The 248,072-nt window shown below is 38.0% G+C and overlaps 6 protein-coding genes and 2 pseudogenes across 8 annotated transcripts; 2 read left to right on the top strand and 6 right to left on the bottom strand.

Moving 5' to 3' along the window:
* Positions 1–12,428: 12,428 nt before the first annotated feature.
* On the bottom strand, positions 12,429–15,853 carry LOC129501630 (40S ribosomal protein S3-like). Its single transcript, XM_055312794.1, has 3 exons — positions 15,760–15,853; positions 15,472–15,620; positions 12,429–13,061 (listed from the first exon to the last, which is right to left on the bottom strand). The coding sequence occupies exons 1-3, from the start codon at positions 15,851–15,853 to the stop codon at positions 12,519–12,521; spliced, it is 786 nt and encodes a 261-aa protein (XP_055168769.1). The 3' UTR covers positions 12,429–12,518.
* A 147-nt stretch (positions 15,854–16,000) lies between these two features.
* Positions 16,001–17,345, bottom strand: GPR150 (G protein-coupled receptor 150). The gene has a single exon (XM_055312882.1). It carries the CDS (start codon positions 17,150–17,152, stop codon positions 16,001–16,003), a length of 1,152 nt encoding a protein of 383 aa, XP_055168857.1. The 5' UTR covers positions 17,153–17,345.
* Positions 17,346–27,178: 9,833 nt separating this feature from the next.
* Positions 27,179–62,609, bottom strand: ARSK (arylsulfatase family member K). Its single transcript, XM_055312881.1, has 8 exons — positions 62,369–62,609; positions 58,680–58,809; positions 53,729–53,888; positions 45,108–45,390; positions 41,992–42,163; positions 38,817–39,041; positions 30,006–30,230; positions 27,179–27,629 (listed from the first exon to the last, which is right to left on the bottom strand). Exons 1-8 carry the CDS (start codon positions 62,504–62,506, stop codon positions 27,355–27,357), a joined length of 1,608 nt encoding a protein of 535 aa, XP_055168856.1. The 5' UTR covers positions 62,507–62,609; the 3' UTR covers positions 27,179–27,354.
* A 156-nt stretch (positions 62,610–62,765) lies between these two features.
* SKIC3 (SKI3 subunit of superkiller complex) lies at positions 62,766–141,839 on the top strand. Of its 3 annotated transcripts, XM_055312832.1 has the most exons (45): positions 62,766–62,841; positions 63,217–63,427; positions 69,771–69,837; positions 70,522–70,565; positions 71,701–71,859; positions 73,282–73,372; positions 77,032–77,175; positions 78,483–78,574; positions 79,004–79,079; positions 79,619–79,759; positions 81,913–82,011; positions 82,114–82,222; positions 87,916–88,056; positions 89,871–89,972; positions 91,746–91,885; positions 93,810–93,896; positions 94,146–94,249; positions 94,705–94,831; positions 95,911–96,090; positions 96,404–96,528; positions 98,367–98,620; positions 99,766–99,868; positions 102,013–102,189; positions 102,316–102,460; positions 102,629–102,707; positions 102,807–102,868; positions 102,979–103,035; positions 104,463–104,531; positions 106,603–106,677; positions 107,293–107,434; positions 110,131–110,224; positions 112,578–112,655; positions 115,675–115,799; positions 116,583–116,706; positions 117,480–117,701; positions 118,695–118,767; positions 120,136–120,189; positions 120,378–120,489; positions 121,872–122,000; positions 125,119–125,240; positions 126,970–127,128; positions 132,003–132,155; positions 133,670–133,800; positions 135,531–135,654; positions 137,830–141,839. In XM_055312832.1, the coding sequence occupies exons 6-45, from the start codon at positions 73,283–73,285 to the stop codon at positions 137,902–137,904; spliced, it is 4,695 nt and encodes a 1,564-aa protein (XP_055168807.1). In that variant the 5' UTR covers positions 62,766–62,841; positions 63,217–63,427; positions 69,771–69,837; positions 70,522–70,565; positions 71,701–71,859; position 73,282; the 3' UTR covers positions 137,905–141,839. The 3 variants fall into 3 exon arrangements, with proteins under 3 accessions (XP_055168807.1, XP_055168806.1, XP_055168808.1); XM_055312831.1 differs by lacking the exon at positions 63,217–63,427 and having other exon boundaries at positions 62,779–62,841; XM_055312833.1 differs by lacking the exons at positions 62,766–62,841; positions 63,217–63,427 and adding an exon at positions 64,198–64,216.
* Positions 68,346–68,762, bottom strand: LOC129501656 (40S ribosomal protein S15a-like; annotated as a pseudogene).
* LOC129501657 (peptidyl-prolyl cis-trans isomerase FKBP1A-like) lies at positions 74,861–75,345 on the bottom strand (annotated as a pseudogene).
* LOC129501655 (proteasome subunit alpha type-3-like) lies at positions 90,047–91,078 on the top strand. Its single transcript, XM_055312834.1, has one exon. The coding sequence runs from the start codon at positions 90,155–90,157 to the stop codon at positions 90,917–90,919; it is 765 nt and encodes a 254-aa protein (XP_055168809.1). The 5' UTR covers positions 90,047–90,154; the 3' UTR covers positions 90,920–91,078.
* Positions 141,840–151,268: 9,429 nt separating the features above from the next.
* Positions 151,269–205,792, bottom strand: FAM81B (family with sequence similarity 81 member B; the record flags this gene model as incomplete). The annotated part of the gene is made up of 10 exons (XM_055312761.1): positions 151,269–151,402; positions 153,246–153,441; positions 155,241–155,376; positions 163,196–163,302; positions 175,044–175,173; positions 182,913–183,031; positions 188,896–189,139; positions 202,283–202,347; positions 205,169–205,266; positions 205,720–205,792. Coding segments are annotated over 10 exons (1,302 nt in total), but the record flags the coding sequence as incomplete, so codon positions are not given.
* Positions 205,793–248,072: the final 42,280 nt, after the last annotated feature.

Below are 248,072 nucleotides of genomic sequence, written 5' to 3'. Positions count from 1 at the left end.
GCAATTGCCCTGCTGGGGATTTACCCCAAAGATACAGATGCAGTGAAACGCCGAGACACCTGCACCCCGATGTTTCTAGCAGCCATGTCCACAATAACCAAACTGTGGAGGGAGCCTCGGTGTCCATCGACAGTTGAATGGATAAAGAAGGTGTGGTCTATGTATACAACGGAGTATTACTCAGCCATCAGAAAGGACGAATACCCACCCTTTGCTTCAACATGGTTGGAACTGGAGGGTATTATGCTGAGTGAAATAAGTCAATCGGAGAAGGACAATCATCATATGGTTTCACTCATACTAAGAATATAAGAAATAGTGAAAGGGATTATAAGGGAAAGGAGGGGACCTGAGTGGGAAAAATTTGAGAGGGAGACAAAACATGAGAGACTCCTAACTCTGGGAAACAAATAAAAGGTTGCAGAAGGGGAGGTGGGTGGGTGGGGGTTGACTGGGTGATGGGCACTGAGGAGGGCACTTGATGGGATGAGCACTGGGTGTTATATGTTGGCAAATCGAACTTAAATAAAAACAAATTAAAAGAAAAGAAAGACATAGCTAAGGCCAGGATTAAATTACAGGAAAAAAATGCTTTTGGGTACATACGTAGAATAATATTTACTGCAGTTAGAGATAGTGAAGTTAATGAAACATAAGCTCAGGTCCCCTCACATGTTTGAGCCCTTTCCAAGGTCCTGAGCAACTCTAGTAATGTATTCCCACAGTCATCCTTTATATCCTTTTAATATAATCTGGAAGCACACAAAATTATAGAAAAGTAGTACAGAGAACTCTACCCCAACAGCCATTTAAAAGTATGTTGCCAATCTGATGCCCCATCAGCCCCTAAAGCTCTAGTATATAAATTTCCTGCAAATAAGAACATTCCACATAACCACAATTCAGCTGTCAAAATCAGGAAGTTAACATTGACATTTAATCTTCAAATCCAGTTCAGAATGATTTAGTTGTCATATCTGTTTGGCTTCCTTGTCTGGGACAGTTTCTCAGGCTTTCACTAACATTCATGGCATTCACATTTTTAAAGGTCATAGGCCATGAATTTTATAGAATGTCCCCCAACTGCAGTTTGTCTGACATGTCCTTAGGGGATTCAGATTATGAATCTTTGGCAGGAATTTCACGTAGATTGGATTCTGAGCCCTGGCGGGGCTGTACTTCTATTCTCTTCTCACTCAACTTGAACCAAACACACTACACTACCATGTGGCCATCCACCCCACTGGCTGTCACTCCTCTCTAAGCCACTGTATGTTCCCCCAACCCCATAGCCAGCATAGGTGTCCACCCTGCTCTGTCTTCCCTACTGGTTTAGGACTGAATTGTGAATAAAAGAGAAGAGAGAACGGAATAGTTGTCATAAATTTTGTAAAAAATGTGCAAAAGTAGGATGATCTAACTTCGGGGATGAAGGCCGTTGTCTCTTTTCCTTCCATCGCATAGGCATTTTTGGGATTTGGCTGGGAGGCAGTTTGAGTTGGAAATGCATTTAGTTTGTGTTTGATGGGATATATTTATATGGTTGGCAGTCAATTGTGGTGCATAGTAAAGGTTTTGCTGGCCTTCCCAGTGTAAAAACGGCCTCTAAAAATAATCCCAGTGTTAGCTCTTCTTATAAGCTCGCGTGCAGGCCAGTGTTCTACCAAAATGTAACGGCTGTGGTGTCTGCAGCAGGGAATATGAAAGTCTTGGAAGAGAAATAAGATTTGAACAGATAGAGCCAGAAACTATTCTATGGAAAATCCTATCTTATCATTAGACTTTTGGTAAAATTGTAAACACAGGATTCTATTCTCATAAATAGTACACGTGGGATATGCTCAATAAGACAGCCTATAAACTATAAATTCATGTATCTTTCTTGATGGAAATCATATGAAACAGAATTTATCATAATTCCTGTATCTATAAGTACACAAACCTATACTAAGATTACTATTTGTTTTATGCTTTCTTTTGATTAAAAAAAGATTATGCTTTAGGAAAGATCCAGTTATCTTTCTATTCTCTGTAAGATATTTGTAAATGGTTATTATGTGAAGGAATGAGTGAAGAAGAGTAGGTAGACAAAAGCTATAGGCAAAAAGTGTAATAGTGGTGTGTCTAGCAATTAGTAAATGTTTGCTCTCATGTTTGGTTTTTAATATTTGTATTTTTCATGATTATTTGCCCATTCTGAATTTTCACTTTCATATCTAATTTTTTTTAAAAAAATTTATTATTCTGTATTCTTTTTCTTAAAGAGAGCCTCCCCCTCCCGCCCACTGAAACCTGGATCTACCCTGAGCTGCATCTAAACTGCAAGGCGGCTGAGCTCTGTGCCCGTTACAGAGCGCTAGTGAGTATCTAACTGGAAATTGTCCAGTGACAGCGTGGGTAGGCAGCACTGCCTGGGCTGCTCCAAATTCCATCTGCATTCTGGTCCAGAAGGGAAAGCATGGCAGGACTAGCCTTGGATTCGTGTAGATGTCACATGCTCAAAGTCACTCCATACCGTCTCTTTGAGTCCAGATGGCGCTGGGGAAAGTGTACCTAGAGGCAGATTGTTTAGCCAAAGTCACGGCAAATAGTCACCGAGGCACAGGGCTGAAAATATATGCTCCAAGAGAGCTCCATGGCATGGCATAGAGGCCCTGCTCAATTAAGTAGGAGAACTCAGAATGGAAATGACAATGAAGAGATTTTTGATCTGTAAGAAGAGAAAGACACCTGGAAATGCAGGGGCCTCCACCTTTACAAACTTTTGATCTTGTAAGAAAGCAGTTTCAGTTGCCTCTGTGTCAGGTAAATGCATGGATAGATCTTCTCCCCATCCCAGAGTTATTAACGTGATGCTAAATTAATCTTTTATGAGCAGATTTCTCCCAGTTTACTTCACAGGTTGTAGGTTTGGACAACCTACATCTACTAACTGGCATCCACTGTGGGGAAGCCAAGACCAAGCGTGTTTCTTTCTTTTTTTTTTTTTTTTTAAGATTTTATTTATTTATTCATGAGAGGCACACACAGAGAGAAGCAGAGACACAGGCAGAGGGAGAAACAGGGTCCATGCAGGAAGCCCGATGTGGGACTCAATCCCGGGACCCCAGGATCCTGCCCTAGGCTGAAGGGAGGTGCTTAATCGCTGAGCTACCCAGGCATCCCACCAAGCGTGTTTCTTATCTCATATCCTGAGCCTATTCCAGAGAGTCTTTGGTGACATCAAGTATTGGGTTGTCAGAGTACCGCTTTGCTTGACCTTTGTTCTAGGAGTAGGGGGTGAGGAACTGCAATAAAGTTCTGCTTCCTGTTAAGACTTTGAACTCTTTGAAAGAGTAAGGCTCATCATAAGATGGGAATTGAACAAATAGAACCTCAGAGGTCCTAAAGGAATACCCCATTTCAGGGAGAGCAGTCTGCAGCTTCCACTGCCAAAGGAAGGATCCACAAATCCCCCATGCTTCAGGGAACTCTCCAGCAGAGGCTATGTGGAATTGGCACTCAAGGAGGTCTTTAATTATTTCATATAAGATAGGAAATTTTGATTTTTGAACTATGGTTCTTTGGATTTTGTTATCTTTCGGCTTTACCCTATAAGAGGATTTAATCTCTGAACCTCGGTTTCTCCCTAGAATTTGGTTTAGAACCCCAAAAGGGAGGATGTTTGTTTGGGTTCTGATTGTTATTGTTTGTTTTCAGTTTGGCCCCCATAACTCCAACAGTGGAGAGAGTCCAGGAATGCTGGTCCAATTGAAATCCCTTCACATGAGGCCAAGGGTTAAGGCTGTGTGGTGCTATCTAACACTCTGCTAAGCCCAGTGTTTTCTGGCTTGAGTGTGCAGCATTAAAGGTGGATCTGTTCTAGTGTCAGGGTCTCCACATCTCTTGAGAGCAGCACTTGAAGTCTTGACATAGTGTCTGACTTCTCTCCATCTTGTTATAGAATTGATGAGGCTCATGCAGAATGGTGCCAAGGATGATTCCCTAGTATTATTCACCTTTGCTCCACCTGGGGTATCAACTTATGGCACAGTTCTGACAATGCTGTTAATGCTTCTGAATCTAGTTTCCTGAGGTCTTAGGGAGGAAGAATACCTCTGCCACATGCTCTTCAAAACAATTGCCTTACCTCAACTCTGAAATGTTCCAGGTTTTGCCTGCATATGGCCGAATGTACCTTCAATGCTTTAGTCCCTTCCACTGTGCCCCTGTTCCTTCTAGAAAGGCTTGGTTTCTGATGGGTTAATTTGCTTCTTAGGTTGGTCTCTTTATCTGCTGTGTGCACTGTTTGCCAAATTGAGTGCCTTCTTTCCCTCCTTTTACTTTCTCCTTGCTTTCTAGCCTAGACATTTTCCCTCTGGATCTTCCCAGAAAAGGCTTTATGCAAAAACAAATTTTCCTTTACTTGGATGATCCCCAAGAGAAGATAACTTCCATCAGATCAACATCTAAGATCATGCTTGCTCTGGGATTGTCCAAGCTGGCTCTATCTTAGTATGTGTCATCTTGGTCGTCCTTTTCCATGACCCTAACTCACCGTATTTCTACTGCCTATTCCCTCGAAGTATAGGCATTATCAATATCCTACTTTTGGTATCACTTTTTTTTTTTAAGATTTTGTTTATTTATTCATGAGAGAGAGAGAGGCAGAGACACAGGCAGAGGGAAAGCAGAGGGAGAAGCAGGCTCCATGCAGAGAGCCCAATGTGGGACTCGATCCCGGGACTCCAGGATCACACCCTGGGCTGAAGGCAGGCGCTAAACCGCTGAGCCACCCAAGGATCCCCTTGTTATCACTTTTGAACTCACATAAAAGTATTTTATCCTGAGTATTTTATCCTAATTATTCTAGTCTTCTTTTCCCTTAAATCTGCATTAGTCTTCAGGACGTGGTTCTAATGGACTAGCCCTAGAGATCAGGCTACAAAGTCCATATGTGACTGCTGGTAGCCCTGTGTGTGTGTGTGTGTGTGTGTGTGTTGGAAGTGGGGACAATTCCCAAAGAAGTTTTATTTCGAAGAAGGCAGAGGTTCCTAAAAGGTGTTCACTTGGAGCATTGTTTTGTACTTAGCATTATTGAAGGTTCTGAGAGGTACTGCTTTAAAGAAACTGGGTGGTGGGGGATCCCTGGGTGGCTCAGCGGTATAGTGCTGCCTTCAGCCCAGGGCATGATCCTGGAGACCCAGGATCCACCCGGGATCAAGTCCCATGTCTTCCATGTTGGGCTCCCTGCATGGAGCCTGCTTCTCCCTCTCCCTCTACCTATGTCTCTGCCTCTCTCTCTTCTCTGTGTATTCTCATGAATAAATAAATAAAATCTAAAAAAAATAAATAAATAAAGGTCAGGGAGGTTGTTTTACAATAGAAGAAACTAAAGAGACATAACAAGCCAGAGTGTACACTGTAATTAGATTTAGGTTCAAACGGAAAAAAAAAAAATCTATTCAAGTTATGTTGAGGACAAAAGGGATAACTTGAATATGGTGAGTATTAGGTAATCTTAGGGAATTGTTAACTTAAGTGTGGTAATGCTCTTGTGGTTATGCAAGAATGTCTTAGTGTTCAGAGATGAAATGTAATGATATGGTGTTGGCAACTAATTTCCAAGTTATTCAAAAACAGCAAAATATATATAGATATGTAAAAGCAAAGATGGCAAAATGTTAATAATTGTGGAATCTCAGTGGTGAATATGTGGGTGTTCTTTTGTATTATTCTTCAACTTTTCTGTGTATTTCATAATAAAAAACTAAAAAGAGAGACCTATTTAACCTAGTGTTCTAAACATTTAACTTTGAAACTCTTTTTTTTTTCCCCCTTTATGATATATTAGTATGGAAGCATCTGTTGCTTCACAAAGTATACTCTGGAACGTGTTGGCCTAGGTCAGGCTTTCAATGGCTACATTTAAAAAAATATGCAATAATGATAAATGCTCAGTGAAGAATACAAATCCTTTTTAAAAATTCAGAAGGCACTTAAAAAACTCCAACCAGCTAGCTGAGGAAATGTTTGCTACATGTTTTCTGCCTTATTTACGATGCAGCAGTTCTAATACTCCTTTAACACAGTGGTGTGACTTCATTGGCCAGAGGGATGAAGTTCACAGCTTGTAGAGTGGTTCTTAAATGTTTGCGATTGCGTTATCCACATAATTTGTTTTAGTATAACCTTCTGGATGATGATCCAGTCTAAATTTTCAATCAGCTGTATCCTTCTGTACTTAAAAGAATTAGGCAAAATTATAGATTGCTTAGAGCACATTCAGGAAGAGAGAGAAACAAAAATTTGCAGGCATAATTGACACTTCCTATCTGGGATGAAGTTTTAAAGAAACCCATAGTTTCTTGTGATGGCTAATTGAGGTATCCACTTAACTAGGCCAAGGAATGCCGAGATATTTGGTTAAACATTATTTTGGGGTGTGTCTGTGAGGTGTTTCTGGATGAGATTAGCATTTGAATTGGTAGACTGACTAATGCAAATTGCGCTCCCCCATATGGCTGGGCATCATCTAATCCATTCAGGGCTTCATAGAACAAAAGAACAATAGAACCCAAAGCTGGAGAAAGGGAAAATTCACTCTCTCTGTCTGACTGTGCTGGAACATAGCTTTCCTGCTCTCTAACTGGAACTATGCCACCAGCATTTCTGGGTCTCCAGCTCGTAGATTGCAAACGGTGGGACTTCTCAGCCTCTCTAATTGCTTGAGCCAATTCCTTATAATAAATATATATGTATACACACACACTGTTGTTTCTGTTTCTCTGGAAAACCTTGACAAATACTAATTTCTTATATCCACTTGGATGACTTTAGAGAAGACAGCACGTGTAAACAATGAGGAAATTTACTATTTCACATAAGACAGTCTGAGGTTGGACAGCTCAAATTTTGGTTAATTCAGCTACTGAACTACATAATCAAAGACTTGGGGTTTTACCCTTCCACTCTGAGCTGTATGATGCTGGCTTTCTCTTAAGGTGATCTCCCCTCTTTGGGTTTTAAGATGGCTGTGAAAGCTTTAGGTCACATCTATAACCTACACCATCTGGAAGAAGAGAAAGAACTGCCTCTACTAATATCTCCTATTTAAGGTTAGGAAACCTTTGCCAGAAGCCCTTACCTCTAGTTTCGTTGTCCAGAACCAATCGACCCGCAGGCAGAATGGATTGACCATGGTTGACTTAGATATATCCCAGAGCTGGAGGAGGGTTTATCTTCCTTGATAGGTAGAGTGGCAGTTGTGAAATATGACACCAAATTCTTTGACACTTCTTCCATTAGAAGGTAGGGTTTATGTCTTTGAATCTGGGCAGGTTTTTGACTGCTTCAACCAGTGGAGTACAGAGGAATTTGTGAGACTTCTGAGACAACACATACAAAGCCATGTGGTTTCCCCTTCGCTCACTAGAACACTTGCTCTTGAAAACTTGAGCTGAAAAAAAAAAAAAAAGAAAAGAAAACTTGAGCTGCCTTAGGAGAAGGCTCTAAGGCTGCCATTCAGTAAGAAAGTCAAAGCCACATGGAAGGCCATGGTTAGGCACTCTAGTCAGTAGTTCCTGATGAGCTCAGCATTTGAATATTCCAGTCAAGGGAGCAGACATATGAGTAAAGAAGCTCCCAGGTGATTGTAGACTCCAGCTATTTGAGTCTTCCCCCTGTAAGGCCCCAGGTCTCATAGTAGAAAGAAGCCAGCCCTCCTATACTCTGTCCAAATCCTAACCCACAAAATCCGTAAGTATAATTAAATAGTGGTAATTTTACACCACAAGATTTGGGATAGGTTGTTGCATAACAATAGTTAGAACATGTTAGTCGTGAACAAAATTAAGATTCTTTTAGGAAGGCAGGAGAATAATCGATGTTATTGTGGGTAACCACAAAGCTTGCTCCATTTTTTATGCCTGCTCTTGTACTGATAATCATGGACATCAGGCTTCTCCAACATACTCAATTTGTAGATTTTTTTCAAAATGGAAAGTGTTTCCTAAGGTTAAGTGATGTCCTTTGGGGCAAATAAAAGACATCCCATAGGCATGATTTGGTTCAGACGTTCTGGACCCCGGGTCCCTTCTCAAGCCTCTAAAGAGTTTCACATTCTAGACTTGGTCCACTTAAATTCACACCAAGTTCCCCTGGAAATACTGGAAGCTCTGTGGAACAAAAAATGAGAAGCAAAGCCATCCCTTAGTCTAATCTAATACAACCTCAATATATAAATTGAAGTAAAAGCTAGCTGTAATAACGAGATTCCCAAAACTCAGTGGCTTAAAGACAACAGAAATTCATTTCCCTGTTACATAATTATTTGTCCAGTGTACGCTATGTCCTGCAAGATCCTGAAAGGACCCAGATTCCTTTCATGGTCTTGCTCTGCCACCCACCCTCTAGAATGTTGTCCTCATCTGTGTGGCTAAATCTGATCATTGTTACATTGTGTGATTATCACATTATATTTTTCAGCCAATAGGAAGGGGAAAGACCACATGGAAGATCACATGGTCTACATTTTAAGACCCACGCCTGGAAGCCACATGTGTCTTTTGCTCACACTCCATTGCTAAGAACATAGTTAAGTGGCTCTAGCTAGATGCAAAGGAGGCTGGGAAATGTAGTCTCTGGCTGAGCAGCCACATAAGTAAAGGGGAAAATGGATTTTGGTGAGTAGTTGGCAGTCTCCTCCATTCCTAGCAAGTTAGTTCTTTACTTGGATAGTTTGGAGGCTAAAATGATGAAACTCTCTGATATAATGTATACTTTTTCTAAAATACATTTCATTCTGCAGGTAGCCATTTTTTATCTAACATGTTCTCTCCTACCTCACCCTTGTGTTTCCAGGCTGGGGCTGTAACAGACACATCTTACAAAGAGCAAGACCTGTGTCTTAGGCTCAGCTGAACTTCTTGGCTATTACTTGTTCACATGACAAAACAACACCAACAACAATGAAGACCCTCCCAACCCCCCAACACACACACACAACTTTACCTCTGCTATTTACTAGATGTTTGACGATGGGCAAGTTATCCTTAGCTCCAGTTTTCTTATCTATAAGATGGAGATTATGATATATCACTTTAGTTGTTGTGAGGATTAATTGAATTGATGCTTGTAAAATGTCAAGCTTCATAGAAATTATTTAGAGCAGCCTTCTCGGGTCCCCTTCCTCTTCAGGAGCTTTGTACCATTGCTCAATTTCTCTTGCTCAGTAAACTTTGTTTTGCTGTCTACTGCTCATAAATATTATTTAATAAATTTTAGCTGTCATTATTATGGTTCTCATTTATCTTACAGGTATTTTGTAAGACACACAATAGTACCTTGCTTATTAATAAAATGATACCCAGAACTGCCAGGGTTTGGTAATAGATTTCACCACATGGAAAAAGGGTTAACTCTTTCCCTTGAGCCTGATATTCCCCTTAGGGTTGTCTGCATTTCAGGTTGGTGTGAAGTCTCATCAGATTACATGGTAAGCAGTTAAATATCCCAATTTGACATTTGGTGGAAGATTAAAACCCGTATGTTCTGATATCTGGGTCATTTGACTTCCATTTTTACTGTATCCAGTACCATTTTACTACCCTGATGTGATTTAGTTATCTATTGCTGCAAAGCAAACTAACACCCAAACTTAATTGCTGTGATTTCTTATTTCTACAGATCTGGGGGTTAGCTCAACAGTTCTGTTTGTCTAGCGTGGGCTCACTCATGTGGCTGCATTTAGCTGGAGGGTCAGTTGGGAACTGCGCTCAACTGTGATGGCTAAGTAGCTGGGCCTCCTTCTCCATATGATCTTTCATTGCTGACTTCTTCATGCCATGGTGATGTTAGGCATCAGGGGCAAGCCCCATGTGTATATGCTTTTCAAGATCCTGCTTGTGAATAATCTTCTGATATCTACTGCCAATGTAGGTCCCATGACCAAGCCCAGACTCTGCGGGAAAAGATTAGGGGTGGGTATTGAGAAGAGTGATTCACTGGAAGCCATTATATAATTACGCCAACCCATTTTGTGGTTGTCAATTCCCGGTTTGGTCAACCAGTAATAGTTGGTCCTAAGTTCCCATCCAAAAGCTAAAGTTTAAGTGGAATGTATGTCTATGATAAATGATATATATCTATATATATAAAAGTTCACATGTACTTTGCACATGATGGATCTTTTTTTTAATTTTTATTTACTTAGGATAGTCACACACACACACAGAGAGAGGCAGAGACACAGGCAGAGGGAGAAGCAGGCTCCGTGCACCGGGAGCCCGATGTGGGATTCGATCCGGGGTCTCCAGGATCGCGCCCTGGGCCAAAGGCCGGCGCCAAACCGCTGCGCCACCCAGGGATCCCCACATGATGGATCTTTAATAAATACTAAATGAACAAATGAATGAATGAATGAATGAATGAGTCATATCACCGATGGTAAGAATTTGCAAATAATGTCCCATAACATTAATAATTGTAGGCTGAGATTTCTCAACAAAGTCCTTACCACAAAAGTCATAGTTCTCCATAAGATACACATTTTTTAAATACAAGAGTTACATATTTGATTTTCATCCCTTTGCCCCCACTATGCTCAACATAGTGTCCAATAAAGTTCTTCAATATATACTGGCTGATGAACTAAATAAAAGTACACTTGGAATGGTCTTTTTTCTTTGATGAAGAACATGCAATAAGCTAAAATGAGACTCTTTCTTGCCAGACTCCTCCAATTAGAGGATGCTGGCTGCCACAGACAACAGAAAACCCAGCTCAACTGCTTCAAAAAATAAGAAAATATATCTCATTTAACAGGACATCCAATAGGCATGCCTCTGGTGTTTACCTGACAGCTCAGTGAGGTCATTAGGGACCTAAGTTCTTTTCATCTCTCCTCTCTGCCATATCCACAGTGTTGGATTCATCTTCTGGCTGGTACCTCTGATGGTCATTGGTGGGCTTCCAGCAGGCCAGCAGCACTACCTGTTTACCTTCATTCAGGGAGAGATGGAGAGAGCATACTGGCTCTCATGGCTCTCTTAGAAGAGAGCTTCCTCCTTCCTAGAAGCCCCAGCAACTCTCCTTCCACTGCAGCACATCTCATTGATCTTAACTGGATCACATGACCAGTCCTGAGCAGGCCATGGAGGTAAGGGGAGTGAAATTACTTTGATATGCTTAGACTAATTAAGGTCCAGTCTTAGAGTGGGAGAGGGTTCAGCTTCCCTCAAAGCACTTGGCTCGTCCTTAGAGGCGTTAGGTGCAAGAATCGGAGTCCTGGTAGAAAAGGAGAAATGGATGCCAGGAAGGCAGTCGACAATTACTGTGCAAAGTATTCATTCTGTAAGGTGCAACTTCCTTATCACTATGTGCCACCATTGCTGCATTAATCTTCTATAGGTTGATTCCCCAAGATCCCTTGCTTCCCTTCATGTAATATTACTCAACTGGATTTTATCCCTTACGACCCAGGGTTAGAAAATAGTAACAGTCATATATTGAGTACTAGGATGACTCTGAAGAGACTGTTGACAGGACTCCCCTCCCTTCCCATCAGGTATTTTACATATATCAACCCTATGAAGTAGATAATAAAAATCCCATACTTACTGATAAGAAAAGTAAATCAAGACTCAAAAAAAAAGAAAAAAAAAAGAAAATCAAGACTCAGAAAGATTCAGCAAACAGCCTAAAATCACACAGTGACTAAGTGGTAGCGATGAAATTCAAGTCCAGATCCATAGCTCTAAAGACCACTCTTTTCATTATACTGCCTCACAAATCAGCAAAACATCTGTTTAATTAGCTAATAAATAAAATTAATGTATTCATTTTCATTATAATGTCTTCTCTTTGATCAAGTCAGAACCTTTTAGGAATGGGAGGGAAACTCCTTTAATTTTCTTTCTTTTGTGTTTCTCAGGAAGCTTCCTAGGAAGCTTAGAGAAAATCTACCTTCTCTTTCATAAATCAGCTCAACTATTCTATTTTTAGTAAATGAGTTATAGCTAATCACTAATTGTGGTTTTAGTTACACTCTTGGCTGTTTTCTACATACTCTCTGATTTAAATTATGTAATAGGTCATGTTTACTTATTTTAGCTGTTTGTTACCATGCAGCCAATTATTTTTTTAAAGATATATAGAATTCTTTGTATTTAGGCTTTAAAGTCCTTGTGGTGACATTTACCCTGCCATCTATGTGAATAGTGCCTCCTGGAGTCCTGCAGTCTAGGCCTGTGTGTGGCAGCCTACTGAAAATATAACTCCAAGGGAAAATGTGCAGTGGGTAAGAGTGTGTTATTTGATTCCTCCCAAACTCCAAGTATGGTCTGGTCTCCTCTAGTCATATACTATTTGGGTGATACCTAGAAAAGAGATCAAGTTCAGTGTCAACTGTTCACATACCTTTGCTGTGAAGTTTGAATGGTATGTCCCAGTTTTTTTTTTTTTTTTTAGTCAAATATTTTATTAAAGGTCTTCACAGAGTAAAATCCAGCCTCCAGATCCAACTGCCAAGGAGACCCTATTTATGCTGTGGGTACTGGCTGCGGCATAGCAGGAGGCTCTGGCTTCCCACCCTTCTGTTCTGAGATGGGGGTGGTGGGCAGTATCTCATCCTTGGGTTCCACAATGCTCACGTGATCCGACAGGGGCTTCTTAGGGCCAATCTTACCACTAGGGTCCCAGGGAAGCATGATCTTGACTTTGATGCCCAGCACACCCTGTCTGAGCAGCACATGGCGCACAGCTGTGTCAACGTAGTAGTTAACAAGGTCTCCACTGTGAATCATCAGGCCATCCACAAACTTCATGGATTTAGCCCTCTGTCCTCGGAGTTTCCCAGACACCACGACCTCACAGCCTTTGGCCCCACTCTCCATGATGAACCGCAGCACACCATAGCAGGCCCTCCGCAGAGCAAGGCCTCCTAGGAGTTTGTAACGCAGTGACTCTGCCTGGGCAATAGCACATAGACCTCTTGTGGCCACCTTTTCCGCATAGAGCTCTACACTGCCCTCAGGAAAACCAAACCTCTTCTGAACCACAGCAGTCAATTCCCGGATAAGAGTCTAAATGTAAAATAACTTTGTGGTGTTCCTTGATGGAGACAGAACTGAATCTCTGAGCTGTCTATAGCAATGCAGGTTCCTGGGATCAATGCTGATCATTCTGAGGGGATGCTCCAAATTTCTTAACTCACAAATGACTCTAAAGATGAGAAGCAAGTCACCTAGATCTACATTCAAGGCTCAGATTTAGTTAAGATTAGAGAAAGTTCCTTAGCCATAAAAGTATTTCAGTATGAATTGAGATTAACCAAATCTTCACAAATCTTGGGATAATACAGCTTAATTTCAAATTACATAAATATATACTCTGTATTTTTTATACTCTGTATTTTTGACCCAGATGGAGATTTTTTATAATTTTTAGCACAGAGGAATATCTCTAATAGATCATAGAAATCAGTCTAACAATTTGGCAGTTGTATAAAAGTTTAGTCTTGTCCTCCTATAAGCACTTTCCTTTCTTTTCTTAAAAGAAAAAATGGAAGTCTCATTTTTTTTTCACCTCTTAACTGTGCAGTTCATATCATCAGCTCATATCTAAGCCAGCATGGTGGCCCCATTGCTCTTGCAATGGTCTACATATGGGTATATGATATAGTTCTGTACAAAGAAAGAAATTCTTCCTTTTCTGGATATTGTCATATTTGAACGTGATGCCTGGAACTGTAGTAGCCATTTTGTGGCCTCAGGGCTTCAGACCTTATTGTCAAGTCCACCAGTTCAGAATGGCCAAAGAGAAAGATGAAAAGGAGCTAGGTCGTTGATGATGAACTTATGAAGCTACTCAACTAACCAACTTTGGAGCAGCCCTACCACTGGACTCCTTGTTATGTGAGAAGATAAATTTAAACTCATTTTTTTGTTAGGGTGCTCTCAATTGCAGATAACAGAAACAAGCAACTCAACTGGCTTAAATTATCTCAGTTGGGAGCCTTCAAAGTAATACAGTAGGTCCTATTTTGAGTCTCTTTGTGCTTCTGCCTTCATCCCTGCCTTTGCCCATTCCCCCCTTCCCATTAGTTGGCCTTTCATACCATCATGGGATGACCACTTCAGTCTCCCGAGGTTGTAGATTTTCTTTTTCAGTGACCCGACACCCAGGCTTGAACCCTTATTAAAGCATATGTGATACTGTGCAGGTAACTGTTAGAGTCTCCTACATATGATTATAAGGTCTTTGAGGGAAAAATGTGTGTTATTCATCTTAGTATGTTCAATGCCTAACACATTGCTTAGCACAAAATAAGGAATTAATGTTTACTAGTGAACAAAAATAATGTCATGAAGACGGCTGTGTTCTCTCTTTGGCTGACTTATTCTTCGTGTATTATACACATAGTATCCTAAGCAGGGTGGGGAAGATTAAAAAGATGAAGGAAAACCTCTAACATTTTTGACAGAGTTTTGGGAAAAGGTAAATCAAGCTTAATGGAGATTTTTGTAACTCTTGTATCTAGTCTATCTTTGCCTAACTCATATGATGAATCATTCAACAAATAGGTGTTGAGTGCCTAGTACATTAAGAGTTTGGGATACATCAGTGAAGTAAACAAAGCCCTCAAAGAGCGTTGGCTCTTCAAGTGAACTCTAGCAAACATTTCCCCTTTCTCCGGCTTAGTTTGGCATTTGCGCATGAGCAGGAAGCACTGTCACGCAAAGCTCGCAGATTCTCATGAAAGACCCTGGTAAACATGTGGATATAAGTGTTACCACTTCTTTCTAGAACCAAGGACAGACACTGAAGAGGAGGAGGTCACTGATTAAATCTGCTTCTTGACTTTTTTCTCAGCAATCTACACCAATAGGCATTGCCTTCGGTTTGTTAAAAGGGTTTTTTTTTTTTTTTAAATATATACATGCAACACTGTGGGGGGCTTCAGCTTTCTTCCTGCAGATCTCCAGGAGGCTCGTCTGGGACAGTGAGCCCGGCCCAAAGGGACCACTTGGCTGTTTGGTTTCTCTAGTTTGCTGGGGACTCTGCCGGGAGATGCTCCCTGAGCACAGCACCTTAGCCGAGGAAGCTGGTTTGGGCACAGACACAATCACCTACAGAAACCGTGCGTATTTGAAAGGGGCTAAAGGAAGCTTTTATGTGTCCTTCCTACAAGGACTTCCTATTGAAGACTGGAAATAAAGGCCACGCTGATTTTCTTCTGAGAAAACACATTACCATGTTTCCTCTTTCTTTTTTTGAAGATTTTATTCATTCATGACACACACACACAGAAAGGCAGAGGGAGAAACAGGCTCCATGCAGGGAGCCCGACGTGGGACTCGACCCTGCGTCTCCAGGATCAGGCCCTGGGCTGAAGGTGGCACTAAACCCCTGAGCCACCCGAGCTGCCCCCCCCCCTTTTTTTCCTTAATAAAAGAAGTACTAATTGCTCTGTGGGTAATGCTTTTATTTTACAGACACTCTGTGGCTCTGCAGTGACGGCCTGGCTGCATTTCCGACAGCAGCATCCTGGTACAACTTGCAGGCCCCTCCGGGAGGCCAGTGTGGGGACGCTCCTCCTGGAGGCCACGGCAGATTCTCCTCTGGCCTCGAAGGTACACTTGCTTTAAACACGATTCCAAAGAAGTAAAAACAGACGGCAACACGGCACGTAACGAAAGCTCGACAAATTTAGCCAAACCACACGAGCTTATGCAGAGCACGACGGGAGCATGAGACAGAGCCGCAAAAAGAAGTCGGTGCCTTCGAGTGTTCCTCCCAGGGTCCCCGTGTCTCCAAGCTGGGGGGTGGGGGGGGCGAGGGAGAGGGAGAACGGGGAGAGTGTAGGAAAGGTCATCCTCGGCAGGGCAGGGAGCGTGGCACGGGGGCAGCCTGGGCTCCAGCGCCGGGCGCGGTGACCTGCAGGGACCCCGGCGGCCTCGTGCTGCGCGGAGGCCGCGTGGCGGCGCCAGAGGCCCCGGCGGAGGCCCGGGCCCGGGCGCGGCTAGAAGGCGCTGTCGCAGGAGCAGGAGCAGGGCAGCGGCCGCGGCGGCGGCGGCGGGGGGCGCGCGCAGCCCAGCTCCGGCGGCCCCCGCCTGGCGTGGTGGTAGTGGGGCCGCGGCCAGCGGTGGCGGTGCAGCGCCCGGTGCTCCCCGGCGCCCTCCGCCGCGCCCCGCGAGCCGCAGACGGCGCCCAGCCGCCCTCGCAGCAGCCGCCGCAGCCGCGGGCGCGCGTCCGCCTGGAAGAGGAGGTAGACGAAGGGGTCCAGGGCGCCCCGGGCCACCGCCACGAGCTGCAGCGCGGCCGCCGGGCCCTCGGCCTCCCGGGCCCCCGCCCGCCCGGACGCCCACGCGGCCGCCAGCCCCGCGGCGCAGTGGGGCAGCTCGCAGCCCACGAACAGCAGCGCCAGCGCCAGGCTCATCTTGAGACTCTGCAGCTTCGCGGGGGGCAGCGCGGGGGGCGCGGAGGGGGCGGGGGGCGCGGGGGCCCGGGGCAGGCGCCGCCGCCAGGCGCACAGCAGGCGGCTGCACGCCACGCCCAGCACGGCGGCCGGCGCCGCGAAGCCCGCCACCGCCTCGTAGAGCGCGTAGAGCCGCCGGGGCCAGCGCGGCGGGGGCGCCGCCAGGGCGGCGGGCAGCGCCAGCAGCAGCGCCAGCAGCCAGCCCAGGGCGGCGAGGGCGCGCGCGGGCAGCGGCCGGGCCTGCGGGCGGCGCACGGCGCGCTGGCGCTCCAGGGCCACGAGCACCACGAGGTGCGCCGAGGCGCCGCGGCCCGACGCCCGCAGCAGGCGCACGAGGCGGCCCGACAGGTCCCCGGGCGGCCCGGCCCGCAGCTCCCGGACCAGCTGCGCCAGCGCGCCGCCCCCCGCCGCGAGCAGGTCGGCGGCCGCCAGGTGCGCCAGCAGGAGGTCCATCCGCGGGCGCTTGGGGCCCGCCCCGGGCCCGCCCCCGCCGCGCAGGCGGCACAGCACCGCGGCGTTGGCCGCCGCCGCCACCAGCACGACGGCCCCCAGCAGCGCCAGGCGGACGCGGCGGCCGGGCGCTCCGGGCGGCGGCGCCCCGTGTCCGGACGTGAGGTTGGCGCCCCAGCCCGGGGAGCCGGGCGCGGAGGCGTTGGGCGCCGGCGGGAGAGTGGAGGGGCCGAAGGGGTGCTCCATCCGCGGCCCGCGGCGGGGAAGGGGGTCCGGAGGCTGGTCCCGGCAGGGGCGCGGGAAGCCCGCGTGGGGGCGAGGTGAGTCGGAGGGCGCCCACAGACGGAGACGGATCCGGGGAGACTCGCGCTTAAGTTGTTCCTACGGGTCGTCCTCGTCATTTGTCACTCAAACGGGGGTTGCACCCTCGAGGAACACGCGGGACTCTGATTCCCCACCTTCTCCGCGGCTCTCCTCCCCGCCAGCCCGTGCCGCGGCTCCCGCCCGGGCTCCCCCCTCCCCCGGAGGTGGGAGTGGGGGTGGGGGGGCTCCGGGGCGCTCGCGGCCCGACCCAAGGTCGCTGGGCCCGGCCTTTGCAACAGCGCGCGCTAACCGGGGCGACCTCCCGGAGAGCAGGGTCCCCACCCACGGGCGCGGCGGTCTCAGGATTCCGGATGGCCAGTGGCGGGGGACACGACACAAACACTAGTTTTGATTAAAAAAAAAAAGAATTCGGAGATGCCATTGGATCTGCATGTACTAGCGTGGGAACAACAGGAACACAAGTCACCCGACAGCGTTTGGGGCAAAGAGGACCCCAAGAGATGAATTTTTTTTTAAAGATTTTATTTATTTATTCATGAGAGACACAGAGAGGAAGAGAGGCAGAGACACAGGCAGAGGGAGAAGCAGGTTCCATGCAGGGAGCCCCGGGAGCCCCACGCGGGACTCGATCCCGAGTCTCCAGGATCACGCCCGGGGCCGCCCCGGCGCTAAACGCTGAGCCGCCAGGGCTGCCCTGGAGATGATCGGTATTTGCTGTCAGAGAACTGAAATAACCTAACCGTACGGCTCGGCAATTAGGAGCAGTGATTTGCAGGCTTTTCTTTTCTTTTTTTTTTTTTTTAATTTATTTATGATAGGCACACAGTGAGAGAGAGAGAGAGAGAGAGAGGCAGAGACACAGGCAGAGGGAGAAGCAGGCTCCATGCACCGGGAGCCCGACGTGGGATTCGATCCCGGGTCTCCAGGATCGCGCCCTGGGCCAAAGGCAGGCGCCAAACCGCTGCGCCACCCAGGGATCCCTTCAAATGCTCCTTGTTACCAGAAGCAGTGGCTCCCAGCTGGCCTCCGCGAGTTTCTACCTCGCCGCGTTACTAGGTTGGGGAGGGCATCACTAAGGTTTAATGCCGCTGGTAGTACATGTATTGATTTTCTCCTAATATTTTCATCCACTGACGGATGTGTCATCATGGCTCTTCATTCTCTTGATTCTGTTTTTCCAAGCAGATGGAGGTTGCTGGGAGAGACGACGCCTCCAACAAGCCTAGAGAAAAAGGTGACTAAGAAAATGATAAGGCGGCCAATTTTTAAAAACAAATCCAAGTCACAGGAAATGGTTGAGATTAAATGCTGCCTCTTTTATTTTAGCGCTGTCTCCCCACAAACAAATTTTAGTTTTCCTGTTGGAAGCATCAGTCAGGTGTGTTTTATGCACCCTCCACATTATCACCGTGCAAGTAGATTTCCTGCGCTTCCCTGCGCTTCCCGGTCTGGGCATCTGCTGGGATTCACTTTCCCAGGCGGAGGATGCCTTTGGCACTTTAAGATGCTCTGGATTGGACGATTGGGTGGATGCAGATGCCAGTCCTCTTGGTGGCCTTGAGGAATCCTAATTCTCAAACTGTTGTCCTTTGGCCAGAGAACTTTGTCATTTTTATTAGCCTCTCCCTAGTGCCTGGCACTGGGCCTGACACAGACTAGATGTCAGTAAATATATTGTGAATTGCTGGACTAATGGGTATATGGTGCATTTCAGAGAACTTGGAGATGTTCCCACTTTGATGATAAATCCATCAACCTAAGGAAAAAAAATACCTTTCATACCTATGCCAGTATCATCCAGAGGAGCCCAAGGAAGCTCTGGGGAGATGAAGAAATAGCCATTCTTGGAGGAACACTTAAAAAAGAGGTAGACCGATAGCCTTGGGAAATCAAACTCCTGGTTTAATTTTCACATTCTCCCCTCAGAGGGTTTGTAACATACATCATCCCAGCTTATGATCTGCTTCTTCCAGGGAGCTCTCTCTGAGCAATACCGGTAATTCAATGATTCCTCTGTTTAATATTTCTCAAGATAATTCTATAATTTGTCTCAAATTTGTTGAAATGTTGTCATATAACAAAACAAGACTCTACCCGTGAAATTACATTTCACAGAACTTCACTTTGCTAAGACCTGATAAATCATTGATTTAAAAAAAGTAATTCTCAAAATAACACATGTGCATAGTTTGGAAAGTCCAATGGAACTAGAGGGTTGACAACAACGTTGTTTCCAGTCCACACCTCCTCACTCCTTCTTCCCCTCTTCTAGAGGGAACCGATTTAGAATCTATTTACTGTTTCTTCTGGCATTTACTTAATTCCAGAATTCTAAGTAGCAAATGTGTAATGCTACTTATTGATTCGGTGAATTTAGACACTACCTATTGGCTTCTCATTAGATAATTTCTCCTTTCCCATATTTTATACAGTAATATAATTTTGGGTTAGATTTATATTTAGTGTTTGCATTATTATGAAAGGAAAATATTCTCAGCCAAATGTCATAGTATATTATGAATATCATTTTCTTGAAGTTAATAATTGCCTTAATTTTTATTGTTACCTAGCTAATTCTTCCTATACCTCTAAAGAGTCCCTCAGGGCAGTTTCCATAAGGTGGGTTTTGTAACATAAGGTAGCAGTTCCAGTTTATTTTTCTTGGAAACTTTTTTTTTTAAGATTTTTTTTTTAAATTTATTAATTCATGAGAGACACACACACACACACACACACACACACAGAGTAAGGCAGAGACACAGGCAGAGGGAGAAGCAGGCTCCATGCAGGGAGCCTCATGTGGGACTCAATCCCAGGACTCCAGGATCATGCCCTGGGCCCAAGGCAGTTGCTAAACCGCTGAGCCACCCAGGAATCCCTCTTGGAAACTTTCTTACCAGAGACCTCCTTTTGCCTCCTATGTGGGTGGGCTGGTTTCTCTCTAGGCCTTCTACACAACTGTTGTCATCACTGAAACGCTGCCTTTCTCTTGGGTCAAAATCCTTGTTTCTCGGATCCCTGCTCTTTTTATCTTGGTTTCTTTCCCTTCTGATAGAACACTTCATCCAGCACGTCGTGAGGTTAAAAGTAACTGTGCAGAGGCTGAGGCCATAGCTGTGGGAGTTTCGTTGTGCTTGCTACTTGAGTCACGTAGACTCAGCCACACTGCCTGCCAGGACAGCTGTTCCCCAGGTATCTCCCTTTACCGTTATCCTAGAGACTCCTTTCATTATCTCATGCTGGGTCTCCCGCTTTCTAATTCCATGCTTGTTTGTTTGTTTTCTTCTTGGTCTATTTTCCTGCTTGGGTAGAAAGCATCCTTCAGTGGCTTCCTGAGAAAGGATGGATTTTGGGGATCTTGCATGTCTGAAAATGTCTTTATTTTACCATCATGCTTAACTGATGACTTGGGTTAAAATTCTACACTGGAAATGTTTTCCTTCTGACTTTTGATGGCGTTGCTCCATTGCCTTCTGGCTTCTGAGTGTGTTGAGAAGCTTAAAACCATGCTGGTTTCTGATGTGTGTAAATTTGATCATTGTTTTTTCCATTCTAGAAGTTTATTGCTTCTTCTCTTGTCCCTGACAAATTTCACTAAGATATGTTTATTTGGATCCACTGCATGGGTTGTATTTAATTGCATTCTTTTTCTAGTCTAGAACAGTTAATCTAGAACAGTTTCCCAAGTCTTTTTCTTTTTGACTCTGACAGGTTTGAAGGGTCTATGACACGTTTGATAGAAAATCTCTCAAGTTGTATTTGTTTCTACAACTGTTTGGATTAGAATTTGGATTAGATCCAATTGAATTTGGATTAGAGTTCTTGGGCTGAAATACTACACGGGTAACACTGTGTTCTTGGTGCATCATTTCAGGGACATACAGTGCTGGTTTGTCTCAATACTGGTGATGTGAAGCCTGACATATGTTTTTCAAACATAAGGTTTTGGGTTCTGTGCTTATCCTCCAGAGGTAGCCACTCCCTGGCCCACTGTACACCTGGCCCACTGAAGGGGCTCCTAGATCTCTAGCCCTGCCCCCATTCTTTCACTTGGGTATTGCTTGAGGTCCATGAAAAAATTCATTAGTGGAGGTGGTTTCCTTTCTGTGTGGGGGCTCCCAGAGTTTCCGTTGTTACTTTCACACACATTGGACTTTTAAGGGTTTGTCCCAGTAGCCTTCTTACCCATTCTTTTGGCTGCTAGTTCCTACCCCCCCCCTCAATGTTCTTCCAAAGGTGAACCAGTTTGAATGTCTCTCCCCTTCTTGGAGGAGCTTGCCACCCTTTTGAATTCAGTTTACCTGCTGCCTTGCAGCTGCAGGCACCTGATAGGCTCAAAAGAAAAAAAAAAGTTAGATTATCTAGCTTTTTTTTTTCTTGATTTTTTTAAAAAAATTCTATTTGTGAGACAGAGAGGCAGAGACACAGGCAGAGGGAGAAGGCAGGCTCCCCGCAGGGAGCCTGATGTGGGACTCGATCCCAGGGTCCCGGATCACGCTCTGAGTCCAAGACAGACGCTCAACCACTGAGCCACCCAGGGGTCTCTTTTTTCTTGATTTTTGTTAATATGGGAGGAATATTCCCTTGGAACTTTCCCTATCCTATGTGAAAGCAGAACTCACAAAACACTATTTAAGGAAACCAATCCTTTACTATAAATATCACAAAATTTGATGCTTAATTTATTGTCTTAACTTCTTGAACTGTTTATTTTTATTTCATCTTAATAATAAAAAGTTTAAGGCTAAAAATATTCTGAGTATAGTTCTGGTTGTGTCATATGTTCTTAGTTTTTTCGTTTTCTTTATTTTAAAAATAGCATAGAACTGTAATTTTTTGACCCAAGAATTATTTAAGATTCTGCTTTATAACTTTAAATTGTGTTTTAAAAAGGCTAAAATCTTATGAGAGCTTAATATGCATAATTATAAACACACACACATATCCACAATATATGAGCTGTGTACAAGGGAATGGTTCTAGCACGAGTCTATATCTTGTCTGTGTTCCACACTGATTTTCTTCCACTTAGTTTGTGTTGAGATATATCTTTATTTTTCATGGCCTTTCAGTGCCAAGTTCTTAGTTTGATTCGGTGATTTCTAGTATGATTTAATAGTAAGAATAGTCTCACTTTAATATTCTTTTTCCATAGTTTTAATAGGTATTTTAGACTTTTTTCCCCATAAAAACTTTAAGATTTAGTTCAATTAAGAAAACAAACAAAACCCTATTCAGATTAAAACAAGGATTGTGCAAAATCTATAAAGTAATTATGAAGAAGTGACTTTTTTTTTTAAATTTTTATTTATTTATGGTAGTCACACACAGAGAGAGAGAGAGAGGCAGAGACATAGGCAGAGGGAGAAGCAGGCTCCATGTACCAGGAGCCCGACGTGGGATTCGATCCCGGGTCTCCAGGATCGTGCCCTGGGCCAAAGGCAGGCGCTAAATCGCTGCGCCACCCAGGGATCCCCCAAGAAGTGACATTTTAATATAAGATCCTCCCATACAAGAACTTGCTGTCATTTCATGTTCCTACCTTGTTTGCACACTTCGTAGAGCTTTATAATTTTTTCATCTAGGTTTGAGCCTCTTGCTTAAATTTATTTTACTGACTGTCATAATGTAAGATATTTTTCCTAATTTCCATTTTTACCTAATCTTATAGATGTATATTTATTTTTGTATATGTAGCTATTTAACAAATTTGATCAGTTCTAGTAGTTTTTATTAGGATGCCCTAGGTTTAATGAGATGGAAAACATGAAGAGTAAAGGATAAATACATAATCCAACATTTTATTTTTTAACAGAGACAAATAAAAACATGTAAGGCTTCTAGTTGATTTGGATGATTTTGGTTTAAAGACCATAGTTGGGATAACAAGGTTCCAGAACCTTGGTTTCCAGATTGCTGCACCTTACAATCATCTGGGAAGCTTTCAAAACTCTCAGTGCTTGGGGATAGGAGCCAGCCATTAATAGTTTTTAAACAGCCTGTGGTAATTCCAGTTTGCAGCAAAGTTGTGAACCATTGTTCTAGACTAGAGGTTAGCAAACTGTGGCCCACAGGTCAAATCCTGTTTTTGTAAATGAAGTTTCCCTGGAAAGTAGCCACGCGCATCTGTTTACATATTGTTGCTGTTTTCATGCTACTGGGGTAGTATGGAGTAGTTGTGAAAAAGACCATCTGGTTCACAAAGCCTAAAATATTCGGTATCTGGCCTTTTTCACAGAAAAAGAGAGAGAAGAATAGTATCCCCGTCAACTCTCCTGTGCACGCTTTTTGCTAGAACGTACTGGTTTTAGAAGGCTCTGCTTTATTGAGGTTACTCCCAGCAAATCAATTCAAGGATTTAGTAATCTTCTGCATGGCAGGCACTTGGGACAGTTTAGGAAACAAAAATGACAAAAAGCCATGCTTGTGCAGGGTGCTTTTATCCTGGTAGGGTAGAAGGGGTGGGGGGCAGTATAAATGAGTTAAGTATGTAAAGTATACACTGAGTCAGATGGTTGTGATTACTATGGGGAAAAAATAAAGCAGGGAAGTCCCTGTGAGAAGGTAGCATTGTGGCAATAGTTTGAAGGATGTAGCCAAGTGAGCAATGTAGAAATCTCAGGAACGAACAGTATTCCAAGCAGAAAGCACTGGCAGGCACAAAGGTCTTGAGGTGGTGCATGCCTGGTGTGCTAGAAAAAAAAAAAAAACAAAAAACAAACCAGGGATGCCAGTGTGGCCGAAAGAATGAACAAAGTGGAATGCGGGGGGAGAGGTGGCCTGTGAGATAACATGCAACTAGATGGTTCAGCGTTCTGTAGGCCTTTGTCATGTTTCTGGCTTTTACAGAGTCAGATGGGAAACCAGTGGAAGGTTTTGAGTGCCCAGTGAAGTGATGTGATATATCTTAACAGAATCACATTGGCTGCTGTGTTGAGAATGGATGGAAGAAAGCCAAGGGCAGGCTCAAGGAGGCTGTTGCAAAATTCCAAACAGGAGATAATGGTAGACTGGAGCAGAGTGGAGCAGTGAAGGTAATAAAAATGAATCCCAAAGACTGTCCTCAATTTAGTTTATAATTAGTGTCAGTTTCTCTCAGATTCTGGCATTAATTTGTCTTAGTTTTCCAATTTTTTCTCCATTTTCTGCTTTCATGGTTGTTAGATACTAGTTTGAATTAGATTTTGTCCTAAAAACTCAGTTGTACCTAAGTATGGTCCCATTTCCAATATGCTTAAAACATTGTGGATGCTTGGTAAATTCTAACAATGAATGCATCTTGAAGGGCTTGGGTAGAACGAGATCGAGTATATTTATCTCACATGCCAATGTTTCAGAACCACATTTCTATTATCATTGCTTTATTTTTCCCCTGTAATTAGCATATATACCCACACATTAGCTATGTCATGTTCTTTAGGTTTAACTAGGAGATGGGAAGTAGATTTGTATATGTTCATTTTAATTGTAGTAGTCTAATATTGAGATCTTTTCCTTAAGGGTTTTACTTCAGAATGTATCTGAAGTGAAATTTATTTCTCCGAAACTCATATATAACTGCAGATAAGCTCAGACAAATTCACTGAAGAAGAGTAAACAAAGGAGATGAAATGGCTCATCAAGAAAACTTCAAAGACAGTTTGAAGGGAAAGTTAGGTAAAATTATTATTTACAGACCAGCTTTTTACCTGAAAATAGAAGATACCAATTGAAAAACTTGGTACCAAAAAATGTTATATTATTGGCACAAAATTAATATGTAGAAATAGAGTCTGCATATAAGAACAACCAGTTAGAACATATAATGGAAAAAAGATCCACTTAAAATAGCATGCCACCAACAAATAATAAAACAACTAGGAATAAACTCATCTCTGCCTACACTTCAAGATCATCAGCTAGGAGAGCTTAATAGAACAGTAAGAAAGAACAGTGCCAGGGATGTTCACAGAAAAAGACAAAGAAGAATAGTGTCCCCCCTCAACTCTCCTGTGCAGGCTTTTGCTAGAACGTACTGGGTTTAGAGTATATTTTCATTCTAGGTGCCATCCCTAGAATTCTAATCTCATTGGTATGGGGTGGGGCCTAGGCAGTATTTTTTTTTAAAGGTCCTTACTTTTCCAGAAATCTCTGAAAAAACCGATCCATATGAAGAAAACTTGGAATACTGCTAAGACAGATCAAAGAAACCTTGAAGAAAGGGAAAAGTGTGCTATATTATATTCTTTAGAATAACAGAAGATCATAAAGAGTTCAATTCTCCCTAAAATAGGCTATAAATTTAAGATGATTTCATAAAAAGACTAACAAGATTTTCCATTTTTGAGTTAGACAGACTTAATCTGTGTGGAAAAACTAAGTTAGCAAGAGTAGCTGGGACAACTCTGAAAAAAGAAAGTGTTGGAAAGGAACTAGTCTGACCAGATATTGACTGCTGCATCAGTAAACAAAGTAGATTGGTCCATTTTATTTTCAGATAAAAAATGTTCTGAAAAGATACAAATGTAAATAAGACTTTGGTATATGATAAAACAACATTTCAAATTAGAGAAAAATGATTTACTCAATAAAAGGTGTTAAATAATAAAGTGGCATTTTCTAACCAATGGACAAATGTTAGTTTACTCAATAAAAGGTCATTTGGTTAGCCCTCTTAAAATAACAAACTAAAGTCAGATTTCTAATATGGGTATACATTCCAGATGGGGCAAAAAAGAAAACTCTAAAAGAAGTTAAGTGGGAAATGCCATTCTGAAGATGTATGAAACAAAATCCCAATGCCATATAAGCAAAAATTCATAAATCTGATAGCATGAAAATACCAATTTGCACAGGTTAAAAACACCAGAACAAAAAAAATTTAGCAAAACAAAAAAACAAGAAACCCCCCACCAGAACAAAGTCAAAAGACAAATTCCAAGATGGAAAAAAAAGTGCAGCTTCTATTACAGATAATATCCAAAAGCATGCCTGTAATTAAAAAAGACGAGCAACAGAAAAATAGTCAATAAAATAGGTAAGGTCACAGTGAAGGAAATTCAAATAGCCATTAAATATATGAAAATATGATCTATCAGGGCACCTGGGTAGCTCTAGCTCAGTGGGTCAATGTTTGCCTTCTGCTTAGGTCGTGGTCCTGGGATTGAGTCTTTCTTCGGGCTCCCTGCAGGGAGCTTGCTTCTCCCTCTGCCTCTCTGTGTCTTTCATGAATAAATAAAATCTTAAGAAAAATAGGAAAACATGATCTTACTCATAATTTAAAAAATTAAAAATAATCTATTTTTTATTTATTAGGTTGACAAAGGATGTAAAGAAGTGCATCACTGGGTGAGAATTTTAATTGGTATAACTTCTTTGGAGGTAATTTGGTGTAATTTTGCTAGACCCAGTCTTAATCCAGCAATTTCACTTCTAGGTCTTTTTAAGTGGGAGAAAAAAGGAGCAAGATGCAGAACATTTTGTATAGTAAGCTCTGTTCTGTGTGTGAGGAAACATACAAAGTTTGTTAGATACACAAGTGTGCCTCTAAAGGGATCCTTAGGAAGCTGGTTACAGTTGCCCCAAGAAGGGGAACTGGGAAAGTAGGGAGACTTCATGATCATTATTAACTCTTTTGTACCTTTTGAAACTTGTACCTTGTGCATATATTACCTATTTAAAAAAAAAACAGTAATAACGTCAGCCATATCCAGAATCTGTGTCCCATCAAATACTCTAAATACTCCCATCAAATACATCCAAATGATTTATGTCCCATCAGATGCAAATAACTCATCACACCATCAAATACAAGTAACTATTTTACGGCTCATAAATCATATGATAATTGTTAAAATTGTCTATATTCCATATTATTCAGAGGAACATAACTTTATACTATTTGCTTCCATCCTTTTATTACTTCCATTAAGTTGTTAAAAGTTAGCAAGAATGAGGTCTTGAGAATAATCATTTTTGAAAATATGTAATTTTGTAATGATTAATTTTGAAATAGAATACATTCTTTAAGTAAAAATCAGTAATTATTAAAACACATATAAAAGCTAATCATGATCTCTTAGCATATATCTCTATATGTTGCTCTAGGACATTATTTTCTAACTTCTGTTCAGATTTTTTTAGGATTAGAGACGGGTTTTAAGCCACTGATTAATTGCACTTTCATACTTCCTTGGTTCTTTCAACCAGTCCTGATGCCACCTGAGGTTTGCTATAACATTTGAGTAGTTTTGCCCTACGCTTTGTTTCCACTTGATAAACTGCTCTTTATTGTATTGGTGGACAGAAGCAGAAACCTTAGGGTAGTTTATAATGGAACGAAGCTTCTGATCTAAAGAATATGTGACTTCTGGAAACTTTGTAGCAATATTTGTTAGTTCATCTGGATCTGAGGAAAGATCTGCAAGAAAAAATTAAATAGCTGTCAAAATATTTATCTGATACAGAAACGTTTTTTAGAATGTCATTACTCTGTGACATAATATATTTGAGCTTATTTTCATTTTCAGTTCCTCTTAGCATAATAAGATGAAGGACAGTATAAATGGTAAAATATTATACCAAAGGTTAAACACTCCTCTAGGGCAGCCGGGGTGGCTCAGTCCTTTCAGTCCAGGGTGATTCTGGAGACCCAGGATCAAGTCCCACGTCGGGCTCCCTGCATGGAGCCTGCTTCTCCCTCTCCCTGTGTCTCTGCCTCTCTCTCTCTCTCTTTCTCTCTCTGTGTCTCTCATGAATAAATAAATATATTTTTAAAAAATAAAAAAATAAACACTCCTCTACATGTATGTCCAAATTACCTTCCTACCATCATCCTGCTATCTCTTTTTTTTTTTTCTTATCCATTTCTAGACGACAGAAATACATGGATTCTTATCACTAGTGAGCTGGCTTAGTCCTAATCCTTCCTGGCTTTGATGCTCTACCTACTTTGACATACAGAGAAAAAAATAGTAATGCTCATATTGTCCCATTTCAACAGCCCCAAACTTTTCAAGTTGCAATAATTCTTTACATAGTCAAGTCATATTCTTGCAACTTTACCTACTCATAGTTTTCTATATATTTTTGTATCTTGTCTTGGATTTTTGAAAGTTCAATTCATCAATACTGTCCATTTGAGCAAACAGCCATGGAAATAAGAATATCTCAATTGCTATCACCAAGAAAATAATGATAAATACTTCAAAATATAAACACCTTTTTTACCTAGGTAAAAGGAAGACAAAATATAATTGCCTGTCAATCTAATTGGAAAAATAGCAAATCAAAGACCTTATGACAATTTACTTAAGATAATAAATTCATATTACATGTTGAGGGAAAAACCTCTGTGGGCCTATGTAGTGTATTTGCCAGAAGAGCCCTGAAGACATTTATGACTTTGTTAGAGGACTTCACATGGGGAAGTCACCTCTTGGGGGAAAGGGCAGTCCGTGGATAAACCCCAGAATACAGGAAAGACAGGCTCATCCACTGATCCTTTGACAGTCACATCTGTTTTGTAGAACATGTGCAATGAATGACCAAGAGATGCCCGTTATACATCAAGATGAAAATTTAAGGACTTCCTTTTGAAGCCAAGAATTTCCTGCTCTTAGAATTAAGGGGGAGGGGGTGTCAAGGTCAATCAGCTTAGTCCCTAAAGAATTATTTAGAGTTAATAATTTTGACATTTCTAACTAGAGAGGAAACCTAGGGAGAAATGAATGTTAACAAGGGCATATTTTATGAGATTAGAGCAAAGGATAAGTAAAACCTGAATTTAATAATGTTGCTTTAAAATTAACTCATAAGGGTGCCTGGGTGGCTCAGTCTCTTAAGCATCTGCCTCTGGCTCAGGTCATGATTCTGGAGTCTTGGGATCAAGCCCCACATTGGGCTCCCTGCTTGGTGGGGAGCCTGCTACTCACTCTCTTTCTCCTGCCTCCTCCCTGCTCATGCTCTGTCTTTCACTCACTCTATCTCAAATAAATAAATAAAATCTTTAAAAAAAATAAATGAAATTAACTCATAGAGAGGTGCCTGAGTGGCTTAGTTGGTTAAGCATCTGACTCTTGATTTTGTCTCAGGTTATCTTAAGGTCCTGCGATCCAGCCCCGGGTTGGGCTTTGTACTCAGTGGGGAGTCCGCTTGAGATTCTCTCTTTCCCTCTGCCCCTCCCCACTGTGCATGCATAAGTCTCTCCAAAATAAATAAATAAATCTTTAAAAATTAAAAAAAAATTAATTCAAAGAGAAGTTTAGCTAGCGGGCATCTTTGTGGAGTGGAAGGAACATGGATTTTGAAGTTAGACCTGAAGTTAGACCAGTTCTGCCACTTAACTGAGATCTTGCACAGGTATTTGAATCCCTTTGACCCCTAATCTCTATAAAATGAGGATAATGGTGTCCTCTTAAATAATATATGTCGAATGTCAGGCTTTACAAGATAAAGAGATTAATCTCCAGAACAGCTGAAACCAAGGTATAAAGAGAGGGTGTTGATTACTGTTTGGGAAAGATAACCATGAATATTAGAGGACACCCTGGATCAAAGAAAACCTTTGTTTCAGTCTTGAGACCCTGATCAAAAGCCTTAGGACACTTGCTCTGGAATTCAGATGATTTGCAAAGAAGCTGCACCTCATGTGGAAAACCTTTTGTAGATGTCCTGGCAGGAGAAGCAGCAGGTATTTATTTATTTAACCAATGATGACTGGATCTCTTGAGCAACACTATGGAGGTCAGCTCATTACATATAATACTGCACTTAAAAAATATGTCAACAGATTTACCAAAGAGTTGAGGCAACACTGAAGTACCATCAGAGTAGGCTATATATTTCCATTGGTTAGTCCGAAGCATGTAGGTAGAAGCATTCACGTTGCATCCATGGAATTCACTCAGAATCCAGGGTGGATGTAGGTTTTTTAATTTATGTTCATTCCCAAACATTTCTGATGATAATGGCAACAAAGAGTATCCACTCAGGTTCTGAGGCAGAGGAGCTCCAGCAATATCTATGTGACAAAATAACACAATATTTTTAAATAACTTACTCCTTCATTAATTGAAACACTCATAAATGACATCCTTAGAGGTTGTGGAGACCAAAGACCACATACAGATTTTGTAAGTAGACCTGCCTACATCCAGATGCTTACCGCACAATGGGACGCCTGGGTGGCTCAGCGGTTAAGCATCTGTGTTCGGCTTAGGTCATATCCTGGAGTTCTGGGATTTGAGTCCCACATAGGGCTCCCTCCATGGAGCCTGCTTCTCCCTCTGCCTATGTCTCTCATGAATAAATAAATAATATCTTTTAAAAAACAAACAAAAAACCAAATGCTTACTGCACCAGCCTTGTGACCTTGGGTGTGATATTAACCTCTCTGAACCTCAGGCTCCTCATCTACAAAGGATGAATAATAATCATACCTGTACTTCATAGGCTTATTTAAGGTTTAAGTATAATTTATGTAAAATTCTGAGACCCAGTGCCTGACAGGAAATCCTTAACAGATATTGATCAGTCTTTTATTTCTGAATGATAAATAATTACCGTTGGTTCTCACATCAGTTCTGCCAGATATTAAGATATAAGATCTATATTAAAAAAGGGTTTAGGGCAGCCCCAGTGGCTCAGCAGTTTAGCGCCACCTTCAGCCTGGGGCCTGATCCTGGAGACCTAGGATCAAGTCCCCCATTGGGCTCCCTGCATGGAGCCTGCTTCTCCCTCTGCCTGTGTCTCTGCCTCTCTCTCTCTCTCTGTGTCTCTCATGAATAAATAAATAAAATCTTAAAAAAAAACAAAGGGTTTAATAGTCCTCTATGTTTGCAAACAATGATTAAAATTAAGTAGGTAAATTTATTGTAGACATAAATTTATTGCTGATGTATACTATAAACCTTTAAGTGTGGTATGCTATGTGTTCCAAAGTTATTTGATGACGTAACATTTTTACCCTCAAGTAGCATCTTGAGGGGCTAGTATTTTGCAGAACATATGTTGGAAATCTTGGCTTATACCAATTTAGGGAAAAATAATTTATTTTCCCCTTATCAAATATAAACTTATAAAACAATAGCATGAGGAATGTCTAACTTAAAAAGAGGTATTTTTTAAAAATTGCTTTTAAGGTATTTGGAACTCAAACAATCTTCTTCCTGTAGTTAGGAATATCTGTATCCTTCCTATGTACTTGGGCTAGTTCCAAAATGAGCAGGCAGTTGCCTTTCCACCTCTTTTCTGGTTTCCATGTTCCATGTTTTATAGGTACAACTAAGTATTTCCAGTAAAAAATAGGAAGTAATATATCGGCAATGCTAGCTAGGAGTTAAACAAAATTGAACAGGAAAATTAACTTGGCTGTAAGTATCTGAAGAAAAATAGGTTAATTAAAGGAGAATAAAAAGTAGACAAAGACCTCTATAAATCTTCTGAAGGTACATGTTTGACATGTAATTTAAAAATCTGTATCCTCCCATTTCCTCGGAAGGGGGCATATTATAGTGCTAATCTTTTCCTAACCAATCATAATCACAGACCTTTTTTGGAGAAAGAAGAAAAGAAAACAAGGGAGCGTGAGCAAGCAAACTGGTTAAAAACAAAAAGTAGCAAAGACATTAAAGAGGAGGAGCCTGAGAGAAAGGGACTGCCCAAGATAAAGCTCACGTGAGCCACAAGACCTTAGGCTACTAGTGAGGTCTACCCTAAGGAATGCAGGTAGCAGGGGAACAGGCCTGGTCAGGCCTGGCTGCCTGGCAGCCGTCAGGTGGCACCACTAGCTAGGAAGGAAGAGAGGAGGAAGGGAGAGAGGAGGCCTTCAGCGATGACTGGAAAATCAGGGACCAACCGGCATATACCCAGGACTGGGAAGTTCCGGTAGTCAGCATTTTAATAACTTTTGATATTTAGAAATACCTTATTTTAGATCTATTCTTAGCCTAATTTTCCTAAAGAAGTTTGGAACGCTAAGAAAATTTACATGGTTCTCCTGTGTTTATATGGAAAGTCAGCAATAAACTGGGCTAAGAGTACATTTAAGTATTTTTAAATTTTAATTCAACAACCTAGGTGCTGTTCCAGGTGTGAGGAAACAATGTGGACAAGGCAGATAAGCTCTCCTAGAGCTTACATTCTAATGTGGGGAGATAGACAGACAGACATGTCAGATGGTGCTAAGTGCAATGAAGAAAAATAAAGCAGGGTAAGGGGGACAGAGAATGATGGCGAGTCTGTGTCCAGGTCCTGCTGTTTTATATAGTGTATTCAGGGAGGGCCTCTCTGAGGAGGTGACATTTAAACCCCCGGGGAGGGGATCCCTGGGTGGCCCAGAGGTTTGGCACCTGCCTTTACCCCAGGGCGTGATCCTGCAGTCACAGAATCGAGTCCTGCATTGGGCTCCCTGCATGGAGCCTGGTTCTCTCTCTGCCTGTGTCTCTGCCTCTCTTTCTTTCTCTGTGTCTCTCATGAATAAATAAATAAAATCTTAAAAAAAAAAAAAAGCCAAACCTGAGGAAGGGCTAGGGTGAATCCTGTAGGTATCTGGGGGAAGGGCATCCCCCCTCCCAGGGAATAGCAAGGTGCAGACCCTGAGGCAGGAACCTGCTTAGTATGTTCCCCGGACACCAAGGATCCCTGATTGGCTGGAGCTGAGTAGGTGAGTGGGGAAACTGTTAAAGAGGACTTAGAGATCATGCTGGAACCCCAGGTCCAAAGAGAGATTTTGAATTTTACTCTTTGTGAGAGGGAAACCAGTAGAGGACTGTGAGGTGGAGCAGGACTGGTGCTAACTACCACAGAGTGAACTGACCCAAAGTGGTCTGAGCAGCAGCTCGGTGCCGGGAAGGTGCTGCACCAGGGCCAGGCAGGAGAGAACCGAGGCCTGTTTCCAGTCTCGTAGTAGCTGTATAATATACCTTTATAAACTGATGAAGAATAAAACCCATGTCAAATATCCACAGTATTTAGTAAATACTTATTTATTAACTTTCTTTGCCTCAGGAAACTGGGTATTCACTTCTCATATGTTTATCAGTGATTTCCTAAAAAGCCCCTTAGCTTAAACTGCATTTCAAAAAGCTCTTTGATCTTTGTTTAAAACCATTTTTCGTATGTTTTTTCTTCTGGCACGTTTGTCATTATAAATTCTGTTTTAAGTAAGTTTCGTCTTGGTAGTAGAGGCAAAGATTAAAAGTAACTGCAGTATTCTTAATAAAAGTGTCTTGAATTTAAAACAAATGGGGAAAAAGGCAGACCTGGATATATATGATGGTTTCCTGAAGAGAGATAAGACTATATTTCTTCCTGACCATACAAGTGGATAAAAGATTACACTGGTATGGCAGTGATGCAAACTATATAGATGTTTTAGGGCATTCCAAAGAATAAAAATGATGATGATAATGCCTAACATTTAATTGTTTGCCATGTCCCAGTTTTTGTTCTAAGCTTTGCAATAGCCACTATTATTTACATGTTATTGATTTAAAAAAAAAATGAAGGCCAGAGATTTTAAGTAACTCGCCCGAGGCCAAAACTCTTTTTGCAAATAATTTTACCTTTATAATTATAAATAATTATAATAAAATTTAAATTTAAATAAAATTTAAAATTTATATAAATTATATATTATAAATATATAATAATTATAATAATATAATTATAATTATAATTTTATAATTACCAGGAAAAAGGCAGACCTGGATATATATGATGGTTTCCTGAAGAGAGATAAGACTATATTTCTTCCTGACCATACAAGTGGATAAAAGATTACACTGGTATGGCAGTGATGCAAACTATGTAGATGTTTTAGGGCATTCCAAAGAATAAAAATGATGATGATAATGCCTAACATTTAATTGTTTGCCATGTCCCAGTTTTTATTCTAAGCTTTGCAATAGCCACTATTATTTACATGTTATTGATTTAAAAAAAAAAATGAAGGCCAGAGATTTTAAGTAACTCGCCCGAGGCCAAAACTGAAGAAGGGATTTGAATTTAGGCAGTCTGGCTCCAAGATCTCTGGATTCTTCAGTACTGCCAACACAAGTCTTGCTTTACTATCGTTACTCAAATTCGCAGTATTTTTTAAATAATAACAAAATCATCTGTGTAGAATGCTTCTCCCAACCCTCCACTAAGATCTTGTGACAGGAAGGGTTTTGCAACATGAATCCTTCACAATTAAGTGTTCTTTTAAACACAACTGCATTTTTATATAATTACATTTTCACAATGCAAAAAATATGGATTTATTTTTTATGTTAGAGGAAGGCGGTGTCTTACAAAAAAGATCAACTATTAAAAGAAAAAAATTCACATGAAAATAAGTTTAAATGAGAAAATCAAAACAATTTTAAAGCGAGACTACCTTTATTTCTACCTGAGCCAAAAGATGCTAATAATAGGTTATTAGAAAAGAAAATATATGGGGGAGTAATTTTTAAAGAATAATCTCTAAAATGATATCAACTTTAATGGTAAAGAATTCCAGTTCACAAAAATAGTACTTTTCTGCATTAGAAAATGGTAATGTAAAAAAAAAAAAAAAAAGAAAATGGTTATGTGATAGTATACCATAAAGTACCTGCTAAGATAAACAGACTAAGAATAACCCTTTCTACTTTATCATAAAATATCATTTTATAGGAAGGGAAAAACTCTTAAAATACCTTTTACATTTTTTTCCCAAGTTTTTATTTTAATTCCAGCTAGTTAACATACTATGCAATATGTTTTAGGTATAGTTAAAATACCTTTTAAAAACTATTTGTAAATTCAGACTTTTTATTAAAAGCATTGCAGCCTCTTAAATTTGAACGGGCGCTTCATAATAAGGTAGATTTATTAAAGCAGTAATCCCAATTGGTTTTTCCTATTTAATGTCCTTTTATTTGAGGTGTTTTCAATCACCATCTTTTATATATTTATAAGATCCATAGGACTTAAGAGAAGAGGAGGTCTGACTTGAGGCTTTGATCTAAGACATTTAATCCCATACTCGGTGTGTAATTTAGATTCATACAAAATAATACAGCAATGGCTAAGCTAATAAAGAAAAGGCCTTTAGAATCTGAGAATAAATTATGTTTTATATCTGTTATAAACTCCTAATTGGTTAGAAGAATCACAAAATAAAAAGTCTGTTGTAAATATGTTATAATCTGTATATGTTATTTATTAAGCAGAGGTGAAATAGAATGTACTGTCCTACAGGTCTAATTTTTGAGTTAATCTTCACTGAAGTAGCTTTAAACTCTTCAGTACTGAAAAATTTCATTTTAAAAGGTTGAATGAAACATCAGATAACACATAGACTATGAGAACAATGTTGCCTTGTTGGCTGGTGAGAGTGTTCAACGAGGCAGTAGACTGTTTATGCCTTTAATCCTGGTATAATTGTTAACAGTCTAAAAAAATGTTCTGATTTGGACAATAAATTCCATACAACCTATCTCAGTAAATAACCCCCCCCCATTTATACAGTTTAAAACCTACATTTTCTTTTCAATAATTTAGGGGGGCCATTTTTACAGATCATTTCACCATTCAAAATTGAGTATTTTTTATCCATTCTGTTACTACTTAGCATTCGTACTGTTTCTTATTCTTTTTTTTAAATTTTTTTAATTCTTTAACTTAATATAATACTATAATAAATATCCATGGAGATTAATCTTTATATATATCTATAGGTTATTTTATAAAGTTAGAATTTCTAGTTCAAAAAGTGTACATATTTCTGAGTGATTTGGAACATAATGTTACATTGCATCCCAAAAACCTTGCCAGTTTATACTCCTAGAAGCAGAATAAAAGGCCTATTTCCAATATAAGCTTTTCTAATTCTTTTTAATATTTGCAAATTCTATATGTGAAAGAAAATTAGTATCTTATGTTGAATATTTTTCTGACTACTGAGTTTGAATCTTTAAAATATCTTGGCCATTTGTGTATCTTCTCTTGTGAATTATTTGTTTATATCTTTCAGTCATTTTTTTAGGGTATTTCTCTTTTTTCTGTGGATTTGTAAGAGCTCTATTAACAGTAAGCCTTTATTATTTGCAAAAAGATTAATTTTAGATAAATGATAATGTTGCTGTGTTGTTTCCTGGCTCCAACATAAGATTCTTGCTGCACCCCTCCATCATTCTCTTTCTACCCTATCTCTGGTTAACATCTGGTCAGTAGAATGTTTCAGTGTTTTATATAAAAGGACCCATGCACAGATACTCTCTTTTCTGCCCCAACCCCATAAATGTAACTCTTCCCTTTTGGTGATAAAAATATTTCCAATCAAACATACTACAAACTGTGCAAAGCCTAAAGATGCTAATTTCCAGTTCAGAATTAGAGAGACACTGAATTTTGGCTTAATTTCCTTTACTCTAGTTAGGCAGATCTAATCAACACATGACCTAAATGTTGTTAATGTATCCTGTAGGGCAATATGACTCAGAAGGAATCTATTATGAAGAATCAGTGAAAGATAAAGAAATGCAAAAATCTACATAGAACTGTGAGTTTTAGTAAATTGTAATAATTAACAAATTGCAGAGAAAAGAATTTGGAGAGAAGCTACATAATTTCCAGAAGAGTAGAGAAAGAATGGGAGGAGTTTCTGGGAATGTTTAATTTTGGCAAATGAAATGTTTAATTGTCATATAACAAAGTAGGCATAGGATAGGTAGGTGTTCCCCTAGATGGGTAATAAATTCCCTCATTCTAACCAACTTTAGTGTTTTCTTATATAATCTATTAGCTAAATACATTGTGAAACTTTTCATTGTAAAGTCTTGCAGATGCCTTTTAGCTTTTATGATGTATAAAATGGCAAGTAGTGTTAATGGTGAATCAAAATTATAGAGTAGAAAATCTGCATTGTTGGCAAATGTAAAACAGTGTTTAAAAAAAATGACTTGGGACACTGGGCGGCTCAATGGTTGAGTGTCTGCCTTTGGCTCAGGGTGTGATCCCAGGATCTGGGATTGAGTCCCACATCGGGCTCCTTGTGGGGAGCCTGCTTCTCTCTCTGCCTGTGTCTCTGCCTCTCTCTCTGTGTCTCTCATAAATAAATAAAATCCTTTAAAAAAAATGACTCAAACAGTACATGTTAATCATATTAGGTGATAGGCCAACTAAGCATAGATAGAGTAGGACTCACTCTATCATTGTACATAATGGTCAGTTGAGCTGCTATAGTCAGAAAGACAAAATGACAAATATCACTATGATTTCATATTGAGGGAATACTGAAAAAGAATCATCCCAACCTTTGATGATCGTTTGCAGTTTTGGTCACTGTCCTTCAAGAAAACAGAACAGGGCTAAAAAAAAAAAAAAGTTCAGCAAACTTGGCAATGGAGTGGGAAGACTTCTACAGGAGGAAAAACTTGGAGAGGAAACTGTAAAGAGATGCCACTGTCCGGAAGCACCTGTTCTAAGATTATAAAGGTGACAATAAGAGAGACACAAACTCACATAATCATGCATACCCTTCTTATCAACACAGAAATGAGGAAGTAATAGGGATTGCCTGAAAATTGATGGAGCCTGAAAGTGTCAGAGATACAGCTAAGTGTGATAATTGCTTTGGGATATAGGGGAACCAGCAAATGACAATGAGGAAACTGAAGAGGTTAAAAATATCATCAGGCAAAAGAATGACAAAGAAGTGTGATCAAATACACAAGAGGTGATGTAAAATAAAAGAAAAAGGGAAAAGGCACTGAAAAAAATTAACCATAAAGAATTTTAAGACCCTGGAATAGTCTTTAGTTAAATGAAGGAAAGTCCTTGTAGCAGAAGGAAGGAGATAAAAAGGAACTTTCTTACCTCTTTGGTTTTCAAATACATGTTTCTTTCACTCTTTGGTATACATATATTAAATATCCATATCTTATGCTGTGCTATCTTTTTCTTTCAGCAAAATCTATTTATAAATAGGTGGTACTTTTTGCAACTGGGGGTGCCTTAGAAGAATTTCAGTAGTTAAATGTTACTGAATTTAAAGTAGTCTGCTAAATTAGATAGAGACTAATATTTCTATGTAATTTCATCTGAATTTGCTGATGGTGTGATTCTATTACCTGCAACAAAAACTGTTAACTACCCCTACCCAAATATTGCCATCCTAGACCTATGGTTATGCATATAGACATTAAGAAGCTAGTAAAGTACTTAGCACAGAACAATCTAAAGATTCTGAGGAGAAACACTTTCATACTTTTCTAAAACTGTACAAATGATTAGTTTCAAAATGGATGGAATAATCCAAAAGGAAATTACACTTTTGAGAGATGGTAGTAGAGAATCACGTGATACACAAATCAAATCTATGAAGTTACGAACCTGAGTATTTTCAGTGGCTTACTGTATACAGTCATGTCCTTAGTTGTGAATCTTTTGAAGGGAAAAATGACTGTAGTATATGAAGGCTACAGAACTTGAGTATTAGCCTCATTTTTCAGATGTAGATTTGACTCATAGTTAAAAGAATTGTTCAAGGTTATGAACAAGTTGGCAAACCTCTGACTACTTTGCTTATTCATTTTCCAACATTATTACAAATAAGTATTTACCGAATTGTGTTACTTACCAAGCATGGTAGGGTAAATATCCACAAGAGAAACCACATTTGATACTTGTAGGTTGGCCTTAATTCCTGGTCCCATCATCAGGAGTGGAATGTGGGCGCTAGCTTCATACATACTCATTTTATAAAACTGACGATGTTCCATGGCTAGCTCTCCATGGTCTGAGGTGTATATGACAATAGTGTTCTGAAGAAGATCTAACTGGCGAAGAGCTAAAATAATTTCTCCTAAGATACAAATCAAGACAAATCTTAATTAGCTTTTAGTTTGTGTTCTATCACAGTAAGCTTGTAACAACCCTACTTTGCAAGAGGATGCTTCTTAACATCTGAATGTTATCTAGTGTTCTCAAGTACATTAGGCCAAGTTTCATGTGTCTGCTCCTCACCTGACAGGAGAGGAAGAAGAAAATACAGTACTGAGAGGATAAATTTCTTTATTTGGAGATCATGCTGGCTTGGTTTCTGTGTTCCTCTCAGAGCTTGGGGGAAAACTTTTTTCCCTGTGGTGATTTAAATGAAAAAAGAAAGACAACTCTAGATGTCAGCACTGCACTATGTCTCAGACAAAGAAGGGGCTGATATTGCCACCAACCCACAGTTTCTGCTCCATGGGGGTCAGAACTCTTCCTCCCTGCTCCTCTTTCTTCCAAATCCCCAACTGACAGATTAGATTTACCATATTCTTGGATAGGGCATACCTGGACAGTAATATTTCTCTGACTAGTTCCTGTCTCTTAGTATCCTCTTCATTGAATCAGTAAGGCACAGTCTACAGAGAAGAGTCATCCCTTTTGGCAGTTCCTGAATCTGGCCTACAGGGGACTATATTATTAACAAAACCTACAGCTGATTTTGAGGTCCAGTCGCTGAGACCCATGGTTCTATGGAGTTATTTACAGAGTATAGACCATCAGGATCTTTCAACTGGGCAACTATAACAGCTTCCTAATTGGTCTTCTTGCCCCCGTCCATACCGCTTCCCTAACTCTGATACCACTTGGGGGGCTGTCTTTCTAAAATATCTGATCATGTCATATCCCAGCTTAGAACTTTTTCAAAACTTCCCATTGTCTAATTCTTTAGCAAGCTCAGCAGCCTCAACTGCCCCCTAGACCTTTATCTTCCATAGTCCTAAACTACTTAGACTCCCTGAACTAGTAATAATAAGGTTAGACTATCTTGCCTCTGTACACTCTCTTCTTTCTTTGGTGTTGAATGCCTTTCCCCCCACCTTCTATGTGACAGATTCCCATTCTTCTTTTATGACCTGGCTCAGGCATTATTTCCCTGGTGAAACATTGCCTGCTCCTCCAGGCGGACTGAATGGCTGTCCTTTAAGGCCTCTACAACTTGTGTTCTGCTGGAATTCCAACAATGTGTTACAAAGGCTGGTGTTTATACTCATTCAGTACATGTTTGCTGAGTGCATACTGTGTTCTAGGCACCACGGATGCAAAGCTAGGTACTTAAGATGCAATCTTGAATAAGACCAAAGTCCCTGCCCTCACAAGGCTCCCCTCGTTCAAGGGAAGCAGACAGTAAACAAGTAAATAGACAAAATAATGTAAAAAAGCAAAGGGAAGAGCATCCCAGGCAGAGGGAAAAGCAAATATAAAGGCTCTGAGGTGGAGCAATAAGAGCTAAGTGTTTTTAATTAAAGTGTGATTTCTTCATAATATTCAATTAGCATCACCAGAGCCCCAAATAATGCCTGATAGCTAGCTAGTAGGCGTTCAATATTTGTTGAGCAAACACAGTGAACAGTAAAAATACACTATTTGGTGACCAGACTAGTGTGGCTATGACAAGATATGACATATTTCATAAACTTTGTAAGTTGAAGTGATCTGCTGCATATTTTCTCTAAGAAACTTTAAGAGGTATTCCCACACTCCTGAAGCAACATTATGTATATATAGTATTTCACCTTAGTAGATACAGATGAATGGTAGCTGCAAACTTTCAAAGTGATTTCCAGAGTGCAAGTGGGTGAATATTCACCAACATCAGAAAATATGAAAAGCAGTTCAACCTTTGTGTGGATTTAGGATTAAAGAAATTTACTTTAAAATCTCATTTGCATTTAAGATTGAGTATTTGGAAAATCCTTAGGGCTTTTTTTTTTTTTTTTTAAGATTTTGTTGATTTATTTGATAGAGACAGCACAAGCAGGGGGAGGAGCAAGCAGAGGAAGAGGGAGAAGCAGGCTCCCTGCTGAGTAGGGAGTCCAACGTGGGGCTTGGTCCCAGGACCCTGAGATCACGACCTGAGCCAGCCAAAGAGAGGTGCTTAAAGGATTGAGCCACCCAGGTGCCCCTCCTTAGGACTTTTAATTCATATCATACTTGGTAAAATAATTTATCCATATATATTTTTTGCTTTCTGCTTTATACTTTTCTATTTTTGCCCAATGAATGCTTTTTAAGAAATAGCCCATCACTTGTTCACTCTCAAAATTTACTTTGTATAGAAGAGGTACTTTCCATACTTTATTAATGCAATTTGCTCCAAATTATAGCAAAATATGAAAACAACTTGTTAGAAAAATGGATTTTTTTTTAAAAACAGGGGGTCTTCCAATCTAAACTGGAAACTGCCATTAACTCTACAAGTGAATAGGAAAAACGCTTTCTTGACTGTCCTCTTCTGGGAGCACATAGGGTTTTGAGCTAAACTAGGGAAGGAAATTCAATATGATTCTGGACCAGAATACACATGGGGAAACTGATGTTAGGTTTAGTTAAACCCTTCTCTAAAGGGTCTGGGAAGAATGGTTTTGTTATCTAATTATTTCAAGTCTGGGAAAAATCACAAAATTCTCATGTGTTACATATATACCTGTGTTTGGTTAAATACTGATTCCTGTTTAAAGCAGGTAAAAAGTTTTGTGTCAAGCAGGTAATAAATAGCCTTCTACGATCCTGTCTTTATCTATGAAAAGATCTGAGCATTTATGAATTATTAAGATCAAAAAAGCTTTTTATTCCATAATTAATAGTACAAATTATCCAATTTTTATATGTCAGGATTTTGATTATTCCAAGCCTTTAGCATCAAGCAACTGTTACAAAACATTATCTGAGGCAGTTTATACAAGTCACCAACCAATTTGTTGGAAAAATATTATACCTTTTTTCATTTAATCGCTTATTATTATATTAAATATACCACCTACCAAGCATGGCATCTGTCTCAGCACACATAGCATAATAAAAGGCTCTAATATTTTTAATTTCCTTTTTTGTAAACTTTCCAGTGCAGTTTTTTGTATAAGAAGAGTAGTAATCTACAGGGTGCATTTCTGACAGAGGCGACCACTTTGGAATTTTGATGGCATCATAAGAAACCTAAAAAGGAGAGAAAAACAAGGTAGTAATATTCTTTTCTTCCAACAAGTATGTATGGTGAACTAGACAATGCTTAATTACTTAGGATTATAGAAGAAAATAGTTATGAGTTATGTAAAGAAAATAGGAAATCAAATAAATACATGGTTAGGAACAAACTGCTATTCCCAGTAACAATGAAAGGTGTATATTAATATCTGTAGACATAGTGAGACAGTTGTGAAAATTATTTTTATAAATTTACATGACAGTGAAAAACATGAGGTATATTAGACAGTATTCTAGTCCACAGAAAGTATCCAAGCTTTTTAATATAGTGTATGACCGACTCAAAATTCCAAAATCAACAACCTGGGATTTCCGTTCCCAATAGTTCGCCTGTAAAATTGCCAATATCTAGTGAGACAGCCAAATGTTTGCTAAGAACAAGTACAACTTTTGGAAACACATGAATGCTTATAGTCTTGGTGAAAACAACACTAAGCTTAAGTCATATACTATTTTTGTCATGTAACTAAAAAAACTCAGGTATCTACTTACTATTTACTTGTAAGATATCTGCTTCAGTTGATTAGGCTAGTACTAATCTTTCAAGATAGAACCAGTTACAACTTTTTATTTATTTTTTATTTTTTTCAGTTACAACTTTTTAGAAGACATGAAGTATCTACAATTTTGATATTATTTCCTTTGAAATAGGATTCACTAAACAGAATTTCTGATTAGAGGTATTTTTTTTTTAGGATTTCACTTATTTATTAATGAGACAGAGAGAGGCGGAGACACAGGAGAGGGAGAAGCAGGCTCCATGCAGGGAGCCCGATGTGGGACTTGATCCTCAGACCTCGGGATCATGCCCTGAACCAAAGGCAGATGCTCAACTGCTGAGCCACCCAGGCGTCCCTCTGATTAGAGTTTTTAAAGCAACTTAAATTCAGTTTAAGTTGATACCTTTCAAAACACACGTAGTCTTCATTTGCATGGTTCAGATGTGCACGGATTTCATTTACCACAGTTTAATTAAATAACACCAGTCCCCCAACAACACAAATTTTAATTACCAAAGTATATTAACTGTGAGTTACCGCATAAAGTACAAACTTTCACATTTAAATACTGCTTGGTCTTTAGACTACAAATCCTTGTATATTACAGATGTGTATCCCAATCAGGGACTAATCATGTCATTTTTTTCAAAGTCTGTCCGTGATTGGTCACTGCATATCTTTTATTCAGTATGCATACATATAGCTACGTGTGGAGTTCTGCTATCTCCTTGTCTCCCAGCGATAACTCCATGTGACATTTTACAAAAATGGATAATCAACAGAGGGGACTGGTCAAAAAAGATGAATGTACAGGGATGCCTGGGTGGCTCAGTGGTTGAGCGTCTGCCTTTGTCTTAGTGCTTGATCCCGGGATCTGTGATCCAGTCCTGCATTGGGCTCCCTGTGGGGAGCCTGCTTTTCTCTCTGCCTGTGTCTTTACTTCTCTCTTTGTGTCTTTCATGAATCAATAAATAAATCTTAAAAGATGAATGTACAGTAAAGAAATAAAAAAGTAACACTGTACATAAAATATGAATCAAACATTAACTAGACTTACAGAAAAAACTGCCAATCTGGGAATGTTGACACTGCCATCATTTGATACACTCTAGTTATGCAGCCAGAGGAACTTAGTGAGACACATTCACTGATAAAAATGGGAAGGTCATTGCAAAACAATAGGATGAAGATATCCTAGAGAAAATGACACTGGAAAAAAATCCTAGGAACTCAGAGAAATATATCATGACATTGGAAGTACAAAGGGTAAAATATTGGAAGGTGAACCACATTTAGAAAGGGATAGGACAGTCTGCCAAGACTCAGAGAAGATGTTTGCCCCAAATCTTGTTACACATTGAGAAGGCAAGCACTGTTCAAATTCTTGATTTTTTACAAAAATGCCAGACAGTTTAATTCTTAATATTTCTAGTGTTTTCAGTTACAGTGCATTAAACATTTTATAAACATAAAAACATAAAAAATGTTTTTATGTTTAAACGTAAATGTTTTTTTCTATTTCCCTACACATTTATAACCCAAAATAAGAGCAATTTAATGTTTTGACAAATGGTTTTAAGAGTCCTAGAAAAATGGTCATTTTCTCAATTGATTATTTATATCTCTTTGTACAGTTTCAGCTTGAAAATTTTTTTTTAATTTTTTAAATTTATTTATGATAGTCACACACAGAGAGAGAGGCAGAGACATAGGCAGAGGGAGAAGCAGGCTCCATGCACCGGGAGCCTGACATGGGATGCGATCCCGGGTCTCCAGGATCGCGCCCTGGGCCAAAGGCAGGCGCCAAACCACTGCACCACCCAGGGATCCCCAGTTTCAGCTTGTATAGTCACTTTTGCCACCCTGGAACTGTGTCAAGTGGAGACTGCCTGCATTCTTAAGAGAACCATCTTTTTGTTTGTTTCTTTTTTTCTCCCAAGGTTTTATTTAAGACAGAGAGAGCTCACAAGCTGGGGGGGGGGGGGGCAAAGGGACAGAGAGAGCATCCTGAGTAGACTCTGCACTGAGTGCAAAATCCCACCCGTGGCTTGATATCAGGACCCTGGGACCATGACCTAAGCTGAAACCAAGAGTTGGACACTCAACCAACTGAGCCACCCAGGTACCCGAGTTTCTTTCTTTTTTTTTTATAGACACATTTATATGCAAATGTGTTCAACTCATAAGTAGATTGCTGAGTTTTAGTATTTATTTTATCTTTGTAAAATTGCCCCTTTGTTTTTTGCCAATCAGTTATTGGTTACATTTGATTTGCTAACATATGGAATTTTCAAATTTTTCTTTAAAAGTGATACTAAAAGAAGCAGTGGGCAAGTACCAACATCATACAGCTTTAATGTTAATTTGTACTTTTGAGCACATAATAACATACTTACCTTTTTGAGCCAATAAAGAGATGTGTGAAATGTTGAAGATCCAAAATTTTCTCCTGAAGATGGGGAAGGATATGGATGTGGTAAATTTAATCCCAAGTACAGAACAAATGGCTGAGTGGAATTACTTGCTTCCTTTCTTAGCCAATTTACTGCTCTGTCTGTATTCTTCCAATCTCCTTCCATTACTCTTACTTTAGTCTTTTTAGGGATAAGATTAATCATAGGTCTACCTTCTTGTCTGAGTAAGAAAGCAACATCTCTTGTCCATGCTTCAACACGGTTGCTGAGGAAGCAAAAAGACAGGTGTATTATAAGGTACTAAAAAATATTTTAAAAACTGACTAAACATAAATATAAGAAAGCAATATGGAAAACCATTTTTAGACTCAATTATGTTAATGTTCAGGCTCACTACACTAGATCTCATTAAAAGAGTTACTGAGACTTGCAAACACAAAAACCAGGGGGGAAAAATGACAAGAATCAAATAGTCACCTATGTGTTCTTTAAAACTAAGATTGATTATTTTTAAGGGTTATTTTTTCTTATTAACAAGATATTTAAAAAAATTAAAAAATTTAAAAAAATTTCAAGTTCCTAGTATTTCTCCTAAATTTTCTAGCAATTTGTCTTTTTTTTCTGTCAGAAGAAAGATAGATTTTAATTTTTATTCCAGTATAGTTAATATACAATGTTATATTTGTTTCACGGGTACAACATAGTGATTTAAAAATTCCATATATTCCATATATATTACTCAGTGCTCATCAAGATAAGTGTACTCTTAAAATCCTCTTCACCTATCTCACTGAACACCCCCCCCTTGTAACCATTAGTTTATAGTTAAGATTTTTTCTCTCTCTCTCACACGCATACACAATTATTGTTTCTGATGGGATTTAAACAGCTAGATGTGTCTCAGGTAAGTCTCCTGAATGAAAACATTACAATTCTGGATAATGACCTTGCAAGTTTCAGTATCAGCCTAATGTATTCTATAAAAGGAGAAAGAAATCCATACTCCTTTTCATTAAATGTTCTTCTCTCAGTGTTGTGAGAAATACACAAACTGTTTTTTAAAGGCTGTCATCTATCTTTCTCACATACATGAACACTCAAAAAAGTATTTTAGTGGAATGAATAAACTCTAGCAAATTCAGGTTAGAAGTAAGAGAATCTTTTTTTAATTCATAGATCCATTTGTATATAAGATGAAAATCATGGATTTTTTTTGCCACTGATATAATTTATTATTAGTAGTAGTACTTATTATATGTAATATAAGATATTAATATTAATATACTTTGTATTTTAAATATTTCATAGTTTTTATTATAAATATGTTTTGTATGTAATAATATTAAAAACAGTAAAAATAAGTTCTCCATTTTTCATGGCTAACTACAATAGAATGTAGGTATTAAAAAAGCCACCTGGAAGGCTGGAAATATTTAGAGGAACACAGGGAGACTGAATAGATGACAAATTGGATCAATCAAGAAATTACATGAAATCAAAAAATTCATGTAGAATAATCATGGGACTTCACCAGAGACCAAAACATATAGTCAAGGATGAAAAGAATAAAACAGAGCCATTCCAAAGTTGTTATTATTACTATTTTGTTTTTGTCTTTTTTTACAGAACAAAAAATTTGTGGAGATTCTCAAATTCAGCTTACCAGATGAAACATGCAGGTTATTTTCTGCCAGCTGCTTGAACCTGTTACTGAAGTCCTTCTCACATGTGAAAGATTTACCTTTCATCTTCCCTACAGTAATTCTGGTTTATCCAATGTTCTCCAAAAGGTTTGTACTTTCCTGCTTGGATACCTTTGTTTGGAAATTTCTCCTTCCTCTCCATTTTAGCTTAGTAATGCTCTACTCTATGAAAGCTCATCAAATCTAAATGCTATTAAAACTATATATACTATTTAAAAAATATATATATACTATTAAGAAAAATACTGCCAATTACACTAAACAGAACTTTGTAATGTCACTAGGTAAGATGCATTGCAATTTCAGAGATACCTTAAATTGTGAAAAAAAAAAAAAAGGTACCACCTTAGAATAAATTAAATATAGTACTTTACAGCCTTTACTCCCATCCCCTGAAAAAAAAATCTGGATGTGATCATTTCCTCTTTTAAACAGAATGCAATATATTTTGCCCTGTACCATAGTTATCTAGACTTTTTTTAACCTCCTTTTTAAAACCACAAGTCTCTTCAGCTAGCTCATATCTGGCTAATGCTAATGTTAAATTGAAAAGTTAAATTTCCCTATTATTAGATAGCTCCAGGCTCTTCTCAAATAGATTGAGACAAATTTCCACAAATGGCTAACACTGGCCAAAAGTAGGAGTTATAAACTTCATTATAGGCAGCTAAACATAATATATTAAAGTTTAGTAATTAAATGAGGAAAAAAATCCAAGAATAGTAATGAGATTGTAGGCTCAGAGGCTCAGAGGATTGTAGCCTCTGTAGGCTCCAGATCCACTAAGGTCTCAAGAAACTGATCTAGGAATTATGGTAGACAGCATTCTTCAGGTAGCCCCAGGGGCTGCTTCAGCCAAGAATTTGCTAATCATCAGAAATGAGAGTACCGGAATAATTAAAACAGCAGCAGACTCTTTCATTATCTTCAATTATCTGAGAATGCACCAAGAATAATGCAAACTGTTCTAGATACTGAATTTCATTAGTGATAATAGAATGGTGGTAGCGGTGTGGGTTCTACAAAAGCTTCTAAAATGACCAAAGGGGGCAGCCCGGGTGGCTCAGCAGTTTGGCACTGCCTTCAGCCCAGGGCATGACCCTGGGGACCTGGGATCGAGTCCTGTGTCGGGCTCCCTGCATGGAGCCTGCTTCTCCCTCTGCCTCTCTCTGTCATGAATAAATAAACAAAATCTTTAAAAATTTTTTCTTTAAATTTAAAAAAATAAAATGACCAAATGAATGGATGCCTTTCTTTATTATAAGGAAAAGAAACTCCTCTTTGGTATGGATAAAAACAATATAAAGGTATATATGATCTTAGATCATAAAACAATAGTAGATATAGATGAGATATATACCAAGAGTCACTGTGATTCTATTGAGAAAGCCTGTGCTTCTGGTCTGGAGGCCTGACAGGGACAGGAAGCCTGGTATAAGCAGCTCATAGTTTGCTTCACTTTCCTGTTTACCAAAAGGTTCAAGCTTAAGAATTTCCCAAAGCAATTCTCTCATTTTGGAAGTAGGCCTTTATTTTTCATTTGTTTCAGAGGAGTGAAAATTGCCTGGTATGACTCAGCTTCAGGAAAACATGATGAAGTGACATGGATTGAGAACAGATTAATTTCAGTGGAAGTAGGATGACAGAGGATTTGATTGTAGATTTTAAACTTCCAAATTTTTAGCTAGGAAAGAGAAGACAGCAGCTTATTTAACTTGACTTCTGATGACATTAGAATGTAAGTTCCCTGAGTTTAGAGATTTTTGTGTTTTGATCACTACTGTATTCCTATCCTTTAAAAAATAGTGTCTGGTACATAATAGTTGGCTCAATTAAATACTGGCTGAAGAAAATACATTGGACTATACTTTTGTAACTTAAATAAGGATCATCTTTTAGTATTTTAAGGACTTTTACTTAATACTCAATTTATTTATTAAATTGTATTGATCTTAGAAATCTAGTTTTTAAAATGTCTATATAAAATACCTCCAAATTCTTTACACTTCCAAATTAACATGCTCTTTGGTTTTGTGGATTTAGAAATATTTAGCTTTACATTATGTTTTCTCAATCTCTACACTATTGACATCTTGGACTTGATAATTCTTTGCTTTGGGATGGAGGCGGGGTGGGGGCAGATGGTAGGTGGGTTGTTCTGTGCATTGTATACTGTTTAGCAGCAACCCTGGCCTCTACCGTCTAGATACCAGCAGCATTCCTCCAGTCCTTATTAAATGTCTTGGGGTGGTGGGGCGGTGGGGCGGTGGGGAGGCTTGTCAAAATTGCCCTGGTTTGAGAACCATTGTTTTTTATTTTGAGAATATATTGGCAAGAGAGTTTAATCTGATAGTAAAAAGACAGAGTATTATAGTAATAAACTGATGAAACTTGTAATTCTGGCTGAAAATACAAGGAGGTTCAAAAACAACCAATTTCAGTGGAAAAGATAGCACAAAGAGTTATAAAAACAACTATTGACTTTGAGAGTCAGTCTCTCAAAATACTGAATACCCCTATTAAGTTTGATATTGAGAGACATTTTTTTCTGAGATCTATTTTTTAAATTGCACAGAAAAATCTAAAATACAATGTGCTATAATTCATATAACCTTTGCAGATATGCTACTAGTAGCATCCTTGACCTATTTGTCAGCTAAATAACTATGTGGGTTCAAACAGAACTAATACAGACAGTTCTGAGAGCTTTTTTCAATTTTCTAAACTCTGGTGATTATAAAAATTAGCTACAAGAAATTATTATACTGAAAACCATCTCTGATGTCCCAGATATCTACATTAAGTAGCTCTTTTCCTTTTACTGATTTTAAACCATAGGTTAAACAGAACATTAATGTTTATCAAATAATAAGTAGCTAGATCAGTGTCATTGTCTCATCCATTCATTCAAAGACTTAATGCCTACAATGCACCAGCATGATTTTGGCAGTGGGAATATGCATGAAAAAGAGAAACAGAGTTCTTATTTCTGATGAATAAAATTCATATAAAATTTAACCATATCATACACAGCATGATAGTTACAGGGAGTATGAGCTGTTCAACCTTAGATTCCTTTTATTACTGAATTGCCTGAGAAAACAGAAAACAATAGGAAATAACACAAGACTGGGTAATAGTATGGGATAGGATAATAATAAATTTTACTTTGGATTAAGCTTACTTTCTAAAAAGTAGAATTTTAAAGAGAAACTTGTGAAACTACATGAAATAATTACCAGTGCAACACACTTTAGAAAAATAAAGGGTTTTGGGCACCTGAGTCGCTCAATCCATTAAGCATCTGACTCTTGATTTTGGCTCAGGTCATAATCTCAGGGTCATGAGATCAAACCCTGTGTCAGGCTCCACCCTGAGTACAGAATCTGCTTAAGATTCTCTCTCTCCCTTTCCCTCTGTCCTTTCCCCTGCTAAGAAAAGAAAAAAAAAGAAAATGAAAGGTTTATTAAACATTAAACTATATTCTGATTAAGCCATTTTTATAATAATTTCCCCCCCTTGATTGAATGCTTATTCTGCACCTGGCATTGGTTAAGTACTTCATATTACCTTATTTAATCTTTTTACATAATCTCTGATATTAACTGATTTAAAACTCCTAATCATCCAATGAGGTGGGTATTATTTTTTTAAGATTTTTTTTTATTTTTAAGTAATTTCTATACCCAACGTGGGGCTCAAACTCATAACCCCAAGATCAGGAGTCATTGCTCCACTGACCGAAGCAACCAGGCACCTCACGGTGGGTGTTATTAATTCCAGTTTTCAGGTAAGAACACTGACACTTAGAGAAGTCAAGTAACTTGCCCAAGGTCGCAAGGATGGTAAGCAGGGAAGCTGGGCATTTAACAGTTCTGATGGACTCAAAGCCTATGCTCCTTCTACTTTTGCTTCCACCCTTTTTTTTCCTCCTGCATTACTGGCAGAGTTGGGGAAGAGCTTTTTGCACAAAACTAGCTTGTGCAGTGATCCAGAGCTAGTGAAAAGCATGTGAAAGAAATGAAAGACCAGGTGCATACTGAGGGAGAGAGAGACAGTGGTATGAAATGAGACCAGAGGTATTCAGGGACTAGATAATACAGGGTCTTATAAACCATTTTGTAGATTTGGAATTTTAGCCTACCTACAGAGGAAAAAAAATCCACAGAAAGATTTTAATTGGGTAAGACACTTGATCAGATGTTTATTTTATTATTAATTTTTTAAAGATAGATTTATTTATTTGTTTGTTTATTAATTAAAAGATTTTATGTATTTATTCATGAGAGACACACAGAGAGAGAGAGAGGCAGAGACATAGGCAGAGAGAGAAGCAGGCTCCATGCAGGGAGCCTGATGTGGGACTTGATCCTGGGTCTCCAGGATCAGGCGCTAAACTCCAGAAGGTGGCGCTAAACTGCTGAGCCACCCAGGTGTCCCTATCATTAATTTTTTTTTAATTTTTTTTATTTATTTATGATAGTCACACAGAATGAGAGAGAGAGGCAGAGACACAGGCAGAGGGAGAAGCAGGCTCCATGCACCGGGAGCCCGACGTGGGATTCGATCCCGGGTCTCCAGGATCGCGCCCTGGGCCAAAGGCAGGCACCAAACCGCTGCGCCACCCAGGGATCCCCTATCATTAATTTTTTTAATCAGCTGAGCCACACAGGCATCCTGTTCCGTGACTTAATTAATTTATTTGTTTTTATTTAAATTCAGTTAATTAACATAGAGTGTATTATTAGTTTCAGAAGTAGAGGTCAGTGATTCATCAGTCTTAATATAACACCCAGTGCTCATTATATCACATGCCCTCCTTAATGCCCATCACCCAATTACCCCATTCCCCCACCCTCCTCAGATGTATATTTTTAAAAGATCACTCTATCTGCTTATAGAGAATGGATCAGATAGAAGAAAATTTAGAGGGCCACCTCAATATTTTATGCAGGAGAGGCTAGTGGCTTGGTGGAGATGGTAAGTGAATAAACCGGAGAGAGATTTTAGAAGTAGAACTGACAACATCTGGGGATGGATTAGAATGCAGAGGTGGGGAGGAGATGTGAGGGTCCCTCCTGGGTTTGCAGGATTGATATCTTTTAGATTTTGGAAGACAGAAAAGGAAATACATTTAACATTATCCAGAAATGCAAGACTAATACTCCAATTATTCTAGATTATTTTAGTATCTATTCACCCAAAACTCATTCTGTAAGTTTCCAGGGGCTGCAGTAACAAATTACTGCAAACCATGCTGTTTGCATGGTTTAAAACAACAGAAATTAATTATCTCATGGTTCTAGAAGCCAGAAATTAGATATCAAGGTATTGGCTGGCCAGTGTTCCTTCTGCGGGAGCATGGGAAGAATTCTTCCTTTTTCCTTGTTTCTGGCATTCAAAATATACATCTGAGGAGGGTGGGGGAATGGGGTAACTGGGTGATGGGCATTAAGGAGGGCATGTGATGTAATGAGCACTGGGTGTTATATTAAGACTGTAGCTGTGATCACTCCAGTCTCTGCTCTGTCTTCACAATGCCTTCTCTGTGTGTCTATGTCTTTTTCTTTTCTAATGAGAACACTAGTCATCAGATTTAAGACTCACTTTAAATTCAGGATAACTTCATTTTGAACCCTAACTAATTACATTTGTAAAAAGGATCTATTTCCAAATTAGGTCACATTCTGTAGTTCCAGTTAGACATGAAGTTTTGGGGAACACTATTCATCTCACTATCTTCACCGTTACTTTTATTCAATTTATTTTTCTGGTCCCATAATTATTAGCATCATAATCATTCACTACCACCATTGCCATAACCCTTAATTAGTGCCTGTTAGGCAAGAGGTCCTGCTCTAAGGCTTTAATATGTCTCTATGCCAGGAATCACAAGTGTTGGGAGACTTCGAAGATCATATCCAAGTTCACCAGAAGAATTCATGGGACACAGCATTTAGTTGTACACATGGCCATGATTATAGTGAAAGGACACAAAGCAAAATCAGCAAAGGAAACAGTATTTAGGGTAAATTGATAGCAAACCAGTTTCAAGTTTCCAGGTGGAGTCACAAAGGGCACACTTTATTCATCCAGTATCAAACATGACCATATGTGTGAAGAATTGTCTATTATGGAATCTCATTAGTACCCAAGTTGATATTGGGGGCTGATCATGCAGATACCCTCTGCCTCCCAGACTCTCAGAGGGAAAGCAAGCATTGAGCATAAACCACATTGTACATCTTAGGTACAGAATAAGTCATTTTCATCAGGAAATACATGGAACACTCCCGATATTCAAGTTACTGGATATAAACCAAGGGCCAGTCTTGAAAGCGGGTCATTCTAAGGATGGCCATCACAGACCTGCTGTGTTTAGTTTTTTTCCTGCAGACCTCATTCCATTTAATCCTCACAACAAAGAAATTAGAGGTCAGTAGTAAACAGAGAAACTAAAGCTCACAAAGAGGCATTCTGATTCCAGATTTCTGCTCTTACTCACTATGCTTGCCTGCCTTGTTTTTGAGGACATAGTAAAATGAAAAAAAAAAAGTTATAATAGATCAACAGGAGATAACTGACAAAAGCAAGTAGCAAGATTAGAGTCTTTAGAAAAGATTATAAATTGTATTCAGTACATAGTAGACATTGTATAACAAAACTCAAAAATAAATTTGACAGACCTTTAATGCTTAAGAAAATAAAAATTACCAGTGTATTAGCAATTTTAATATTTTAAGAAGATTAAAGAAAGGCAAAGTGTTAGCCAAATTAATACAATCAAGGGATTAAGAGATTTACTTTCACCTTTGTGGAGAAATAATAAAAGTCAAAAAGGGTACATGTATGTGCTATAGCAGAGGATAGCATATTAGCATTATTTTTTTTCTTTTTTACCTAATGGAGTGATGTCCTGAAGTGTAGTCCAGTTTGCCAAATTTTTGTGTTCGGTAGCCATGCTTCTCCATGATATCCATCCATGTTGTATAATTTGGATCTAGGCCCTTAAAGTTATTCCAAGATTCTGTTAAGTGAGTGAAGAGGCCACTCCACATTGCTGGGGGTAGTAAGGCGAGAGACTGGGATTAGTGTTAAGCTTGTTGATTTATTTTAACTATTAAAACAATTATAGCAAGAGAAAAAATCTACTAGCTTAGAGCTCATGCTCTGGGGTAAGACATAACGTGCATTAGGTCCTTCAGCTAACATTTCTGATTGTTACATTGTGTTATCAAGTGGAAAACTCTGCAAGAAGTTTCCATTTTACAGCTGAGTCTTTAAGGCTTATTGGTTAAGATGTTTAAGGGCAAATATAGCTGGAATTATGTACAAAGCCTGTTGGACTCTATCTAGGTCTTCTTTCAATCATAAAAATAATCACTAAGTACTTATTTATTTTACAAGTCAGTCCATTGAAGTATAGATCTTTTCCTAACATCCTTAAGGATGTACTGGCTTTCCACAAAAAATTAAGTGTACTACATCTTCACTGTTATTTTCTACAAGTATGATTGTATCCAGTAAATCTTTCTTCACGTATTAACAGCCTTAAAGGGATAAATAGGCAGTAATACTATAATAGTAGGGGACTTCAGTACCCTAGATTCAACAGTGGATAGATCATCCAGACAGAAAATCAATAAAGTAACACTGGACTTAGAAATTACATGTTAGACCAGATGGAATTAACAGACATTTACAGAACATTCCATCTAAAAGCAACAGAATATACACTCTTAAGTGTATATGGAATATTCTCTAGGACATGGGAGAGATCATATGATAGGCCACAAAATAAATCGTAATAAATTTAAGAAGTTGAAATATCAGGGATCTTTTCTGACCACAAAGGTATGAAATTCGAAGTCATTTACAAGGAGAAAACTGGAAAATTCACAATTATGTGGAGATTAAACAACATGGTAAGGGTGGGAAGGTCCTGAACACCAAAGGGTCAAAGCAGAAATCAAAATAGAAATTAAAAAAATATCTTGAGAAATGAAAATGGAAGTTTAACATACCAAAAACTAATGGTACACAGTTCTAAGGGGTAAGTTCAGAGAGTTAAATGCCTACATCAAGAAAAAAGAGCTCAAATAAACAACCTAACTTTACAACTTTAAGAACTAGAAAAAGAACTAAGCCCAGAGTTAGTAGAAGAAAGGAAAAAACAAAGATTAGAGTGAAGATAGAGACTAAAAAAGAAAATAGAAAAGATCAATAAAACTAAGAGCTGTTTTCTTAAAAAGATAAAAAGACATTTAGCTAGACTTACCAAGAAAAAAGATGATTCAAAAATCAGAAATGAAAGAGAAGTTACAACTTATAACAGAAATACAAAGAAAGAGTTATAAGACTACTATGAACAATATATGCCAACAAATTGGAAGACCTAGAAGTGGATATATTCCTAGAAGTATACAACCTACCAAGACTGAATCATTAAGAAATGGAAAATCCAACACACCAATTATGAATAAGGAGATTGAATCAGTAATCAAATACCTCCCAAGAAAGAAAAGTACCAGACCAGAAAGCTTTATTGGTGAATTCTACCAAACATTTATAGAAGAATTAATATCAATCTGTCTCTCCAAACTCTTCTAAAAAAATAGAAGAGGAGGAAATACTTTCACACTAATTTTATGAGGCCAATATTACTCTAATACCAAAACCAGAAGTGGACACCTCAGGAGAAGAAAATGATAGGCCAACATCCCTGATGAACATAGTGTAAAATCATCAACAAAATATTAGCAACCTGATTTCAAGAATACGTTAAAAAGGTCATACACCATGATCAACTGGAACTTACTCCCAAGGATACAAAGATGATTCAATATCTGCAAAGCAATCAACTTGATATACCATGTTAACAAAATTAAGGATAAAAATCATATGCTCATTGTAATAGAAAAAGCATTTGATGAAATTGAATATCTATTCATGGTAAAAACTCTCAACAAACTGGGTATAGAAGGAGCATAGCTCAACATAATAAAAACCATATGTGATAAGCAACAGCTAACTTATTCAGTGGTGAAAAGCTGAAAGCTCTTCCTCCAAGATCTGGAACAAGACAAGGGTGCCCACTCTCAGAATTCTTACTCAACACAGTAGTACAAGTCCTGGGTAGGGCAATTAGGCAAGAAGAAATAAAAGGCATCCAAATTAGAAAGAAGAAGTAAAACTGTCTCTATTTGCAGACAACATATATAGAAAACCCTAAAGATTTCACAAAAAACTGTTAGAACTAATCATTGCATTTAGTAAAGTTTAAAGTTGCAGGATATAAAATCAATATACAAAAATCAGTTGCATTTCTATATAGTAATGACAAACTATCAGAAATTAAGAACATAATCCCATTTACGATTGCATCAAAATGAATAAATTACCTAGAAAAAATTTAACCAAGCAGGGTTAAAGAGTTGTAAACTAAAAAACTGTAAGACACTGATGAAAGAAACTGAAGATGACACAAATAAATGGAAAGATGTTCTGTGCTCATGGATCAGAAGAACTGATATTGTTAAAATGTCCATACCATTCAAAGCAACCGATAGATTTAGTGCAATCCTTGAGAAAATTCCAATGGCATGTCCCCAGATAGAACAAACAATCCTAAAAATTGTATAGAACCACACATGACCCCAAATAGCCAAAGCATTCTTGAGAAAGAAGAACAAAACTGGAGGCATCATACTTCTTGATCTCAAACTACATTACAAAACTTTAACTACCAAGACAGCACAGTATTGGCCTAAAAAATGACACATTATTTCAATGAAATGGAATAGAGAGCCTAGAAATAAACCTGAGCAAATATGGTCACTTTAAAACAAAGGAGCCAAGAACATATAGATAATGGGGAAAGGACATGCTCTTCAATAACTGGTGTTGGGAGGGACGCCTGGGTGGCTCAGCGGTTGAGCATCTGTCTGCCTGGAGTTCCAGGATTACGTCCAACCTCAGGCTGGCCTGCATGGAGCCTGTCTCCCTCTGCCTGTGTCTCTGCTTCTTTCTGTGTCTCTCATGAATAAACAAATAAAATATTTTGTTTTCACATGCAAAATGGAGGTAGTAACAATATCCACTTTATGGAAATGTTATTTTATAAATTAAGACATGAAAGCCACTTAGAATATTGCCAGACACAGGGTTAAGAATGTAACAAATGGAAAAAAAAAAGAATGTAACAAATGTTAGTCTGTATTACTGTTGTTACATTTTGGAAATCTTAAGTATCACCTAACATTTTGGAAACCTTTTGAGTTCATTAATTACCTTTTTATTAATTATTTCATTTGATGCTGGGAGCAACCCTGTGAGATAGATAAGGAAAAGATAGATGATAGATAGATAGATAGATAGATAGATAGATAGATAGATAGATAATCAACAGTAAGATATCTAACCCTGTAGATTAGGAAACCAAGTGACTTGTTTGGCCCATTGAGGATTAGAATCTAGGACAACATCTCACCCTTGTCCATTGCTCATTCCACTTGCTCAATAGGAAATAAAAAACTAAAAAAACTAACAAAACTGTTAATACCCCTGGGCCTTCATCACTGACATATCATTTAGAGTACTGAGTTTCCTTTAATCATTGGCGATTACATCAGTCTTTGTGCTGGTGGTGAAGCGATTGACTCAAATCACAGAGAAGATCATGTCAGGAAGGCCTGACAGATGTGCTTTTGACACATCTCAGAGCAATCAAACATTAGAAAGGTGAGAAGGAAACAACTCTGTCAGAGAATAGACAGTTTATTTTAAAAAATGGCCTTTTGTCTTCTCAGTTATTCATGGATTAATACTGCTGGCATTTTGCCATTAAAAGTATATCTATTTGGGATGTCTGGGTGGCTCAGCAGTTGAGCATCTGCCTTCGGCTCCTGGGATCGAGTCCCATATCGGACTCCCTGCATGGAGCCTGCTTCTCCCTCTGCCCATGTCTCTGCCTCGCTCTGTGTCTGTCATGAATAAATAAAATAAAATCTTAAAAAAATATGCCTATTTGTTAAATTATTCTAATAAAAGTAAACACATTTGGGATAGAAGTGAATGGAGACTGAAGAGAAAAAAGTCTATAATCTAAAATAATATGGAAAATTTCAGAGAAACCCTTATGTATGAAAATTTTAACTACATTGTGCTATGCTCTGAAATTCCCTCCCAATCTCTTCTACTCATACTGAAAATTTCCTTGAAATTTTCTTGAAAATTCAACTGTCCTTGAAAATACAACTGTTCTAGGATATATGATTATTTCCTCATTTGCTTGGATAAGCAAAAGATTCTTAGTCACCAATTATAAGGAAGTGAAACAGTGACACATGAACTAAACCCTACTTTTTTTTTCAAATTCAAATTTTCCTTATTAAAAATTCTCATATACAAAGCAATAGAAAAGTGTTATAGCAAACCTCATGAAAATTCTCATAAGATTCATACATCAAGCATTTTGATAACCCATTAGTTGAAATACATTGTTCTAAGAACTGGGAATACAGAAGTAACAAAGTAGATAAAAATTTCCCTGTCCTCACAGATCTATATTTTACTGGCTTATATAAACAGTAAACAAAATATATAGGTGTGTGTATTTGTATGCACATGCATGTGTGTTAAACAATGCTTTGGATGATAAAAATTCTTACTCTTAAAAATAAAACAAATCCCAATAACCCCAATATATTCCTTAAAATATGTATCACTTATAGTAAAATTTTTTTTATCAGATGACGAATATAACTTACTATTCTATTTTGAATAGAATCTTTTAAACTGTGAGAAAATTTTTATGTGTGTGGCCACTTCTTAATATTAAGCATGTTCATACCTGCGCGTGATGGGCAACAGATTGGAGAGTTTGTGTAGGCATTCAGAAAGGAAGTGCCATGTGCTTTCATGAAGTTGATAAAAGGAAGCTTCACTGCCTGACTTCCTGGATAAAATGTTAGCCTTCCATCCTGGAATAAAGAAATTTAATTAACACTGATTGCATTAGTAAAGAAGAAAATTATTTCCTTTAATTTTAACCATAAAATTGACAAGTAGCAAAAGACTTTAATATGATCCTAAGGATCCTCAAAAGATCAAACAAGTAAAAAAAAAAAAAAGATCAAACAAGTATAGAGTGTCACCTATATCTGGTTCATAATATTAAGAATTTAGTGTTGCACTTAGATTCATTTGGATATAGTAAATAAACTAAAGGATTTCCTGGAAAGGAAAGTTCTTTTGGGGCATGATGGACTGAAGGAAAGTTCTTTTGGGGCATGATGGACTGATGGAACAAATATTTATTAAGCATTACCATGTGCCAGGTACTGTGAAAGATCTGGAAATTCAATGGTGAAAAAACAGAGTCCCTGGCCCCTTGAGGCTTACAGGTTAGTGGGAGAGGCAAAAATATACCGGTAAATAAAGCATCAATAACTAAAAATTGTGATATGTGCTTTGAAAAAAAACCCTTAGATACAGAATAACAAGGGAGACATACCTTACATAGAATGAACAGGGAAACCTCTGGGAAGAATGAGACCTAAAGGATGAGAAAGATCCAGCAGTTCTTTAAGCTAGACTCAAGTGAAGATGTTAGTGGCTGCTGGATAAATGAGCCTGAAGATGAGAAGAGATGTTTGGACCGGAGATACGCATTTTGGAACTGAAGAACTCTTCTTGGTAAAGAGCAAAGACAGAAAAAAGAATATTTTAGGCCAGGAGTTATCTCTATTCTATATTTTCAATATAATTATAAACAAAAACAGTTTTAAAAATGAGTTAAACCCTTGATATGTCTGAGATTTCCAAATGGATGTATAAAGTAGGCTGCTGATTTCAGACAGGAATCTGGAGCTCAACCCTGGTAAAATAAACATGGAGATCCTTAGCATATTCATGGTAAACTATGGAAACATGGAAAACTCTGGAAACATGGAAAATTATGATACTGAAAGAAACCTTTACGGCAGAGAGTGAAAAAGGAGGAAAAAAAAGAATTCTGAGGAGTCCCCAACAAGAGGAGAAAGTGTCATGGGAAACTACGACAGAATGGCCAGCAAGGGAGGAAGACGATATGAGATCGAGCCCCCTGAATAGCGAGAAAAAACTCAAGAAAGAGGTAATGTCAGCTGTGTTGAGAGGCTACCTATGAAAAGGCTAGAAAACGCACTTTGGTATTGGTATTAATTTCTGCTTTAACCATTATTGTTTCCTTCCTTCTGCTTGCTTTGCAGAAGCTTGTCTGGTGTTTTGTCTTTCCTGGCATTGAACCTTTCTCTTATTAGTGAGCTAGGGCAAGGGCGATTTGGGGCCCTAAATTTATTTATTTATATATATAGGTTTATATATTAAATTTATATATGTTTATGTACTATACTATAGTTATATACTATATATATTTATCCAGGTATGTGTGTGTATGTGTGTGCACACACACCAATCATACTAATGTATGTAGGTACCAAAATATTTGGTATAAAAGAGATACAAGTGCAAAAAGTCAAAGAATTAATAACTTTATAATCTTAAATTTGAGTTGAAACTATCAGCATGATTTCATGATTTTTCTAGTATATGTACTTTCTAGATCTGTTCATTGGAAAGGTCTAAAAGCAATGAAAAACCAGAATGCCTAGATTATAGTCTAAACACAAGACAGGACAGGAAATACACATGTTGGCCATGGAAGACTATCAAAGTAAGCTGCTGGAGATGATTAAGAATGGGTCAAAAAGGGATCCCTGGGTGGCGCAGCGGTTTGGCGCCTGCCTTTGGCCCGGGGCGCGATCCTGGAGACCCGGGATCGAATCCCACATCGGGCTCCCGGTGCATGGAGCCTGCTTCTTCCTCTGCCTATGTCTCTGCATCTCTCTCTCTCTCTCTGTAAATATCATAAATAAATTAAAATAAAAAAAAAAAAAGGCTGAAGCCAAAATGTTAAAAAAAAAAAAAAAAAAAGAATGGGTCAAAAAGACTCACAAACGACCTGAAGGGTCTTTCACAAACCAAAGATGGGACATTTTGAAAATCAGTAAGTATAATGAATGCAAGGCCAAGTATTTGAACACAAATATAAAAAACCTATGTATTCATACTATACTGAAAAAAAAAAAAACAACCTAAAATATTTCAGTCATCTTTGGAAGTTTCTAGGATGCTGTGATGCACTGCCCTAGTTCCCTTTAGGAATGAAAGACTGCCTCTGCTAAAGAGAGTTGCCGTGCCCACCCCATGCCCCTTTCTGGCAGCAGTACACAACTGATGGCCACCCACTAAGGCATAAAGGCCTAGTCCCCTCACCCCAAATGGCAACCATTCTGAAGCATCCTACTAGTCTGAGAACCAAGCATAAAGAAAGCTGAGGCTGCTATTGAGATAGCAGCCAAACTCAACTTCTCCCTGCATAGTTCTGCTTTCTTCCTTTCCCTTTGATGTCTGGAGCACTAAGAAATCTCCTTCATGTTAATCTCCAATACTGCCTGTTCCCTAAATTGAGATAATCAGAAGATCACTTTGAATGACTTTCTCAACAAGTCCTATGGGCACATCTAGAGTATGTAATTTTAACCATCATAGGTTAACCAGTGAGAAAGACAATAGAACATAGTGATTAAAAGTGAAGTGCTCTTTGGTGTAGACGTGCTGGACACCAACAATCTGTGTGACCACAGTTAACAGCCAGGGATAATGAGCTAGTATCATAACCAAACATTTGTCTAAGCAGTAGTTTCTAAATAACTGATGATAGTAAAAGTTCTGGGTAATGTTGGTAGTAGTGTTCTTTTGGATGATGGCTTGGGAAACAGCAGTAACACACCCACACAATTTCCTTAGAACACGGGGCAGTGGTTCAAATAACATCAACTGATGGGCTTAGATCAGCACTAACAGGATTATCAGATATCTGGGCAATAAAAATGTGAACTTTCTGCATTGCTCGCCCAAACATGAATTCCTGCAAACTTGGAAGTGGGAAAGCCCGGATGGGAAAGCTAACAGCTTTTGTGGAGATGCAGAATGTTATTTCTCCCCACAGTAAGACTCAGATGGGGGGAGGGACAGGACTGAAAGTGCATTAGTAGTGGTAAAATAATTTAGTGGGTCGTGACTAGCATTAAAAAACAAACAAACAAGAAACAAAAAGGGGGATCCCTGGGTGGCTCAGCGGTTGAGCGTCTGCCTTCCGCCCGGGGCGTGACCTCGGGGACCCCGGGTAGAGTCCCGCATCGGGCTCCCTGCATGGAGCCTGCTTCTCCCTCTGCCTCTTTCATTAATAAATAAATTTTTTTTAAAAAAGAACAAATTGCAAAGGTGCCATCAGATGCATTTTATTTACTAGAGTATTGTACGGGGTGTACATGTGTATACGGGGCCTCAAAATAAAATGCATTCCTTATTCTGCATCGGGGTCAAATACGTGGCAGCCTCTCAGATTCTGCTCCCCGAGGCCTGCTGCACAGGAAGAGCTGTGGCGGGTCGCTGGTCGGGGGCGCGATGCCCACTCCCTAGCCTCTCGGTACTTACGAAGGAGTCGCTCACGACTAGCACCACGTTGGGTGCACCGGGCCAACCCCCTGCAGCTCCTCGCCTCCGCCCACCTGCCCCGCGGTCTGGTGCCGCCAGCGCCGAGGCTGCGAACACCGACAGCCACAGCAGCAGCATTGCAGGGAGCGGTTCAGAAACGCCGGGCGCCGGGCCAGCCGCCTCCCTCGGGGAACCGTCTCTGCAAATGGGGCGGGGATCCCACCGTCCGCAGCTCGGTTTCCTCGCGGGGCTTTACCCGCAGAACTACAACTCCCAGCAGGCTGGGCGTGCGCGCATGCGCAAAGAGGAGGAAGAAAAAATTCCCCTCCCTCATTCCCGTTAAGACCTTGTAACCAAATACCGAGCGCACTAAACAGTCTGTCACTTCCAGTCACGTGAACGATGCCTGGGGACTGCGCATGCGCCCGGAGTCCAGCCTCGGCGTTTGGAGGAGAAGCATCTGCCTGGCCCAGGTGGGTTAGGGTCACTGTGGCTTTTGCAGAAGTTGGAGCCAATGTGTAGTTGAAATGGGAACTAGAGACGGAAAAGAGCAGGGGCGGGTCATTTTGTGCCGCGCAAGCGTGACTGTCGGGACGGTGAATGGGCGATGATGAGGTGGCAGCGCGTCTGTCACTTAAGTTCGATGGGGCGGTTCTGTGGGGCCTCTGGCTGGGCCGCCTCAGGTGAGCTGTGGGGTCGCGGGGCGCCGCCAGCACGTTACCCCACAGACGTTTCTAGCCTGCCTCATCTTACTGCCGTGCGGGGGGGGGGGGGTTCGTCATGCCCCGGGGGCGGAAGGCGTGGGGCCTAGTCAGAGGGGGGACAGCCTAGGTGCATCTTGCCCGCAGAGCGCGGAGGAGAGAAGCGCAACGGCCTCGCTGGGGAAGAAATCCTGAGCCGGGTGACGAGTTCCACCGACTGCCGTACGTCACGACCATCCCTGTCCCGCTGCGGAACAGTCACTGGCCCCACTTGACTGTGCAACCAACTTTGAGAATTCTGGCAGAAGTCGAGTTCTGTCCCAGGGCCAAATTCTGATTTATCTATCCCACTTGTCAGGTATAGGATTTGCGCGTCACGTGAGTCGTATTAGTATTTCTGACAGGAAGAGGAGGAGTTGAAGTACCTGACGGGGCACGAACGCGACTCTAATATGCTCTGTCCTCCTTGCCTTCACCATTTTACAGATAGGAAAACTGAGGCGTGGACGGGTTAAGCGATTTGCCCGAGGTGACACGGTTGTGAGCAGGACTTGAAGTTTAGTGGTCTGTGCCCTAACGCAACTACATTTCTCTGTCCCTGGTTGAATTATAACATTTCATGACGTTCTGATGAGCTTAAACTCTATTAGTGTAGACAAATTTTAGGATTTTATTTACTTATTCATGAGAGTCACAGAGAGAGGCAGAGACACAGGCAGAGGAAGAAGCAGGCTCCATGCAGGGAGCCCGATGCAGGACTCGATCCCGGGTCTCCAGGATCACGCCCTGGGCTGAAGGCAGGCGCTAAATCGCTGAGCCACCCAGGGATCCGCTGCATGCTTCTTTATCAAGAATTTGTCTACGATGGGGATCCCTGGGTGGCTCAGCGATTTAGCGCCTGCCTTCAGCCCAGGGCGTGATCCTGGAGACCCGGGATCGAGTCCTGCATCGGGCTCCCTGCATGGAGCCTGCTTCTTCCTCTGCCTGTGTCTCTGCCTCTCTCTCTCTCTCTCTCCCTCTCTCTCTGTCTCTCATGAATAAATAAATAAATTTTTTTTTTTTTAGAAAATAGATCCTGCCCACAAGGAACTTAAACTCTAAGGAAACAAAACGAATTCTAGTCTTAACAGCACAGGAGATAATATAGGTAGGCCACCTCATGATCAGGATATGTCTCAAAAATTTTGGGTTAATGTGGAATGCGAAAAGCATTGTGCCATAGAAATGTTGTTGACTGCATTATAGATTCGTAAAAAGCATATTCAGCTTTATCTGTGGTGTGGTACTGTTTCTGTGAACCATATTCACCCTCTTTGGCCTTGTTCTCACAGGACATGTATTCTGAGTTCCCAGGCAGAATGACAGGAGCACATCTTCCCCCCCCCTTTCCCCTTGGCAGTGTCAGTGGGAGCAGGTGCTGCAGTGAGTTGGAGCAAGACAGATTTTAGGGCCTCAGGGTCATGGCAATGGAAGAACCCAAGAAGCTTCCAGTACTACTTAGCATCTAACATTCAGTTTGTCCTGCAACATTCCTGCCAGGAATTGTCCAGTCTGTTCTTTTGTATCTAGTGATAGGAATGCACTTTCTTTGAGCAGTCCATTCCACATTTTCCATGTCTAATTATTAAAAGCTCTTATTTTGAGCGGAAGTCAATTTCCCTCTACTTTTAATCATTCATTGCCCATTTCTCTTCATTTTTATATAAGTAATCTCTCCTTTTCTTTTTTCTTAAGCTTTTATTTAATTACTTGTGAGAGGCACAGAGACACAGGCAGAGGAAGAGGCAGACTCCATGCAAGGAGCCCGATGTGGGGCTCGATCCCAGGACCCCGGGGTCACACCCTGAGCCGAAGGCAGACACTCAACTGCTGAGCCACCCAGGCGTCCCACAGTAATCTCTCCCTTTCAGCAACCCTTTTCACGTTTCTCCACCAATTTTTTTTTTTTTTTTTTGCCTAGGCCTTCCCCGTTTCTTTCAGCTAGTTACATAATTGCAAGTTTCTTCAATGTTTTGATCACTCTTTCTGGATATACAGCCCTTTTGCTAGTCAGTAACTATCTGAAAAGGTACTTTTGAGAGGTGTTTGTGCCCATCTTTATGTGTGTGCATGCCTATATGTGTGTTGCAGTGAGAGTAGACACTCTGTTATGTGTACATTTAAATAACCAGTTAAAGATTTGTATGTTAGAGATTGCTTGCTTTTGTGTAATACTTAACTCCAGTTTGGAAAGATGTTCAGCTGAAAGGTCTTGGTATGGATTTTCATTCTTTATAGTTCCTTTAACATTCAGTATACTCACAGCACTTTCTGCCTTAAGGAAAAGGAGATTGGGGATCCCTGGGTGGCTCAGCGGTTTAGCGCCTGTCTTTGGCCCAGGGCGTGGTCCTGGAGTCCCGGGATCGAGTCCCGGGATGGAGTCCCGCATCAGGCTCCCGGCATGGAGCCTGCTTCCCCCTCTGCCTGTGTTTCTGCCTCTCTCTCTATCATGAATAAATAAATAAAATCTTAAAAAAAAAAAAAGGAAAAGGAGGTTAAGTGTGAAGGTAGTGACTATGTAGAATAAATTCAGTATTGTCTTCACCAGCTCTGATTCTGTAAATATTTGTTGATTATGTACAATGTACTAGACACTGTAGGAAATAAAAGAGAATAATAAGAGTAGTCTTTCCTCCTAAGGAACTTCCAGTTTAATTGTGGGAAGCAAACAACTCACACCCATATAAATTTAATGACAGTATAAAAGGCATCAAAAAATAGTTAACCGCTAAACATACAAAAACAAAACCCAGAATATCCCAAATCATACTTTGGATAATGCTGATATGCTTCCAGATGTTAATTGCTCTTCATTAAAATAATTTTTTTTAATTTTTATTTATTTATGATAGAGAGAGAGAGAGAGGCAGAGACATAGGCAGAGGGAGAAGCAGGCTCCATGCACCGGGAGCCCGATGTGGGATTCGATCCCAGGTCTCCAGGATCGCGCCCTGGGCCAAAGGCAGGCGCCAAACCGCTGTGCCACCCAGGGATCCCTCTTCATTAAAATAAATGTTCAATGGTAACCTAAGTTTTAGAAATGTTAGGTTAAACTATCTTTGGGTCTTTAGGACTTTTCATACATTGCTAATTATTTATTTTACTGTAGATTGCTAATATACATTTAGAATGACTTTAAAAGAGAGTGAAATATATAATTTTAGAATAACTTTTAAAGAGAGTGAAATATATAATTTGTAGCATTCACAAAATTACTAGATGGTATGTTCATACCTTTAAGCGTGTTATTATTCCTTGGACTACTTTTTGGAAATGTTGGTTTAGATGAAAAATGTTAGAAGTTCAGACTAGTAAGATTATCTGAGAAGGTTTTATGCTTAATGATTGAATTTGGCCTTCGATTACATGTACCATTTGTGTAGATAGAAGCAGTGTGAACAGGCTGAATGAGAGAAGCAAAGATGTAAAAGTGGAAAGTATTGGGGGATAGTGAAAAAAAGTTATGTGAGCTGATACTGAAAAAAGATTCTTCCTTTCCCATTTTAGCAAATTGAGGATTACCGCCTTTTGGCAGTGGGGAAACTAAATGTTTAGAGTAGGCTTTGGGAGCTGGACCAACAGCCATTTATTGAGTACATAGTACTCAATAGATGTTGAATATGTAAGGAACTCCCAAGATATAATACTTTTGTTTGGGGTTTTATTGACCTGGGAGACAGGGCACATCAATATAGCATAGTAAAAAAAATATTGGTTACGTTTGAATTGAATGGCTCAACTAATAAATGTTTCAGTGGTTCAGGGGATGGAGTGATCTCTTTTGCAGGATTTACTCTGGACTAGTATTCATATAATTCAAAGAGGATATGTGTGTTTGATGATAGCCTTCTTTTGAACACTGGCAAGAAGGTTACTACTTGAGAAATGAAGGAAGGAGGGATTGGTGATTTTATTTTATTTTATTTTTTAAAAGATTTTTTTTTAAAGATTTTATTTATTTATTCATGAGAGACACAGAGAAATGCAGAGACATAGGCAGAGGGAGAAACAGGCTCGCTATGGTGAGCCAGTTGTGGGAACTCGATCCCAGGACTCTGGGATCACAACCTGCACCAAAGGCAGACGCTCAACCACTGAGCCACCCAGACATCCCAGGATTGGGGATTTTAAATGTGTAAATGCGTAAATGAGAAAGTTTGTAGTAACCATGTGGATAAGGCATAGAAAAAAAGTGGTCGATTGAGAAGGTAGCAGTAAATAAGGAGAAGAGTACTAATCTACAGGTGACGCTTGAAAAACGTGGGACGGAGGGATGCTGACCCTCCACGCAGTCAAAAATCCATGTGTGACTTTTACTCCTTAAAGAGTTAACTACTAATAGCCCACTATTGACCAGATGCTTTATAGATAACATAAAGTTAACACATTATTTTGTATGTTATATGCATTATATGCTGTATTTTTTACAATAAAGTAAGCTAGAGAGAAGAAAATATTAAGAAAATCCTAAGGAAGAGAAAATACACTTACAGTGCATTTATTGTACAGAAGATATATTTGTTGAAAAAAGTCCATGTGTAAGTGGATCTTAAGCCGGTGGTGTTTATGTTCAGGCACTCCCATTTACATAGATATCAAGTAATGATATAATCCTTACTTTATCAGTGAGGAAATAGGCTTCAAGTAGTGAATTATGACGTCCAAGTTCAGATTGTACTTGAACCCAGATGTATCTGATTCCCAAGCACATTCTGAACAAGGTTAAGTCTTGGCTTGGTGGGTGAGTAGGGCAGAGTGAAGGGGCTGACAAAACCTGAGGTGTTTTGTAAAAACGATTTGATGAAGTGACTGCATAGTTATAATCAGGTTAATTTGGGGCTTAAAGAAATTGGTGGTGGATAGAGTCAGGTTTTTACTTTTATTTTACCCCCCTCCTTACCCTTCTTGTTTTAACTTTTATTTTACTTTCGTAAACATTGTTTGGATCACACTACTTTTTTTTTTTCTCCCGTTGAGACATTTTATTTTTTTATTTTTTTTAAAGGCTTTTAACTTTTTTTTTAATTTTTATTTATTTATGATAGTCACACACAGAAAGAGAGAGAGGCAGAGACACAGGCAGAGGGAGAAGCAGGCTCCATGCACCGGGAGCCCGATGTGGGATTCGATCCCGGGTCTCCAGGATCGCGCCCTGGGCCAAAGGCAGGCGCTAAACCGCTGCGCCACCCAGAGATCCCCCGTTGAGACATTTTAATTTGCACATATGTATTACATCCCTAGAAAAAGAATCCCAGGATTTTCCTTCCTGTGTATTTTCATCTTGCTTCTTCACAGTCCATGATGCTAACTGAGGTTGTCAGCACAGTGAAACCGATCTGGCAGGATGGGAGCAGATTATTCTGCCGTTCTTCCAGATTTTTGAGTTGTACGTCAAGTCTGGGGCTGATCATTCCACGCTTGTTTAACCTGCCCGTGAGATTCACAACAGTTTTTCCAGCTCTTTGATCATCAGTGATTTCAAATTTGCCAACATAACCATGCTTCATCATCGCAGTTAGAAGTTGACTTTGGAGCATGACCTGGTAAAACTCTGGTGTTTGTGCCTCTTTTCGGCATTGTTAATGCTTTCGAGAACATCTGCCCCGACATTCAGGTGCACCATTGTAGCAGCATGGAAAGATGGTGGAAGGAGACCATAGTACTTTTTTTCTTAACAGTAAAACCCTTTTTTATGGAACTAACAGTTCTATTGAAGTGAACTGCCAGTACGTGTTTTTAGTTCGGTCAGCTAACTTTCTCTTTTTTGTTCATCCTTCTTCACCTAAATTTTGTTCATTTCTGGGGCACATGGGTGGCTCAGTGGTTGAGCATCTGCCTTTGGCTCAGGTTGTGATCCTGGAGTCCTGGGATCCAGTCCCACATCAGGCTCCCCATGGGGAGCCTCCTTCTCCGTCTGTGTCTCTGCTACTTTCCGTGTCTCTTATGAATAGATAAATAAAATCTTAAAAAAAATTAAATTTTGTTCATTTCCTAGTTTAAAGTAGCTTTGCTATTTTTTTATTCAGTTTTTTGAAACCACTTCCATTCTCTCCATGAAACATTGTAGATAATTTTGTTTGACAGAATTTATTCTAGAGATCCCATCAAAAGATGGGATACTTAGGATTATATCATGTAGAATTTGTGTTAATATTTCAGATGATTATTTAGCTGGGTTTTTGACAGTCTCTGTTTTCATTAGATTATAAATTAATGTAGTTACATGATGTGGGCAACATTTTACATATTTATAATTCTTTTTATGGCTTAAATCAGGTTCACTTTAGTGTAGTGAGGCCGCAAATAGGGAGTAAATGCGTACTGTTGATTGTCCTCAATTCAAAATAAAGTAGCATAGGAATAGTTGATTCTCTTTTTTGGCTGATTTTTTTAATTGAAGTTCATGTATTTTGAGTTTCTGGAATTTTTTTGAAAAATTTTCTGATTGCTTATGAAAGTTCCTTTTACCACCTGAGGCTGTGGAAACAGACCAATTCAAAAATTTTGGGAAAGAAAAAAGATGAGAAATCATACCTAATTATTACTTATGCTTTGAATTATGAATTGGGAAAATTAAACCTGAATCTGATGTGTTAAAAAATTCAGTCTTGAGCTTTGTATCATGCTTTTTATGTGCCTGTCTCATATTTTGCTTAATTTAGATGGATAATGGTTAAGGAACAATCTGAAATTCAATCCAAAAAGAAGATAGAAGGTAACTGGTAAAAGGTAAGTGACTAGAATGCTAAATAAGAGGTAATTGGAGTCTGTCTTTACATAGTAATTGTTTTTAGCCAATTCATTTCAGAAAAAGAGTATTATGATGTAGGTTGTTATTTCCAGACTATAGGTCATAAAAAGTTTAGACTTTTGTCTAAACCGTCTTTAGATTTTGTTATTAGATTTAAAAGTACATGTTTTTGCTTTTCTGTAATTAACTTCCATTGTCATTATTATTATTTTTTATTATTATTATTTTTGCTTTGTGGAGTCTGTATCTGCACTATGGAAAGTAGCTTAAGGTTCTGTGGCTTTACCTGGGGTGTGTAGGACATAGTAATTCATTCACCTACATATTTATTTTTGAGATTTATCATTTCGGCATGTTTGTCACTTTTTTCAGTGCAGTTGTTGCTACTTTTTATGCTTGATACATGTTGAATAATAACCCTTTTGATTTGATAGTAGCAAACCCTTTCACTGAGTTGAGAATGTGCAAAATGAATGCTCTTGTTGAAAAAGAATGACTTGAAATTGAGGAGAAAAAAACAGAGATTTTCAGGGGAAAGCGGGTGGGGCTGTGGAAGAACATTAAAGACGCTTGTAAAAGAGCTAGATTTTTCTTTGAAATGTTGGAAATGCTTGCCATGGAGGGAAGTGTCCCAAATAAAGGTATATCATTTTTGTTCATAGGTTTTTGCTTTGTGAAAGGAAGGGAGTTCGACAATACCTTGTGGGTGAGTACTTAAGAAAGTTTTGTTTAGAAAATGAACGATTGAGCCTCTTTTTTTCTCCACTTCATCTCCCAAAACTTGGAAGAAGTTTTTAGGGCTAGAAAGGGGCAGATTATTTTGTCTTTTCAAAAATTAGTCCCTTAATACTGATCTGTATCCGTATATCTATATTGTCTATATCTGTATCTGTATATTTCTCTCTATACAAATGTTAGGTGAAGAGAGAGGGCCTCAATGCTAGCATATTATGCTAAATGCCAAATCAAATGAAGAAGGGATAGGAAGAGAAGAATAGAAGATTCCACTGCAGCAAGGGTAATCATCATTACATACAAAGATATAGGGATATGGAAAGGTGTTGAACGTTAGTTGGTTACCAAGGGAATAGCAGAGTTTGTCTATTGTGGTCTTTAAAAATGCCGCATGTAGAGACATTTAACAGCTCTGTTTTTGCTGCTGTATATAAGTCTACACTTGTCCATCTGTCTGACTTTTAAAGCGTTTTGTAGTCTAGTGTTCTACTTTATCCATTGAGCCTCATTTTCTTCTGTTCTTCAGCAAGTCCCATCTGCTCTACGGAGCCCAGTTTTTCATTGTGTCCTACACATGCCACGTTCATTCCTGTTTCTCTGACTTGGCCAATGCAATTGCTTCTGACTGGAGCAATTTTCCTTCTTCCCTCCATTCTTAAAATCCTGTCTTCTTGGTATCCCTTCATTCACACCACACTTCTTTCCTTCTTTGAACTCCTCTTGCAGTTGTACTCATCCTTAGTTCAGTGTTCGATTCTCTAATGACTCCTATGTCTTAGGTTTGGTTTAGGTTATATTCTTCAGAGCAGGAGCATTTCCTATTTCTATTGTGTCATATGTAGTGCATGGCTTGGGGTTGCATGTAGGGTTAGTGGTGGCTGATCTGGCTTGTTTGAATGTGCTTCCACTTCAATGCTGGGTGATAGAAGAGATGGTGATCTTTCTTCTCACAAAATTGATTTTTTTCTGTTTGTTTTTGCGTGGTCTTATCTTGATACTGTTTTTGTTCTTTTTTTGACTTAATTTTTTCCCCTTGGATGTCTTTTCTTAACCTTTTCTATTGGTCCAAATTAGCAATTATCATCATTGATTGCTCTTCTTTTTAGTCTGCGGATTTATCTGCCCAAGATAACTTTGATGTGAGAAGATTTAATGTGAAATCAGCATTGAAATTTGTTGCCTGTTCCAGTCAAAGTTTGTAGGCTTCAAAAAATACCAAAAAATCCTGAAGTTGGTACCTATAATTTTTACCAAGATAATTTCAGGTAAGAGAACAGTTTCTAAAATAAGAGCATATGAACTATGCAGCTTTAATTGCATAACTAATGTAAATAGGCAAAAAGTTATTTTTCTGCCTATTTAAGGAATCTGGTATAGCTGCAGATAAATTTATTTTATATGTTAATTTTTGTATTATTATTATTATTATTTTTAAATTTTTGTATTATTTTGAATCTAACATTCTTTAAGTCCAAAGGCTTGGGTTTTTTGTTTGTTTTTGTTTTAATTTCATTCTTTCTTAAACTTCTTTGATCTGCACTTGTACCTCAGCCTCTCTGGGTGTAAAGGACGTCAGTATACCATGTCAGCAAGCCATCTTCTTGGTTCATTTTGCTGCTGTGAACATCTGCAATCTGTAATGGATTAATATTTACCCAGCTTTGTTTCCTGATGAGATTAGAGTTCAGTGGAGTTGTCAAAAAATATAAATTTCTTTTTTTCAACATTGAGTTGTGATTGAATTTGACTTTTCTACTGGTAAATCAGAATAAGTTATAAAATCTTAAGATATGTTAGTTTATTTAAAATTAAATTAACGTAGCTTATAAATTGAAAAAATACTTTGTCTCCCAATTGAAATATCTTTTTATGGTTGAAATTAGTGCATAATACTCTACCGTATTCATCACCTTCATTTAAGTGTGACTATTGCATTTATTTCTCTTCAAAGAATATTATATTGCTATAACTTGACAGTAACCCTTACTGTGAAGAAAGTTAGTATCTTGATTTATATTTTATAGAAACTAGCATAAAACAAAATGGTTTCTTACACTCTTACATCATAGTTACTGAAATTAAGTTGTGTTAGTGTTTCTACTTTGTGATTTGGGCTTATTCTACTAAATCTTAGTGTGGAATTAGGTTGAGATTGATATGTGTTTTGGGTCCTGGCCATTAGATCATCCTAGTTTTAGCCTACTATATAAAGAATGAGTATAACTCAAATACAGCTAAAATTTCAACAGATATTTATTAATGTATGCAATTTGTTAGATACTAGGTGCTGATAACACAGCAGTACATAACAACCACAGACAAAAATCCCCACCTACATGACAGATTTTGGTGGGTTTAGTGAACAGATAATAAAATAAGTAAAATCTGTAGTGTATGAGACACTAAATGTTAGGGAGGGAGTTAAGTGAATATTGTGTAGTTGGGTGTGGAGGGGGAAGAAGAGTTGAAATTTTATGTAATGTAGCCAGCCAAAGTTTCACTGAGCAAGTAACATTTGAGTAAAAATCTGAAGAGGTGAGGGACAGTGCTATTAGGGACTTTAGATTGGAAAGAATGTTCCAGATAGAAGGAATTACATGTGTGTTTTCAGCTAGTTAATTAAGTTTGTTGAAACTTTTATAATTAGGTAGGTATTGTAGGTTCACTCAGGCTTTTTATTTCCACAGAATGTCCAGCAAGGAAGTAAAGACTGCTCTAAAAAGTGCTAGAGATGCTATCAGAAACAAAGAATACAAAGAAGCTTTGAAACATTGTAAGGTAACTGACATATTTTTTTTTAATTCCATGGTAGAAGTATGTTACCCATTTATAAGCATTATGGATTTGTAATATGTGTATTATTTATTTCCTAAACATAGCAAAACTGGTTAGGTTGTTTAGTAGACCATTAGAGTGGTGTGCTAAGATAAATTACTTTGACCATGCTCAAAGTTACATTCTTAAAACCAGAGTATCTCATAGGTATGTTTTGATGGGTTAATATGGAACATTGTTGTATCATAAAGTTTTCATTCTTTAATGGCATGTTGATACTGTAATTCTTTTTTTTTTTTTTTTTTTTTGAGAAAAGCCAGCATAAAGCACTTTTATTGCAATAATAAAACTTGAAACTCATACATAGTGCGGGCAGGTGGGGGTGGGGGATAGGCAGCAATAATTTCTCTCACCAAATCACTACACAGGACAGCAAAGGGGTGAAAGGGGGAGGAGGAAAAGCCAGGAAACTCTGAGATCAGCCGGGGGAGCTGAACATCAAAAACCAGGAGATGCTGAAGCTCTGATGACCAGCATCATTTTCTCAAGACAACACTCAAGGGTTTGTCATGATGGCTGGGCTTTCATCGGGTGTTATGTGTCTACAAACAGCACCTTCAATTTAAACTTTCAATTAAAGTTCTTAAAATTTGGAAAGTGGAGCTCAAATAGTTATGAGATTACAAAAGTCCTGAATATCCGTTAGAAAAACCACAGGATGGAAAAAAAACAAAACAAAACAAAGAGCCAGGCCATGAAGAAGGCTTCAGAAGTCCCTGCTGGCCTAGGGACAGATACCTGTAGTGTCCAATATCGCAGTGAGAACAATCTGCTTCCAAAAGGCAGAGGGTTTATGGCGGGGGGGAGAAGGGGAGGGGTAGTGGAGGCAGAGGCTCTCCCCCTCCCCACTTCAGTTTCAGGTAGGGCTTTATTTTTTTATTTTTTAAAAGATTTTATTTATTTATTCATGAGAGACATAGAGAGAGAGGTAGAGACACAGGCTGAGGGAGAAGCAGGCTCCGTGTCGGAAACCTAATGTGGGACTTGATCTCAGGACCCCAAGATCATGACCTGAGCTGAAGGCAGATGCTTAACCTCTGAGCCACCCAGGCGTCCCTCAGGTAGGGCTTTAATTCAACCCAAGGACATCTCTCAACTGGGAGAGTTACTTCGGCCCTCAACAGTGCCTCAAATCTGCTATGGCTTTTGCAGCGCAGCAGCAAGAATGTTTAATATATAATAGATAAACATTTCATCCGAAAAAAAAATAGAATAAAGATTCTTGTAATCCCCCCCCCCGCAACATCAATTCCTATTCTAAAGTTAACCCATGACTTGTGCTGTTAATACTTGAGTAATACCTAAGTGGAAACCTACATCCAAAAGACTGAAACTGAACCTTCACCCCAAAATGAAGACGAAATCAAATGAATAACTTGAGGTTTATGGCATATAGTTTAGGTCAACACACACACAAGGAGAAAGGGAAAGAGCAAAGCTGGGTGACAGAACACATTCAGTCGGGGTCAATGTTTATACAAAGAGTGTAGTGGAACATCAGGAAAAGCTCCATACAGACTAGCGTGTGCGCATCTGGAGGCGCCACATCCCTCCATGGCACATCCAAGAACGGGGAGCTCAGGGAGAAAGCCATTCCTGTCATTCCAGTTTCAGAAGCTCCATGTCAAAGACGAGAGTAGCATTTGGTGGGATGATGCCTGGGTGCCCAGTAGCACCGTAGGCGTAGTCTGGGGAGATAGTTTGGCTCTCTGACCCACACTCATCTGGGCAACCCCTTCTTCCCAGCCTCAGATCACCTCCTGCTTGCCTAGCATAAACTTAAAAGGGCTTGTTTCTGTCCCGGGAGGAATCAAATTTCTTTCCATCTTCAAGCATCCCCGTGTAGTGCAGGTCTGACCGCGCTTCGGGAAGGTGCGTCTGTCTCCGGGGGAGATGGTCTCCACCTGCACTCCCATGGCGGCGGCGGCAGCGGCGGGTGGGCGGTGGGCGGCGTGGACTGATGGCGGACCTGGCAGTGCATCCCGGGCTCTGCCTCGGCTCTCGGCGCCTCGCCTTGCCTGCCTGTAATTCTATTTTTTGTGAATGGGGACTTAGGATTCTAAAGCTCCTCTGTATGGTGCTGGGGGGAATGTACCTGTCCAGAGAAAGAGATTGAATGTGCAGAAGAGAGAGGGAAATGGTAGGAGTGAAGTCCTGGAGAAGATGAGAGAGGATGGGATCCTGAGCTTGAGAGGGAGATCTTTGATACTTTTTCCATCTTAGCAGAGGGGATGATAGATGTAAATCTATGTACTGTCAGATTTGTAGATTTGAGGGTAGGAAGAGATGAATGTCCCTCTCTGATATCTTCTATTTTCTTAGTGAAGTATAAGCTGAGAGTGGAAGAAGACTTGTATAGGAGGTTTGAGATGAAAGAAGGTATGAGGTAGTTGTTATTTATTGGGAAAACAAACTTACTAGTAAGAATTGAAAGGATTGTCAAGCCCTAATGAATGTCCATTTGAAGTTCCATGTTATTGAAGTGTAATCACTGAACTGAGTTACATTTTTTCCCCCTTCATGTTCAGCTTCTCAAGCTTAGAAATGAGTGTGCTGGGGTTCAAGTATGGATGTTGAGAAAGATGATGGGGAAGATAGTCCAAGGAATTGAGGATGTTTGCAAGGGAGAGAGGACAACTGTTGGGTCAGTGGACACTAAGTTGGGAAAAGAGGGATGAGAATTGAGAAGTGAGGTGATAATGGAATAAGAGGCGTCAACTAATTGGACATAATAGAGTTTAAAGAATTGTCAGCTTTGGTGGTTACCTCATTGTTAGTTTTTGTGCTATAGGTTGGTGACAGATTGCTAGAAGAATCATGTGGATGCATAGAAAGAAATATAATAATCTGACTGTCTCAACTGATGGAAATATTCTTATTTTCCCTAGAATATGTAAAATCTTAAGAACTAATTTCATTTTAGCTCCTAGTTTTGTTTTCTGTCACTAGCACATCTTTGTTTTCTGTTTCAAACTCTTACCTTAGCAAATAGCTGAAAGCTATTTCTGAAAGCCGTAGCTCTACATATAATTTTTATTCTCGTTGACAGGTGGTATTTAAACATTCTTTGCCACTGTTTATTTCAAGTTTATTTGGTATAGTCATATTGGGGTCAGTGTACTTTCCTACCTTATTATTTCACTGAAAAATCCCTCAAATAGTGGGAAATGTTATCATAGTGAAGGAAAATGTGAGAGTTGGTTAGGGTGAAATGATATGGAAATCAGTTTTATGACTTGACCAGTGACAGTGTGGAGTGGAGGCAGGCAGGATGAATGGGTAGTATGAATAGTCTTAGTCTTCTTTTTATACATCATATTTTCAAGGAGCACAGGGAGGCATTTGATGGAGGCATCAAGATTACCTGGGCAGCTTTTAAAAATATGTTGCATATTTTAGACTCCTTACAATTACGGAGCCGGTCCCAACTCCTCCTCTCCTTGAAAAAACTGAAGACCTGAGAGGTTAAGTGGCGTTCTTAAGATTGCCCAAGTAGTGGCAGACCCAGTTTTCCTGACATTCAAGTAGGCAATCTTTTAGTTATTGTTTGTCCATTAGCTTCTAAAATTTAATGATCTGCTCTTTTAATTTTTCTTAATCAGACCGTTTTAAAACAAGAGAAAAATAACTATAATGCCTGGGTTTTTATTGGTGTTGCTGCAGCCGAGTTAGAACAACCTGATCAGGCCCAGGGTGCCTATAAGAAAGCTGCTGAACTAGAGCCAGACCAATTACTGGCTTGGCAGGTATGTAGAATTTTTTTTTGCTATGTTATGGTAAAGAATTTTTCATCCCATTTTTAAAAATATAGGTAACAGCTTTCAAAAAAACATTTAAACCGTTATTTATCCCACAGAAGAAAAAAATTTTAAATCTATTGGTCTTCTAAACCTGAACATTAATTTAAAACAAAAAGGATAAAAAAAAAAACAAAAAAAAAATAAAACAAAAAGGATGCCAAAGATGCTATTTAACATTATTTTGACATCCAACCCAATGGATTATTTACAAAGGTGAGGATTGGAATTGAAATATGATTATATAAATCTCTAATTTAATTATGTGTACATATGAAAGATATATCAAGAATATTATTTATGCTTGTTTCAGGAAAAGAAATGTATATTAATATGTTTTCTAAAAGTTAAATATAAAAAATTTGCAATTCTGTATATTTGAGTACAAGTAAAATTCTTTTTTCTTATTTAATGGTCTTCATGTTTTTCGTTGGTTCTCCAGTGTTTTCATATTTAATAAGACTGTTTAATATCTGTCATATTTTAGAAAATGATTAACAGGTATTAGACTGGGGAGAACATGAACCTGTTTATCTCACATTTATGTGAACAGGGACATGAGTGGGGGTATCTGGTCACACACTTAGATGCCTGCTTTTTTTATGTATTGATTGATCTTTCTTTGAAGCAACGATGACAGTTTCCACAAATTACTTGTGTTTTTTTTTCCTTGACTGTATAAAAGTAGTGTCATATAGTAATGTCTTAAGAGTTAAGATTATGTGATCATTACAAAATATTTTTTGTTGTGAAACACTTCAAATATATTTTCAAAGCTTTTTAAAAAGATTTATTTATCTGAGACAGAGAGTACAGGTATGCATGCACAAGCAGAGGAGGGACTTGGGGAGAAGAGAGAATCCTCAAGCAGACTCCCTGCTGAGCACGGAGCCTGACACAGTGTCCAATCCCAGTGCCCTGAGCTGAAATCAAAAGTCGGACACTTAAGTGACTGAGCCACCTAGATGCCCCATTTCAAATATATTTTCAGAAATAAAGAGAATAGTATAATGAGCTCCTCTGGCTGTTACCTAGCTTCCATAAAAATCCACACGTGGCCGGTGTTTTTTCATCTATACTGTCATCTACTTTCTCCCACCCCTAATTACTTGGAGGTGAATCCCATATTATTTTATTTGTAAATTATAATTTTCTTTATCATAAATAACCTTTATAGATCGTCACTGTATTTAGCAAAATGAATGTGAGAGCATTAGATGTTTTGAAAGAATAATCTCTACTGTTTCCTATTTTAGGGGTTAGCAAGCTTGTATGAGAAATGTAATCACATAAATGCTAAGGATGACTTACCTGGTGTTTACCAGAAGCTCTTGGATCTTTATGAAAGGTAATCATTTTGGGGGGAAGGGCAAGTGTCTTTAAAAGCTTTAATTAGAATAAACTGATTAAAACTTACATAGAAGTACTCCAAACATTTACTGGGAATTGAGAAGCATTTTTATACTGTTGTTATAGAATCTTTTGATTGTGATTGAAACAGAATCAAAACACTATTAGATGATTGACTAATTTGGGAACTTTGATATAATTTTCAGTTAAGATAATGGAAGATATTATTTCTTAAAGCTTTTCTTTTTTAATGAGAGGCTCATTTTATAAAATTTTCCTGTGGTATGAAAGAGGATATGTTCTAATTTAAAGTAGTACCTGACAGTAGTATTATTGGGATATTTTAATTTTAGTATCTTAAGCCCTTGGTTGTTTTCATTAATCAGATTCAAAATCCTTTTTTTTTTTTTTAATTTTTTATTCTAAGTGTTGACAAACAGAAGTGGTGCGATGTCTGTAAGAAACTTGTGGACCTATATTACCAAGAAAAGAAACATGTAGAGGTTGGTTAATGATTTGGTGGGTTAGTAGACTTCTTTTAATAAAACCATTATTAGAAAAAAACTTTTGGCTTTAGAAAAAATTTAAAAAACTAATATGTAGTATGATATTAAAAGAATCTAGAGAGATATTATAAATTATACTGTTTTGAAACTAAATTAAAATTCGAGTTTTAGTTATTCTAATTTCCAAACCTTTTGAAACTGGGCAGGGATAAATAAAGAAGTAAAAGCATCATCTGTAGAACTTAGTGGCACATTTGTGGTGCATCTGTAGCTGATGCTGTAAGTTATGAGGATTGGGGCATATAGTCATTATTCCTGTTTCCACTCTCATATCTTTGTTGTACTTCTAATATTAGAGGTGTGTGGATTTGCCCAGTCACTTCATTTCCTGTGGAGTTCATAACAGAAGAAGTTTATGCTGTTGCTATTTTTTATGTATTAGCAGATGAAAAATATTTTATTTGTAGATTATATTTCTTTAATTGGCATTTTTGATATTTAAGATAAAAAAATCATTAAGATCTTCTTCTTGATAGGTGGCCCGAACATGGCACAAATTGATAAAGACACGGCAGGAGGAAGGTGCAGACAACCAAGAGCTTCAGCAGCTATGGAGGAAATTGACTCAGTTGCTGGCTGAGAGTACTGAGGATCAGAATAATGAGACCCAGCAATTGGTATTGACTTGTTTATTCCCTACAGTTTATATCATGGAATTTGATCATTTAATTGAATTTAGCAATTGGAAACATAATGGTGTAATATAGAAAAGTACTGTTATGTCAAAATTGATTTTTTATAAGTGTTCAATTTTAAATTCATAGGGGTTCTTGCTGATTCAGTCAGAATTATTGGCCTATAGTCTGATATTAAATCTGGACAGAGTGGAATTGGTATTCAGAGTATCACAACTTACTTCCTTCTGTTCATAAGAATCCACGGTAAATCAATTATTTAATCACTGTGAAAAAGAAACTAACATTGTTTTTTACAAAACTGCTGTAATTTATAAAAAGTTATACTTTCTTTATGAAGTAAGAGTACTAAATTACTTTGAGGTTTAGCAACTCAAAGTATTTTGTTTAAAGTATTTACTTAGGGTACTTATATCTAGAAATATTCCATTTTAGTGTATAGATTTTTAAGTAATTAAAAATAATTTTTAAAAAGCCTAAAATATTCCATTGATTTTGAACTGTAACTGAAAAATATCTCCATTCTACTTTTATATTTTTAAGTTTAAAAGTAAACTTAATTTCTTATTATATAGTAAATGGCCTTTCAGTGTATACTTTTAAAATTGAATGGACTTTTTAAACGTAAGCAATTATAGACTGTATATAGGATGGGAAGTTCGTTTCTTCATATGTTCATTCATTCACTCAATTCCTTTTTTCAGAAAATATTTATTTTATAGAATCTCCTATATATGTCAAGCAGAGTCCTAAATGCTGGAAATAAAAATAGAAGAATATGATTTGCATTTGTTTGTGTGTTGGTTTATCTGTGTATAGATTTAGTTGTGAGAAAAAAATTGAGCAGTGGCAAAATTAGGTGATTTACAAACTTCTCTTAAGTCATATCTTCATATTATGAGTTCATTATTTTCCTGGGAAAAGTATGGGTTACCAGAATATCAAACATATACCAAATACCAAAATAAGTCAAATTTCAAAAAAATTATGTGTACTATCTCCTTCATGAAAGAGAACTAATTATGCTTGTCATTTTAAGAATTTATTTTTAACTGTTAAAAATAGGATAAGAGGATATTGGGGATGGGATTATTTTCATCTTGAATTCTAATGATAATTTTGCTTTCTTTGTGTTCAGAAAAAAATATCACCTGTTTTCTAGATGGGTTAATTTCATTACTATTTTTTGAAACCTCTTATGATAAACCGCATTTTAGGCTTCCTTTTTTGCAAAATCTGGCTTTATCAGAGGAGTTAAATTTTCCTTATTTATGTAGACTTTCTACCATATTTCACAAAGAAATTTGGAGATAGTGAACTCTATTATGAGTTTTCATTTTAAAGTCATGGAGCCCCTGGATGACCCAGGAATTTAAATGTAGGGCTTTATGATCCCAGCTAAGGTCTTGACATCAGGATCTTGAGTTCAAGTCCCATTGGGCGTTCCAGCCAACTTTAAAATAAATAAATAAATAAAATAATGTCATGGAAATTTGTTTAAAAAAAAGGTAGAACTTAAGTAACTAAATAAATGGTATCCTTTAAAGTGCTTGGACTGGGTTCTAGTATTGCTGTTCTTCAAAACATAATTAGGAAGCTTCTTTTGGAATTTTCTTCAATGTCATTTAGTAATACTGGATAAGAAGTGATTTTATTATACTTTAGTCATATTTCTGGTTTTCTTTTGATAAAAGTATAACTTAACAAATTTATTTTTTTAAGATTGAAGATTTGCTACCATTGAAAATGTTCCAAAGAACATGCTGGTGATTTCAATAGAGGTGTTTTAAAAATGATCTGAGGAGTAGTAGTCACACTGATATATAAATAAGACTATATCTCTCCAGTTGACTTACAAAAATATTTTCTTAACTTCATGATGCTAATTTATAGTTATTTCTCATTAGTTCAGTTCAGTCTCCTAGCCTGTTGGAGTTAGATTATTCCAAAACTTGCATAGACATTTTTTTCCTCATTGAAATTGTCAGGGCCAGATAATATATAGTATAGTAAAATATGAGACAATAAAATAAATACATTTGTAGTTAGTTAGTTGAGGTGGTATATTCTAAGTCTTATACATTCAATTATTTATTACATTTGTCCTTTTCAGTATGATATCTTTTTTATTTCAGCTTTTAACGGCTTTTGAGAATGCACTGGGCTTATCAGATAAGATTCCTAGTGAAGATCACCAAGTACTTTATAGACATTTTATTCACTGTTTATCCAAAGTAAGTTGATTTAAAAAATCTCTAATGTGACTTTTATATTCTAATTAGGAAAGTGTTCACAAGTGTATTTTACTTAGTTTATTTTACTTTTATATTTTCAAGTTTCCTCATGAGACTGCTAGGTTGAAGAAGGCCTGTGAAGGAATGATAAACATCTATCCCACTGTACAATATCCATTAGAAGTGCTTTGTTTGCATTTAATTGAATCAGGTAATTTCTTCCCTATTGTGTGTTTTAGAAATGTGTGAACATATGGGAGTGATGTTGCTATCAATCAAAAATTATTTCAGAGCTTACCCTGTGTAAGGTATTATTTGAATATTTCTGGACATAAAAGGAAGTGTAGTGTATCATCTTTGTGCATGTGAAGAGCCCAACACATGTAGGAAAGTATAGTGATACAGAGGAGTTATGAATTATTGAATTCAATGAAGTCTTTTGGATGGTGGGAATTGAAGAGAGTCTTAAATTTTCCATAGAGGTAAATGGGAGAAAGTGAAAGGTACGCTAGATGGCATGAACAGATATAGGGGCTGGGTTGCAATTTTTAGGAACAGTAAAATAGTTTTATTTGTTCTAGTGGAAAGAATAAGATAGATTTTGATTGAGTGGGTTGGACTATATTGCATAGGGCTATGAATGTTGTATGTTCTCAGCGTTGATGTCATGGTCAGCGTGTCACAAGTGCATGGTTATAGCTACTATAATACTGTAAAGTAATGAAGTTTGTGATGATCTCCTTTTTTAATGAAACAGAGGAGATTCAAGTTAAAGAGTATTTCTTAGCTTATGCCTCGTGCTCTTCTTTGTGTCCTTTCTTGTGGGGGAGGAGAGAGAACTAATGACACCCAGCTTGCTGGGAGTTGCCAGAACGTGTGCCTGCGGATGTCTTGTGCCCAGGGCTGGTGTTGAGTCAGTTTACAGCAGGTTGACCCAATTGGTTTTCACACCAGCCTCTGTCCTTTTTTTGTCAGTATCTGTGCTGAATTGATTTTTGCATAATTTGACTGTCACTCCTATCCATGCGTGTATTCAGCTGATGAACACAGTTTACAGAAATGAGTCACTGAAATAGAAATAACAGTGCCAGCACCAATGTGTTAGGGATTATAAAGTTTGCAGAGCCGTACTATTTTAGTTGTTTTCATTTTGTTGCTAATTGAGTATGCACGTGGGAATGCTTTGTATGTGAAGTACCATCACAGGTTTCATAATAGAAAAATTATTGAAAACTTATGCTAGAGGTAACTGAGGGAAAATGCCTGTTGGGAAAGTATTGCCATCTGTATTGGCCCTCCTCACTTTAACTTTCTCTTCCTTCTACTACTTTCCTACCCTCTGGTGTCTGAATTAAAATTCAGAACTGTTACCTTAAATATTGAATTTTTTTTCTCTCTCCTTCCCCCCAAGTAAGAAGTAAGTAGATCCCCTTTACTTTAACTGAGTCAGAGATAGACTTGCAAGAGTACTTTTCACTAATGTGAGAGAAGAAATACTAAATGTTGTAGTGAATCAGTTTGTGAAGTATAAAGTCAAATTAATATGGTATGCAAGATAGATTATATGGAAAATAGACTAAGATTGAGTAGACTAAATGATCTTGGGAATGAATGAACTAGGACTTTGATAGTGGCAATAGAAAGTGAAAGTAAGAGAAGAATTGGAAAAAAAAAAAAACCCAAGAGATTTGTTAAGAGATAAAGGGAAGGAGAAAATAATTTTACCTTTCATGAAAAGTTGACCTAATGTGGAATGATCGTCCCTAAGAAAGTAGAGTTGTGGAGAGGAGAGGTTAGAGGACATTCAAAGGGAAATGCCCATCTGGCTTGCACATGAGAGATCAGTACTAATGGTAGACATAAGGTTTGGAAATCCCTTGCATGTAGGTCAGTGAAGTGCAGTGGATGATTTTAGAGGGTGACTAAAGAACAAAAAGCTGAAAACTGTGTCTAGGGTGTGCTGGCTAGCTTGAAGGGAAAGGGAGGGAAGGAGAAAATTAGAAAACAAAGAAGCAGAAAGATCTGATGGGAAGGTTGTGGATGTGAAACAATACAGAGGAGACAAAACATTTCAGAAAGGAGAACTGTATTGACAGATTGGGCAACAAACTTTATGATTAGGAAGTTTTTATTTAGGGTTATCTTTTCTAACCAAAGTGATTGAATCGGAACTTAGATTTTAATGACGGGAAAAGAATAGGAAGAAGTGGTTAGTAGGTATTAAAAGAAGTAACCTGGGATTTGGCTGACTGCATTCAAGGGAGAGCAGGAGGAAGCATGCAGAGGTATTGGTAGTTTAGAGGAGTAGAAGCTTTGCATTAGTGTTGCCTGGGAGGAGAGATTCAAGAAGAGAGGGCTAGTTAACATTATGACCTTTGCATTGAGGTCAAGGAGGATGAGACATAGTAAGAGACTTTAAGTATGAGGAGCATGCTTGTGAATTTTTGTGAGTTTTTTTTTTGTTGTTGTTGTTGTTTTTTCCGACAGGGAACAGTTCCAAAATTCACCTAGTTTCTTCAGATTTTAGCATGAGATCCAAACACTCCCAAGATAAATGGGCTGATTTTCATAATTGGTCTCTGGTATCTATTCCTCCCCCTTTTTCTGCTATTCCAAGTGCTATTGAGAAACTAAAGACTGGTGTTTACCCTTTTATTCTCTATTTTCTTTCGGCTATTAATGGTTTGTACTGTTCTCTCATTCTTTACGTGGTCACATGCCAAATGACACAAGAGGATACTTGAAATTTCTTTTTGAGGATTGGTTGAATGCTTTCTCAATAAACACACATATGCCTATAACATGGATTTGTTGAATAAGCGTGACTCCTATGTTAAAAAAAAACCTACAAAACTATAGAAGAAATTAAATCAACAAAGTCTGTAGAATTTTGCACATGAATTCCATATTTGACAAAGTGTTCTAATAAAGAGATATATAGCAAATGGGTTATACTGAAGGATTAGAGAGTGTCTTGGTATATATGAAAAAAATCATTCTTGGAGACGGTATTTTGCAGAATTGAAAGATAGAAAGGTTTATATCCTGGCAAAGGGGAGTAGATAGGTGAATATTTATACATGTGGTACACCAAGGGAGAGTTTTTTTTCTCTGTAGAATCATTGGTTGTAAGAATCTGTGGGGTGGAGGTGTTCAAGCTTAGGTACTTTCTAAGGTGTAAAGCATTATTCTGGGGATAGAAATTTAACAGTTAATGCCAGACAGTAGGAAGCTGTACTTAATGGTTTCTTGTTTTCTTTTCGTTGCTCCTCTACACCAAACTTTCTGTGTATGAAGAACTTGTGAAACTCTGTAAGATGTTTAAAGGCTGACGTATCCTCCCACAGCGTGCTTTAGTATAAGCAGGATTTGCTACTTCACAGCAGTTAATCACTGGGTTCTCTTCCATGGGGACAGATGTATTTCATTCTCTTTTGTCCTCCATTGCATGTTGAAACTTGAGATTCATTTTCAAAATGACTCGTTTATAAAGCTTCACATAACAAGTAGTGAATAGCTTTCACAGTTGTCAGCTGATGAAATGTTATTTCATGTTAAATGACCTTTTCAATTTATTTTATTTTGCTTTATAGTTGAAATGGGGGAGGATAAGAAAGCTTGGTTCTTCAAATACAAATATGAGAGAACTTAAGATTTTGTGCTGTGGAAATATTAGAAAATCCAGCTGAAAATAAAGAAATGAGTATATGCTGGTTTTTTTTCCCCCAAAGCTAGGTTTATTTAAAAGAATAATTCTATAGTGGTGGTCAGTTTCTTTGTGATCTCAACAATTAATTATTTTTAAAAATCACCTTTTTTTTTAAAAAAAGATTTTTTATTTATTCATGAGAGACAGAAAGAGGCAGAGACATAGGCTGAGGGAGAAGCAGGCTTTCTGTGTAGAGCCTGATGCAGGACTTGATCCCAGGACCTCGGGATCATGACCTGAGCCAAAGGCAGACACTCAACCACTAAGCAATTTAGGTGTCCCAAAAATCACCTTTTTTGTGTGTGTGTGGTAAACTTCAGGAAACAATTCTCACAGGTATTACTTGTCATCTACCTTGAATCTCTTCAGAACACCTTTTATTCTTGGGGATTTAGCATTCATCAGCCCCAAATCTAGCTTACCTTATTGACAAAATAATATTGTCAAACTTGTTTTAAAATTATTAAGTCTGGAATCTTAGAATCTTTTAGATATTAAAAAGAGCAGATTAGTTAAATGATTTTCTATTCAAAAAGAAATCATGTGTATTTCCTCTCTGTTTCTATCCTCTACATATTATTTAGCTAGTATTCTCAGTAAGAGTTAGTATGGAGAAGAGGATTGAGAATTAAAGCTTTACTATTCCTTGTCTCTACAAAGGATCAGTGATAATGTTGTTACTACTATTGATAATTTTTTGGAACACTAGAGAAAATTCCTCTAAGTGTTACTTGGTCTTTGTCATACATAGAGTATGTTTCCCAAGGATTAAGACTTTGTCTCCTCAAATCTCTTTTGGTTTCTGTAATTGTGCTCCCAGATGTTAAGGAAAATTTATCTTGTTTTAGGAGTTCTTTGTGTTCTTCTAAGCCTTTTGGAAACTATTTTCATCTACCTACCCACATTTTGTTTACTTATGTAAGTTTTTGGGTACCATGCATATGGATGATCATTGGAATGATGCATGATTGACTTTTATTTCTATCACAGGTGTGTTTTCTATTATAAGGGCAGTTTATGTAGCCAAGTTAACTCTCATGAATTATGTTTCTATGGAGTAAGATAGTTTTGACTCAGATGGATAGAAATTAAAGGTAAAATTTTAATAGCAGTTTCATTTTCTTTTTTAGAATGGTGAAGATTTTACATTTTTCATAGTAATTCTCAGTCATTACTTATTAACAGACTAAGCCTTTTGGTATGTCAATTCATAATTGTATTCTTTTAAAGGATCATTGCAGTATTTAATGAACGTCTGCTGTGTATAAAATACCATGTTTTATATAGACAATAAAGTATCAAGTGGCTTTTTCAAACAAATTTTTGTTTGTTCCCCATATTTACTGCTTCAAGTTCTAGTTTGTCTCAATTAGTTTTTAAGAATTTTTCTGTGTGATTAAGCAATTTATTAAAGTGCTGAGTACTCTTCAGTCTATTCTCAAAGCAGAAATCATATTTTCAACTTGTTTTTATGCTTTTCTGGGAATTGAAATCCTGAGACTGAGGTTAGAGAAAATGGAAATGTAACAAAGTAAATAGTGTTTTCTAAGCTAAATTATTTTACCAAAATACATTTGAAACAAATATAGGCATTGGATGATATTACATAGGCTTAGCTGTTAGCTTGTAAAGGAAAAGAAAGTTTTTGAAAGAATGCAGAAATGTACTACCAAACTTATAAACTTAAGAAAAATGTGACTAAGTTTTTGCACAGTATCTTGACACATAGCCCATCTTTTGATCATAGGATTCTGAAAGAATCCACTAGATTAGCACATGGTTGCCCAGGGAGAGAGACTGGCAAAATCACTGCCAAATAGGAAAAGAAGAGCTGGCAAGCAGGAAGCTGTGTGTGTCTTAGAGTAGTGGCGAGTAGCCGTAGGTTTCTTATTTGAAACCCTTGAATATGACTTCAGGTTCAGTTGCCTATGGGTGCAGTGTATAGAGTGATTTCTACTTCTGATATTTTAGAAGATGAAAAAACATAATTTTTAACTTATTTTTTTAAAAAACATAACTTGAAAAATATATGTTAATATTTTTTTTTATTGTTTGTTGGTCTATTTAAGTTTTGAATTCCTGGAATCAGGATATGGTGGGAGATGCGTAAGACAGCATTTGGGATTTAAGTATTTATACTTTGGCAATTGGAAATTTGGAGTATGTATGCTAGTAACTTTTCTTTTCAATTCTAGGCAGTCTTACTGATGAAGGGCAGCACTATTGTTGCAGATTAGTAGAAATGGATTCCAAAAGTGGCCTAGGCTTCATTGGTTTAGGCATTAAAGCATTACAAGACAAGAAGTATGAAGATGCTGTTAAAAACCTAACAGAAGGTAAGTATACAGTGTAGAGCATGTAACATGAGGTATATAGTTGTAACCACACTCAAGGGTATCACTGCTTGGGGTGCGTTAAATAAAACACAACCCAAGGAACGGTTGAAAGCAACACTTGTCACAGGTAAGAAGATGGGGAAATAGCCCTCAAGGCAGTGTCTCCCTGTGGGATTAGTACAGGAAGTTTTTATTTAATGTATCCTAATACAGGCAAGGATAGATAGCTGGTTTATACATTAAGAAGTATAATATATAGATATTCTCTTCCCCTGCTAAAGACCTTCCACAGGTTTCCAGCTGCCCTTAGGATAACATGCAAACTCCTTCACAAGGTTTGCAACTCTCTCGAGTCTGATTTCTTGCCTTTTTTTGCTCCCATACTTCTTTTTCAAATATAATGAATTCATATGCTGTTAATTAAGAACTTTGGTTGAGCTACTCATGCTTAATTAGCATGTCAGCATGCTAGTGCGTACATTGTATGTTCCAAAAATGGCCAAAAACCCCATCCATAGGAAAAAATCTTAGTGTTGTAATGAGTTAAAGGTAATTTCAGGATCATTCAGGTGGGCTTTGGTGCAGGCTCTCAGCATCAAAGCAGCTCAAACTGGCCCATGCAAGAGGCTATCAGGTGAAATACCTAGCAAGCCCCTGGGTAGGGACTGCTGTTCTGTTAAACAAAACACCTTCTTTCCCTGTTTTTGTCCCTTTTCTTCCTCCTTTCTGCTGATGCCTTTCAGCCCTCTGATCTGAGTAATTTCCTCTTATATCCTACATAACATAGTCAGTAGGCAGATATCTTTGGGCCTTTCTTTGAGGAATATATATTGAAGACAGAAGTGAGAAAAATACTCTGGAGTCTCCTTAGGTCTGAATACAACTCTCCCCCTCACTAATTTCAAGACTGAGAAAGCTAATTAAAATCTCTGTATTTTTTTTTTTAAAGATTTTATTGATTTATTCATGAGAGAGAGACACAGAGAGGCAGAGACACAGGCAGAGGGAAGCAGGCTCCCTGCAGGGAGCCCGATGCGGGGACTCGATCCCAGGATCCTGGGATCTCGACCTGAGCTGAAGGCAGATGCTCACCCAGGCGTCCCTGTCTCAGTGTTTTCATTTGTAAAATAAGGATAATTTTATATATGTGCGTGTGTTATACTAATATCAATAAATACATATTATATATACACACATACATTTTTTTTCCCTCGTCCTTAGGAATCTTTAACTTAATTTGTCAGGTATAATGTTTCTGGATGAACTTACGTTCAAATAGAAATGTGAATAGCAAATACAAGCTTAGAGTGGGAGGAGCATTTCCATCCATGTCTCAGCTGAAATAGCCTGAGACAAAGATCACAACTGAAATTCAGGGTAGTTCAGCAAGATGTGAGAATGATGGATGGGATTAGGAAGAGTCAAGAAAGGAGACTGGAGAGGGGCCTTGCACACTTGGGAAGGAGATTGCATGTTATCCTAAGGGCAGCCGGGAAGGAGATTGCATGTTATCCTAAGGGCAGCCAGTTCTTAAGCAGGGGAATTTCATAATTCTGTTAGTATTTGTGGAGATATTCTGGCTACAGTGTAGAGAATGAATTGGAGTGGGTGGCAAGCACTTGCTGTAATCTGGGATAAAGATGGTGCCGATAAAGGTGGTAGACAAATGGATTGGGGCATGGAATCAGGGTTGTGAATGATTATATATGAAAGGTAAGGGAGAGGAGGAGCCAGACTTGGGGAGTAGATGGTGGTGCCATTCGTCTCTGTAGATGTAGAAAGCTTGGATTTTGTGATTGCTTTTATCTTTTTAGGTTTAAAGGAAAGCCCTCTTTGCACAACTGGATGGTATCATCTGGCAGAAGCCCAAATTAAAATGCATAGATCTAAGGAAGCTGTTCTTTCATGCAATCAAGGTATTGGCATCTATAAGGGTGGCCAACCCTGTTTCTTTTCATATTAAAAGAGAAAGATAGTGGTGAAACAAAACTTACATGCTTTATTTTGTATTTTAAATTACTAATTTAAATTTCATTGATGTGGGGGGAGTCCCTTAGGCACTGGAAGGCGGTGGTGGTGTCCGGGAAGTTTCTGCACCATGAGCTCTATCGGTACCGGGTATGACCTGTCAGCCTCTACATTCTCTCCTGATGGGAGAGTTTTTCAAGTTGAATATGCTATGAAGGCTGTGGAAAACAGTAGTACAGCTGTTGGAATCAGATGTAAAGATGGTGTTGTCTTTGGGGTAGAAAAGTTAGTCCTTTCTAAACTTTATGAAGAAGGTTCCGACAAACGACTTTTTAATGTTGATCGGCATGTTGGAGTGGCAGTAGCAGGTTTGTTGGCTGATGCTCGTTCTTTAGCAGACATTGCAAGAGAAGAAGCTTCCAACTTTATATCTAATTTTGGCTGTAACATTCCATTAAAACATCTTGCAGACAAAGTGGCCATGTATGTACACGCATATACACTTTACAGTGCTGTTAGACCTTTTGGCTGCAGTTTCATGTTAGGGTCTTACAGCGTGAATGACGGTGCACAGCTCTACATGATTGACCCATCAGGAGTTTCATATGGTTATTGGGGTTGTGCTATTGGCAAAGCCGGGCAAGCTGCAAAGACAGAAATTGAAAAACTTCAGATGAAAGAAATGACCTGCCGTGATGTTAAAGAAGTTGCAAAAATAATTTACATAGTACATGATGAAGTTAAGGATAACGCTTTTGAACTAGAGCTCAGCTGCGTTGGTGAAATAACTAAAGGAAGACATGAAATTTTTCCAAAAGATATAAGGGAAGAGGCAGAGAAATATGCTAAGGAATCTTTAAAGGAAGAAGATGAATCAGATGAGGATAATATGTAACATTTACTTCAGCATCTATTTTAAATTTCTCTTATAGTCCCATGTAACTCTTTAGCCCTGTGGAGTCTTACCTACCCAGTGACCAGTTTTCATTAAACTTTTGTGTTCAAATAAACAAACAAATAAATAAATAAATACATTTCATTGTGGTTAAATAATGCCAAGTGTGGATGCATATAGTATGTTTTCTTCTAAACTAACAATGAGTATTTTTCAAAGATCCTTGCACTTGGATTTTGATAGTGTAGGCTTCTGTGGAGGTACTCTTCTTTAACAAGGAAGTTTCTGGTTCATCCAGGACTTTGGGAGTTTTTGATTCCCTTGATGTAAATAAGAGAAGTCTTAGGCACCTAGAGCCTATTTGAATGTGTTCAGATGGGTCAGGTGAGGGGTTAGGAAATCATATCAAGTGGTTCACTACTTTTGACCTAGCTGGTGGCCTCGCCTCTGAAATAGAGGAAGCAATTCACCCTGGTCCTTTTGAATTCAACTGCTTTCCCCCAATATCCCTAATTTGCTAAGTTGTTACTAATGCTTTGGCTAATCTTTGTTATGGAGCAGTTATAGATAGCCATTGTATTTCAGGATGTTCATGTTATATGTTATGTAAAGATAGATTTTAAATTTAGATCTGTTCTGTTTTAAATTCAGATACTCCCATAAAGAATTCAGGGAAGAATTTATATTTAGCTCTGAATTATTCTTCATGGATATTGCTTTGGCAATTTATTCGTATTGTAGCTCCATTTTATTATTTATCACCCTTAAAAAGAAAAAAGTGAAGTAATATGATTGTCTTTATTCAGATCTCCTTAATTTTTGTCAGCTCTGAAGAATATAGATAATCTTGGTGTGTCTGGTGGCAGTCTTCATCAGAAGAATCTTTGTCTCCGTTTGAAAGCAGAGGCTTTGATTAAACTCTCAGATTATGAATCTTCAGTGGAAGCAATTTGTACTCTTGATCAGGTAGTTCTACCAGGTTTTTCTTTTCAACTTTATTTTTTCCAGTCAACCAGGCATCAACCGCTCTCCCTTTACAAGTATTTATTTTTAAACAAATTTTGTGTTAGAGGTATGAATTCATCACATCTGCATTTTCTAAATCATTCACACACTTGGAAACTGCTAAAGTTATTTGCCTCATGGTTAAGTACTTACAATGTTCTTCATATGATGCAATTTATTTCTTAAGTATTGTTCTTCCTGTCTTTTTCTCTTTTGCCCTCTTACATTATTACTACTTGGTTATTATTAATTTGGGATCCTACAGTTTTTCCTCCAGAAAAGATTTAAAGGTTATTGATAAGAACAATGAAGGACACAGTAACTTCGTGGTAGACAGTATTGTTTATTTATTTTTTCAATTTAAGAAAACATAAGGAGATTGATGTTTAAGGAGGAACCCTGTCTTAATGTTTTTGGTTCAAACAACTTGAAAATCCCTTGCAAAAAACTAACTAGTAAATTATGAATTATAAGAATATGGTGCTTTTAAATAGCCTTTTTGTCAGAGGCTATTTTTTTAATCTAAAATTAAATTATATCACTCAGTTTATTTTGGGGTTTTGAATTTTTAAAATATCGTTGTTTAGTATGTTTCAAAGGGCTTTTGCATTTCATAATATTTCATTAAAATTAGAACAGTTGCCAGCATCCTTCAAGAACTAATATCTTAATTTCTTATTTTCTACTTGCCTTCTGCCAATAATGAAAATGAATTTTGTGTGAATGCTTTGAGGAGATCTTTCTAATCTTGTTTTTTTTTTTTTTTTTTTTTTTTGTGGAAAAATAAAGTTTCTTGGATAGCTAGTGAAGTCCAGGTCTGAAACAGAAAATGTATAGGATGAGCCCAGGATATCTTAGAATGCTAGAAAGCAAGGAAACTATAAAAACCTACTAGAATAATGTTAGAAATGTTAGAAAGACTTAGGAACTACTGTGGATTGATTATCATTGGCTAAAGGGAAGTTTGAGCACCAGTAGCTATAGCAGATGAAAGATATCAAGCATGTTTAAATTCATGTATTCAAAATGATGCAAAAAAGTCAACAAAACATCCTCAATAAATTCTTTGGAGGATGCCAAGGAACCATTTGGAAAGAATCAAAGTGTTTTTCCTGCCTTTCCTTTATGAACTGTTCCTCAGAATAATCAAATAGATAATGAGAGGAGGGAAATTTTTTTGTTGTTGAAATATTCTATCGATAAGGAAAGAAGGAATATAGAATCAGAAAATCACCATTTTGTTATCTGTAATGAATTAATAGATCTAGGCATTGAGGATCAATGGTTGCTAACATCATCAAAAGAAAGAACCATACATAACCAGGTGCATGTATGCATGAGGTATTCCTGTCAAAGCATCAAGCCTGATTCATATTAAGTGTTTAGACCTAACAACTAATTACAGAAGATATAGGGGACCAAAGGACATGTCAGGACCATGAGACTCCATTCAGTAAAATCCGGGCTGTGAGAAATTGTAACAAGTGCCCCTTATTTTTCAACAATTTAATTGTAAGGGAGTAAAAAAGAATGGAAGGGAGCCCTATAAATTAAAGCCCTATAAATTAAAGATATCTGAGGTAATCTAAGCAGGAGGGTAGTGAAATGGGTGGAGGTATGTATGAGAAAAGATTGGCTTTGAGTTAATAATTTTGAAGCTGGATAATGAGTGCATATGGGATTATTATACTGTTCTCTAGTTTTTTGAAATGTGTTTGAAATTTTCTCTAATAAAAAGGTTACAAAGAATGAATGTGTTCATAGTGATAAAAATCAAGAACTGTATGTCTTTATTCTATGCTCCTTGGTCATTCTTTAATTAAAGTAAACATTGCTACTCTGTATTGAAAGAGACTTATAGCAGTTCTTTACATTTATTTTCTAGGTTTCTGATGCAAATAATATCCCAGGACTTTTGGTTCTTAAAAGCTTGGCCTATCTGAACAAAGGCTCGTTAGATGAAGCTTCAAAGGTTGGGTTTTTTCATTCAAACTGGGAATTTTTGAGTGGGGAGGGGAGAGGGAAAGAGAATCTCAAGCAGGCCCATGCCATTGCAGAGCCTGATGTGGGGCTTGATCTCACAACTTGAGATCATGACATGGGCCAAAATCAAGAGTCAGATGCTTAAACAATTGAGCACCCAGGCACCCCAAAATGGGAATATCTTAAAGCCACAAGTGACTTTATTTGGGTAACGAATTGACAGATATCTACTTTATAGATTATGGAAGACCTTCTTTCTTCTTACCCTGACCTAGCTGAAGTTCATGCCCTGGAGGCTTTGATTCATTTTACCAAAAAGAACTATCTACAAGCAGAGAAATGGTAAGGATAGATTTAGACTACTCATAGATCTAGTCATACCTTAATTTACTCTATTTCTTAAAAATTTAAGATGAGTATGTTTGATAAAGATCCGTTTTGTATAAATTTGATCGGTGTAAGCGTTAGTATTTCTAAAAATGTATTTAATATGTAGCACAGTACCCGTAAGAAAATTCCATAAAGCGTATGAAATTTAATTGATCATAATGTCAGTGAGCAGATACAATGTTTGATATGTCCTCCTATACACTTGCCACACTAGTAAAGCTAAAAGGCCATTGTGCTTTTATAAGCTCCTCTTCAAATATTTTTTCTCATTATAATCTAAATTCTAAAGTAATAACTTTTTTCTGATATAGCATCTTAGAATCACTCAGACTTTGTCCCAACTAGTTTTGTGTGCATGTGTGTGTGTGTGTGTGTATGTGTCTTCTTACTTCCCTTTGGTGACTTAGCTTTCAGAGAGCTCTTGAGAAAGATGCTGAAGTTGCTGAATATCATTATCAACTTGGGTTAACATATTGGTTCATGGATGAAGAAACAAGAAAAGATAAAACTAAGGCTCTTACCCACTTTCTAAAGGTAAAATAGTGCTTCTATTCAATTCTTAGCCGAAATGGATTATAAAACCATAAGTAATAATCATACAAGTTATGCACTTAAAATTACTATTCTCTGAAATCTTTTTAATTTTTTTAGAAAGATTTATTTGAGAGAAAGAGAGTGTGCATATGTGCACACAAATAGAAAGGGGAAGAGAGAGAACCTCAAGCAGCCTCCATGCTGAGCCTGGAGCCTGACTTGGGGTTTGATCTAACAACCATGAGATCACGACCAGATTCAGAATCAGGAGCCAGATGTTTAACTGGTGGCATCACCCAGGTGCCCCTCAACTGATTTTTTTTTTTTTAACTAGACTGTTTTTGATATTTGATCTCTCACATAGAAAGTTTTGTGGAAAATGTTATATGGGTTTTTAAGGAGAAAATAAAAATATAAAAGCTACTTATTAAAAAACACATAGAAAATGAGACACAATTATCTCTAGAAAAGAATATTGTTTTTAGGTAATTTCCACTGTAATAGTATGGGCATATATACTTTTAGATGTTTAATTTCTTTCTTTCTTTTTTTTAAATGATTATTTATTTACTTATTTGACACAGAGAGAGAAAGAGAGCACACACAAACAGGGGGAGTGGGAGAGGGAGAAACAGGCTCCTCTCTGAGCAGGGAGTCTGACTTGGGGCTTGATCCTGGGACCCTGAGATCATGACCTGAGCTGAAGGCAGATGCTTAACTGACTGGGCCACCCAGGTGCCCCAGATGTTTAATTTCTTATATTTTAGATATTAAAGATCTAAAAGTCTTATATTCTTATCTTGATTCACCAAAGAAGATTAATGTAATAGTAACTCTAACTTCACATTTCTTTTTAACAAAGATACAATATTTTTACATTTGTTTGCATTCTATAAGCAATGATAACCAGCTTTCCTGTTGCTTTAAATCTTACATTAAAGAATGTGTTGGTATACTTTGGTATGTTTAATTACAGTGTCCTATTTTTCTTTTAACCTGTGTATTTTTTTTTTGTGTTCTTAAAAAGAACCACCCAGGCAAACTTTAATACTGTGTTGCTATCAATCTTTATTTCAAAGGCTGCCAGGCTGGATACATACATGGGCAAAGTTTTCTGCTATTTAGGTCATTACTACAGAGATGTGGTAGGAGATAAAAACAGAGCCCGTGGCTGTTACAAGAAAGCTTTTGAATTAGATGATACTGATGCTGAATCTGGAGCTGCAGCAGTTGACTTAAGTGTGGAACTTGAAGAGATGGTATGTCTAATAACTTAAACACTTTTGTTTTTTTATCCTGAGTATAGAAATAGAAATATTTTTATATGTGGGTACTTGAAAGTTATTATTTTTATTTTTCTTTGTAGATGCAGTAGAAATACTTTTACCAATGTTTATAAATTTTCTTTTCACTGATGAATTGTTCATTGGTGTTCATCATTTACTGTTGAAACTGTAGTCAGTATATTCCAGTGTAAGTTTAAAAAAAATTGGAAGTGGTAAATGAAAATACGTTTGGGTACTTTACATGGGTGTTGTGTATTTTTATGATATTCGGTAACTCTAATTTCAGGAAACAGCCTTAGCTATTCTAACAACAGTAACTCAGAAGGCAAGTGCTGGAACAGCAAAATGGGCCTGGCTTAGGCGAGGACTATATTATTTGAAAGCTGGTCAACATTCTCAAGCTGTGGCTGAGTAAGTCACTTTATTATATTTAAACTATCAGCGTTTTGGTTCCTTATAAATTAAAGTCTGTTTATACCCCAAATGGATTTTACAAGTTGCCTCATTCCAGTTATATTTTGAGAGAAGAAATAACAAAATTTATTTATAGTTGAATGGTTCTCATTATCTGCAAGGCACTGAAATTGCATAACTGAATTAAACGATGTCCAGTTGTTAAGGATAGCCGTTCTAATGAAGTAAGGTCTTCCTACTATTATAATAGGTTATCAGTGGAAACAGGAAATGCTAGAAAGCAGACGCTGATGCCTTTGTTGTTTTCCCACTGATACTCTTTGTTTTGGGTCAGGAGATGCATTTTACAGCTTAAAGTGCCTATGGACCGGCTCGTTTTTTTAGTCATTTGGTATAAACTATAAACTACTTAAGAACAAATGAAATAGAGGAGCCTCACTGGTTCAGTGGGTAGAGAATGCTATTTAATCTAAAGGTCATCAGTTTAAGCCCCAACTCTATTGGACATAGAGTTTACTTTAAAAAAGGAATAAATAAAATATATTTAATAGTAATAAAATATAATAATAGTAATATATAGGTAAAGAGGATTAAGTGGTACAGATTTCCCATTATAAAAGAACAGGGATGAAAAGTGCAGCATACAGAATATAGTCAACAATATTATAATAACTTCATATGGTGACAAATGGTAACTCTACTTATCATAGTGAACATTTCATAGTGTCTGTAAATTTCAAATCAGTGTGTTATACACTTGAAACTAATATAATATTGTATGTCAACTGTACTTCAATTATAAAAAAATTAAAAACAAAGACTTTCTGTTTACCAGGAAATGTACCAAAGCATTGACATTACCTAGCAATGAGAATATAGCATCTCTCTATCAATTTAATTAAGTTTATAAGACCTCAGTCTGCATATAGAGTTTTTTGGTTATACTATAAGAGAAAAATTTCATTTATTACTATAATCACACTGAAAACTTAAAATTAATACTTAAGTGTGAATGATCACAATTCACTAAGCTTTGTATATTTTCTTTTTAGAAAGGATTATAAAGTACTTTTTTTCAAAACTAACAAATTGTTGTAGCATAGTTATTTTTTTCTTCTAGTTTGTGAAAACATTAATAAATATATATATATTTGGATCAAGATAAATTTTCTGATATATGTGAAAACATTAACAAATAAATATATTTAGGTTGAGATTAATTTTCTGATTTATGTAAATTCCTAGAATCTGGTAATATTTGTGTTTTGATAACAGGATCAGTATGGGGGTTATTAATTGTCATGAGGCATATGGAGATACATACCTATTCTGGTGGGAAACTGGGATCTCCCAAATAGTTAAGGAAAAAAAATTCTGGTCAGCACTTGTTCAAAAAAGTATTTTGTTCTTACTCATTCCAAATTTGGAATAAAATTTCTTAGTATTAATATGGAAGTTATAAAAAAATAAATTCAAGTTACAAAAGGAACAGGTATTCCTGCTTTATTTTTTTTAAAGATTTATTTATTTATTAGAGAGTGCATGATGGGAGAAGGAGGGGCAGAGGGAGATAATCTCACACAGACTCCCTGCTGAGTGTGGAGCCCAAGACGGGGCTCCATCCCACATCTCCGAGATCATGACCTGAGCTGAAATCAAGAGGCATCACTCAACCAAGTGAGCCACCCAGGTGCCCTGTATATCTGCTTTAAATAGCACTTTTATAAATAGAAGAAACCATGGGTATATGTGATTCCGTTGAATTACTTATATTTTCTTTTCAAATATGGGAAGTAGTTTACTTTCAGTTCTCTTACTGTTTACTGAAATTTTAGTTTACAGGCAGCATTAAGGGCAGACCCAAAGGACTTCAATTGTTGGGAATCATTAGGAGAGGCCTACTTAAGCAGAGGTGGCTATACCACAGCTTTGAAATCCTTCACAAAAGCCAGTGAGCTGAACCCAGAATCCACATACAGTGTGTTTAAGGTTGCAGCAATACAGCAAATCCTAGGCAAATATAAGGAGGCGATAGCTCAGTACCAGCTGATCATTAAAAAGAAAGAAGATTATGTGCCGGCTTTGAAAGGTAATTTTTTAATAGCTCCACTTTTGTATTACTGAAGTATAAAATCTTTGAGTAAATTTCCTAAATGTATTTCATGACCTGAAAAGGATTTCCTTAATCAACAGCAAATGTCTTCTTTCATAGACCTCTTATGGTGTGGCTTGTTATATAGCTTTGAATGTAGAAAGATCAAATCTTGTTTTGAAACAGTAAATAAATAGTCATATGATAAACATTTAACTTTTAGATCAAATATGATAGCTATTTGATCTAAAAATAGATCTTAAAAAAAGAGTTTCCCTGCTGTTATATTTTGATAATTAATCTACTATGTGTTTAGAATATCTCAATACCTTTTAATTACTCTTTAACCTATAGGAATTTTTTTTTTCATTTATTTGAACCTTAGGGGCAACTTATGTTGTTTTTTAATTACCTAAATTAATTTCCGTTTCTTCATACATATCTTATCCTTCTTAACAAATGCCTTTTGGTAATACAAATTTAAACACCACCATCCATATATAACCTAAATTTTTTATGATTATATTTAACCATTTAAAAAAAACCTTGGAGCCCCATTATATGTCCTTTACTCCATTTCTTTTTCCTTTTTTAATGGAACAATGAGGTTTAAATCAGAAATAGTATATGTTGTAAGTGATATGTAACTTAGGTCTTGAAAAGATTTTTCTAAATTTTGTAAAACTTACCTCAAGAGAAGAATTCACATTTATTAAATCTTTACTGGGCACTTTAGGAAATTACTATTTCATTTAATTTTTACAGTGAAATTTGCTATCCAGTTTTGAATATAAAAAGATCAAGTCTTATTTCAGAATAGTTAATGAATAGTAATATGAAGGAGAGAAACATTTAGTAGTATTTTCAGAGCTGAGGTTTTAAGAGTGAAGTAACTTGCCCAAAGTCAACGATATTCTTTTCTATAGATTTTTATCGCTTCTAGTATGTTTACTCCAGCAGAACCCTACCATTTGCATTCCATACTAAATGCATGCAAGACCGTACTTAATTTTTAATACAATACTACTGAGTTTTGTTTTTTGGAAAAGTGGCTTTAATATAACACGATTATGTTTTTTTGAAATTTATTCAAAGTGTTTCTTGTATGTGTTTTAATAACTACAAACTTAACCTGATTTTAGGTTTGGGCGAATGCCATCTCATGATGGCAAAAGCGGCTCTAGTTGATTATCTTGATGGGAAAGCTGTAGACTACATAGAAAAAGCACTGGAATACTTTACTTGGTTGGTATTATTCTTATTATTCACTGTGCTTATTTTCTTAGAATTATAATAAAGCCAAAGTTAGAAAATCTTTCTGTGTTTATTCTGTTAATCATTATTTAGAATATCAAGCATTAAGAATAAGAGACTAGCCAGTGAATTCTGTAATATACAAACTGTATTAATTTTGCATTGGGAAATAGATAAAATTCCTGCTCTTAGTAGCAGCTCACATGCTGGATGCATAGGGAAAGGTGGGAGGAAGAAGCAGTCTGTAAGCAGGAGTAGCAGTACTCCCACATATCAGTGTTATATTCAATAGTAGAAGCCTGTTTTAGGTATATTTGTAGGGCTGAAGGTGAGGGGAAATGAGCAATTTGATTGTTTCTGGGGAGAATCTGTGTAGGGAAAAAGCGATGTCTATTATTAAGGGAATCAGAAAAATTTGAGTAAATCTGGTATTTTATAGAACTGTAAATTCACTAGCTAAACGAAATGTTATTTGTGGTAGATGATTTTTAAAAGGCCTCATGTGACACATACGTTTGAATAATTTTTTTTCTTAAACATCTTTCTTGTGCTCCCCTTTCTTTCTTTTCCTACTTGCCTTCTCTTCTGGTTCCTGTTGACTTGGTTGTTCCAGAATAGCTTTGCTTTGAGTATGAACCAAATGTGAAAAGAAAACTTCAGCCTTCTCTCTCCATAGATTTTTATTGCTACTTTTCAAGTCGCACATAATATAGATCTTTCCAAAGAGGAGAGGGTATCATGAAGAGAACATGCTTCGTTTCAACTAGTATTTAAGAGTAAATGTGAACCTTTGAGTGATGATGCTGAGGTACTGCCTTTCTGACAATGGGAAGTTTTGTTCTGGGTAGTGTGTAGCATTCACAGTCAATTATTTGGAGGCATATAAAACTTTTTAAAGAGATAATCCCCAGATATATGTTCACTTTTAGAAGTAAAAGTTCATATTACCACAATTCTTATGTAAGGGTGATAGAAGTTATTTTACTTCAAAGGTATTTCATTTTTTATTAAACTTAAAAGGAAGTAAGTTTAGGTTGTTGAAATTGCCTGTTTCTTTTTTTTTTTTTTTTTTTTTGCCTTTATTTTCTTCTTTCAGGCTGTCACTTTTATTTTTTATTTTTAGGTATTTTTAATTTTACTTTTTTTTTTTTCCACCACAAGTGTACTCTTTAATCCCCATCCCCTATTTCCCCACCCTCCTACCCACCACCCCTTTGGTAGCCATCAGTTTGTTCTCTGTACTCTATTTCTTGGTTTGTCCCTCTTCTGTTTTGTTTTTTTTTTTTTTTTTTTCTCTTTGCTCGTTTGTTTTGTTTCTTAAATTTCTCATATGAGTATGAACATATGGTATTTGCCTTTCTCTGACTGACTTGTTTTGCTTAGCATTATACTCTCTATCATGCTGTTGATTTTAGAAATTATGCTAAGATATTTAGGCCGAGGAACTACAAATAGTGTTGTCCTTCCTCCTAATCCTCACAGTAGGCTTTCAGTGATGACTGCCATAATTAATCTTATTTCTCAGGAAGTTATTGGAAAATGATTTTTGGCTGGACTCTTTTAGTAGAAAAGGCTATGAGAAATGTTCCATCTGCTTGTCCATCTGCCAGTAACATAGCTGTTTATAATAGCTGATTATTGAGACTTGGCTTAAGTGAAATTGTCGTGTTTTATTTATAAGATCTTGAGAAGAGAAATCTGAAGAGAAATGGATAGCTGAGATTTTTCTCATTCTAAAACGAAGTGACCTTTATCATCATCATTAATATTTCTATTTACTCTTTTAAGGTTATGTATTCAGTCTTACTTGCTTCAATAAATATGGGTTTTCACATTTTCATATTTAGTTTTTTGGTAATCTTAGTCACAGAGATTAAAAATCCTTTGGACCACCAAATATATTTAATATATTATATATTTGCCAGTTTTTTTATTTGATAATCAATTCTTTCTCCTTTCCTCCCTTCCTTTCTTCTTCCCAATAGGGAGGTGATAAGATGTAATCCATTAGGAAAGAATTTAGTAAAGCATTCACTGCACTTAACCAAGGAAGTAAATTCTTAAGATTGTAATGAGAGATAAATTTCACATTTTTTGAAGAAAGTTTATAAGAATCACACTGTTTATTTTTTTAGGGCTCTGCAGCATCAAGCTGATGTGTCTTGCCTTTGGAAGCTAGTTGGGGATGCTTGTACCAGTCTGTATGCTGTCTCACCGTCTAAAGTGAATGTTAAGGTTTTAGGAGTCCTGCTAGGTCAGAAAGAAGGAAAACAAGTATTAAAGAAGAATGAGCTCCTCCATCTTGGAGGAAGGTAATTTACAAAGATTACCTTCTAACTACCTTTTAACTAACAAAGATTACTTAAAGACATTTACTTTGAATTAGAACATTTTTAAAATTTTAACAAAATGTAACATTTATTTTTATATTTCCACAGGTGTTATGGTCGTGCATTAAAACTGATGTCTACATCTAATACTTGGTGTGACCTTGGAATTAATTATTATCGCCAAGCACAAAATCTCGCAGAAACAGGCAACAATACAAATGATCTAAAAGAGTTGTTGGAGAAATCTTTACATGTATGGTTTTGAGAATTTTTTTGTAAACTTTTAAAAAAACTAAGTGCTTTTCAGATAGATGGTTTTTGATAAAGTAGATACTGTCGTGTTTTCACATAAAACCACATTTATTTTGATATAAATGCTGATATTCCAAGATATAAAAATTAATCTAATTTTACTTTTCAGTGTCTGAAAAAGGCAGTGAGACTTGACAGTAAAAATCACTTATACTGGAATGCACTTGGTGTGGTTTCATGTTACAATGGTAAGAACTGAGTAACATTTCAATATTTTTAGAATATTAGAGAATACAATACTGTTTCAGGTAATAAAATTCAGTTTCATCAAATTCTGTATTTTGCAGGTATTGGAAATTATGCCCTTGCTCAACACTGTTTCATCAAGTCAATTCAATCGGAACAAATTGTGGGTGTTCTTTGTGTCTGTCTATGATAAAGAACTTCAAAATTTAATGTTCATAATTTTCTGAGACTGCCATGTAGGCAAGGACCTAATTGTATTTATATGTCTTTTAGAATGCTGTTGCATGGACCAACTTGGGAGTGTTATACCTTGCAAGTGAAAACATTGAGGTAAATGTTTGTTTTGTCATATTAAAAGTAAAATGAAAAAAAAAGTAAAAATGTTCTTTATATATGACCTCTTTGTAATCGCTCAGCTTCTTGTGGAGAAGTACTTTGAATATTGCTATCGATTGAGCATGCTCTCCTGTATGCTAGATAATTGATGGCATTCCACTTATTATATTGAATAATGAATGTAAAATTTATTTTCCTTTCCATACAACTGAAGAAATTTTGGTTTTATCATTATGTTGGGTATTCGTTTAAAGATCAGAACAATTCTGTTGTGAATTATTTGGGTGCTTTTCTTTTTTATGTGTACACATGTAAAAGGAGTCTGGTGTAGACTCTGTTAGGGATGGGGTGATGAAGTAAGGGAAATGAGTAGTACTGTCTTGCAGCTTAAATTTAACCAATCCTTGTGATTTAGATTTGGCTTTAGTGAATATTAATTCCTTTAGATACCACAATCTGATTTGTCATACTTGAACAGTTATGTATTAGAGAATTGGAAATACAGTAATTGGAAAGGTGTTTATAGATCATGTTTAGAAGTTTCCAGAAATCTGTAGATAATAGCACATCTGTACTATTTTGTGATCCAGCTATTATATTGAATATCATCCTTTTAAAATAGTAGCTTCAGTAATATTTTCAGGGATAAATTAAGTCACTGCAAAGATTGCTTCAGAAGTCTAAATAGAGTGAAGGAGAATATTGATTTGAATCTTAAAATATGTGAAAATATTTTTTAAAAATTTAAAGCTAGATCTTAGTTAATAAGCTTTGAATGTAGTTTTATGATAGCACAACTCAGTTGCTGTCCATGAACTATTTTTTCATAAGAAAAATAAGACCGTTTCCTGTTACGGTCCGTAATAATCCATTATAGATTATTGAGAAAACAGTATAAGGCAGCATATAGCAATAAGTATTTATAGCAGAAAAATAAGCACATAACTGTGTCCAAGTGAGGTATCTTTAAAGTTTCCTGACTGCTTAGCAGAGATTTATGTTGAATTTTTTTTTTTTTTTTTTGCCCAGTAGCAGATATGTGTCCTAGATCTCACTGGTTGTTAGTCCTTATCCTACCAGTTAAGTTTCAGAAGAGGGCAATAGATAATTCTGTCAAACCAGTGGCTAACAAATGGATGGGTGATTGGTTAGAAGTTATACAGATTATGAGATGCATCCCTATATGCCTTTCATTGGGGACAGAACACCTAAGCCTGTAGAGAGATCTGTTGTACCCAGGAATTTTTAGGACTGTGTAGTTAAAACACTTTTAAGCATTGCTAGTTGTGTTTAAGCAATGAAGTTTTAGGTTATAAGTGTTTATGTTGACCAGTGTGCTTGTGCTTGTGCTTTTTAAACATTAGCAGTTTAATATAAGTTAATAAAATGACATATATTATTTTTTTGACTTTTTTTCCTAGCAAGCTCATGAAGCTTTCAAAATGGCTCAGTCTCTTGATCCATCTTATTTAATGTGCTGGATTGGACAAGTAAGATATATAACATATGGTTATTAACAATCCTAGGATATAAACCTATTAAATAACGATGATAATGATAACAGGTAACATTTGAGGACTTCCTTTGTGCCAGTCACTGTGCTAGTCTCTTTGTATATATTATTTCTGTTAATCTTTCATCAATCGTTTGTCATACAAGGTCATACAACTTGTAATGAGTAAACTTTGATTTGGGGGACTTTGAGCCCCATTAGTCTAATGTTATGCTAAAAGAAACCCCAGAATTATGTTATTTAAATGCACATTTACCAGAAAAATGGACATTGACAAAGATAATTTTGATTATGTATTCCTATTTTTCTGTAAAATCTTTATATTTGATTTGATGGTTGTTTATGAGCATTCTTCCTTTGCTCCCCCAAAGTTTAGATTTTTGTAAAACTGCCAAATAGAAAACAGGACACCCAGTTATGAGTGTGAGTCTGTCACTGACTGTTTTATATTAACGTATCACTGCTGGATTTCATTTTTCTTACTTGAAAGGGCTTGGGCTGAGTGGCTGCCAAGATCTTCTCTAGTTGAGAAGTTGTAATGAATTAGTAAGTGGTTAATTGTTTTGGTTCAGAGAATAGCAGGAGCATCACCCATATCAGGAAATCAGTAATCAGTTTAGATATGTTTTATTCTACTTTTGACTTTTGGGTCAAATTCTAGTTAATTGGTGAAGCAAGCAGAATTAGAAAGATAACTCTATGAACTATGGTTCTATGAATTCTGGTAGCATCTGGGAGCAGTGGCATTACTACTAATCTCTGTGTAAGTTATTACACTACTCAAGGGGCCCAAGAATGTACATTTCTTACTGTTCGCAGGTGCTGGTGCTAAGATCCAGGGACTTGATTTTTGAGTAGCACTGCTCTAGGTCAGGAGCTTTTGGATGCTAATCAGAGCCACCTAAGTATTTAAAAAATGTTTTTTCAATTCTTTTAAAAAAACTTATCATTTAAGTTTCATTGTATAATTCATTTTATATATATTTTTTAATTTTTAAAATTTTATTTAAATTCAGATAATTAACCTATAATGTATTATTGGTTTCAGAGGTAGAGGTCACTGATTCAGCAGTCTTATATAATACCCAGTGCTCAATACATCACATATCCTCCTTAATGTTCATCACCCAGTTACCCCTTCCCATCCATCGACCCCCCCAGTTTGTTTCCGATGATTAAGAATGTCTTATGGTTTTTTATTCTTTTTTTTTTTAAAGATTTTATTTATTTATTCATGAGAGACACAGAGAGAGAGAGCAAGGCAGAGACATAGGCAGAGGGAGAAGCAGGCTCCATGCAGGGAGCCCAATGTGGGACTCGATCCTGGGACTCCAGGATCTCACCCTGAGCCAAAGGCAGACGCTCAACTGCTGAGCCACCCAGGTGTCCCCTGGTTTTTTTATTCTTAAAAATAATTTATTTGTGGCATTAACTGGTAGATTTAATTAAAATGGTGACAGTAGAAGTGAGACCTAGTATTTTTAAAAATAGTATTAGTAGTATATGATAGCTTAAAAACTCTAATTTTTTATAAAAGGTAGTTAAATTTGGAAGTAATTTTAACTTAGCTCGTAGTCTATAAAATAAAGGGCATAGGAATGTTATTTAAAATTCTGAGGCACTTGAATATGTTGAGACTCTACCTCAGGTCTGTGGAAACTAGAAATACAGGGGTAAGGATCTCCTTTTTTAAAAAAAAGCTTACCTAGGTGAATCTCAGGTGATTCTGTGATTAAGAACCCTACCCCAGACAAATACCAGTCTGAATGAATCCAAGGGTGAGAGGGAAGGGAGAAGGTAGTGCTTCATCAGTGTTCTGAGGAATTTTATATGGATGATTCCATCACTTTGTGGTTGCAGATAGAATTCTGAAAGCATTTGCCAATAAAGGACCAATTTAATAAGTCATTCTGGTTCTCTGAGCCATGGGAATATAGTAGCCAAGATTAAAAAAAAAATTAACTCTGCTTTTAAGCCTAGCTAGTTATTAACAATTATTATTGTTATTCCTTTTAAACACATTAAGGACCTCTTTTTTCCTTTTATAGGCTCTTATTGCAGAGACAGTTGGAAGTTATGACACCATGGATCTTTTTAGGCACACTACGGAACTCAATATGCATGTAAGAATTTGACCATTCTTGAGGATTCATTAATGAGTAAAGTAGTATGCTTGTTGAGGAAATAAATACAGAGTGATATCTAATGTTAATAAGAGAAATTATCTTTACATTTTATTCTTAGAAATAGATAAGCTGTCTTTAATGAACTTCTTGTTTTTGTCTTCTGTTACCCTTCAAAAGCTGATAAAAAGTGACATGGAATTTAATAAATACAGTAGTCCTGTAGAGTTGAAACTGAGACTCTAGAAAAAAATCAACATGAAATAAGAACTAGAGTTGGTTGACATTTCTTGATTATTTATAAAATGTTTTAGGACCCTTTTGATTTTAGTTTTATCTGTAAGAATGGTGCTGAGAAGGAAGTCATCCTTTTGGGTGAGGCTATTTTCTGCACTTTATTAATTCCATTTTATTCTTTTACTTAGAGTTGGAGCCAGTGATTTAAATGTGCTCTTAGCTGTGTTGTATCACAGTGACTCTTCATTTAGAGACACTTAGCTGTTGACTTAAAGAACACTAAGATGTGATATTTACCATATTGAAGTCTCTTATTTTATAATTTTTATTGATATATTTATTACCCTATGTTTACTTGTTAACTTGTCTTTTTTATAGACTGAGGGAGCAATAGGTTATGCATACTGGGTCTGTACAACATTGCAAGATAAAAGCAACAGAGATACAGAGCTGTACCGGTACAACATCGTTCAGATGAATGCTATTCCAGCAGCACAAGTTGTTTTGAGTAAATACATAGGTAAGGTATTCGGTATTTGAATAACCATTGAAACAATTTAAATAATTTTTAAAATTAGATAATTCTAAAATCAGTATTAGAATTTGTTTTTTTTTTTATTCTCCCAATGGCCAAATAGTCTTCTTTTCAAATTATAGTATTGACTTTTGAAGAGTGATAAAAATTGTTACCTAATGCTTACAATAAAATGATTTCCATGTTGTAGTGGAAAGCATTTTGGAGCCTTTTGGGCCTGAGTTGCTTCTGTTCTGTCTCTGCCATTTATTTCTCTGTAGTCTTAAGCCAAGTATTTTACTTTTCTTAACTTCTGTTAACCTTGGAAAGTAGAGATAATGATAGCTAGGTGGTACACATGTGAAAATTAAATGAGATAATCTGCTTTAAATTCCAAAACTAGTGTGCTTCACCTCCCACTTTAACATCTCATTTTTCTTCAAGATATTGGAAAAATGCGTTTAGGTTAAGGAAAAGGACAGAATGGTGAAGCTTCATTAACCATCTATTATAATAATTTCCTTTCTTAATAAAACTACTGTTTTGTTTTGTTTTGTTTTACCAGTTTATTTTTAAAGATTTTATTTATTCATGAGAGACATAGAGTCAGAGACAAAGGTAGAGGGAGAAGCAGACTCCCTGCAGGTAACCTGATCTGGAACTTGATCCCAGGACCCTGGGGTCACACCTTGAGCTGAAGGCAGACACTCAACCACTGAGCCACCCAGGAGTCCCATTTTTACCAGTTTAATCTTGTTATTTGCAGCAACATGATTGGATCTTCATAGTATAATGCTAAGTGAATGAAGTCAAATAGTGACTAAGAGTCAAATAAGTCTCAAGAAAAAAGCAAATACCATGTGACTTCACTCAAATGTGGAATTTAAGAAACAAAACAAATGAACATAGTTAAAAAAACAAGAGAGGTGACAAACCAAGAAACAGACTCTTAAGCATAGAGAAAAAACTGATGGTTACCAGTGAGGAGGTGGTAAGGGGATGGGTACGATAGGTGATGTTGACTGAGGGGTCCACTGATGACAGATTGTGGGGGTGGAAAACTACCAATGGTTTAATCTCTGCTCTTCCTCTTAGTAGCTATAATGAAACCTTGGCCATATTACCAGATTGAATTTTTGTTTCCTCATCTATAATACAAGAATGAAAGTATCTGCTGCTTAGGGTTTAAATGGGATGGTTTATACAAAATGTAATTCAGAGTACCAGGCCTACCCTAGATGCTCAAGAATATTAGTTTCATTAGTCTTTTATTTATTCCTTGACAAAATTCTAAAGCAAGAAGTTTAAGCAGACGTATGGACAGTTGAATATTATGAAAATCATATACACTGAAAAGCAGAAGAGAAAATTTCTCATTATAGGTTATGGAGAGGACTGTAATATTCCTGCATTGATCCTGGGACACTTGAGCAGAAGGCAGTTAGTTTACAAACATCAGCACTTGAGCACTAACATGTTACACAGTATGCAAAATAAATGATTCTAAAGAATATCTAGGGCCTCTGTGAGGAGTGTATGGATCAGAAATTTTACTGTTAAGTTTCCATTAGAATGAGTAATATTTGTAAAGGATTTACACAAAGAGGTATATCTTTAGCTTTCTACAAAATTCAGATACCTAGAACAATTCCCTGATAGTTAGGCATAGCCTACCTTTTTACTCTATGGTGGGGTCATAATCATATACTCATTTAAATTCAACTATATGTGGCTTTGCCATAAATGAATGAATGCATGAACAAATGAATCAATAAGAAAGAGAAAGGAAGGAAGGAGCAGAAAAGAGAAGGGAATAAGAAAGAATGCAGGCAGTCTTTTTGTTTTGCTGACAGTTTGCCTCAGGGTGAGTATACTAGGAAGGCATAAATCTTTCCTTAGTTTGACTCAGTTTTGGTGTCCCTCTCTTTCATGACTTCAGGATTTTTCAAGAATAACTGTGTGATTTTCACTTTATGCTTTAACCTTCGAGCTTATTCAGCACATAAATTGTGAGAGAGAGAGAGAGAGAGAGAGAGAGAGAGAGAGGCAGAGACACAGGCAGAGGGAGAAGAAGGCTCCATGCCTGGAGCCTGATGTGGGACTCGATCCTGGGTCTCCAGGATCCCACCCTGGGCTTAAGGCGGCACTAAACCGCTGAACCACCTGGGCTGCCCCCCAGTACTACTTTTAAGTAAATCAGATGTGTTTCTTTCTCACTGTGTTACATACATTATGATGTTTATTGACATTAAAATTTCAAAACACTGCATTGAAAGTATCCAGGTCGTTCTGTGTTTCTAGTGTATAATACGGAGTTAATTTTTTTTAAACACATAAATTGAAACAGAACCATCAAGTAAATCATAGGAAAGATTAAGTGATTAGCCAAAGAACTGAATTTCCTTATAAATCTTATGACTAGTGTTAACATAAGCTGCAATTTAAAATTATTAAACCTTTGGGGTTAAAAATGTTTAGACTTTAAGGCATAACTAGAAACTGTAAGTAATTATAAGATATTCAATAATTTAGAAGTTATAAAATGATTATTGGTATTTTATAGTTAAGATAAAAATCAGATTGTTCTTAAGACTGCCAGTGATCTTAGGAGGTAATTTGGTATTTAAGACAGTGAAAATAAAACTAACATTTTACAAACACTAGCATGCACATGTAAAGAAAAGATATTTTTCGATTTCCAGAAAGAATTCAGAATTATGCTCCAGCTTTCACAATGTTGGGTTACTTAAATGAACATCTACAACTGAAAAAGGAAGCCGCAGATGCATACCGAAGGTAAACTCTTATAATTAATTAAAAGGGTCTGGTCCTTACATATTATTTGGCTTTTTTAAATTTAGTCTCAGTTCATGAAGAAGGTACTAGACAAATGTTCTGATTCCTTTCTTGATTTTGTTATGTATTATTACATCTTTGAAGATGAAAAAATGCAGTTACAAATTTTCAGCTACATTTGGGTTTTTGTTGCTCATTCCAAGAAAGGGACAGAGAAGAGAAAAACACAAAAACAAAACTAAAAAAATCTCATCAGATTTCGTTTTAGAAAAACCTCTCACTTAAGACTTTATCTAGTTTTATTAAAATATGTAGTTTCATTCACAGAAGAAATGTGAACATTATGGTGTATTGTTTGAATCACTTTAAGATCTATGTTTTATTCATTCAATAGTTTTTTAACTGCTGTGTGCCAAGCATTGTCCTTGGCACTGGCAATTTAGCAGTGAAATAAAACAGACACGGCCTCCATTCTGATGGACCTCCTGTTCTGGTGGTGGGGAGGCATATGATCAGCTTACAAACATCTGTGATGGTAATAATTGCTAAGAAAGAAAATCAAAATGGGATAAAGGGCCAGGGAATATTAAGGTAGGGAGTCAATTTGAGACAGGTTTAATAGTGATAGGTTTACTAAGGAAGCACTTGAGGCCTGGCCTGAATGAAGTGAGGCTATAAGCCATTTGGTTGAGAGAGTAGGAGCATCCAGGCAGAGGGAACCACAAGAGCAAGTACTCTCACACAGGAGTGGACTTGGCATGTTGAGCAAACAAAGACAGTGTGCTTGAGTGAAATGACCAACCAGGAGGGTGGTAGGAAATGAAATCAGGTTGAAGGTTTATTCTCTGCAAATGAGTTGATTGGTAAATAAGAAAATTACTATTTTTTTTAACATTTTATTTATTTATTCACGATAGACATAGAGAGAGAGAGAGGCAGAGACACAGGCAGAGGGAGAAGCAGGCCCCATGCAGGGAGCCCGACACGGGACTTAATCCCAGGACTTCAGGATCGTGCCCTGGGCCAAAGGCAGGCGCCAAACCACTGAGCCACCCAGGGATCTCCCAAGAAAATTACTATTAATGTCATGAACACTAGATAAAAAGTTAAAAGACCTAATTGCACGTATCATTGCCCTAAATCTAAAAAACAGATACTTAGGGAAAGCCTTGTCAGATAAAAAATAATTGATGTGCCCCAAATGCTTTGCCATGTCCTTTTATGGATCTCTTGGTAGTTCAAAGGAGTCATCACTAGATGGTACTGGAGGCTAAATAATTAAGAAGGTATTTTTCCAGGTGTATGTGGAGGTTTATAAAAAAACCACAATTCTATTTCTTTTGATGTCACAAAAAGATTACCTGTAAAGAAACTAGAAATACGGTGGAATACAACAGTGAGCAGGATTTGCAAACAAAGAAAACTAGACAGCTTTAGAGGGCTGGCTGTACATACTTATACATACTGTAATCACAAATACTGTGAATCTAACAGTTATACATTCAAGTTAAAACAGTAGCTCCACAATCATATGGATATGCACCACTCTTCCCTTGACTGATTACTGCTCTCATTTTCTGCCTTAAACAACTATTTGAGGCTTAAAACCACAAATTAAGTATAAAGTTAACCATTATAGTTTTTACTGTATAATACTTTTAGACTTCTTTAGCAAATATTTGTTTTTCATGTAACGTCATAGATATTAAAAGCTCTCCTTAGGTATTTCTCCCTAGATAATCCTTTTTAAACAGAAAAGAAAATTAAAAACAAAAATCTTACTACATATCCAACTCCTCTTAGTTGTTAAGACATTTTTCTGCTTGTCCAAAAGGGACTGAACACAAGACAGTAAAAATAAGGCCTTTAGGGACTCCTTATGATTCTTTTCTTTCTTAACTAAGTATTGCTTAAATATTTTTCGGTATGTATCAGGTAAGGGCACATGACATGAAAGCACTCAAATTTCCTGGTTTCCTAACTCAAACTACTAATATAGGAATATTTTTAAGTTTGTTTGCTATACACTTGAGATAATGTCAAAACTTAAAATTGCAACACTGTTGTTTCCCATATTTATATTAAGTTTTTTGGAATATTTAAAACTCAAGTATGATAAATGATTTCATTTAGTAAGAGATCACCTTATTAATTTCCTGATAGTCTAAAATCTAAGTATTAATTGCTTTTGTTGTGCCAACTTAACTGATAAATGAAAAAGTTGTTATGACAAGCATTAAAGAATTAGAATTGAATGAAGAAACCAAGAATCTATAGATTCTGCTAAGGAAGAAGAATAAAAGAATGCTATTGCACATAGGTAACTTAAAATACCTTGTTCTTTTTTTTTAAGGGCAATGTTATTATTACAGACTACAGAAGACCAAGATACTTATAATGTTGCAGTAAGAAATTATGGCAGATTGTTATGGTAAGCATATCTCTTCCCATTAATTGTGAATTTATTAGATTTTTCTGGTGAAAGCTATGGGACTAGTGAGGTGGTAATGAATTTCCAGAGTAGTGGGACATATATAAATTAGTGGGCTGATTATCTCCCAAGGATACATAATTTCCTCAATACTGGGGTTTGTTAATAGCTTCCTGCACCTATATGGATACCTAACACCACTGTGCTTTAGTAAGAAGCAAATTTAGAACTCACAGTTGTAGACTATACAAGAGAAGAGAGAGGCAGTTATTATCTGTTACAATACCACCCTAGTTTATTGAAAGAGGAATTGGATTTGTTTAGTGTTATACTTACACCAGGAATGACCACGAGGGATCCAGAAACCTGTTAGAAATCATATCAAAAATTTTGATGTATGTGCATTTTGGGATGAAGAGTGAGCCATGTAGCTTTCTTCAGATTCTCAGACTTTTGACTTCAAAAAGAGCTCCAAAAAAAAAAAAAAGATTAAAACCCAGTTATTTTAGAGAATAGAATTAGGTCCAGAGAACTGACGTGTTTTGGGAGGTGTTCCTCAAGCTGAGAACTGCCCCTAAATTGAATGGTCTAGCTTCAATATATTGCTAAAAGTATAGTTTGATATTTTGAGGTTAATGCCTATATATTTTAAAAAGGTACAAAGTAGAGACCTGAAGTAGCTAGTTCTTTTCTTTTGTAACCAAGTAAATGAATCCTATTCATAGGTAGGAAAATGGAAAATATTATTGTTCTGACTACTTTTCCCTCCAGTTTTTTTAAACTGTTGTGTTTAGGAGTTGAGTTTTGTCATTTGTAAGATTTTGTTGTAGCAGAAGATAGATAGGTTATAAGAAATTTTATAGAACGAGTATCTGTAGTTCTGGTTTCATATAATGTAAATATATTTTTTTAATTTTCATTTTTTATTTTTATTTTAAGGGAGGGGGAGGACAGTAGGGGGAGAAGGAGAGAGAATATTAAGCAGGCTGCCAACTCAGCACAGAGCCCAACATGGGGCTCTACCTCACAACCCTGAGATCATGACCTGAGCCAGAATGAAGACTGTGCCACCTTGGTGCCCCATGATATAATGTAAATACTTTAGAAAAAAATCTGTATCTTCTATTGAAAATAGATCATTTCTTTTTTAATTTGTTTTTATTATAAAATATAGTAAACATGCAAAATGCAGTAAGTAGTATACAGCATAATTTAATGAATAGTCACTGCTCAAACATAACATCTTAAAATTGTCCATTGTCTTCAGGGTCTTTTTTCCAAAGAAAATATTGCAAATAAAATTGAAGCCCCTTGTGCCCTTCCTAGTTCTATTCTCTACAAAAGAAATCACATGTTTGAAGGTACTGTTAATTAAAAGAAAAAAAAAACAAAACTTTTAATATATGTATGTATCTATAAACAATCTAAGGTAGCCTTCTTTCCTTCACCAAAATATTTCTCAAAATTTGAGTTTTTTGACTTTAAAAACTGTAAAATTTTTCGATTTTTAAACTCTTTCACCTTCATGAGATTAATTTTAAAATCAAAGACTGCCTGTATTTTTAGATCCCACACACACCTCCCCCAAGATTAAAAGGATTTTCTAAAAAAAATTTCCAATAATACATTAAAAATAGAAAGACTTTCTGATTTATAGTGATGGATACCATAAATAAGAATCTCAAAGATATAGTGCATCCTTTCCAAGTGATGGCAGCTTCTCTTCATTTTTAAATAAGCAAAACAATTATTTTTTGTTATTAAGAAGTATTGTACTCTGGGAGCACCTGGGGGCACAGTCAGTTAAGTGTCTGACTCTTGATTTCGGCTCAGGTCATGATCTCAGGGTCCTGAGATTAAGCCTGGCATGGGACTCTCCAGTGAGCAAGGAGCTTGCTCAAGCTCTCTTCATCCCTCTGCCTCCCTGTCTCCCCATCTGACCCTACTGCTCATGTGTCTTGCACTTTCTACAAAAAAAAAAAAAAAGTAAACTTTTAAAAAAAAGTATTGTATTTTAGTATCATATGTAACAAATTTTACTTTTCTTCCTATTAAATACAGAAAAGGTAATTTATAGTTTTGTCTGTGGAATCGAGTTTATCTTTATGCTCTCCAAAAAAAAAAAAAAAAAAAGAATGTACAGGTAAACAATTTACACAAAGGCTAGGTTTTATTTTGACCAGGTATTTTATGATTTGTTAAGCTTGTCAGAGATGCTAGAACCATACTCTTAGGGTAATATTTAACCAATATATTAAGCTTAAAGAATTCTGTATAATAATCAACTTCAGGACAGCCTGGGTGGCTCAGTGGTTTAGTGCCACCTTTGGCCCAGGGCCTGATCCTGGAGACCTGGGATTGAGTCCCACGTTGGGCTCCCTGCATGGAGCCTGCTTCTCCCTCTGCCTGTGTCTCTGCCTCTCTCTCTCTCTCTCTCTCTCTCTCTCTCTGTGTGTCTCTCATGAATAAATACATAAAATCTTTAAAAAAAAAAGTCAACTTTATTTTTATACTTTGGGATTTTAGTTCGTTTGTTTTTTGTTTTTTTTTAAATTTTTTTTTAAAAGATTTTCTTATTTATTCAGAGAGAGAGAGAGAGGAGAGAGAGAAAGGCAGAGGGAGAAGCAGGCTCCATGCAGGAAACCCGATGTGGGACTCGATCCTGGGTCTCCAGGATCACACCTGGAGGCTGCAGCACAGGCTGCAGGAGGCGCCAAATCACTGCGCCACAGGGGCTGCCCTCAAGTTTGTTAATAAGAAAGACACTTTGTAATTTTAGCAGAACTAATCATTTTCACAATTATAAAAAACAAAATGTGAAGTTAAATTGCCCCAGTACATCTTATTTGAAATGAATGATCTGTCTTCTGTTTTAATAGGTCTTTTCTATAGCTTTTACACTGATAGACAAAGTATGTGAAGGTATTGAAAGAACCTTCGTGTATAATCTTTCTGTATTCTTATGATATAAGCCAAAATTAAGTTTAATATTAAAAGTAAGTTATGTTTTGCTTCTTAGTTCCATTGGTGAATATGATAAAGCCATTCAGGCTTTTAAGTCAACACCCCTTGAGGAGTTAGAAGACATCATAGGTTTTGCACTGGCTTTATTTATGAAAGGCCTATATAAAGAAAGCAGCAAAGGTGAGTATGTTGTTTGAAGCTAAAGGACATATCTTACTTTTCCAGAGCTGAGTGGAATTGAATCACAAAAGGATTACATCCAGAAAAATGGAACACTGAATTGAGAATAGGGGTTGCAATGTTTATTAAAATCCATCTAGGATTCAGGAATGGTGTTAGGTACTTTTTGTCTGTTCCCTCCTTTAGTACAGTGGTATGTGAATAGTCCCTATAAGAGTATTATGAGCTGAGTATTATCCTAATTATTTAGATAAGGAAACCGAGGCCCAAGATCACTGAAGGTAGTATTTGAAAGCAGGTCTTTGCTTAAATGTAAACTTGTGATAAATGAAGACCTTGACCATTGTTGGTAATAGTGTGTTTCATTTTCTTCAGAAATACTCATTGAGTACATTTCATATATGTAGGTAGGCCCAACCTATGTGTGTGCAGTTTATTGTATCTACAATTTGATGGCATTACTGGTAGGCACATGGAAATTGTCGTGATATCTCCGTATCTGCAGGCCTTCACATCCCTTAAAAGCTTCCCTATAGATTCTGAAGAAGGACATTAGGGAATGTCTCAATAATCCTAACGGTATCCCCAGGATCACCTTGGAACAGCTAAACCAAGTTAGATTATTTAAATTTTTTTTTTCCAGCCACTTGAAAGTAAGGAAACAAGATATAATTTTAGTTACAACTTAAAAAAAAATAGGATTAGAAAGGGAGAAATTTCACTGTTTGTCAATCAATATTATGTTTATATGCTTTTGTTTTTGTTTCCAACTCTGTATAATAGCCTATGAGAGAGCCTTGTCTATTGTTGAATCAGAGCAGGACAAAGCCCATATCTTGACAGCTCTGGCGATAACAGAGTATAAACAAGGAAAAATGGATGTAGCCAAGACATTGCTATTTAAATGGTATGTACACTTGACATTAACACTTAACATTGCTTAAGATGCTTAAACATTGGATTAAAAACTGGAACAATGTAAAATGAAGTTTTTAATGTTGTAGGAACTTTTTGGAGAACAGAAGGGATTGGACTGACTCAGTTGTGAACTAACAGTCATAGGTGGAGGTAGAGATCATGGCTTAATTCTTAGCTCTGGATCCATCCAGTCCTTCAAAACCATCCTGTATTCTGTGTGTATTATTTATTTTTTTAAAAGAGTGATTGATCACCTGATCTAGTAGGATCTTAAAATTTTAATGGACAGAGTTCTAACTGGCTTATATTTTTTGGTCCTCAAGGAGATTTTTCCCTCATTAATTTTCAAATTAACCTGATAAAATAAAGTTCATTTAAAATTAAAGCTTTAAAAAATATACCAGTATAACTTGTAACTATTTCTGTATTTTTGGAATAAATTAGTAAAATAATAGCCCATGATATCTGTGGTTATTTATATGATATTATTTTCCTAAAACCCAGACCCCCAACCAAAATTTATACTTGTTTCTAGAACTTAGATATAATGAACAGAAAAGAAAAGCCCTTGGTATTTTTAACTGCTTTACATTTAGGAAATTGCTGCGCCTAGAAACCAAGGAATCTGTTTCATATTTATCTTAAAGCTGGGCTTAGTTTGGTGAATCTTTAAGTAAATTGCCTTTTTACTAAATATTAAATATATTTTAATAGTTGCAGACTACTGTATTATGGCTAATAGACAATTATAAATATTTACAGCTCTATCTTAAAGGAACCAACCATAGAAAGCCTTCAAGCCCTGTGTGCTCTAGGATTGACAATGCAGGATGCTACATTGTCAAAAGCAGCACTTAATGAATTACTGAAGCACGTCAAACAGAAAGACAGTGATTATCAAAAGTGCCTTCTTACTTCAGCGATTTATGCACTGCAAGGCCGCAGTGTGGCAGTGAGGAGACAAGCATCTAAAGCTGTCCATAGGTAAGTTCTTGTGCTCCTGAACTTGGAATAATTATACTTGATGAGCTTATCTTTGCATTTGGACCTTATTAAGAATATAAAATGAGTGAGGCTTATTTTTTGTTTTTGTAAACCAGAATGTGGTTTTATGAAATTGCCCTTAGGACCAGGTAACTGACTATACATATCATTTCATCTATAAAGATTTTTTTTTAATTCAGTTGATAAGGAGATAAGAGAACAGAAATTTTGCACTTATTCAATAAATTAAGGCCTGAACCTCATTTTAATACAAAATTCCTTACTTATGGTCAAGTTTGTAATATTGTTTGTTTATTTGATACTATTCAGCTTGATGGTTTTAGGAATTTTTTGACCACTCAAACATTCACTAGTGTCTTCAAAATTTAGAGTATATTACTAGCAGTAGTGGTTGTTTTATTTTCAGCAGAGAAGTGTTCTGTCTCTTTCTTTTTTTTTAAGATTTACTTATTTTAGAGAGAGAGCGCATGTGTGTGTGTGAGTAGGGGGAATGGCAGAGGGAGAGAAACTCAAGCAGACTCTGTGCTGAGCATGGAGCCCCATGCTGGCCTTGATCCCTGGCCCTGAGATCACCAACCAATAAAACTCTTAACCCACTGAGCCATTCAGGCACCCCAGCAGTAAAGTGTTCTAAATGTTGCTTATTTTCCATTCACAATTTTCATTTCTGTGTTTTCCTTGAACACAACATACTAAATTTCCTTAGCTTTTCTTAATTAGATGTCATGGCTTTGTAATCCTCATATTGCTGATTTTTCCTTCTTATTTTCATAAGGACTCTTGGTATATAGGGAAGATATGTTTTCTGAAAATTAAGACACTTTCATTCACACATAGACAATTCATCTGAACTTGTTTTAGGCATCTACAAGATTTTGAACTTCAGTACTAAATAAAATGTTGGTTGCTTTTACTCTCCGTGGTTTAAAGTGACTCCCATCTCTAAGCTTTTTACTTTAATGATCTTTATAGTAACCCAGCTGATCCTGCTCTTTGGTCTCTGTTGTCCCGAGTAGTTGCTCAGTATACTCACCAAAGTGCAAAGGTGAGTAATGTTCTAAATTCTGACAAAAAGATAAAATAACTTTTAATGTAGTATTAGCATTTTCATTCTGAGAAATAATACAGCAAATGAGTTCTGTTACTTAACCAGATTTTCCATTAGTCTTTTTATTAGTACATTGAGTTTCTTTCATGTATTATTGTACTCTTTTGGGCATTATGAAAGTTACAAAGAAGTAGGTGGACATTTTTTAAATACATACAGATTATGTTAATGGCTATGTGGTTAGGTTATGTTTATAATGTTGCGATTTAGGAAGCTAAGATGTTTTGAACACTTAACTACATCTAATAATTCCACTGTCTGAAGTCTGTGTGAGTCTGATTTTGTTATTCCTGATGGTTTTTGCACATGGTAATTCAAAGAACCTAGAAGAGCATCATTATTTGCTACTAGAATGAAGTACTTATTATGTGCCAACTATTCTATATATTTTGTCATTTGATCCCAACAACCACATGAAATAGCTACAATTAATGTCCATTTTATAGAGGACATTTCAGACATAGAGAATAAATAACTTGTGCAAAATCACCGTTAGTATTTGTGGTGATGACTCATCCCAGATTTAACTCCTGAATCCTCCTTCTACTCTGCTGTTTTCTGTTTCGCTTTTAATCCATCTTCTATTTGTTTTATATTGACATATTTTGAAAGATTATTTTTAGCATTCTTTATATGCTAAATATAATATGCAAAACATTTTGATACAATTTCAATATAAAATTAGAACAGTATATTTTTGAATTAAAATGAAATCATTCTCATAATTCACTTTCTTTTCCAGATAAAATGTCTAACTGAATTTAAAATTAAGGATTTCATAATTCATTTTACAAAAACTATGATGTGTATATTTTTCTCGTTTTTAGTTTTGAGTTGATTATTGAAGCAGTGATTAGCTTCAGGGTGCTCTGAACTTTGGGTATTCATTTTACTAAGAACTACAGAAATTTTTAAAGTATTAGATTTTCATGAAGTAAAACCATATTAAAGTAAGTTTTGGGATTCTGTTTCTCCTCCAGTCTTTCTTCCACAGTCTTTTACATTGTTAGAAAATATTTACTTGTGTTCTGTGTAAAATTGTGTAACTTTTGCACCATTAATAAGTAGTTTAAAAAAGCAGAGTTGAAATTCTCATAGTAGAAAAGATTTTTTATAAAAACACTGAACTTCAAAAAAAAATACTAAATGTGTCTCAAAGCAGTGATCAGTTGATACTTTCAGGAATTTAAAAGTTGTGAATGTGATAAAACTGAACTTTTCAAATGACTTAATGGAAAGATTTTTATCATTGTTAATTTTTATGAAAGTTTATGCATTCATCTAAATAATTATTTTCTATTATAGGGAGGGGCTATAGCAGGAAATGTGGCTCATATTTTGGATTCAAATCATGGAAAGGTTAGTTTTCTCCAGTACCAAGGAAATGTCCTATTTGTTAAGTAATATTTTTGGTGACACATAAAATAATTTTTCTTCCTAGGTTTAAGATGTCACATCATACCTGATATAGTACTATTTTTAGTCAGTTTGAAAGTCATGGAGCTATAAAGATAAGTGGTTAACTCTCTTCTTTTTCTCTTACACAGAAGGCATTACTGTACACTGCAGTAAATCAGTTAGCCATGGGAAGCAGTTCAGCAGAAACTGAAAAAAACCTTGCACTAAAGACCATTCAGAAAGCAGCTCTTCTTTCTCCAGGTGAGAATAATATAATCCATTTCATTAATTCAGATTCTTTTGGTTGTGTGTTTGTGACTTACAGGTACAAGGTTTGTATTTTCTAAAATAAACAAGGGAATTTTAAGAAAATATTTTAAACTTCTGCATATTATTTGATTATTATTAAGAGAGATTTCTTGAAGCAGGCTGAAAGGAATTTTTGCATAAAGATACTTTATTACCTTATTGAAAATAAGGTAGTCATTGCCTTGAGCAGGAATTATTTTATAATACAGAGATATGCATTTAATTTTTTTGTAAAAATTTTTTATCTGCCTAATGTTTCTATGATTTCTGTACTATTAGCAGTAATACTCATTCTGTATAAGTGAGGTAGGTATACATTTCGACATTTGATAGGGAATATATATTGGAGGGAGCAGTTAGATAATAAAAAATATAAAAGTCAAGCTATTATGTTGGCTTAAATGACTATATTGTTGACTAGCACCCCTGTGGGATTTTAAAATTGTCTTTGTTTGTTTGAAGATTTTATTTTTAAGTAATCTCTGCACCCAATGTGGGGCTCAAACTCCCAACCCTGAGATCAAGAGTTGCATGGTCCACTTACTGAGCCATCCAGGGACCCCAAAATTATTATTTTTTTTATTTGTTTTTTTAAGGGTAGCAGGACTAAGATATTGACCATGCAAGTATTAACCTGCAAAATATGACTTACAAAAGACCAAAAAATAACTCTTCGAAGTTCTAAATTCTTTCCTACCTTCTTTTCACAACTACCTCAGTCCACTGCTTCCCCCTGCCCCTGTAGCTGCTGTCAAAGTGTGAAGGAAAGAAGGAAAAATCAAATCAGTGAAGGGATATATAATCATAGAATTGCTTCACTTGGAATGATTAAATAACTTTCATCCTTGGCTGTTAGAACATAAGTAAATGGAGTTGCTTTTTCTTTGGCTCAAACTTTTCTTAAGAACTGAGAAATAGTATTATCTTGCTTTTCCTTTGATTGAACCTTTAATACAGGGTTTGAATGATGACCTTAAGTGTCTCTTTGAGACTTGTCCTTTGTGTCTGATGAAAATGAACATAATTGACTTTTCTACAGTAGCACAATACTCTAGACAACTGAGCTAACCACCCATGGAAGAGCTTAATAGGATATTTCTCATCCTCTGCTATATTTTGAAAAAAAGGCAAATCTTAAAGGATGAATATAGTAATGTGTCTTCTGAAAAGAAGTGTAAATTAGTTTCTTTAAGAAGGTGGATTTTTTCTGGAGATACAATTTATTTTATTTTTAATTTAATTTTTGGTATTTATAAACTCTTAGTCTCATTTTTTATAGTTTTTCCCCGATATATTGATATTAACAAGCCTCTGACTATACTTCCTATATTTAGGTGATCCTGCTGTCTGGGCTGGGCTAATGGCAGCCTGTCATGCTGATGATAAACTGGCTCTAGTGAACAACACTCAGCCAAAGAGAATGGATTTGTACTTGGCACTGTTATCTGCTGTTTCTGCTTCACGTAAGTTTAGAAAAGCATTTACACATGGTGAATTCAGGGTGAAGTATTCAGAAGGATACTGCCAAAAGGTAGTGAGCATAATTAGCTCTATACTAAAGGATGAATGATCTCCTCTGACAAAGCTTAAAAACAAGCCTTGAAAAGGTGAAATCATTTTCAAGAGACTTAACTGCATATAGAACAAAGCTCAAGAACATTATAGGAATATAGAAATATTCAGCAAGATAGAATTCACAATGTCTGTCTGGTATCTAGTTAAAACTTAATAGGCATGCAGAGAGGTAGAAAAATACCACACATAATGAGATTAATCAGTCAATAGAAACAGATCCACAGATGACACACTAGAAATCTCTTTAAACTGTAATTGACTGTTTAAAGAGCACCCTACCACAATAGCACAAAGAACAGGAGGGGAAATGGAAATATTCTGTTGTAAAATTTTTATATTGTAAGTGAAGTGATATAATATTACTTAAAGGTAGACAATGACAGGTTAAAGGTGAATATTTTAAAATTGAAAGTAAGTATTAAGTAGTGTTAAAGGTAATAAGCCACCAAAGTAGATAAAAGGAGATTAAAAAATAATTCAAAGAAGAGGAAAAGGGAACAAAGACTTAAATAAAACAAATAGAAAACAACTATTTACTGCTTGAAACACAGATGAGATAGAAATTTTTATTTAACTCTGAAGACAAAAATAGCCTAAAAAGTAAAAAGATGGAGAAAGATATACCATGCCAATACTAATCAAAAGACAGTTGGAATGACAATACTAATTTCAGACAAATTGGATTTCAGAGCAAAGGATATTGCCAATAATAAGGGAGGTCATTTCATAATGGAGTCAATTCGTTGAGAGGACATAACAGTGCTAAGCATTTAAGCACGGAGTAACAGAGCTTCAAAATACAGAAAACCTGCCTTGTATTTCACATAGAATTTGTGGGATAAAAGAAACTTGTGGAAAAATGTATGATGCAAAAACTTACCGAACTGAAAGGAGGATTAGGAAAATCCACAATTATATAGTTAGAGATTCAGTACTTTTCTTTTGATAATTGACAAAACAATTGAACAAAAAAATCAGTAAAGATATAAAAAGACTTGAACAACACTATCGACTGAATTGACCTCGTTGGCATTTATGGAATATTTCTGACAACAGCATTGTCAAGTGCACACAGAAAATCTACGCACATACCTCATGGGCCATAAAAAGTTTTAAATAAATTGAAAAGACTTCAAATCATGTATAAAGCATTTTGTCTTAATACAATGGAATTAAGTTAAAAACCAGTAGCAGAAAAATATTTTTCTTTTTGAAAATATTTTTTTTGAAAAATTTTTTGAAAATATTTGGAATATTTTCAAATTTTAGAAACTAAATAACAAATAAACCAGTTCAAAGAATAAACCATAAGGGAAGTTAGATAATATTTTGAACTGAATGAAGAGGAAAAAATATTTCAAAGTTCTACAGTGCTATTAAAGCACTGCTTACAGGGAAATTTCTAGCCTCAAATATCTACGTTAGAAAATAAGAAAGCCTTCAAATAAATGATCTCAGCTTCTCCTTAAGAACTAGAAAAAGAGGGATCCCTGGGTGGCGCAGCGGTTTGGCGCCTGCCTTTGGCCCAGGGCGCGATCCTGGAGACCCGGGATCGAATCCCACATCAGGCTCCCGGTGCATGGAGCCTGCTTCTCCCTCTGCCTGTGTCTCTGCCTCTCTCTCTCTCTCTCTGTGACTATCATAAATAAATAAATAAATAAATAAATAAATAAATAAATAAATAAATAAAAAAAAAAAAAAAGAACTAGAAAAAGGAAGAGGAAATTAAACTCAAAGTAAGCAGAAGAAAAGAATAAATAGCATCAGTGAAAGAGAAAACAGAAGATCAACAGAAGTGAAAACTAGTTCTTTGAGAAGATCAATAGAATTGATAAGCCTTTAGCCAGACATCAGGGGAAAAAACCCAACAAAACCAGTATCAGTGTCAGGAATGAAATGTCATTATAGCTATTTAAAGGCTAATAAGAAGACTTTATGAACAAGTTTACACCATTAAATTTGGCAATTTGGATGAAGATGACAAATTCCTTAAAAGACACGAAGCTCATTTAACAAATAAATAAACTGAAAAGCTTTGTATCTATTAAAGACACTGAATTTATAGTTAAAAATCTACCCACAAAGAAAACTCCAGGACCAGATGCTTCATTGATGAATTCTACCAAATATTTAAGAAATAATGCCAGTTCTATATAAACCCTTCCAGAAAATAGAAAAGTTGGTGTAACTCTTCTTTTACAAGGCCAACATTACCCTGTCACCAAAAGCAGGCAAGACTTTAACAAGAACACTGTGGAACTACAAATGCAGAAATTCCTAACAAACTGTAGCAATTCAAACCCAACAACACATAAAAAAGATAACAATACATCATAATCAAGTGGGGCTTATCCTAGGAATGCAAAGTCACTTTACATCTGGAAACGTATTTTACCATGTTTATAGTTGTGCCAGACAAGTAATCTATACTTCATGATTCCATTTATGTGAAACTTTAGAAAATGCAAACTCATCCATTACGTCTGAAAATAATTTATGGTTGCCTGGGGTCAGACAGTAAGAGGAGAGGTAGGTTGAAGACAGAAGTGATTACAGAGAGATAGGAAGAACCTCTTTATGATGATGAATATGTTCATTATCTTGATGGTAGTGACGGTTCATAGATGTATGCTTATGTCAAAAGTCTTCTGAGCGTAGAGTTTGAATATGTGGGTATGTGTAATTTGTCATATGTTAGTTATATTGTGGTACATATTTTTTCAATGAGATATTTTTAGCATTAGTGTAGATAAAGTGATTTTTTAAAGTAAATCATGAGTCTATAAAGTTTTAAGTTATTTGACCACAAATTTCCTACCATGAAACTTTTCAGAAACCTGGCACATATTAGTTAGGATAGTCTATGGTATTCCTGTAGTATGGGTAATCTTTAAAAATTGTGTATGCATGATAAGTCAAATTGTAATACTTCTTAGCAACTAACTACTCCTCTGAGAATGCTTTATAAGTTGCAGAAGAAAGTAACCTTGACATTTTTGTTAACAGTTAAAGACAAAGAATTCCTTAAAGATTACAACCAGTCTCTTGAAAAGTGGTCTCTCTCCCAAGCTGTCACTGGTCTGATAGACACAGGAAGAATATCTGAAGCTGAAGCCCTCTGCACAAAGGTATTATTATATAATTGAGCATTGAGTTTTATGGATGATTCTTATCCTACTTGGAAAATAACTTTAAAAATAGAATGCACGTTATTTAAAGGGCATATGGTGGTAGTGGCGAGGATAGTGATGATGATAATAATGACACCACCCAACATTTATTACTTCCTATAAGCCAGTCAGTACATTTAGCAGTTTGTATTTGAACTTCCCAAGAATATATGACATAAATATTTACTATTATCCTCTTTTTATAAATGAATAAACTAAGGCTTAGAGAGAGTAATTTGCATAACAGTTCCCAGCTAGAAAATGATAGTGTTACCATTTGAACTCACATTTGTCTGACTCTAGAACTCAAGGATTTAATAGTTCTTTGTGTGTGGGGGGTTACCATTATAGAGGCCGTATTTTCCTTTGAGTTCTGGTTACTGCCTTCAGAATGCTATATTTACCAACATCCCTGTATTTTCCAAAGCTCTGAACCACATAGACAGTGAGATGTAAATGGGGTGACTAGAGCTACTCAGTAGACACCTTTTACGTACCTGGATTTTAGGTTCTGTATGTCAATCCTTAGCGCCTTGCCTAACACCTAGTAGGGGCTCAATAAATATATATTGAATGAATCAGTTTCATAAACGTAATCAGAAATAATTTAATGGATAATGAGAGTTTTAAACATAACTTTTTCTGAAAGCATCTTTTCTCGTAAAAGCTTACCAAGGAGATTGAATTTTCTTTCTAGAATTTTTTTTTTAAAGATGGATTTCATAGAGAAGGAAGAATGGATCTTTGAAGATCCCTTTAGTGTTTGAATTCTCTGAAGAGCAGAGTAATTTTCTCTATTATTTAAGAAATTCCATCTAAATTCAGGACAGATTAGTATTACTCTGAGTGTTTAGTAAGCAACTGACAGTTGGTGTGCTGTCTCTAACAGAATAAGGGATGCTTTTATGATTCTTTTCTTGTCATTTCTTTGTTCCAACCTCTTAGAAGAAAGTAATCACATTTAAGACTACGATTTAATAAACAATAGAGAAGTATGTTATCAAGGGACAAGCAATTAAGAAAGAAATGTTTAAAACAACAGTGGAAGACTTGTTTAGAGAACTTTCTTAAACTTCTTCCAAATATGTGTATATGTGTGTGTGTATATATATTTCCTAAATGTGTGTGTGTGTATGGAAGGACATACATATGCATATATGTAATTCTATAGGTGTGTGGGGTTTGTTTATAAATAATGGTTTAGGGAAATGGGCAAGAGGGTCTTTTCTCTTACAGTGTTTAGGAAGTCTGTGTCTAGAGAAGGACATCCCAATGAATATCTTTGTGAAGAGGTTGAAAAAGGAAAAAAAACTATAGCTCTTACATAGTTTCTTCCAATAAGGAATAGTGTTAGTCTTCACAGTTGATTTTATTTGTTTAATTCACCTATTTACATTCAGAACTTAAGTTTTTCAGGATATCACCTGGGAATAATACAAGTCAAAGAGACAAACGAAGTCTAAAATAAATGTCTTATAAACTATAATAATAGTATTATCAATTTTAAGTGTGGAGTTTGATATTCTCAAGATGTTCATTGTTTTATTTATTTTACTTTTGCAGTTCTTTATTTTTTAATAAGAAAAGGTTAAATTCACATTTTTCTTCTAACATGAAGAATACCTTAATTGCCACTTAATATTCAAGAATCTATTTGAAATATTTCTATTTGGGGTTTAATTTTTAGAATTTAAAAAGTAACCCTGATCAGCCAGCTGTTATCTTGCTTTTGAGACAAGTTCAGTGTAAACCACTCCTGGAGTCGCAGAAACCTCTCCCAGATGCTGTACTTGAAGAGCTGCAGAAAACAGTCATGTCCAACTCAACTTCTGTTCCAGCTTGGCAGGTAATTTCTCTGTTTCCCTATGTGAGTCCTGATTTAGAATACTTAGTGATACTAGAGGAAGGCAAGGGGGTATGCTCCATTTTATGTCTTACCTTTAAACTTACCATATAGCTTTCATTTTCAAAATTTAAAGTATGTTGTATTGTGATTAGGGAAACTAAGGAAGTTTAATACTAATTTAGAATCTGCTGCTCTACTGCTTCAGAGCTTTTTAAATTGTTGATTGTGAATTCCCTCAATTTAAAATAGTGTTGAAAATACTGTCTTTTACATGGGGTTGATGTAAGAGAACTAAAGGAGTGTTTCAAACATTTTGTCATAATGGTGTTAACTCTACTTTTAGAGAGGATTTATGTGGTTTTTCTTTAGCTACCATATAGGTAACCCATATCCAGGATTTTAATGGGTATTTAGTGCTTTTTGAAATAGTTACGAATGCTTGAATCAGCAGAATGTCCTTTTAGCTGACTCTGGTTATCTGTAATGTCAAATACATAATGATCATATGTACTTTATTCTTATTGATGTTGAAACACAAAAAAACATGTAATTACTGTATTCAGTTTACTGTAGTTTCTTCTATGCTCCAGAGAGAGTATTAAAGGGGCTTTTTGATGCTGATTTTATAGAAGCTTATTTTACTATAATTTGTTCTTCATTTTGATCTTTCATTATAACAACTTTTTGATGTTCCTGCTTAAAAAGATTATCTAATGCCATAAAGTAGTTGGATTATGCAAGCTAAGCCTGCTTTTTACTCTGATCATTGAAGAAAGATGGTGCTTTTTTCCCCTGTCTTAAAGTTTGCCATATGAGAGTTAAGATAATTTAAGGTCAAATGGAGACTCATGATTTCATATTCTTCATCAAGAAGAAAAATACCTTGTCAAACTAAAAGGGAAAAATTAAAAGATAAATTATAAAGGAATTATAAAAGATAAATTATAAAGGAATTATATAAATTATATATTTTAATTATAAATTATAGAGTCTTAAGAGAGAGCATCTGTTTTCGTTTCTGTTAAGATATAATTCACAAAGGATAAAGTATAAAAATCTTAAAAGTACCACTCGTTACATTTTTAATTTATGTATATACCTTTTTAGCTGCCACCTATCCCAAGATTTGGAGCATTTTCAGTAAACTAGTTGCCTCCTCATGCCTCTTTTGATTTCCCCCTATTTCAAATAAAAGAGAAAACCACTATTCTGACTTCTGACTTACATCTGTTTTTGAACATCACTTAAACAGACTATTCTTTTGCATCTGGTTACTTTGATTCAGTGTCATGTGTGTGGGATTCATTTAGTTGTTTCATGAAGTCATAGTTTTAAAATTTCATCTTAGAAGATTGTTTGACACGATCTACTACAGTAAACATACATATCCCTTATCACCCACCGGAAAACATATGTAAGGACGGACATAGCAGCATTACCCATGATAGCTAAAACCTGGAAATAAGCCAAATATCAAACAGTCTTCTAAAATGGTTATCCATTTGATGTTCCCACCAGCAAATTCTGAGCATTCCATTTGCTAATATTGCTAGATGTGGTTAATATTTTCCTTTTCAGTAGATAGGTAGGTGATAGTATTCTGTGGTAGTTTTAACTTGAATTTTCCTAACTAATGATGTTGAGCCACATTTCATATTCTTATTGAACCTTGGGATATCCTCTGTATAAAGTGTCTTTTATTTTTCGTGGGCTGTTTTTTAAATTGATTTTTGTTATTCGTTATATTTTCTGGATTGAAGCATATTTTGAGTATTTGTATTGCACATATTTTATCATGTTGTACTTTGGCTTTGTACTCTGTTAATATTTTTTGATGTATAGTTCTTAATTTTAATGAAGTCTAACTTACCATTTTTTAATGATAAATGCTTTATTGAAATGTTCTATTTAAAAAAAAAGAAAGAAATGTTCTATTTAAGAGCGCTCTGCTTACTTTAAGCTCTTGAAGATACTTTTCTGTTTTCCTTTAGAAATGTTTGTTTTACCTTTCACAGGTTAGGTATATGATCCATCCAGGATTAATTTTTGTTAATGTTGCAGATCAAGGTTCCTTCCTTTCTTATGTGTATCACATTTGTCCCAGCATCATTCCTTGAAAAGATCATTCTGTCCCCATTGAACTGTAGTGATGCTTTCGTTATAAATTGGATGACGGTATCTGTGGGTCTTATAGGGCTCCCCTCTTCTTTTCCGTTATCCGTTTATTTTTGCCTATAGCTTTATAATTAGTTTTGATGTGTGGAGGTAGTATTAAGACTTGTGGCTTTTTTTGTTCTTCAAGTATCTGAAGTCATTTTAGATTTTTTGCAGTTACATAAATTGTCAATTACCCTGCCTCCTTCCCCCACAAACAAAAGCCCTGCTAGGATCTTGATTGGAATTGCTTGAATCTGTAATTTTATTTAGGGAGAATTGATAAAGTAATATTACTGAGTTTCTCTATAAATGTATTTTCCTCAAATTATTTAAGTTTTAAATTTCTCTCAGCAATGTTATACAATTTGCATTGTAGAGGTCTTTTATATTTTTGTGTTTATTTGTAGATAGTTGATATTTTTTGTTTTATTACAAATGATATTTTTTTTCTTCTATGTTAGCTCCATACACTTAGAGATGTAGTTGATATTTATATGTTGACCCCCAGCAACCTTGCTGAATTCACTTATTTTTTTTCAAAATGATTTTAGGTTTTTTGTATACACAATTCTGTCATTTCTGAATAATAAAGTTTTACGTTTTCCTTCCAGTATTTCTATATTGACTTTTTTTCTTGCCATATTGCACTGTTTAGAACCTTGAATACAATGTTAAATAGAAGTAGTGGTAGATAAGTGGATGTTCTTATTTTATTCTCAAGCTGATGTAGAAAGCATTTACTATTTCATAATTAAATATGTTTGCTGTAGGTTTTTTGAAGATATATATATATATATCAGATAAAGGAGGTATTCTTCTATATTGGCAAAAGAAATTTGTTTTCTATCATGAATGGATGTTCAGTTTCAACAGATCTTTTGGGGGGACATCTATTAGAATGGCTCTTTTTTAATTATTCTGTTAATGTGGTGGACAGCATTGATTTTCAGATGCTACACTAACCTTGCATTCTTAGAAGAAATCCTACTTGGTTATGATGTATATTATCCTTTTTATATATATTGCTGACGTCACTTTGTTAATGATTTTTTAAACAATTTTTAACACCTTTATTCATGAGAGAAAATGGCTTGTAATTTTTCATTCTCATCAGGTCTGTGCTAGGTTTTGGTATCTATGTTGTTAATTCTCCTTTTCTTTATTTTCTGATAGAGTTTGTGTGAGAGTGACATTTATTTCTTTAACGTTTAGAAGAATTCACCATTGAAGCCATTTAGGCCAAGAATGTTCTATATGGAAAAGGTGTTCTTTTCTTTATTACTGGTAAAATTTCTTAGGACATAGGACTATTAAGATTTCCTGTTTCTTTAACATTTGTTGAACTACAGGGGAGTTTATTCACATCTTAATTTCAGATTTATCAGCATAAAGTTGTTCGTGATACCTTCTTTGTAATGTTTGGAAAATCTTTGCTTTTCCCTTTTTCATTCTTATATTGGTAATTTGTGTTTTCTAAATTTTTTCTTGATAATAAGCAGTTTTATTAACTTTTCAAAGAACCAGCTTTTTTTTTTTTTTTTTTTGAAGATTTTATTTATTTATTCATGAGAGACACACACACACAGAGGCAGAGACACAGGCAGAGGGAGAAGCAGGCTCCATGCAGGAAGCCTGACGCAGAACTGTATCCCGGGTCTCCAGGATCACGCCTTGGGCTGAAGGTGGCGCTAAACCGCTGAGCCACCCGGGCTGCCCAAAGAACCTGCTTTTTGTTTTGATTTTCTTCATTATACTTTCTTTACATGTCATTGATTTCTTCTGTATGTTATTTTTACTTTCTTTAGATTTAGATTTTTTCCCCCTTAGCTTCTTGAAATAGAAACTTCTAGATTTTCCCTCTTTGTCCAATATGTGCATCCTCTAAGATTTTATGTAGTGTTTTCACTGTCATTCATTTGAAAATGTTTGATTTCCATTGTAATTTCTTCTTTGATCCATATGGATTTTTTCTGTTTTTTTGTTTGGTTTTGTTTTATTGGTGGTGTTTTTGTTTTTGTTTTATGAGAGAGTATGCGAGTAAGAGTGAATGTGGGGAGTCGGTGGAAGGGAGAGAATCTTAAACAGCCCTGAGTATTGTCTTCTAAATCTGTCATTTAAGTCAAGTTGATTATGTTTAAATCTTATATATCCTTACTGAATTTTTTGTCTGTTTCTTTTACCATTGCTGAAATAGGTGTTAAGCCTCTAACTTTGATTCTGCATTTGGGGTTTTTTTTGTTTTCATTTCTCTCAACTTTTGCTTCATAAATCCTGTGTCTATATTAAGTGAATACAAACATAGGAGTATTATATCTTCCAGTTAATTGATTCTTATAATTATGAAACAGCTCCCTTTATCTCTTAGTATTTCTTGTCTTAAAGTCTACTTTGTTGGAGGTTAATACAGCTACACAAACTTCTTTTTGATTAGTATTTACATGGTATATTTGTTTTTACATTCCATTTTTATTTTGTTCCTAACTTGCCATCTTGGAAGACTCTTTAAGACTTTCAAGGGGTGTGGCTAGTAAGCTATTGCTGGTAGAATGGGCAAGATAGCTACTCCTTTCTTGACTTATGAATTTTGAGTTTTTTGGGGTACAAATTTACCAATAATTAAATTAAAATTTTAACTTCATCAAAGTGCATTGAATTTGTTTAGTACAGACTATGTACTAAATTAAAATATTTTTGATTCTTTTCTCTTTGTTCCTCAGTGGCTGGCACACGTATATCAGTCCCAAGGAATGATGGGTGCTGCAGAGATGTGTTATAGAAAGAGTCTACAAGTAGCATCCCAACAGGGCAGTTGGAGTGGGAAGCTGTCGAGTCTGTTGAAACTAGCTCTGCTTGCTTTAAACGTCTGCATGGTAAGATCATGTTATAATTATGATCATGAAAAACTGATTCTTTTATTTTTCTTTAAGATGATAGATAGGGATCCCTGGGTGGCGCAGCGGTTTAGCGCCTGCCTTTGGCCCAGGGCGCGATCCTGGAGACCCAGGATCGACTCCCACATCGGGCTCCCTGTGCATGGAGCCTGCTTCTCCATGTGCCTGTGTCTCTGCCACTCTCTCTCTCTCTCTGTCTCTCTGTGACTATCGTAAATAAATAAAAATTAAAAAAAAAATAAGATGATAGTGCTTTCTGTTGAGTTTCTGTTGTTTCATCACCTTTTCGTATGGCCTCCTCATAGATTTTATATTGGGTTTTTGATGGAAATAAGAGTAATGTAAACCCATAGATTCCAGCAGATTATTTCTCATAGTTTGGGGGAAAAAAAAAAACAAAGATCACAATTTAAAAGTTGAATTATGACAGCATATACATTTTTGTTTCCTGTTGATAAAGTTAGAATTAACCCAGGTACTCATCTGTGACAAAGGTACCAGAAATTTAACATTTTAGTCATTTTCTCAGTTTAATTTTACATTCTGTAGGAAGGACTTCTAGTAATTTTTGATTTGATACCTGTTTTTTGATACAAAGTTAGGTATATTAATCTAGAAGTCTTCAGTACTAGTCTGGAAAACTCTTTAGGATAAATGTTTAATGTGCGCGCTTCTGGGAGCAAACTGCCAAACAGTGTATGATATTCTATTTGAGTATATGTATGTGTGATATATACTCTTAAGAATATATGTCTAAATGTTTGTGTGCACGTGCTTGTGGTTCATGGACAAAAAAGAAATTTAATGACAATTACTTTGGAGAATAGCACTGGGGGTCTTCAAGGGATGATAGAGAAGAAGTTCTCATTTTATATCCTTTGATAGTGTTTGAGGGTTTTTTTTTTTATCATATGCATGTTGCTTCTGTAATTAAAAGTTAAACTATCATTCTGTGTTTTACATGATTAGAAGAAATTGCCCTAAATAGACCTGAACTAATTCATGCTTTTGCCATAGTAATCTGTTCCCAATGTTATTTATTTGATTTAACTAAGCTTTGATTAGGAAATTCTTTCAGCTTTGGTGCTATTACTATAAAGTACATTTAAGAGGTCCTTAGGCCAGGGGCCATGTTTTGTTCATCTTTGCATCCTTGCTTTACCACACTGTCTTGTACATAGGAGCTCCACAATAAATGGTTTTTCAGAGAATGTATAAATAATAATAATAGTTGTCAAATTTGTGGTAATTTGGGTGAAACCTCCCTTTTTTTTCTTTTTTTTTTTTTTTCTCCCTTTTTTTTTTCCAGTCTGCCCTGTTCTGTAGCTTTTTAAGGGCAGGAGTCAGATAATCATTTTGTAGAATCATGGCTCCTGTAGCATTTACATGGTGACTTGGAAAAGTAGTCACTTAATAAATGAGAGTTGAATTGCATTCTTTTAAGATAAACATGTCAAAAGCCTCGATTTAATATGTGTCTTATATTTTTCCAGGCTAAGAATTCCAATGATCACTGGTCATCTTTGGTTCAAGAAGCTACAACTGAGGCCTTAAAACTTTGCTTTTGTCCATTGGCTGTCTTTTTACAAGCTTTGTTACAATTCAACCGCAAAATGGGGGCAAGGTATGAAGAATTCTTGTCCCCCCCCCCTTTCTTTTTCTTGGAAATGTTTCTTTTTCTTTATTTTCAGTTCCTCTGGGAAACAAAGATTTAGAGTTATTCATATATCTGTTACTACTTTGGAAAGGCTTTTCTAGTAACTAAATAAAGAAGAAAATAAAGTCTTATATTTGTTTTACAAAAAAATAATTTGCTACACAGATATAGAATATAAGAGATCGGGCATGACAGCATTTCAAGTGAAGAAGGGTTTAGAAGTTTACTGTGTTAGGATGCACCAACAGTGTAATGTGGATTCTAGAAACAAAATCCAAAAGACTGAAGTTCAAGGCTAGATTGACTGAAGTTTGAAAGGTACTAAGCTATGAAAAAAAGTAATGAATATTGAAAAGACAGAAATATGTTTATAAGTAATGTGGTTTTTATATCCAGAAAAACTCAAAGCTTTGGAGATTAAAATATAAAAATTTTAGTGATTTTTTTTTTGAGGGTGGGGACCGAGTTAGAAATAAATTTGAAAAAAATTACTTAACGATCTTATGGATGAAAAAACAAGCAAGAATATTTTTAAATTCTGAGCATTATATCTAGCTTTAATGGGTATTACACGTAGTACAGAGCAACTGTAATTAAATAGTTATTTAGGAGCATACGTTACTAGAACAGGATTGGTATTGTAGACATAAAGCTTAATACATATAAATATGTGGCAAAGATCACCTCAACATCCCAAAATTAAGTGAAGGAGGAATTAAGACCTATGGCTAATCAGCAATTCCAGCACTATTTATTATTTATTTACTTTTGATCAGTTTTTTTTGTGTGGCTGATTTCACCAATAAATGTTTTAGGCTATAATTTATACTTTTTAATGAAACTCTTTCTGCTGAATCTCAGTGTAGGTGACTTAGAGGGCCTTAATCTCCACATCCTTGTAATCTGTTAGCACTTAACATAATTTTTATCACCCCCAAGAATCAGTCCAAATTGACACTCAAAGAAAAAACCGTTGTGCTTTCTATGTGATTTGTATGTAGAAGCATCCTTAAGACAAGTTCTTTAGCTTCTGCTTCAAACTACTCACACGATCCTCCTGTTTAGTACTTCTTGAAATAACCATAATTTGTTTTGTTTCTGTAAGGACGAAAGTCTCTGGAGTCATAGATGTTAGTAAATAAGGAAAGAAAAACTGAAAACACAGTTGTAAATCAGCCTGTTATTACATAGGTTCCCATATTGTACATATCCTTTAAAGCATGCACTAAAAATAAAAAGCCTGATATACACTTTTCACTCTGGTGTAGACCATCTTTGATATTTATGGATTTGTTTTCAGTTTGTTTTCCAAAAAGATTAGAGGTAGAGTACTCAGAAGTGCTCATAAAATAGGATTTTTCCCCCCACTTCTATTTGGAATGTACCTTAATTTACTTACTTACAAAATGAGAATAGTAACAGCAACCCAGCCTTATAAGATTGCAAATATTAAATGTGACCATATGTATAAAACACTTAGTATAGTACCCAACACATGGTAAACCCTTAGTAAATATTAGCCATTATTATTACCTTTATTCTTTTTTTTTATTACCTTTATTCTATAAAAAAAAATTTATGAAGGAATCAGCACCATGTGTGCAAAAGAAAGAGAAAGATAATGTGTGTGAGACTAGTATATGAAATATCTTATGTTAATTTAGATGCTTTGGATTAAACATAAGTATCTTTTTCAGAGAGACCCGGCGACTTTTGGAAAGAGTGGTATATCAGCCTGGGTATCCCAAGTCTATAGTATCAACTGCACGTTGGTATCTACTGAGACACTTACATGCCAAAAATGACTACGAGCTTATTGATGTAAGGCATTAATTTTATTCACAATATTTCATTTTGGAGCTTTGTTAGAAGAGGGGTGAGGGTTCCTGTCCTGTGCATTGTAGGATATCTAGCGCATTCCTAGCCACCCTAACAATAGCTACCAGTAGCACTGTCCTCCTCTCTACACCCAACTGTGACAACCAAAAATGTGCCAAATGATACCACTAATTCCCCCTAATTGAGAAACACTATTTAACCTGTAGGGAATACATTCTCCGAATATGCCTTGTAGAATAAGGAAGTGTAGAGAAGGGTGCTAGGTGCTGGTTATGGTATTTTATATGACCTTTGCACTGGAGGCAAATATATAGGATAGATTTGGAAGTAGCAGGATTTAATGGGATCTCGATACTATCTTTGGAAGTATTATTTTATTTTTTTGTCTTTTCCATAAGATGTATGTGACAGTTTCTGCTCCTCACAGGGTAGTTCTGGTATCTAAACAAATAAACATATATGTGTGTGTATATATATATTGTGTGTGTGTGTGTGTGTGTGTGTGTGTATGTATATATATATATATATATATATATATATATATATATATAAAATCCCTCTTAGGGGCAGCCTGGGTGGCTCAGTTGTTTGGTGCCGCCTTCAGCCTAGGGCCTGATCCTGGAGACCTGGGATTGAGTCCCACGTCAGGCTTCCTGCATGGAGCCTGCTTCTCCCTATGCCTATCTGTCTCTGCCTGTCTGTCTCTCTGTCTCTCTGTCTCTCTCTCTCTCTCTCTGTGTCTCTCATGAATAAATAAATAAAATCTTTTAAAAAAATAAAATAAAATCCCTCTTAAAAAGGTTTAGTATGTAAAACACTGGTTTAAGATTCTCATAACTTGAGCTTATAATTTATAAAATACAATGAATATTGAGGAGCCTTTTAAATATCTAAAGCATTTGAAATACTGTTTGCCTTTCAATGAAACTTACAATATTAAAGAAATATTAACAGAAACAATGCTTGGAGAAAGGCACTATAATTAACATATTGCAAACCAAAACGATAGAATTTGTGTGAATATTGGAGACAGTCCTCCATGCTTTTCTTGCATTTCTAAACATCTTGTGAGCAGATGGCCAGACGGCTCTTTGTTCCAGACTGTCTTTTCAAGAATGTTATTATAGTGAGCCTTGGGAGACATACCTAAGTGTCTCCCTCCAGAGCAAAGGGTAGACCTATTATAAAAGATTAAAATCTCCTAGGCGCAGGGTTCTTCCCTTGTAATGCAAACCAGTATGGTTGTGGGAATCCATATACTTCTATCCATGTCACCCCTGTGAGTCTTAGGGGCCAAGGGGAATAAATATAAATGTCTTGATGCTCATGCAGTTTGTTGTACCATGAGTGGTAAAGACCTTTGTCTCTGATCCAGGAGAACTGTGTCTTTTGGCAGTGTCCATGAAACTGTCCAGGCTAACTTGTTAGTTTACAAGTAGGGCAAAATCTCAGGCCCTTCACATGTTTGAAAATTAACAACCAAAAGGTTTTAGTAGTTGAATGAACACCCAAAATTAAATCTTTTAGTTTGTGGGATGCCTGGGTGGCTCAGCAGTTGAGTGTCTGCCTTTGGTTCAGGGTGCGATCCCAGGGTCCAGGGATCCAGTCCCACATCGGGCTCCCTGCAGGGAGCCTGCTTCTCCCTCTGTCTATGTCTCTGCCTCTCTTTCTCTGTCTCTCATGAATAAATTAATAAAATCTTATCAATCAGTCAATCTTTTAGTTTGTGATATTGGTAAAAACCTTGCAAAGCTTCTTGATAGAGTCTAGAATCTAGAACTTCAATTCTAAGCTTTAGTTATAAAGGAGAGGAGTATCACTTGCACAGTTCGGTATATAAAGTGATCTTTTGGGTAAGGTTTTGGACTTGACAGTACTGTAAACAAAGTGACCACTGAATTTTATACAGTGCTGATGAAGGTAACAGTCAAAATGTTGCATCTATACTAATTGAGCATTTGAATAAATTATACTTATTTTTGATGTTGGCTTTGGCTGAACAATTTATTTCAGAAAAAATGAAAAGATTGCACATAGCTACTTTTTCTTGTGTTGTTTGATATTGCTTGCTGTCTTTGGCATACTTGGCTTCTATGAATTTAAATAGTTACCGTGAATAAACAAAATACTAATATTACTATATGTGATTTCCCATAGGTGCTGGTAAACAATGCCAAAACTCATGGAGATACAAGAGCATTGGAATTGAATCAGAAATTGTCCTCACAGTAACAGTACATTATTTTATAGTAAGCAAGCAGAGAATAAGTTATTAGAGAAAAATCAATGAATCAAGACTTTTCCCCAAGGCAACATTTTAAAAAACCATAGTTATAATCATCCGTTCCTATTTTAAATCTAAAGACATTTAAGTTCTTAAGCTAGGGATTAGTTTTCCAGAAACTCTTAATGTAACTTTAATTTGAAAAATATGTTTGATTTTGAGAAGTCCATAATGAAAGGAAACAACATGATTCCCTTAGGTATTCATCAGTAATTTGTAAAACCATTCTTTTTTTCATCTTGCATTGTGCATAATAAATTTTTTGTACCCCTTTACAATAAAGCCTTAATAGCCATTTTCCAAATAATATGCAAAAGCAGATTAGCACACTGCAGAATTTTATTTGTTAAAAAATAAATTGAAGGATGTAATTCCTTCTTTGAATTCTAGAGGTTAGCACACTAACTCATCATAACATCTAAATAATCTCATAGCCTGCCTATTTTACTAGTGGTTCATCTCAGATTCTGTTGAAGAAATATAATGTTAATGTTCGTGAGTCTTAGACTGCTAGTGGATATGTTTATAGAATTCAAAACACTTAGGTGTATGGCTGCATTAAAAAAATGAATGGAAAATTTTGGAAAATAATGCAGACAGTGTTTAATCGATCATGCAGTTTCTTCAATTATGATAAAAAGACTTGAACTTTCTGAAATAAGAAAAAAGTCTTATTTTCTTTGTAGTATTAATATCAGATATAATTTCTAAGTTCAAATTTTAAAACTTGAAAGCACATTTACCTATTTTAGTTTTTCAAAAACCCTTTTATATATCTGAAAAAACTGTATGTTGCTTACTTTGGATTTGTGGTTTTAAAAAATATTTTCAAATATTTACATATATTATTTGTTGTATGAAAATGTGTGGTTGTACAATTTATGTATGTATTTTTTCTAAATGAGCTGTATGATGTTATTTTGCGAGATTATATAAGTTGATTATATTCTGTAATTAAATTTTACTCCAAAGGTTAATCTGTTGAACTAACTATAATTTAGTGAATTCCCAAATTTGGCTGAATATTATCATCATTCAGACCTATGCAATCAGAATCTTTAAGGATAAGGGCTTAGGACTCTGCATAATAAGGGATGCCTAAGAGATTCTAATGTTCATTCAGGCTGGTGAAACCACTGGATTGATCCAATGACGATTCTTCCTTTTACTTTTTCTTTAACAAGATCAAGCACTTGCCATTCTATGGTCATTTCTTCCTTGTCCTCACAATTGTCAAACTGATTCAGTGCTTTCAACAGCCTGTTCCACATACTTAGCCAGAGATGAGCTGCAAAAGGTTGCCTGTGCCTCTCTGGTGCCCATGCCCTCCTCCTTCCAAGAAGCACTTTAGACTTTACCCCAGAATGAGCTGGATCTATTTGCTTAAGTGCTTATGAATCACTTCTTGTTTCCCATCTGCTTTCTAGGGTGTTCCTTGCTTTATAAGATTACTTTCTCCTACAGTGTGGACTTGGTTAGCCTTTGCTTCAGAGCCAAGGATTGACTTTTTGACTACGATGCCTATTTCTGGCCTCTGGGGACCTCAGACCCAGTTTTTCTAGAAAGGAAGGTTCAAAAACACAATAGTTAATACCATCTCAGGTAATTCTTTTTTGGATGGATGTACACACGTCTTCTCTTTTTTTGTTACTTTCTCTTAAAATTACTGCCCAGTTACTTTGAGGATCAGATCATAAATATATGATTTTTACAGCGCTTACTTCATGCCAGACATATGCTAAGTGTTTTAAGCATTGTCGTTTAATCCTAGTAAGTGAAGGAGAATAGTGCTAAACAGCAAGCTTAAAGCAAAGAAAAACTGAAAAGGGATCCGTATTATCAGATTCTAGGAATTTTAAAGTAACTAAAGTTTCCCTTCTTTTTATATGTAAGTTTAGAGAAATTACATAAAAATTTTTCCCAGAAGTGTCAATATTTGCCATTCATATTAGATGTTTTGTTTTGAGAATTATAGTGCATTTTTGCTCATTTTTATCTACCGTTTGGCTATTATTGATGAATTAGATGTTTATAATCCAGCTAAGTATCTGATAATCATTTTCTGTGGAAAAATATATTTCGGCTTATGAGTAAACCTTTAGAACACAGTCTATTTATTTGGGATAACTTGTCATATTTCTCGAATGTCCCTTGCATTAATTTACGGTCAGGATAATAAAAAAAAAAAAAACACTTTACTTTAAAATGTTGTGCTATTTATTAAGTTTACAAAAGGAGTTGACTTTCTTTCATTTGGGAATCTATACCAAACAAGATTGGACAGAAATACTCAGGTTCTGCATTAAGGGAATTAAAAGATATGGTTACTTAAACTAGCATTAAAAAAATAAACTGAAACATTAGTTAGGTAAATATTTACTAATATGTAATATATAAATATGAAAAGATACATATTTGGTTGCCTCATAGAAAATCTTGATACTTGTTTTGGGGATATTTTACAGGAACACAAAAGTGAAGCATATTTCATGTATGAGTCAGGGGGGCTTGCAGATCTATTTCATTTTTTGCACACTTTAAAAAATGTGAAACTTTGTTTTGGCATAGTTGACCCTTGTCTCTCTACAGGTCTTCCTTTCTTCCACAGTAGTTGCTAATGGATAGAAAGCTTCTCAGACTCCCATTTGTAGTACTCAGCTGCTGGTTATAAAGTGTCAATTTGCAAGAGAGTTTTTGTTTTGTTTTTTACATTAAAAGATATATTTGTGTATCAGATACAAATACAATAATCTTCCCATATATGTGTTTTTAAGACTTTATACAGAGAAGGTAAAACGTCAGAAAATCCCCTTATTTAGAGGTATACTTGATTTTTGGTTTAGAAAATAGAATCACTTAAGGTCTATGGCACTGAAAAATCCACTCAAGGTGTCTGGCTGTCCCTTTGCTCTATAATAATGGATTTTTCCTCTTTGGGGCTGATTACAAGAGGAACTTTTTGAATTTCAGTGTTTTAAATTCTAATGTACTTAAAATATATCTTGTACACTATAATTTTTTTAAATAAATGCTAAATTATCTTTAGACCTTAAAATGTTTTGAGGAAACTTAAGAATAGGACCTCTTTAACAAGCAGCTATTATAAAACATTTGAAATCCTTTGTTCTTATATTTTCAAATTATAACTGAAAATACCAATTTGTTTTAGTGCTATATGATAGCAGGAGAGGGATAATCACAATTGGAATATCCCTTGGAAAATAGGAGAATAGTGAGAGAATAGGTTGGGTTTCATATTATATCACTGGAGTGTTGAAATACTCTGCATGTCATTGTCTCTCCTGAGTTTGAATCAGTATAAAAGTTCATTCAGGCTGTATACTACTTCCCCTGCATGTAGTACCTATTACAAAAACATTTAAATTATATTAGTTTTTCTGGAGAGAAGATGGGCTGAGCAATAAAAAAATGTTTATCTTACTATTTTTGCTTATATGGGAGACAGAATAATGGTCCCAAAGGTATCATGCCCTTATCATCAGAACTTGTGAATATGTGGCAAAGGGGCTATGCAATATAGACCTTGACATGAAGAGATTATCCTGGATTATTTGAATGGACCTAATTTAATCACAGAAGTCCTTAAGAGTGGAGAGCCTTTCTGAGAGTGACAGTGGAGGGTCAGAGGTTCAACATTGCTGACTTTGAAGATGGAGGAAGGTGGTTCCAGCCATGGAATAAAGGCAGGCTCTAGAAACTTGAAAAAAACAAGGAAACTTTTTTCCAGTAGAGTTCCTAGAAAGGGATGCAACCCTGCTGGCACCTTGATTGTAACCTGCGGAGACACATGTTGGACCCATGTCTCCATGCAGAGACATCTGACTTACAGAACTGTAATATAATAAATTTATGTTGTTTTTAAGCCGCTAAGTTTGTGGTAATTTGTTATGGCAGCAGAGAAAATTAATGCATTGCTCATTGTGTATATTGTTAAAATGAATACACCTTCCTTTGAATTTGAATTTCACTAGATCACTGAAACTGGGGATTATCCTCTTAAATTGTTGCCAGAAAGGGGGTCATCAAAGATGATGACTTACTCAGAAGAGTTACTGTGAAAATATAAATGTCATGAGTATTTGACTCTTAAGAATATGTGGCTGTTTATTTCTGTAACATCTGAAATATTCTCACTTAACATGCTGCTTACAGTACACTATCGCCTAGTTGATCAAGTACTTCTTCTCGTTCTCTTTAAAAGAATTAAATAATAATTAAATAATTAAATTATACTCACAAATCCTAAGTGGTGTCTTTCAATCTGGGTTTCAATGTCGAATGGGTATGTAACTGCTAAGTCTTCTGTCTTGGCCTTTAATTTTTATGTGCATTTGTAAAGTCAGGGCCTTGAGCTAGATTTCTAATGTCAGTGTTCTGTTATTCTAAGGTCACCAAAGTTTTCTAGGTCCAAAATGAGCTGAAGCAAAATACCAGAACTGCTTGGTGCAGCACCTGTGAAGCGGCAACTCTGATTTCCACTAAGCAGGGGCAGGGGTAAGGGGGAGCAGTGGGGAGGCCCTCTTGTGCTAACAAACCTGAGGATAGAACCCCTTTCCAAAGAAGCCTCCACTGTAAAAAAAAAAAAAAAAAAAAAAAAAAAAAAAAAAAAAAATCAGTTCTAGGTGTTAAAACTCTGAGAAGGAAAGTAAACCTACACTCAGAATATTTTAGTGGCAGCCAGCATCTATGAATGGTTGAATGTAATTACGTGTGCCTCCTGCGTGCCAAATCATCACACTTCACATAGAAAGAGCACTCACATTAAATAAAATGAGCACATTGTTTGATTATCTGACTCCCAGGTGGCTTAAATATATTGAGTTTCTAAGACCCTGCCTTTTTAAATGCTATTTCCTTCCCTTTGATCATATAGAATTATGGTGGTTGCTTTTTCTATGGAGAAAATAAGCCACATGGTTTAATATCAGTCAACTGGAAGGGTTTTTTGTTTTGTTTTGTTTTGTTTTTAGGGAAAACCACTATATACTGGTTTTAAGATTCTAATCTTAACTGTTCTATTGAATAGATCAAGAAATAGTATACGAATAGTCTTTACAAAAAGATTACTTGCTGGCTCCAAAAGTTTGGAAATTAGCCTAAAAAGTCAGGTGGTGTGGGAAAAAAAAGATACAGGTTCTCTCTTTGCAGGCTGAGTTATGTGTTTCTGGGCACAAGAGAAAAGCCAGATGGAGCAGAAGATTTTTCGTGTGCAAAGGAGGAGATTAGAGGGAAAATATACTGCTGAGAAGGCAAATTTATATTGTCATGAGCAGCTTCGGTATTTATTTCTGAGTTGCCTGAGGCCAACCCCATAGTGCCTCAGAACAAGTGCTATTTATACAAAGTTGGACGGCTTCTCTGTTCAAGAACAAGGCTCAGAATGATTTATTGACTCACTAGAACCAGATTTATGATAAGCAGTGGTGAATACTTTGTGAACATTGGAAAATACCTAAGCAGGAATAAGCTTTCACGCAAATCAAGTAGCTTCTAACAAAGCCAGATAAGATCCAGCATTGCAGAACATCTTGGCACTGTCGTTTGCTTCAGCAGAGGAACTTTCCGTGCCTGTGAAGTGGTAATCATTGCCCAACAGGGCTTCAGCGACCAAGCACGCACAGGCTGGGATAGACAGAGTGCCTACTATGTGCCAGGCTCTTCACACCATTACCTCATGTAAGTCTCCCATCATTTTTTCTTACAGTAGATACTATCCTCGTTTTATACAAAGCTCAGAGAGATTACTTTTCTCTATATTCTTAATAGAATCAGGCCCCCAAGATCAATTCCAATACTTTTGTCTAATTTTGTTAATAACTGCTGACACCTCAAAGAAATATCAATGATTTGAGATATGTGTCTTTGGGACTGACTCCGTTATCCTGCCAAGTTGTATTCTGATACTGCCATTCACCTAGTGCCACTATCTGAATCCTAGAAAGAACCGTAGGTGGCAGGAACCGCCTCCAAAAGACTAACTTGGAAAATTTATCTCCTGCCCCCAGCTAATTTGCAAATTTACATCTATGCAAAAAGGAGGAACAGTCCACCCTTGTTTGATTTTGAACTTAATAGAAACTGAGACCAACTGCAAACTAATTGGCACTTGGTAACGTCACAAGTGCCAAACCTTGGTTTTCTCTTTGGCATTTCTTTCTTCCACGAACTGTCTTTTGGCCCTCCACATGTCTAAATACTTAGCACTTTCTTGGCTTTTAAAGTTTTCGTTTCACTGAATTGTCAACTAATCCCTGCAGAGGAGGTAGTCAATAAAACTGGGTGTGTTTTTTTTCCTCTCTGAGGGTTTTATGTTGGTGTTGTGAATATTCGAAAGCCTTTAAGTGCGAACCAATGGAATTTAGTCATAAGGACTAGATAGATTCCTAGATATAGGAGTTGTTCTGAGTTGCAGAAGTAGGTTTGTCCACCATTCACATGGCTCCATAAAGGCCCCACCGACTTGAAGTCCATCTATGAATGTCTCCCTTGTGAAAGCAGTGTATTATTTTTTGGAGAAGCATCTGGTAGTTGGATACTAATGACTTTTACTTGACAGTAATGGCTATTGGGTTTGCTTTGATGGCCAGAACTTAGAGGAAATATACTTCACTGCACACTGGCATCGGCACTTTGCCCACCGTCAATGTCCGTAATGTTTCTTCGTTATGTTAGCCTCCCTCCCCAGAGACAAGAGAAAGAAAAGCTTTTAACATAGAGAAATACTTGCTCATTATAATTTTGTTCCAGGAGAAATCTATATTTTGTACTTCTACGTAGGTCCATTGCTAGAATTATTGCAAGCCCAGGTATTTCTTCTCATATGTAGTGCAAAGGACCTTTATAAACTCAAGTATTTTTAGATACTAATCTGAATCAGAGTTGGATGAAACTCTGGATGGAACTTGTCTTCCACATCAAGATCAAAAGTTCTGTTTATTATTATTAATTGGTGCCAATTATCAAGCACAGTGCCTACTGTGTATCAGATACTACATTAGGTGGTCTACATATGTTTAGGGAAACAATAGAATATTGAATATTTAAGAGCTCTTCTTGGGACTAAAGAGTTCAAATTCTGGCTGCACTTCTGATAAATGGTGTAACCTCACAAAATTCACCTAATCTCTCTGTGCCTTAATAGTAGACACCTCTTTGAAGTATTAAATGACTTAATCCAGGTAAAGTGCTTAGAGATATCTCTGATAATTGGTAATAGCTCAATCAGCGTTTTTCTAATTCTTCCAATGACCTACAAGGTGGGTGTATTATTATCCCCACTTTAAGGAAGCTCAGACTCCAAAGTTAGAGAACATATCAAAAGTCACACAGATAGTAACTGGTGGCACACTGGTTTTAAACTAAGGCCTGTCAGACCCCACAACTTGAGACTTCTCAGCATAGATGTTGGATTATTTTTCTGTTTTCTCAGTTTGTGTCTTTTGAGTCTGTAAAAGAGGACCTGGTTTCTGACACACTGCTGAACAGATCAGTCATTTTTTACCCACAACATTTATCACCTAAATACCTGAAAATAAAGTAGCCGAACCAAGGAATGGGTTTATGGAAAATTTAGTCTATGACGTTAGGAAATTTCATGACTGTATATTAAGGGAAAGATCTTAAATAACAAGTCTTTACGACAAATGAGTGTGACTCCAATCCCCTGGAGAAGGAAATGCCAAATTGGGCAGGGGTCAAAACAATCTAATATTTTTCTGGACAACAATCCTGCCTCTCTCTGGAAGGGCTCACCACCCTCTCTGCTTCTGAGAAGATGCAACACATTTATCTTATGTCTGGAAGGGTAGTCACGAGAGCACTTACAACTATTCTACTGAATTGTGTAATACGCCCACTTTTGGACAGGGTCCTCTTCAATAGGTGAGGATATAATGCTGAATCTGAAAGCATTACTGGAAGAACTTCAAGTTGACACCATCTGCTAGCAGGAACTCACAGGGAAGACTAAAATCCTCAAAAGATGATTCTTCCTCTCCTACTTCACTGTTACTGTCCTCAAATGGTCACCTGGAAACTTCTAGGTTCTGCCACTCCCCCCAATCCCAGGTAGTGTCTTCCCCATACATAAGTCCAATTACTGTTTCTGTGCTAGATCTTCAGTTTAGATCTTTCTCTCATGCTCCAGATCATATTGGCCACTCACCACTGAATTGCCTCCACTTGGGACATCCCATAGATACTTCAAAATCAATTAGTTTAAAACTGAGCTCAGGGATCCCTGGGTGGCGCAGCGGTTTGGCGCCTGCCTTTGGCCCAGGGCGCGATCCTGGAGACTGGGGATCGAATCCCACGTCGGGCTCCCAGTGCATGGAGCCTGCTTCTCCCTCTGCCTGTGTGTCTGCCTCTCTCTCTCTCTGTGTGTGTGTGACTATCATAAATAAAAAAAAAAAAATTAAAACTGAGCTCATTATCTCCACTCTTCTCCATTACTCCCTCTTTTACGATCCACATTTGTTTCCCACACTGTGTCTATAATCTCTTCTCCACACTACAGCCAGAGGGGTCTCTCTAAAATGCAAATCTGATCATATCACTCTCCTATTTAAAAATTTTCAAAGTTGAGGCACCTAGGTGGCTCAGTAGTTGGGCATCTGCCTTTGGGTCAGGTCGTGATCCTGGGGTCCTGGGATCAAGTCCTGCATCAGGCTCCCCTCTGCCTGTGTCTCTGCCTCTCTGTGTCTCTCATGAATAAATAAATAAATCTTTTAAAAATAAAAATTTTCAAAGCTCCTCTGCATCTTGAAGAGAAAGCCTGAGTTCCTTAACATGAGTTATAAAGCCCTTTTGATCCGACACCCTGCTCCTCCTAATCTCTCCATCCTTCTTTTTTGTTATTTACCTCCTCAAACCTTCTCTCCTGCCTCCCACCACATATACTTTAGATTCTGACCATACCTTGCAGTTCCTGGCATGTGTTCCATTCACTTGGCCTCTGGGCCTTTGCTCAGGCTGCTCCATCTCCCTGAGGCCCCGACTCTACCAACCATGACCCTTTCCCTTAGCAAATGTCTGCTTATATTGCAGAGGTCTCAGTTTAGATATCTCTACTTCTGGAAGACCTCTTTGCCTGATGGCCCATGTTTTTCTAAATACCTCTCTCAGGTGCTCCAGCATGCTCTTTGCCCATGTATTTGAAAGTTTAATTATTGGTCTTCTCCACTAGACTGTAAGTTCCCTAAGAGCAGTTTAGTTAATTTGCTCAGTATGGCATTCCCAGTGCCTAGGATCTGAATGAATGGAGGCTGCCAAGAAGTACACAGAAGTTTGGAGACCCTCTTCCTAAGGTTAAAAACATAGATATGTATGTGTCAGTATATATTATAGATCAAGTATCCCCTAGCATTTTTGGGTGCTACTTGCTGCTATCATGAGTGATACCAATAGAAGTGAGAAGACATTTGGTACATTTCTTTTTTTTTTTTTTTTTTTTTTTTTTTTTTTTTAGATTTTTTATTTATTCATAGATACAGAGAGAAAGGCAGAGACATAGAGAGAGAAGCAGGCTCCACGCAGGGAACCCGATGTGGGACTAGATCCCAGGACTCTAGGACCACGCCCTGGGCCAAAGGCAGGCACCAAACCGCTGAGCCATCCAGGGATCCCCCTATTTGGTACATTTCTGTAGAAGAAGAAAAAGCTGCTAATGTCCAGGGAACTCTGGGGGATGCTTTTTCTTTGAGCTTGGACCTTACTGCTCTCCTGACTATCCAGTGGTGAGCATATTCACCCCACACAGGGCTGAGAAGGTCCTTAACCTTTGCAGCGTGAGGTGAGGAATTTGTCCTTCATTTTCAGTGAGGAAGCAAAATCCTTTGAACATTACCATTTCGTCCTCAATGTAAATAATTTCCTATGTTTTGTTATCCCTCAGGGCAGATTTTGACAAGAGGAAGGAAATGGCAGGAAACACTGGGCAGCAGCAGGAGACCCTTGGACTAACCGGACCTGTTCAGATAGGTGTTGGTGCCTCAACTGAGAACTCCCAGAGATAATCTAACATATGCCTCAGGTCCACAGGGTAGATCTGCATCGCAGAGTCCGTGATGTTCAAACATCCTCCTGTATTTGTGGGAGACAAGCCTGACACTTCCCAAAGGATTAAGTGTTGGTGTTTGATACAGAATAAAGTGCCGTGTATATTGAGCTTTTCTAGGGATAGTGTTTGTCCTTGTCATCTTTTTGGATCTATGGCAAAATATATGCAGAGGGAGGGAGGCCCAGAACAGAGGTGAATTTGTGGTGAAATGACAGCACTTCAGCGCCAGGACCCCTCACTTACTGAGCCCAGCCACATGTTTACAAGGTTGATGTAAAATTTGCAGAAGTAAGACATTTTAATTACAATAAGACCATCAATTAAGACCACTGTCTCCACTCCCCCTTCTGTTGATGTCAGGTACCCCTGGAGTGGCTATGGCCATCTTTGCATCCAACAAAAGAGAATATGTCTTGGGGGTATGTTTGGGTTAGAGGGATATGCATATGTTGTTCAGTCACTTCTGTATGGAGGTAAAATAGCAGCTGTCCTGAGGTAACTGTGGATTTCCAGAATATTCCTACAGATTTCGGCGCCAATTCAACAGGATAGAACATTAGCAATAAATCAAACCTGTTTAAGCTTTAGACCCTGCAAAACCTGGATCCACCTTCTCTCTAGGCCCTCTAGAGCCTATGCAAACCTGTGAACAACCCCAACTTGGGATTCCAAGCAAGAACACTGACAAGATCCTTTGATTCCCCTCCTACCCTCTGGCATTACATTCAGTTCTACATGGTACTATCATGTCACCACCAATGAGAGAGGGCCATTTTGCAAAGCCTTTGGCTTGATCCTACACTATTATTCGAACTACAATTTATAGCATTTTTGCTTACAAGGAAAAAAAACTATAGAGTAGGAAATGGGTGTGAGTGAGATGACATGGCTCTTTGTCATGAATTCTTAATTTAATCCTACAACCACTAATTTGGTTCTTAACAAAGAGTTCTTCTTTCAGCCTAGTAGTATATTGGCTATGGGGGTGGTTTTTTAAAATACATTTTATACTGGATACAAAAATATTATTGTAATGTAAAAACAATAAATTCTTATGCAGAAAACAAAATTCTTCAAACTCCAATCACTGCTAAGTCTGTTGTAAATTCCTACTTTTTTGCACACTATATGGTATGCATATTCTGTTCAACATATTTCTAAATATTTTTTGACACAGTGGGATCGTATCCATATTGCTTTGCAACTTGCTTTTTTCACCTACTAGTGTATCTTAGATATCTTTTTGTGTTATTTTTAAGGGTTGAAGAGCATTTTTATCTAGTTATATCATTAATTTCATCAGTCACTTCCTAATATTTAGGTTTTTAGGGTTTTTTATTTTGTTTTTTACTACAACAAATGGTGCTGTAATAAGCATCCTTGGTCATTTATCTTTACACATTTTGGAAGGTGTTTTATTTTCTGTAATATAAATTTCTTTCTTTTTTTGTAATATTAATTTCTAATAGTAAAATTCCAGGGTCAAAGAATAAATACATTTTAAAATGTTAATAGGTGTTTCCAAATTGCTCTTTTACTCTCTGTACCAATTCATAGACTCACCAGAAATTCTCAACAGCCTTGTCAATCACTAATTTTTGGTGATCTTAAAATGGCACCTAAGGGTTCCTTTAATTTGTATTTAATAGGTTGGATGTTTTCTTATCTTCATTTACTATCGTATTCTTCTATGACTTGCCTATTCATTATTATTATTTTCTTATTCACTTATAAGAGTTATTTAGGATTACCTGAGATACTAGCCCTTCATCTTAGTATGACATTTTGTTGCCAAGGACACCTGTTATTGCATTTTATTTTATTTATTTTTATTTTTTAATAATAAATTTATTTTTTATTGGTGTTCAATTTGCCAACATACAGAATAACACCCAGTGCTCATCCCGTCAAGTGCCCCCCTCAGTGCCCTCACCCATTCACCCCCACCCCCTCCCTCCTCCCCTTCCACCACCCCTAGTTCGTTTCCCAGAGTTAGGAGTCTTCATGTTCTGTCTCCCTTTCTGATATTTCCTACCCATTTCTTCTCCCTTCCCTTCTATTCCCTTTCACTATTATTTATATTCCCCAAATGATATTGCATTTTAAACCCTTAAATTCTTTTATGAAAATCCTTTGCAGTATAGTCAGGATGCTGTATGTAAATTAATAAGAACAAATGGAGATGTTTCATATAACTAAAAGTTTGGGTGCACAGTGGTCAAAAATTTATTTAGAAGGTAAGTTTGTACTTTATTAGTTTATTAGTTTGTACTTTATTATTAGGGGAGAAGTTGTCATTTTTCCCTAAACCAAGGCAAGAGACTAAGTTTGAAATAGGGATCCTCTTGCCAGGTTACAAAAAGCTCTGTCATTAAAAATTATCTCTGTTCTAGCAGATAGTGTATGCACAAATGGCTTATTTTTATTTTTAATGATTTTACTACCCAATACCAGGCTCTCCATCTGACATTTATATCTAGAAAAGTTAGGAATATTTTAATTTTGTAGGAAACTAATTTGAATTTGGCACCTAGATTGAATTATGTTGGATGTTTTTCATAGAAACTGGTGCATTCTCTTATTTTGCATGGTTAGCTCTTACTTGCTCATAGTTCAGCTACATACTGGGTACAAATGAATCAATACTTTGATAGGCATAAGTTAGACTTGCTATAAATACTAGGATTATCAGAAGACAAAAAATGCTGGATCAGAAGTTGCAGTGTGACAGCTTGCTAATTGTATCTGCCCCACAGATCTAGTAAGTATTTTGAACCGGTTGCTAATGCTTATAAATGGTTTCATATAAAACTTGATTTCTAGTTTCTCTTGAAAAATGAAACATGGGCACTAATGGATTATATACATATTAATAGTGAACTAGAACTACGTGGTGGCTATTCTTTGATAGGCAGGGTAAGTGGTCTCCAGTTTGCCACAGTTCCTGCAATACTTTTATGACCCTCTTTGCTCATTTATGTACATTTTATAGACTATTTTTTTATTTATAGGCAAATAAAAATATAAAAAGCCATGTCTTTTTCATTGATACATTAATGAAGACATCATAAACTCCTTTGCTTTATTGGGTTTTCTGGCACATTCATTGCCTTAAAAATGTGGTAAGAAATACAGAGACATAAGAAGCAGTAAATATCCCAGAGATAGTAACTTCTTCCCAGCTTTTACCAACAAACCACTATTTTGGTTGGTGAAAAAGATGACTGAAAAGTTTTATACTTCCTGGAGTTCTACTATCTTACGCTGTAATTTCTTTAGGTCTTTTTGTACTTTATATTTCTCTAAATCCATCTTTGTTTTCTGTATTTGTTGAAGGGAGTTGAGAGAGTCGTGAATTGATTTAAATCCTAGAAGAGAATATGAGAAGAGATATGCTTAAATTAAACAGTGCTTTGGAATTCTTTTTTTAAACAAAAGTTGCTAATCAGCAGTCTCGTCATAATTGATCATCATTTAATGAAAAGCATATTAAATTCCAGTAAGACCAGTCTAAAAGTGTACAATAATCCATTTCTTATATGTCCTAAAGATGCATTAATGATAGTGTTTCAGCTTGTATCTGGCTTCATTGTGAAAATTTAATTCAGTTCCTCTGCCCCTTGCCCAAATATATTGCATAACAAAATAATTCTATATTTCAAGAAAGATATTAAAATATTTTCTTCTCTCTGTGTATTTTGATAAGAAATTTGGATGATTTTTTTTAAAGTTCTTGTTACCAAACTGAAGATAAAGAACACAAGTGAGATTTTTTTTTTTATGATAGTCACAGAGAGAGAGAGAGAGAGAGAGACAGAGACACAGGCAGAGGGAGAAGCAGGCTCCATGCACCAGGAGCCCGACGTGGGATTCGATCCCAGGTCTCCAGGATCGCGCCCTGGGCCAAAGGCAGGCGCCAAACCGCTGTGCCACCCAGGGATCCCCACAAGTGAGATTTTAAAACTTCTCAGAAACTAACCTGTTGAGGGACCTATGGAGTGGCCGCCAGCTGTTCCCCCTGCACCCACCCCATAGCACTTTGTCTCTCTCTTATGCAAGTCTAGTTGCTCATGACCAGGACCTACCAGACCTCGAGCTTCTTAGGGTACCCCATTTCTTATTCATTGGGCCTTTCACATAGTCATTTTCCAATATATTTTTATTAAAGGCATAAAGGAGCACACCATTAATTTAGAATTCTCCTTTGCTAGAACTCCAGGTTAGTAAAATGAAAAAACATAGATTGTTAAGTTCTTCTTTAGCTCATCCTGAATGAATATAATTAAACCTCTGGTCCTAAGGTAGAAAGCAGAGCACTAAAAGAAGGGCCAGTTAAGTTTTGGATATGATTCCTGGCCAGATAATTCATTATTTTGATTTGGCAGCGAGATAGGGGGATAGGGGCAGTGTGCGTCAGATTTCCAGGCAGCAAATTTTACTTACATGCTAGGAACATCTGGCAAAATGAGGGCATAATATCTTTCCAAGACACCTTCAATTCACCTCTGTACAGGACCAAAATTTGGGATAATTTACATCAATTTTTAAAACTAGAAGACAGAAAATGAGATGAGTCTTTCTTTAAAAAGGAACCTCTGGTTCCTGGTAATTCCCTCAGGATTGTGACTTGAGGCAGATGGTTGCTCCACAGCACCTATCCCATGTCCTTCCCTTTGACAAATTAGATGAGCCTTTCAAATTAATCCCCTTTGATGTAAGCTCAGCTTGACACTGCTGCCATTAGCCTCCTTAAGAAGAAAAGCAGTCATTATACTGGACTCTGTTAATTCATCTCTCTTTCCCTCTTCTAAAGGTCAGGTCTCCAGTCTGACATCTGTCCAGGCTCATTACCTGCAGTTCAATAAGGGACATTTGATTTCAGGTCCTAATTTCATGATACACCACAAGTCAAGTCTTGATCGCAAGGACTTTGCAAGTATAACAATGATTCTATGATCTTAGTTAAAAAAAAAAAAATCTCACAGCGTTGGTCAGCTTGTGACATTGCCAGGTCCAAATGAAGAATGTGAACTTGTTTACTCACCTTCCAATGGTATGCTAACGTTTTGTGGGATATTTAGAAAAGTCAGATGAAATACAAAAGGATATCGATAATGACAAGACTGATCCATGGTCATGAGCTCAAAGTAGACAACCCTGAGGGACTGGATAAGCAAGGACTGGTGTTCTTAATCAAAGGTGTCTGCTCACCTGATTGATATTCATTCTGCATTTTCTCTAATTCACCCCAAATGTGCTTTTCCAATTGGTGCATCTTTTTGGACAGTTTATTTTCTATATGCTTTACTTTGCTTAGTTCTGCTTCCTGTTTCTCTGTGTTAATGAAATTCTCTAATTTGCTTGAAAGCTGCAATAGTTTTTCTTTCATTTTGTTTTCAGATTTTTCCTATAAAATAAGATATCATGTGATAAAACTCTGCAGAAAACAAAACTTATGAGGATTTGTTTTTCAGCTTAGAGAATGTTTTTAACAAATTTGCTTTTCCATGCTAAACATGAAAAATCCCACCAAGTTCCCTTGTATCTAAAACCGTGTTCACAAAGATAAGAGTTCATCTCTTTGGCCTTGTTTGTAGTTTCTAGAATTCTGCATGTGATGGGGGAAAGAAAGGGCTGTGGTCTTGCTGAAATGCCTTGAGGATTTGGAGTTATAGTCTAGTGTTTAAAGTAGTGTGGCCAAGGGAACACCTGGGTGGCTTGGTGGTTTACTGCCTGCTTTTGGCTCAGGGCGTGATCCTGGGGTCCTGGGATCGAGTCCCATGTCGGGCTCCCTGCATGGAGCCTGCTTCTCTCTCTGCCTGTGTCTCTGCCTCTCTCTCTCCTGTGTCTCTCATGAATAAATAAAATCTTTTAAAAAAAAATTAAATAAATAAAAAAAGAAGCATGGCCAAGGAAGGCATTTTAGTTACTGCTTGACCTAAGGTCCTTGGACATGTTCCTGTTAGGGTGTCCATATTCCCTTAAGCTTCATATCTCCACGTGGACACAGTTCAACTAGAATAGTGATTCTCAACTCCTGTTGCCTATTAGTATCACCTGGACCATCACACCATCCTCCTAATACTGTGATTTAATTGGTCTACAATGGAACTCAGGAATTATCTAGTTTAAAAACTCTCCAAGTGATTCTAATTGCAACAAGGTGGGGACTCATGTGGTCCAGATTCATTAGCTTCTCTGTGCCTTCTTACCTCCCACAGGGAATTTGCAAGCAGGAACCAGGTGAGACTGACTTAGCTCCTGTGGTTCTCCTGTCTTTGGTCCTGCCTGCCTCAGGGAGATGGAGTCCAGCCTCTCTCTTACTTGTGGTAGGAAGTTTCTGCCTGCAGGTGACCCTGTGGTCACCTGGTGCTGCTGGTGGATGAATCTATCTAAATCCAGGAGGACTAGCAGGCCCTCCTGGCTGCACACCTGACCACATGGACTTGAAAAATCTTATCAGTGATAAAGGTGTAATGGTTATCTCCATCTCTTGGACTCCTATCTCTGTCAGCTGCCCAAAGCCCGTCTACCGAAGTTCCAGAAACATCTTATTTGGATCCTTGGCAAGGCTGGAAGCCACTGGTGACACAGATGGCTCTGTGCTGCTCTCCTGTTGGGGCTAGCAGCTGGGCCAGCAGAGATGGCTGGAGTGGAAGGGCATCTATAGTGAACAGACTCCTCTATCCTGTAGTCTTGCCTCAAAGCTGAAGGGTTCTCTATAAGGTTGGATCTGGAAAAGGAGTTTTGGAAACCTTTGGTCTACTAATGAATCTTTGGAGAGGTAAACTGACTTGTCTATGGTCAAAGTTTTTAGGCTTTATTGCACCCGAGCATCACCCAAGGAGCTTGCCCGGAAGCACAGATCCCCAGGGGAGGACTCAAGGGGTCTGATGCTGCTCTGAGTTGGGACCAGGAATCCATTTAAAACAAAACAAAACAAACACCTCTCTTTTGGTTATTCTATTATGGATTCATGGAGCTGCAGAGTAGCACACAGGACCAAAAAGCAGGCCTCTGGATTCCTATGCTGGTGCAAAAAAGGTAAGTTACTGACACAGTGAAGTTACTGTGATGTCAGAATGAAACTTTAAAGACCTTTACTCACTACTAACATCCAGACCTTTACTCACTACTGACACTACTCGCTACTAACATCCAGACGACTATGCAGCTGTTTACTTCATGAATAACAGATCTCCTTACCAGTTTCTCCTGGAGGAGCTTCAGACATTGATTTATGTGGCCAAGGTGGTCTTTTTCATAGTTGATGAACTGGTTTTTTGTCCATTTTTGATGGTTCTCAATTTCCTCACATAGATTATTTGAAAGTGAATTAAATCTAAGGGGAAAAATATTTCAACTTTAGTAGGTAATTTTGAACATAAAACCAAAATTTTGTATTGAAAAACTCTGCAGTTTTTTTCAGATGATAAGGCTCAAGATGCCTAGCACGTTCTTATGAGTTGACGTGTGAGGTGGGGGTGAGGGAGCACATTCTGGTCCCTGCCCTGAGCTTGCATTCAACTGCTCATAACACCCCTCCTCAAACTTTAAAATACACATATACACAATGACAGACACACAGAAACACGTGTATCATCCATGCAGATTTCCTCTTAGGGCCCAGGATGCTTTGTGTGGGTGGAAGAAACACTGGTAACTCACTTGGGATGGGGATATCTCTCTGTGATGGGGGTCAGCAAACTCTTTCTATAAAGGGTCAGATAGTAAATATTTCAGGCTTTGTTAGCCATATGGCCTCTGTTGCAACCACTTGGTTGTACAATGACTCAATGCTGTCATTGCAGTGGGAAAGCAGCCACGTATGATACAAATAACATGGCTTGTTTATAAACAATGAACACGGTTGTGGTCTAATCTAACTTCATACACACTCACATTTAAATGGCATATAATCACATGTCATAAAACATTTTTTTTAGTTTAAAAATAGTAGAAAGTGTGCAAATCATTCTTAGTAGTGGCAGATTTGGCTAAGGGTGGTAGTTTGGGGTCACTATCCCAAGACCACAAGACCCCAAGGGTCACTATCAGGCTGGGGGAGGAGCTGGGCCAGAGAAAAGTCACACATAGGGAGTGGGGAAGGGAGTTGGAAGAGAGCCCAACAGGACTTTAGGAAAGCAGAGTGTCCACGGGAGACAGTCCTTGGTTGTCTTGTCTGTCTCAGGTGAAACTTCAGTCAAGGCGCCATTGCTTCCAGTGGGGCTCTGTTTGTGGATTCTTTGAGGGGTGGGGTGCAGGGAGGGCTTAAAGAGCTGTTGAGTGACTCACGTGGGGGCAGAAACGGTTGCAGTTGGCTAAGGTGCCGGGAGCAACTTCTGGCATCAAAACGATGCACCACAGGAATATTAAATAACAGAGAATGAACGATTTTTGAAAATGGAAGTGGAGGTTATTACAAAGAGTAAAGGATTGGAATCATATTATCATCATTTGAAAAGTCACTGTAGAGTGGCTGAGGGTATGAGTAGAAAGGAGCATCCGCAGCTAGCAGCCTTGAGAAATACGGGTCTGAGCAGAGGTGGGGTGAGGGGGGGACTGCTGAGTGGTCTCTGTACGTCTTCTGCACGTGACTTGCTTGTAAGATGTCAATTTCAAATTCCCTTTTAGAAGAGGCGGTGTATTAGGCAGGTGCAACGCATGTTGTTTGTTATTGAAAATAGATTACCTAATAAAAAGTGGGTGGCTTGACATAATCATCGCTGTAATGTTTTCAGGACAAATTATATGCAGATAATTTCATTTGTGCTATTTATCATTGGAAACTGCTTAAGACATGCTAGACGTATATTGTATGTATATGCCTCTTTAGCTTCCCTGAAAAAGTATTCGAACTAATATTTGTAAAAGACAGGTTATATGAGGTCATTTCCATTTTTATTTAGACCAATGGACATTAAACAATATAGAGACATTTTTGGTTGTCACACATTGGAGGTGTTGGTGACAGGTAGAAGGTAGAGGCCAGAAATACTGCTAAACATCCTACAATGCACAGGACAGCCTTATAAGTAAGAATTACCTAGCCTAAATACCAATAATGCCCATGTTGAGAAACCAGGATTTAGATGGTGAAATCAAGGAATGGGAAAAGTTAATTTTCCAGTAGTTATATTAGTTGTAGAATAATAGCTGAATTCTAATCTTCATCTCTGTGACTTATCACGTTTTTTTAATATGGAGAGAGATTTTTCACATAGAAAGCATACCTTGATTCAGGTGAGTACTTTAACTCTTCATTAAGAGCCTGCCTTTGGCCACTCTGCCTGTTCTTAATATAACCACAATTTCCAGACACCTGTGCTCTAGCTAACAGCTGATGAATCTCAGACAAATACATTCCCAACTGATACGTGGACAGCCTCATTTTAGCCAAGTGTTTCTTATGTCTGGAACACTCTTCCTTAGGATACATAACGGCCCCTGCCCTCATTTCATTCAGATTTCTATTCAAGCACCACTTAACCACCTTAACAGAGGACTTTTTTAAAAAACCACTCTTAAAAAACCAAAAGGTTTTATTTTCCCCATCACACTCTCCCTATTCCTTTACTTTATTTTTCTCCAAAATGGTTATCACCATGTGATGATTATATATATATATATATATATAATTGGGGTGCTGTCTGCTGCACTAGAACCTAAGCTCCACCAAAGTATTTTGCTTGGCTCACAGTGGTAAATAATGGCTGGAATATAGAAAGTGTTCAATGAATAGTTGAATAAATGGATAAATGATTCATTCTTACTCATTCAATACCTTTTACTAGGGCTGTTCACAAATAACAAATCATACACTTGCCGAGCTATTTAGAAATCTGATCTTCAGTGTTCATCTTCCCTTTCCTATCTCTGGTGGAAATATATTAATTAATAGTGATGGTTAAGAGGGACAGTAAATCCCCAGATAATCAAGAGCTAGCTTTGCAGTTGGGAATCCAGCCTTCAGTGTTCACCTTTACTGTGTGTGTTGTTAAGAGCATTTACTCTCATTACTGATACAATATTAACATCCCTCGGAACACCAGGGAACCATTAAATGTGCCCAAGTAATATCTTAGAAGCACATATCAGTAATTAGAATTCTGAAATTAAAGTCATAATGAGTTACTACATACGATCATTTTACTCCAAGGTTTTGCATGCAATTGGAGACTCACTTTACTGGTAGCCGCCAAAAGTCAGACTCTGGGTAGTTTATGAAAATATAAAAGAATTTTATATTTTAAAAGCATTTTTTGGGGATCCCTGGGTGGCTCAGCGGTTTGGCGCCTGCCTTTGGCCCAGGGCGTGATCCTGGAGACCTGGAATCGAGTCCCACATCAGGCTCCTGGCATGGAGCCTGCTTCTCCTTCCTCCTGTGTCTCTACCTCTCTCTCTCTCTCTCTCTCTCTCTCTCTCATAAATAAATAAATAAATAAATAAATAAATAAATAAAATAAATAAATAAATAAATCTTTAAGAGCATTTTTTTTAAAAAGCATTCTCCTGGAAAGATAAAAAGGATAAGCTAAAATAAAAGTTTATATAAATCTCGTTCTTTCCTTAGGCTTTCCCCTAACAGAATGGATGTGATTTTCCAGGAAAGAATTACTTTTCTATGAATTATAGAATCTACAGTTAAAAAATCTCAACTAGAGGAATTTATCTTGGATGATATTCACATTTTAGCTCCCAAATCCTCTATTCCAATGGTTATGGTAGTATCTCTATCAGGTATAGGTGGATATGGATAGGGAGGGAGGGAGGAGGGAAAGAGGTAGATGCATGGATATATAGGGGTTTTTTTTCTTTTTCAAAAAACACAAAAGTCATACTTTTAAATTATAGCCAGAGACCTTACTAGGATAATGTGAGATACAGTTTTTATAAAAATTTTATAAATTTTATATTGATAGGATCAAGTTAATATTCATGTCAAGGGCAATAATAAGGAAGAAAATTACAAAGGGTGAAATAAAATTTAATGGGGACCTATAGACCTAGCAGATGGCTGTGGTGAGTGTGAATGGTGAGGGAGAGTGTGGGGCGTGCAACAATCATCCTAGTGACCACTGTGGTTATAGTAGACATACATGAATGAGGATATAGCCCCATTCTGGCCCCTACCCCATTTTTTTTTAACCAGTTCACTTCTGTCTTAAAGTCATTGTCTTGCATTCAATAAGTGATTGAGCTTTTCTGGAGTGTATGAAAAGTTTGAATTCTTGGACACTCTTTTAACAGGCTGTCAAGAATTCAGATAATGGCTTCAACAAAGTCAGTCTTTGGAGACTGAAACTAAGATTTTTAAGTTTCATGTTAGAAGAAAGAAATTAATTCCAAGAAACATTTTTTTCCTACTAAATTTATACCTATATACTTAAACTAAGTTCTTCATGTCCTGTGGTTTCTAGTGATGCTGATAAAGAGCAACTCCACCTCCATTCTGCTAGGAAGCCTCTTATCATTCCATATTGTACTTGAGCTTAAATCTCAACACCTTCAGAGCCTCATACTTTCATAGTTTCAAGCAGATGTGATGTCCATTCCCTGAATTTCTGTAGCACAATTAGTTTATCAATGGTTAGAATTGTTAGATGGAGGTGTCATAGATCTATAACATAATCTGAGACTTGGAGTCAGACACTTTCTAACTCTGTGACTTTGGGCAAATTATTTAGTTTCCCTGACTGTGCTTCCTCATCACTAAAATGGGGATAAGACCCACCCTGCAGAGCTGAATGCACCTGAATATCTCGATCACTCAGTGATTATATATTTATCAATAACAATTAGTATATTTTTTTATATCTGCCTACTGATATACCTCATTTAACATTGTCTTGTTACTTATGTTTAGCTTTTTACCTATTTATGTATTTTTCCTGCTAACTATATGTGGCTATGATTTTGTCTTTGAATATCCCAAAACACAACTTAAACATTCTTGGTTCTCAAAATATTCATTCATTGATTTATTCATTGGCTTCTATTTGTGTCTGAATGTGCTGGGTGCTGAGAACACAAAGATGGATGAGACACATCTTTGACTTGAATAGTTTGTAACTTAATACTGTGGGGAGATTTTCAAAGCTGTGTGGGGAGATGTGAGTCTGTGCATTTGCTTCGTTGATTGAATAATTTTTCTTTTCTTATAAATCACTGTCAATTAAACATTGTCAGCAGCAAGAACTATCTAGGGAGTGACTAGTAGGTACCTCCCCGGCCAAACCCTTGCTAAAAAACAGGCATATTTTATGATGGCTAAAATATGGCTTAGTCTATAGGCACTAAGATGGCTTAGTCTATAGGCACTAAGTTGTTGGCTTAGGACATTACTTAGCTGAACATCTGACTAAGACACTTCTGGAAAAAGGAGGCTCAGTGCACTGGTTCAGAAGAAAGAATGTGTGTATCTCCTTTGTCAATTCGAGTCATCAGTGCCAAAAGCCTGGGAATTCACTAAAAAAAACACAGATAGTTTTTGGGCTTTTAAGTTCTATATAGGATATATGTTTAATTGATCGTTAAACTTGAAATTGTTAAAGTTTCTAAATAGTAAAATTGTTCAGTTAAACACACTTTTGAATGTTATTAAAATAATTTTAATTCCTTTATTCAGAGAAAGTTGTTTCTTTTTTTTAAAAAAAGAAGCAAATACTATACCCCATTCACTTTAATTTGAAATATGCTCTGAATGGGAAAGAAAAAAAGAAAGCCCTATCCACCTTACATCCTCTTTGAGGAAAATATATTTGCAATACATACCTCAAAGTGTTAATATCCCTAATGTGAAGGAAGCCTACAAATTGATAAGAAAATGATGAAAATCATGATACAAAATTTGACAAATGATAAGACTGGGCAATTCACAGAAAAGGAAATTCATTGGTGAAGGGAAAGCAAATGAAAACAAGGGATGCAATCTTCATCCTTTTATTGGAAAATATTTATTTAAAAATCCAGTGTTGGTAAGAATGTAGAGAAAGGTGTCCTCATATATTGCTGGTGGAAGTATTGAATTAATTATAGAATATCTGTAAGTTTAAATATTATGCAACTATTAAAAATAATGTTAGAATAGTATTCACCAATCTAGAGAGATAACTAAGATTATTGTAAAAAAGCAAATTTTTGAGTAATGTGAATAGGATGTATTTTTAAAAGCCATGCTCTATCTATACATCTAATGTACGTTATATAACATATATAAACATCCTTTTTCTGTTAGATGTTTATATTAACAAGGAGGAAAGTAGGGAAGGACATAGCCTTGATGTTACCGTGGGTTACATTAGGAAGTTGAAATGAAGACCTTTTTTCCATCTTTGTTTAATTTTGTTACTTTTTAATTATAAAAAATTGATGAGGATTTAAACAAAAAAGAGTCAGTTGTGTATTTAAATGAATTTTAGAGCTCATAGGTATTTGCCTGTGGAAATTTTTGGTTTATAATTTCAGCGTTAATTACTGTAATACTAATGAAAATGTAAGACTTTATTATTTCAAGTGAGGAAAAAAAAGTTTAGGTTATTACAAAAGTGTTCAGATTGATATTTAACTATTTAGATGACTCCTCTATAAGCCAACCGGAAAAAGCATACCACGTCATCAATAAGGCAGGCATAGTTCTCGAAATTTCCTTTTCCTTAATTGGCTGTTTGTTAATATGCTTCAATCCTTTAAACCAGTATTCCATTCCAGATTACAAATCCTCTTTCTCTCCAAGGAAAATCAGTTCTTTTTTTTTTTAAATTTATTTCTTATTGGTGTTCAATTTGTCAACATACAGAATAACACCCAGTGCTCATCCCATCAAGTGCCCATCTTAAAGTGCACTTCTAGAAACGGTCTACTTTTCTACTTCTCCTTTGGACATGTTATTTAATTCTAAACTAACAGGATTAGATCAAGCACCACATAGATATTTACTGAGCATCTTCACTGTGCTGGAATTTAAACACCTAGACATGCTTTTTTTTTTTAGGGTGGGTATTTTCTCTTTACTCAAGACATTTACTTCTTTCAGTTTTAGGGATGACTACAGTTTTTCACCAATTTCTAGGACACGCCTATTTCCCAATTTAAGATCTCCGTAATCAGATGTCTTGAAAATGACAGTATGCTATGGTTTAATTATTAGCATCATGTTTTAGAGGTAAAGAAAAAAAAGGTATGTCTTATAATGAGGGGCACTTAGATTTAATGAGATACTGTAAATATGGGGGAAATGGAGCAAGCAGAGTATATTCAGCATGCTGGACTTGATCAAGTCATTAAGCCCAAGTGATGTGGGACAGAGAGGAAAAAGAGCAAGAGGAGAAGGGGCAGTAAGATAGTATCATCCAAGTGAGAATTTTCCTCTGCCTGTGCCAGAACTCTAGGAAATGGTGGTCATGTAAACAAGAAAGGAAGATTTGGGAATAGGCTAGTAATCTGAATGTTTGTGGAGTCTTACCTCCTTTACTGTTTTCTCTGTTGCATAGGAGAAAACTCAGTGACGATGTGACACAGACCAGTCTTTAGAAAAGGAGAATGTAAAGGGGCAAGTAGGGAATCTTAGAGGAAATTTTTTTTTCTTAGAGGAAATTTTAAAAGGAAAACTTGTAAATCAAAGTTATCTTAAAAATTATTTGATAGTCTTATGGAATCAATGTTTATTCAGTGGAGTGTATCACATTGAGGCATTTTAATATATTAACTGGTGATAAGTTAAAATTACTCTATAGAAAATGTCAAGCTGTATATCAATTCACTTGCAATAAACAGTGACAAAATTAATATTCATATTTCTTTTCTAAAGGTTTTATTTAAATTCCGGTGTACAAACTACTAAATACAGTGTATTAGTAGTTTCAGATGTACGATATGGTGATTCAACACCTCCATACATCACCCGGTGCTCATCACAAGTGGCCTCCTCCATCCCCATCACCTATTTTACCCATCCCCCCACCCACTTCCCCTCATATTTCCTTTATTATGAATATTGTATAAGTTACTGTAGGGTAGAGTAGTCTCTCCATCAGTTTGTTGCTTTATGTCTTGGCCAGTTTCAAATTCCTGGGATGGGTTTTCATTTAATGCCAATACTTTCATTAGGCAAAACCTTTTGGAATGTACTTAACAGAATTAAAAAGCTTCCATTCACTTACTTGAACTCCAAAAGGTTCATTTCATGGCGATAATCTCCCTGGACCATCTTTAAATTTGAGATTTGCTCAGAACTGGAAGCCTCAATCTTTCCTAAGAGCTGCATTACCTAATGAAAGTAAAAAGGGAGCTTTTGTGTGTGTGTGAAGAAAATCACTAGCACTTACATTAATTATACACTATTCCTAAAAGAGCCAAGAAACAAACTTGAGCCTAAAGCACATTTGCATTTGAAAATGATTTTTCCTAAAGGAATCATTCAATAGTTCCAGAACTATCTTCAGAGAAAGAATTATAGGGAAGTTCCATTCTGTTGTCTATTTGTCTATAATATTCTTTTTGATAATAGGCTACCTAGTGATATAACAAAAACATAATATTGATACTAGTTTACAAATTTGTTAATTTTAATTATTTCTTCATTTTTTCCCCCAATACGGTATACCACCATATATCCTCTATTACCATTATAGGCTTAATGCACATTGGATGGCCAATGGTAAACATTCACCAAATGTTTATTGAGTAAATGTTTAGGGGGATCCCTGGGGGGCTCAGTGGTTGAATGCCTGCCTTTGGCCCACGGTGTGTTCCCGGAGTCCCGGGATCGAGTCCCACATCGGGCTCCTTGCGTGGAGCTTGCTTCTCCCTCTGCCTGTGTCTCTGCCTCCCTTTCTCTCTGTGTCTCTCATGAATAAATAAAATCTTTAATTTAAAAAAATGTTTAAACCACAATTAATTAGGCTCTGAGGAAAACACATGAGTGGCCTAAGATTAGGCCTCAGGAATTTCCAGAGAAGAGTCGGACATGAGCACAAGTGAATTCCAAGTTAAATGACTTTAGGGCATATAAAAATAGGAGAAAACAAGTTCCATTTCTGGAAGTTAGGATAGGAGTGCCTTCCACATAGCCAGAAACATTGAGGAAGTTCCTTTAGGTAAAAGGATTGAATTGGAAAATAGAATTGCAGCATATAATCATGCCTAAACTAATCACTGTCCAGAGGAATGAAACTACATGACAGGTTTTGGCCAAACAGAATTCAACTGCTCAAACAGTCACATGGAGGACAGAGGGAAGTCAACAAAATCTAAGTTCTCAAAGAGATGAATAACAGAAGGGCTTGAATAGGTACCTCTGGACAACCAATAGCTCATGAATGGCTATTTAAAGGAGACACACACACAAAAAAAATAAAAAAAAATAAAGGAGACACACTTAAAACAGGCTATTTAGAGGAGTTACACTTCAAAGAATTGTTAACAAGTAATAGGCAAATATATCCCTGGCAAAAGCAAAGGAAAAGAAAGCTGGTAGTATAATATTGTTAGATAAAATGTTATTTGAGGCAAATTATGTTAAATGGGACAAAGATGGTCATTTTTACAGAGGAAGACTAGCGACCACAGTAAAAAGAGTTTTGAACCTTTATTTACATTATATATTGAACTAAAAAGTAACAGGTCAAATAAGTAAAATATAAACAAAGGTATAGGAAGAAATAAAAAAAATATAGTTTATTTAGTAGATTTATACACCAAACAATCTAACTTGCAAACAGCAAGAAACACTCATTCTTTCCCAGAGCCTAGTGAGCATTTGCAACAACCAAGCAGACATAAGACTATAAAGAACTCAGATTAAGGGCACATGGGTGGCTCAGTTGGTTAAATGTCAGACTCTTGATTTCAGCTCAGGTTATGATCTCAGGGTTGTGAGATCAAGCCCAGTGGGCTCCCTCTCTCTTTCTCTTCCTCTGCCCCTGCCCCCCACCCCTAAAAAACAAATAAAAAATTCAGATTATTCCACAAAGCAGGAAAAGCACAGATTATGACTCTAACCACACTCAATGAAAACTAAAAATAGGAAAAGTACAAAGAAACAAAAAAATCTAACCATTTGAGTAAAGTAACCTCCTTTAATTCTGTTAATTCCAGTGTTTTACATGGAAATGTGCCTCTCAGATCTCCTACTCAGAGGAACATCATTGGCAAAGAGCCCTTACCACTGTGTTTAAGATGTATCACCATGTGTGGGTACCATGTTCCCATTAGTTGCTCCCAGTCAGCATCTGAATAGTATTTATTTGATGAGTGACTTTGGTTCAAAAAATTTGGTGAAACTGATAGAATGGCTGGCTCAGACTTTACTTTTCTGTCTCTCCACAGGAGTCAGGCCTATTTTATAATCCGATGGCTTTCTCCATCTCCTCCAAGAACCTCCCCATTTTCCTTCACATTTTTTCCCTCACTTAATTTTCTCTTTAAAAAAATTAATTTACTCTAGAAAAAGAGAGAAAGAGTGGGAGGAGGGGCAGAGAGAGAAAGAATCTTCAAGCCGACTCCCCACTGAGTACAGAGACCTCTGTGGTGCTTGATTCCATGACCCATGAAATCATGACCTGAGCCAAAATCCAGAGTTGGACACCTAACAGACTGAGCCATCCAGGCAGCCCTCCCGCATCCCCCTGCCCCCGCCCACACACACCCAGTTAATCTCCTGCACATCAATTCCTTTATGGAATTTGCTTCTCAAAGGATTAATACAAGTGTCAAAGAATAACTCAATTCTGCAATTACAATTTACTTAGGAAAGGATAGTAAGAACATTGTATATCAATAGGACACAGCCATATCCATAATCAGAGGTAAATTTGTGGCATTAAATGTTTCTATAATTATATAAGACAGAATAAAGCTATGTAAACCATTCATTTCACAAGGTTAAAAAGAATAACAAACCTAACCAGGGGAAAGCAGAATGAAGAAATTGACAAATTGTGATAAATAGAATTGCTTCTTTAAGATAGAAGTGGATTGCTCTAATCCCTGAGACCTGTGGATATGATATGTTAGAGGGCCAAAGGGATTTGCAGCTCTAATTAAGGTTACAGACCTTGGAACAGGGAGATAAATCCTGTTTTTGCAATTGGGCCCAATTCAATCACATGAGCCTCTAAAAGCCAAGCACTCTCTCCCACCTAGAGTCAGAGAGATTTGAAGCATAATATAGACTTAGTCTGTTCCTGGAGAGAGGCCACATGGAAAACATGAGAAAGAAAGCTGGCAGCTGGGGGACCATCAGTCTCAAACTGACAGCCAGCAAGAACCACAGTCACACAACTGCAAGAAACTGAATTTGACCAAAAACTTGAATGAGTCTGGTGGAGGACTAATTCCCAGAGCTGCCTCAAAGGAACACAGCCCTACTGATACCTCGATTTCTGTCTTGTGAGACTTTAGGTGATCTGCTCTAGCTTTGACCTGTGGAAACTATTAGATGATATACTTATGTTGCTATAAACCACTAAGTGGGTAGTAATTTGTTATGGCAGCAATAGGAAACTAATACATAAATATTAAAAATTAATAAGCAAGAAAAAAAGAAAAAATTATAGGATTGATATGTAAAGCCAAGAGGTAATTTCTTTGAAAAGGTAATAAAGTTTTTCTCAGTCTAAACATAAAATGTATAGATATTAAAATTAGGAATAAAAAAGATAAAGTAGTCATAAGTATGAGCCAAATAACAGTGAAAACATTCACAAATCTGAAAGCGGAAGCCAAATAATTATTGATCTTAATTCACCTCTCTCAATCCAAGACAAAATAGACCAAAAAATAAATAAGGATACAAAAGACCCAATCAATAAGCAATATTTAGGTATTGACTAAACTTGTGCCCCCAAAATACAGAATATATTCTTTTAGAACATGTGTAAAAAATTTACCATCCAGCCACCAAATAAAGCCCTTAAAATATTCAAAAAACTGGTATATGTAACAAAAATTTCAATTTTGATGAGATAAAACTAAAAATGAATACCAGGACAACAAAAAGTCCTTAACTCAGAAAAAACAACAATCCCTCTTAAGATGTTCAGTCAAAGAAAAATACAATATACAGTTGGAGAATTTCTAGGAAATAATAATGAGAACATTATATCAACCCTAGGAGATAAGGGAAAGTAAATGAATGCTCAGGGAAAATTCATAGTAAAAAATGCTTATACCAGTAAAACAAAGGAAGATTACAAATATGGAGTTCAAAAAGTAAGAAAGTGAAGCAAAACAAACCACAGGAAAAGAAAATATATACAAAAGCTTAAATTGCTAAGAACATATGGAAAGAACAAAATAGAAACAGAACTTATAGATACATAAAAAGACTGGCTCATTGGAGAGCAACCAATATTGTTAAGGAAAAAAAAACTTACCCATGTAATCAAAGGGGGAAAAAAACACAAAATGGTGAGGGGGGAAAACTATAGAAAGCAGAAGGAATAAAAACAAAACTAGAAGTATTTTGCACAATTTTATGAAATTTAATTTCAAAATCTGGATGAAAAAGGTACTTTTTTCCAAAGAAAAATAAATTACTAAAGCTGACCCTTGAAGAGATGGAACATTTAAGTAGAACAATTTCCCAGAAAAAGCTGAGCAGAGATATCAAAGTTCTCTCCTTCCCATAAATCAATAGGCCCAGATGGCTTTGGAGGCAAAACTACCAAATCTTTAAAGTATAAATAATTGCAATGCTCTTTAAACTGTTTCAGAGCATAGAAAAAGAAGGGAAACTTCAAATTATTTGTATGAAGTAAGAAAAACATTGATTCTAAAATTTGAAAACATGGATGTTTATAATCTTGTTTATAAACATGGATGCAAACTTCTTAAAATAGAAAACAGTATCCAGCAGTACAACTTAAAAAAATCATGATCAAGTGCAATTTATTTTTTTAAACAAGAATTAATAAGAAATATAGTGATACAAATAATTATGCTGGTATATTTAAGAGAAAACTCCTCTGATTATCTCAACAAATGTTGAAAAGGCATTTGACAAAATTCGTAATTACTCTTGATTAAAAACAAAAACTTGATGACCACAGCTTTGTAGTACAACCTGAAACTGGCATTGTGATGCCCCCAGATATGGTTTTCTTTTTTAATATTCCCCTGGCTATTCGGGGTCTTTTCTGATTCCACACAAATCTTAAGATGATTTGTTCCAACTCTCTGAAGAAAGTCCATGGTATTTTGATAGGGATTGCATTATACGTGTAAATTGCCCTGGGTAACATTGACATTTTCCCGATATTAATTCTGCCAATCCATGAGCATGGAATATTTTTCCATCTCTTTGTGTCTTCCTCAATTTCTTTCAGAAGTGTTCTGTAGTTTTTAGGATACAGATCCTTTACCTCTCTGGTTAGGTTTATTCCTAGGTATCTTATGCTTTTGGGTGCAATTGTAAATGGGATTGACTCCTTAATTTCTCTATCTTCAGTCTCATTGTTAGCACTGGGCATTTCTGTTAATGCCAGGAACAAGATCAGAATGACCACCATCCTTATGCTACTATTTATTTAATATCATACTGGAGTTATTAAAGCAATTAGAACAGGGAGAGAAATTATGGATGTGGAAATGGGAAAAGAGGAGTAAAATTATTATTTAAAAATCATGTGATTATGTGCTTGGAAAACAACAAAAACAAGCTGAAAAATGTCTATAATCAAGAGGAGAATTTGCTAAATTAGTAGACCATAAAACTGATATGGCATTCATTATATGCAACTAACAATTAGTGAGAAGACATAATGAAACTCCATTATGATAAACTAAAAAGAAAAAAGATAACAAAATCCCAAAATACACTGAAGAGGATGCATACATGAGGAAAATTTGAAACTACTCCTGATCGAAATAAGAGCAAACCTGCACAAATAGAAAGCATGCTATGTTCTTGGACTCAGCATTATGACTCTGTCAATTCTAAATTTATAAACTTAAGATGATTTTAATACAAATTAAAATTGAGTTTGTTGATTTGTTTTCTGGGACTAGACAGACTGATTTTAAAATCAAATGCAAAAACTAACAATTATCACCAAGAACAGGGAGAAAAGAAAGCAACAAAAGGGACTCGCTGTACCAGGTATTAAAAGTACTGGGGTGCCTGAGTTGCTCATTCAGTTAAGAATCCATCTCTTGGTTTCTGCTCAGGTCATGATCTCATGGGTGGTGAGATGTAGTTCTGCTTTTGGACTGCAAGCTCAGCAGGGCATCTGCTCCAGATTCTCTCCTCTGCCCTTCCCCCCACTCATGCATGCTCTCTCTCTCACTCTTCTCTCTCACTCTAAAATAAATATTTTTTTAAATTAAAATACTATAAGGCCTCAGTGATTAAAATAACAAGGCATATTATTAGGAAAAACTCCAAATGGATCAAGAATTTAAATATAAACGGTAAAGCTATGAAAGTGCCAAAAGAAAATAGGAACAATTCTTTTAGGCCTCTGTATGGGGAATTTCTTTCTAAGCGTGACTTAAAAGAAGACACAAAAGATGGGATCCCTGGGTGGCACAGCGGTTTGGCGCCTGCCTTTGGCCCAGGGCGCGATCCTGGAGACCCGGGATCGAATCCCACGTCGGGCTCCCGGTGCATGGAGCCTGCTTCTCCCTCTGCCTCTGTCTCTGCCTCTCTCTCTCTCTCTCTGTGACTATCATAAATAAATAAAAAAAATTTTAAAAAAAAGAACTGTTTAAAAAAAAAAGAAGCCACAAAAGAAAAAACTGATAAAGTTAGCTACAAAGAGAGAATATAAGCATGCCAAAAGTCAAAAGACAGATGACAAACTGGGAATATGTATTTGCAGCTCTATCATAGTGAAAAGCTCATCTCCATAACATATAAAGAGCTCCTAGAAATTGAGACAAAAAAATAGAAAAACAATATGGAAATGGATAAAAAGATGAACAGATAGCTTGTTAAAAAGAAATATAAATAGCTCTAGAAGGTATGAACCTCACTCACAGTAAGAAAGACTAAGTGAAACCTAGAGATTATAGTTTTTTCCTATAAGAATGACGAAATTCAAAAGTCAACACTGTTGGTGAGGCAATGGGGATATATAGGTCATTTTTCGTATTGCCAGGAGCTGTGCAATATGGTCAAAGCCCCACAGAGTGCAAATCATTCAAAATAATAAACATGTACTTTGACCCAGCAATCACACATCTGGGTGTTGATCCTACAAACACACCTATATACACAACACACAAACATAAGTGCAAGGTTACACATTGCAGTATTGATTTGAAACAGAAAAATATTGAAAATAGCCCAAATATCCATCTGTGAGAGACTGGTAAAATGAGCTATTATATGGACAGGAAGAGTATGCAGTTGTAAAAATGAGAAAATTTTCCATGTACTAATATGGGTGATCTCCGGGATACATTTGTTTAGGTAAGAAAAAGTAAGATAAAGACCTAAATGTACCCAGCAATTGCACTGCTGGGGATTTACCCCAAAGATACAGATGCAGTGAAAGACTGAGACACCTGCACCCCAATGTTTATAGCAGCCATGTCCACAATAACCATACTGTGGAAGGAGCCTCAGTGTCCATCGACAGATGAATGAATAAAGAAGATGTGATCTATAGAAACAATGGAATATTACTCAGCCATTAGAAAGGATGAATACCTACCATTTGCTTCGATGTGGATGGAACTGGAGGATATTATGCTGAGTGAAGTAAGTCAATCGGAGAAGGACAAACATTATATGTTCTCATTCATTTGGGGAATATAAAAAATAGTGAAAGGGAATAAAGGGGAAAGGATAGAAAATGAGTGGGAAATATCAATGAGGGAGACAGAACATGAGAGACTCCTAACTCTGGGAAATGAACAAGGGATAGTGGAAAGGGAGGTGGGCAGGGTGGCAGGGTGACTGGGTGACGGGCACTGAGAGGGGCACTTGACAGGATGATCACTGGGTGTTATACTATATGTTGGCAAATCGAACTCCAATAAAAAATATACAAAAAAAATAAAGGGAAAGGATGAAAAAAGATATTACCTATATTACCTCCAAATAGGAGTGGGGGGAAAAAAAAAGACCTAAAAGTTAGCCAGGAATCCATCAAAATTCCAGACGAGAATACAGGCTGCAACCTCTTTGACCTCAGCTGTAGCAAATTCTTACTAGACACCTTACCAGAAGTAAGGGAAACGAAGGCAAAAATAAAGTACTGAGACTTCATTAAGATAAAAAGCTTCTGCACATTGAAGAAAACAATCAACAAAACTCCAAGGCAGCATATGGAATGGGAGAAGATATTTGTAAATGACCTATCAGGTAAAGGGTTAGTATCCAAAAATCTATAAAGAGCTTATCGAACTCAATACTCAAAAACCAAATGATCCAGCTAAGAAATGGGCAGAAGATATGAATAGACATTTTTCCAAAGAAAACATCAGAAGAATAACAGACATGTGTGAAGATGCTCAACATTGCTCATCAGGGACTATAACTCAAAACCACAATGAGATACCACCTCACATCTGTCACAGTGGCTAACATTAGCAACACCGGAAACAAAAGGTGTTGGCAAGGATGCAGAGAAAGGGGAACCTTCTTGCACTGTTCATGAGAACGCAAATTGGAACCACGCTGGAGAACAGTATGGAGGTTCCTCAGAAAGTTAAAAATAGAACTACCCTATGACCCAGCAATTGCACTATTAGCCATTTATCCAAAGGAAACAAAATACAGATTTGAAGGAGCACATGCACCGTGTTTACAGCAGCATTATCAACAATAGCCAAACTATGGAGAGAGTCCAAATGTCCATTGACTGATGAATGAATAAAGATGTGTGTGTGTACACGCACATATATATATATACACACACATATGTATATAACTTACCCATCAAAAAAGAATGAAATCTTGCCATTTACAACAACATAGATGGAGCTAGAGTGTGTTATGCTAAGTGAAATAAGTTAGAGAAAGACAAATATATGGTTTAACTCATATGTGGAATTTAAGATAGAAAACAGATGAATGTATGGCAAGGGCAGGGGAGGGAGGGAGAGAGGGCAATAAACCATAAGAGACTCTTACGGAACAATCTAAGGGTTGACGGAGGGAGGTGGTGGGGGGGATAGGATAGATGGGTGAAGGGTATTAAGCCCTGGGTGTTGTATGTAAGTGATGAATCACTGAATTTTACTCCAGAAACTAATATTGCATTGCATGTTAACTGAGTAAAATTTATATTAAAAAAAAGATAAAATAGGTGCAGTATAGTAGTATATAAAATACTATCTCTTTTGTAAAAAGGAGGAAATAAGATTATAGTTGCATTTGCTTGTATCTGCATAAGGGCATACTGAAAGAATCCTGAACAGAATAATAAAAATGGTTTTCATGAGGGAAACAAAGAATGTGATAATTGGTGACAGAGGTAGCCATGAAAATTCTCAGTGTACATTTTCTTTCTTTTAAAAGATGTATTTATTTGAGAGACAGTCATGGCACAGTGGGTGGGGGGGAGGAAGAGGGAGTGGGAGAGCATCTCAAGCAGATTCCCTATTGACTATGGAGCCCAACTTGGGGCTCAGTATCATGACCTTGAGATCATGACTCAAACCAAAATCAAGAGTTGGACACTTAACCAACTGAGCCACTCTGGCAACCCAAATTTTCTTATATAGTTTTGGTTTGTAAGCCATACATATCATATTATTACCTAAAAAAAAAAATCCCAAAAACTAAGGAGAACTATAGTCAATGTCACTTTTGAACTTAGATGCAAAGTCAAATGCTGAATGATTACCCAGTGACTATATGGCAGAAAATGCATGAATGTTTCAGTATTGGGAAATGTATTGGCCTAGGACATTAGAAATCCAAAGAGGTAAACAAGTGAATAAATAAAAACCCAAACCAAAAAACAACTAATATGATGATTTAGGCATTTGTTGATGTCTACAAGGCAATTTATAAAGTTAAATATTCAGTCCTAATAAAAACTAAATACTAATAAAAACTAATGGAAGTAAGTAGAAATTGATACTTCCTTAGCATGGTTAAATATCAAGCCAGTGGCCAACAGCAAACAACAAAGACGTCCCCAGTACAATCAGAAACTGGAGAAGGTGCCCTCTATGACCTTTTCATAGTCCAACACATTATGACCATTTATGACCAACACATTTTATTTAACAGTGATCTGGAAGTTCTGGTCATGACCTTATGAAAAAAGTACTGAGGTTTTCAATCAGAAAACCGCAGATAAAGTGGTTATGATTTGTTGTTGTTATGAATGAATATTTTTTAAAAGATTTATTTGAGGGTCCCTGGGTGGCGCAGCGGTTTAGCGCCTGCCTTTGGCCCAGGGCGCGATCCTGAAGATCCGGGATCGAGTCCCACATCGGGCTCCCGGTGCATGGAGCCTGCTTCTCCCTCTGCCTGTGTCTCTGCCTCTCTCTCTCTCTCACTGTGTGCCTATCATAAATAAATAAAATTTAAAAAAAATATTTTTAAAAAAAGATTTATTTGAGAGAGAGGGAGAGAGCACAAGCAGGGGGAGTGGCAGGGAGAGGGAGAGGGAGAAGCAGACTCCCCACTGAGCAGGGAGCCCGACGAGGGGCTCAATCCTCCTGGGACCCAGGTGCCCCATGACTGAATATATTGAAAAACAAAGAGAATCTACCAAAAAACTATTAGGACTTAGTTAGATGTGTGTAGGTGTGGGCAAGGTGAGTCCATAGGTGCTACAGTAAACTATGTGAAGCTTCTGCTTTTGATAAATTGGCTCCTATGAACAAATAATCAAACACTGAACTTTCTTCTCCCCCAATTCCCAAAGGATTTCTTTCCACTTTGTTCTGCCCAAATGACTTCAGAGGAGATGTGCTTGTCATTACATAAGATATGCAAGAAAGTGGGGCACCTGGGTGACTCAGTGGGTTAAGTGTCTGACTCTTGATCTTGGCTCAGGTAATGATCTCAGGCTCTTGAGATTGAACCCCACACTTGACTCTGAACTGAATGTGAAGCCTGCTTAAGATTCTCTCTCTCTCTCTCTCCCAACCCCCACCTCCTGCTCATGCTCTCTCTCTAAAATAAGTAAAGAAATAAATGAATAAAATTATGTGACAAGGACACAGACGAATTCTCACTAGCTCCTTTAATTAAGCCATTGACTGGAAGATGAAAAAGGAGAGGGATTTCAGGCAGAAAAGAGCACATATATTATGGAGGCCACACAACATGTTAGAGTTAGTAGGGACCTACCTGCAGGTTGTTTAGTATGACTGGGTGTGCAGGGTGAGCCAGGAAACATGGGGTGAACTAAAGAGACAAGCAGGGGCCCCGTGTAGAGATGGCCTTTAAAACCAGGCCAATGGATTTGTACGTTATTTTGTGAGAGACATAACCTATCGTAGGGCTGTAACAGACTCAATTCGCACTTAGCTCACATCTTTAATAATCATAGTTTCCGTGACATATTGCTTTGCTTATAATCCTTGGTTCTACGATCTGAGGAAACCCAGAGAGGAAGGGAATAACAGCAACAGTGGAATCAAGTAGCACAGGCTTACAGTGGGTAGCTGTGTTAGAACATGGGGGGGGGTGCTCATTAAATATTTATTAATTCAACTGACAGTGTCATATTTAATGGCACATTTTAATATGACAGTGTCATATTTAAACTCTTTTGAAGAAAAGCGCTCTTTTGAAAGATTACCATGTGACTAGGCATTTTGATAAGCTATAATGATCTTCTGGCAATAACACATAAGGGAAGAGTTCCAATATTGGGATGCCTGGGTGGCTCAGTGGTTGAGCGTCTGCCTTTGGCTCAGGGCGTGATCCTGGGGTTCTGGGATCGAGGTCCGCATTAGGCTCCCTGTGGGGAGCCTGCTTCTCCCTCTGTCTGTGTCTCTCTGTCTCTCTCTCTCTGTGTCTCTCATGAATAAATAAATAAAATCTTAAAAAAACAAAAAACAAGCAAAAGAAGAGTTCCAAATAATTTCAGTTACCTTTATATCCAAGTTCTTAGAAACAGTTTCTAGGGCAGACATGAAATCTTGAATTGTTTTTTCAATTTTCCGGTGCTCGTGCCTGATGAAGTGAATGTCTCCAGAAAGTTTCACAATGCTGGAGTCACATCTAGCAGCAAGACGAAAATTGGTTGTGAGATCAATAGGCTCAAACACTTTTAATACTACAGTAGGATGTGTGCATTCACCTGATGATAAAAGTTCTAAAGTTCTTTGAATAATGAGTTAGTAGATGTAGAACAACGGCAGAAATCTTCATTTTTCTCTTCTTTTCCTGATGGGAGAGAAACCAGGTTGGAAAATGATACATTGATATCAAAGAACTGGGTTGGAGTAGATGAAGGCATGGGGAGAAAATGGGAGGGATTTTAGATTTTCAGTCTGATATATTTATTCAATCACAGGAGTTCCAGTAGATTTTAATGCTGGGAATACTCCCTGCTGCCTGTGGTGTAGGCAAAATTGAAACTTTTGCCTGTTCTATACTACATTCTGAAGTCACTTTCCCCCATTTAGTCTCTTTCATTGATCTCAAGATTGTCATTTCTCCTCTGACTACAAAGAGTCCTAGGTCACCATCATCTTCCAACCCATCTTCAAAAAAACAATTCCCCTCCTCTTAGCCCCAATAAAAAATCCAGCTCCTTGAGTGGTCTCAGTCAAGAATTGTCTTATAATAGGATGAAAGCAGTTCACACTAACATGTGAATGAAGTTTTGGCCCATAAAGTTGCATTTGTTTTCTTAAGGAAGGAATTCTAGTGAAATGGGGCTGGAGTTGAAGATTAAGCATCTTCCCAGCCTGTCAGGGAACCCCACCCCACTAACACCACTCAAGGCTTCTCCTGGGAGACAACAGGTTGCATATTGTATTATAATTTCAATATAGTCCTATATGCATGAAAGATAGAGTGTAGGATGCTGTTCTTTGTACAAAGTTATCAGAGATCACTCTGTGGTTTGTAATTTTATAAAATAACTCTTTTGACTGTCCTAAAATGATATTTATTAGGAAGCTTATTGTCATGTTGTCATTGCTAAGTGCTATAAATATTGTTTTATAGCTGTCAATATCTTTTAGGATCTGGAAATGAATTTGTTTTTTCAGATTTTTGGTGCCAAAGCTGAGCCAAAAGTGAGTAAGATGGTAATTTTGCCTGAGAAATCCCTTCAAGAGATACCAGGGGACAGTTGTGGGAGTGGAGAGACTGCTGGGAGGAAAAATTTGGAATTAAGCTGATCAGAATGGGAGCTGGCTTGAATGCACCAAAGTCATGGGCAAAAGCCATTAGCACTTTTGTGCATATAAACTGTTGCTGTCAAAACAAGCTCTGTTGTCCATTAGTTAGGATATTGTTACGTGGATCTGTGTGAAGCTCCCTAAAGATTACATCGAAACAGTTGCTGCTGTCGTCGCTCCCTGTCACTTCTCACCCAATGCCCTCCTTGTTCGACCTTCAGAGACAGCTGCTCTGCACCTTATAGACAAATGGTTAAGAACTGGTCTGTGGTGTCACATGGAACCTGGCGTTGAATCTGCCACTTTTGAGCTTTGCAAGCTGGGAAAACCTTCTTTTCTTTATTTTTCTTTCTTTTCTTTTCTTTTTTTTTTTTTTTTAAAGATTTTACTTATTTATTCATGAGGGACACACAGAGAGAGGCAGAGACACAGGCAGAGGGAGAAGGAGGCTCCTCCCAGGGAGCCCACTGCGGAACTCAATCCCAGGACCCTGGGATCATGACCTGAGCCAAAGGCAGCCGCTCAACCAGTGAGCTACCCAGGCGCCCCTGGGACAAGTTTCTTAAGGTCCATGAGTTTCAGTTTTCCTTAACTGAGAAAAGTGAGTAAGGACAGACCAAGGTCACTGCCTGTCACTGCAGTTTGTCTACCATACAAGCCCAGGGTTGCCAGACACATGGACACATGGACACAAGAGACATAACTAGTGTCTCCAGGGTTGCTTCTCAACCTTCAAAAGCATGAGTGGCTATCCTGAAAAATGTCTCTGAGTGGGGTTATTTAAGGATGAACGGAGGTCATGACTAGACAGGGTGTAGCCAGTCCCTGGTGCTGGGGAAGCACCCCCACTGCATCAGCAGCTTCATTTATTCCTTCCTGTCTTCCCACGCAAGACCCCACCGCTGGCCTAAGGCCACAGGCTGACTTGTCTACCTGGCTGCCTAGTAATTATTTCTGATGATCCTTCAACCAGGATCTCTTGATTCCATTGTTCTCATTGCAATGTTTCTGGGTTCACAGTCTCATTTATGGATTCAAATCTGTTTCAAGAAAGTTTTCTTCTCTTATACCCATGCATAATTTTTCCCTGAAGAATCCATTCTCTTTCCTGCTGAGGGAGTCCTATAGGGTCTAAGTTGAATGAGTTTTACTTGTCTGTTGTAGGTATCATTTTTCTATGACCATTTTTATATCGAAAATTGTTTTCTCTTCATTTTGTATGGTTGGCTCACGTTTGCTTTCTTTTTTTTTTAAAGAAATTATTATTTATTTTAGTTGTATTTTTTCCATTTGGAGGGCTTCCAAAGCATATTTAATCTCTGTAATATTTCGGGTCCCCCCCCCACCTTATTCCTGAGCAACTCCAGTTTATCTTGTTTTTTTAGGTGATAATCTCTTTTGGGGGAATCCTTTTTTAAAAAATAGTTTTTATTTTATGAAACTAAAACATGCCTATAGTTTAGAGGTCAATACAAACTAAAAAAAGGCTAATAACAAACTGAAGATGGCTCCTTGCTCTGTCTCTCTGTGCTCTTCTCAGGCCTCCCTGCAGACAAGTGCCCATCTTCACCCCCAGTTTCAGAGGTTTCTGGTGCAGCCAACTCCTATGCCTTTTGAGAATTCTGTGGAGAATGTGTAAAACCAGATCATTCCCTGCTTATCCCACAGGTTTAAAATTGATTTTATGAGGCCTGCTAAGTCCGTTTCCACACGTCTTGTCTATTTTCTAGGTTCCAAGATTTTTATGCTCATAGCCTCTGTCTTTGTGGATATGTTTTCAAGAGAAAGTTTTTTTTTTTTTTTTTTTGCTAGATTTAGTGGGATTTTAGAAAAGAGCAAAACCACATGTGACTGTTCACTCAACAATCTTCTTTTAGCTCTTCCTTTTGTTCTTCTTTGAAACCAGGAGAAATTTTGGTGTGTTTTTTGGGGTAATTCCTCTCATTAAGGTGTGTTCATTGGCCTTATGTTTTTTCTGTCTCTGTCAGTCTCTTGGTGGTGGTGGTGGTGATTTTTGTGCATAGCCTAGATTCTTCCTAACTATCACTCTTACATCTCTGAATGATGGTGAAATGGGGGGTCCATTTCCCCATTTTTCTCTTCAAAAACTAGATTGCTGTGTTTCACAGCCAATCATTGAGTCCTACAGTCTCTGTTGTGACACTCTAGGCCTCCTCCACCTCCTCTGCCTATAGCACCACCCCATTTCTCTCGGGTGTCAGTTTGCAAGCACCAGGGCCTAGATGATTAATAACATGATTGGATCCTCAGATACACTCCCCAGCTGCTCTGTGTTACTGACCTGAACCTCTAAAGGGACATTCTTATCTCTCCCATGACCCACATGAGCCCTGAGGTAATATTGCTCCATACAAATTATTTGGCCTATGCCTTTTAGGATTATTACTCTTGATTTGGAGCAAATCATTATGTTTAAGATCTGAGGAGGACCAGACACCATAGAACTTGGGAAGTGTACTCTGTTTGTGGTTAGCGACTTCCAAGTTATATTAAAGATGGAGCTTTTGTTTCCCTTCTTTTATTTTTAACTGGCTTTTAAGGTATCTCAAGTGAGAGAAGTGAAGTAAAAATATTTTTATTCAACCATTATAATCAGAAGTTCCTACTCTTAGCTTTCCAGAAGTTGACAATATCCATGGTATCTTTATTGTTTCTCCAAAGGATATGGCCTCTGCTTTTAATCACATATCAACACAATTCATTATTTTTTCATAAGCAAATCCTCCTTTGGGTCCCAAATAGCCAAATGTGGCTAGAAGTTTGGCCTCCTTTGGCTGCTGCTGCAGACTGTGAATCATAGCCATCCCTGTGGGTATTCTTTACATATTTGCTTTTCCTTATTTGCACTTGAGACTATGATCTACTGAATAGAAAAGAGGGTATCAAAGCAGGCCAGACAACTTTGAGAACCTCATGTCATTGGAAACACTTGCTTTTAAACTGCCAATGTTTTGGAGTAAGAAATAAAGTACAAAATTCAAAGCACATTCTCATTATTAGATATTGTGTTTGATTTATGCAGCTGTAAAATGTTTGTTAGGAATTATGTTGAAATAATCAGCTTAATCTCAGTTATGCTAAGATACTAATTGGAATGAAGGTCAATATATGTGGAAAGACAGTAATTAATTCAGTCTCAGCTTGTTCATTAGTCACTTACATGACAAAAATATACGAAACAGGAGAGGAAGTGAATTTAAGTCTTATGACTTTTAGCCAGATTCTGTCTCAGATTAACAAATAGATTTAAGAAATTTTCATAAAACAGAGACATTCCAAGGAAAAAAATATGATCCTTGTCTGAAAATCACTATGTAGGATTCAAGGGGAAGGTAATTAAACAATTGAAGAAGAAAATGGAGGAATAGAAGGCTCTTGGTTTCTCCTCCTCCTGTGAATGCACCAAATAAATAGCTATACACTGATCGGTTTCCTCGGAGAAAAATCCAGAAACTAATTTAAAGACTCCTACATAACAGGCAACTAAGAAAACACCCAAATTGAAGTGAATAGGAAAAGCTGACACATTTATGCTGTAAATCTTCTTGGCACAGTGCCTTCCTTACAATTGGGAGGGGACCCCGAAATCCCAGCTTCTCCCTGAGGAGTGAAGGGTTTGGACCACACATCTAGCACCCCGACTTTTATAGCTGCCACTGGAAAGACTGGCTTCCAAATCACCCAGCTCTGAGAGCTGATGGGCTCATTTGCAAGTCCTTTGGGACCAAAACAAACAAACAAACAAACAAACAAACAAGCACAAAGAGGGAGCTTTGAACCACCACAACATTAAAAAATGGACAAAGGATCTGAATAGACATTTATTCAAAGATGACATGCAAATGACCAGCAGGTACGTGAAGAGGCCCCTAACATCACTGATCATCAGCAGACTATAAATGAAAACCACAAGGAGATACCATCTTACACCTGTTAGGATGGCTATTACCAAAGTAATAAAAAGATAACAAATGGTGACTAGTATGTGGAGAAAAGGAAACACTTGTATAGTTTTGGTAAGAATATAGATTGGTAGAGCCATTATAGAAAACAGGATGAAGGTTCTTCAGAAAACTGAAAATAAAACTCTGACATCATCCATCAACCCCTCTTCTGGATCTATATCCAAAGGAAATGAAGTCAGTACTTGGAAGAAATATCTGCACTCCCACGCTCATTGCAGCAATATTCACAATAGCCAAAATATGTCTGTTGACAGATGAATGGATAAAGAAATTGTGAAATACCCACACAAGCACACACACATTTTAATAATTATTTAGACTCAAAAAGGGGATATTGCCATTCGCGAATACGTGAATGAAGCCGGAGGACATTATGCTAAGTTAATTAAGGTAGGCGCAGAAAGACAAAAACCACAGGATCTTATATAGAATCTGAAAAAGTCAAATACATAAAAGCAGAGAGTAGAATGGTGGTTTCCAGTGTGAGGAGGTGGAGGAAATGTGGAAACGTCGGTTGACGAGTACAAAGTTATAGTTAGGTAGGAAAAATATACCTAGAGATGACTATAGTTAATAATATTGTGTTGAAGAATGGAAATATGCTAAGAATGTAGATTTTAAATGCTCTTATCACATGCACAAGATAGTAACTATGTGAAGAGAAGATATATTAATTAGCTTGACTATAGTAACCATTTTAGTATGCACATGTATCTATTAAGTCATCATGTATAGACTTCAAATATAATTTTTGTTTTTAAGAAAGACAAAAAAAATAAACTGAAGCAGAGCAAAAAGAATTGTGCATCTTGTTCTTGATAGTATTCCACTCATGTCTTGGTTTCATTTAAATCTTATATGTAAGGCAAGATTTACAAAAATAGTATAGTAGGTTTGTAAGCGGTTTGCAGAAAAAAATAGTTGGGGCATCATCAACATACCACCAAATGAAACCAAATTCCAAGTTTTATGCAAAACAAAAGTTTGGCGTTTATCTTTGCGAAATCATGGCACATCTAAGTATGATTGTGGGTTTGCTAGTGTTTGTTTTATTATCTTGCTTCATGACTTATCCAGATATTATAAAATGCCCTTTATGTGTATCAAACACTATATAGTGAAATACAGAATTTTGTATATTTTGATGCATAAACATATATTTATAAATAATATAATTGCATACCTGTGTGTATACACATAGGTACTATTCTTATAGATTGTTTTCCTAATGTCTGTTACCTGCTCTGGCCTTTCATGGGTAGTGCTTTAGTTGAAGCCCTTCACATTTGTCACTTTGATTGCTGCAGTAGCCTTCCTTTCATTTTCACCTTCCTTTCCACACCCCAGCAATTCAGCTACTAGAGAATGTTGCTAAATATGTCACCCCCTTACTTAAAATATTCCCGTGGTTATTTATAATGTTCTACTTAAAGTTCAAACTTCTTACTGTGGCCCACAAGACTCCTCAGTCTCTAACCTAGACCATTTGTGAGGTTCATCTCCCACCTCTTCCTAAATGCAAACCCCAAAATACCAAAACTAAAACACCATTCTCACGAGTAGCCCCTTGAACATGCCACAGTAATTCATCCCTGATGTATTTTGCACATATTATTCCTCCTAAATGAAGTGCATTTTCCATCCTTCCTTGTCCAGCTAACTAGCTATGGATCCTTCAAAACTCATCTCAACTGTTACCTCCTCCAGGAAGACTTCCCTATGCCTCAATCTAATTTGGGTGTTCCCATGGCACCACAGGCTCTCATTGTAGTGTTCATCTAATTCCTTATATTTGGAGTTATTTTCCCAGGTACACACAAACCTGGGGTTTTGGCAAATTGGAAGGGAACCATGTATTGAATCTCTGAACTCTAGCACACTGTCTGGGCATACGGTTATATGGCATACAGCATGTAGCTTAACACATTTTTTGTTGTAGACTGTCTAAAAGAAGTTTATCACCTAATTCTTATGTGGTCACTAACACTTCAGAGCAGATGAACGAGATGAAGGTCAGGTATTCCAGGAGAGAAGAATGAGGTGCTGGTGGAAGATGTAGAGTTGCAAAAGTGTCTAAGTCAGTGATTCACAAGTGATCTTTGATATGCCTACTAGAATGGTCCTGCCATTGTCAACACCCACAGATTTTTGCTAACCCACATAGCATTAATTCTTTTGATTTGGAAATATCATATGAAAGATGTTACTCAAAATTTTATCCATTTGAAAGTAAGTCTCTTTTGTTAGACTTTTATATGTCAATCTTATATATTTTAAATGTTTTAATTGTTAGAATTTGACACATTTGGGGATTTTGTTTGTGGCTGTGAGGCCATGTCTTTGTATAGATGTTGGCATTTGGACACTCGAGGGCTTTATGGACAAGATGATTCTTGTCACTTTCAGATGGAACCAAACTGGACGTTGTATATAAGGGGTCTTTTATAAGACCCCTTGAGTCTCACAGGTGGAATAAAGCTTTCAAATTTATCCTATACTTTCTCAACTACCACCTGATAGTTTAGCCTAATGTAAAGACAATATCTACTTTTCTAGTGTATGGAACTTATTTGGGAATAAGAATTCAGTGGGCAATAACTGACTGTTAGATGCTTCTTCTCACCTGGCTACTCTTCCTCGAAGATCTCCAACTCCTTGAAGGTGTTTGGTGTTTAGCTCCTGTACTGCAAAATTAGTTCCTGTGGCCGCCTGGTCTCGAACTCTTATTTGGTCTTCCAAAATCTGTAATTTTGAGTATAAATTCCCATTAATTTCTCATCACACATGATAAGAAAATATGGTTTAAAGCAGAGGTTGCAAAATTGAATGCTTTTCCTGACTGGGCTGATAGTATAAATGAGTGAGAGAGTCATGTCAGGCAGAGGCGGTCCCTGCCTTATCTGAGGGAGGCGGTGATGGCCTGATTCCAGCAGATGGTTGCCAGGTAGGAATAATGGCTCAACAGAGTTTCAACACCGGTCCAAATATAGATTTTATGTTAAATCTTTCCATTTTTAAAAAAGATCTGTTTATTTCAGAGAGAGTGAGAGCAAGCAAGCACAAGCATGAGTGAGGGGGGAGGGGCAGAGGGAGAGAAAAGATCCCAAGCCGACTTACCACTGAGCATGGAGCCCAATGCAGGCCTCATCCCCCAACCCCAAGACCATGACTAGAGCTGAAACCCAGTTGGAAGCTTACCTGACTGAGCCACCCAATCACCCCTAAATCTTTCAATTTTTAAGTACAGACATCTTAGTCAAAATCTTTTATAAACATGATATGGGCCAAATAAAACATACTTATTGTGCTCATACAGCTATGGGTTTCCATTTGGCCATCACTGATATAAAAGCTTTTCACAATAACCTATTTCAGAATTGGTGGTAGGTTTAGAAAAAGGGATCTTTCATATGGTATCAGGCAAGACCCTGATTGACTTTACAGACTGACTCAGAAGCACAGTGAAGCTAATACAACTAACAAAAGCAAATGTGAATCAGACTTTTTCACTCGGAGTGAAAAAAGGTTTATTTTCTCAGTGTTTTAGAGAACACAGAGGCCTGAAGTGGGTTCACATTTTGCCCCTGTGTATCCTTAGTCATGGCTTCAGTAATTCTTGGTATTCTGAAATAGAGAAGCCTGTCTTATACACTACCAGGCTGGTGGTTCCAAGAATAGTAGTTTAAAATTTCTCCAGACTCATAAGTAAATATTAATTTAAAAAGAAAAGAAAAACTCTGCTGGTCCATAGAAAAAAATTCTATCTTGACATTCAAACAAATTCTACTGTAAAGTGGAGATACGTGACATAATTTGTATTTATTCATAAAGAAAAGGTTAAGTTCACGATTTGGGAAAACATTTTAGTTGCTATATTTGACCAAGGCCTGAACTATGTTTAAATTACATTCATGAATTTTTTTAAGATTTTATTTATTTATTAATGAGACACACAGAGGGGGGCGGGCAGCAGGTTCCATGCAAGGAGCCCAATGTAGGACTCGATACTGGGACTCCAGGATCATGCCCTGAGCCGAAGGCAGACACTCAACCACCCAGGAATCCACATTTATGAATTTTTTGAGGAAAAGAGGGATATTTGTAGCAAATGAATGATAGAAATTTTAAAGATCATATACAGGCTCTTTCTCATTTGTAAACTGGCAGGTTGAGACAACCCAAAGGCAAATGAAATTTTAACTGAAAACATAGAAGTATTAAGAACACTAGCTAGAGTTTTGTTTTCATTTGTTTTTTGCTTGCATGTAGTTCTCTCAGTCCGTTCAGGTTGCTCTAACAAAATACTACAGACTGGGTAGCTAATAAAGAACAGAAGTTTATTTCTCACAGTTCTGGAGGCTGAAGTCCAAGGTCAGAACGTCAGCATCAGCATGGTCCTGTTCTGGGTGAGAGCCCTCTCTGGTTGCAGACTGCCTATTTCTTATTGTGTTCTCATGTGGTGGAAGGGGTTAGAGAGATCTGTGGGGTCTTTTTTAGAAGGGCCCTAGTCCTAGTCATGAGACCCCACCTCCTAATACCATCACATTGGACGTTAGATTTCAACACGTGAATTACTGGGGAGAGAGGAGAGACAGATATGTAGACCCTAGTGATAGATGTTGTTTTGCTTTGTTTTGGTAAAGACTTGTGATGAGAGGGAACTTGTCCTACTAAACACTAAAATATATGAGATAAGGATAAATGAATCAATGTAGCTAAATAGATATGCATACCTAAATAGATCAATGTAATGTAGCGAAGATCTTGGTAAATCTAAGAAAGAGATACGCTATACCGGAGGCTCACAAAACAGTGGGGGAGGAATTTCACAAATGGTGTTGGGATCTCTGGTTATTTATTCAGAATTAATTTAGATCTTTATCTCATAACACATCAATATAGATTTTAGAAAAATAGATTTAAAATATTAACTTAAACCATGGGGTTGCTGGGTGGCTCAGAAGGTTAAGTGTCTGCCTTTGGCTCAGGTCATGATCCTGGGGTCTGGGATCGAGCCCTGCATGGGGCTCCCTGCTTTGAGGGGAGCCTGCTTCTCGCTCTCCCTCTGCCATTCCCTTTGCTTATGCTCTCTGGCTTTCTCTCTCTCTCTCTCTCTCTCTCTCTCAAATAAATGAATGAATGAATAAATGAATGAAATAACTTTTAATAAATAAAAAAAACTTTTCTTAAAAAAAGCTAAGCCATAAAAATAGCAGAGGTAATTTTAGTCCTAAAGGAAGAAATTTCAATTCTTAAAAATGAGAGAAATCACAGAGCAAAATATTGGAATGTTTAACCTTATAAACTTAAACTTAATAGATACATTGTAAGTGTAACTAAGATATAAACAACAAACTGGAAAAACATAACAGACATTATTGCCCAGGATTTCAGTTCTGTGCTACAATCAACATACACTTCTTGGAGAAAGCCAATTATGCCTATCTTTTCCCATCTTTGTGTTTGGTGTTTTGGTGTTTGAAATCAATCCCAATGAGAGCATTAACACCATGGAAATAGGCAAACATTACAAATCAAGTTTTTATTCTCCAGAAGGTATTTGATTGCTGGGCTGTTAAACATTTACCAGGGCACCACCAGCTATTATCCTTAATAAAACATTTCATCAAATCGATAAAAATTAAAAAGTACTAAAAGATAAAAGATTTATCTCCAAAGATAAATTGGTAAAATATATTAATGGATGACTGACAGAGAAAATGCAAATTGTTATAGTCACTTTTAAAAAGTGAGAAAAAGAGAAAGATCTCATTTCTATCCCATCAAATTAGCAAAGTTAAAATAATAAATCACAATGCTGCCATGGGTGCAGTGAAAAAGCATTCTCATGTAATGCTAATGGAAGCGTAAGTAAGCATAAACTTTCCGGAAACCAGCTTGGCAGCACGCATCAAGAGCTTTCAGTGTTCACACCCTGGAGTTTCACTTCTAAGAATATATACTGTGGAAATAAGCCAAATACAGACATACATTAATGCACAAAGATATTTTAATATTAAGATAATGATTTAGCAAATCATGGTATATGCACCATGCAAAGACCTTTAATGACATGTTAGAGTTTATAATATAATTTTATATTAAAGATTGTGCTTACAAATGTAGTCTCAGCTTTCTAAATGGAAGGATTTGAGGGAAATGACTCTGGGTGTTTGTAGAAATGGTCATTTGCTGGTGGAATGATGAGAATCCCTGCCCACCACCTCCCCCGCCCCAGTTTTAAAATTTTTTTCTAAGCTTTCAAAATGATTCTAATGAAAAAGCATTGCTTTTATAAGTTGAAGGGGGAAAAAAATCCAAGAAAGCAATGCTATACATAACATTCCCTTTCCTTGAGTTTATTTATTTTTTATTTTTTTCCTTTTCTTGAGTTTAAATTACTTTTAAAGTTTGTAATTAGTTACCAGCTTGCAAGCCAAATAATTTGATTATAAAAAGGACCAAGCAACTTAACTGTTGCAATTATGGTTGATAAAAACATTTTTTTTCATTCTTTTCAAAGGCCCAAGTCAAGTTTCAGCTCACTAGAACCTATCTTGCTGGTCAGTCTGCAATGGGCTGACCTGGCTAAGGAGTTTAGGTTTTTAAAAAAATACTTGAACAGCATCTATTTCTTTGTAAAGCACTTGGCATTTTATAGTCTTATTTATTGGAAGTAGCCTAATAGTTTCTTCTTTATAATATTTTAAATACGTTATCTTCAGATATTTCCTAATTCAGTTTTCTACACAGACCAGTTCTCCTCATTTTCGCTCTATACACCAACCCCTTAACAGGATGGCAAATATTTTGAGATTTTAGAGTTTTTGGAAAATGTTTTGTCTTTTTTCAGAGCTTATCTAAGACAATCAATTATTCTAGGAAAAGAAGTTCTTAGCAAGACTTGGAGATCTGGAAAAGTTTCCCCCTTAATGTTAAGAGTATTTTAATGAGGTATAATTCATATGTGTTAAAAGAATTAAAGTGTATATGTGGATGGATTTTGACAAATATAACCAACCATGTAACAACCACCTGGATCAAAATATAGAACATTCTAGAAGCCTAGAAGCATTTTTGATATTTCTGAGAATGCTATTTTCTTTTCAGTTACCAACAAGTTTTGACTTTGAAATTGGTTTCTTAATTTAGCACTAGTGCTGTACTTGATTTTGTCATTATCTTAAAGGCACTGAGCCACTAACCTCTTGTCACTTTCTTAACACTAGTATGCCTAGAAACAACCTTTGACCACTTTGAGAAGTTCACTGACTTAAGCACTGGGGTCAGTTCAGTATATGCTAAATACCAATAAAATATCTCTTAAAAGTTCACTAAGATTTTTTAAAATCTTATTTTAATTTTTAATCTATACTCCCTCTAATGCATTATGGTGTTTGCCAGACCCTACAGATGGAAAACAAATTATAGATGTCCTTAGCCTTATAAAGTCCTAAGGAAGGCATTGTTTGGGTTAATTGCATGAATTTTGTTTGTTTGTCAAATCCACTATATTCTCTGATAGTAAAAGAAGATATTTATTGTGGGAAGACATTGTTATCAAATCTCATGATCCTTCTGCAAACTTTTAGTCAGTTTCCTCAAAAGTAATCAATCTCTGGGATCCTTGCCTGCAAGTTGCTAACCCAGATTCATCAGGCCCATTGGCACTTTAAGAATACTGAAAGACCTGTAGTAAAAAAACCTATTTATCTTGGTTTAACCCAGATAATTTCTCCTTTGATCAGAAACTATTTTTCCTTTAACACCTTGAATATCATTCATTCAGGAAATATGTAGAGTGCTAACCACCTACCAAGTTCTGTTGCCATCTGGTGTGGGATTTAGTGATGAAGAAAACAAAATCCATGCCTTCACAGAGTTTATATATTAGAAGGAGAAAACAAGCAATTAATAAATACAGACTATGGTAGTTTGCTTATCAGATGGATAGGTGCTATGGATATCTAAAAAGTAAGGTTTAAGGGAGATTATGACTGCTGGTGGGGAAAGGTGCTATTTTATAGAAATGTCAAGGAAATCCTCTCTGATAGGATGATAGCTGAGCAGAGACTTGAAGGAAATGAAGAACATTTCATAGGAATGTCTAGCGGAAGATGATTCAGCCAGAGCGAGTAGTAAGTGGCAAGGCCCTGAAGCCAGAACATGTTTGGTATGTTCCAGAAAGAGCTGGGAGCCACAGTGAAAGAAAGACCAGGGTTAGGAGATGGAGAGATGGATTACTGGGGTCAGACTGTGATGGGTCTATGAACCATCATTATGAAAACCTCTATTTGAAATGATTACATGAAAAGAATCTTGGAGATTTAGATTAAAATGAGCACCTAAGCACAATGTCTGACATATTGTTAAACAATTCTCTCTGCTGTCACAGAATAGATATTAAATGCTTTTTGAATAGAATTTCCTTCTACTTTTTGGCATAAATGAGCAGTTGAAAAGTTGAACTGTTTTCCTCTGGGGCAACACATTGTAATCATTTAAGCATAAGCCATAGTGATTCACTTCTCTAGGTGAAAGATGGTATTGGTGGTTGACAATCGTTGACAAGCAATGATGTCAACATATAGAAAATAAAGAACTACCTCAATATTTTGGCTGAGTTTTTTGACGATGCTCGTGATGGTCTGAATGTGGTTTTCCAGTAGCTTCCTGGCGAGCGACTCCTCTTTTCGACAGCCATGTGTTCCCTGAAGACAAGCAGAGATATCCTCCTTGATGCGGAAGGCTTGTTCAAGGAGAAAGGTGATGGTACGCTCCTGGTTGTTCAGTCTGTCTTCTAAATGACTTCTGTTGGTGTTTGGAATCACAGGAAGAAAAGAATGACCCCTGGTCAGGAAAAGGAAACAACACCAGCGGTGTTAAAAGAATGAGTTGGAGGAGCCAGACCCAGAACTTGCATCTTCACTTCTACACCAGTATTGTCTCACCTGGGAGAAGTTTGGAAGTTTAGAAGGACTCTAAGCACCTGCCTGGTTAGAATCTTGGTTTGTGTCTCATCTAAGAAAAAGATCTGACTTCTGCCTTGGTCTTACATTATGCATTGTTCATGTTTCCTATATTTTACCCACTATTCTAACAAGCCAAGCTGGATCTACATAAATTCAATACCTGAAAATTCCACATTGAGGACAGTGTTGCCTTCTAAGCTGGAAAAAATAATAGATCAAAGGCAGAGATTTACAAAAGAATCAGTTTAGTGAAAAAGTAAACCCAGTAAATTAGAAAAAGAAATTGGAGACGCTAGATCTCTTTAGTATTTTGGTAAAGAAACATGCAAGATGCTGACATCCCCTATTGGTATTAATGTATTATTCTTTCCTTTCACAGATAAGCTTCTTGAAGGACAGGCAACTTTTGTTTTGTCTTTTTCTTTATTGAATTTACTTTGCTTGTTTTTGTGACCTCGTCTCTGAAGAAAGGAAATGAGTTACACAGTACCTCAGGAGTAAAATTTCCTGAGTCTTGATCAAAATGCTGACCTAGTATGACTGCTGGCTTCCTGTCCTCAATTCCTCCTAAAACCTTGGAGAATCTAGAAAGGAAAATTAGAAAACTGTACAAAGAAAAAACCAACAAAAAACCCCCAAAAAACCCTTGGCAGCTGGGGCCGTTTTAAACCGGTGAATGTGTAGGGTGATGGTGGAGTAGGTGCCATGGTGTGCCCCCCAATTCCCTTTTCAAGGAGGGGAGACATTTCCCCCAAGTGTTGGGAGTGCTGTCTCCGTGAAGAGAGTCACCTTGCCCAAGGCGATGCCCACTTCTTGGGGTAGCTTGAAATTAGTGATTGGTCAATGTATGAAGGACTGGCACACGTGCTCTATCTCAGAACAACTTGCAAGGACCATCCTAGCTTCAGAGCTCCCTGTGGAATTGTATGATGATACTTTCTTCCCAATTCTTTCTCCTTCCCTTCCCCATAGTGACGCTGGAACACTCCATTTGAACCTTCTGTTCACCAATCTCTGTTTCCTGGGCAACCCAACCTCAGTCAGATGGCTACTTGGGTCTGGGGCAAGAGATAGCTCAGCAAGCCTGTGGGAGATACAGTGGGGAAGAAGGACTGGTGTAGCTCTGATTTTGCTTCTTCCCCTTAATGAGACTTGGGACAAATGCTCTATTTGTGTGAAATTTCAGATTCTAGTTTTAAGTGTCCTCAAGAGTCAGATCAGACAAGGCAGACGACCTGCATTGGCAAGAAGCTGAAATAACAGTAACAAAAAATGTGAGGAACAATTGACCTTGGGCATTTGTTTTTACACCGTCCTACTCACAGGCCCCAGAAGAGGGAAAGCAACTGGTCTCCTAAAGTTACTTCTTCCTGAGGAGCAAAGGTGAAGACCTGAGAGGACAAGTGATTTTGTAGGATGAGGAGTGGTCCATCAGATCCTGGTTTTCCTGTGCCCGGTGCTCATCCAAACCCTGCCCCCTGAGTTTACTGGAGCTCACAACCCCCAGGAAATCAACTCACTGGCCAAAACAGTAAGACCTTTGAGAAGCACAGTGTTTTCCAAAACCAACTAGCCCACAAATAATCTGCTAGATTTTAGATTCCTACATAAGAGAAATACCAGGTTATATGCAACAAGACATTTTTAAAAAGGCTAATAAACATTAAAAGGAGGGAAGATATTAGTAGAATGAAAATTTTAAAAAGTGGAAAACATGGAAAAGTAAACAAGTAAAAAATATTAGGTGTAGGGCAGCCCTGGTGGGGCAGCAGTTTAGTGCCGCCTGCAGCCCAGGGTGTGATCCTGGAGACCCAGGATCGAGTCCCGCTTCAGGCTCCCTGCATGGAGCCTGCTTCTCCCTCTGCCTGTGTCTCTGCCCCCCCCCCTCTGTGACTCTCATGAATAAATAAAATCTTTAAAAAAATATTAGGTGTAAAAACTATAATGGTTGAAATAAAGAAAAAAAGATGGGATACATATGACAGATGAAATGGCTGAGGAAGGAACTCATGGTTTGGGAGGCCAGAATGAGGAAATTTACCAGACAGAAGGAATGGTCACAGAATTCAGATTTCGGGGTCAAAATTTGAAATTCATCTATGAGGCTCCAGAATTAAATATTAAGCTTAACCCTTCTATGTTCCTCTAATCCGAGAGATAATAAGCAGAAGCAGGGGAAGCATTGATTAGTGCTACTCCTGTGAGCTAATGGCCTGGAAGCAGAAATGACACATGGAGACATGGAGGTGTCCTTGGGGTCCATATCCACTCCCTCCTGAGTTCCTCCTTCCTTTCTTGGTCCTGGCCACTATTAACTCCTCTACTTCTGTGTCTGAGCAAAAAGTGCACCCTCCACCAGCAGCTAGAGTGGTCTTCTAAAAGTCTAAGACCCTCCAATGGCTTATCCATCCTCTGAGAATAAAATCCTTGCTCTCATTTCCAACCTCAGCTTTTCCCACTCATCCATCCATTCTCTCTTACTCAACCACATGAATCTTCCATCTGTCCTCGCCGAACTAGGTCCTGACTCAGAGCCCAGGCACTCGCTGTTCCACTTGGAATGCTCTTCCCTGCAGTCACTTCATTGCCGCCTCTTTCTCATGGTGTCTGTCTCAAATCCAGTATCCCCTCCTCAGGTAAGTCTTCCCCTCAGCACTGTCCAGCATAACACCCCGTGTCATCTTCTCCCCAGCATTTGTCATTATCTAAAATTATCTACTTACTTGTGTCATTTTCTGCCTTCCATCGCTAGAATGAAAGTGTCCTGTGGACAGGGGCTTTATCTAATTTGTTTTCCACGGTGTCTCCAACACTGAGGGGAGTGCCTGACATGTAGTAGGTAGTCAGTAAGTATTTATTGACTGACTGGTTTTTCTAGCTGGACTTTTCAATTGTTGGAAATTGGGGGGGGGGGTGCTGGATATGGTGCCATAAAGCCACAGGTTGTGAGAGCCTCAAGGGTTTTAGTTTCTTCTCTTAAGCAGTACCAAGTAGCCTCAGCCTGGGTGAGGCTCCTCTTTCCTTTCACCTGCACCTCTGGGAAACAAAGCTTTGCTAAGGCTTTCATTAAATTCCCTCTTCCACTCATTTGGCTCAAAAATGTTCTGGAAAATTAGCAAATGGAACCTCGTATATATATAAAATCCATTCCTCTAAAGCCCCAACATGCTGACGGTGCTCCCCTGGATGGAAGTATGAGTCACAGGTGGAAGGGAAGAGGATGTCAGGCCCTGCTGATGGTGACACATACCCTAGTGGCAGGCTGCAGATTTATCTTCCTCGAGTGGGGGCTTCTTTCTGACCTCTGCACAATCTTCAGCCTGAATGTACCAGTGAAAGAGTGTTTGGTCCCTAGTCTACAATCCTATACAGATACTTGTAAGTTATGCTGCGTTCCTGTCAAAATTTAGTATTTGTATGCTCTTAAGTGTTCTCAGCGTGGCAGACATTCGTGGTTAACTCCTAAAAGCCACCCTCCCAACCCCACTGCTTCTGCCTGCTTTGGTTCATCCTCCCATTGCCCATGTCCTTGGTGCAGGGGGCAAGTTAATCATGGTGGTCTCATTCTTCGAGGTTGAGATTCCACTGGTTTAAATAGGGGCATATGAAGCAATCCTGGCCAGTCAGGTGAAAGGGAAAAACCTCTTGTGGGGTTTCTGGCTAAGGTTTCTTCGCTTTCAAGAAGAGATACATAAGAAGAAACTTCCCCCTTGTTTGCTGGAAGCTGTCATGTCTGTGTGTGATGTCTGGAACTGCTGAAGCCATCTTGTGATCATGAGGGAGAATCGGATGGCAGGGAGGAAGGATAGAAAACACCTGCTTGATGAGGTTAAGCCTCTAAATGAACCAAACCCTAGATTTTTAAAAATGTGAGCTAATCAACCATTTTGGTTGGACTTTGTGTTATGTGTCGCTGAAAGCACTGTATCCATGTCTAATAATCTACCAATAAAAATGACGGTTGGAATAAAAATGTATCAGTAAGTATTTACTAAATGTCTACTCTAGTCCATGCATAATATATAACGGTCTGTCCCTGAAGGAGCTTAGTGTAATTCTGTGTTTCTCAGAAAGAAACTTGAATTAGTATCATGGGGGTGGAGAAGGGAGGGAAGTTGTTATCATGCAGATCCCTTGGCTCTACCATAGATTTGTTAGATCATAATTTTGATGGTAGAGAGGGACACAGCAAGAATACATATTTTAAATAAGCACTTCGGTGTTTCTAAATGTCTCTTGAATATTGAGCATCATTGATTTATTTAAGACCGGTCATGTGCATCAGTGACCCGGGTCAAGTGTTTCAATGAATTCATCTTAAAAGGGGCTAACAGGTGTACTTGGCTGTATGGTTGTTAAGTTCTTTATGGTTCATGTGATAGGCACATGGTGGGGGTGGTGAAACCAGCGCCCTAGAGCTGCAGGGTTAAGAGGAGCCCGCGTTCACACACTCTCTGGAGGTGATATTGGCTGGTGTCAAGACTGTATCCAGAAAGAGCACGAGGAATAAGCAGATCTAAGCCAGCAGAGGGACCAAGGGAACAGGACTGCCACCCCTGCTCAGATGCCCATCTGTAGTCTTGCCTGTCATGATTGGCCTTGATGACGTTGCGATTTGGCACATTGAAGGGCAGCACCTGATACTATGCACATGTATTTTCCTGCAACCATGGGGACATTAAGTGACCTATAAATGATGGACTCTATGGTTTCTTTTAGCTTTCAAAGTTTATCTTTAGAAGTTATTTTATACTTAACTTAATGGAGAGCATTCCTTCTGGAGATTTCTTTTCATGCTTAAGGTTTACTATAAATTGGGAGTTTTATTATTTATTAATGATGCTTAATGAAGCCCCAAATAATGCTCCGTTTAGTTCTTTTTACATGATTCCTGCAAGATAAATGTAGCACTTGTTTATTTTTTCCACTTCCATTACCGTAACAAAAGAGAATGCTGTTTTGCAGTTGACATTTCTAAAATCAACAACTAGCAACACACACATAGGAACATTCTCAATCTTCCAAGAGAGATTCCTGATATCATTGTTCAACACATCAGATCATCCAAATGCCTAAAAACTGAATAACAAGATGTGGCCACTCGGATTCTTTCAGTAAGTTAGAAACAAAGCCAAATCCACTGTTTTATTAGTCTATTATATCAGTGGGCCTTCTATCTAAATTTAACTGTGACAGGAAAGCAATGACTGGATATTCCAGACTGGTCCAGACGGAGTTACTAACCACAGGAGAAAGAACTCCCAGGGGCCTTTTCAGAGCGCTATTCGGGCTTTACATAAATCATTGATTATGTAGCTGACAACTGAATGTGAACAGATTTTCCACAAACTCTGAGTTCTATTTCTCTGCGATTCGGTGTGACTTGCACCAGCTGTGCTGTTGCTGGCAGATGCATCGGTACAGAGAGCCTGTCACTTCTCTGCGTGTTCTGTTCTTGTGAATAGAGCACTAAATTTACTCGGGAGGTTCTGATAACCATTTTGGCAACCTGGAATACTCAAGATGCAAGGATTTGAAAATGGAAGCCCTTCTCTAGAACAATGAAGAGCATAACTGAGAAAATTTTCATTTTTGTGAGATCTATTATCACCAGCTCCCTTCTTGGTGCATAGAGTCCTGCAGAACACACACACACACACACACACATAAAGTGGAAATTTTACAGAACATTTTGGTGCCTCACAAAAATAACCTGTAAGCCAATGAGGAACAATGATATTGAAGATACATTTTCTGTAGTTTCTCTGTTGCTCATGTCTGAAAACCACCCTGGCAGATGGATTTTGGCAGCTAGAGAAGCCTCCACTGCTGACTTTTACACGATGCTGAGTGTTTTAGGGCCATAGGGGAGGCAATCCAGAGTGATGGGGATAGTCTGGGAAGAGGCAGACCAAAGCCAGTGGGGTTGTGCCAGTGGGAGGTCTGCATGGAGGAGCCTGGAAAGGACGGGACCCTAAATAGGGACACAGCTGAGAAGAGACTGGAGAAGAAGACTGGTTGTGGATAGTTTCTAGCAAAAAGTTCTATACTTTATGAGGCAAACACCTCATGTTAGTAAAAATTTCAATAAAACTACAGAATTAATGCCGCACTTGTTGTGACTGACTTTCTAGCGAGAGGCATTCAGATGTTCCAGAGCCTCTGTGTGGGTTACACTTACAGGCAAAGCGTGTGTAAACCATAGCAACAAATTGTTTTGAGGATATTTGGAGTTCTTATCACTTGTGCTTTTGCGACACTTTTCCATTATTGCTTTGCTAATACTGGGCGTGTACGTGTTATATATGTGAGTCTCCAGGGTGAAGAACACTGCATTTGGAGTTTGAAGACCAGGGTTCAAATGATGTCTCCACCACTTACTATCTTTAACCTTCCTTAAGTTGTTCAGAAGAGAGCTCTTTGAGTCCTCTGGAGGTCATGACTCTTGCCTGACCCAACTGCTTGAAAGACATCAATTTACTTAATGTACTTGAAGTGCTTGGTACTGTTGGTGTCATATATGTATGTTCTTATTATGATTATTAGTAATTAATAGATGGACTAATAGGCTGAATTGTATCCCCACAAAAAGATATGTTGAAGTCCTAACTCCTAGTGCCTCAGAATGTAACTTTATTTGGAAATAAGGTCATTGCAGAGGTATTTACTTAGGATGAAAGGGTAGGGTGGGTCCATAATCCAGTATGACTGATGCCCTTATAAGAAGATGACCATGTAAAGATGGAGACACAGGGAGGATACCGTGTAAAAATGGTGGTAGGGACTGAAGTGATGCATCTAGAAGCCAGGGGACACCAGAGATTGCCAGCTGTCACCAGAAGCTGAGAAGAATGGGATAGATTCTTCCTCAGAGCTCTCCGAAGAAACCAACCCTGCTGACACTTTGATTTCAGACTTCTAACCTCCAATTGGGAGGCAATAAATATCTCTTGTAAGGAATTTATTATTACACAATCTTATTTCCATATGATGCTTTTAGTCAACCTGTCACTTTCATAAAAATTATTTCATATCATCCCCCACAAGTACATGGGTGAGATTTTTCCTCAATTCAGAAGGAGAAGGAGGCTTGGAAACTGGCAATAACTCAGCTGGGAAACATTTTAACCTGTGTATTTTGCTCTTTTTCCTACATCAGAGCAACTTTGCTTAGACTAACGAGTAGCTCTTCCTGTTAAATTGTGTTTTCTCAGGATATGTTATGTAATTACCAGTTACATCTCTCTGTGGAATTCTCAGGGTCCCCTCTGAGGCTCAGAGGCTGAATGAGCTCCCTCTCTGCTCTAAGGACCTGAGTCTGGCCTCATCCTCATCTCAGCACAGCTCTCTCACTTGAGCAGAAGTTCTTAGGTGTAGCAAGAATGCAGACAGCCTCCTTGGGTAGGAGGCGCTCAGCTTCATCTGGGTAGCCCCTGGCCTGACCAGTGTGGGGGTCTGTGGGTCATGCCCAGGTCTTGTAGCTGTGTCCACCCACACCCAGGGTCTTGCCCATCATAGGCTGGGGGACTAGAGATGGAATCTAGAAGGTGCTAGAGAGGAATAAGAGGCTAACCTGAGGCTGAAGGAAGTGCCTCCTGGGCACAGTTGAGATGCTGTGAGTCCAGGCTGGCCACACCTCACACAGGGGCCCGCGGGGAGGAAGATCAGAAATCTAGGGTTGCATCACATCTTCCATGCACCAGAGATGGCCTGCAGGTGACATGTGTGTGTGCATGCACGGGTACACACATACACACACTGAGAAGATAGCTGGCAGGGGATGTGGATAGAGGAGTGGTGAAGACAATAGGCTTTGGAGTAACTAGACATAGATTTCTGGGTTAGGATCTTGGTTCTGCCTCCTGCACTGTTGGTGGGAATGTGAACTGATGCAGCCACTCTGGAAAACTGTGGAGGTTCCTCAAAGAGTTAAAAATAGACCTGCCCTATGACCCAGCAATTGCACTGTTGGGGATTTACCCCAAAGATTCAGATGCAATGAAACGCTGGGACACCTGCACCCTGATGTTTCTAGCAGCCATGTCCACAATAGCCAAACTGTGGAAGGAGCCTCGGTGTCCATCGAAAGATGAATGGATAAAGAAGATGTGGTCTATGTATAACAATGGAATATTCCTCAGCCATTAGAAACGACAAATATTCACCATTTGCTTCGACGTGGATGGAACTGGAGGGTATTATGCTGAGTGAAGTAAGTCAATCAGAGAAGGACGTACATTATATGGTCTCATTAATTTGGGGAATATAAAAAAAAGTGAAAGGGAATAAAGGGGAAAGGAGAAAAAATGAGTGGGAAGTATCAGAGAGGGAGACAGAACATGAGAGACTCCTAACTCTGGGAAACGAACTAGGGGTGGTGGAAGGGGAGGAGGGCGGGGGGTGGGGGTGACCGGGTGACAGGTAGTGAGGTGGGCACTTGACGGGATGGGCACTGGGTGTTATGCTATATGTTGGCAAATTGAACACCAATAAAAAATAAATTTATATATAAAAAAAAAGAATCTAGTTTCTGTCGTAGCATTGTATGCCCTTGGACAAATAATTCGACTCCTTTGAACCCCAGGGTCTTCATCTTCAAGATAATGATGCCCCTGTTAGGGTCACTGAGAGGATGAAATGAGAAGATTACCATGGGCTAAGAACTGGAAGCTTTAACAGTGAAGATGGTTAGTGGGACCAGGATGCTGCGCAGGGTGCAAGAGGCTTTGCCAGGTCAGAAAAAAATTTATTAGCAAACCCAGAGGGCTTGTTCCTTCAGCAGCAGTGCAGACTATTTGGAGCTTTCTTACCTGGGAGCTAGTTGCCCTCATGAATGGATATGATATTGCCAAAGAAAACCCAAAAGATTTCCAACCCAACATGACCCAGCCCATAGAAAGCTCAGCCACCAGGGTTTTGTCTTCCTTTCTCATGTACTGTGAGGTGAAATATCTGTCTTCATCATGCAGAAAGAAAAGCAATGCTTCACGAGATAATAAAACATCTGCTGTGATAGTAAGAGAAAACCTTGAAAAAAAATACTTCCCAGACCCTGATGCTATATTCGACTCACAAGGAGAAATCATCATCAATCATGTATTATTTTGCCCATTTCACTTACTGATAGTTTTATGGATCCAAATTTCTCAATAGCATCCTCTGGCTGTTAGCCAGACCCCTTATCTTCCCAGAGAGTGTTCTCCTGAGAAATTCCTGAGATGTGTACTGGAATAGCCTGCACAACTCCTCAGTACCAACCAACCTCATTTCCTTGGCCCAAGGGCATGCTACTTGATGTGTATACTTTTTCATTTTTCCTTCCAGCCATCTTTGTCCCCTTGCCTTTTCAGCCACCTCAGGAGCATCCTGGCCTTGGAGACTTTGCTTTTCCCACACAGGTCCACATGGCCAACCCCCTCATCTCCTGGGGTTTGCTCACACCTGACTTCTCAAGGAGCCTGCCCCTACCCTGACAGGCTCTTGAACCCTGCATGTCTCTTCCTCCTGCTCTAGAATGGAAGTTCCATGAGGGCAGGGGTCTTTGTGTTTGTTCCCTGATGATTCCCTAAGTGCCCAGCACACTGCTCAGCACATAGTGAATGCTCGATAAGTGTTTGTTAAGTGAATAAAAGGTAGTAACCAGTTTTAGAAGACCAAAGAATTTTAGGGATGGAAGAAACCTTAGAAGTAATATGATTCAGAGGTTTAAAAAAAATTTTTTTAGCAGGGTCAATTGAAGAACAATCAAGATATTTATCAGCAGAGTTTGTTTTCTATTCAAGATTAAATCCCATGGGGGCAATAATACACTTTCTTAAACTTTAGCCACTTTATTACATAAAAGAATGTTTATGAGAAATTATGAACAGAGTTGAGAAGTGGCAAACAGAGGCAGCTCTCTAATCTGCATCCTGGAAATGAAATCTGGATCTGTGAATACAGACAGCCCTTGAGACTTGGGCTGCTCATCTGCTCCTAAGCCTCCACCCCCACCCACCCTTTTATAGCAGAGACAGAGACTGCCCACAAAGAAAAGACATTCTCTTTTTCTCATGGTCCTATAGCTAATCAGAGGTGGATTCAAGAGTGGAAGGCAGCCTGGGTGGCTCAGTGGTTTGGCACCTGCCTTCAGCCCAGGATGTGATCCTGGAGACCTGGGATTGAGTCCCACATCGGGCTCCCTGCATGGAGCCTGCTTCTCCCTCTGCCTGTGTCTCTGCCTCTCTCTCTGTCTCATGAATAAATTAAAAAAAATTTTTTAAAAAGAGTGGACCCAAGGTGCCTGGCCTCTGTGCAGTGCTCCTTCCAACAGCAGAAAAAGGAGAAGAAGAAGAAAAAAAAGGCTTTGGACTTTCCTGTTCCATCAAGCTTAAATGAGCATTGGCCACATCGTCCTTGTGAATCAAGGAACACATGTGGCAATCAGAATTATTTACTGCCTTTATTAGAGTGTCACCATAATTGTCCTAGAATTGATTGCAAGCTTTCCGCCTTCCCCTGCTCCATGGATTATTAATATGACCTAACATTTAACAAGTACTAATAATGTGTGGGTGTCGCTCCAACTGCCGGAGGTTGAGCAGAGCCCTGAAAAGCACTTGGTCTGCCAATCTTTTTGATGCATGTCTCTCACCAAACCTTTTTCACAGGGTGTGTATTATGCTTTTGTTGCTGGATTTTTACCCTTTTTGGTTGTGGTTGGTGTTCGTTTCTTAGGATTTCCTATCAATATTCCCTTACAGATTTACAAAGCAGAGCCTCAGAATATGTAATATATATTTCAGGCAGTTCAATGAGTTGATCATGACCTTTGCTTGTGTAAGTACCCTGTTCATATATCAATAAATCTGTTGCTGCTCAATGGCTGCTGTGCCTTGAAGGATTCAGCCATTTTAAAAATTGTTTTTTATGTTTATTGTATTGGACTCAACATGTCAGTTGGAAGTATCTACACTGATGATTGAAATGCCTGAGTGCCATTTTGCTTTTCCAGTTAATCAGCCACCCAGGAGTCCACTGCACCAAGCAGACTCTTACAGATTCAATTGCTCCCCGCCCCGGCTCTCCATGAAGCCTATCAACTATGGTTCCACAGGAATCAATATTCAGGGATCCCTGGGTGGCGCAGCGGTTTAGCGCCTGCCTTTGGCCCAGGGCACGATCCTGGAGACCCGGGATCAAATCCCACGTCGGGCTCCCAGTGCATGGAGCCTGCTTCTCCCTCTGCCTATGTCTCTGCCTTTCTCTCTCTGTGTGTGACTATCGTAAATAATTAAAAATTTAAAAAAATTAAAAATTCAATGCACTGTGATAAGTAGGGGTATCAGAAAGCATAAGGTTATAATCCCTGCCTTTTGGAAGCTTGCAGCCTGCTCTGGGAGATTACAGGGGAAAGATCAAAACCAAACTAAAAACAAACTAACCATCTCAGCTGGAACATAGAAGCTCTAGACATATGGCTTAGACTGCAAGAGAGGGCTTTCGGGGGGAGAGCAAGGTAGAAATGAACGTTGGGACTAGATTATCCTCATTATACTTTTGTTTTGAATTATAGAATCTCTGTTGTCTTAATTTCTGTTTCTCTGGGATCCAAGAAATGGCAAAAATTTCCGGGGATATCTTTTTAAGTTCGTCACTGTCTTCCAGGAACTTGTTCTGTTGTCTCCTGGGATGTAGGTCAGCAGCCTGAGCTAAAGAAACCCACTTGGGTTCATCCTGGAATTTGACAGATCTGAAGAATGATTTCTATTTTCCATTATGTCCTGTGTAGATTCAGGTAGGAACAAGTCTCCCTTCCCTCCTTGGACGGCAAAGTTAGCTAGCATATCCATGTGAAATGATTATTTCTGTGTATTACCACATTCATTGTCCTTTACTCAGAAAAAATGTCACCTATCCAAATATTGTATTTTCAAACATAAAAGAAATCATTTTCCCTTGTTTGGTTTCATTTTCCCTAAATTATGGCCTTATTATCACATAAGCAAATACAAGTTATGGGCAGCATGAAAAGAGGGACTAAAATTCTGTTGTTGAAGTTTTTGTGGCGTGTTACTTCAATTGGCTAAGGATCAGGGAAGCTCTTGTGAGCAGAATGTGATCAAAACTCGTGAATTTAAAATTGTTATCATCTTCATTGTTAAAGGTAATATTTAAAAAATGAAAATCCAGTATTTGGATAGGTGACAATTTCTCTTCTCATTGACTCATTTCATTTGCTTGTAATTTTTCTTTTGTAGTCATAATGTATATTTTAGGATCAGAATTATTTTAAAGCTACAGTGAAGTCTGGGAGAGCTTCTAATCTAGCCTCTTCATTTGGCAAATGAAAGACCCAAAGACAAGAGACATTAAGGGACTGACTGAAGCTATACAGACAATTAGTGGAAGCCCTGAGATGAAATTGTAGGTGCCCTAAAAATGTTAATTATTGCCACAGACGAAATCCTCCTTTGACATACAAAACAGAAAACAACTCAATAGACTATGCATTGCCTCTGTGATCCCACCTTTACAAACTGGTATTCGAGGACCTTTTGGACATTGTACATGTATCAATATGATGACAAATTTCTAAGCCTCTAGAGTTGTCCCTCTTCTGTGGACCTTCCCTGGATGAGTTCCAGGTATGGCACTATAAACAAAATTTTCTGATGATTAATTTAATATGCTTAAAATTTTCTGAGTTTTTATAATGTAATGTTAATAGATGTATTCGGTGTATTTTGAAAGTCAAGGTTAACTCTGATCTTTTCATGTGTCATTCATTGCCTGTGTTCTATGATGCATAATCTATAGGAACCTATGGAAATTACTTAAAGAGGAGGCTGTAAAATTGGCTTGTTTTGTCAATGAGAAAGGCCTAACACAGAGAGGTTCACCTTCTGAAGTTGCTTAATGCAGTCTCTTCTGAAAGCAGAGAACCAGTTTAGATGAACTCAAAGATCTCAGGCACTTTAATCTCTAGCTGAATCATTAAATGTAGTAAATACTTAAAACCAGTTGCAATTTACAGACTTACTTGTCAACATATTCAACTAGATCTGTAGAATTCTTGGTTGACATTGTGGCGGGAGATAATCTTACCTAAAACAAAGGTCATGGGTTTAAAATGTATCATTAGCTTACTTTATAGGTAAGTCTTATCTATCTTATTTTTATATAAATAATTTTAAACAAAATATATGCTGTAGACCATCATTCCAGTCAAACTTGCAATGCCCCATCTGTATTTCTAGAAACTAAAACCAAAATCAAGCTCTAGAAAGATAATAGAGAGTTTCATTTCATAGATTGGTATCACAGTCAGGAAAAACTTTCTGGACAAGTCAAAGCCATGGATTGTTCTTAGAACAATTTTAAGTGGAATATCCAATGATTATCGGCTGAGTTACTAAAGAAGTTTTCACAGAGTGAATTTACTCCAATATGCTAATTTCTGAGGGGAATCAATTACTTTTCAAAAACAAAGTCCAAAACTAGAAAGCTAGTCTACCCAGGTAATTTTATTTTCTAAGAAGCCTGGATATCAGATTATTATAGTAAATGAGAAATGAAAGAGGAGCACAGCTGTGTATATAACTTACTAGTATTTAACATAGCTGGCCATATGAACACTTAACTAATTCAGTAACATGGTACTACTAGAAAGTTCCCCTTGCATCAAAGTTCATAATTTCCCAGCATTTCCAGGAGGAAAGAGACCACCAAATGCACTCACTGTTTGGCATATGCTAAAACTGTTCTAAACTCTAATGTTCTTTATTTTTAAGATCAAAAGCCAGACACAGATTTATGCTTTTTAATATCCCATCACTGAACTGGATTCAGTTAGGGGGAGAATGAGTGGTACTCCTCCTCAGTTTAAAACTTGAACAAAATAGTTTCCTGGGACATTTTTTCTTGGTTTAGTAGAGTAGTTAAGATCCACATACAGAAATCATTCCTTTTGCAAATGCCTAAGGAACTACCACTTCTTACTTCTTAATTTAACATCCAAGAGACTTACTTGGAAAGCTCTCTCCTCCAATAAAACTTAAAAAAAAAGTAAGTCTATTAATAAGGAGCTAATAAATAACCCATGACAATAGGTAGGCTCTCTGATCCTGCCTGCTTGGTGGTGGGCAACCAGGACAGGCTTGAGGCTGCTCAAAATGGAGCCAGTGACTGCCATGATAATGCTTTAGGCCCTCTCTCCCCATTGCTAAGTGGGGTCTGATGCTCTGAAGAGAGGTCTTCCTCTACTGATGGATACACTGATCCACTGAGCACCCAGGGGTCCATGTTATGGAAACCATCCTAACTACCTAGAGAGCATGACTGGGCCTTCTACCCTGGTTTGTGTCTTGACTCCAGTCTCGAGCTGGAAAAGAACTGGGTCCTGGACTGCTGGCCTACTCAATGCCAGCTCTTCCCTTCTCACCCCTCCATGGTGACCCTGGCCTGAGTCTGTCTGTGTTATTCCTTCAAGCAACTGGCTGCTCCCTGGCCTCACATGTTTGACACCTAGTAGCCCTTTTATTCCCTCTTGTGGAATAAAAGACTGAATATTGTGTCCAAGGACATTAAATTACTGGATTATTGTCTCCTTCCCTCTTCTCAAGTGAAGCAGTTGGATATATATATCTTTTACTTTTATATTATTTTTAAATCTTATTTTGAAGACTGTAAATAGTCCTCTAAAAAAAAGCACAGCTACAACTTGCATACTCTTAAAGGAACAAATGTTAAACCTGATAATGGAGGAAAATTTGGAAAAACACAGAAAAGATACAGAAAAAAGAAAATTCTTCTTGCAATCGTACTGTCTAGAGAGAGTAAAAGCTGTTAACACTGAGGCCAACTTGTTTTCTCTTTCTTCTATGCAGTTATTGATGTGTCTAAGAGAGTATGTGAAGTTTTATATCTTCACTAATTGACTATAGGAAGCAGCTCTGTTTCATCCCTATTCCTTCAAGCTAGAATGTAATTATATAACAATTCTCACAAACAACGCGGTGGCTATGAACACCGACTTTTTACATATGTCAGTTTTCACCTGTTTTATAATAATACTTTAAAATGTTGTGTTCCTTTATGGCTTAATTAAGGCCTATAAAATACTTTGACATATATGATCTTCTATAAGGTGGAAGTCATTGTCTTGACTGAAATGCTACTTTAGTGCAGAAAGAATTTAAGATGATTATTTTTAAAGGTGAGGACTCTGAGGATTAGAGAAGTAGCAGACTTACTCAGATAATCTAGATGATGATGATAGTGATTGACTGAGTCCCTTTTACTTGCCATAACCTTTATCTTAGTGGTTCATTCAAACCTCACATCTTTATATGATTGGCCTAATTAGCCCATTTCATAGAAGAGGAAACAGAGAGGTTAAGTAATTGCTGGAAGTTGCACAGCCAGTGTGTGCTACAGCCAACAGAGAGCAAAAATCAGTGCTGGATACTGGGCTAGCTTTCCAGTTCTCTTTTTATCACCAGAGGCTGCATCCCTGGTGAGGTCTAAAAAAACTGCTGCTTTGAATGTTCTTTTTCATTAATGACAGGTACCAATAAAAGAAACCTCTTTAGCTGTTCTCTTTTCCATTTGACAGATAAAGCCTCTATCTTGAATTTATCTTAGTTTCTTTTGCATCTTCATAGAAAATATTTATCAATTTTTTGTTCTTACTTAGCCCTGCAGATTAAGTCAGTCCAACGAATGTATTCACAAATTGAGACCCTTTCTCTTTTCAGCTCACGTGGTCATCAGTCACTTTGTCAAAGCAGAGCAAACAGGAAATGTAGGTAGAGTGAAAAGAAAAACAACTCTTCTAGGACTCCTTAGAATTCTCTGAACAATGCTAAGCTTTAAAGAAGCTGAACAAAATATTCTACTTTTGCTATGAACGTCTAAAAGTACTTGCTTTCTTTTCTTGGTCATTGACTGAGCCGGGAAGGGGGCCATCAGTTTTCTTCGGCTGTTCCTCTGGAGTCTGGGAGGCACTTTTGTTTACATCTGTATCTAGGCAACCAGAATGCTGAATCAGATCAGGAACTAAGGCAGGTGAATTTTTGCGGTGGTGGTTAATTTTCTTTTCTTTTAATTAAGGGCATTTTCCGTACATACAGTGAAGGTTAAGGGAGGCTTCTAATTGATTTTGCATTCCTCTCTTCTTCTCTCCCCTACCTCAGTTCTTCACCAGGCCCCCATCACACCCATCACACCCATCAGCTAGAAGGATTTATTGTCCCAGAAGAATTAATTGTCCATTAAGAATTTAGGAAACTTTGTTGAGATGCACATTTAGATCAAATTGTTATAAAATAATAGGAAATGATTTCTCACTCTATTGTGCCCAAGCCATCCAAGGATCTTGTTTGGGATTTATTACCTAGTTTATATGTAATAAGAAATCTAAATAAGCCTGTAAAGGATGAGAATCTAGAGACCTTGGGTAATCCATGAGATAAATACCTGAGTTCATGACGCTTGATTTCCTGGCTTTATTTTTTGTTGATCTGATTTTTTTGAAAGGGAGCAAGAGGGTTTTTTTAAATTATTATTTTGTCTTCCAGAAAGCCAAAGCTCTGAGGAAATTTGGTTGCAATCTGACTAAAGTCTTTATGTTTCTGGGTCATCTTCCCAGGGTGGCTCAGTAGCATTGTGACTGTAGGAAGGATCTGTGATGTCAGTGAGGTTGGCCCTCACATTTTAGGTCAAGTCCCTGGGATTTCAGAGCTTTAAGAGTTTTTCTTAGTGCTCAATAAATCACTAGGTCCTTCACCTCCTGGTCCCGCTGGGTGGGTGGGGGCGGCTAGACTGACATTTCACACCCTTCCCCTGATTTTGCCTTCACATTTGATAGGAGACCAATTTCCATCAAATTAGATAAAGAGAGTGAACGGCAATGAACTCCCCGATCATTCTCCCACTGAGCTCGTTCAGGAAGCTGACTCTTGTGGGCCACTAGGGGGAGTCTCGCAAAGAATGCAGCCACAGCGACAGGTGTGGTGGGTCCTGGCTTTGAATGAACTAAAATACTGAACTTGGGCTTTGTAGAGAAAACTTTGGTTATATGGTAAAAAAGATGTTGATTGTTTCAGCTCTGAAATATTTTCCTGAGTTCTCAAATTGGAATCTGCATATTTTGGTAATACTACCTGGCCCTCGTATACAGACATTTTATTATTGGTTCTTTTTCAAATCATGGTGCCAGGTTTGCCTTGCTCTGGGGACATGTAATGTTCAGGATTCCAAATGACAAACTTAGATGCCACAGAAAAATACCGCCTGTGATTTTTTGCTTCAGCAGTATGACTTCTAGTGATAAGCTAAGCTCTTCAGACTTGGTATTTCTTGGTTTGTAAGCTATCCAGAAAGGCTCATTACACCAACCTGATGACCATTTAATCAAGCACCAAAGGAGACTGGCACACCATGAGTGACAGCAAGTGGCTATGGATACCAAGAGAGAGTGGGTTAGAACCCTGACTCCTCAACCAACTGGTTGTTTACTTAGGGAAAAATTATCTCACTCCAAGACTCAGTTTTCTCATCTGTAAAGTGAACGAATAATACTGATCTCCTGAGATCGTTGAGAGGATTAAATGTAATGATACCCTTAAAGTGCTCAGCTGAGTGCCAGGCCGAGAATCCACTAAAAGGTAGCTATTATCAGGGATTATTTCACAAGGTGGCCATTACCCAAGAAATAGCTACAGGGGCTGTGTGAGAAAGGAAAACTGGATCTGACCTTGCTAAGAAAAATTTTGTGATTCTCTCTCTCCTTAAATTCAGCTTCTAGTGCATAGCATTTAGCTAGAGAAATGGACTCCCAGTGAAATGAGAATTGAACTTGTTCTCTAAGTGGTTGCTTGGTTATCAGCAGAACAGTGCACACAGTTTATTTGTACCAGTGGGTTCCTACCTGCAGAGTGTGTATGTAAAATCCTTCCTGGAAGTCGGTAATCTTCCAAGACCTCTTCTAATCCGTACCTACCAAGAATAGAGCTTAAAGCGAAAGGCCAATGTTTATTTCAATCTTAAAAATGAAATTATATTCTGATATTACTTTAAATATAGGCTTAAGGAGATAATCGTGAGGTGGTAGTCATTGAAGGGCTTTGGTGAGTGTTTAGGGTCAGTTGAGACCATTGCTGTGTGTGGTGCACTACACAACCCCAGGGGGTGCCTTTCACATAACAGCCCTGTAGATTTTCATATTTATGCTGAGTTTTCCAGCTTTATGTCAAGAAAATACCTTATTCTAACAAGCTAAGTATATCAGGACAGTTTTCTGATATGTGGAAGTAAAGGGTCTTAAGGAAGGGGCACCTATTTTTTTTTAATATGTATGTATGCACATGTTCATTTGAGAGAGAGAGTGAGCACACAGGAGAGCATGCACAAGAGAGAGTGGGGGTGGGGGGGGGAGCAGAGGGAGAGGGACAACAGACTCTGTGCTCAGTGCGGAGCCCGACTTGGGGCTCACTCCCATGACCCTGACATCATGACCTGAGGCAAAATCCAGAGTGGGCCACTTAACTGATCAAGCCACCCAAATGAGAGGACGCCTATTTCTAACTCACCACAGAAAGTGTATATGGGCCAGGGGCAGCCCAGATCCAGGGTGTCTGGCAAATGCCATGACCTCAGCTAACGAGCTTCAACCAGCCCTAGGCCACAGCGACCAGTAGTCATTGGCAGAGTGTGTCCTGTTCAACTTCCTTTTCCTATACGTCACCTCCGACCTGTTCTCCCGAGGGTCCTTAGACCATCCTTCCTGGAAAGACTTCATTTGGACCAGAGGACCTTCCCTCTTGCTATTCCAGTTTTACCTGCTTCAGTCTTCTAGTCATCTCTGATGTGTTTATCAGTCAACACTTTAGCTAATGTTCCTCAATGTCCAGCTCATGAATCTTCTGAGGAAGGCAGTGTAGACACAAATATCCCAGTTTTACAGATAAAAATATAAGAAGGTTCAGAGACATTAAGTGAGGCACTTAGGTGAATGGTGAAACCCTGACTGACTAGTCCCCAAGTCTGCTCACCCTAAGCAGTGTCCCAGCCCTCCTGGGATAATCCTACTGAGTTCTGCTAAGGGCCCAGTGTTTGACTTCCATTCTGAAGGAGTGCTCAACTCAAAGTGAGTCCCGAATGCTCCCCGCAATTATATTACATTGCCTTTCTACAGGACTCTCCTGCTCTCCTAGATGACTCTCCCATTTTCCCTCAGCCCCCACACTGCCAGCAGTTGCTCCCATCCTCACTCTCAGCTCATGACCTTTCCTTTCTATTTAACCAAGAAAACTGAAATCATCAGAAGAGAATTTTGGTGAGCCCACATGCTACGTCTATAGATCTATGTGTTTCTCTTTCCCTAAATTTTTGTCTCCGATCCTGCTTCAATGAATGAACCACCTGTGCTCCTTAGGCTCATCCCCCAGTTGTCCTTAAGTCCCATTCCCTCTCAACTATCCAAGGACCCCCTCTTCCTTCTTTGCTAGAGCATTCTCATCAGGGTGAGGTCCTAACCTGATAGGACTGATGGTAGTAGAGAAAGAGAAAGGAGGGGCACGTGAGTGGCTCAGTCAGTTAAGCATCAGCCTTTGGCTCAGGTCATGATCCCAGGGTTCTGGGGTCAAGCCCCATGCCAGGCTCCCTCCTCAGTGGGGAACCTGCTGCTCCCTCTGCTCTTTCTCTCTCTCTCTCTCTCTCAAATAAATGAATAAATAAAATCTTAAAAAAGAAAAAGAGAAGAATCTCAATCACTCTCCATCTCTGCACACACACACACACACACACACACACACAGGTAGGTGAGGACATGATGAGAAACCAGGTGGAGGGGCCTCACCAGGAGCCCAATCTGTCAGCACTTTGATCTTGGACTTACTAGCTTCCAGAACTGTGAGAAATTAATTTCTGTCATTTATGCTGCAGAGACTATGATATTTTGCTAGAGCAACCTGGGCAACTAGGATTGTCTTGAATCACCAGGATCGAGTTTTCTGTCCCAGGCACCTTCCCCTAAAACTGCCCTTGTCAAAGTCCCCTGTGACTTCTCTGTTGTGTGTCCAGGGGCCAGCTCTCCGTCTTCAAGTCACTTGCCCCATCAGCAGCATTTGACCAAGTTGAGGGCTATCTTTTCCTTCAAGCTCGTTCCTTACTTGGCCCCCAAAGCCACGTGTCTCCCACAGCTCTGCTATTCCTTCTCATGGGTTTCTCATTCATCTCCCTGACCTCTGAGCAGGGGATCGATGATTTCAGTTTTCTCAGAGTTTTCCTGAAGGTCCCATGTACTGGGAATCCTCAGCCCCTGAGCTTAGCCCTTGCTCTTCTATACTCACCACCTTGATAAGCTCACCCAAACTCATGGCTATGAGCTGGTGATCCCTCAGAGCTCCTTTCTCTCAAAGCTGCTGCCCATACAGCCTTCCCTATCACAGTAAGTGGCGACAGCCTTTTTCCAGTAGCTCAGGCCCCAAGCCTTGGAATTCTCCTTCGCTTCTCTTTCTTTCAAACCCAGTATTTGCCCCACCTTCAAAAAATATCCAGAATGGGTCACTTCTCATTGCTTTTTGTGCTGTCACACTGGTCTAAAGTACCCTTGTTTCTCCCTTGGACTATTGGCTTTCTAAAACCAATCTCCCTTCTACCGAACTTGCCACCCCTAAATTATTCTCAATGAAATAGCTGATGATATGGTCAAAGAGCGATCATGAAACTTGTCTGCTAAAAATCCTTCGATCACTTTCCATCTTGTAAAAGATGAAACCTTCATAATTTCTACAAAATCTTTTTGAGCCCTATGTGATAGAGCCCTCCTATAGCCATCTGACCTCGTGTCCTACATCTCTTTTTCTTGCTTACTCTCCTCCATCCACAGAGGCCACCTTGAACATGTGGGCAGACTCTTGTCTCAGAACTTTCGATCTTACTGCTGCCTCTGCTTAAATGACCTGTGAAAAGTGCTGGTGGTATTTTGATAGGGGTCAAATGAAATGTGTAGATTGCTTTGGGTACTATAGACATTTTAACAATGTTGGTTCTTCCAATCCATGGGCATGGAACGTCTTTCCATTTCTCTGTGTTCTCTTCAATTTCTTTCATCAGTGTTTTATAATTTTCAGAGCATAGGTCTTTCACCTCTAGTTAGATTCACTCCTAGGTATCTTACGGTTTTTGGTGTGGTTGTAAGTAGGATTAATTCCTTGATTTCTCTTTCTACTGCTTCATTAGTGGTATATAGAAATGCAACAGATTTCTGAATGTTGATCTTATATCCTGCAACTTTACTGAATTCGTGTATCAGTTCTAGCAATTTTTCAGTGGAGCCTTTCAGGTTTTCTATATAGAGTATCAAGTCACCTGCAAATAGTGCAAGCTTTACTTCTTCCTTGCTAATTTAGATGCTTTACTTCTGATTGCTGAAGCTGGGACTTCTAGTACTATGTTAAATAACAGTGGTGAGAGTGGACATCACTGTCTTGTTCCTGACCCCAGAGGAAAAGCTCTCCATTTTTCCCCATTGGGGATAATAGAATGGACACAAGAAACAACAGGTGTTGACGAGGATGTGGAAAAAGGGGAGCCCTCTTACGCTGTTAATGGGAATGCAAAATGGTACAGCCACTCTGGAAAACAGTATGGAGGTTCCTCACAAAGTTAAAAATAGTACTACCCTATGATCCAGCAATTACACTACTAGGTATTTATCCAAAGAATACAAAAATACCAATTCAGAGGAATACGTGCACCATGATATTTATAGCGGCATTATCTACAATAGCTGAATTATGGAAACAGCCCAAGTGTTCATTGACTGATGAATGGATAAAGATGTGGTGTATATATACAATGGAATATTACTCAGCCATCAAAAAGATGAAATCTCGCCATTGGCAATGGCATGGATGGAACTAGAAAGTATTATGCCAACATGTCAGAAATCTCATATGATCTTACTCATATGTAGAATTTAAGAAACAAAACATATGATCAAAGGGGGAAAAAAGAGATAAACCAAGAAAATAGACTTTTAACTATATAGAACAAACTGATGGTTACCAGAGAGGAGATAAATGGGGAGATGGAGGGAAATAGGTGATGGAAATTAAGGAGTGCACTAGTGATGAGCACTGGGTGTCGTGTGGCAGTGTTGAATCCCTCCCTATGTTGTGCCTGAAACTAATATTACACTCTACGTTAACTAACTGGAATTTAAATAGAAACTTCAAAAAAAAAATAAAATGATGTTTCTATGAGTGACAAAAAAAAATACACTTTCCCTGGATAGTCCCTCTGCTCATCCCTTGCTTTCTTCTGATGTTTATTCAAATGACATTTTCTCAGAGAGGCTTCCCTGGCTGTCTAAAACTATCTACTTCTGGAGTACCTGGGTGGGTCAGTTGGTTAAGCATCTGCCTTCGGCTCAGGTGATGATCCCAGGGTCCTGGGATGGAGCCCTGCGTTGGGCTCCCTGCTCCAAAGGGAGTCTGCTTCTTCCTCTGCTCCACCTCACTTGTACTCTTTCTCTCTCTCTCAAATAAATAAATAAATAAATAAATAAATAAAATCTTAAAAAATACAACTATACACTTTGTATTACTATTTCCTGCTGTATTTCCCCCTTGGTATTTATCTATATTGTCTACATTTTACTTTTCTCCTTGTTTTCCCTATTAGAATCTGAGCTCCGCAAGGGCTGAAATATTTGCCCCTTTTGTCTACCACTCTGTCTCAATGCCTAGAGTGGTGTCTGGCACATGGTAAGTGCTCAGTAAATATTTGCTAAGTGAATGAACGAGTGAAGGCCTTCAGGATGTATAGACAACATTCTACAGAGGAATCCAGAAGTACAAGGGCTTCCCATTGGGTTTAGGTAATGAGCATGGCACAAATTGTTGAAGGAGCCAGGCTTTTACTTGAGCCTTAAAAAAAATGCATGACTGGTAGTTCCTAAGGCCTGAGAGGCACTCCCTGCAGTTTGACTCTTTGCTGCCTTAACAGCCCTCAGAACACTTCCAGCAGCTCTTCCCCTGGGGCCTGTACTGGCACCTGGAGAGAAAAGTCTTCTTTCTCCACCACCAAATATTTCCAGCCCTCTTCTGCTGTCTGAGTTCCCACCAGTATCTGTTAGGAACTGATTAGGGGCACCTGGGCAGCTCAGTCGGTGAAGTGTCTGCCTTTCGCTCAGGTCATGATCTCAGCGTCCTGGGATTGAGCCCTACATTGGGCTCCCTATTTCTCTCTCTCTCCCTCTCCCCCTCCCCCTCTTCCCTTCCCCATTGCTCATTTTCTCTCTCAAATAAAGAAATCAAATATTTTTTTAAAAATAGGAGGGATTGGGATTAATCCAGTATGGACTTTACACTGGGCGAGGGATGATGCCTTAGTTCAGGAATTTCAAACACTGGTGTGTATAAAACTCACCTGGAGAGCTTCTTGAACCATGGGTTCCTATGCCCAACCCCACCTAGTTTCTAAACAAGCTCATTTTTTAAAAAAGATTTTATTTATTCATGAGAGACACACAGAGAGGCAGAGACACAGGTAGAGGGAGAAGCAGGCTCCATGCGGGCATCCTGGTGCAGGACTCGATCCCAGGACCCCGGGATCAGCCCTGAGCCAAAGGCAGATGCTCACCTGCTGAGCCACCCAGGCATCCCTAAGCAAACTCATTTTGATCCAGAGATCCAAGCAGCCCACAATGAAAAACTCAACAGGAAAGAATTCTAATGCTGGCATCCTGAAGTCCTATAAGAGAACATGATTTTGGTCAGTGGTCCCCTTTGATGTTCCTAAACATTGCTACTGTTTTCCTAGAAACAAGTGTCTATCTGTTGGTCTGTCTGTCCATCCACCTGCCTGCTCGTCTGCCCCAGCACCCATCCACACAGTCCACCCTGTCCTTCCATCTTTGCCTTAAATCTTAGGTCGGTGTGAATTTTCCTACACTGTAGCAGTGCGGGGTGGGGGTGGGAGGGGTTGGGTGGACGGGGAGCTTTGTCTCTGGAAACAACTGTCTTGGGTCCTAATTACCATCTGCACCTCCCCCCAGCCCAACCACATCCTACCAGGAAGTCTCCCCTTGGTGCTCACCAGGAATTCGTTCTCATTCCTACCTTGTGTTTGTATATGTCTATTCCTCCTCCTTCCACTTGCCTGCGAGGATCCCTTCCCATTCTTTGCTTTCCTGTTACCCCTTCTGGCTCCCCTACTTCTGAACAAACAGCTGCTCCCCAGACACCTAATCATAGCCAGGCTACTATGGTGAATTCCCACCTCCCCTTAGCTCTGTTTCCAGCCTGCAATTCTTACTGCCCTGTATCTGGCTTTGGCTGATAGGTTGACTAACCAAATTAAGAAGTTCAATACCTTAAAATATAGGAACTTTGATGATTGCAATGACATACCAAGTGGACAGACACACTCAGGGCAGTGGATTCATATTTGCATCAGCCTATCACATGTAGTAGCACATGTAACCAGTGCCCCCCCCCAAAAAAAAAAAAACAAGAAAAAACCACAACTACAAATACTAACAAAATCCTAGGTGGCTGATGATGCAGTACCTAAGTAGGTAAGCTACTAATTGCAAGACAATGACAACCTGAGTGACAATTTATTGTGTTGCTACCAGATAGAGGAACCATGAATTTTTGTGCAAGCAATGAAAGCTTGTGTTCATTGTCAAATTAAAAAAACCTTTATGATAATGGCTGCAGAATATTTATTCTTGGTACTCTAATCCCATGGCATGTTTTCCTTATTTGTCAGCAGAAATTTCTTTTGCTGTGGGGACATTTCTCACTCTGCCAGGGGGGCCCTGAGTGAGCTCCGTGGATGCATCAGTCTGCTCTAGAAAACTCTACTCAACATCCCTGACAGTGTCAGCTTACCAGAAACGGGCTTTAGTGGATAGCCATCCCATTCGCGGCCCCAATGATCTCGAGCAGCTTATTTTTGTTGTAGAGTAAGACCAGTGTTCCCAACCATCCAGGCGAACATGAACTCCAGTGCTTCAAGGTGAACAGAAATATCTCTTTGAAAAGCATATTAATAGAGTCTAATTCCAAAATCAATGAATATATTTTTGGCCCTAGACATCCACACTTTTAGCCAAATGGCTGTAGGACTGAATTTAATATTGTATGTGTTTGTCTCATCAATAGGGTAATGAAACCCAGAAGAGAGAAGTTTTCTTGTGCTTTGGGAATACTTCGTTGCCCCATCACTAAAATACATCAGATTGTGTTCTGATGTATTTTACAAAACTCACCCCTGAGTAACCTCTGGGATCCCCACCTTCTGTATGGGTTACGTATGCCCATCTCCTTGTGGTTACAATGGCTAACCTTGTAAGAGTTTGGCCATCTTCCCTTTGCCCTTCCTCTAGAATGGTTTATTTTTGAAAAATTTATAGTAAAAATAATTTTGTCCACTGCATGTTTTCCTAGAAATGTGTGATCAGTTTTTCATCGGTATAGAAATAACTAGACCAAACTATAATGTAAGGGGATAGGAAAAACGTCAAACGTTGACTGGATGCTGACTATGTGCAAGGCTCTGTGTGTCTGCATCTGTATATAGAGATCGGTTAATTCTCACAACAACCAAAGGAGTATAATATCCCATTTTACAGATGCAAATTGAGGAACTTTCTCCAAGTCATATAGCAGCATTTCTGACCAACGTCTATGCTCTTACATGAGAAAATGCTCTGCATCACGTGCCATCAGGGAAATTCAAATCAAAACCACAATGAGATACCACCTCACACCAGTGAGAATGGGGAAAATTAGCAAGGCAGGAAACAACAAATGTTGGAGAGGATGCGGAGAAAAGGGAACCCTCTTACACTGTTGGTGGGAAGGTGAACTGGTGCAGCCACTCTGGAAAACTGTGTGGAGGTTCCTCAAAGAGTTAAAAATAGACCTGCCCTATGACCCAGCAATTGCATGTTGGGGATTTACCCCAAAGATTCAGATGTAGTGAAACGCCGGGACACCTGCACCCCGATGTTCCTAGCAGCCAGGTCCACAATAACCAAACTGTGGAAGGAGCCTCGGTGCCCATTGAAAGATGAATGGATAAAGAAGATGTGGTTTATGTATACAATGGAATATTCCTCAGCCATTAGAAACGACAAATACCCACCATTTGCTTCGACGTGGGTGGACCTGGAGGGTATTATGCTGAGTGAAGTAAGTCAATCGGAGAAAGACAAACATTATATGGTCTCATTCATTTGGGGAATATAAAAAATAGTGAAAGGGAATAAAGGGGAAAGGAGAGATAATGAGTGGGAAATATCCGAGAGGGAGACAGAACATGAGAGACTCCTAACTCTGGGAAATGAACAAGTGGTGGCAGAAAGGGAGATGGGGGGGGGGGGGTGACTGGGTGACGGGCACTGAGGGGGGCACTTGATGAGATGAGCACTGGGTGTTATGCTATATGTTGGCAAATTGAACACCAATAAAATTAAATAAATTAAAAAATAAAGTCTATGCTCTTTCCACCTTGCCAAGCTACTTATCTTTGAGGACTTTCAATAGCTTCATCTTTTTCTGCCCCTTTTTTGACTTTCCTTCTGCCCCTTGCCAGATACCTTGTGTTTTAGATACTCCAGTTTTCTGCTGAATCCATTCAATCATTCATGCACTCATGTATATTATCAGTCACGTAAACATTTGAACATTGATTGGGTACCTCTAATACTTTTATGGACACTGGGCATACAGCAATGAGCAAAACAGGAAAAAATAGTCTGCCCTCACTGACATTCTAAAAGGGAATGTACAATAAATACACAGGTGTTCAAGATGAAGTGTGATGAGTATAAATTATCAAGAACAGCAAAAGCAAAGGCACGGTGGCAGCCCAGAGGCAGGACATGCAGCATTCTGCAGGGAAGAAGGAAACAGAAGACTTCTTGGAAGATGTGACACCTAAGGAGAGTCCTGTGGCCCTGCAGGAAGTGCCCACTGAGTGGATGAAGTGTGTCTCTGCTCAGTGAATCCTCATCCCCATGGCTGGGAGGGCAGGGTGGAGGGAACAGGGAGGGATGATGATCACAGCCGAGGCTTTATAGGTGAGTAGAAGCCAGATTCTGAGGGATCTTGTATCTTTGTGGGCATCTGAGGAGTTTGGAGTGTACCCTGTAGGTGATGGAGAGCTGAGTGGTCACATATTCCTTGAGTCCTGTGGATGTGTTCAAATGTTAAAACCCAGTCTGAAAAATTAGTCAATTTTTCTGTTCAAACACTATAGACAAAATATAAGCCTTGAAAAATTGTTTTGTAAGAATTGGAGGGTCTCTATTTTTATGTTTTAAACGTTCTACTCAATCTGGACATATGTACATATATACTTTTGCATAAATGTAATAGGTCACACAAATACAATGAAGATTAATATTCTGATATATTAAAAAAATACCAAGGTATACAACAAGGAACATCCCTTAAGAAATAATCATTATACACATCCTGATGTGTTTCTTTCTAGACTTTTTTCTGTGAACACATACATATATGCTGAGGTATATAATTGACATATTATAGATATAATTTTATATACTATTTTATTTAATCTCAATTATATGTGTATTTTGACATTTCATATGTTTCTACATATTTTTTGAAAATAGGATTTTATTGTTGTATAAGCATATTCTCCAGATATCATAATTTTATTCTAACTACTTTTTTAGTTTTGCATATTTAGGTTGTGACCAACCTTTTTGGTAGTGGAAATAATACTGCAATAATATTTTAAACGGAACTGTTTTATGTATCTCTGGTTGTTCCCTAAGAAAATAATGGAAAAAAGTGTTGGAATATTTGTGAGGATCTTGATACTGCCAAATTGCCCTAAAAAGAGACTATTAGATTTTTGAAAAGCGAATTGAAAAATATGTCACAAGAGATGTAAAACTTTTATACACAAATGCAGAGACTGCACATCTTAAAATATATTCTAGGGAAATATCCCAAGATACAGAAAAAGACTTACATACAAACATATTAACCATGGTGTTAACAAAAAATTGGAACCAGCTTAATTGTTCAATGCTGGGGAAATTATGATATGTAAAATGTACACATTATAATTGTTAAGTGGGAAACTGGGATACAGAATGTTATATACAGTTTGACTTCAATTGTGTTAAGAAAAATTCCAAAAGAAATGTTATCAAAGCCTTTTGGGAGGTAGAATTATGGGTAATTTTTTTCTTCTTTCTAGTTTACCATATTTTTATTAGCATGAATTGTTTTTATATTTTAAAAAGTGACTAAGACAAGTCTTTAGTTGTACAACTGTGGCTTTTTTTCCTCCTGGATTTCCTCACCAATGTTAGCTTTTAGCTAAAATTGTAGCCATAATTTCATTTTCATGGTGTGCATCAATTTTAACACTTTCGTAAGAAGATACTAGAAATCACTAGAGTCTCCTAGCTGCAGCCTGCTTTGAAACAAGTGGGCTGAAAGAGCCTGCTCATTCCAGAACGCTTTCACAGGCTGGATTGACAGTGATGGATATGAGGTTTAGGATCAGGAATTCTCGTCGGGTTCCTGACTTGCCCAATTCTCAGCATCTCTTAGAAAGTAGCAGCAAAGAAAGTTCTTGTCTGATCTATTATTGATTTGTGGAGAAGTAGGGAGGGAAGCACTTTCAGAGCAGAATGTTTAGCTCCAGGCTGAGAAAGCACTTTTCACTCCATTCGTAGATTCTATTTCTACCAGTCAATAACCTGTTCTAGATTGTAGTTTCTTAATTTTTTTTAAGAGAATGAGAAAACTGATGTGGCATAAAACAAATGTTTTGAGAGGAATTCACTAGGAAACTTTTACAACTTTTGCAAGAATTGAGGTACCTCTGCAATTTTTTTTGTATTTAAATTTAAATTCAATTTCCACATACATACATATATAATTTTACATAAATATATAAATGATAGGTATTTTAAGTGGAGTCTTTTTTCTTTCTCTTTCTGATTCCTCCCTCTCCCAACCCTCTCACCCATGTGAATGACCTACCATGTAGCCTTAGTGGGAGGCCTTTATAATTTCAGACTATGTCAAGGAGGTTCAAACTCTCCTTTCCCACTCAGATTTTTGGGTGAACGTTCTACGTCAAATGTTAGTCTGGTTTGAAAAGTGCTATGGCAATGGTTTTCGTTAGTAGCTAGTCTGTGCTAAAACTATACTGAGAGAAGCATTATCTCATTTTATGTTAAGAATTTAAGATCTAAATGTTGTTTCTGACAAGTGAACAGATTCTTTTTTATGCTGCTCCAATTTTTAAATGTCCAAATAAATGTTCTCTACTTTAAAAAATTAAAAAAAAATTTTCTGTGGTCATTTCCAGGGAAGGGCCCAAGGAACTTTCTGCAGTGATGAGGATGTCCTCTACCTTGACTGTGGTGGTGATTACATAGATGCATAGCATTCATCAAATGCACTTGAACTACTTGAAATGGGTCCATTTTATTGTAGGTAAACTCTAGGTAAATGAAATTTATTGGGCAAAAGCGTTTCTATTCACTTAGACTGTGGTTTTTTTTGGAACTTGCTGCGAAGACAATGTCATTTATCACTACAGCCCTCACCCGCCCCCCCTATGTGATGACATGTGGGTTTCAGATGATTTGAGGTGGCCCCTTAGGACTGGGGCGTGATGGAGAAGCACAAGTGGCTTTGCACAGTGACAGGGCGCCCCTCAAGGAAATGTCATCAGAGCTGTTTGCATCTCAACCTCATTCTGCCACAGGAGCTGCTCCTCTCTATCTTCTGCCAAGGGTGTCTCCCAGGTGGTGGTGAAAGATGTAGAAGGAGGCAGTTCTTGATTTGGTGTCATGAAGACGGAGTCCAATTCTCTCAGTATTTTTGTCTCCTCTCTCTCTTTCATTACTGTATCAAATATGGGTCACGCAGAGCGATAGGTAGGAGTTAATACTACAAACAACACGATTTCTGGGCCAAGCATCTCTCTGGCTGCTTGTTTGAGTCTTTCTTAAGGCAGTTTTGGGCTAAATTTAATTATGCTTTCTATTTTATTGTTTATTTTCATCTGAGTGATGGATAAACTCTACTACAGGAAATGGCTAAAGTAGCCTTGGTTAGAGAGTAAAATTTAGAATATGAAATGGACAAAGCAGATTATTTCATGAACCATCCTCGCCAACATGTGGCCTTATGTTGGACGCTGCTGTTGGAGTCGTCTGTTGTCAGGGAGACCCAGCCTTCCATCTGTGCCTTGCTGCCTATTAAATGCTACAAAGCTGGTGTTCACGAGCACTCTTCACTGGTATTACTAAGTCCCTCAGAGGGTCTAGTCATTCTGGCTTTAGCCCCAGCTGAGGTGCAGGGTAGTGTTGAATGTGGCGGGGTGGTGGTTTTGCGGGGCTGGGAAAGGCAGAAGGTGGTGGAAGTGTGCCAGTGAGAGGCTCTGATGGGGAGGCAGGCTGGCCTGGTGAGGTGATGGCATGGGAGTGTGCGTGTGAGCCTGTGACCTGTGTGTGAAAGCACCCTATCCACCCCACTGTCTTCAGTCACCTCTGTCTCAGCCTTGAAACATGGTTTAAACGATGTTTCATACTTACTTTTTAATATTAGCAAATTGAGTTTTAAAAAATGTAATTTTTAAAAAGATTTATGTATTTATTCATTCATTCATTCATGAGAGACAGAGATAGAGAGAAAGAGAGAGGGGCAGAGACACAGGCAGAGGGAGAAGTAGGTTCCATGCAGGGAGCCCGATGTGGGACTCGATCCCTGGTGTCCGGGGTCACACTCTGGGCTGCAGGAGGCACTAAACCACTGCGCCACCGGGGCTGCCCCAAGAATATAATTTTTAAGAGACAATGAGAATATAACCTAATATTAGTTTTTAAACAATGAATAAGTGAATTTATGTGAATAACGCCGAGTAAAAGTTGACTAATTCAAATTCACTGTGTAGAATCTGGGATAGTTCATGAGGGTTGGATTGAAGTTTTTGATATCTTTTTTTGATAAACTCTTTTTACAAATGTTAAGAGCCTGGATAATAATGCTAATGGTATAAATAAAATTGAAGAGTGAGATTTAAAATACTTATGAGGAAAAACCTCACAACTTTGAAGAAAGAATGGATTTATGTATATATGTCTGGTATGTATGTATGTATTTACATAAGTAAAATACATACGTGTATTTTAAAATCTCCTCAAAAAGTACTTGGGAATTCCATTGGAAAATTCTTTGTTAGCCTAATTGGTGTAAATAATAAATGAATAATTTATAAATAAAACTGTATGCTTAATAGAATAAAACTATATGTTCAATAAGGTAGCTTGTATTCGAGTTGAAAGAGATCAAAAGATATCCACATCATAGCCCTTGAAATGAGTAATAATGGCACTGAATAAATGATGAAAACTGTAGAAATTCATCCAAAGGACCAATAAGAGTTTGTTCTTAGCATCTCTCCAGGTGACACACTGCAGGGGAAGGCCCTGGAACCTGCTGCCACATTTGGTGTTTGGAGTAGGGGTAATATTGCCCCATGCTAGGCCTAAGCCCCTGCAAGGGCTCTTCTCCTGTTACTTGAGTGTGGTTGACTATGCCTCAAGGTGGAGCAGACCACTTTTTATTGGAGGGGGAAAATCCAGTGAGGGCTGGTTTGCTCTGGAAAGGGAGGAAAATTGCTGGGATGTGTGTGGGAGATTGAGAGAGCACCCAGGTGTGGAACATTTAGGGCTTGAGGTGACCCCTCCTTTGTCTGCAAGTCTTTAGCCCTTTCTAGATTCCTTAAATGCTGGGAGAGAATGGTATTTTTGTTTGTTTGTTTTTGGAAACCAATGAACAGTCAGGGTTTTGTGATGGGTTTACAGTGGTGGAATATTCAGGTGCAAATATAGGCGCTAGACATAAGAAGTAAGCCCCGTAGATTTCACTTGATCCAGTTTGTGGCAAAAAGCAAACCTTTGTCGGGGATAATGACTTCAGTCTTATGATGGAGCAAAACCACGAAAAGTAGGGCGGACAATGAAAACATTGGATCCTGGGTGATTTCACAGAGCACTAAGTCAGACATCTTTTGAAAACTTCCCTATTTTACACTTTTCAGGTTTTCTTTTTTAAAGATTTTATTTATTTACTCATGAGAGACACACAGAGGGAAGCAGAGACACAGGCAGAAGGAGAAGCAGACTCCCTGCGGGGAGCCCAATGGGCTCTGAACCCTGTGATCACACCCGGATCTGAAGGCAGATGCACAACCACTGAACCACCCAGGCGTTCCTAGACTTTTCAGTTTTGTGAAACAGTACAATCCCTTTATTTTATAAATCAGTTAGAATAGGGTTGTAGTAAAAACATCCTAATTTATACAAGTAATAAAAAGAGTATTACTCTGTGTATAGATGACACTCTTTAGATCTTAGGTCAGGAAGCTGTGAGTCAGCGAAACAGTAGGAACTGTTTCAGACTAAGAGTGTTTTCAACCCCACTCGTTGCAAAGAACAACTAGGTAGAAAGAGTCTAAGTGTTTCATCAAGGAAATGGCTATGACATTCATCCCCAGGGGCCATCTGGTAGTGCTGACTGCCCAGACTCAAGTGAGATACAGTCTCTAGGTGACTACCCTTTAGGAGAATGACTTATAATAAGGCATGATAAGGGAAATAATGACATGGGACATTGTGTGACCAAGACTTGAAGGACAAAAGGATAGGAAAAGGCTGCTCTGGAGGTGGTTGGGAGGAGCTGAAGGGGAAGGGGAGGGAGGATCCAGACTCCCCACTGGTCCTTATCTTGGCCTGGCTCCAGTTGCTGCTTACTAGTTCCCAAAGACAAGAGTGGGCATCACTAGAAAGGAGGTTCTGCTACCCTGACTCTGTGCCCTTGCCAGGGAAGACTGCTGTCAAGGGTGCTTTGAGAACAGAGTGAGCAATCCCAGTTTGTTCAGGACTTTCCCAGCCTTTGTCCTGAAAGTCCTGAGATTTGGAAAGCTCCTCAGTGGTTGGTTGCCCTAGAGTCCTTTGGAATTTGATGTGGGGCTAGTGGTTAGGGACCCGGCTGGAAGTGGTGCTCTGGGGGGCTCAATATTAGTACCAGGGCAGGCCAAAGTTCAAAGGAGGAGGAACAGAAGCAAGTTTGCAAAGTATGTTTTAATAAGAGATTTATTTTTCTCTCATGTCAAATTGGATTCCAGGATCCCTTGATCCAGAGAAAGGATACAGCTGTTACTACTAAGGTTTTTGATCACACTTAGGTATCAGGAGGCCACAGACCTGAATTCTTGTTCTGGGGATAAAGGGATTAGAAATACGAGGTGCAGTGGGATGGCAGTAGAAGCTTTGCACTGGAGTAGGTTTCTTCTAACCCCCACCTTCCATGGCAAGAAGCTGGCTGTTTACTTTCTCCTGATGGGAAGCAAAGCACATTCTATAGTTCCTGATGGAAGAAGCCATCACTTTTTGAAAATAAATGGGAGAGGCAGTCAAATTATGTTAAAAAATTCTACTAATTTCCACGCAAAGTATGTGTACATGAGGGAAAGACACCTGGGGAAAGGTATGAAGAGATAAAGTCATGCCGTGGAACACATCAGAAGCAGCTACCTGTACTTTTGCAGGAATTAGAAAATAAAGCAGTTATACTCTTTCATTATAGAAAAGGCTTTCCAACACAAAGGGGTGAACACCTGACAATGTAAATTCATAAAGAATAGAGCTGAAGGGGTAGAAATATCTACAGAATTGTCAGTAAGAGCTGTGAAAGTAATGTTGGAGTAGGACATATAGGAAGGAACAATTGACCTTTGACCTTGGTGGCTTCAAATCGTCACTGGGACATTTAATAGTTTTTGGGTTTTTTCGTTTTATGTTTTTTGAAGGAGTTCATGGTCGGATAAGCTTGGGAACCTCTGTTTCTCTTCCTGCCCCCTCTTCAGCAGATACTCTAGCATGTTAACCATTTCCAAATGTTATATAATTAGGTAATCTCATTTTATTTTAAATTGAGAAACAATTTGATAAAAATTGTTTTTATCATCCCAGGGTGAGAGTGAACTACTTTCAGAAATTCTGCCTCAGAAAGTTTATTTTTGAGAATAGTCCCAGTAAAAAGCTCAGAAAGGAATTTCCTTGAAATGGTTTTGTTGGTGTTTTTTTTTAAAGATTTTATTTATTCATGAGAAACACAGAGAGAGAGGCAGAGACACAGGCAGAGGGAGAAGCAGGCTCCATGCTGGAACCCTGATGCAGGACTCAATCCCAGGACCCCAGGATCATGAGCTGAGCCAAAGGCAGATGCTCAACGGCTGAACCACCCCCCTGGGTACACCCCTCCTTAGAGTGTTTTTAGAGGTAAATGGCATCTTCATTGATGGATTTCCATAGTGCAGCCCCTTCCCCAACCAAGGTACAGGGCCAGTGTCAGTACAAACTGCTCAGGAGATCAGTTCTTCCACTAAAACTCAAAGTTGACGTTGGAATACCTGGTCTTTCAGAAAAGCAGCATTGTCTCATTTCATTGGAGCTCTCTGTGATTGAATCTCTGTGAATCTTCTTTCCGAACATTTAAAATCCAAATCTTTAGAAATGCTGCCAAGAGTTAAAAAAGCAAGTGTGAAAATTAAAGTGGCCATCTGAAGATCAGAATATTTCAATTAAAAATGTATTACTCAAAACAGGTGTGGAAATTCTTTCTAAAATTTGGATGGATTTAAAAATAAAGATTATTATGTTGAGTAAGGACCCATTGGGAAAAGATTGCTATCTGTTTGGAAAAATGGTCAAACTGGTAAGATATAAATGTAGTTCCTACCCACACACTATACTATGCTTACAATTGCAAACCTGTTGAAAGGGCAAAACATAGGAAAATTACTTTATAAATATTTTATAACTAGAGAACAATTTAGCTGAGCAACCTAAACACATAGCCTTTTAGGTTAGAAGCAATATACTCTTTTTCATATGATATAAATAGGTCATCCATCATGATTTGAGAACATTGTTTTTGCACTGAGTTAAAAAAAAAAGATGGAATTTTATTCAGATGAGAGGAAACAAGCATTGATTAAGAATATTTAGAAAAAGAGTGTATTGCATTATCTTTGAAGAATTCTTATGAAGATTTGTTTTGAGTGAATTGTCCTTTCTAAGATAAACGAAGCATGAAGAAGTTTGTTACCACTTGACTGAAGTCCTTCTAGAAAAGTAGCTTCTAAGAGTTAGTTATGAGACACAGAGAGGTGATTGGATGTGTTAGCCTTGGGTGAACCTATGTGCTCTTTCTGGGGTAGCCACGTCTGTACACGGTACCATGCCCGGGAAAATTATGGTCAGTTTTTTTTCCTTGGGGATTTCCACATCTCCCAGAATATTCCTCTCATCCATCTTAGTATCTCCACAGGGGCCTGGGCTTTTAGTTTCCCACGTGGCGAGGGTTCCTTCTTTGGTACCTCTTTCCTATTCCTAGAGCAAAATGTTGGAAACAATGTAAATATAAAAAGTAAGGAAATGTAAAAAATGGATTCTGGTGAAATACAAATCCATCATTAAAATGGTGATTTTGTTCACTAAAGAAATGTTAAGTGAAAAAAATATGTAAATCCTGTCATATACTCCCTATATATAAATTCTCTCTACATGCACATTCTCTCTTTCCATTTATATATTTGAGTTACTTTTAATTTTATTTATATTTTTTAAAAGATTATTTATTTGAGAGAGAGAGAGAGAGAGAGAGAGAGAGAGAAAGTGCAAGTGGGGGAAGGGGTGGGCCAAAGGGAGAGGGAGAAGCAGGCTCCCTGCTCCACGGGTTTCTAGGCTTGATCATGACCTGAGCTAAAGTCAGACGCTTAACTGACTAAGCCACCCAGGTGTCCCTCTTTTTTTTTTTTCTGCCCAAAGTAACTTTATTTTTGTCTTCTCAAAGGTGTCCCTCTTTTAATTTTAAAACACATTTATTTGAAAACAATGAAAAGATTATATATACGTATATATATGTTCTACAAAATAGTCTTTATTCACACATATTCACATATACATTTGCACATACACACTAAAATATTAATGGCACTTTTCTCTTGGTGTAATTATAGTTTATTTTTGTCCTTTTTATGAGTTTTATTAATTCCAAATTCCCTACATGAATGTATCCTAGTTTCCTCATACAAAAAATAAAAATGCTTAGAAATCATAAAACTATTTTCACGTGGGTCCATTTTTTTTTTTTAATCCCTGGTTTTTGCTAGAGGAACTGAACTTATTTGCACAGTAACGTTAGCATCTGTGGCGCAGACCTTGAATTTTGTGTCAAGGAGTCTGAAGACTAGACCTTGCCCTCTGCTCATTGGCCCTCTGACGGGGGACAAGTCCTTGGCCCTCTGCTGCCTCAAGTGTTCTCACCAACAAAAGCAGTTTTTGTGGAGAAAGATGCCCCCTGAGGTGACTCTCTGGTAAGTGAGTGGCTATGACCTCCCCGAGGAGAATATGGGCACTCTAAGGGCCTCGTGCATTCATCCCAAGGAATACATTTATTTTTTATTTTTTTTTAGAGTTTATTTTTTTTTAATTTTTTTTATTTATTTGTGATAGAGAGAGAGAGAGAGAGAGAGAGAGAGAGAGAGAGAGAGGCAGAGACATAGGCAGAGGGAGAAGCAGGCTCCATGCACTGGGAGCCCGACGTGGGATTCCATCCCGGGTCTCCAGGACCGCGCCCTGGGCCAAATGCAGGCGCCAAACTGCTGCGCCACCCAGGGATCCCCCAAGGAATACATTTAAACGATGAACATTCTTATCACATAAGACCCCAACCTGGGTTTCCAACTGGGTGGCGCCAGGGAGGGGCTGGAGAAACCGTGTTTCTAGCAAGTACCAGGTGCTGCCGGTGGTCTGGAAGGAACCTACCTGAAGAAGCTCTCCCGGTTAGAGGAAGGCCTTTCCAATTTCTGTGTTTTGAATCTCTTTCTCGCCCCCCACCCCCTCCCAAAATTCTTGGGCAAATGTTGTGAAGGTTACTCAGGGATACCTTCAAATCATTTTTAATTTAATTTAATATTTATTTTTTATTTATTTATTTATCTTTTAATTTAAAACACATTTCTTTTAAAACAAGGAAAACGGGATTCCCCTAGATGCTATAGGTAGGAGCAAACGAGGAGATGGATGGGAGGGTGCAGGGAAGAGAACGTGGATGGATGAGGTGGCCTGGAGGCCGCGGCTTGGAGCAGGCCCATATCTATCTGTCTATCTATCTATCTATCTATCTATCTATCTATCTATCTATCATCTTTTAATTTTAAAACACATTTCTTTAAAAACAAGGAAAACAGGATTCCCCCAGATCCTGTAGGTAGGAGCAAACGAGGAGATGGACGGGAAGGGCGGGGAAGAGAACGGGGAGCGATGAGGTGGCCTGGAGGCCGCAGCTCGGAGCAGGCCCGCTGTGTTTGACGAATTAGACGAGGAAGTGAAGGGCTTTCTGTGTGCAGCACGGTTACCTGAATACCCAGACGACCTCAGCGTGTCGCCCTTACATGCTGGGGACCTGGCACCCTCACAAGGTCCCCTTTCTTGCTACTCCGCTCACCAAACTGACGGCGGCCGGGAGGGGTGGCCATTAGGCTCCAGCAAACCCAGACAGGGCCGCCTCCTCTGCCTGGGTCCAGCCCGTTCTCCAGGAATAGAGCATGAAAGGTCACTTCTGTCTTTTGCACACACCACTCTGTGAGCCTGGGAAGCCTCTGACTGAGCGACTTCTCCGAGTTTCTGAGTTTCTGTTCGGCCCGCCCTCTCTGCATGACGTGGCTCCAGGACCGCTGCGGTTGGGTCTGTGCTGCTGCCTCCGTGGAACCGGATATACCTTGGGTACACAGCCGGCCTTGGGGCCAATCTCTGCATCTCCGGGACCTTTGCCAAATGTCTCCTGTTGAAAATAGGTCCATGGATATTCACAGATGAAGTTTTATTTTATTTTTTAAAGATTTTATTTATTCGTAGGAGACAGAGAAAGAGAGAGAAAGAAGCAAGCTGCCGCTGGGGAGCCTGATGCAGAACTCGATCCCAGGACCCCGAAATCACGACCTGAGCTGAAGGCAGATGCTCAACCACTGAGCCACCCAGGTGACGCCCAAATTTTATCTTTAAATAAAAGGATCACTAAAACAAGACCAAATTCAAAAATAGTAACTTCTAAAACACCGTTCTTTGTTCTGGCCAGTGCTAATCCTTAATAATAATATTAATAATATTAACGCAGCCCAGGTGGCTCAGCGGTTTAGCGCCGCCATCAGCCAGGGCCTGATCCTGGCGACCCAGGATGGAGTCCCACCTCGGGCTCCCTGCATGGAGCCTCCTTCTCCCTCTGCCTGTGTTTCTGCCTCTCTGTCTCTCTGTGTCTCTATAAATAAATAAATAAATAAATAAATAAATAAATAAATAAATAAATAAATAAACTAAACAAACTTAAATAATAATATTAATATCCTTAATATTTTTACAATTGCTCTCCCAAAATAATTAAAAAATGCTCTACCTCTGTGAGTATTGGGAAGATCGTTTGCCTCATCGAATGTCAACCCTGGATTTGTTGCTCCTTAGAAGACACAATTGTAAAGGCGCTTTGACTCAAGTTATCAGACCCTCAAAGGAGAAAAGTGACTTGGATTTATTTATAGCAGTTTTGACTCTCAAAATCCTGCTGAGCTAAACTGTGTGCCTTTTTAGTCAGCAGTACAGTGAAGGAATGAATGTGACACATATTACAGGTAGATCAAGGGGGGAGTTATTTCAGGCAGCTGAGGTGGTTCTGCCTTTAGTTTGAGTTAAAGTAACGCTATTTTCCCAGTTTTCCTAAAAACAGCATGTAACCTCAGAGATGAGAAATAGAGCACAAGGTGGTTGTGACCAGGTCGTTCTCCAGGTGACACATGATAAAAGGTAGTTGTTCTAAATATGCTTGGCAAAGACTTTTAACTTTTTATCTGGATGACTTTATGGGGTTTTGATGCCGCTGTAGGCTAGCTATATTAGTCCTACCTGAAACACGAAATTAAAATGGAAGTTATGGATGAACCCTCAGGTGATAGGTAATAATATCATCTGTGAGACAGAGCATCCTGTAGGAATTTCCAAATGTCCAAAAATCAGTTATGTATATATCAGTTATAGGATTCTACATCTCATCCACCTCCAGGATAAAAGAAAAAAAAAAGTCAGTTGTTTAGAATCAAGGAAAATTTGTGAGGAGGTTTTCCTCAGAGACCAAGCTCCCCAGGAGAAAATAGTTATATGCGTGTAGGTACTTGCTCTACAGGCCAAGTCAAGAGAAAGAATTTGGAGAACTTGATATGTCACCTTAAGTCAGGAGGACACAGTGGACTGGTGTCTGACTCCTAGCTAGGAAACGTTCAGACTGAACGTAGCAGTTCAGTTCAGTCAGCACTATGTGCTGTGGTCTGACTGAGCCTATAGAATAAAGGAAAATAAATAATTTTCTTAAGAAAAGAAGCCTATGCATAAAAGGCATAGCTCAGGATGAGAGGGAGTGAAGATGACCTGGAGTCAGAGCTCTTGAGCTTCCTCCCTTTGGATTAGTGGCAAAATGCACATACCTCAGGGAGTGAAATCCCAGAGAAAACAACAGCTACCCCAGTACTAGGATTCAGGCCACCCAATGACTTGCTCCAAACCATGAATGATAGGCTAAAGGCAGGATCAGAAAGTGGGTCAGGTCACTAGTTTTTAAGATATGTTAAGATAAATGGGATAAGTCAGAACCAGTAACTTCAGATTTCCAAATGCAACCTTTTACATAATGACTAAACCATTAGTCCCATTCGTGCTAAAGAAAGCAGTAACCTCAAGTGAAAATTAAAACAACAGCAGTCACAACATGGAATCAAACAACCAATAAACAAAAACTACATACTGGTACATCACACATCACTAAAAGTTGACCCAATTTAAGGAGGGGGGCCAGATGACTAGTTTGACTTGTGACACCCACATCCACATGTTGTGGTTTAGCCTTGTGCCTGAGACCTGTTGGACTGTTGACTCACATGATTTGGCCCTAAGCTCATTCCCCCCACTCCTGTGGAGTCTTGTCTCTGAAATCTTATCCAAAAGGGATATTTGCTTGCTTCCCAGGGAAACACAAGATTGGAGCTTTTCAACTACAGATTTGTAAAATTAGAATATTATTATCCTGTATCTAATCAAGTTTAGTTAAAAAGTATAACTGAATTTGATGGGCTTCCAATTCCAACTAGAAATTGTTTATAAAATGCTGGGAAAGAAGGGGAGTCTGTTGACACATGAGATTTGAGACAACAAGGCCTGAATCATCCATGTTAGATGGATTAGGTGAAGTTGAAAAATATTTTCAAGACAGTGACTATGAAATGTAAATTAAATATAAACTTATTCTATATCTTATCATAAAAGTGTACATTTGTCTCTGCTGTGAAGGGCATTTGGCTTTCCTAAAATATTAGAATGCTGATTTGAGTAGTTTCAAGGATTACTGATTTGTAGCTCCAGACTAGACTATGATGTACATAGAATCCAATTTATTAGAATGTTTGTTACAGAAAACTTTTTTTTTTTTTACTTAAAGTTATAAACTAGTTTTTCATGAGAGGTCGATTTGCCATAGGTTAAGTGTTGGTAATAGTTAACTGATGCTGTAATTGGGCTAGCTCAGATTGACCGAATTAGCAAAAAAAAAAAAAAAAAAAAAAAAAAAAAAGACTGAGTAGATTTTCTTAAATTAGGAACATAAAGGCACAACTCTTCTTTTTAATATTTATTTACTACTAAGATGAAAAGTCTAAAATATTAACTTTGAAACACTTTGAGGTTCTCAATTTCTTTTCTGTAGCTTACAGTCACCTTTACTACTTTTGATTCAACTAGATTAAGAGTGAGACAGTGACAGATCTGACCCTGAAACCTAGAGATTTCATTGACTTATTTGGGCTTCACCACTTGTCAATTATTCACAGTTATTTCTCCTGTAATTTAGAGATAAATCAATTCAAAATGAGTGAAGCATAAGAGTTTATTAGCTCCCACCACCACAGTCTAGGCAATATGTGAGGTAAGATCCAGTGTTCATAGAATGACAATAGGATTGGCTCTCTTCATCCTGGAGGGATGTTGCCTTTATTCTCAGGCAGATCTACCCTCACTTGGTAGCTACCACTAGCAGGCCTAGACTTTCATCTTGGCAGTTTAGCAATCTCAGTGGAAAGAGAGCTTCTTTCCTAGTAGTTCCAGTAAAAGTTCTGTATCTGAAGGATTTGGGGTTCGAACTGGCCCAGTTTGTGTTCCTAAAACCAATCATTTTTCAGAGGGATTCAGTGCTCCAACTGGCAAGGCCTAGGTCACATCTCCCTTCCCCACCAACAGATGGAGGACCACTCCCACCTGTCAGATAGACCTAGAGGGCATATATGCAGATTTGGGGGTGGAAGGGGTGTTCTGAGCATAGACAAGCTCTCCTTCATATGTGGACAGCCTTGTCAGGTCTGTTCCTCTTTTATTCCTTTCTTCTTGGGTTTTGTCAGTATGCACACCCTGTGCCTTCACATTGGACGCCTAGCTCCTATCTTCTCCATTCCTTTCTCATATCTAAACCCTCTAACGTCTCAATCGTAACCCCACATTGGAAGTTACGTGGAGCACTTGAACTTTAAAAAATACTGGTGCTAGAAAGAATATCCAATGGGAGAAAGACAGTCTCTTCAACAAATGGTGTTGGAAAACCTGGACAGCCACATGCAGAAGGATGAAACTGGACCACTTTCCTACACCAGATACTAAAAGAAACTCAAAATGGATGAAAGATCTAAATGCGAGACAGGAATCCATCAAAATCCTAGAGGAGAACAAGGCAATAACCTCTTTGACCTCAGCCACTGACATGTCTCCAGAGGCAAGGGAAGTAAAAAATACTAATGCCTAAGCCCCACCCCGTCTGAAGGGCCCTGTTACTCGTCTGAAATAGGGCCCTTCCGGTTGTGTTTTGTAAAGATTTTTTAAAATTTATTTATGATAGATAGAGAGGCGCAGAGACATAGGCAGAGGGATAAGCAGGCTCCATGCTGGGAGCCCGACGTGGACTTGAACCTGGGACTCCAGGATCACACCCTGGGCCAAAGGCAGGCACTAAACCGCTGAGCCACTCAGGGATCCCTACTCCCCCCCTCCCACCCAGGTTGTGTTTTGTAAAAGCTTCCTAGGTGAATTTGATATACAAGCAAGGTTGAGAGTGGTCGTTTCAAGCTAAACTTCATTCTGAGAAGAGCCTGTCTATCCTGCACACAGAGGAAGGTGCAGTTTGAATGCTAACCTGCCTCAAGAGGGTTGCATTTTGACCACATCCAACTGTTATGCTAAAGGAATGAAGCACTAATGGTGACCTATCAGTCATTTACCAGGACAAAGAAAGCTTTTGGAGGAGCATCAAGGTCTCTTCATTACTTCTGAAACTTCAGAAGTAGTCCCTCGTTTTGCCTTTGCCTGTGGTCCAGCCAGTTTATAATTAATCCGGATGAGATGAGCTACCAAACAGATGTCAGTCCTTGATTTTTAGAATGAGAGATGTTTCAAAGTATAGGCTTGTGTGAGTGTGTGTGTGTGTATGTTGTGTGTGTGTTTCCTTTACCAAAACATGATTCACTCAAAGAGGAAGCAATCTCCTTTACCTTTGTTTTTGTTTTGTTTGAAAAAGATTTATTTATTTATCATAGAGAGAGGCAGGCTCCATGCCGGGACCCTATGTGGGACTCGATCCTGGGACTCCAGGATCGCGCCCCCGGCCGAAGGCAGGTGCTACACTGCTGAGCCACCCAGGGATCCCCTACCTTTGGGTTTTTATACTGGTTGTTTTTTTTTTTTTGCATTTTCTCTGCCACAGGATTGAATTGTCATTGCTTGGCTCTCGAGAACAAAGTTGTATATTTTCTGCTACATGAATCATTATAAACAACAGCTTTGGGAAGGCACTCTAAGGGCCAGTAATTATACTGATGAAACAGAAAGACTGTATTCCAAGTGAGGTTAATTTTAGCAGAAGTCAGATAAAAATGTTGTCAACTAACAGCAAACAGGCTGGCAATAGAGCCAGAATCATCAGTGACAGTGACTGGTTGTCTGGGCTGAGGAGTTTCCAGGGTCACCACAGAGTGCTCTCTGACTGGACTTCTTGGCAATCCCAAGTTGCTGACATTTTGAAGTGGATATATTAAGCTGATTATATTAATAAACCTTAGAAATCACAAATGGAAAGTAAATTCTGAGTTAGAAATATAAGAATATAGAATGCTGAAAATCTAAGGGTGTGTGTGTGTGTGTGTGTGTGTGTGTGTGTGTGTAGGTGGGGAGAAGCTCATAGATATGTAGCTGTTAACTGATCCAAACTGGAACATTTATTTCTCCATGGAGTAAACTGGTCTGTGAAGAAGACCCCTAAATGGCGACAGAGAATGTTATAGCTTATGATGAAAGACATTATGATGTCTCTACAAAAAAAAAAAAATCCATGTTTAAATTTTGCTTAGAATTCTGTTTTCTACGAGGTATGCAGCTTTTAAGAAACCAGTTAGGCTCCTTGTAGCCAGTGACCCAACCCAGTTTGCAGAAATGAGTGTTAATGGATCAGTAAACAAGTAAGTCCTTCCAAAAAGAAAAGGCTAAAAAAAAAAAAGTATTTTGGTAAGGAAGACTGCCACTGAGGAGAACTTGGTTTAGGAGAAAAGATGTTGTTATATTCTCATTGGAAATGCTACATGCAGCCTTTTCCCCTTTCTTGTGTGGAGAAAGCAGCAGAAATTCTAACCACAAAAAGCTTGGAGTATAAAATAAGGTCTTCTCTATGTTTAGTTTAAATCAGTTAAGCCAGAGGAATATACTGACCTGGTATCTGACCTGGAGATTAGAGATCAATTGATAGGTAAGCAATTTCATTAGTAAGGCAGGGGTGGGGGGTGGGGAAGCCCATTCAAATTAGCTTAATCAATAAGAGAATGAATTGAACCATGGTACTTGTTCACTGGGTTTCATGGGTGAAAAGACCATTTCAGAATCTACTAGGTAAGGGGTAAGGGAACTTTAAGGATATTACTAGGGATGTGGCCTTCCCCACTCTCTCCCAAACACCTGCCATTCCTTGCTTCTAATTGTTCCAGGCAGACTCAAGTTTGCTCTTTCCATGCGTCAGGCAAGATGGCCATTCATAGCATTTTTGATAAAAACCATGGTAGGAAAAGACAAATCTCTCAACATCCACATATCAACCTTAAGAAATTCTTTGTCGCTAATTGGGTTATGTACTCCTTCTTCAAAAATCTCTGTGGTCAGGGCTATTGGCATTCCAACTAACCCAGTGTGGGAGGCTGAAGTCCTGGAACTGCAGACTATGTTACCATATTAAGCAAAACGGACTTTGCAGATGTGATAAAGGATTTTGTGATGGGGAAATTAACCTATGTTACTTTGATAGACCCAATGTAGTCACAGGTTTCATTAAAGGGGGAAGCAGGAGGGGCAGAGTCAGAGAGAAGGTGATGTGACAAGGGAGCCAAGGTCAGAGTGAGAGCAATATTGGAAGAGTTTATGCTTCTGGCTTTGAATATGGAGGATGTGGTCATGGGCAATACATTCAGACAGTCTCTGGAAGCTAGAAAAAGTAGGGAAATGCATTCTCTTGCAGCCTCCAGAAGGAATGCAGCCTGGTGACACACCTTGGCTTTAGAACTTCTGATCTCTAGCCCTGTAAGAAAATACATTTGTGTTGTTCGAGCCACTAAATTTGTAGTCTTTTGTTACAACAGCAGTAGGAAACTAATACACCCAGTTACAACAGTCCCAACCCACTAGGGTTACAGGAGCATAATGATTGATAGCCCAACTAGGAGCATGTGAAGGGTGGGGGAGAAGTGATTTTTCCAGAGGGACACTGGAAGACAAAAACAACCTTCATATCACATGAATCAAGCAAAATTTGATGCTCAGCAATCTGTAAGTTGGAGAACGAATTCTAGAAGTATAGTCAGTGGAAGAAGGAGGAACTGGGAACTTTGCAAGTAAAATTAATAGGAAGAGCTTCTTCTCTCTAGTCTTGCTCATCTTTTTCTCATGTCTTCCCCTTAGGAGGGAAGATCTTCTGGAATGGCTTGTATTATTTTAGTGGACATCTTAGGGAGGAATCACTGATATATATCCTTGCAAGAGAGAATCAGTCATACTATCCTTGTAGGCAATTCTCTATTAACAAATGGATTTAAATAAATAGCTATTCTTAAAAATATTTGTTTCCTATGCAAAGTGGTTTGGATAAGTAAATTCATGATTGGCAGATGGTTTATTTAAGGTAGTTTGAAAATGCTAGCCGACTCAAACTAGGAACTAAGATGAATAATTAACATATATTTTGAATAAAGCCAAGAAAGGAGTCTCTCCCCCATTTTTCTATTTGCCTATGATCTTTTATTTAAAATTCAGGTTTTCAAACATCAGTTATTTGTGAAAGATATCAATGACTTTTGCCACATGAAAGCAACAACTATTGTCTCATTAATGTTTCTTCTTAAATCAACTCATTTTTATTTTATTTTGTTTTTTAAGAGAGTTGTTATTTATTTTTTTTTTGATGCACACGGAGAGAGAGCACAAGCAGGGAGAATGGCAGGCAAAAGGGGAGGGAGAAGCAGGCTCCCTGAGCAGAGAGCCCAATGTGGGGCTTGATCCCAGGACTCTGAGATCATGACCTGAGCTGAAGGCAGATGCTTAGCCAACTGAGCCACCCAGGTGCCCTTAAATCAGCTCATTTTTAAACTTTCTACAAGGAAAAGATAATTGTAACAATCTATACATAAGTGTTAAAAAAAAGTCTGTCACTTCAAATCATTCAATGTACCCCCAGTTTTTCAGATTTAAAATTTTTGAATACTCTTTTACTTTACACAGCAGCTTTAACTAACTTTTACCTTAGCTCCACTTGCAGTCTAAAAACATAGACATCAGCCTTTGGCTTCTAATAAAGACAGAAAGGGTAATTGGATAATGCTCCCATTAAGAACAACTAAAATGGGTGGACAGAGTAAAACTTGAGAATAGTAAAAGCAAATATGTTTAAAACCATGTATTTAAAACCATATAATTAAGAAATCCTCCAGCAAACTCAGAGATTACCTGTTGAGGACACAAGGGCACCACCTCATAAATAGTGATAAATATAGGGAAAGAATCAAGTGGTTCTTCTAATATTCCTATAGAACTATACCTCCAGGTAACCAAGAGATTGACAGAGGTTCCTTTTTATGTAAGTATTTTAAGTGATCAAAAAGAAATTATAAAATTACGAATTCATCATTTTACAACTCTTAATGAATTAATGGATCTGTGAACCAACCATCAATGGTTTCTAACATCACATAAAAAAGGCACTCAGGTATCATGTTATCATGTACTTCCTTATAGAAGTTTATAGCAACCCCAGTAAGGTGGTCTTGCAAGAAAGGAAAAAATCAAACCTGAACGTGACCAAGCTTCTATATATAACCATCAATTTAAAGGAGACAAAGGACCATGTTGAAAGGCATATTGAGAGTCTAAACAACAGAAGTCAGACTGTGGGGGAAAATCCATAAGACAAATAACCTAGTTTCTTTAGCAATAAAATTGCAAGGAAAAAATAATTAGATATAGCAGGAGCCTATAAATTATTAAAGACTGAAGAGTCACATTAACTAAATGTAATTGTGCTCTTCGGATCCAAATTCCAATAAAAGAAGCTTTAAAAATAATAAAAGCCAGTTGTAGAAATATGAACATAGAATGAATAATAATATTAAGGACTTATTGTTAATTTATTTAGGTTTTTTTTCTTAAATATTTATTTATTTATGATAGAGAGAGAGAGGCAGAGACACAGGAGGAGGGAGAAGCAGGCTCCATGCCAGGAGCCTGATGCAGGACTCGATCCCGGGACTCGAAGATCGCACCCTGGGCTAAAGGCAGGTGCCAAACTGCTGAGCCACTCAGGGATCCCCAATTTATTTAGGTTTAATGATGAAATTATAGTCATATCTTAAAAGGAAAGTCTGTATTTTGGAGATATGTAGTGAAATATTTATAAATAAAATTATCTGACACTTAGGATTTACCTCAAGATAATCTGATGAGGGGAGAGAAGTTAGACGAAGTTTAGAAGAAAGAAAAAATTGCACGATAATTTTTGAAGCTATGTGATGTGTGAATGGGGAAGTGTAGTACATTCTGTCTTCTTTAGTATGTGTAATGATGAGTCTGACTCTGTATTTTGGTGTTTGACTGCCAACAATCTTTGGGTGTCAGCTTCCCTCTTCCCACTGTGCCCCACACCAGCTGATAAGAAAGCCTTCCCTCCATTGGTACTTTCAAGAGATTCACTGCTGTAAAAACCCATGCCAGTCTCCTTTCTTTGCTCTCCCAAGCCACTTCAAACCTGCCTGAGAGGCCTGTCCTCTCCCTCCAGAGAACTCAAGTGTATAGCCAGTTGGTCAGAAATGTGGGTGGCCTGGGGACTCCACTTAATGCAGGTGTGTGAAGAGTCTTATTAGGATTATTAGGATACTGGGCTCTTTAACCTGTGGGGTCTGTGCTAACTCTGGGTGGTCAGTGTCAGAATTGTACCACAGTCCACCAGTTGGTGTCAGAATAATTCCTCATTCACTTCTCCCACAGAGACATCATCACATCCATCTTTTTCATTTCTAAATATACCTCATAGAATGACTGGGATGTTTCCTTTATACAAGCAAAATATGAAAATTTGGATAGATCAGAAATCACAAAAGCAATGAAATGATTCTAGAAATCAAGCCATCTCTGGGGAAACGAGGCAGTTTCTCAGTGAAGAGGGAAAATACCATTACACTGATCAACTCAAGCACTGATTACCCTTAGGGGTTCCTGCTTTCTCTCTGAGAAGCCTAAAGCTATTTTATGCACTAAAGATTTTATTTTATTTTATTATTTTTTAAAAAATTTTTTAATAATTTATTTTTTATTGGTGTTCAATTTGCCAACATACAGAATAACACCCAGTGCTCATCCCGTCAAGTGCCCCCCTCATGCACTAAAGATTTTAATTATTAAAAGTAACTTGTAGCTGAAAGCAAAGAAATATAAATTAATCCAACCACGCAACATGTATGTATTTATTTATTTATGAAATGGTTTATTCATTGATTTTGGAGAGAGAAAGAGAGAGAGCAAGCACATGCAAGGAGGGGAAGAGGCAAAGGGAGAGAATTTCAAGCAGACTCGCCACTGAGTGTGGAGCCTCACAGTGGGGCTTAATCACATGACCCTGAGATCATGACCTGAGACAAAGTCAGGAGTTGTATGCTTAACTGACTGAGCCAACCGTGTGCCCCTTAATATGTATTTATTAAGCATCTACTATGCCAGACACAGCGGTAGGCACTGGTGATACATGTGGTCAAGGCTATGTAGCCTCTCGCCTTATGCAGCTTAGAGTGTAAAAAGGGGTTGAGTGGGAGGAGCTAGACCCAAAAAAGTAGGCTCATTATTTAACATCTAAAATAGTGATAACTTAGATAGGGGCAGCCCCGGTGGCTCAGCGGTTTAGCGCCACCCTCAGTCCAGGGCATGATCCTGGAGACCAGGGATCGAGTCCCACATCTAGCTCCCTGCGTGGAGCCTGCTTCTCCCTCTGCCTGTGTCTCTACCTCTCTCTGTGTGTGTCTCTCATGAATAAATAAAATCTTAAAAAAAAATAAAACAGTGATAACTGGGTGATAGACATTAAGGAGGGCACATGATGTGATGAGCACCAGGTATTATAAGACTGATGAATCACAGAACTCTACCTCTGAAACTAATAATACCCTATATGTTAACTAATTGAATTTAAATAAAATAAAAGTAAAATTATGATAAAAAAGAAACTGAAAGAGGGGTGCTTGGGTGGCTCAGTTAGTTAGGTGTCTGCCTTTGGCACAGGTCGTGATCCCGGGGTCCTGGGATCGAGCCCTGCCTCAGGCTCCCTGCATCAGCCTGATTCTCCCTTTCCCTCTGCCTGCTGCTCTGCCTACTTGTGCTTTTGTTCTGTCAAATAAATAAATACAAATCATAAAAATAAAAAGGGGACATCTTTATTTAAAAAAAAGATTAACTAGAAATAATGACCCCAAGGATGATAAGCCAGCTCTGTAAAGAACAAAAGAAAAGTGGGGCCAGTTTTTGTGGGTATAAGACCTGTAATTTGCTCAGGTCCCCATGCTTAGACGGGTCCCATGCTTGGTGTAAAGCTCTGCTGTCACCATCTTGAAATTATTAATGAGTTTTGAATGAGAACACATGCATTTTAATTTAGCAGTGGGCCCTGAAAGGGTGTAGCTAGCTGGTCTGGGGCAAAGCATTCCAATTAGAAAGAACAGCATGTGCTCAGATTTGAGGGAGGGAAGAGCATGTTGTATAAGGAGAACTGAAAGGAGGCCAAGCAGGAGTAAGAAGCAGAGTGGCAGGACATGAGGTCAGGGTGAGGCAGAAAATCTGGCACCTGAGGAAGCAGACTTTGCCACTGCCAGAAACACAAGTGTTCCCGTTGGCCCAGGGACCACTGGAGGGGGGAGGTACTTTTCAGATTACCCAACACCAATCTGGGGCTCAAGCCCTGGGAGACAGGTCAACAGTGATCACAGGGTGTTGGAAGACAGCCAGCGACTTGAGGCTTCCCATTGATGTTCTCATGTCCAGGCAGAGGGAGCTGGATCCAGAGGTAGAGGTCACTGGGGCCATTGCTGGGATTGAGCCTCCAGAGGCTTCCATCAGGGGTTCAGGAAGGTGTATCCATCAAGAAGAGGGACCTTCAAAATGCCTAGGAATTGTTTTTCCCTATGTTCTTGCTTTAATGTAATATTTCAAGCCCTGTATTATTTTCTTGGTAGAAAATCTGGCATTTTAACAGAGTCTACTTTGATGTGAAAAGTAAGAGGCATTTATAAAGCTGGTTGGCTATTACTAAGTTACAAATAGCAAATAGTGCCATCAAGTGATGAGTACCTGAAATCATTTGTACGTTTCTAGTGTTTTGCGTTATATCTTGAGCAGGACATTCTAGACCTTTTTACTGTGTTAGAAGCAGCTATTTTTTATTTCCTAAAATTTTGAGGTCACAGGAGACAGAGGTTTGACAGAGCTGTCTTAGAATTGGTAGGGGAAGTGAAAATTGCTATCAATTACTCTTTTTTTCCCCACAAGGGAATCTGCAAAAGAACAAAAGACCCTTTGGACAGGAGGCACTGGGCCGTGGGATCATTTTGGAATCACCTTGCAAGGTATTGACCTAACGTGTCTCAGTAGGAGGTCCCTTACCAGTGAAGGTCCCTAGGTCAATGCTCCTGCTGAGGTCCCTAGCCTTAGATCAGGGGACAGGGTGGATACAGTGCTTGGAACTGCTACAAGAGGCCTTGGTAGGTTGCTTCCCTTATGTGGCCTCAGTACCTGGCATATCTCTATGGATTGGTAATTGCTTAGCAGGTGTTTCTCACCCAAAGAATGAAATTTATTGTTAAGACTAATAAAATGACATCTGCTTCTGTTGAACACCTGCTATGTGTCACATGCTGTATATACATCTCGTACTTAATTCCCACAACAAATCAAATACGTAGGCATTAGTCGTCGTCTGTAGTTGCTAAAAGTGAAACTCGGAGAGGTCAGGTAAGTTACCTCCAGCCTGAGGTCTTCATGCCAGTGGATAGCAGCCTAGAATTTGCACCCAGGTTTCCTGACGTCATAGTCCAGCCTCTCAGTGATTACCCCATTCGTTGCCAAGGAAGCCTCTTCTCCCACTTGCCAGACAACTGGAGCAGAGCTGGGGCAAGCCGGCAGCATTTTGTCATCTTCAGAAGGGCTGATTCCTGATTGGCCCAGTGCTTACAGGAAGCAGATGGTGCAGACACCAGGATCCTGCTGAGCTCAAAAGAGACCATCCAGCCTTGCTCCTTCCGTCTTTTTTACGTGACATTTTGTTAGTTTGAAATGCTATTAAAACCAGGGCTCTCAAAGACAAAGATTAGCACAGCCTAATTCTCTGCGTATATGCATTTAAAACCTAGACTGGCTGTACTATATTTTTGAAATACTGGCCAGTTCTGCACAATGGGTTGTGTTTTAAATACCAGATGGCTACAAATACCCAGCCAGATTCTCTCAGGGTATACAGGATTTCTTGGCAGTGAACAGTACATTTGGGGAGGTCCATTAATTCTTTCTGACCACTGGAGTGGTAGCTGATGCTTTTAATACATTGTCTCTCCAAAGGCTTCTCTAGGGGTAAAGACTAACTTGTTCAGAGAATTCACAATGGCCTAAATGCTTAAGTCAAATAAGTCATAATTAAAGTGAAGAAGTGAGTTACTTAACCACGAAACTAAAATGGTGCATTAAATGAAGACAAGAAGTGATGTCTCTGAATTGGGTATTTATGATGATCTCACCATGTCAGCCTCCATTCTAGCCTCTGACTTTGGGGAGCCTCTTCCAGCCTCTAGACTTTTGCATATGTGTTCCCTCTGCCTGGAAGGCTGTCCCCATCCAACTCCAGAGCATGACTACCTTTTTCTCATCCCGTTGTCTGAGCTGAGATGTTATGTCCTGAGAGAGGACTTCCACAACAGTGTTCTCCATCAGCTACTTTGTACCTTTGGACCCAGTTTTTCTAACAATTGTGTTGGTGTTTCTCTCCTGCTCCTTCTTTGGGGTATAATCTCAGGGTGGGAGCCAGTGCTTGATTCAGGGCTGTGTCCTCAGCTCCCAGACCATAATGACTGACACATCCAGGGAATCAATAAGTATTTGTGAAAAGAATGAGTGATTGGCTGTCCCTTGATATTTGACAATATTTTAAAAGTATCTGATCTCTTTAGAAAAAACTCTAAATTTTATCCATACATTTAGTTTTCAGCTTAATAATTGTGAATATGTTCAAAATTTCCAATATTTCAAAACCAGAAGTTGACCTCACATGTTATGATACATTAGAAATAGCAAGTGAGGGATGCCTGGGTGGCTCATTGGTTGAGTGTCTGCCTTCAGCTCAACTTGTGATCCTGGGGTCCTGGGATTGAGTCCCATATTGGTTTCCCCACAGGGAGCCAGCTTCTCCCTTTGCCTGTGTCTCTGTCTCTCTCTCTCTCTGTCTCATGAATAAATAAATAGCATATTTAAAAAAATAGCAAGTGAATATGTGGAACTATGAATTTTTTTCCTTCTCATTGAGGGGGAAAAAAATGAAAGTGCAGTGCTGTGTGGTGATTCAGGGTAGAGAGAGCCGTGAAGCAATCAAGGCAGAAGCTGGCCTTCACATCTGCCTGAGAGAGTTGAACCATGGGCAGGAAGAATAGAAATAAATCCTTTGTGGTGGGGAATTCACATTGAAGGACTCTTGACTGAATTAATGATGGCAGGGATGGAAGAAATTCCACGGAATGGAGAGTGGTATTACAGTTTTTATCTTCACTAGGTTTGAAAATTCTTCGTTGTCCAATTATTTGTGGGATATATGCTGGGTTACATTTTATGTGACTAGGCTAGCTTGTTGAAAAATAGAATAAATCCAGCCTTCTTGTATAATTAGCATAAAAGAAATCAAAGTGATGGCACAAGTCTTTCAAAAGATTTGGAGATACTAGACTCCAAAAGACTTGGACTGAAAGCCTGATACTTGTATTAAAGTAGAATTTAATGAGGGAAGCCTGGGTGGCTCAGCGATTTAGTGTCGCCCTCAGCCCAGGGCGTGACTCTGGAGACCCGGGATCGAGTCCCGTGTCGGGCTCCCTGCATGGAGCCTGCTTCTCCCTCTGCCTGTGTCTCTGCCTCTCTCTCTCTCTCTCTCTCTGTGTCTCTCATGAATAAATAAATAAATAAAATCTTTAAAAAAAATAAAGTAGAATTTAATGATACATTTAATGATAGTAAGAGTCACCAGTTTAAGAAGGAGGGGAGTGCTAGATTGAGGAGGGGAAAAATTATGCGGCCTTGACGATACTAAGTGCTGAATGACTTTGAGTCTTTTCTCACAGATGAGATGATACTAATAGCTCTAAAATTATTATAATAGATGGAGAAACCAAGTTTTTAATTATCCCCAATTTATCTCATTTGCTCTTATGCTCCAAATAAAAAACAAAGCTCATATTTTAAATTAATCAGCCTGCCTAAGCCCAAGAACTTGGCATCTACATCTATCTTCATATGGATAATAAGATGTTTTTGGAAATACGTGCCCACTTGATTATTATTCATTTTCCCTTTGATCTTCAAAGTGCTTTGTACGCTGATTCTTCTCTTACACTGTTTTCTTTTTAAAAGACTTATTAATTTATTTTAGATGGAGAAGGAGGGAGAGAAAAATCTGAGGCAGACTCCCCGCTGAACACCGTGTCCCTGGCTTCGTGGGGCTCAGTCTCACAACCCTAAGATCATGATCTGAGCTGAGACCAAGAGTCTGATCCTTAACCAACTGTGCCACCCCAGCACCCCTCCCATGCTTTGTTTTAAAACCCACGGAAAAGCTGAGCATAATCCTTGTTTAGGGTTGTCCAAAGCATTATGGTGCCCAGCTGTGAGGAATACCATTGGCTACTATGATATTCTTTAAGCTTCTTCAAACCAGACTGCCACAGTTGCAAACAGGAGTTCAGTGCTGGAGAGGCATAGAGAGTTGTAGGATCTGCGATTTTGGCCTCATGGAGCTTATTCTCTTTTCTTTGGGTGATAGCACACACATTTTTCTGTGGGGAAGCAACCCTGAATGTGATGAATGTGACCCAGACATGGCCATGTAGCCCATCCTGGGCTCTTGGCTGCAGTGCTTGGTTGGCGGTGGGCATATGACCCATGCTGATCGGAGCAGAACTGATGCTGGGATTTTTTAAGAATCTACAGGAAGAAGGCTTTTCTCCTTCTTCTGGACCTGGAACTATGCTCATGTTAGCCTGGAGGAATGAGGTCCACCATGAGAATTTACCCTGTTGGGAATGAAGCAACACAGGATGGCAGGGCCATGAGAGGAGAGAGGCTACTTCTTGACAACTTCATTTGAGCAGGTGAATTCAGCCTGTCACTTGAGTTACGATTGTGAGAATCATCTTGGTGTTCAATGTTTGGTCAAGGGCCAATGACTGTCTATTATGAAGTTTTCGTGCATTCGTGGTGAAATGGGGAAAGGCAGGTTCAAGGCAATGAGTTTTTCAGGAAGCTAGCTTTCAATCTGAGGGACTGTTCCAGTGTCTAAGATTGTATGCTTCCTACAATTTTGAGGCTAAAATGTCCTTTCTTTGTGAGAGGAGATGGTATTTTTAAAATGTCTTTCCTTGGTATATGACCTATAGTAAGTAACGCCAGCTGCTGTAGCATTCACATGTATCAATGGATTAGCCCAATAAAGTTTATGTCTTCCTCAAGTGAAATCTGAATATAGGGAGGATTACTCACATTCACTCAGGGACCCTAACTGTGGCTCTGCTCTCATTTATATTCCCAAAGTCTCCTCTCTCCAGAAGAAAGAGAGGGAGGATTTCAGGAGGGAGGTTTTTACTGGCCATGTCTGGAAATGGAGCACATTACCTCTATTCCATATTCATTGTCCAGAACTTGCCATGTGGCCAAACTTCTCAGCAAGTGAGGCTGGGAAATACAGGTTAGCTATGTGCATAGGAGGAAGAAGAAACACAGTGACAAAATAGCCAGTCCCTACTGCTTTTGGCAAAATTAAGTTCAAGTCTTCTCTCACGTCTCCTTTTGTTCTTTGAAATTTTAGGAGTTCACAGAATCTCCCCCCCCCCAAATTGGTAAATGCTGATCTAGTTTAATTTCTTCACTTTATAAATGAGGAAACTTAACTGCAGAAGGTTAACTGACTTGCTCAAAATAACACACGTATAGGGGCCTGGGTGGCTCAGTTGGTTGAGCATCCAACTCTTGGTTTTGGCTCAGATCACAATCTCAGGGGCGTGAGATCAAGTCCTGCATCAGGCTCTGTGCTGAGCATGGAGCCTGCGTGAGATTCTCTCTCCCTCTGCCTCCGTCCCACCCCATCTCTCTGTCTTTCCCTCTCAAAAAAAAAAAAGTTAAAATATAAAATGATTTTTCTTGTATCATCTAAAATCTTTTAGTACCTCTAATGTTAGCTACCTAGTGCACACATTGGGAAATACTGCCCCAAACTGACAACTGCTGGCCAAATATGGTTTATTTTTATTTTAATTAATTTTTTCCCCAAAATGTGGTTTAGATTTTCCATTCCCCATACCTTCACTCACAGTTTCTCCCACCTGGGCTGCCCTCCCCTCTTCATTCCATTATCCAAATCCTCTTTGCCAGCAGTGCCTCTTCCTTTATGAAATCTTTCCAGCCCTTTCAGACCACAGTGACTTGCTCCTCTCTGGGCCTTTGGCACCCACTGTTCTCATTCTTTTGACTTTTATGGCAGACAGCACTGCTTCACCTTCAGCGTTCTTGTCTGGGGTTATTTGCTTTTTCATTACCCTATGTCATGTACATCTCTAAATCCTTATGCACATTTTCATGATTAGACATTATTGAGCAGCAAAAGCGTGATGGATATAGTAAATGAAAACAATGATATTGCAATCTGCTTTTTTTTTTTTTTCCTGAAGAACCGACCCTTAAAGGTGGGAAGGTACTGAAGAGGCAGGTAATCTGAGAATTGAAATGGGAAATACCACCTGAGCTCAAATCTATTCTAGATTCTCAGGGCTCTAGAAGGATTCTAAAAATGGTCCAAGGAGCACAGAGGTGAGGGATGGCAAGTTATAGGTAAAGGGAGATTGCTTTAATCATACAGAAAAATGGAAAGGTTAATAAAGTCACATTGCTTTGTCCTCCCAACTATCTGGGTTATTGAATTTGTAGCTTTGTTGGCCTCTTCCCTTTCCTGGAACCTTTCCTACCTCATTGGCGCTTCAATCAGGGAATTTCTTTTTGCTAAAGTGGCTGTAAAGGTCAGGTGGGAGAAGAGGCTGGATTCAAAGGATGACGTGGCTCAGGCTCTGCAGGAGGAGAGTTCACCTTGTTCCCTTTGGGGAAGGAGGTACAGAGGTGTTTATGAGCCTGTTCTCTCCTTCCTAACATCCTCAAGTCTTGGGGTCACTTTGGTTTTGCAATGGGCCCTTGTGTTTGGTTGGTTTTTTTAAAGCATCAGAATCTGCTGAAAGGTACAATGTTCTATTTCATTTTCTGTAATTGACATCACAGGGAAATACATTTTTTTAAACTGGAAGAGTTACTGTTACTGTTTATTTAAATAATTGAATTTTTGAAGTTATTGGATGAAATTAGTAAGGGGGCTAAACTTTATACATTTAGTTTTAAAATAATTTAAGTGGAGAGGAGCAGGGAATGAAAGCTAAGAGTTTTTGAGCATTTATTTTATGCCAGATATTGTGATTCATCCACCCATCCATTCATTCAGCTTTATCAATTAGGTGATATATTAGTTGGTTCAAAATTTGAAAGGTCCATAAGGGTATGCAAGGTGCTTCCCCTTCCCTACCCGGGGCCTCCAATTTCCCTGGGTTTCCAAAGGTTACCAAAGTGTTATGATCCTTGTGTATCCTTAGGGAAATATTTCATGCGTCTTAAACTAATATTTTTTCTTTAAAAAAAAATCACAAATTGTGGTAGAATGCATACTTTCTCTTTTGTCTCTTGATTTTTCACTGAACAAGTTACCCTGAAGATTATCCCAAATAGAAATGAACAAGGGGTAGTGGAAAGGGAGGTGGGTAGGGGGTTGGGGTGATGGGGTGATGGGCACTGAGGGGGGCACTTGGCAGGATGAGCACTGAGTGTTATGCTAAATATTGGCAAATTGAAGTCCAATAAAAAAATTAAAAAAAAAGATTATCCCAAATACAGGGGGCACCTGGGTGGCTCAAGGGTTGAGCATCTGCCTTCAGCTCAGGTCATGATCCTGAGGTCCTGGGATTGAGTCCCGCATTGGGCTCCCTGTGGGGAGCCTGCTTCTCTCTCTGCCTGTGTCTCTGCCTCTCTCTCCGTGTCTCTCATGAATAAAGTCTTTTTAAAAAAAAGATTATTCCATATACATATACAAAGAACTTCCTCACTTTTTTGTAGTTTTATAATTCTCTATTGTATGAATGTGCATTACTTTTGTGTATTTAGATTATCTCCAAACCTCTGTAATTATAATCCTATAATAAGCAACCATGCGTGTATTGTTATTTCATAATTGTGTGAGACTGTGTGACAAACTTGTTGAAGTGGGATTTCTTGTTCAAAGGATATGTCAACTTGACATATGGTGGATGTTGCCACGGATCTCTCTTCAGATGCTGTACCAGTTTCCATTCCCACAAGCAGAGTAGTAGGATTTACTATTATATTTTATTTAGTCTTTCCCACAATCCTATAAGGCTAATATTATTATCCCATTTTACAGGTAAAGAAACAGAGGTTCAAAGGAATAAATGTACATAATAAAGATGACACAGCTTATAACAGAGCCAAGATCTGAACCCAGGCTTGTCTGACTATAAATCTACCTTCCTTCCACCCCGCTATGCTCTTTTATCTTTTAATTTTTTTGAATTACAGTTATGTATTTCTTTTTTTTACAGGCACACATTTCTTATAAATGTTTATTAAATTCGCATACTTGTAATAAGAATACTTATAATAGTATTAAACTTTAATATAGCACTTAGCTTTTCATAATGCTTTCATATTTGTAATTATGTTTCATAGGCCCAGGGAGACAGGTTATATCTGTGAGCATTTTGACACTGATAAATTCTTTTAAAAACCCACAAAATGTTTAATTACTTACATAAGTTCACACAATGAGGTGGTATTGGAACTGGGCCTAGAAACTTGCCTCCCGACTGTTTAGCACTAGGTTAGACATAAGGTACATGGGGGCTGACCCCGCCTTGAGCTCCAGTAGCAGGAAACAGCAGAAAACAAACAAGAGCACCCATCACTCTTATTAGACAGTGATGATCCTCAGACCTTTGAACTCAGCAGAGGGAAACACATGTGAATTTGTAATGCTTTTTAATTAAGATTTTTTTTAAAAATGTAGATGCATATAGGTTGGGTTTCTCCCCCTAAAAAATGGTGACAGACTCCTAAATATGCAGTTGACGGGGGTGTCAGGCTAGGCTTACAGCGTAAGACATGAGGAACAGTCAGGTTCTGGACACCATATGAGACTAGAAGCTCCATAAAGCAGAAATTGATTGTTCCTTTTAAAAATGAGTATTTGATACATCAAAAGAATGTAAAGTATGTGTATGTTATAAAACATAATAATAGAAAGAACACCTGAGGCTCCACCGCCCATTGCAGAACTCCAACACACCCACACCAGCCAGACCACCCATATAATCCTCACCCTTCCCATCTCCCCACCTCCCCTCAAGGCCCCTAAATTCTGTGGGTTTTAAAATCCATTGAACTGCCTGTATATGTATATTCCTAAACAATACAGTAGGTAGCTTTTGAGAGAGTTTCTTTTTTTTAAATTTTTATTTATTTATGATAGTCACACAGGCAGAGAGAGAGGCAGAGACACAGGCAGAGGGAGAAGCAGGCTCCATGCACTGGGAGCCCGATGTGGGATTTGATCCCAGGTCTCCAGGATCGCACCCTGGGCCAAAGGCAGGCGCCAAACCGCTGCGCCACCCAGGGATCCCTGAGAGAGTTTCTTAATTCCTGGGACATTGTGTGAACTTAATAAACACTTGAACATTTGTTGAAA

Source organism: Nyctereutes procyonoides, unplaced genomic scaffold, assembly GCF_905146905.1.
Source record: "Nyctereutes procyonoides isolate TBG_1078 unplaced genomic scaffold, NYPRO_anot_genome, whole genome shotgun sequence".
NCBI lineage: Eukaryota > Metazoa > Chordata > Mammalia > Carnivora > Canidae > Nyctereutes > Nyctereutes procyonoides.
The sequence above is the reverse complement of the archived record's forward strand: the minus strand, read 5'-3'. Positions and strand labels throughout refer to the sequence as shown.

Bases quoted from the DNA above. Each gene is read 5' to 3' on its own strand.
- ARSK (XM_055312881.1), bottom strand. From the start codon at position 62,506: ATGCTGCTGCTGTGGCTGTCGGTGTTCGCAGCCTCGGCGCTGGCGGCA. The intron at 45,391-53,728 runs GTAAAAAAGAAA...TTGCTTCCTCAG, and splicing joins TCAGGACATCACTCCATTAG to CAACCGTGTTGAAGCATGGA. The intron at 39,042-41,991 runs GTAGGTGGTATA...TTTGTATCTTAG, and splicing joins TGAGACAGATGCCATGCTTG to GAGAAATTATTTTAGCTCTT.
- LOC129501630 (XM_055312794.1), bottom strand. From the start codon at position 15,853: ATGACCTTTCCTACACTCTCCCCGTTCTCCCTCTCCCTCGCCCCCCCC. The intron at 15,621-15,759 runs GCACCGACTTCT...TCGTGTTTAAAG, and splicing joins CCTGGGAGGAACACTCGAAG to CAAGTGTACCTTCGAGGCCA. The intron at 13,062-15,471 runs GTAAAATAAAAG...TTTTACATTTAG, and splicing joins TGCAGAGCCACAGAGTGTCT to ACTCTTATCCGGGAATTGAC.
- SKIC3 (XM_055312832.1), top strand. From the start codon at position 73,283: ATGTCCAGCAAGGAAGTAAAGACTGCTCTAAAAAGTGCTAGAGATGCT. The intron at 82,012-82,113 runs GTAAGTTGATTT...TATATTTTCAAG, and splicing joins TTATTCACTGTTTATCCAAA to TTTCCTCATGAGACTGCTAG. The intron at 99,869-102,012 runs GTTGGTATTATT...TTATTTTTTTAG, and splicing joins GCACTGGAATACTTTACTTG to GGCTCTGCAGCATCAAGCTG.
- GPR150 (XM_055312882.1), bottom strand. From the start codon at position 17,152: ATGGAGCACCCCTTCGGCCCCTCCACTCTCCCGCCGGCGCCCAACGCC.
- LOC129501655 (XM_055312834.1), top strand. From the start codon at position 90,155: ATGAGCTCTATCGGTACCGGGTATGACCTGTCAGCCTCTACATTCTCT.